This window comes from Canis aureus, chromosome 9 (assembly GCF_053574225.1).
Source record: "Canis aureus isolate CA01 chromosome 9, VMU_Caureus_v.1.0, whole genome shotgun sequence".
Classification (NCBI taxonomy): domain Eukaryota; kingdom Metazoa; phylum Chordata; class Mammalia; order Carnivora; family Canidae; genus Canis; species Canis aureus.
In genome coordinates this window covers 19,412,438-19,700,795 of record NC_135619.1, presented here as the reverse complement: position 1 = coordinate 19,700,795, position 288,358 = coordinate 19,412,438, and the positions used below count along the sequence as shown (strand labels likewise).

At 36.4% G+C, this 288,358-nt stretch overlaps 1 protein-coding gene and 1 pseudogene across 8 annotated transcripts; one reads left to right on the top strand and one right to left on the bottom strand.

Annotated features, from left to right (window-relative positions):
- Positions 1 to 103,588: 103,588 nt before the first annotated feature.
- On the bottom strand, positions 103,589 to 287,273 carry TTC6 (tetratricopeptide repeat domain 6). Of its 8 annotated transcripts, none has more exons than XM_077909088.1 (32): positions 287,137 to 287,273; positions 275,856 to 276,740; positions 223,007 to 223,093; positions 217,636 to 217,845; positions 211,760 to 211,893; positions 206,839 to 207,033; positions 193,082 to 193,223; positions 186,740 to 186,844; positions 177,098 to 177,187; positions 174,675 to 174,749; positions 169,870 to 170,240; positions 163,155 to 163,617; positions 162,709 to 162,838; positions 161,677 to 161,849; positions 159,493 to 159,629; positions 156,436 to 156,605; positions 152,937 to 153,057; positions 151,413 to 151,563; positions 148,391 to 148,473; positions 144,932 to 145,008; positions 144,341 to 144,501; positions 141,070 to 141,204; positions 139,751 to 139,900; positions 138,131 to 138,271; positions 136,786 to 136,899; positions 133,018 to 133,137; positions 127,678 to 127,751; positions 117,193 to 117,403; positions 114,214 to 114,366; positions 113,205 to 113,375; positions 104,648 to 104,873; positions 103,589 to 104,163 (listed from the first exon to the last, which is right to left on the bottom strand). In XM_077909088.1, the coding sequence occupies exons 2-32, from the start codon at positions 276,723 to 276,725 to the stop codon at positions 104,027 to 104,029; spliced, it is 5,577 nt and encodes a 1,858-aa protein (XP_077765214.1). In that variant the 5' UTR covers positions 276,726 to 276,740; positions 287,137 to 287,273; the 3' UTR covers positions 103,589 to 104,026. The 8 variants fall into 8 exon arrangements, with proteins under 8 accessions (XP_077765214.1, XP_077765215.1, XP_077765216.1 ...); XM_077909089.1 differs by lacking the exon at positions 287,137 to 287,273 and adding an exon at positions 286,468 to 287,021; XM_077909090.1 differs by lacking the exon at positions 136,786 to 136,899.
- LOC144320062 (prefoldin subunit 1 pseudogene) lies at positions 183,182 to 183,919 on the top strand (annotated as a pseudogene).
- Positions 287,274 to 288,358: the final 1,085 nt, after the last annotated feature.

Genomic DNA, 288,358 nt, shown 5'->3' with positions numbered 1-288,358 from the left:
ATAAGAAGAAATGGAAATGGCCCAGTCTTAAAAAAACAAACATTTTTTTAACTTGAGGTATTTAAGACAATATTAGGTACTTCCCAGGTTACAAATGAGATCAAGAACACACTGCCTTACCATGCCAGCCCTCGGAAAAAATATTACGGTAATAATTTCAAGCCTTCCCTTTCCATAGAAGGACCTCCTGAGCAGGATATAATAAAAAGTGTGCTGAACTAAGATCTGTGTTCTGGTGCCAGTTCTAATACAAGGAGTCAACATCAGAAGTTACTTTATCTCTTTGCCTAATTTTCTTTGTCTGTGAAATAAGGAAATTGAACAAGATGATTCTCTGAGGTTCCACCTAGTTCTCACACTTTTATTACATGACACTATATATGTGATGATTAATTAACCAGTGATTAATAAATAATTCCTAAGGTGTTACTTCTTCTTGGGGCAATTTTAGCAGACCTGACACTTTCAGCAAAATATGTGACTCTATATTTTCTCCAGCTCTTCTGGAGAAAGAATTTGGGAGAGGAAAAAAAGACAGAATGCCAAACTCAACAGACAGTTTCTTCTTCACAAGGTTGACATGTCTGCCCATGATTATTGCCCACAGCAATAACATGACTATCAGGTAATATAAGTCATATATATCATGTAGAACCAGCCATATAACATTAGCCATATAAGAACAAGAATTCAAACAAAATTTTCATTTCATATCACCTGTTGGTCCACCTCATAACTCAAAGTTGTTTCTGGGTCCAATAAATTACACTATTGGTTGAATAAAGACATTTTTGTGATTTTTTTTCCAAAAACAATTTGAGAGCTTCCTGCCATAGTTATGAAGGTTGTAGGAGCTCACTCACTACTGATGAGGTCCAATGACTAGGAGGTCAGGAAATTGAAAAAAAAAAAAAATCTGAATAGAAATGTCAGAGCAACTTTGCTTTCTCCAGAAAAGGCCAATGGAAGCAGGTGCTTGGCCTCTGAAGAACAAGCTTCCAAAGAAATGGTAACCCAAGGGCTGAGTAATACCTCCCGGAAAATGAAAGACTCGGTGACCCACAGGGGAGAACTCAGATCCAACATCTCAGCCTGAAAGTAAAGGGCAAGATGTTATATATTTTCATTCAGTGACAGGTACAGCTACTGCCCAGAAAAGGCATCTTGTTGAATCAGATCTTTCTTTATCATCCCTTATGTTACAGGGGTGAGATCATGAGCATAAAACAAAGGAAATTGTAAGAGAATATTTTCAATCAAGAAGCACGCAGTGAAGCATGTAATTAAGTGGAAAACTGTCAGTGATTGCTTATTGTATCTGCAAAGGACAGGACATTGGTTTAATGGCTTTATATAAATGGAAAAAGACAACTTGGTAATTGACTTAGTACAATAGTAGACAATGTAGAAAAGATATCTCTGGAGAAATGGAGTTATTGAGTATAATCTTAGTGCTAAACATCTAGGAGTATTGAACACTGAAAAGTGTATAAGGCTGATCAGATATTACTCTTTAATTAATATATGTATTTTTAAACAATATTGATTTTCCAGAGTTTACAAAATTGGCTGACCTGATCGCAAACAACTAAGTTGATCTCTTCCATTTACACCAAGAAGCCTTTTTTTTTTTCATTCTAGAAAAGTTTGAATAAAATTTCTCTGGACAACCTTGCAAAACCTGATGCAATGTATTAAAGGAGAACAGGAAATCAGGAAAGACCTTAAACCTCAGGCAAGTATTTGTACTCATTCTCTTTTCATAAATATTATAAATGCCTCTTTGCCCTTTAATTAAATTCCACTGTAACTTCAAAAGACAGTGTAAAATTTTTAAGAAGTTAAGAAATTTGGTTGCATCTAAGTCTACCTATAAATAGGTCAATGACTATGGATTGGAAATATTTCATAATATAGAAGAATTTGTTGTGGTATGAGGAATTGAAAGATTTGGCTGCTCTGTAATGTCTCAAATTACAGAGAAGGAAAAAAAATGAGGTGACATCAAAACTCAGAGCCTGAAAGGAATGATATCATGATGACATCATGTTAAAACTTCCCATTTTAACCTAAGAAACAATAATCAAGTAGTAAAGGAGAATTTGGGAGAAAGAGTAGTGGCAGATGAGGGTGAGCAGCCATTAGAGCTATGCAGACCCTGGTGCTTTCTCCCTCCCCTTCCTTCAAGACTTCAACCCCTTGTTCTTTTACTCCAATGCCAAAAATTAACTGCTAGTAGTTGCATTGAGAATAGACTTATATAGAATACAGACTGCTAGGGAAGGGAACATAATAGGGCCTACAGCTTCCCAATATAAATCCATTTTGTAGCAAATGAAAGAAGAGAAATAACCAACCAAAAAACAGAAAAGGATCATGTAATATGGAAATATCTGTTAAGTTAACTCTTCACTCCTTAATTTCAATGCCTTGGTTTCTTCTGTATTATTATTTTTATTTTTTTATTTGAGTATAATTGACACACAATGTTGCATTAGTTTCAGGTGTACCACAGAGTGATTCAACTTCTCTATACATTATGTTTGCTCACCATAAGTGTAGCTACCATCTGTCACCACACAAGTTGCCACTGTTACTAGAGAACTCTGGGAATTGAATGGGAACCTCAGAGTAAGCCCACCTATGGTGCAAATGTGCTGAGGTATTTACACACAACTCCTGTGAAACAATGGTTAAGGGCTGCCACTAGGACATAATCCCCCACCACTTTCTGTCTCCTTTGCCTTTGTCACCAGGGAAAGCCTTCCAGCACTGGAAGCACCTGTCAGCTGGAAGGTTGTGTGCTGTGGTTGAATGGGGCACTGGCAAGTTCTGCGGACTCCTTGTTCTGCATCTTGGTCAATGGCAACACGCCACCAGTAACCTTAACTAGTAGCAGTTCTCCCTCTTCTTCCCCCCCCCTCCCACTTCTCAGAAACTAAGTTTTATTGATTTTACTTCCCTCTTCGTGTTAACTCTGTTTTCCCTCCTCAAGCCTTACTTCACTGTGTCAATGCCTCCCTTAAAATATTGTCATGAATGGATTTCTATCTGGTCTTTTGTTCTCCAGGCCCTTCCTCTGACCTGCCAGTAGAGTCATCCATGGTTTATATTACTCCTGGAGGGATAATAAGAATAATAAAAGCCAACACATACTAAATGTTCTCTCTTTCTATGTCAGGCAGTGGACAAGTATGTTATATGCATTATATCACTTGATCCTTGAAACAAACTGGTAAGGTAATGTGTTTCATTCCTATTCTACAGATAAAGTCACTGAGGCTTAAAGAAGTTAATAAAGTTAGAGCTAATAAGATCAAACAAGGAGTCTGTCTCCGGAGCTTTGGTACTTGACAACCATGCAGTGTCACCATTGCACCCAGTCGTCTGTTTAAGATGCAAATCCAGTTATCTCATGCCCCAATTAAAAGCTTAACTCCGTCAATGGTTTGCTAACGCTTTAATGACTGAAGTCTTAACTTTTAAGCAGGGCATGATATCATGTCATATGCTGGCCTCATGTTCCCTTTCTGGCTTATCTTTATTCACCTGGCCTCACATAATATTAGTTCATAAATTTAAGCCACAAAGAACAGGAAGCAGAGTGTTTGACTAAAACATGGGGTGTTTTGAGGAGAGTCATATAAGATAAGCCTGTGTTCATATCTCAGAGGCCTTCTATAAATCACTAGATTAAAGAAGCTATATATCTCTCCAAAAGGCATCCACCTGCTCCAGCCATCAACATTCCTGACAAAGTAGTACAGGCTTTCAACCTCACATGGTCAAGAAGGACTGGAGGCAGCTGGGAGGCTGGCTGACCAACAAACCCATCGACTGAAGCCCTACAGTCACCAGTGGGTATCATCTGATTTCCTGAGATTTCTTTCACCTGCCTACCCAAACCCTGCCCTTCCCTCCGCAGCCATTCTGTTTCTTATACTAGTAGGTCTTTTCCTGCTACCTACATTGCCCTCTGTCTGCCCTGAACTCAAAAGAGACTCAACCATCAGTCCAGCAGCACTGCCTTGTATTCTTATGAGGTTCTTTTATTTTCCCCTGAAGGCAGAACCTGAGACCAGAAGGGGAGAGAAAGCATCTTATATACAACTGAAGGCCCTTCAGCACCCCCAATGGAAGTGATTTGCAACAGATAATTGAATGGCTAAGTTAGATGGCCTATCAGGATTCGTCCCAAGTCTATGTTATCTTAAACCCTAATGTTCTCACAGTTTGGATGTATGCTAACGTGTAGTAAATTACACATATCACTGTTGAAAGAATATTAAATTCTGAAGGTCACCTCAGGTCTAATTAATAATAAGCAATAGGCTATATTTCACATATGAAAGTGACCCACTATCAGTAAGACAAACATTATGAAAGTTAAATATTCACAGGGTTAGACGTTATCAGACGAGTGGTGTTATGGGTGGTTAATATTGCACAGGACAATTCTATCATTCTTTTAACAGAATACTAATCGCCCACCACACCCCTGCCAGCTTCCTTGCTCTACCCTCCCCTTTATGATTTTGCAGGTTGACACATTGGATATAGACACTGAGGCCTATCTCCCTGACAAGGAGTAAAAAAAATGCCAATAGGTAAATAAGAAAATTAGATTTTACAGAATTATTTATTTCCCAGTGTTGAAAGTATATGAAGATTGTTGTAGTTTTGTTGTCTATTCACACTGTTAATACTTTCATGTGAGGTGATTAAAATTTTTTCCTCTTAGCAGAGAGATGTATATGAAATTATATTTTCGGTATGGAGTCACTGTTTTATCATTGACATGGGCAGGAGAATTAGGTTCAAAATGTTATGCAGCACAGAGGTGGGAGAAATGGAATTTGACCCTCATTAAAATGGTGATGGCAACCAATGGCTGAGATGGAAGGCAGCTTCCCACACAGGAGAGAACTTCAGTGATGAGTGGGAGGAGGAAGCTCTTGGTGGCCAATTCACAGTAGTACACTGCAGCATAATTAAATCAGCTCCAAATTTCCTTGGTCAAAATCAAGTTTAGGGAAAATTCTGTTTCAGTGAAGATAACTCTCTTCCCCTGGGATGTTGCTGCTAACATAAAATCCATTATCAAAAGACATACTTAGCAAACCAGAATAGGTGATTCTTTTTTAAAGTATGGTTCTTAAAAATGGGGTTTTACTTGTCTATTCTGCCTTATTTATGATAGTAACACTCTATTATTTCTTATCAATATGATGGATCATCATGCAACCTTAACATGGGGACCATGAGAATGTGCCTCATCGACTTCCAACTACAGGAAATATAATTGACCAAAGATCCACCTGCCATTTTAAAATCCATTATTGAATTTGCACCAAAGGCCACATCCTTTGAGGCCTGCTCCCAGCTAATGACCAACGAGACAGAGTACCCATTCTTGGTCAGACTGGCATGGTGATGTGATGATTATTCCAGTATTCTCTGACTCCCTTCCTATTTTTTCTCACACAGAAATTTCTAACAAAATGCTTGCAGTTTTAATGACATCTTGTCATCTGCTCCTGGGAAAATGCAAACTAAGACACATTGAAAACATGTTTTGAAAAGATAATCTAACCTCATACTCTAAATTTTTAATTAAATGCTCATTAAATATTACATTTGTAAAACACAAGATGCAAACTCTATGTCCAAAGTTAGGCAGATATTGTGGGAAAATTAAAAAAAAAAAAAAAAGACACATTCACATGAAGACACATAGATAATAGAATGGAGAGAAAGATTCCAGTGTTAAAAGTAACTTTCCTTGGGTAGAAATTTTATAGATGATCTTACTTTTATTTTATGTATTTTTATGAATATTGTAAGTTATATAAAATGACAATTTTATTTTTAAATTTAAAACACAAGCATCATAGGGCACTTGGGTAGATCAGTCAGTTAAGCATCTCTTGATTTTGGCTCAAGTCATGATCTCAGGGTCATGAGATTGAGCCCTTTGTTGGGCTTCAAGCTGGACATAGATCTTGCTTAAAATTCTCTCTCCCTCTGGCCCTCCCCAGTCTCCTCTCCACCTGCCCCACTCACATTCTTTCTTTCTCAAAAAAAAAAAACAAAAACAAAAACAAAAAACATAAGCATCACAATTTTTTGAAAATATAGATTTTATAGAAAAGTAAACAAAATACAATCTGGCTGCTATAGGCTGAATGCTTATCTCCCCTCAAAAATTTGTATGTTGAAACTTAGTTCTTAATGTGTTCATATTTGTAGGTAAGGCCTTTGGGGTGATTAGGTTATGAGGACAGAGAATCATGAATGAGATGAGTAACCTTATAAAAGAGACCCCAGAGGGCTCCCTTGTGCCCTCTGTCATGTGAGGATAAGGAAGAAGATGACCATCTATGAAATAGGAAGTAGGCCTTCACTAAACAATGAATCTACCCATGCTTTGATCTTGGACTTTCCAGTCTCCAGAACTGTGAGAACTAATTTTCTGTTGTTTAACCACCCAGTCTGTGGTATTTTTGTCATAGCAATTCAAACAGACTAAGACATTGGCTAAGCATTAAAAAATGGTTAAATTGAGACACATGATGCTTTCCTAAAATAATTTAAGGTTTTTCATTGGTTGGTTTATTTTAAATTGGAACTTCAAAGAGAAAAGTAGGCTCTTTGATTCCTCAGTACTTTGATGAATTTGAATGTATGCATTGGAATCACTGTCTTCTTGATACAAACTACCTACTGCAAGTTAATGAACAAATGTGCCACTCTTGGGAGAATCTCTAGAAAAGCAAAAAAAAAAAAAACATGGTAACCTTTCTCTTAATTTAACTTATGGCAAAATGAGTTCTCTACCAAGACTTTACTGCATTATGAATTGTACAGATGACTTGTTTTTGAAAGCAAGGGGTGCAGAGGAGGTGGAAAGAGACTATGTGTGTATGTAATAGGAAAAGGTACTTTTGGGGGTGGATGTGGAAAATATAATTTCATTTGCAAGCCAACTCTGACAAATGTAGTGGCTACTTTTGTTGAAAAGGATTCTGAGGCAGGACATGATTTAGATGGAAAGAGTGGTAATGATCAATGAATGATGTCTGCCTAAGTGTGAAAGGAAACGTATTTGTCATCTTTGGGCTGATATGATAGACAGTGTACCATTAATCTAGTAGCTTTTCTGCCAATAAATTATGTGACTTCCATGTGAAAACTGCATTTAAGTTCTGTCATTCTATTATTGATTATTATTATATTCTTAAGTTTTATTGAAAGTATGTTGATTTTGAGGTTAGTTTGTAATAGTGGAGGAGTTGATGATATAGAGTAGGAGATTATTGGTTGTAGCCCAGAAATAACCTCAGAATCATGAACATTTAGATACTAATAAGCTATATTTCAAAAATTGATCATCTTTATGTGGAGGAAATAATTCATATACTATTAAATTTTAGTGAAAAATTTTTTCTGCATTGGCAAACCATACTAAAATATTGGTTATAACATAAATTGTCATGCTGCAGTGGTACCATTTGAATTTTTTAATATATGTCATGTTTTGTTTTGCTTGCTTTTAAATCAAACATATTGATGTACTATGACTTAAAAAGAAATACTACAACTACCCAGGGATGCAGAATGAGTGTATTTTATACTTTGTTATTATTATTATCCAGAATGGAATCTAGAAGTGTTAGCATACAAGTCAGTGTCAAAACAGGAACTCCAGCATTTCACGGTGTGGAATACAGATTAGCTCATCATGATCAGACAGGGGATTTCACAATGCAGCTTCCTGGTCCCCACGTCTACTCTACTTTCTCAATCAAAATCATTAGGAGCTAGCTTTTAAAAATTTATATATTTTTTTAAAGTTTTTATTTATTTATTCATGAGAGACACAGGGAAGAGAGGCAGAGACATAAGAGAGGGAGAAGCAGGCTTCCAGTGGGGAGCTAGATGTGGAACTTGATCCCAGGACCCAGAGTTTATGACTTGAGCCAAAGACAGACACTCAACAACCAAGCCACCCAGGCACCCCTAGAAATTTACATTTTTAACAAGCATACCAAGTGAATCTCATACACACAAACTTGAGAACCATCGATTATTCCCAGGCACACTTCCTGCTTTGCATAACCACTATTATGCTCATCAAAAACACCAACAGCACTGAGATTGTTCTCTTTCTCTAGATAAACTCCTGAGAAACTCCTGACCCTGAATATTAATAATCCTCCCTGAGATGTTATTTATAGGCTCTAAAAATCTTGGAAAAATGTTGCTGGTAGGTTTACTTAAAATTAGGGGTTTCTCTATTCTTGTGTTCTTACTAGGATGACCTATATCCTTTTGGAAATTGAGATATCTTTCACCATAAATGTGAAAATAGTTTCAGAAGCAGTTCCATTTTGGTGGATTTGAATTAGGACAGGTGCTTTTTATAAATCTCATTTGAAAAGTAATGGTAGCATTAGGAGTAGGAGTATTAATAGACAACAATTGCCTGTATTGAATGCTTTCCCTCTATCAAGCCCTGTGTGCTTTATATTCAAATATCCTTGGACTTGTATCATACATATCTGAGTTGGTATTTAGACCTTGAAGCTTAAATCATTTCTTTCATATACTTTTCACAGTGCTTTACTCCAGGCTAAACACTGTTCCTTTATATCTTGCCCCTCACACTTATTCCCGAGTAGCAAAATACAGATTTGAAGGAAGCCTTTCTCCTTATGGAGTCTTAATTGAAATGTTGTCATTTTAAATGACACCATATCAGGAAATCCAAAGGAAGATCCCTAAAAAGAATGTGTCATTTGAGATGATTTATTGCTTTGATTATTCTAGGCTGAGGTAGGAAAACACATGTAACAAGAAATGCTCACCTAGTGCTGTTTCCATAGTAGCAAATGCACCAGGTTTCCAGGCTCTTTCTTCCACTCGGAACCTTGTGAATTTCCTACTAGTTACTATAGTGGGTGAATTTTTGTTCCTTTGCCACAAGAAAAAAATTTACTTAAAGTCTTGAACATATACTAGCTCTGGTAAAAAGACAGATGATACCATGAAATATACAACAAAAGCAGTCTCTAGGGTCTTTTGAAAGGTAAAGAATGCGAGAAATCATTATGGTATCATTTTGCCCCTGAGGTTGTGAGTCTGCCAACATTTCATTTCCTGGCTTCTGCTTTTTTTTTTTTTTTTTTTTTTGTATTTGGACAACACTAGTGTGCTACATCAAAAAACAAAAACAAAAACAAAAAACCTTATCCAGAAAACTTCCTTTTTTAAAATGTATTTATTGTACTTATTAGGGGATCATGAAAAAGTTTTGTTTTATCTCTTATGATAAAATGCTTCTCTTGAAATACTTTTTTTTTTGCCTTTAAAATTGTGTAGATGGGGTGGCACAGTATTAATATATTCTTTTTAATCAGGAAAACAGCCCATTTACTCCATTTTTGTCTCTAACATCTCTGGCAGATTCTTAAATCCCTTGAGAAAAAGTGCTTGCTAAACCTTACATGGAATTTTCAGTCTAGAAGATAGGACTAGGGATGGGGTCAGAGTCTAGAATGAGAGCTGAAACAGTGCTAAGGGCACAGACCTGGAAATCAGGAATTCTGTTCTGACTCTACCATTAACAAGATGTGGAATTCTAGGTAAAACCATGGGTCAATCTAACAAAAGTCTTTTCCAGCTCTTGGGGGTGGGATGTTGCTATAGAAATACACACTGCCAGCTGGCAATATTTCAAAATGCTGTCTCCATCCTCAGCCAAGCCCTCACCAGTGTTCAATATTGTACTACCATAGGGAGGGGAAATACTTAAGAGTTCAGATTAAAACATAAAAAGGGACACCTAGATTATAGAAGTGAATAAGACATCAAAGAAGAGCTTGGTTAGAGAACATGGCATTTACTACTACTACCCTGATGCATGAAGCTCACAGTCTTGTCATCGGTCCTGAGATTCATTGCTTTCTTGGTGAGAGATCCAACTGAGGGGCTCCATGGACATGTGTCAGGTGGCTGGGTATTCTCTGGAACTGTATGAAAAATTAAGGCTTTGTCTTGAGAAGAGGAAAGCCTGCTTCTTTAACCTTTCCATAGAGGTCATGACCCAAATTATATTTATACACTATGTAAAGAAAGGAAAATGACATCTTATCTACACTAGCCTGGAAGATGATCTGTTCACCTTTGAAACTATAGTTCTCTGCATGATATCCCCTCCATCTGATATACACTCAAAGGGGTTTTATGAAAGAATTGAATGGATTAATGAATGAAAGAACAAATGCACAAACCCCATTTGGGAATAAGTTGCTAGGCACTGAGAAGCATCCTGTCTGCCTCAAGCAGCACAGCTAATCAGAAGCCTCAGTTCCTCAAATGAACCGTGATCTCTGCTTCCCTACAGCAATTTGTGAACAACATCCCTCTGCTTTTCTTTCTACTAGATACAGTGCTTAGTATTATTGCCCATGGCCAATTAACTTCAATGGAAAAATGAAATCCATCATAATATTCATTTTTCTAATGGAAAAGTTAGAAGCAATCTTCTCTGAAATAGGGATGCATGATAAAGGATTTACTGGAATAGAGTTGAAAAGGAGAGCACTATTTTTGGACTGCCATATTGAGGTTACAGGAGCCACTACAGAGCCAGAGACAACTTGTCCATCAGGCCACCAGCCAAGCCTTTGGGTTTCAAGTCTTTTTCTTTGACATCCCATTAAACTGCAACTACTTTGGCCTTTGCTTATAACCCAAGAATACAGGTGTGTTTGGTTTATTTACTGCACTTACTGTTTTCATTCTGGTTTCATTCTAATGAGGAGCTATGTTTTTCATGCTCCCATTGCTGATATTCTGTTGCCCTAACCATGTACCAGGCCAACCCCACTAATAGAGCTCTCAGAGCTGCTCTGGATATATGTCTGCTTCTCTACATGCTTCAGAGTCTAGATGCTTAACATGCCCAGGAAAGCCAAACTCCTGCTTTCATCTTTCTACCTACGATCCAAGACCACTGTTGGAATCCCATCCAGGAGCCACAGAACATTCCTGCTGATTCTGTGAAAATGCCAGGGGACTAGTGCTGCAGGCTGTGTAGAATCTACAAAGCACTCCAACCTCTTTTCTGCAACTTCTCTGTATATATTGATTTTTAAAAATTTAAAGGTCTGTCTTCCAGAGCAGTTAGTTGTGCCTAAAAGATGGGCCTTGGGCAGGATTCAACTGACCTGAAATAGACCTGAAGAATATAGTTCCATTGTAGTAAAAAATCATAGGTTCTAGCTTTGGGACTCAAACCAGATTTTCATGGATCTGATTAAGAGGCACTTTTGCTAAATCTGTGACATTCAACAATACTCACTTTACATAGGCTAATGTCTCTGGGTGGGGTATCTGTCTACTGACCTCAGCTCAGTTTAGTTCACCTTACCCTGCCTAAATCATTCTACAACTATCTACTAAGTACTTAGTCTATGCCAATATTCTATTAAGCATTAGGAATAAAAGTCTCTATCCCAAGGACTTACAGTTTAACAAGACAATGAAGTAATTATGGTTAAAAAAAAAAAAAAGTCTATTACAATGAAGAGTGTTCTATTAGTTAAAATTTTTTTTTTTTTTTTAGTTAAAATTGTTCTTAAGAAGATTGGCCATTGTCATTAGGCAAGAGAAATAAATGAAGCAAAAAATAGAAAGGCAAAATTATCATTATTTGAAAATGATATGGTTATATAATCATAAACCCAAGAGAGACAACTAAAAAACTATTAGACACAAAGAGATAACTCAGTAAAATCTCTGGTTACAAAATTAATTTCCCCAAATCAATTGCTTTCCTATGTAGAAATAATAACTACCAAGAAAATATAATGAACAGATGAAATAGTTAAAATAAATGTAAAAAAATGTATTGGATCTATGAGAAAAAACTTTAAAAATTTATACCAAGCAATACAATGCAATAAATAAAGAAATGCATTCTTAGAGAGGCAAAATAAATCAATTCTTCTTAAAATAATCCATACCATGAAGGCATTACTATTTTTAAAATACCATGTTTCTAAGTAGCTTACCACACTATGAAACTTATATAAATTGGTAGTGGTACAGGAGTATCCTGACAGATCAATGAAATAAATCTGAGATTCCAGAAATACATCAAATATATTTTTAAATTTAGTATAAAAAACAGAAAAGTATTTTATATCACTGGAGAAAAGATAGACTTATCCAAAAAATGGCCTGACATCTGGTCAAAACCACAAAAGGATGAATATCTCATTCCTCACACCAAAGTAAATTCAGATGAAATCAAAGATTCAATTAGAAGAAACTGTAAAACTACTAGATAATAAAAACAAGGAAAACAAATTCTCACAGATGTCCACAGAAGAAGTATAGTATGTGTACATGTAGTGGTGGGGAGTCTGAGAAGTTGAGGGAGAAAGAAAGGGTAAAACATGGTAGAGATATGTCATGCCCTACTAAGAAGCAACAGCTTGGAGGTTAATAGAATAAAATAAATAGGCCATTTAAAAATGGACTTACAGTTTCAGCTATGACATGTGAAGAGCTTCTAATTATTTACTCCATTCTTACAAGAAAAAGCTAAACAAAATGAAAACCAATAACTTTTTAGAATCCATGAAAGAACTGAGTTTGCAGGGCAAATGACTGCTCCCAAATCTGAAGAAACAAATTCAGAGTCATAGCCAAAATTTCCCCTATCTGGAGCAGAAGCCATTAGAACTATAAACTTGTAGGAACACTTAAACAGTAATTTTAAAGAATTTGAAAATTCTCTTGTGTCTCTCTGGCAGAGGAAAAAAAGGAATCTTTGTGAAATGCATCCAGAGTCTTCTGTATAACAAAGGCCTACTTTGCAAAAGAAAAGACTTTTCCAGAGCTTATTTCAGAGCCCTGGGATTCCAGCCCCAAACAGCCTTCTGTCCCACCTATTGGAGATAGGAAAGAAGGAAGAACTATTTAAAAAAAAATACTTGTGTTGGGATCCCTGGGTGGCTCAGCCAATTTAGCCCCTGCCCAAGGTGTGATCCTGGAGCCCCGGGATCAAGTTCCACACCGGGCTCCCTGCATTGAGTCTGCTTCTCACTCTGCCTATGTCTCTGCCTCTCTCTCTCTCTGTCTTTCATGAATAAATAAATAAAATCTTTAAAAAAAAATACTTGTAAAGATTTCAGGCTATAAGAACAGGCCCACTAATTATCACCACACCAATGAGACTCCAGTGTAGTAATAGTGGATTACAGCTGAAAGAACTACAAGACACAGATTCCTTCTGAGGAGAAATACTTAGGGAAACTCAAAGTCAAGAGGAGACAAGAAACAAGGGTACCAAAAGAATTTAAAATCTGGCATCTTTAGCAACAACAAATACAGCCCAGCTCCATATTGACATAAATCCTCACAGTAGGAGCCTATTTCCCTCAGTTCCTCTTATCCATGAAACATGAATAGCTTCCAAAAAAAAAAAAAAAAAAATTCCAAGTCACACCAAAAGGGAAGTAAAAAATAGTCTGAGGAGACAAAGCAAACATCAGAACCAGACTTTGATAGGACACTGATCTCCTAAAGAAAAGGGAATAGTTCTTAATTCATTCTCTGAACCCAGCATTACTTTAATACCAAAAAGAAGACAAAGATATTATAAGAAACAAAAACTACAGACCAATATGGATACAACAATCCTCAACAAAATATTACCAAATTGAATCTGACAATGTATAAAAAGAACTTTACACCGAGATCAATTAGTATTTATTCCAAATAGGCAAGGCCTGTTCAACACTCAAAAATCAATCAGTATAATCTACCAAATCAACACACTACAGAAAGAAAATCACACAATCTTTCCAACTGACACAGAAAAAAACATTTGACAAATTCAACACCCATTAACTATTTTTTAAAAGATTTTATTTATTTATTTATTTATTTATTTATTTATTTATTTATTGAGGGGGAGCCAAGAGGAAGGGACAGGTAGACACAGCTCTGAGCATGGAACCCAAGGAGGGGCTGAATCCCATGACCTTGAGATCATGACCTGAGCCAAAATCAACATTCAGATGCTTAACTGACTGAGCCACCCAGGCACACACACCCCCATTAACAATTTTTTCCCATTAACAATTTTTAATAAAACATTCAGCAAACTAGAAATAAAAGGGAACTTTCTCAACTTGATAACATCTACAAAAACATAAGTTAACATAATATTTAGTGGTGAATTCAATACTGATCATTTACCCCTTCCTCCCCCACCAAGATTGGGAACAAGGCAAGGAATTTTCTTTTACCACTCCAATTCAGTGTTATACTATAGGTACAGTGGAATAAAATAAGAAAAGAAAATCAAAGGTATACTGATTAAAAAGAAAGAAATAAAACTGTCTCTATTCACAGATAATGAGAATTTTTTAGAGAAAACCTAGAAGAGTGAACAAAAATACTTCTGGCACTAATAAACAAGTATAGTAAAGCAACAGAATAAGAAGTTAATGTACAAAAGTCAACTGTTTTCTTACATGTGTGCCAGCAATAAATAATTGGAATTTGAAATTAATAAGACAATACCATTTACAGTAGCATATGAACCTATATGTAAAATACAAAACTATAAGACTTCTTGCAGAAAACAGAGAAACTCTGTGCTATGTTAGGTTTGGTGATGAGTTTTAAACACAACATCAACAGCATGATCCATAAAAGAAAAAGTTGATAAGCTGGGCTTCATTAAAATTAAAAGTTTGTTTCTCTGGGAAAGACATTCCTGAGAGAATGAAAAGACAGTCCACAAACAAGGAGAAAATATTTGCAAAACACATATTTGATTAAGAGCTGTATCCAAAATATACAAAGAACTCTTAAAAAAAAAAAAACAGAAACAAAAACAAACAAACAAAAAAAACCTTTAAACACCTCAATGAAAAAATATGGACAAAAGATCTGAACAGGCATCTCCTCATAAAAGATATACAGATGACAAATAGCACATAAGTGACTCTCAACTTCATTTGTCAGTAGGGAATTTCAAATTAAAATAACAATATTGGGGCACCTGGGTGGCTCAGTCAGTTAAGCATCTGCCTTCAGCTCAGGTCATGATCTCAGGGTCCTGGGATGGAACCCCAGATCAGACTCTCTGCTCAGCAGTGAGGTCTATTTCTCCATCTCCCTCTGCTGCTCTTCCTGCTTGTGCTTGATTATTCTTTCTCTCTCTCTCTCTCTCTCTCTCTCTTTCTGTGAAATAAATAAAATCTTTTTTAAAAAACCAACAATGGCACTATGATACCATAAACACCTATTAGAATGGCTAAACCTAAAAACTCACAATACCAAAAACTAATGAGAATGTTAAGCAACAAGATCTTTCATTCATTGTTGAATGAATCTATCCATTAGGATAGATAAACTGGGATATATGCATAAAATGAAATATTATCCCACAAAAAGAAAAGGGCTATCAAGTCACAAGAAGACGTGGATCAATTTTAAATGCATACTAATAAATTTTTTAAAAGCCAGTCAGAAAATCAAGCTATACTGTGTGATTCCACACTTGATCTTAGCCAAAAGGCCGAGAAGCGATATATACTGTGTGATTCCAATTATATAACAGCCTAAAAAGGCAAAATTTTAGGAACAGTAAACAGATCGGTGGTTGCCAAGGACTTGTAAGCAGGGGGGATTGTATAGGTAAAGCGCTGGTGATTATTTTTTAGGGTGGCAGAGCTATTCTGTATTGATACTGTAATAGTAAATACAAGATTTAAACATTTGACAAAGCCCCATAGAACTGTTCAGCACAGAGAGCTCAGTGTATAAATTTTTTAAAAAAATCAATTTAGGAGATCATAGGATTCCAACAGAGAATACAGGATAGGCAAAATTATCTAAATATGTTACAAACATTTGAAACAGCCTCACTAAGTGGATAGGGAAATAAGGTGCTGACCTAAGTTACTCTGGAAATGAATGGAGTTTGTAAGACTAAAGGCAATAGAAATTATACATAAGCTCTAGTTGATGAAACTTTTGTCCCATTGGAGTGTGGGTTAACAATTCTGAAAGCTCTGTGTATGGAAACTGGAATTAAACAAATTAGGTAAATGGATGGCAGATGGTGGAAAGGGGATGGAGTAATAAGCAAGGGAGGAGGTCTTGAATGATCCATGTGGTAATGGATTAGAGTTGGAAACATCAGAATGAACTCATTAGATGAACTGAATCATATGTAGTCTGTTACGTATACAAGTATTTTTAGTTAAGTGTATATACATTAGTTAGAATACATACATTTAAGTCCTTGTTCTTTCAGCTGAGAGAGCCCAGTACAGAAGAGGATACTCAGCACTCAGATCTTGGTTTTAAATACTTTTAATAAAAGGAACCAGAGCTCCTGGGAGAAAGGGCTGATTCTAGGACTGAGGCAAGAAATACATGAGATGAGCCTGGAGCCTCTTGTAGTATCAGAAAGTTAAGGAGGTGCTTTAAAAACTAATAGAGGTAACTCAAGGGATCCAGGAGCCACTGAAAGGGCCCTTAATGGAACTCTGAGCAACCAAGCTGGAACAATTTGAGCAATAAAATTAATAAGGTAATATTGAGTTATAACTCAGAATGTAAAATAAATACCTGTGAGCATTCATGAATCCATATTGATATAAATAAGTGAATAAATAAATAAGTTGGGGAAAATAGACAACATTCCCCAGCAGAAAAAATTGAAGATACCTATGCAGATATCCCACAGATAACATCCCACCCACTAAGTGTGAATTGTGTACATTGATTTTCTTTCTACAAGGAGAAAAAGGAGAAATCTGGATTCACAAGGAAATGTCTAAAACTCATTCTAAAAAAGCAACACCTGGTTATGATTTTTCCCAACATACTTTTTCTGGATATAAAGATTACTCTTCATGTCTTTTAAAAGTACAAAATATCTGTGCACTTCTAAAAATGTTTTTCAAATGAAAGAAACAAAATGTGTAAAATATAGCAACCTATCTCACTGCCCCCACATTCTCTTAATACCCAACCACACCCACAGAACAGTTGTAAACCCTAAAAGAAATGATCAACACCATGTGTCTTTAGATTTTCACTGAGTAGTAAGCTAGGACAAAATTAATTTGGTCAAGCAAGAAGTTACAATAAGTATAAATTCCTCCTTTGCCTAAGAGCAAAGAACATTTTCATTTTAATATTTATCCAACCATTACTTAAGAAAAAAAATTAAATTAGATATATTGAATTCCATGAGTTTCTCCGTATAGAAAATACATAATTTATTCAGCATTTTATAAAATGAAAATATTAATGGATTAAAATATTTAGAATTTTATCTTTATCTTGGGAAACAGAAATACAAAAAAAGTTAGCCAATGGGTATCACTGCTGTGCTTTTCCTCTGTTGGATCAGTTATATACTCTTAAAATGAAATTTTCCATGAATTTTTATGATTTCCTATAGACGGAATCACTGTTTAGTGTTGAAACCATTACCCAGGTAGAATTTTAGTGCATTCTGTCTTTTTCTAGGGAAAGATTCAAACTGAACCAGAGCAAGATCCAAACATAATAAAAGGAAAGATACCAAGAGTTAATAAGGGAGCTCAAGCAGTAATTTTATCTTTGATATTCTGTGTGTTCTGTTTTCGGAGTTCTAGCTCCCTCCCATTTAACAAGTCCAGTGCCCTCAGACTAAAAATAAAACCCATCCTTACAGAAGGATAGTATGGCAATAATTTAAATAATAATAGTTCTTTTAGCTAATAGTTCTTGAACTGTTGGTATATGCCAGGTAATACTGTAAGCTTTCTTAAGCTGGTAACAGCCCTATGAGGTAAGTATTGTTATCATCCCCATTTTACATCTTGGGGATGGAAAGGCAGAAAGATTAAGTGACTGGCCAAAGGTCACACAGCCAGTGAATGACAGAGTCAGGATTTCAGCTTAGCCAGCCTAGTTCCAGAGCCCATAGTGCTGACCTGCCACTGCATACCTGTCTAAGCATTATGATCAAACGAACCTGAATGTGTCTTCTCATTCTGCCACTTTCTATTTGACAACATAAAACTTCTCTCCTCTGGCTCTTCAGGGAGTCTAACGCTGCCTACCTCTCAGGCTATGATGGGAATTCAGTGAGAACAAGAAGTCTCCTGCCACAGATCCAGGTTAACAGGAGTCATTGGATTGTAGTTAGGCACCAGAGATATGAAGGTGTTTAGGCAGGACCTCAGCCCTTGAGTCCTTTAAGAAGAGAAGTATCTCCTCACTGGGGACATATGGTTGTCTCTATCTTTTTCCACAACTGCATGTATATTAAATCCATAACTCCCAGTGACCATTGCTTTATTCTGTGACTTCTTCTTGAGGTGGGAAGCATCTCTGGATCATTGACTTCTAGGCTTGTTCTTCTGCCTCCTACCAACTACACAGTCAGTAACACCTTCGAATCTGGTGGAAATGTATCATTCTTATGCAGTGCTTTAGAAGACTAAAAGGTATTGACATAACCTGAATATAAAGACAGCAGGGCTTATCAGCTCCAGCTTCCAAGTTTAATGGTGTAACACAGTGTTAAAAATAAAAAAATAAAAAATAAAAAAAAGACAATAGGCCCAAAATGGAGTCATTATGCTGAGCATCACATCACCAAAACCAAGACTTAACAGCTTAGGATCTTCCAGAAATGGAATCTTAAACCAGTCAATCTGGAATTTCCTGATCAACACTAGTTAAAGAATCTGCCTGATAGACTTCTGCCATCCCCTAAATGAAAGTATCTTTGTAATAACCAATCTTTTCATTTTATTTTATTTTGCCTAAGATAACTTCCTTGTTCTCACTCTGTTTTGCCTATAAAAGACTTTCATTTTCTAGAGCTCCTGAGAGCTCCTTTCTCTCTGCTAACTTTGATGCTGCCTGATTTGAATCAATTTTTTACTCAAATAAAGTTTTAAAAATTTTAATATGGCTCAGTTTATCCTTTAACCACAACAGAGATCATGATGCCACACAATGGAGAATCCATCTCCAACAAGGATTTTCATGTTTAAAACCATTATGTTTAAAAACATCCCTCCCACCATTAGAAAAACTAACACCAACAGTTTTCAGTTAGAAAAACTGAACACCAACCATGACTGTGAGAGAGCTGCTCCCTTAAAAGTATGCAAATAAAGAATAGTCAGGATACAGAAGAGGTCAACTTCATGAAAACAAGAACATTGTGCAGAACGTATTGAGGCAAATCAAATTTCCTATATAAGTTGTTATTACAAAAGTCAGTAATTTATCTTTGATAGCCTATAGATTCTATTTTCAGAAAGCTAGTCCCCTCCCATTTATTAAGCCAGTGTCTACATGATAAAATATAAAACACACTCTTAGAGAAGAACAATATAGCAATAATAGTAATGATTATTTAACTGATATTTATTGAACACTTGGTATGTGGTAGGCAATAGTGTAAACTCATTCAAGCTGATAGCAGGCCTATGAGGTAAGTATTTTTATCATTCTCATTTTACATCTTAGGAATGGAGACACAGAACTTTTGGATGAGGCTGTAGTGATTTGATATGATTTTATAAGGAAATTCAAGGAAACTTTAAAAGTGAACCACTCAAGGAACATTGGGGGGGCTGGGTAGCACAGAGAGAAATCTATATTAAAGGATGAATATGAGGGTTATTTAGTAAAACCACAATAGTTTTGCACAGTTGGAAAGTCTTTTGGGGAAAACAGTGCTATAAAAAGAAGACCCCGAACCATTTGTGGTCTTGGGAGGAAAGGAATCTAGACTATGGCACCACTTCTCATTTTAACAAATTAAAATTAGAAGATACACATGCAAACAAAGTGATTAGGAATCAGAATAGAGCCTTAAATGACACTTTGGCAAAAGACCTGGGCATGATTTAAGAAAGTTTATGCTGAGCACAAAGTATAGGATCAAAGGGGGGCTAATCTAGAGTCAAACAGGATTAAGCAGGGCCAGCATATTCAGAACTCCTTAGGTTGTACAAGAAACTTGTTTCTTTTCTGGATGGGTCCAAATCAGTATGAATAAATGTGAAATAATAGAAAAAATTTATATTGGTCTCTGGCCCTGGTTCCTGACACAGAGCTCCTAAAACCTTTGTAATTTCTTGAGTCATAGAAGCATGGTGTGGACACCAAGCTTCTAAATCCCTTGGAATTTCCTTGGTGATAGGAACATCTTTTGTTCTAATAGTGACTCTTCCCAGGATCCTGGACGGGGGTTGGTCACCACAAAAAAAAAACAAATTATAAGTTGAAACTTTCAGCCACATCCTCCCATTCTCCAGAGAGGGAAGATGCGCTAGAAATGGAGTTTATAATTGATTATACCTACTTAATGATGTTTCTGTAAAAATGCTAGTTGGTACTGGGTTTTTGGGGAGATACGTTTAGGTGAGCTCTCCTAGCAAATGGTCAAATCCAAACACAGGGTTGTGAAAATCTTTGATCTGTAGCCTAGTTGTATGTAAGTTACGGGTTGTGGGAATCTCTGATTTGTAACCAAGATGGATGTAAGTTATGGATAACCTATTCTTTGTAAACAGTGTCTAAAGTGGGAACAGTCTTATAGGCCTGAGCCCTGAATCTGTGGGGTGTGTACTAACTACTCTTAGTATCGGAATTGAATTAAATTGCAACATACCCAGTTGGTGTCAAAGAATTGGTTAGTGTGGGGAAAAAATCCACATCTGACATGTGGTGTCAGAAGTATTGTATGAGTAGAAGAGAAACACAGGGAGTTTTTCTAGATGATACACTAAATGTTAATATTCAATGCATTAACTTTACTTCACCTAGCTCTCCCAACTCCAAGAAGGCTGGACTAGAAACCCTAGAAAGAACAAGTTAGTCAATATAAGCAACTCCCAGGATGACTGCTTTGTTCTAGTTTCAGATTCAAACAAAATAAATATTCAACATTAAGTATTGGTTAAATAAATAATGGTGTATCTAAGTAATAGAATGCTATAGAGCCATTAAAATCAGGTTAGGAAAATACATTTAATCACACAGCAAAATAGGCAAGATATAGTGTTAAGTGAAAAATAATTGTTTAAATATACTGCATGGCACTGAGTATACAATAATGAATAAATCTGACTGAAACCCTGACTGCACAGTCTATAATTATAACAAAATATGAATATTATAGTAGATATTTGGGTACTGTCTGTCTAGTATCTTTTTAGATACCAGTCCTTCACACTTATTATAATTTTTTTCAGTTCTTGATGTTTGCTGGTGGGCCTGATCTTTCTCTACCCATCTTCAGGCTTTGAGGTGGGCATGCAACATAGCTGCAGTCCAGTATCCAACATAGCTAGAGTCAATCAGAATAATCAGTCCTCTGGCTAGAATGATTATTACATGTTAAGCACATGACCTAAACCAGGACAATCAAAATCTTCACTGAGACCTTAGTCAGAGCTAGTGTCAAGGGGATTTTTCTCCCTTTGCTATAATTCTTAAGCTTTTTTTTTTTTTTTTTCTGCCAGTGCTGGAGGGCAGGTGTTTCAGACTACCCATGCTCATAGCTACTTGAAAAAAAACCAACCTGAGAACTGGAAAGAGGAAACTTTTTTTTTTTTTTTTTTTTTTTCACTTAAAGTAGAACAGCAGACGGGGCATGGAACTCAGTGTAGTACATCAACTCTGCCATGGGACAAACTCAGGACGTTTGGTCCATTCTAGCACCTCATGGTTTTGTGGTTTAGGGAGGATCTGAAGACAATGCACTTGGCATTTTATCAAGGAGGATAAAGACATCAAGGCAGCTGAAGGACTGTGATCTGAGTCATTTTGCAAGTGACCTTGGAGTGTGGAAGACATGCTTGTTTGAGAAGCCATTGGATCACTCTTGGCCATGCCCCAAATCACATGGTGTGGAAAGAAAAAGGCTCAGGCTCTTATATCCTCAAGAGGGAGCACAAGTCAGTATGCAGTTTAAGATAAGTACTGTTGCTTGAATTTTAGAATGATGATGTTTAGAAAATTTTTTTTTGATGTCTAGAAATTTTAAACTGTGTTGCAAAGGTGTATACTAAAATGCCAATAATAGCTATTTTGGATAATAGAATTATGAATGACTTATTTTCCTCTTTGACCTTTTCTTAATTCCTCCAAATATTTCATAAATAAATTACAATAAGTATTGTAATTTGATCAGCAAACACACAATGTTATTTAAAAAAAAAAATCCTTTGGCCTTCATGCAGTGCGATTCAAATGCACCTAAGAACCGGTAGATCTTCTCAAGAAAAAAAATCCCACTACTTCGAGTTCAGAATAGAATGAAAACTTAAAAACTTGCATACCCAAGAGTTGGAGGACAATTCTTCCCAGAAAAATACCCTTTTCTTCATTTACCACCAAAATAATAAACAACATCAGCAAACAACATTTTAGGAAGTCATCTGAAGGTCAAGAAATTGTAATTGTATTGAATTCATGGGTTTTTTAATTTTAAGTATGTAAAATATTATTTATAAAGTTCATTTAATGTGGTGTCTATTGTTTGACTGTAAATATGTAGATACAGATAGCCAGATATGTGGATAAGACATAAACATATACATAAAGCAGATGCAGGCTTGGATTTAGGTATTATTTATCAGGGCTTTCAGAACTATACTTGAGATGCATTCCTATATTCTCCAGCATATATTCTAGTTTCTCAACTCAAGCTTATCCCATCCCAAAGATTTTCAGATTCTTTTTTTTTTTTTTTAAGATTTATTTATTTATTTATTCAGAGAGAGCGAGAGAGAGGCAGAGACACAGGCAGAGGGAGAAGCAGGCTCCATGCAGGAAGCCGGACATGGAACTCGATCCCAGGTCCCCAGGATCACACCCCGGGCTGCAGGCGGCGCTAAACCGCTGCGTCACCGGGGCTGCCCTGATTTTCAGATTCTTTTTTTTTTTTTTTTTTTTGATTTTCAGATTCTTAATCTTAACTTTAGGGGAGGAATTATTACAGTCCAGACCTTAGACAATTTTCCATTTCAATTCCTTTTATGTTTGTTATGCCTTCATAATAGAATAGTGATATGCAGAGTCTAGAACAATTTAAAAGAAAGGATACAAATTTTATTTAAAACTCCAAAGATTTATAGCCAAATAAATAGCTGAAGGAAAACTATTAAATACACTGTATATTATATTTAGCAACTTAGATAATAAATGTAAGATAACTAGTTAACTTTCCTACTTTGAAAAATCTGCAATTTTAAAATATATCAGGGCAGCCCAGGTGGCTAAGTGGTTTAGCAGCCTTCAGCCCACGGCATGATCCTGAAGACCTGGGATTGAGTCCCCCTCAGGCTCCCCGCATGAAGCCTGCTTCTCCCTCTGCCTGTGTCTCTGCCTCTCTCTCTCTCTCTCTCTCTCTCTGTGTCTCTCATGAATAAATAAATAAAATCTTTAAATATATATATATCAGCAAATGAGATTTAATAGAACTTCATTTGCAAATGAATTTTGTGAACCACACATTAAATCTAAATTCACCAGTTATAGTTTAATATAAAATGTGTGACTACTGCTCTCTGTCTATATTATTTATATAAGATATATCCATAGATTAATTCCATAGCTTGTAAGGAAGAGTAGTCCCAATTGATGTCAGTAGCCAAAGCTTTTGAACAATTCTAAAAGATACTCTATGTTTTTGAATTGTATTACACAGGAATATTCATTATTTTTTTAAATAGCATGTACGCAAAATGTGCTAGTCATCTCAAGTTCAATTGTACGCCATCTACAAATAAATAAATGGGTTTTAGATACATGCCCTCTACACAATGATCTTACTACAATCACAAGACAAAGAGAAACCTGGACAACTATGCTTCACAACTCTGGGTGACCATTAACACAGCAACGTGCACAGGAGTCACATGAAAATCTTTATAGAGATGGTTCACAATTATTTCCTAAAGGATAGAACAGAATGAGAAACATCCTCTAGTTCAATGTCTGGAGATACTATTTTCCCCTCTTCCCATCACTGACTGCTTATTTTGTGTCTCATTATCTAATTGACCATTTTCTCTGGTCTTTAATAAGATTCTACTCTGTTTCTGGCAAATCATTCACACTAATAATTTCCGGCTCAAGTTCTCTCTATAGCCTCATATGAATGATGACTTGTTGCTTTGCTAAGAGCTCATTTGCTGGACTGTAATCTTGGTTCAAGAAGAATTAACATTTTGTGAAACAGATGGTGGATAATAATTCATCACACCTTGAAAGTTTCGGTGCTATTGCTGCTGCTGGAATGAAAGCCAGGTTCATTAGACAGGTGTTCCATTGCCACTTGCTATTGTTTGAGGTGATATAAAACTTTTCTCTCTTGCATGCTTTGAATTTTTTGCAAAATTTTCAATACCCAAAAGGCTCTCTGAGTGGGAAACAACATGTTCTCGAAGGGTGAGTCTTTCTGTGTGAATATCTATGAAAAAAATTAAAAAGTGCCATCCCTGGACACATTAATCATTTCTTTGGTTAGAAAGAGAATTACATAATTTTTTATAACTTTTTTATACATTCTCTTTGCCAAATCAAATCCAAGACTTAAAACTACATTTCTAAAGCAGCCATTCTGACACGGCAACTAAAAATAAGACTGAAAATCTTATTTCTAAAAAGATCAACCAAATAGACTTTCCCACTCAGAAAGGTGTTTGCAAATTCGAATCCTCAAAAGCATTACACTGCCTTGCTTTATAGAGACTCAGAATATATGAAAGTTGACCTCAAAGCTACCTTTTGAAGATCTAGTCTCTTAGCCTTCCCTGATACTATGCACAGCTGCCAGCATGATGGACAAAGCCTGCACAAAGGGTTCCAATGAAGGGATGTGGGTGAAGAGGCAAATCTAGGGGAGTGCTTCCTCCAGAATGACGCATAAAAAGGGATAGGTTATAAGGTTTCAGCATTATCACAGAAAGAAGTAAAAGAATATATATGATTTGATGTGTTCCCATTATGATTTTGGAATTTAAAAATGAAGATTAAGAGGTGGATCTCACAGATGTAAAAAAGTAACCTCCCAAAATGCAAGCCATGCATTCAAGGACATATGCAAGGACAGAATTCCTGGAGGATTGAAAGGAGCATCTGTGGTGAAAAGACAGATTTTATCCTACAACTTTAAGGCATCTTATATATTATCCCACAGAGCTTCCCAAAGGGATATTTCCCAGTTTTCCACCATAAACTGATCCACAACCCAGCCTTTGGTATTTGCTTCCATCCCATGCCTACCTCATATCCCCATTCCTTCATCAGCACTTCTTTGGATCATCTTCAAAGAAATTACTTGCTCAAATCCTCATCTCAGTATCTGCTTCTGAGGAAACCCAACCCAAGATGTATGTGTGCTCATGCATCCCTCTGAGCTATAAGAAACCCTATTTCTCCATTTTCAACTATGGTAAGCAGTATAGAATAAGAAGCAGTACAAAACTCAATCTGAAAATAGAAATCTAGTCCTCTTGAAAAATTCTCTTAGAATAGATAGAGATCAATCCCATATGTACTATATATTAGTTTGCTAGGGCTGCCATAACTAATAACCACAAACTTATTGGCTTCAAACAACAGAAACGTATTTCCTCATAGTTCTGAAACCTAGGTGTCCAAAATTAAGGTGTCAGCAGAGCCATGCTTCCTCTGAAGGCTCTAGGGTAGGATTCTTTCTTGTCCCCTCCCAGCTTTGGATGTGACTCCTGGCAATCCTTGGCATTCCTTGGTTCATAGCTGCATCCCTCTAGTCTCTGCCTCTGCTATCATGTGGTGCTTCTCCTTGTGTGTCTCCCTGTGTCTTCACATGGCATTTTGGTTTGGTTTTGTTTGTTTTTTTTTTTTTTCACATGGCTTTTTGATAAGGATTCCAGTCACTGGATTTAGCCCCTACACCATCCAGTATGACCTCATCTTAATGTGATCACATCTTCAATGACCCCATTTCCAAATAAGGTCACATTCACAGGCACTAGGGGGATGGATTTAAGCACATCTTTTTGGAGACACAACTCAACCCACAACATGCTACATCTACCAGCTTGACAGAAAAATCAAGCCAAGTGACCCCCCTTCCCCACTCATTCATAACATGCTAAATATATGACGGTGATGGGGAGGATGGTAATTTTTAAAAATCTACTCCAATCAGGAATACAGCTTCCCACTTCTATCTGCTTCTGTTCTTTTTCTCTAGGCTAGTTATAGTCCATAGTATTTCTGCTCTGAGAATTCAGCAACTGCCTTGAATCTCTATTCCTCTCTCTCCTGAGAATAATAAGAGTAATTTTGACAAGACAGTGCCTTCCCTAGATGAGGTGAGAGTCAAAGGCAGTAGTTCATTAACCCCTCAGAGTCCCTGACCTTAGCTGAATCCCATTTCAGTCACTCTGAAAAACAGCCAGGAAGAAAGCCACTATGTGACATTTCACTATCAGCGTCTTGCATTGAGTGTGTCCCTTGTTAAAGACAATCCTCCTCTCATCTTTACAAGCACCACCTGGTTTCCAAATGTTTCCAAATACTCACAGGTTCTTGAGTAATTCACAGACCAGTCATGGCATTTGAGCCATATAAATGTATCTTCAGCTTCTCTGATGCAATTTCTCTTTTGATTACTAATGAGAAGGCATTGCAAAGGAAAGGGAAGGCTATTTAACAACCAGAGCAAAATGTCCATCACTAATTATCTTAAAGCTCCAAGATCCAGCATCCTGATTAGCACAGGCCTGGAAAAAGCACAGAGTAAAACCGGACATTTATTCTTCAATTAGAGAGCAGAATAATTACTGCCTTCCAGATATCCTAGGGAGCAACACTTCAACTTCATCACTCCTTGAGCAGAAAAGTAATTTAAAACACAAAGAAGTGCCCATTTAGGGTCTGTGAACATAACATCAAAATGCTCTAGTGTTGAAGGCACTCATGACTTTTCTCAGCTTTTATCTCTTAATCAAATTAGTCTCCTGCTGAGGTAAAAACCAAAAGAGCAGTTCACAAAATTATATATGCAGTGCTATCTCAACTATTCAAAAATGTACACAACATTTTAGAAGAAAACACAACAAATTACTGACTGCGGTAATATTTGAGTATGTTGATTATGAGCGTTTTATTATGTTTTCATTATTGTGTTTTCCAAGTTTTTTACAATGAGCATATATTAAGAATATTTAAGCATTAATGGTTTAATATGTGTTGAATGCCTATAATGTACATGACACTATGCCAAGAAAATTGTGCATATTATCTCATTTACTTCTGACCAAATCAAGAAGAAATAAAAGAATGGTGGGAAGTATTATCTCCATAGGTAACTTGCCTAAGATCACTTAGTTGTCTATGGTACAGTTGGGATTCAAAGTCAAGTCTACATAACTTCATTCTGTACCCCATGCATTATTTTCATAATCAGAAAAAAGGGGGCTATTCTAAAATTAGTATCTGAGACAATAAAAATAGTGGAATCAACTTATATGAAACAAACTTCCTAAAGTGCAAATAAAAAGTAATACAGCTAGGGATGACAAAAATCTGAAAAAAATATGTATCTCAGGCTTATCCGATGCCAATTATCAGTCATTAAATAGCCTTTCAGCATGAAAATGCATATTACCACGTGCACACTTGATGCACAGCCTGAAAGTCAGTGACATGAGTGAGTAGACCTCCACCACTTACAGTACTCTATGACCTCGGTTTGCTTGTTCTTTCTGAGATTCTATGTTCCCATTTGTCCATCCATCTATCTAATAATTCAACAAAGATTTCTTGTGTGCCTCATATGCCAAGCACTGTGGTGGGCCCCAGGAGAGGGCCATCAGTAAGAGAGGCATGATTTGTGTTCTTTACAGTGATCTCTGTCCTCCAACCACCACGCCTCACCAGTGGCTGAAGATAATAATATTTGCTTCAATTAAGTTTCTTGTTCAGACAGCGTAGGAAACCAGGTAAAGCACCTGACCTGGCACTTGACATACAGGAGACGCTCAATAAATTTTACTGCTGGTATAATCTCAGTATTTCCAGCTATAAAATGGAATTTATCTTATCCCACATGACTAGGTGAGAGAATATTGATCTCTATAATCCTTTGGTGATTCTATCTGCCCTAGTCCAGAAAATGCTTCGATTTTTAAAAGATGCTTTGGAGAACGGAGGATCAGAGGACAAGTTGAGAATTCAGATATTTTATGCTTGGCTTATAGTAGATTAAACACTTACTTTTCAGGGTTTTTTTATATTGACTGTCAAAATTGCAAAGCCATTTTTAAAACCCCCATGTAAAAACTGATAATTCACTAGAAAAACTCCAAGAATATATATGTAGGCAAATTCTTATGATCTTAGCTTTCATAATGGAAGAAAGTTAAGGCAAACATTTGATAAGAACAAGACTAAGCAATTTTTTACTTTTTAAAGGCTTTCAGATGGATATCTTGAGATCTAGGGCAAAGTAAGCTTCTCCACCAACCAGAAATATGTTCGTGTACATGTGTCAAATGATATATACTAAAAAAAAAATGATATATACTTCCCATAAGGCACATTCAATATCTCGTGAGCACAACATTTGAGAATATGTCAAGAGATTTACATGATTTTCTCTAATATTCTAAACATGCCTTCTAGTAAAGTTAGATCTCTTCCATCAGCAATTGAAGCTGGGAGACATCAAGCAGTTTGCCAAGTTCTTCTAGTAAATATCATTGCCTGAATGTGAGCCCCGATTGTATGACTTCACAACTTAAACTTTTTTGATAACACCACACCCATGCTCCAGCACCAGGAAATTCATTACTTCCCAAAGAAGCTCATTTCTTCTTTTAAAAATGCTTTGAGGGGGTGTGTGGGTGGCAGCGTCAAACACCTGACTCTTGGTTTCTGCTCAGGTTCTGATCTCAGGGTCATGGGATCAAGCTCCACATTGAACTCTGCACTCAGTACAGAGTCTGTTTAAGATTCTTTCTCTCCACCTTCCTCTAAAATAAATAAATAAATCTTTAAAAATATGAATATGTAAAAATAGAAGGGCTTTCAATTCACTGAATTCCTTCCTACATTGAACAGAAATCTATCCCCTTCTAGAAGTCACCACTGTCTCTTGTTTCACCCTTCAGTGAAATTAGTTAATCTAAGGGATGTCTGGGTGGCTCAGTTGGTTAAGTGTCTGCCTTCAGCTCAGGTCATGATTCCGGGGTCCTGGGATCAAGCCCTGCATTGGACTTTCTGCTCAGCAAGGAGTCTGCTTCTCCCTCTCCTTCTGCTCCTCCCCAGGGCTTATGCTCGCTCTCAAATAAATAAATAAAATCTTTGAAAAAAATTAATCTAATTCCTCTTCTGCACAAAAGCTCTTCAAGTGTTCAGAAACACCTTTTATTTCACCTCTTCTCCTTCTCTATCAAATTTTCCTTTTGGCAAAACTAAACAGTCCCATTTTCCCACTGTTGTTTAGATTGCATTGTTTTGAGTCCCTACCCTCTTCCTACTCAATTCCAATAATCATAGTCTTGTTTATGTTACTTTTAAAAGAGGATGCATAGAATGAAAAACAATACCACAGGTGTGGTCTGAAGAGTCAGAGTTGAAGTTTATTATTGCCATCTTTGTCCCAGATATTATACTTCTATTTATGTTGCTCAATAGCAGATTAGCTCTTTTATTCCAGCTACTTCATGCTGCTGACTCACATAGTATTTACTGTAATTAAAATAAAGCTTCTAGGTCTTTTTCACATGTGCAACTACGAACCCACATTTTCAACATCCTATTACTGTTCTTTGCTTACATGAGTTTTTTTCCATGTTGAGCTACATCTCTTAGATGGGGAAGGCTGAAATGATGACCAACTATTTTTTGATTGAGTGGATTCCTTCTCCTTCACAGATAGATTTCATTATCAACTTGATCTCCTAAATTGTTGAGTAAAACTACCAACCACACAGGGAAGAAAGTAGGGTTTGAAATTCTTCTCCTCACCCAATAGACTTCTTTCTAGAATGACATGAATTCACACATTAGCAGCTTATAGACAGGGTCAGTTTATCTAGTTGGGGATTCACCTAATGGTACTAGTCTCCAGCCCATGTGCTCCTCCTGGATTCCTCCCCCACAAACTTAGGAAAGATCAGGACATATTATTCTTCACTGACATCCAGATATCCCTTGTCTACTGCATGCCCTGCACTCCCAGAATGATAACCTGGTACTTTGGGCCATCTTTTGTTAGAGGATATTTAAAGCCATTGATTTCTTTCTTGTTTTCTTTCTTTACCCTCAAGGAATCACACTCACCAAATGCTTATTTTGGTGCTGCTAAAGTTCTAGACTACTGCTTTCTAGATAAGGCTGGTTTCATGGGCATATTACCTGTATGCAGAGCCCCCGACTCAGAGAAGCCTCCCACCAGACTTAATGCCCACCAGTCACCATCTTGAAATTTTTAATAATTTTATTTATATATTAAATTTTCAATTAATCTAAATGTAGAATGACATTAAATAGTAAGTAAAATAAAATAAAATAAAATAAAATAAAATAAAATAAAATACCACAAATCAAGATAGAGACCACAGGGAAAAGAAAAAGCTTTGTATCTTAACATGTTTAGTAGTATTTTTTTCCTGCTTTTTAAAGAAGGGGCCCCACATTTCTGTTTCCCACTGGGCCCACAAATAAGATAGTTGGCCCTGTTTCCAGAGTGGATATTTGAAATGTCCTGCCCAGTTAGCCAATTACCTAACCAATCAGAAATTGGTGCTGATATGTAGAACTGCAGCATATGAGGTAAATAGTGACCTTGCTGCTTTCTGTTGAGTTGACATGGTTTCCTGCAGGAGCATGTAACATTATGGAACCCTCTGACATCTACTGAACAAACCCAGGCCTGTGCCATCAATTCTGCTCCTCCCCCCCACCACTTAGCAATCTTCAAAACACCACACTGCATCACACCATTCTTGTTCTGGACTTGAATGTAAAATAAAAATACGTTGTTTCCAAACAAAATTTAAAGTGAAAATTCTACTAAAACCTTACCAAAGTCCTGGAAATCATGCGCTTATTTGCCATTTCCCAGAGACCATACCAACGTCAGACCTGCTGCATTTTCATTTCTTAACTTCATACTTTGAAGGGTTTTGGAGTGAAGAATCTTGGGGCACCAGATGCTTTTCTAAAGACAAGGGGCGGGGTGAGTAATGGTTATAAAATTATTCACCTATCAGTCCCCTGGCAAAGGCCATGGAGTTTTGCCTTCCAAAAGCACTGATCACTATTGGTATTCTCACATATATAGACTCAGGGACATTCAATTAAAAAAGCAATCACAACAAGGAAATTCTCTGATTCATCTCTCTGAAGTGACAAAACTAATTCTTTTCCACTGCTCACCCCCAGCTGAGGTTAAATATAATCTCAATCTCTAAATGCCATTCCTCACTTACCATCAATGCTAAATCATTCCCTAGCCCTGATTTCCAGTGTGGCCCTGCCCAGGTCCTAGACTATAATCACACAGAAAAGTCACATTACCATGACTCTTTATGTGTATCTCATCAGGGACATTGCCTCAAGGGAGTATCCCTCTTCCTGAAATTCCCCTCCCTCTTCTTCTTTAAGCTTTTGCTTCAAGTGCCCTTTCCCTGTGAAATGTTCTCCTCCACTACAATGCTCCTGCATTACTGTTTTCAAACTTTTCATTCTAAAGCCATAGGTCTCAAAGTCTTTCTAAGACTCAATTTACCTGTTTCACATTTAGAGAGCATCCATAGTTCAAATGGAGTGAAATTTGATTAGAAAATTTCTAGTCATGTACATTGACGGAAGATTGAAATCTACTAAATGTGACAGAAGGAACATGGGCTCTGAGCTCAAATTTTGTGTTTCCTACTTTGTAGCCTATGATCTTTGAAAATCCCTTCACTTTTGTGAACGTGTATGTGGAAAGATAATACCCACCTGATAGAGGTGTGATAAGCAGGAAATTCTCCTTTTGTTTATGACAATTAGTGTAATACCTGGCAAATAGCAGGCACTTACTAAATACAAGCTACCGATATTAGAAAGGACTCCACCACTCCTTGCTGATAACTCATCATTTCAATTCAAGTCAGTACTAAAAATAGGTAGTGTTTTCTACTACTGATCAATTTAATAGAAGATATCTATCTACCTACGTATAGATAGATAGATATTTAGTTTTTGATGCCTGGGAATGTTGCCAAAGACAGTAATATTTGTTAGTAAAACAGAGAACATGTTGCTGAGAACTAAAATGAAAACAACTCTCAAGAGATCAGAAGCAGATGTGTGGGCATGTTAAGCAAAGTCCAATATGTGCTAAGGTATCTAGAGTGACCTCACAGGTTCTTGGTCCCTACAGCAAGATAGACATAAAATAATTTACATTTCTTCTGAGGATTCCTTGAGGACTATCTTGACTGCCCCACTCCTATTGGCCAGACATTTTAAATCCCCACTGACCTGAAGCAGGTTAAAAATTATAGGACACAGATGAGATTTATGTGACAGCCCCATACATCATTTTTCTCACCTCAGTGACCTTAGTCCCCAGAATGGCTTTTTTTTGGGGGGGAAGTGCATCAACACTAAAGAATTTAACAGGTTGGCTTCATTTTGCTTATTTCTCCAAAATCCTGCTCTACAAACTTTTTGGCCTTTCAGCTACAGAAATTATATCTCAGGGATACATAAAAGTGTCAATGTTACCAGACGGTCTGATGATGCATGGCATACTTCTTGCTAGAGCAAAGGCGATGGAGAAGGTATTGCCTTGAATCAAACACTGACATGGGGCCAAAAATCGTGGCTGGTAATACATTCTCTGATGGAATAGGTTACAAATGTGCAGAGAGTTGTGATGATGCATGCATGAGATGCACACCACACTGCAAGAGCCAAGTTGAGCTTTAAGATGAGAATTTGTAAGAACCTCTCAGAATTGTTCTCATGTCAGCTGGGATCAGGAACTAAAATACATTGCATATCTGTTTGAGGCACATGGGGGCAAGAATAAGGAAACATGCTCCTCCCTCATTTGGCTAATTCCTCTATCCTTCAGAGCTCAACACAGCAATTATCCTTCCTAAGAAGCTTTCTGTGACCCCTGCTGCATCCTTAACACGACCACCCAGCGAAGCTACCATCAGCATCATTTTTGCCTCTGTCACCCATAGCTGCCACCACCATTGCCACCACTGCAGCTCAGTCTGCTTAGGTAACCCTATGCATGACTCCCATGAAGCAATGTCACACTATATTTAGTTGTCACTTGCTACTCTCTCATTAGACTTATTTTTTGGTGTCAGGAACTGCTTTTGTTCATCATGTCTCTCCAGTGCCTAATAAAGAGCGTACCTATGGTCGGTAATCAAGAAGTGTTTGCTGAATGGATGAACAAACCTAAAAAGAGAATTATTGTTCAGGAATGCTTGCAATATGGAGGGTCTTCTTTTTAATAAATGATAGCCAGATTCTCACAGTGCAGAAAATAACCTAGTAACTTCATTAATTCATTCCAGCCGCCAAGGAACACTAAAGAAGCAATTTACTAAATGACACTCTAGTGACCAGAAAGAGGTAATGTGGCTAATTCCAAAAGTAATTTTCTACATGGAGTTTACCCACAGGAAAAATATGGCTAAATACTTCCACAGACCACAGGTTGGGGAGCAGTAAATTAAATCAGCAGGCTATGTCTTTCCAGACTCCTTGAAAAATCAGTAGTATATAGTGGATATCATCTGTTAGAGGCCAGTTTCGAAAATCTGTCTTAAAAAAATTCCACTCTTCCATTACCTTTATTTATGACTTAGATGGATTTCCATATATGGACATTCATGCTGGATTTCAACATGAATTGTCAAATTGTTCACCCATGACCCTTGAACAATAAGGAGGAAAATCTGATGTTACTTTGTTCATCTCTACAGGTTGTTTTTTTTTATCCTTGTAAGATTTGCACGTATTTTAAAGATGATGGAAGGAAAAGGAAAAAAGGAAAAGAGGTGGAGGGAGAGATAGGAGGGGGGAAATGGGAAAGTTTTAAAATATATATATTTATAAACCCGATATCACATCAGTCATTACTGCCAAAAACCAGAATAACGTTTGGGTCTATATCTTTTAAGTGACATGAAACTCACCTGCTCTATCTGGTTCTAATTCTGCGACTATGTGACATTAAAGATGTGACTTGGAACTTCTCCTTTTCCATAAATTTGACTAGTATTGCTTACCCAAAGATCCCTTAGTGTTCTGTGATTTTATACATTTATACAAATAAGTACCCAAGTATTCCATTTTCTTATCTCTCTGTTTGTCTCTCAGTTAGAAAACCAAAGGTTCATGTAAAGGAGAAAAGCATTACAAACACACACCTACCTGGGGATCTGAGAGGTTTGTTTGCTTTTTGTTAACACACACTGTGAAGGGGAAGTTTTTATTCTGCTGCCAAGCTCAGAGAGAGTTATAGGCACAATAAGTATGTTTGAATTTTAAGTGCTTTATCAATCAAATTCCCCCAAGGTTGATCTCATTCTAATAACTCACACCTTACAACAAAAAGAAAATAAGAAAGACAAACAGACAGACAAAGTTACATGGTGCTCCTGGCTATATTGTCACATATTCCTTGAGTTGGTGTGTTCCCAGAAAAGAGATTTCCTGGATGTGTTCCCAGGAAATATATAAAATATGTGCAATAATAAATAACAAAATATATGCAAGTCTCACCTATCCATTTATTTACCATCCAGCATTCTACCAAGGAGGGAGACTCTAACCAATTTTCACTGCAGCCTTTTCCTCAACTCAAAGAACAAATATATAGTTAGATAAGGAGGAAAATAAAGGATGATTTTGTTATTCTATGTACAATGTGTCACCACCATTTTGTAAATTTTTTCCTTTGTTTTTGCTTTTATAATTAATGCTATTAGTAAAATTATTTCTTTTAAAGTTTCAACCTATTTCAACTGACCGATCCCCTTGCTCTCTCTGAAGAACCAAGACCAGTAGTGCATCTTGGAAGTTTGGAGCACAAGGGATGACTCAAGAAGCTGTGCTGAAGGCCTGTAGATCCCGGACAATGAAGCAAGTCAGCCCTTGCTTTGGGACTGATGGTACTTTTTTTGACGTGAGTGTTCCTTTATAGATTTGTTCCTTCAAAGCTGATTTTCTGCAATATACTAAATAACTAAAAAATCCTAAGTGTAAAACTTTTTATGCATTCAGTTCACCTATTTAAAATTTTATCAATAGCAGAGTAAATTATGGAATTACGAAAGTATCAGAGATGGGAGATTTAATAAATTCTTCTATTAGTACATGTATCATTCTCCATAATAATTTTTTGCAATGGAAAAATATGAATACATTTCTGATAATAATGGGGCTTTAAATTTTTTATTATCCCATAAGAGGGGGTGTTTTTCATCCTATTTCCCAAAATAAGTGAAGGATCTCAGAGGATCCAGCATGAAAATAGCATAACGATAAACCAGTGGTGTGCTGGTCTACCCCTCTCTGAATAAAAAACCCTGATTGGTAGTATTTGCTGCAAATACTTCTACCATGGCTAATTTAAAGCTAGCAATATTTTAACAGTTTGACATACTCTGTTATTTGAAAAGCATCTCTGCAAGTCGGTGAGAGCCAGTAGTACAAGCCAGCTCCAGCACACCAGTGTCCTGTAATTAACCTAAAACTTCCTTTCAGAAAGCCAGCCATTTGTTCAAATAACTGGAATAAGTCAATCAGACCTTCAGTTGTCTGAAATTGTTTCAGAAATTGTAGGACAATTTCTTACTTTTAGATTGTCAAATACTGGCTTCCTGAAAATGTCACCAAAACAACCTGTTGAAAGAGCAAAGTTGAGCTTACTGCTTACTGCAGTGGAGAAGATCACTTCTTTGAAAGATTTCAATAGCATTTCAGAGGAAGGACAGTAAAGATTGGACATTTAATGAGGCTTTTGGGGGAGAGGGGTAATTAAAGCAGGTTTTTTTAATACAGGTAGACTGAAGGGAGCTTGTTTAGAACAGGTCAAGTTTTTCATGTAAAAGTTTAGGTTGGTGAACTTAGCAAGACAAGGGTTTCAAAGTGAATCTTGAAGAATAAATAGTCATTTGATGTTATCTATCATCCTAAAAGGGATATATATTTGCCATGAGGGTAAATTGAGTTATCTAGTGTTTAGACCAATGGGTTTGGGGAATGTTCCTGAAACAACTAAGAAAGTTATTTGCAATTTTATCTTCCTGGGTAAGAGTTTCCTGGAATCTTAAAAACCATGCTATTGAGTTTGATCAAGTAGGAAAATGATTTTAATGAATGCAGCCAAACAATAAAGTTCTTTGGTCATAGCAGGTTTTGAATCTCAGAACCACAGGTCCATGAACCTGAAGGTTTCTCTGCAAGCAACTGGTGATTTTCCTGTCAAGATTAGGAAGGGGCCATTGGTTGTCCCCACCTCACAACCCCCACACACAAGTCATGGGGATACAAACAGCTGATGAATACTCTGAAAACACCTACAGAAGCCTGACAAACATTCTAGAGCTCCAAAATATAAAAGAACAGCAGAATATAGGAAGGTTAGGTATTTGCCAGGCTGGTGTAACTAGAGGACTTACAGGTAGTCCTTCCGCAGAAGTATTGCAAAATGTCTACCATTGCCCTTTCTCCTCTAGTAATACATACTATCTCCTATAAAATACAGATTTCTCAGCACAAAGTTCTGCCTAATATTTTAGTGTGAATGAATCATTATTTCATCCATTGGTTCAATCTATCCATTATTCAGTGAAAACATAAAGTGCCTATAAACTTCCAGACTGTAGCAAGCATGCAGTCACCAAGATGAACACAATTTCTAAAAAATATCTCACCTAAGAGGGAAAAACAGGGGGTACAGAATATTATTCTCATTGATTATAGAATCTCCACTACTCATGAACTTCCAATTTTAAAACTTCCTATATGTACAAAAATAGCAAAAGCATGTCAACCTCACCTGCTCTTAGACAGTCTTACACATTTATTTCAGAGTAGAATATTTCATTATTCATTAGCCTGCAGTTGCTTCCTTTTGATTTTGTTTTTGATCAACAGGATTATCTATCAATACAAGTTTTTATGTAGATCTCGTTAAAATTTTATCATATAACTTTAAATTCTTTTTACTTTTATAGGATTGTAATCAGATACTATAACATCTAAGATGTCTACTAAATCTTTACTTTTTTGAATTTTTAAATACTTTCTTTGTAGCCAAAAACATGATAAATTTTTATAATTGTTCCATAGATGAAAAAGTATTTTCTCTGAAATAGAAATTATGAATTGTTTTATTAAATTCTGTGTCCTTATTTCTGTAATAGATGTGCTGAAGTCTTTCACCCAAACAGCCTTTGGATTTTTATCTTCTTGAATTTCCAGTAGTTTTACTTGCTACATAAAGTTTTTTGATAGCTGTATCTTCCACATAAACTGTGTCTTTTATCATAGAATTTTCCTATTTTTTAGGTTTATGCATTTAAAATTAAATTCTACCTCTTTTGTTGTTAATATTCCAGTTCCGCTCCTTTTTCTTTGCATCTGCCTGATTTTCTTCGTTTATCCTTTTATGTCCAACACTCATTTTGCTTTAAGGATATTGCTTAAAAAAAGGGGGGGGGGATATTTCTTGTAAGAATCATGTGGCCCATGTTTTGGGTTTTAATTCAATCTGATAGTCTCTCTTTTAATGATAGAATACAGTGCATTTATATTTAGTCAAATGGCTGATATTTTCATCTTATCTCTTCCAATTTTCCTTATGCTTATTACTAATTTTTCATTGATGTTGCTTCCTTTTCTCATTTTTTTCTGATAAAATCTCGTTACTACTCATTCCACTTTTTCCTTAATAATTTGCGATAACTTCCATTTGCCTGCTCTCAAAATCAGATGCATTTGTCTCTACTTCTATTTGAAATATGATACCAAATGTTTTCCCCACAAACGTGTTCTCCAGGCGAAGATACTTTTACACCACTTTCTGTGCCCTCCCTTTGCCCCATGAGACATTTGAAATGCTCTTACTCTGCCTTCTCCAACCCAATTCTTCCTTTTATTCAGATAGTTCACTACATTTTAGTACCTTTTGTTCCAGACTATTATTTGAATTTTCCGTGTAGTAGGTTCCTCCCATTACAGGAGACCTGATTTAAGCTCATATGTTTCCAGACAACCTATCATTTTCTATTTAATGGATAATTTAAATTGATTCTTACTGTTTTCTCTCTTCCTCTTCCCTTGTTTTACTTTCAGATATGGTTCATTTCTTGCTTGATTGGAGTCTTTTACCAAGTGATTTTCTGAGAAGGAACACATGGCAGATAACATAGGCTTTATAAATAAAACAAAACCTTGTTCATTAAAGGTGGGCACGTCATATCTGATTAAATGAGATTTGTTCTCAGATATGACACTACATGTACGGACTCAGTTGCATAATCAATTTGCCCAATATTATTCTGGTAAAAGGAGTACAGATTTTTACTGAACCTATGCAGATAACTTTATTGTTATTGAAGTGTATTTAGTATTGAATATGAATTAGAAGTATATCCAAATTTTGAGGTTCAGTGAAAACCAGATGCCCTTAAAATATTTATTTCAGTTTTAAAAAAAAAGTTTACTAAATTGAGAGCTAGTGATAGTTTTTTTTGTTTTTTTGGTTTTTTTTTTTTTTGGTTATTTTTAAAGACTTTATTCATTTATTAATGAGAGACACAGAGAGAGAGAAAGAGAGAGAGGCAGAGACACAGGCAGAGGGAGAAGCAGGCTTCATGCAGGGAGCCCAATGCAGGACTCAATTCCAGGACTCCATGATCACGCCACTGGCCGAAGGCAGGGGCTAAACCACTGAGCCACCCAGGAATCCCCAAGAGCTAGTGATAGTTTATGAACAAACAGAAAGAAATTCTTCATATATCCATTAAAAAATAAAACATTAAAAATAATGTTAATGACATTTCAAATAAATAATCACAATTTAACTTTCCATTTCAGTTTATTTAGTCCCATGTAATTCATTCTTGTTCTACTGGATCTTGGACCAGAGTCTGCTTTCCTCATGTATATCTGCTTCAGGACTGGAAAGAGTTCTAGTCGTTCTGTCCATTGGTAAACTTCGAAAGTTGTCTAAGCATTGAAAGTTCAGAAATATATATCCAGCTGTCTATTCTTTAAAGTCTCCACAGAGTACCTGGTACAGACCACACCATGAGGCTCTGAAACTGTTCTTCTTTGTTGAAATACATTTTATGAACCAGTAGCTTATAGAAGAGCCTTCAAGCAAATATCTAAGGGAAGCTGAAATTTGCTCAATAATGAAGTTGAATGACAATGGTCAACTGAATACAGTGACCAATAGTATCAGGATGATGGAAAATAATATTCTTTTAATGGGGTATAGCACAAAACTATTTCACAAGGGTTTGATCAATGCTCTTCCTGAGAATAAAAATAATAACTATTCTCAGGGGTCTTCTCATAAAATGTACAATTTCTGAGAATTTTAAATTAATAACATTTTACCTCTAAATACATAATAAGGGAAGATTGTGCAAGTCTTCTGATTTGACAATTACTCCTATGTAGCTCTTACAATAACATCAAACTAATTGTGAAATATGGAACATACCAAACACTTCTAATTATTTCTACCGTTCTTTATAAGGTAAAATAATAAATCTTTTTAATTTTCTAGGGCCTTCTGGTTTTCTCAAAGGTAATTTTAGGTGCAAAAGACATACTGATTTTATTTTTCTGATTTGGGGTCTGAACTTGAGAAGGTAAAATCAAAAGAATTATTAAGGAGATTTTTATCACTTCATTAAGATAGCATCATGGATGCTGAGACTAGTACTTGGCTATTTATAAAATCAAGTACCAATGAAGTGTTTTAAAATACCATTAAACAAGGTAACCTGATTGTAAGAAATTTTAACTCTTTCACAAGTGAGAAAATTTTGTTCTTTATTTTTTCTTTTTTTTTTTTTTAAAAAGTTTTTATTTATTTATTCATGAGAGACACAGAATGAAAGAGAGGCCGAGACACAGGCAGAGGGAGAAGCAGGCTCCACACAGGGAGCCCGACGTGGGACTCGATCCCAGGTGTCCAGGATCCCGCCCTGGGCTGAAGGCAGGCGCCAAATCGCTGAGCCACCCAGGCTGCCCTATTTTTTGCTTTTTAAAAAATAGGGACATTTTAAAAGTACAGAGCACAGAAAATTATTCTAATAAGATATGAAATTGCTACTATCTGAATAGAATTCAGAGGGGACAGAATGGTATTTTACTACCCCTTACTAAGAGTTCTTAGACTAATTTATCACTTTAATGGAAAGAGAGCTAAATTCTAGTTTTTCATTAATATGATATTTGGCAATAACAACTTCACAAGCTCCTTTTAGTTTCTTAAATTATCATGAATAAATTCTTCAAAATAGGAAAAACTTTGCCAAAATTTTAATACATTTCACAGTTTCTTTTCAGACTTAGTTATTATAATTCAAGACAAACAAAATTCTCTTTCCTTAAATTCTTTACAATTTGCTATACACACTCAGATTTTGTCCTCCATTATTTTCTCTTATATTTTGGAACAAATTGACATATAATTTAAGATAAATCACTCTCTTTTTTTCTTGAAAAACAAAAGTACATACACAGTTGTATTTCTCTTTCACTATGGCTTCTATTATAGTCTCAAGCATCCATATTAATTATAATTCTAACTAAAATAACTTCTGTTTCACAGAGCAAATTAGAAGATAGAAAATTGAGAACTATATCACACTTAAAGATTTTATCAGTCTACAAAATTCATAAATACTAATAACAAAACTTTCTCCAGCAATACATACCCTTCATACCTTCATAAAGTGGCAAAAATAAAACATTCATTAATATGAAGATCACAAAGATCTAGTCACTTTTTGGTGTATCAAAGACAGATACAGAAGTATATAAACTTGAAATTATGTTTAGCAATCAATGTTTCAGTATCAATAATACTTATAAATTATCTGTATATCCATTGATTATCTTCTGATTAATGCCCTTTTTTAAATTCCAAGGTTTTAAGTTGCCTACAGATCTTGAAAGTGATGTTTAAACCAATATACTACAAAAATAATTACTGCTATAAAAATTTCTTCAGAGTTATGAAGACAAATTTACATTTTTATAATCTTAAGCATTATGTACCTGTAGTTAATTTGGTTAATAACCCAAAGTAGGAAGTTTTGCTATATATATATATATGTATACTATATATATATATATAGTATACATATGTGTGTGTGTGTATATATATATACCATATTACACTGAACATTGATAAAGAAAATTATTAAACCAGCCATTAAAGCTGTCTAACTTGTCAAGAATCACCTTCATTATGTGGATTTGAATTCTTAATATGTCCTGATCTAGCAGTTTTTGTTAGAAGGATTTTTTTTCCTCAAAGCCTAGTATATATAATATTAAAGATTAGTTTCAAGGCCTGAAGTCCTTTATTTCATATTGGCCATGGTTCTCAAATTGTTGAGAATTCCAAAGTATTCGTTTTATGCAGGTTATATTTATTGCCATTTACCATAATAGCAATTAATCGGCAATTTAAAAAATTCATTTAAAAATAATAAACAGGTTGACATGAATAGCATTTTAAGTTTTTTTTAATTTTTATTTATTTATGATAGTCAGAGAGAGAGAAAGAGAGAGAGAGAGGCAGAGACACGGCAGAGGGAGAAGCAGGCTCCATGCACCCAGAGCCCGAGATGGGATTCGATCCCGGGTCTCCAGGATCGTGCCCTGGGCCAAAGGCAGTCGCCAAACCGCTGCGCCACCCAGGGATCCCGCATTTTAAGTTTTTAAATGACTATATTTTTTATATTTTTTTCTAAAACCAAAAATTAGAAGAGCAGAATTGTTTTAGTTTTGAAAATATCTGGCTTAAAAATTTTTTTTAAAGGTTAAAAACAACGGACTTTAAAATGCCTGGCTTAAAAGAAGAGAGCTGAATTCTCATACCTGTTTCTACATTCAATCTATTGAGAAATTTTTTGGTTGAAGCATATGAAGAAAATCTGGCCTATACAGCTTAAAAAAAAAGGACCTATCAGACTCCCTGACGGGTCTTCCGCAGACCACTCTTTGACAACCACAGCCTTTAAACAGTACGTCTTAGGTATCATTATTTTTCCATCATAATCTAGTACACACTTCATATATAAAAATGAAATAAATATTTCACAGAACAATACTTCTCTAAGGAAAAGCAAGATTCATTTATTTCCTTTTCTGTGAATTCTGGGAATATTCAATTAGTATTTGCACTTTATATATGTCTAAAAACCAATCAGAGCAGAGTTCCTTTAATTTAATAGACCTTCGAATCTAACTTATTAATACCCTCCAGAAATAAGAAGATATTTCACATTCACCCACAAGAGGTAGAGGTTTTTGTGAATCACAAACACGTGAACACATAGCTTTGAGCCCAGCTGTATGATGACTTCAGCTGCAGATCAAAAGTCAACCCAGAAACACAAAAACTCACCAGTTTAGATCTGAAAAGCTGTTGTCCTTCCCAATGGTCACAAAATACTTTTCAATTGATTTGAGCTCACAAGTAGGCAAACAGAAAAAGATTAACAAATCAAATTTGTCATATCCCACCCTTCAGATACTAGATCTCCATCATCCATTTGACAGTGGTCAGACCATAAAATCAAATTCCCAGCCATTGCTGCCACCAATGGGGAATGATTTTATTGACCATGTAGGAACCAGAAAAAGCAAAACCACAAAATCAATACAGAGAGAGAAAGAAAAAAACAGAGAAACAGCGAATCAGCAAAGTTAAACTTCCATTGCTGCTTGGCATTTACTCCCGGGGGGGTCAAGAAAAGACGTGCATGAGTGAGAATAAGCAGCTCATGAGGTGATTTCTCCCGCAAAGCAGGTCTTCAGGTGAGTGCACTTGGGGATTTCAGTGGATAATTTCCAAAACTGTTACAAGGATCATTTTCAAAAAGATAAAACTATGATTCTCATGCAATTTAACATGAACACTTGCCAGTGATTTTTTTAATTCATTAAATAAGGAAAAAACCACTAAAATATGGGGTTTTTTTTAACATTCAAGAAAGTAAGTAGCTATAGGTAATTTAATAAAGAAATGTTAAAATAAAATTGCTGGGTAGATTTAAAAAGCTGTTTCATGTCTTACAGTACCCTACACTATATCCTTTGGGGTTATCTGTTCCACCAAGCAGAAATTATTTTCTCTCTCCCAGACAAAAATCAGCACATTAACCTCAGCCCCTACAGACTTGTATAATAGCTCAGTTTAAAGAAAGTCAAGCCCAACACTGCATGGAAAAAGCACCCAACAATTTCTTCTACCCATTTTCAACTTCTGGACCATTTTTTTCTGACAGTTTTTACCATGTCTCAATACATCCTTTTTCATTCACCCTACTGAAATCTGGTGAGCCCTTTCAGTGTGCAGATTTAGCTCTCTTTTTAAAATCTGGGACATTTTGTGCTACTATTTAATTATTGACTCTCTTCATTCAGTTCCTCTTTCTCTTTCTGGAACTCTTGCAATGAATATAACGGGTCTTACCGAGCCAACCTTCTTTGTCCTAATGACTTCCATCTCTTGATATTTTCCCCAAAATTTCTGTCTCAAAAATTATCTTCTTCAGATCTGCCATTGAATCAATTCATTGGAAAATCATTTCTCTTCGAGAAAGTCTTGTTTCTGCTATGCTTGAATCTCCTTAATGATTTTCGCCTTATGTTCTGATTTTTTTTCTTGCTTAAGTTACCTTCTGTCTCTACCTACAACTCGGTTTTGCCAAGCAAGTGTTCTATTTGTTTTTTTTTTTAATTTATTTTTTATTGGTGTTCAATTTACTAACATACAGAATAACCCCCAGTGCCCGTCACCCATTCACTCTATTTGTACTGACTACTCACTTTTCTTCTTCAAGATCCCTTAGATCAGTTGTTATTTTGTTATTGTTGTTGTTGATCCATTAGAGCTCATGTCTGAGGCTCTGCCCACCTGTTGCCTAGAAAGACTCAGCCCACTCATTCAGCTGATTCTTGGCCTGTTGTGGGCTGGAATAGCTGGTATATCTATACAAAGCTGATTTTGATCCCCCTTCTCCCACTCTGGGGAGGGTGTTAGGGGCATAGACCTCTTCAAGCCAAGCTCTTCCCAAGAGCCTCTGCTTCGCCCTATGGGTCTCTAGGGTCGCTTCCCAAGTTCTTACTGAGCCCACAAAGAAAAAAGGCCACACCCACTCTCCTCCTCTGGATTCCCACAGCCCAAGGCTTCCCTTGGATCCAGCTACCCATCAGCTCCAACTATGAGACTCACGAGAGGCAAATAGATTGAAGTTGGGAGTGGAGGCAAAGGAAGTAGGATTTCAGAATTCTTCACCATGTATACTTCAAATCCTTCTCCACTGATGTTGCCTGAAGCCCCCTAAAACTGCTGCTTGTGTTAGCCCATCATGTTGTGTATAGCAGTGGGACAGTGGGGAGGAGGAGGTGAAGCTGGGGATTGTTCTTAAAATCAGCAGGAAGCATGTAAAAATTAAACCACGTTTAAGTAGGAAAGCTAAACTGTGTTTTCATTAATCTTGAGAGAAACAAAGTGGTCATGTCTAGACTCCCTACATTGACAAATCTCAGGCTGACATTAGAATTGGATCACACTCTCTACCAGTTGTGTATCATTCAACAAACTTGTTTGTCTGGGTTCTTTAGTTATTTTTGTTGAATTTCTATAATTAAGAGGGTATTTAAAGAAAGGGTCAAGTGCAAAGCCATACTGAGACAGGACAGAGCTTTTGGTGAAATGTAGGAAAGTTAAAACTCAGGCTTGCACATAATGAAGAGGTCATTCTGGATGTCTTCTATTGAAATTATTTTGAATTGCTTGTCTTTTTTCCATGTGCATCTGCTACAAGAAAATGGACCTGGGGATACATCATAATGGGCATGTCCCCATCGTGAGAAGGCCTGGGTCCAGATGCCTTAGACCAGCATTTCTCCAAGCCTTGGAACAAACCCTTCTCCTTTCTGATTTTAGTATCACATCTTGAGTGTGTTTCCTCTTTTCACCCACTGTGTGTTGAAATCCAGTCACCTGATATTAGTATGTAGGCTTAGGGGACAGACACCAATAAGTTCTCTTGGCTATTTTGTCTTCATCTTTATGGGTTTTGTGTTTATTACAGTTTATGTCAACCATTTAGGTTTGACTGGTCTGGATTAAAAGCATTTATGACATATTGTGGTACACTTCAGCTCCCAAGGAAACTAGATTTAAGTTTGGAGTTAAATTCCTAGCTATTTATAGGCTATCTGTATCTGAATTTCTCTCTTACATATCACCTTTGTGCTCTGATACAAAGTTAAGAGACTGATCACTAATGATGCTCTACTTAAGATAATGAGCCTAGCTTTGTAAAGGTGGAGAATGACATATTCTTTAGGATTATATAAGGCAGCTCTAATGGCCCTAAAAAGATTTTATATCTCCATAAAGAAGAAACAAACATGAAGCATTGTCAATATTACTAGAACCCAGAAATGGGTTCAGAGACTTTCCTGCCTTGTTCCCATGTGATGTCCACAATTATTCACAGATGCAATAAGAAGACAAATCTGAATGAATATTTGAACAGTACCTTGATTCTACTTTTTTTTTAGTTTATAAACAGAAAACATTGCTTGCTTTCACTTCGATTGATTTGCAGCTTTAATGTCTTTTTGTTGTTTAAAAAGATACAAAAACAAAGACAGAATATAAGTCACTCATGGTCTCAATAACTAAAGTTAACCTCCATTAACATTTAAGGAATTCACTTTTAGTCTTACATATACATATAACTAAGGAGTACACTTATATCTGTATATTCGGTTTATTTAATTGGGCAATGTAGAGCTAGTTTTTCATGAATAGAATCGTTTTTTTTTTCTAAACCATACATGAATTTATAGTATTTTCTAATTTAAAAATCTAATAGCTATATAAATATTAGTTTAATATTCTTTTACTTCCCAATCTTTGCCAGTGAAATCCAAGAATAGGCACCTAAAATATCACTGTTTTTGTCCTGTCTTCTATTTTTTGTTCTTGTATTTCATTTGAATTCCAATTTACTTTTTTTACAATTTTATTTATTTATTCATGAGAGACACAGAGAGAGAGAAAGAGAGGCAGAGACACAGGCAGAGGGAGAAGCAGCCTCCATGCAGGGAGCCCAACATGGGACTTGATCCGGGTCTCCAGGATCAGGCCCTGGGCGGAAGGTGGCGCTAAACCGCTGAGCCACAGGGGCTGCCCTGAATAGCAATTTAAAACCATTTCTTGGGCCCCACTCTACACATATGTCTGGGCTCAGTGCTCTCTCCTCATGATCCTCTAGGACAATCTGACTTCTATCCTTCCAAGTAACCTGTTTATTTTTCTTGCTTGAAAACTTTAAATTATTTTTATACTGGAAATTCACATTTTCACCAGCACATATGTAGGACTCCTCAACTTTATTTATTCTGCCTGGAACATTGTCCTACGTCTACAGTGTCAGGTAATTTTTTCAGATCCAGAAACTTGTATTTATATATCTTTGGTTATACACTTAATTACAGTTTTTACTCTTCTCATTTGGTCTCATTTTTAAGGATACTAATTATTCATAGCTTCATATTCTATCTCCCAAATCTATCATTTCTTTCTTATAATTTTCTTTTTTTTCCACATTACATAAAAGATTCTGAATTAACTAACCTCAATACAGATTTTAATTCTGCAAAGGAGTTTTAATTTCTCTGGCTTCTTTTCTTAACTATGGCAGTTCTCTTTGATCTTTATCAAGTCCCCCTTCAAATACTCTTCCTTAGATTTTTTTTTTTGTCTTTTAATAACTCAAAGCATGTGCATTCTAAATTTTCTATGCTGATCTTTCACACTTTTGTTATATATAACAATACAAATTCATTACCCTTACAGTTCTGTAGATAAGATATCCCACATAGTCTCATGGGGCTGAGACCAAGGTGTCATCAGGGCTGTGTTTCTCCTGGAGGCTCTAGGGGAGAACCTGTTTCCTTGACTTTTCCAGCTTCTAGATGCTGTCTGCATTCCTGGTTCATGGCTTTTCAACTTCAAAGCCAACATTGCAGTATCTTCAAACCACTCTTTCACTTACATTGAATCTCCCACTTCCTTCCTGCTGTCTCACTTTTTAAAATTTGAGTATAGGTAACACACAATGTTACACTAGTTTCAGGTTACAACATAGTGATCCCACAAGTCTATGCATTAGGCTCACCACAAGTGTAGCTACCATCTGTCTCCATACATTGCTAAGACCATATCATTGGCTGTTTTTTTTATGCTGTGCCTTTTATTCCCCTGATTTTTCATTCATAGCTGGAAGCCTGTATTTCCCACTCTTCTTCACCCATTTTGCTCAACCTTCCATGCAATCCCCCTAGCAACCATCAATTTGTTCTTTGTATTTATAGATCTGATTCTGCAGTTGCCTGTTTATTCATTAGATTCCACATATAAGTGAAATTATATGGTATTTGTCTTTTGCAGTCTGTCTCAATTTCACTTAGCATAATACCCTCTAGATCCATCCATGTTATCTCACACAGCACAATCTCATCCTTTAAATGACTGCCAAATATTCCATTGTATACATATACCACATCTTCCTTATACATTTGCCTATTGATGGATACTTAGGCTGCTTCCATATCTCTGCTATTGTAAATAATGTTGCAACATAGGGGTGCATTTATCTTTTCAAGATAATTTTCATTTTTGGAGGTAAGTACTCAATAGTGAAATTATTGGATCATATGGTATTTCCATTTTTGGTTTTTTGAGGAACCTCCATGCTGTTTTCCACAGTGGCTGCATCGGTTTGCATTTCCACCAATAGTGTAGGATTCCTTTTTCTCCACATCTTCACCAACATTTGTTATTTCCTATTTTTTTTTTTTTTTTTTAGTCATTCTAACAGATGTAAGATGATGTCTTATTGTGGATTTGATTTGCATTTTCCTGATGATTAGTGATGTTGAGAATCTTCTCATGTACCCGTTGGCCATCTATATGTCTTATCTGGAAAAATGTCCATTCGGGTCCTCTGCCCATTTCTTTTCACTGGACTCTTTGGGCGTGTTTATGGGGTTGGGCAGTAGAAGTTCTTTATTTTTTTAATATTAACCTCTTATGGATATATCATTTGCAGGTACCTTCTCCAATTAAGTAGGTTTGCTTTTTTTGTTTTGTTGATTTCACACATTTTTTAATAGTACCTTGTAGCAGTGGGTCTTACTTACATTATATAGAACTTTTTTAAAGTTGTTTGGTGTTTTTTCCCTTTACTTATACATCTTGAAAGAGGAGAAATTTAACCAGGTCTGGTGATTGCCAAGCAGCAGGGGCAGTTTTCCTTTTGTCCCAACTCAGTGTTTCCAATTCTGACAGTGTCTCCCTCTCAGATCTTCCCCTAAAATGTGGATGAACACAGCCTCTCCAGAGGTTTATCTGAGAGCTTCTACAGAACATCAAATCCTCTACCATAAACTGGTTGATTCCTTTATAATATGATCTTATATAGGTCTTTTATGTGCACCCAGAGACAGTGTGTGTGTGTGTGTGTAAAACCTATATTGAACAAATATGCTTCGTGATATACTAAGAAGTCAACAATCCCACATTATCCCCTTTCTTTGGTGTTTTATTCTCCTCTGTTTCATATAAACTTTTACATTGAGATGTAATATACTAAAGCTTACAAATTTTAACAGCAGCTTGATGAATTTTTACATAATGAATATGCCCACATACCCACCAAGTAGATGAAAAATCAAAGCCTTGTCAGCACCCTAGACCTCTTCCTTGTGCCCTCTTCCAACCATTAATCCCTTCCAAAGACAATTACCACTCTGACTTATATTATCACAATTTAATTTCATCTATTTTTGAAATTTACATAAATGGAATTACACAGTATGTGTTCTTTTATATCTAACCTCCTTTTCTCAAGATTATGTTTTTGAGAATTATGCATGTTGTAAGTAGTCAGAATATGTTCATTCTCATGGCTCTACTCCAGTATTCCATTATATGAATATACCACAATTTATTTACCCCACCTCCTATTGATACACATTTGAGTTGTTTCCAGTTTGGAGTTATAACTATGTTTTGGGGGGTACATATGCTTAGCTATAAGTTTTATGTATACATAGTTTTGGCAGATTCTGCGAGAGTTTTTGTAACTGAAGGATGAAAGTTTCAGTTGCTCCAAATCCTTTCTAACTCTTAGCATTGTCAACTTATTGCTTTATTTTATCTATTCTTACAGACCTAAAGTGATATTTCACTGTTTCACTTGCTTATTGATCATTTGAACATCCTCTTTTATGAAGTGTTTATTCAAGGACTTTCTATTTTGAGTCATCTTTTTCTCATCGATGTGTAGATACTTTTTATATATTATGGATATAGTCAATAACCAGATATATGCATTGTAAAATATCTTCTCCTGCTCTGTCACTGACTTTTTACTCTTTTATTGGAGATTTGTAAAATATTTTATATTGAAATAATTTCAGAAGCTTCAAAAGAATTGATGAAGAAAGAGTTCCTGTGTACACTTTGTTCAGCATCCTCTAATGTTAACAGTAATATTTAAATAGTTTGATTATAGAAACCAGAGTCTTAGCATTGTTATAATACTATTTAGTTATCATAAATCTTCAGTAGAAGTTTATCAATAGTCCCACTAATGTTCTTTTCTACTCTAGGATTCATTTCAGAAACCAGCATTTAGCTGTCGTATGACCTAGATTCCCCCAATCTGTGACAATTGCTCAGTCTGCCTTTGTTTTTCACAATTTGAAATTTGAGGGAGTACCACCCATTGTTTTTTTTTTTTAACGTCCCTCAATTTGAGTTTGTCTGATGTCTTCTAAAGGATGTGCGCTTTTGGCAAGAATACCAAAGAAATGATGTTCTGCTTTCTCAGTGCATCACATCAGGAGATCTATAATATTTGTTCATGTCATTGATGATGGTAACTAATCATTTGGCTAAGGGAGTGCTTGCCAGATTACTCCACTATAAAGTCACCATTTTCCACTGTAATTAATAACTATCTTCTGGAGACTTTCAAACTATGCAAAAATCCTGCTCTTCCTTATACTTTCACCCATTGGTTTTAGCATCAATCAATGATTCATATCTGCAACCCTCATTATTTATTTCTATCTCTGTCCAACTTTGTGTGTATACATGTATATTACAAATCATCAGTTCATATAAATACCTCTGATACCTCTGGTGTCCACAATCTCAATAGCTTTCTCAAATAGGCATGTGGCACAGTTCTCTTCATGACTAGTCCTCTTGAAGCTCCCTCTTTAGGCAAAGCGCCCTCCCCAGACTAGGGGAGGAACTTATGCTATTCTGACACACCGGTTTAGATAGAACTTCAGTGATCCCTTTGCAAAATCCTGCCTGAAGAGTCCAGGAAACATGGAATGCCTTATAAATCTGTTTCTGAAGAGTTTCCATTTCACACTCAGTGTTGCTGTCTGGCGTATTGGTACTCAATCAAAATCAAGGCACTGAAAAGCCTAGACAAATGGTTTATATACATCCTATAGATTTTTCTCAAAGTAGCGACTGGAGATGAAGAAATAGCTTTCGCCATATTAGAAAGCAACTCTGATCCAGGACAGGAAGGGTCTCTTGACCATGACAGTTGTTTGAGAAAGAACAACAAGGGCAGTTGTTTTTCCCCTACTACTTCCTTGTTGATAACACACAGATCAAGGTTCTTGAGCTTCCACACAATGGAGGCAATTCTCCCCGATGTTGCCAAATCAGGAAAACATTTTTATGTTTCCATGACACTCTGCCTCAACAATGGGATGTACTTTCATAAATATCTCAATGAGAAGGTTAGGAGATAAATCAAATGTAACTAGTTGATTGCATTACACATTAGAAATCTCTGTATGTATTTCTCCAAACACATACAACTTTTTAAAAGGTTGTTTTAGGCTATTTTTAAGAACTATTTTCAAAATGGATGAGTATAAAAAGAGATAGAAATAATATCAAAAACAGGCATAATTAGCTAAACTTCATTCTCTCCTGGGTAAATTCACCAAACAAAATGTATAACTGTTGGGGTACCTGGGTGGCTCAGTTTATTGAGTGTTCAACTCTTGTTTTAGGTTCAGGTCATGATCTTGTGGTCATGGAATCCAACCCTGAGTCAGACTCCACGCTCAGCATGGAGTCTGCCAGAGATTCTTTCACTCCCTCTTCCTCTGCCCCTTTCCCCACTCACCTCTCTCTCTCTCTTTGAATACAATTTTTAAAATGTATAAACATACCAATTTTTATAAGGGGTTTCTTATAACTTTTTAAACTAAAATAATAGCCAGTTCACTCAAAACTGTACCACAAGTTTGAAGACAAGTCCTAGTGAAGTAGTCAGTTGAGCATTTGGGGGCTATCAGAATTCATAGATTCTCTGCTTACTGAGTCAGTTTACTGACTTTTTGGCTATGATCACATAAGCCTTCTTCCACACAGTGAGGTAGGATGGCAAACATGGTTATCAGTAACAATTACAAAGGCCAACAGTAATAAAAAAAATTGTTGTTGATGAAGTTGGTCTTCATCTTTTCCTGAAGGACTGAGTTGGTAAAGGATGAACTCAAACTTCTGTCTCCTTCGTTTTTCCCTTGCTAGACTTTCCATACTAAGCAGTCCCTGTCTCTCACTTTCATCACGAATATGGTGGAGAGAGGAAAAACATTTTCTAAATTGAACATTTACAAAGTATTGTATTTTTAACTGTATTCTTATGCACAAGAGCATGATGTGCTAAATAGAGATGCTAAGGCATTGATGAGCTCTTTACTTTCTCATGTCATCAATTATCATGGCCAATAAATCAATTGTACTGACTGGCTCCCTACAGCACTATGTAGGGATGCATTTCTTCATACATTGATACACTGCCAGCTATCATTACTCTTTAATTATCATTGTATGGCCACTTCCCAGAGCCCAGTGAATTGGCAATGCTTCAAAAGTGAACTAGAATCAAATTTTCTGATATCTTTTTTTTTTATTATTAATTCATTTACTTAACTAACATAATTTCCATTTAATAGTCTCTATTCTAAGCACCTTTCTGGCTTTGTGGTAATTATATCATAGTCCTTGTTTTCATAATAAAACAGAAATAATTATTATTTTAGCTAGTATTTACAAAATACTGCACAAGAAGCACGATAAAATGGCATAGTGATACAGCAGCAGAAATACATGTTTCCACCTGAGATTAAGAACAGCTTCATAGAGGATTTAGTATCTCAGCTTATCTGTAAGAGTAAGTAGGTTTTGAAAAGATGGTATTGAGAGATGAAAGGACACTTCTAGCAAATGGAATATCATGGGAAAATATCCAAAGAATGGCAAATAGCATAATTTGACTGAGGGGTAGGGTACTTAAAGACAGAAGATGTAATTTGGGAAATGTAGGCTTAAACTAAGTCAGGGAAAGCTTTGAATGCCAGCTAAAAGGTTTCGATTTTCTCTTGCAACCTCCTCAGCAAATAAAATCAACTTTTAAACTTCTATTTACCTTTAAAATTCTGACTGAAGGTTTCCCAATTATTATAGCTGAAATTAGTTCTTATTTGCAAGAAAAAAATTGGTTTCAAAATCTACAGAGTGTGGGGCACCTGGGTGGCTGCAGTGGTTGAGCCTCTGCCTTTGGCTCAGGTCATGATCTCGAGGTCTTTGTATCAGCTCCCTTCAGGGACCACGCTTCTCCCTCTGCCTATGTCTCTACCTCTTTCTCTCTCTGTGTCTCTCATGAATAAATAAATAAAATCTTTAAAAAAAAAAAAAAAACTACAGAGTTCATGTCCTGGGTGACAATACCAACTGGGTGATTTTTTAAATAAATTGTAACCTTGTAGTTTACTAAGTACATTACGTGTTAGACAGCGACACCTAATGGTAATATGTTATTTTACAGCCTATTCTAAGAACCTAGAAGAACACCAACAAAAGGCAAAGCATGAAGTCAGGAGAATCCTCCCAGCAGGAACGCTCCCCCTACCCACCCACCCCCACTACAGTCAAGGATATGATGAATTTAGCTAAGGACAGTGAGAAGAGACACAGGGTAATTGGAAAGAGTTCAAAATTTCCTGAATTACTCAGTTCCTACGCAGCCCCAGTATCAGTCAGCATTTGAGACCCTCCATGACCATGCTCCCTGAATCGGCCAGATGATGACCCGCTTAAAACATTTTGACTAAGGATAGCAGGAGAGTGACAAATACTATTTGGTGTTTCCAGGCCCCTGGGTATTAATGCATACATGCCAACAAGACAAATCCCAAATGTCCAGTGTTTGTTTAACACCACACACACCAGAAATTCCTAAGAACTGCCTTACATTCTATTCCTTCTGTCTTTCTGAAAAAAAGAACTAATGTGGCAAAGTATCATAAAAAGTCTTCTGTCCCCTGATGTCACTGTTTTACCACCTTCCAGTTCAAAGGCCACTTCAGCAGATGGCCGTAGCTTTGTGCTGGAGGACTTTCTCTTCTGATTACACCCTGCAAGAAGAGTGGGGAGTGATCTTGGCTAGGATCAACTCTCCCAGGTACATGTTCCTGACAATTCCCACCTATTAAAGAGGCAGAGGCTGTCACACTCATACATGACAACGGTAATGGTCAAAGCATACATTCCCTTGCTCACCCTTTAATATTGGCAAACTGAGGCAGAAAATGTCCAGTTGTTTAAAAGAATGGGAACTTGGTTGTCTCTTATTTTCTGCCTGTGTTTAATATGAAAACCTGTCATCACTCTGACTACGAATCCAGGCTGCAATCCAATGTATCCTGGACTAGAGGAGAAAAAGTAAACGTTAATGCAAAACACCTTGGTTATTTTGGGTTTTCAGTTTGTCAACATCACAGCCCTCCACTTACATTTTCAAGCACTACAAAAAAAGAAATACAAAATAATCCTATTTTCTTATAGGATTCTAATTGGGTATACTTCATTTCAGCTTTTAGCTCAAGTTTTATAATTTTAGCTCACAGAATTTTGAGTTACTTTTTCTAATTAAGATACAAGTTTCTGGATATAATTAATTTCCCTAAATGACATTAATTTAATGCCACATATTGAATATCTGTCTGTGCCATCACAGACTTACGTCCAAGGAAAAAGCTGACAAAAAAATAAGCATAGTTTGCTTCCAACATCAAGTATTTGTTTTTCCTCTGCATTTCCATGCTAAGAAAATACTCTTTTTTCTTTTTTTATTTTTAAACGCTTTATTTTTTTAAAGATTTTATTTTTTTATTTGAGAGAGTGTGTGAGTGGGAAGGAAGAGAGAGAATCTGAAGCAGACTCCCATCTGTGTACAGAGTCCAAGGTGGGGCTCAATCCCACAACCCCGAGATCATGACCTGAGCCAAAACCAAGAGTCAGACACTCAACTGACTGAGCCACTCAGACACCCCCTAAGAAAATATTCTTATGCACATCACATTTACTCAAATTTCTTAGTTGGCTAATGAGAGATTTATATTATATAATGACTAAAATATACTTTCAAAATTTTCAATTCCTATTGTTGTCTGTATTGTAATCTCCCAAGAACATATAAAAGCTGGGGAAACATCAGAGAAAGAGGAGGTTTCAATATACCGAGTCTCTCTAAGACATGTGGCCTGAGAACGGGCTGGCAATGCAAATGGAAATCATGTGTCTCGTGCCTGAAGGGCTCCAATGAGAGTAATCAAGGTGAATGGGCCCCAACTGCCTTTCCAGACCCCAGAGTGGGAACTAGTGTAGGTAGAAAGATCTGATGTCTCCCAGGGTGGCCCTGCCTGCTAATGATCCCACCAGGACAGGCCCCTTGGTGAGTTGTAAAGAGACAGGCAAGCAGGGTAAATTCTCCCAGGAAAGGAACCTACCAGCTGCTCCACCACAGGGTTCTTTCCTGCTGGTTAGGAGTCAGCCTCCTCCACAAGACGTATCCTAGAGAGACCAATTCTCCATTTCTTTCTCCTGTTTCCCTCACCTCCAATAATGTTCCCAGTGAGAATCACAGAAAGATAGTGATGTCTTTTGTTCACAAGTCTGTTAATTTCCTTTAGCATGAACCCCAAGTCCAATCTGTATTCTACTCTAAAACCACAGCTTGATAACATCCCTCATAAAATTAGCTAATAAACAGCAACATGAAGCCCATACCACATGACTATCCTGCATCTACCAGAACTTTGCAAAAAACCTTCCTTGGCAACTTGTAGTGCATGTATTTCTTACAGAAAACATGAGTATATTTTTGAACTTGTTCTGAACTTTTCTGTCTTTCAATGAATGAATTTAGCCCATTCACATCTTACATGAAAGGAGGTACTCTGCCCCTTTTATCTGGTTTTAGGTTTGCTATTTATTATGCTTTGTTGTTATGATCCATCTGTCCATAGTGGTTTCCCAGACATACAGTCGAGGACAGCACTATCCAAAAAAATAGAACATTCTGTGATGATGGAACTATTCTATATCTGTGCTACCCAGTTCAGTAACCTCTGGCCACAAATGGCTATTTGAGCACCTGAAATGTAATTCGTATAACTGAGAAACTGGAATTTTTATTTTATTTATCTTAATTAATTTAAATTTAAATGGTCATGGGTGGCCAGTGGCTACCCCTTGGGATGGTGCAGCCTAGAAGCTTTGTTAGGCTGGGGTGCTGGGAAAGGTGGGTCCCAATTTGAGAGGCAGAGGCCTGGAGCATGGGCTGGTGTGACTGAGTCTAGCCTGCTTTGCTGGCAGCTCTGAAGCAGAGGGTCTCTAGGTAGCAAAGAGAAGAAAACTGCCATCTTGAGTAGGCTCAGGGTCGGTTTCCCGGGTGTCTTCTCTGCAAACTCATGGCATCAAAAGCACTGAAATGTCTCACGTCCCACTGAAGGTTTCCACAGCTCCAGAAAGCCTTCTTGGGCTTCAGTGAATCTCTAATAGTTGTCCTACTGCAGATCCCGGGGAGCCAGCCCCTGTGCTGGCACATACTTGGCTTCCTGTTCTGGCTCCTGGTCCTCCTCAAGACCCAAGGCTCTCAAACTTCAGGAGACAGGAGGATCAGGCTGTTCAACAGGAAAAGCACATATCAAGTAGACAGGCCCACTCCTTCTCAAGAAGATCCAGAAGCCTCTGTTGGCTGGGCCCTAAAGAAGACCAAAAAATCTGTTATTTCACCCTGATCTTTGAAGAGAGATGAGTCCTTCTCCATTGTGTCAGTTGTTCAGCTTTTCCTCAGCACCACGAGGGATTGGCAGCCTCCAGGCTCTTCCAAGCTTCCTCTTTTAGTTATTATAATATTCCAGAAAAGATTAAGAATTGGAGTTCTCAATCATGTCTTATTCCAAGACTCACCTCCAACAAATTCTCTGAAAGTGTTACCATCTTTGTCCTAAATACCTTCCAACCGACAACTAGAAAGTACAAAAGGCTCAGCCATTCTAGCCTGGGTCCCAGAAGCCAGTTCACCCACAGTTGGATGGAACTTTTCTGAAACTTAGCTTTTCTTACAACCCACTTAAGGTAATCTTTCCCACTTAAACTACGAACCACAGGAGACCAAACTCTGCCCTCTGCAGCACCTGCCCACCACCCCTCCTCCTTCATTGTAGCTTTTTGGAATATTCCTCGATTATTATTAACATTTTAGAACTACAAGGAGACTGAAGATCTTCTAGTCTATGCCCTGAATCTTACAGGTGAGGAGAAAGAATCACAGCAAGGGCAAACAGAAGGCATGCACGCTGCCCTTCTTCCAGGGCAGAAATCATTAATCAGCTAAAGATATTTTTTCTACTGCACCTGGACGTGGCCTTAAAATCTTGCTCAACAGAAGGCTCCAGGCAGCCTCTTCATATTTAATCACAAACTTGATTGGCATCACACACTCAGCCCATTTGTGGATGCAGTGTTAAATGATGTCAAAGTAATTTGTGGGGAAACTGAAACCGAGACCTGAACCCATGTGCCCAGTCTCTCAAGCCACTGACCTTCCTATCACATCACAACATTGGGCTTAGGTTAAAAAAATCATGCTTTACATTTTCCCAGCAAATATTTTCATTTGGATGTAAGTTGTCCAAAAAAAAATCTAATTGTGTTTTTTTCTTTTAGTTTTTTTTTTTTTTTTTCCCCATGTAATACATTTACAAGGTTTACAAATCAAAGCAATATAAAGCTATACCCTGAGACGTCATGGTCTCGCTCTGCCTCCAACTCCTCCAATCCTCCACTTTTATTAGTTCCTTGTTTATCCTTCCAGGGTTTCTTTGTGCAAATACAAGCAAATTGAATATATGTTCTCATTTTCTGCCCTGCTTATACACAAAACGTAGCATATTATATACAATTCTATCACCTTGCTTTTTTAACTTAATATTCTGGGAATGGATCTTCCTCGATTTTTAGCAGGTACATAATCATGTTACCTTTGACATTTAGGTCGTTCAAGCAAGATCCAATCTGAAGTACATGTCTTCTTAAGCCTTGCTTTTGTTTCCTCTAGGATTTGATGTCTCTATCCGGGCAGTTAACATCTAAGTTGTCCTTTCTGCCTAAGTGCAAAGATCATTCACAATCCTCCTCTGAATGTATAGAATTTCTCTATTATTCATCTTGAAATATGACCAACATTTTTTTAAATAAACTATATTAAACCACTCCTCTTTTTTAAATCATAAAGGCACATATAAAGCATCATAACGGCATTGATAAAAGCTCAGTATTTGGGGGTTGCCAAGTATAAACCTGGAGGCTTCAAAATTAATTTTGAGGACTGAGCCCTGCTTACCAGCCAATATGTTCCTGCAACTGCTATCAGTTCCACTATCAGAAAGCCAAAGACTGCTCTGGCTCTTAGGATCTTGGTAGAGACCCTTTAGATCTGTGACTGCCTGAGAATTGACCCACCTAGACTGGGCTCTGATTAAATGGACCCCAAAGTGCTGACCCCACATCCTCCTGTCAGTTGCCCTAAGTGAGCAGGCCTGATCTATCAGAGGAAAGTGTAGAGTCTGGTCTGTGCAGCATCCTTGCACTTTCTAATCTTTATTACCTTCTATGTAGGTACAAAACACCAGTGTGTTTTTCAGTTCCTTCCAACTGCCTGATAATAAAGAACAATCCTCCTCTCTAAGGAAGCCAACATCCATCCCTATGGAAAAACAAATACTGAGGAAATTATACAAAGTGAAAAAACAGATTGGAGAATACATATCCTCATTTCCTTCACAATACTTCCTTGGATGGTAAATTTCATTAAAAAATTTAGAAAACCAATTTAGACACAGTGTGGATGGAGACAATGAATAACAAGACCTCAAAGCTTGGATTATTGATGCCAGAAAGGTGGAGTCACCACATGGAGATTATGTTTGCCTTTTTCCTATCACCAGTCCATGGATAGAGAAAATTGGGAAGCCCTGTGAGGGAACCACACTGGCAATGTTGCTGTATTTGTGTCCTACCGGGCCCCAGGATGGGGCATGGCCAGTAAGTCCACCTAAATGGTAGACAAGAATATTAGCCTTAACAGCACTAATTAGTCATTTATTTTTTCCTCATACAGCTGACCACCTAATGATCCAAATCTTGGGAGGGAGCAGAGCACTAATAGTTCCTTGCTGGATGATCCATCTTGACTTTAGAAGTTGCTATTGTTTTTACATTACTCTCAAGTATTATCATTAGGTTGTGAGCAAAACCAATTTTCTTAATCATCCCCAATCTCCCCAACCTTCTCCACTAGAATAATATCATCAACAAGCTGTACAAATCGGGCATCTGAGATTTAGTTGAATTAGTAACACCTCAAAGATCATTTGTAGCTGCAGCAATCAGCCTCCAATTTCATCTAATTAGAGAGCAAGATGATTTCCCTAAATCCTCACTAATATTTTGAGTTGACAAACAATGAAGCAATCCTGATAAGCAGAATAAATGAGTTTCATAAAGCCACTGCTTTTTTGCTCCCTCGATAACTTGACCACTATATCCCACATGCAAATTTAAGTGTCAAAAACAATATATGAGCATCTGTCACAATAGTCATTAGCCAAGAAACCTCCAAAGAAACTCCCCTGAATTGTCAGAAACATTTAAACTCTGAGGCCACCATCCACCAGAAACATTGCCACTGCTTTTATGCTTAAATTCTCAAACACGCAGGGAAGAGAGATGAATCATTCTTGGTCCCTTATCATGAGAATACTTAAGTATTTACCAAAGCTAATTTCTGCCAATAAATTATGGCTCATTCCCCAAAGATGTTGTTTCTCTAAGATGCTATGAAGCATTTAAAAAGAGCGGTCAATAAAATTTTATGGGGAAATGGTGACCTGACTAAGCCTGCTCTCACTTGGTAAATGACAACTTTTTTCATCTGAGACAACATTTGTAGATATGTCTACTTTGAGCACACATAAGGATATTAAAATAAACATAAAATTGTGGACATACTGTTGGTGAATGTGCTCCATAGGAACAAAGTGCGAAATACACAGAAGGGCAGGTAGAGAATGGAGACAAGAATTGAAAGCCGGGAGGGAAGGAAATGGAAAGAAGACCAGAAATGAAGAGAAAGGTTAAGGGGGAAAGAAACAGCTGAGGTCGTTTTGGCACGTGACCACTAATTGTTCCTCTAGGGGGCCGTGGGGAGGTCAGGGCTTGGGGTGATTGAGTATACCATGGATGTATTTGGCTTTGTCCCAAAGCTCTTCATGCAGTGACCCTGGCAGGGTCTTTCTACAACTCAGCCTACCTGGGAACATTCTGGAAAATCAAGGGAGAATCTGTATTAAAGAAGCAGTAAGAAAAGGGGTGTCCAGTGGGATATTGGGAAATGCTGGGTTTCCTCTTTCTCAACAGGAGGTCGGGCAGGGTCGCTGAACATCTCAGCACTCCTGCCATTTGCTGCCAAAGTAATAGGATGGGCCAGATTTGCAAGCTGCTTTCTGGAAACTTCAAAATGTCTAGTAATTTATTCAGAAGTGAATAACTCAGAGGTGTGCAAACTTACATTTCCTAGAAAGCTAGAAAAACAACGAAACCCCTTGATTTTCTGAGGGCCAGTAGTGGAGCTAATTAAGGCTGATGTTAACAAAGCAAGAGGGCCTATTGTTTCCTCTGTCGTAAGCGCAAATAGCACCCCAGCAGGAGTCTGGAGATCTGTTTGTTTTTCAACCAACAAAGGTGATGGCTCTTAAATGGTGGAGCCAGATCTGAGCTTCATTATATGGGACTCTCTTGGGTTCCACACTTGTCCCCTGACCTCTAAACCACACATGAGTCAGTCCTTTGTACTCTGATTAATTACCGAACTACATTTTTCAAACTTCCTGGATATTTGAGGAGTGCCAAGAAGCTAAAGAGCAAGTCAGGGGGTCATGCCTTCCTCCTGCTGGTGGGCTGCCTGCTGGTGTGAGACCATCCCTAACTTGGGGGAACTGAGGACCCATTTAAGAGCTAACCTTGATGAGGCTCCTTAACTATGTGTTCTGAACCCTACATGTGAATCAACTCATTTAGTACAACTACTCCAAGTACTTATCCCATCTTACAGACGAGGAAACTGACTCCTAGAGAGAACAAATGGCTGAGGCCTCATCACAGCTGAGTGAGGGGGGAGTGCCTGCGTGAGGACTGAAGCTCAACCTGAGCTCCCCTCTGTGACATCAAGCCACCTTCTGCCTGACTTCTCTCCCTCTCTTAAGCCTGCTGATATTTTGAAGGTCATAGCCCCAAATGCTTGGTTAAAAAATGTTTTGCTTTATTATTGTCATCTTCTACTAAATTTGTACTTTTCTCCAAATGTTATTATGTCTTTCCAGTATTTTTATTCTGTTTTTTACTTAAAATATATATATATGTGTGTGTATATATATATATGCCACATGAATTTGAATATTCATATTTGAATATTCATATGCATGTGGCATACTATAGGGATCTCCCTCTTTCCTACCTCAGCCTATGCAGACAAACTTAACCACAGAGACAACCAGGATTAAAGGTTTGGGGAGGTGGTGAGCATGCTTCTGTGTATTTATCATATTGTAGCTGTGTACTATATGTATTTATTTAAGTACACACATGCATGCTCACACACATACCTTTTTAACATAAAAGGATTATGCCCAAGATACAGTTCTGCAATTTGCTATTTTCAGTAAATAATAGGTCTTTAGGCTTTTTTAATTCCTATGTGTATAGATATGTCATTCTTCTAAGAGATGCGAATAGTCAAATGTCATCTTATTCGTGGGCATCCCCAACTATCCTATATAAAATAGCACCCCACTCACCTCTGTCATTCTCGTCCCTTACTTTGCTTTATTTTCTTCTCAGCTTTTATTAAGCTGAGACGGATATTGATTTGTTTATTTTCTACCTCCCTCCACTCTGAGAACAGGACTTTGTGGTTTTACATTTATATCCCCAACCCATAGAGCAGCGCTGGCATGTAGGAGGCATTCAAGACATATTTTTTGAATGAATGCTGTGAGATTACCCTCTAAAAAACTTTATCAGATTACATAATCACAATCGTGTATGCATGTCCACTGACCTGCTTACTTACTAACATTGCATATTATATGACTTTTTAATTTTGGTTACTCCAAGAGTTTATTTTAATCCACATTCCCAAGAACCTCTTGAGTAAATTCGCTGTTCAAATTCTTTTACTTTTAGCATTTGGATTTGATGTCCTTTTATTTATAGGTAGGAGCTCTTTATACACACGGACATTGATCTTTTGTATCTTGTGTGCTGAAAGCATTTTGTCCTATTCTGTTCCTTCTGTGTCCCTGGCTAGGCACAAAAGCTTTGACTGGCTCCCTAGAGAGTCCCACTACTAGGTGGAGACCAAAATTCTATGACTTATTACCACCACAAATCGGGTTGTTCAGATAACCTGGGCCTTCCAGAATTATCCAGTGAGTATCTACTATTCACTGAGCCCTACCCTGAATAAGGAAGATTCCCTGGATTGTGCCTCCTCCAAGGAAGAGAGCATAGTGTTGAATTAGCTGCTGTCCACCATTCATCAAGTCAAGATAAAACATTTAAGGAATATGGTTGGAGGACACGCTGCTCATCCAGGCCTTTATCTATTCTATCCAGCCTAATTATGTGAGAGCTGAATTCTTGGCCTCTGCTCTCTTGGAGTCACACTAGCTGACCTCCACTTATCCAGCTTGCTGATTAACAGATGTTCCCCATTCCGTCTGAAAATGCACCAAGGAAAGCCTACTACCAGCTGAATGCTCGCTGTTAGCAAATCTGGGCATTTCCATCTCCCAGTTATTTGCTTGTGGGGGCTCAGTTGTGTTTTCTCTCAAATCTATTTATACTAGTTACTTTTGTTATTATAATTTACAATTTGATTCAATATTATATAAAGTGGTCAAAATGTGGGTGAAAAGATCAGTTGTTTCTGTAAAAATTTAGTTGATTGCTTTGGATAGGCTCAGTAAATTAGTTGCTAAAAAATGCTATCATGCTAGATTTATATTAGACTACTGTGAAAAATTGGGAAATTTCCAAAAATGTAGAAATTCAGAATCATTCCTCATTCTGATTGCGCTGTAAAGAAAAACCCCTGGCTCTATATCAAAATGTAGAGCTAAGTGACTGCACCTTTAGTTATAATGAAATGAATATCATATGCATCTTTTTTTCTGATTCCCTGCTTTAATACACCTCTCTAGTAGTGTATGACCTACTCAAAGTGCACTCTGCAGATGGCATCAGCAGCCAGCAGCAGAAGCTTATCAGCAATGCAGGGCAGCAGCCACCTCCCATCCTGTCCCCCACCCCCACCCCCAGACCTACTGATTCAGCATCTGCACTTTAATCTGTTCCTCAGGTGATTGAGGTGCATAACCTCAGGTGCATAACCCTGCACTCTGAAGAGCACCAATCCACAGTGCTTTTCCTTGGATTTTATAAGGGACATTAAAATAAATCCGTGGAGTTAAAGAATTTTCTACACACTACTCAGCCTATGTCAAAAATTTATTTTAAATTTGATGTGAAGAAAAACTTGTAGAGCTGATTGTTTCTTCCTCACAGACAGTAATAATTATAAAATCAATCTTATCTTCCTTTTTGCTTTGACCACAGGGAAGCTCAGAAACAGAGCTTTTACTCTTCTAGATCATCTGTTCTCGACTTCCTATTTTAATTTAGAGTTCTCTTAGTGTGACAGTTTTTATTATGTTTTATTATTTCCTTCCATATATTTCTTGAAATTTATTTACTTTATGCTTTCCCTAGTATCATTTATGGAAAAAGTGGGAAGATTGATAGCTACTTCTCAGTCCAGCACTGAAGAATTGAATTTTTTTAAGATTTTATTTATTTTATTTATTATATATTTATATATATATTTATATTATTATATATTTATATTATTATATATTTATATTATATATTTTATATTATATATTTATTATATATATTTATTTATTTATTTATTTTATTTATTTATTTATTCATGGGAGACACAGAGACAGAGCTAGAACATAAGCAGAGGGAGAAGCAGGCTCCCTCTAGGGAGCCTGATGCGGAACTGGATCCCAGGGTCATGCCCTGAGCTGAAGACAGATGCTCAACCACTGAGCCACCCAGGTCTCCCTGAAGAATTGAATTTAATCTGGTCCCTACCTACCTTCCTGACCTCAATTCCTGCTCCCCTCATCATATTCTAGTCCAGCTATTGGTCCCTTTCCATTAGCCAAACATTCTCTTCCTTTTTTCTTGAACTCTGATCTTTCAAATTTCAGCCCAGAATTTACACATCCCTTTTTAATGGTTTTCCCTGGTCATCCTGGAGCAGAGATCCCTTCCTCTCCAAACTCCAAAGAGTTCTCTGTTGGTATCCCCCAAGAGAAATTCATATTTAACCAAATATTGGGTCCATTTGCACACATGGCTTGCAAAAGTAATTTGAGGACAAGGAACACGTATCTTTTGGGTACTTTGAAGTCCCTCCTACATGATAAATGCTATTTTAATTAATAAAAAAATAAATGCATAATAGAATAAATTAAGTACGTAAGATGAGAATTTCATTTTCATCTTTCATTTTTTTTAAACAGTACCGGAATTCTCTCAATTATTTTTTTTAAGTTTTTATTATTATTTTTTTATTTATGATAGTCACACAGAGAGAGAGAGAGAGGGGCAGAGACACAGGCAGAGGGAGAAGCAGGCTCCATGCACCGGGAGCCTGACGTGGGATTTGATCCCGGGTCTCCAGGATCACGCCCTGGGCCAAAGGCAGGCACCAAACCGCTGCGCCACCCAGGGATCTTTTTTTAAAGATTTGACAGAAGGAGCCATTCTGGCCAGTAAAATAGAGAATTATTTTTACATTTTCTGCTTTACTTATTATTCAAAGGAACTCATAACCTCAGATTTGGTTGGGCATCTCAAAAGTTTACTCAGTATTTGTAAGACAACCCAGTGTGAATGATGTGAATTTTAAGTCAGGCCAAGTGGGTGTCAAGATGGGCTGTAGGGTGGGTCAGATGTCCATGGATAGAATTTGGACTAGAATTTAGAATTTCTATATTTCCCAAACTGCACTACTCAGTTGGGGCTTCTGGAACCATTTTTAAAGAGTTGAGGGCCTTTAGCCACAACTTTTAGGGCCAAAATTTCCCCACAGATTGTCTCACAAGGATCTGCAGGGGAATAAGGTAACATTGTTTTTGATGGCTGATAGGCAGAGTAACACAACAGCAGACAGACAGCCTGGCACACAGCCAGTCAAGAAATTGGGACATCTGTGTACGACCCAAAACATCCCACTGGCCTTGAGCTGAAGGGATGAGCCTCTGGCAAGGACCATTAAAAGGCTCAGGCTCCCTAAGCAGAGAATGAAGTGGCCCAGGAGAGTGGCCCATGCCATGTTCACCAGTCTGGGACACAGCAGGAATTAACAAAGTCAACTTACTTAGGGGACACAGGGAATAATAAAGTTTATCAATTCTCTCTCCTCTTGAGATCAGTATACTACTGTCTGACAGAAATATACTGCAGGCTACAAAAGTAATTTTAAAATGGCCAGTAGTCACATTAAAAGGTTAAAAAGAAACAGGGGAAACTCATTTTAATAATATGCTTAAAATAATAATAATAAGCTATATTTAACCCAATATACCTAAAATATTAGCATATCAGTATCTAATATGTGATGTACTATTAATAAGATGTTACATCCATTTTATATACTAAGTCTTTGAAATCCACATCTCAATTTGGACTGGACACATTTCAAGCACTCAATAGGCTAGTGGTTACAATATTGGACAGTGCAGCCTTTAGGTACCAAACATACAACAGTGGTAAATGAGTACCTATGAACAATGGGAAAGGTCCTGGATTTGTAGACCAAGGCATCTGGCTTGTACTCTTTAGTTTATTCGTTAGCCTTTGGTACTGGAAAGGCCACATAACCTCGCTGAACCTCTCCTCAACAGGAAAATGTTGATGAGTAATCTCTACCTTTCAAATTTGTTGGGATGAACGCATGTGGAGTACCAAGTGTGATAAAGGCTCCTGGAGGACACTTGATACCAACTATACTGATAACATACCTAGAAGGACTCTAATGCTAGCTACAGTGAGAATGAGAAACCCCTCTGAAGGGAGGTAGAGCCTCACATTTTTCCTGGTTTAAAATCACAATAATAGAAGAGGAATGCTTCATCTTCATTTTTTCTCTTTGAAGCATGTTATTCCAATAGATCATATTCCTTTGGTGAAAATACAGATTGGTGGAATCCATATGTTGTTACATTACCATCTTCAAACCAAAGAGTCAAAATATTTTGAATGTGCCACAAAACAATATTTGGAGTTGGAAGATGTATATGTATATACCTTTCACCACAAAATGTTTCACTTCATACCGTTACTCATACAAAATGATTTCATTATCAAGAAATTTAAAAGACAATGTCTATTGTCAAATTAGGGCTAAACAAAATACCTGAAAGTATTCAGACTTCTTGGGACGCAGATCACTACTGAACTTAACATCTCATGTGTGTAATTATCCTTTTGTCTTTGGTCCTTCATGGGTGTATTTGGGGCCTTAGGAATCCAGCACACATTTCTACTTGTTAAAAAGTAGTATTAGAAAATGTCTCAGAAGAAGGGGAAATGAGTTTAGGCATTCAGGAAGTAGGAAGTTATTCTAGAAGTAGAGAGTTGCTTTATGTAGATTTTAATGAAAAAAAAACAAACAAACAAACCAATAGATTGTCAAGAGACAAATTGTGAAGAGACAATTTCCTGGCCTTCAGCAAGAGGAGAACAGAATCAATTTGGTAGGTGGAAGTGGGGCTTGGGTGATATAGGAATTCACTGTCCTCCAAAAAACTCTAAGGTCAAAATAATTACTAGAGAGCCTGAGGGAGAGTGTATGTTATGAAATAAAGACACAAGGTACAGAAGGCCAATTTCTCAAATCACTGCCAGGAGGGAAAGGGAATAGTTTTCAAAGGACAAGCAGAGCAAGAAGGTAAGAATATGAAATTAGAAGGGAGATACCAGAAGGTCTCCCTGGAAGGCAAGAATAATTAGGAAACAACAATAGTTTCTCTCTTCGGAACAGAGACATAACTCCTGGGATGCACCCATAGGAAGCTGGGTCAAAGTCACTGCAGTCCTTGGGGAGGTCAGATGTGAACTGTGGCTGACTGTTTCCACATACGTGAGAAAGAGAGGCTGATGGACCCTGAATAGGGAACAGAACGACTGTGTGGTAAAGCAAAAAGGAATCTCACTTATGAAGCCATTTGGGACAGGACTCTCACAGGCTGACTTCGCTCACTGGCAATTGTTAGACATCTGTTATATTCCCCTCTCCAACTCTTCATCCTTCCCCTTTGCTTTTTTCTTTCCTGGTTGCCATTGACAACAATTCAAGCAACAGTTCTTGCCTCTTAAAAATGAGGAAATTCTACAGACCCAACATATTGAATGGTTAGGTCAGAAGGTACAGCTGGTGGGGGAAAAAAGATGCCTTGGGAAAAATTCCTTCCAGTTAGCAAAATTCAAAATGGTATTTCTATAAGATTGATTATTTGCCACCCGTTTTTTTTTTTTTTTTTTCTTTAGGAAGTTTTGAATGACACAAATTTTCCAAAAGATTTTTAATAGTTGTTAGCCAGGTTTGGAACAAGTTTCCCCATGTGGCTTCTTGAGGTCAAAAGCAGTAAAGTGTGGCTCTTAGAAAGGAACTCCTCTCTCATGTTGTTTGGCACAGGCCACCATTTCATGCCTCTGCCATCCCACACAATGAAGCCAAGATAAATTCCCCACACAGTCTCACTCTGTGGTGTCTATAATCTACACTTACTACAATGTCATGTGTTTCAAAATTGCTATAGGTCTTTTTAGCAAGTTATTATCTATCAAGACATCTGGAATCAGTAGAGGAAAACATCACTTAAATCCACGCTTTTAAGCCTTTTTTTTTAACCTTGACCCACAGTACAAAATGACTTACATCTTGACCTTGCACACACATTTATAAAATATATAAAAATATTCACAAACTGAATCAAGAGAATCGTGAAACAATTCTTTCTTATCCTGGTACACTCTGAAATTTCAATCCCAGCTCTATTTCATTAAAAAAATAAATAAACCAAACTTGTTGCTGCCCACTATATTGATCACTGCCCATTAATGGGTCATACACTTGTTTGGAAAACACTGGCCCAAAGGTTTTGTGATTTTACTTCCCAAGTTGCAAGGCCATCCACAATCTGGTCCCATCTCCCTGTTTTATATGAGTTCCCACTTCTCCTAACACAGCTTTAAAAATAATATGATAGCTTCCTTTTATTGGGCACCTATACTATAACGGTTTCTGTACTAGAGACTATATATATAGTATCTCTAATACTAATAACCCTGTGTTGAGAGCATGATTTCCTCTCAAATGAAAAATGAAGAAACTGAGGCTCAGGGAATTTCATCAAGCAAGTGACAGCTAGAACTTGAACTAAAGTGGATGTGATCCCGGAAGCCCTTCTTTTTCCACTAGAACACATAGGCCTGTAAATGGGTGTGTCTCCCTATGTCCCCCCTCTCATTTTGCCTGGAACCACCCATGTTCATGCTATTCCTTTACCTGGAAAGCCCTTCTAGCTTCTGCTTCTGGCATTTCACACCCTACTCCTATTTCTGGACCTAATGCAACCCCTGCTTTTTCTAAGAAGCCACCCAAATGACATTGGCCCTTCTAATTCTGGTAGATAATAGATCTCAGAGGATAGAGCTCAAGTGCTAGAAACAGATAGCCAGTTTTAAAATATTTTTTTAATTTTTATTTATTTATGATAATCACAGAGAGAGAGAGAGAGAGAGAGAGGCAGAGACACAGGCAGAGGGAGAAGCAGGCTCCATGCACCGGGAGCCGGATGTGGGATTCGATCCCGGGTCTCCAGGATTGCGCCCTGGGCCAAAGGCAGGCGCCAAACCGCTGCGCCACCCAGGGATCCCGATCGCCAGTTTTAAATGCTAGTTCAGTCACTTAGAGTTAGGTAGAGGTATTAACCATCGGTGTCTCCATTTTCTCTTCTGCAAATGGAGATGATTATTGCTCCTACCCTGTAGGGCTTTTGTCAAGATGAATGAGTTAACAGACATAGAGTGATTAGTATGGAAGAAGCTGGTAGATAGTAGGTTCTTAATAAATATTATTATTAGTCAGTTGCACCACAATGAGACTTCTTATTCCTTAATCATTTATTCAATATGTAGGTCTCTTACTTCTCTGACTAGAATGTGAACACTTATTGGGCAGAACTGTACCACATTTATATTTATAGCTGTATCCCAGACTTACATAGTACAAGGCATGCCATATGCATTTAACAATTCAAAGTTAGGCATTTCAAAACTGGTCAATGACAGATGAAGAACTTATTTTTAGCAAAGGAATAGCCAGTGAGGACCCACTAACCTTCATATTTCTAAAGGTAAATATTCGTGACCTTTGGCAATAGTTTTGTTTGGGGAAGCTCACCAAGATGGTTTGTAAGGTCCATTTGTAGAAGTGCTCTTGGGGAGATCTGCGGTGCAGATCCTGCTGTGCTCTGTTTAGTGACTAAGCATATATATATTTCATAGATTATGTGCTGTTACTGGGATATGCAAAAATTTACATCTCTTTATTTTTCCCAAGCTGACATTATTTTAGCTCTTGAACCTTCATTTCCACTTTCTCGACTCTGGCTCTTCAAACTTAAAGCTGTCATTCTAAATGTGATTCTCTCCCCCTCCCCCCCACTTCACTTTCTCTCCTTTTTTACCAGGGTAGTCTAAGTTCCTAGGCCCAAGTGGGGCAAGGATGGAGTGAGAAATAGGACCATAAATTTTGGAGGTTTTTGCCAACTCAGCCTTTAATGAGCCTGTGAACACAGCTCTAAGAGGTCAGTGTGTTATAGGGGCCTTTGCAGAAAATGGGACATTTTGAATTCACTCAATATAGCCACTTTCTTTCTTTCTTTTTTTTTTTTTTTTGATTATTGAATGTTTTCTTTTATTTTTTAATAAATTTATTTTTTATTGGTGTTCAATTTGCCAACACATTGAATAACACCCTATAGCCACTTTCTTTACCCATGATTTTCTTTTTAACCTCACCCAATTTGGTTCGTTCTGCAAAGCCCTGCCTCCCACAATAAGCACTTTGCTGTTAAGAAGTGACAGTTACAGCAAAGGCACAGACCTCGAGCCTGGCTGACTTTTGCCACTAGTCATAACGGAAACACTTTTTTTCTCTTGTACAAAGAAGCACAAAACAGTGAACACCAAAAAAAGTCACAAAGAGAAATCTCACAGGAAAAAACATTAGGAACATCTAAAGAAAATCACATATCTTGTATTTATTATTTTTTTTCAAGAAGTAACAGTGTGAGATCCCTTAGATATCTGCCTGTAGGGAAAACATTTCTCTTCCACTAACAATGCCCTTATTGATTTTGATGGCACCCAAACACTGGCCTCCCTTCTAGAATTTCCTCTGTTAAATGCTGATACTCAGAACATGGTTCTGCACTCTTTGCTCCCAGATTTGTTGGTCTGGTTCAAGGATGATTGGTGGGTAAAAAGGAAATATAGACAGAAATGACAGCTCCCTGGGAAGCAGCATATTTTTTTCTAGAAAGTGACTTGAATAGGTTTCAGCTAGGGGATAAATCATCCTCAAACTCTATCTGCTCTATTGATGGCTCAGGGCAAGTTCTAAAAGAGCCTGGACACTCACTGGTTACTCAGAATTCTTAGAGTGATAACCTTGTCTGACTGATTGGCTGACTTCACTCTAGAATCTCTCAGTGTGTTATATTGCATGTGCTTATGTTGGCGCAAATAGAAATATGTAAATCAGTGCACGATCAGCCAGGCCTGAGGATTTGACAGCATCCTTTGAAATATTGGTAGCAGACTAAGATTGCAATCACATTCTTGGCCTCAACCCAAAGCAATAGGTGCTGGTGTGATCAGGGTAGTACTAAATGTGAATCTGGAGAAATTCCATTTAGGGAAACACGACCACTTTGGTTTTTGTTCTGAAACAAACAAAAGATGTGCCTGGCTTTTTGGGACATCTCTGAAGACCAGATCTGCTACCACCAGCCAGAAGCTCAAACAGCCACTTTGGCCTGTTGCAAACTGAGCTTAGCTATCCAATGGGGCTTACGACAAAGACCGATGTTAAGTATTACATATTGGTGTTACTTATGAAAAATAAATAGTTACGTATGTTAAGAAATCTTAAATAATGTATTTCACTAAATAAACAATTATTCAGTAATAACAATACAGAATCAAAGAAAACCAAACAGAATAAAACCTTTCTGACATAGCAGCTTTATTTTGATTTCTCTTTCTCACAATCTCCATGTAATTATTTAAAAAGTAAATTGCATTTCCAATAATAAATTAACATCATCTTTCCTCTACCCTGCTGAAAGTTATAAAATCAGACTGACCTGCTAGTCAGTTTTCAGGTTTCTAAATAATCCACCTGTTCTTTCTAGAATACTATGAGTACTTCCTCCCGAAGAAAATCTTTTTTCAACAAAATCATACTTTTGAGATTCTTCTTGTCGAAGCAGAGCTCTCCTTTTGAACTTCCCTTTCCAGGAATTCTACCCAGGGATGAACGAGCACCGGTGGCTGCTTTAAGCATAGAGAAAACTATCCTTAACTGCTATACACTGTAGGCTTATTTTCACAGAATAAGCATCATTTGATATGGAGTCAGAATACATTATGGGGAAAGAACTTCTGAGAGACTACACTGAATCTATTCACTAAAGCTTTGGAGCAGGGGGCTGGCTGAGGGGTGGGGTCGGGGGGAGAAAGGACCTAATTCAGGGAGTCGACAAGATATGGGTAGTCAGAATCTATAGTCCTATGCTCATGGAAGTGAGGGAGAAGGAGAACTGAGTGCAGTGGGATGTGGTCTGTCCTAGAACCGTGACCTAAGCAGGTTGGCTCCCTGAGAGAGGTCACCACACTGTGATAGAGGAGAAGGAGGAAAAGAGAGTGATGAACCATTCCAAAGACTCAGAGATTACACTTAAATACACTCCCCCAGATGGTGCCATAGCCCAGAGATTCAGGTCAGCTTCAACCCACGTGAACAACAGCGTGTTGGTGTGAATGACAAGATCATATCATGTCACTCCCTGGTGTTCAGCCCTCTTCAGTGTCTCCCTCTGTTCTCATAATAAATAACCAAGAAGTTCCAAGTCCTGTTAAACCTACAGATTTAGCCTTGACATAGCTCACAGGCTCCCTCTCAGGTCAAGGGACCTCCCACACTATCTTTGTGCTGCATCCACGGTCACCTTTCTGGTGCTCCCACCAAGTTCTTGCTCCTCTCAGGACCTCCTACACTTAAAATGCCTATCCCCCCAGCCCCTCACCAGCTCCAACATCATTTGTGTCATTTTTTTCCTGGAAGCCAACTGGATCTTCCATCACCCTGCACTTTCTGTTTAGGCACTCGATACAATTGCTATTAAATCATAATTTGTCTAATGGCTGTCTTCTGCCTTAGACTGGAAGATGAGCGAATGCAGGGAAACTAGATCTGCCCTGAATTCTCAGCACCTAAGACAATGCCTGAGTCAAAGGGGGCACTCAGCAAACCTTTGCTGGGTGAATATCTGAGAATGAAACAAGTTGTGCAGGAAAACATGGGGGACACTTCAGTTAGTGACATGTTGCATTTCTAGCATTCTGTAGAACTCCCAAGTTAATGTTCCTTCAATATCCCTTGTAATTAGTTGGAGACATTTTATAAATTATTAACAAAATAGATCTCTTAACTTGTAGAATAAGTTTAGTCTATCTTCAAAACCCAAATGTAGTATTTCTATTAATAATCGTGGGAGGCAAAGAATATATAGAATATAGGATTAAAATTCTGTCCCACAATCCACGTGCTCTGCCTTTCCATCATTTAATTTAGTGGACTAAGTCCATTTTAATTTGGTGGATTTTTAAAATTTAGAATTCCATGTGTGGTACTTTCTGCGTTGTTATTGTAGGCAGCCCTCCTGGCTGCAATAGTGCAGAAAAAAGCCTCTGGGCCAGAATTCATCATGACCAAGTGACAGGAATGGAACAGGTTATCAGAGTGATCAGAAATAATTACCAAGTAGATCTGATTGATCCTGATTTTTTCCCCCCAAAGTGCAGTGGAGTTTCATCAAGAGCAGCAATTCTCAAACTTTCATGTGCATTTGAAAGGGAATCTAGCGAAACTGCAGATTCCGATTCAGTCAATTAGGGAGTGAGGCCCAAGATTCTGCATTTCTAACAAGCTCCCACGTAATGTCTGCAGGGTTAGTTCGAGGATCACAGCGCAAGCAGCAAGCGAGGACTTAGAGGTTGGCACAGGTCAGATGGCACAGTTACACCCTGAAGCAAAGGATTTTCCTCACTGAGCGGAAGTGTCCCAAAGTGCCTCGTGTAACCTATTTCAGCGGCTGGTCAGGCCTCAATCAGAAGAGTGGACAGCAAGGACCACGTGTGACCAGCAGAGGGAAGCAGAGGGCAGGGGAAGTTGCACAGAAGTCCCCGCAGGCCAAACCCCGGAGGGTGATTCCAGCAAAGCTCAAGCCGAGCTTAGGTGAGCCGAGGCAGGCCACTGAGGAGTCAGCAGCACAGGAGGGGGCGCTTTGGAGCAGCAGAAGGACCGTCCATCGCTGACTCCCGAGACCCAGGATTTAATTCAAGCGGAAGCTGACACTACTGAGCAGTGCCTTTGGGCCACTCACCATCCTCTCCGTTCCTTCATCAGTAAAACAGAAGGAAGGGTCAAGTGTAGTCTCTCGTGGGCCTTTCCAACCTTCATTCTGTGATGAGTGCTTCTTATTCAGACTTTGAGGAAAACTGGAAGGGCCCTAACTTATATATAGGCAAAGGTTGGGGGGTAGTCAGAGAGAGGACAAAGCCCCTGAAGAAAGGGCCAGTCACCGGGAGGCAAGACCCAAAGGCACATGCATGGGTTTGTCTAAAAGCCAGGGCTCTGGGCGTCTGGGTGGCTCAGTGGTTGAGTGTCTGCCTTTGGCTCAGGTCCTGATCCTGGGGGCCTGGGATCAAGACCCACATCAGGCTCCCCATGGGTGTCCCCCATGAATAAATAAATAAATAACATCTTTATAAAAAATATAATAATAAAAAATAAAAGCCAGGGCTCCGTTGAGGCTGTGGGATTTTTATTGTCGGGTGTTGTTGTTCTTATCAAAGATTATGTATAAATTGGTTTTAAAAAGAGCCAAATAGGGGGACGCCTCGGTGGCTCAATTGGCTAAGCATCCAACTCTTGGTTTCCACTCAGGTTATGATCAGGTCGTGAGATAGAGCCCACATCAGCGCCGTGTTCAGTGTGGAGTCTGCTTGAGATTCTCTCCCTCTCCTTCTGTTCTTCCCCCTGTTCACACTCGCTCAATCACTCACGCTTGGGTGCTCTCTGTCTCTCTCATGTAAAATAAATTTAAAAAAAAAATCTTTTAAAAAAAAAAAAAAAAGCCAAATAGGACAAAAAGGTTTATAACCAAATTCGTCTCTTGCCCCCCTTATCCTGCTCATCCTTTTCCACAGAAGCAATGTCTTTTAATTATTCTACTGTTCCTTTTTCATATTCACCTCCATACTCACATCTATATTTCCAAATAATACATACAGTATAATCCTGTTACTTCACTCAGTAGCCTTTGACTTTTTACTATGGTGGATTAGGATATTAATTCAATCATATCGTCTCTTCCCCTTCATTATTCTCCAAATATAGCATATCTTATTTTTTAGATCATATCTATGTTCACCATTTCCATTATTATGACTATATAAATATTATTCAAATAAAATACTGTGATTATACTTAATTTTTTGTATAACTTTTTTCCTGGTATTAATAATTATCTCATTTTTTTTTTTATTTGCTTCATTTCCTTTGACCAGCTGACTAAATTTCCCACACTCTCCAACACCTCTGTAAAATGTCTCTTTCAAAGACAGTTTCCCACATTGGGGAATTGTCAGATTATTCTCAGTTTCACATTTTTTGTGTTGGATCCTGTTTTTTGAATCCCTTCCCTCCTCTTGGGGTGTTTTTTTGTTTTTCTATTTTGGTGCAGCATATCCTCTGGTAACATCCACCAACCCTCATGCCAACACCTCTCTGGTCATTGTGGTTGTCTAAGGCACATTCTCTAGTAGCCTTCTCAGGAAGAACTCACAGGGCCAATGCCTCTTAAATTACAGTCATGACAGCAGGTCTTAGCTCTTCCATTTGAAGGTAAGCTTAGCTGGATATAAGCTCCTTAGCTTACATTTTCTTTCCTTGAGCATCTTAATTATCTTATTCCATTGTTTTCTGGAATAATACATTGCTCTTGAACAGTCTGATGAAAACCAACTTCCTTTCCCTAACACTTGAATTATCTTTTAGCCTAGATACTTCAAGGATTTTCTTTTTTTTTCCTTTTGCTCCTTCATGTTCAGAGGCTTATTAGACTATGTATGAATGTTGGTCTCTTGGGGTCAGTTTTCCCAAATAGTTTCCCTTTAATCTGAGGCTTGAAATCATCCTTTACTTCAAGAAAGTTTTCTTAAATTATAGATTTTAGTTTCTGTTGTATTCTATTTATTTGGTTTTCTTCTTTGAGGATTCCTAGCATATGTATATTGGGTCTTCTTTACTTATCCTTTTATCTGTCACTTTCTCTCAAATCCACTCTCTTCATTTCTGATTGATCTTTTAAATTTTTTCTCCTTTTCCCTTTGTTTCTCTAGAACAGTATCTATTGTGTTTGTTTTCTCCTAACTTTGTCATTTCTGAAATTTTCCTCTTATTTTGACTTTTCTTATGGGTTATGTCATTTCTCACTTAAAGTTCCTTTTCTCCAATTATCTCACTCTTGAGTTTTTCTTATTCTTACTTTGTTGTTCTCTGATAACTTCTATCAATTTTCTTTTAGTTTGCTTTGAAATGTTGGTTTACAATTGTCATCTGCTCTGTGGGTATATTTTTCTAGAATGTTTCATTAAGTGAGGACATTATTCTACTTCTTAGTCTTCCTTTGTATTAATTCACTCACAACCTTTTTCTGGTGCTCGCTTTTCAGGCAGATAAATTTTACTGTACTTTTAGGAAGCAAGGATGACCTTGGTAACCTTTGTGGTTTCATAGCCATAACAGAGTTCTTTCTCCTGTTGTTTTAGAAGAGATAAATGCACGGCTTTCTGAGATATTCCACCCCTGTTCCCCTCTCCCGTTTTCATCAAACTTTCTCATTCCTTTGCCATTATTATGTCTAGTCTTGATTTGGATTCTACTCTCATTAGTTTCTCCTCAATGCAAAACTTTGCCTCAAATGGAGCTTTGGGTTTTTAGTTTCTAGAATTGGCAGAACCCAGACTACTCTAGATGCTCTCTTATTAACTGCAGCCTTCAGCTCAAGTCACAGATGGAGCTCAGACTCTAGTATGGAAAGTCTAAACACTGGTCTTTTCACCACATCTCCCTGTAAGTCAGATAGGCATGGTTTCACTCCGTATCCTGTTCCACTCCCAGGGTTTCTCGAATATGTGTTACTTTTAGAGGTGAAGTCTGAAAGAGAAAGTAACAAAAGCATAATTTATGAATCTCCATGTAAAACCTGACAGGGCAACTATTAGCCTTGAGTTTTTAAGTTCTCACCAGTATTATCTCAAAAATTTGCAAATCATTGGATCCACAGGCTGTGGGTTTCTATACTAGTTGTCCTGAGTACCTGAATTTGAAGTGAGTTTGTGATCTTGGGTTTATGTAATCCACTTTTTCACTATTTGTAAATACTATAAAGAATAACAACCACAGAGTTATTGAAATGGTAAGATGAAGTGATGTGGAAGTTGAAGCAGGTGAAAATTGCCTGTGATTTAACCTGATATGTAAAAACTTATTTATAAACTATAAAATGATACAGCATTGCTATTTCAAAATGGATTTATGAAATGTGTGAAGACCTATAATTCTGTTTAACCGAATTGTTTTCACCTTACATGCTATGTATTTCTGTCTTTTCCTACCATAATGTAAGCTTCACAAGAACAAAGATTTTTATCAAATTTTGTTCACTACCTAGTACAGTGCCTGGCACATTGTAGGCACTCAGTAAATATTTGATGAATGAACTAATCATTTGTGCTAACTTTACCTTAAAGCATACTAGGCAAAAGATAAAACAAATGGGCAAAAATTACATTATTCTTAAGCTACTGTTGAATTGGACTGGATAATATGTTCTGCCAACCCGTTTCCTTCACCATTTTAGTTTGCTTTGCATTCTTGCCTAAAAATAACATTGGCCCCCCTGCTGTAGGGTAGGAATTCTGCAACACCCAGAGTGCCAGAAACAGCTACTGCTGAAAATGTGGCAGCATTGGCTTCATGCCTCCATCCTCTGGTCCAAGATATAAAAATTTGAAACAATGTGGAGAATAGCTGGGCAGAGAACAAGGAACAGCATTGTCCTTCTCTTGCTGATGTTTGGAGAAGCCTGGCAGTCTGTTTTTAAGTAAATAGACTTGCTTTAATGGAGCAATCTGTCAAAATAAGCTGGGCTGCTTAGAGGGGACGAGAAGGTGCGGCACCGCTTCCCTCTCCCCTGGGAGCTATTTATTTGCAGAGGATGACAAATGAGAGCAAGGCAGAAGCCTGCGGTAATGACACTCAAAGCAAGAAAAATAATAGCGTGTGGCTTAGGATGGGCTCATCTTAACTCACTGTATAGATGGGTTTTGTATGTTTAAATAGCTAGCCCTTCCATTTGCATCTCAAATACTCCAGAGAAAGAGCAGACAAATGCAGAACCATCACCAGGTGGCTTCTAGTTAGTAGGTTTTGCCAGAGCAGGGAAGGTACAATGAGCAGATTAATGAGGAGACGCTTAGTCTCTGCAGGTTTTCTCCCTCCTTACTAATGGAGGGGGGACAAAACCACCAATTTGCTTCATCACCACACAGTACTTGACAAATGAGTAACATATTTACATCATGAAATATATGTGGCAGGGGGTGGGGTGCGGAGGGGCGTGGAGGAGGGGAGTTACCAAATGCTCACATGAAAACTCATATTTTGGACTTTACCCACAATATTCACTGCTTGTGAAACAACACATTGAAAGGGCCAGGTGTAGGTTAACCCTTTTAGTTTGTGCCAGAACCTTGAATTCTTTGGAAAGAAGAAAAGGATTTAATGTAAACTACAAATGCTTTAATCAAGTGGCTTTCTTCACATACCATGAAAGGATTTTGAAACATTCAAATTAAAAAATTCTCTTATTTTCTGAAAATATAACCTCTTAAACACCAAGGACTCTGCCAGACCAAGTCCCATCAAGTAGCAAGGCACAATAAGAAGCTTAAAAGGGGTGCGGATTAAGTTACATTTGTATGAATAAGCTCTTTTTTGTTGTTCAGGTCTCAATCCTTAAATGATCCTATCTCGTGCATGGAAGGTGTCTCCTTATTAAATTATACATTTATATTCTCAGTGTGGGTCCCACTGGGACCCAAAATGTCCCCAGGGCTCACCAACCTTTGGAGACAAATATCTAACATGAATAGTTATAATTCAGAGTTTGCTGGCCCATTGTCCCCACCTGCAGGACTCCCCCTCACCCCAACCAGGTGCTGCTGAGATGTCACATGTGTGATGAGAAGTCTGCACCTGCTCCCCCCACGTGAGCACAGCTAGCTACTGCCCTGCTGCAGGCACCTTCTGTGGGGATGTCACTCTTGCCCTGGAGGTGTCCCCAGGCTCCCAAATCTGCAAAGCACACCAGCTGCCTAAAGATGAACATTAGCTTCAGGCCTCATAGGTCAGTGCCATGCTGTTTCTACAATAAAAAAGTGAGAGGTCCTCCTATTCCAGTGCCGTGTCCCACACTTTGTTTCTTGGGCCTTGAAACAGCCTGATGGAGGCCCCACATCTCATAAAAGTCTTTCGTGAAGACATCTTCATCTACTTCTGCCTTCTGCTTCTCTGCCCATTTCAGATTGAGACCAAGGTCCCAGGAATGGACAAATACCCCTCTTCCATCACCCAAAGGGGCACAGATGCCCTCCTTCCAAGAAATATTGAAGTACCTGTGCAGATTAATTCCCTGAGGCCTTCCCTCCCATCTTACAAACTTGCCAAGATATATTGTGAACCTTATCGTCCTGCCTTACCTTGTCTCTCACCCAGGCACCAGGTCCTATAAATTTTTCCTTTATAAATCTCCACCCTGACCCTTCAGTTCCTTCTCCTTTGCCACCATTTTCATTCAAATTCTTATACCTTTTGTCCTGGCTTACCTCAAAGTTTACTAACTGGAGTCAGTACTCTGCTAATGCATCCTAAAAGCTGCTCCTAAAACAATAATCCTCAGATGCTGCCTTAAACACATAAACTTTCTGCTGTAGTTTCTGACTTTCAATTGGCCATACAAGTCAGGTATGTTACAGTGGAGAGGATGCTAGCTTTGGAATCAAACACCCTGGGTTCAAGTCCTCTCTCTGTGCTTGAATAATTTCTATAACTTTAAATTTCATCATCTGTAAAATGTGATATTAATATGTGCCTCATAGGCCTGTTGTAAAGAAAAGTTAATGAACATGAAGTGGGTTTTTTTAATGTGAACTACAGATATGAAGAATGATGTTATAAGAATTCCCTTAGAACCAAAGTCCTCCATAAGCTAGCTACCACCCACTTTTCTAACCTTTTGTCCAATTACTCCCATTTCCAGCCCTCCCATCTGGACTCATCTATTTTTTGTCCTTCAGATGTGTCTTTCATTTCCAGGTAATGCCAGTTTTTATCACAGATAAACCAAAATGTCATTGCCTGAATACGAGAGAAGTTTTATTGCTTGTTCACTTAAAATCCAAAACAGGTATTCCCACTTGGCATATGGTTCTCTTCCAACCAATCTTCTGATTCAGAAATTCAGGATCCTTCTCTCTATGGCCCTGCCATCCTTAATATATGGCTTCCAGGGTCACTCCAAAAGGGAAGAAAACATGGAGAATCACATGTGGGAGGTTATTATGGGTCAGGCCTGGAAGTGGCTCAGATCAGAGCTGAATCACAAGATAGCATCAAGTGTGATGCAATGGGGTGTCCAATAAGAAGAGGACACAGATTTGGTAGACAGCCAGCCACTCCATGCCACTGCCTCAGATACAGATGCCCAGAATGTATTCCCCAGGTATATCCTCCAAAGACCAGTTTAGATCTCACTTCATTCATGAGATCCTTTTAGAGCAATCTAGCAGATAATCTTATTCTCCAAACTCAAACTCCTGACAAGTATTGATTATATTATCCTTTCACTCATTAGCTTCCTTTTTGTTAAATCAGAAAGACATTTATCATATCACTCTCTTCTCAAACTCTTTGGGATATTTAAATCTGATAGCACTTCCCTTGATAAAACAACCTCCCCACACTGATGTCCATGATTTCAGAACTTCTGCCCCCAGTGAACTCTATTGTCAGCTCAAGTCTTTTATTCCACTGAATAACTATGAGAGTCTCCCAAAGCAACACTTTTCTGGTGAAAGTGGCTGAGAGGCTGCAATTGGGCCTCAAACCTCAACATCAAAGCCAGGAAGCATCAGTTGGAAGAGAAGCCAACCCCTGCCCAGAGATCTTCCAAAGTGTCTAAAGCCTCTTCAGTTGTTGAGTTATATGGTGCTAACAACTTAGACATAAAACACAATAGTGTAAAATGTATACTTGTTGGTAGCCAATGATCCATAGTAAGAAGTGGATAGTATTGACTATAGAAATAGTAATAATTAAATATTTAAAGAAGTAAGGTTGGGAAGAATAGAGGATGTAAAAGATGTTTCTGTTCACTTTTTTACAGTGTTCATTAGTCAGACAGTAAATTTTATATATCATGTTTTCTCCCTATAGATGGCAACCTGTGTACTATTCATTCTTGTCTGTCCTTCATCGCTTTGGGGAACAAATGGGACTCTATGAGATGAAAATAAGAGTGTGATCTGGAGATGGAAGAAAATTAAGAAATTGAATTCATCAGGAATTGCATACAGAACTTTGAAATATGACACAAAAAATTACCAGAATTCTGAAAACCCACCTGTAATTGTAAAATAGCCTCCAGTTCTCTCTCCTCTCCTTCACCTGAGAATTCAGATGCCCAGACCTCACAGGTCAGTCAGGAAATCCCTACTCTGAAATCTCTAGAGAAGCCCCAGAGGGTAAAGCCCACTGCTGTCCCCCCACTCCGAGGAGCAGCGAGGTGGGGCCTCCGGCTTCTCTGGGCAGAGGAGCTGGCTCAGCCCATCCTTGTGAACAGACACGAGCCTCACTCCTCGTTCCGCTGTTGCCAGCACGGAACGGTGTAAACGAAAGGCTCCTTCACATTTATTCATGCAGCTCAGCTCCTGTCCTGTTGACGTTCCCGAGCAGATGTGCAAGTGCCCAAAGACAATTAAATTATGATTCATACTCCAGCACGCCTGCTACGGCAGGCTGCCTGGCCGGGGGCGAAAACCTACTTGGGCAGTAGCTGATCTGTCCCTTTGGTTGAGGACCAAGTCAGACCAGGCATGGCTTTGAAGTTATTTCTGTCTCGGTGGATTAGAGGTATCAAAAGAAGCAGCTCCACAAACCTTTTAACAAATATTTACAATTCCGCACTAAACAACCTCCACCGTACCTTAACCTTTACAGTCTTGTGAAATGCTTGCCAGCCTCCCTGCCAAACCCACGCGCTTGCCAGAGGAGGGAGGGAGGGCAGCAGCTCCGAGGAAAGGAAGTCCTCCCGCAAGGCATCCACTCTCCTCGCCGGGGAGGGGCACCCGGAGGCCTCCCTTCCCGGTGCTCCCCACCACCCACCTCTGGAGGGGCCCTCCTCCACCCCTGAGGGCCTTTGCACCTGCTCAGCCAGTGTGTTCCAGGGACGCCTTCTACCTTCGCCTCCTCCCTGAAGGCCGGGACTGCCCTGAAGCCCAAGGCTGGCCCCCAAAAGATAGGGAAACTACAAAGGAGATGGTTAGGAGGCTCGAGGCTGGGGGCTTTAGGCAGAAGGCTGCAGCACTTTCCTGACTTTTTAATAGGCCTCCCTCAGGGTCAGGTTTTACATGAAACTGCTTATCACGGAATTCTTTAGTTGCTTCCTAAATGCTGTAGGGATTAGTTAAATGGATGACCGGTGTATTTTAATTTTTTAAGATTCCTCACTGTGAGCACAAAGGCATCACAACAAAAATAGATGGAGACCAAAAAGATACATAAAAGAAGCCGGCCAGCGGATTACCACGTTGATGGTAGGGAAAAGAGCAGTGGTCCAGCTCCTGGCTTATCTCTATCCCCATTTCTTGAGGGGTTATTTCATTACACCTTACCTGTGGAGTTAGGCCCAAGTTGTTAAGGGGCACTCATAGCTTTGGCGAGGTGCCCCAAGTGCTTTTAATCAGTAAAGGAGGCCTCCATCAGAGGAGTTACTGAAGGCAGAGCTTTAGAGAAGCAGATGGCAGCTGCTGACATAAAAGCCACCAAGTTTTTTGGTGGAGCCCTGTGAGATGGTACCCAGAGACCCCCAGAACCTAGTGTGAGACCCTGAAGGGACCTAGTGGAGGCCTCACAGCAGTGATAAAGGCAAGAGCACAAAGTATGTGCTGTACCGTTAACAGGACCACCTGCTGATGTAGCCCAGGTAATGCAAATTAGAAGCAGAGGACTCAGAAGTTATTAGCTGAGGTTGTATCCAGGCATTTCATTCGTTCATTCATTTGTTCATTTGTTCATTCATTCATTCATTAATTCATTCAACAAATGTTTACATCTCAAGGTATTGGGTTAAGTGCCTTGTGAAACAAAAATAAACTACACATAGGTCTTGCATCTAAAAGCTTACACTAATCACTACTAAGTGCACAAATAGCTATAGTACTGATTAGAATGGGTCATCAATGTAGTCACAGATAAAGTGTGCATTGTCTCAGGTGGTGAAGAAAGATGATCTCCGTATCAGGGGCATTAGGAAAGATTTTCCTAGGAGCTAATGGTTGAGGTATAATTAGCACAGGTAAAGGTGACGCAGAATGTATTCTCAAGGAAAAGCAGTGTGAGTGATGGTATTGAGAAGGGAAAGCTTGAACTGGCTTAAAAAATAAAAGGAAGTGGTTCCATTTGACTGGGCAGGAGTGAATTGGAAAGGAAATAGTTGGACAAGTCGTCAGGAAAGTGGGATAGTTAAGAAATGAAGGACAGAGTATGTCCACTCGGAATCTGATTTTCAGGACAAAGTCTTGGGAAGTCACTAAAGATTCCTTAGCAAAAGAGTGACTTGATAAGATGGGTACTTCAAGAAGAGGTAGTTTTAGTAGCCAAGGAAACTCTTGTACATAGGTTCATGATCAAACTTTGTGGTAGCTGCTATTACAGTAATACTCGGTAGCATTAACAAGCAAGGAGAACATCAGTTTTTAATCCCAAATTGTGTCTTCCTACTGCCCAGAACACTCTCTCAGGCTACCAAATTTTCTGTGTGCTCAGGGAGTAAAAATGCATGTAAAACAAGTCTATGCCCATTATAATAAGGAAGATCTTCCCCCTAGAAGGAGGGCCAGGGCAGAACACAGTGAATAGTTAATTATGATACTTAAGATGATTCTTCCCCATGATTACCAGCAAGGGCCACAAGCTCTGGGAAGCCTTTCTGGATGCCCTGCAATCTCTCCTCACCTCAAATGGATTGAGGTCACTTCCTCCATAACCTGCAACTTCCAGGAACATATTCTGAATTTACTCAGATAACTTATAAAGTTATTAATGCACCATCTCATTCCTGAAACTATCTTTTTCTACAGGGGTATTTCCCTTGTTAATTACATAAAAATAATGGTAAGAGCACATAGACATTGTGAGACTTATTTTTAGGCATTAAATATATGAAAACTCAATATATCTTATTTCACACACTTTAAGAATATGAAACAGGAGATACTTGCAGTTGGTTAAGCATCCGACTCTTGGGTTTTGGCTCAGGTCATGATCTCAGGGTCATGAGATACACCCCATCGTGGGCCTCTGTGCTCAGTGTGGAGTCTTCTTGAGACTCTCTCTTTCCTTCTCCCTCTGACCCTTCCCCTTCCTCATGTTCTCTCTCAAAAAAAAAAAAAAAAAATCTAGCTGATACCTATTAGCTGTACTCAAATGTGATCATCTTTATTTATAGAAAATGTTCCATAATTCCTACAGCAATACATAAATATTTGCTTTCAATTTCAGAATCACTTTACAGTTTAAAAATAAAAATAGGAACTTAAAAATTAAATGAAGTTTTTCTTTTAAACATTTAGAAAATACATCATTATTTTAGCAAAATTAGAAAAAATATATGAGCAAAATAAAAAAAATCTTTAATTCTTTGATCCCACCATTCAAAGACAATGACTATTAATACTGTATATATTCTTCCACATACATCCGTAAACAGGAGCGTATGTGCACATTACTTTGCAGTTATTACTGAACAATATACTGTGACTATCTTTCTAGGGAAAAATGTCTAGCTGTGACATATAGTACTTATTAATAGAGAAATAATATTTTTTGTATAAAAATATCATAATTCCTATATGTTTTTGTATGTTTGGATTGTTTCCAGTTTTTCCACTTTAAAGGCAGAGTTTTATGAGCACACTTTCTAAATATTTGCTTACATTTGTAATCATTTCCTTAGAACAAATTTGTACAAGTCTAATTTCTTGGTCAAAGGATAGGCATATTTTCAAAGGTTTTGATGACTACTGGCAAATCTTCCAGAAATCTTAAGCCAATTTAATTTTCTTCCTGCAGTGAATGAATGTGGCTATTTTCTTGAAAACTGGATATTATAATTAATATTTTCTTGTTTATTTGAATATTTTACAATGCATAGTATTCATGTGATTTCTTTCTTTGGGAGTTATTTGCCCATTTTAAAATTCATCTAATTGGAATTCTTTATTCTTATGTTTAACAACTCTTCATACCTATGTTGCAAATATATTAATATGTTTTAGTTTACCATTTTTGTACTGTTTTTGATATAGAGTGGCTTAAATTCTGTACATGGTTTAATCTATCCACCTTTCCCCTTTATGACTTCTGAATTTGTCAGGTTTAGAAAATCGGGTACACTCAAGATTATATAAAGAGTCATCAAAACTTTTTATACTGTTCTTATGAATTTTTGACATTTAAATTTCTTTAATCCATTTGGAGCTTATTTTGGCATGTGGTGGCACTATTTGACAAAACTTCCATTCGTTTTCACTGTGTCCCCCTGTTTATTACATGAAAAAGTGTTCATAGATGAGTGAACCAGTTTAAGGATTTTCAATTTTTTTTAAATCAAGATTTCATTCCTTAGCAAAATTATGCACTTTAATTACTTAGCTTTATAATACCTTATAATATCTAGTATGGTATGGTGAGGTCCTCAAGATTGGTTTATCTTGTTTTGTTCAAATAGAAATTGAGCTAGTCGCACCCATTTATCATTTAACATTTTTCAACATGTTCTGAAATTTTTCAACTGTTTAAAGAGGTACAGAGAATAATAAAATGAACACCCATGTGCCCATCATGCACCCAAAGGTTCTTTTTAATTTATTTATACCCTACGTATGTAAATATATACACTTATTTCTAAATTTTAATTAAAATCCTGCTTTGAATATTATGTTTCCATTTTTTGTTGATGTCCAATATTATGTTTGTGAAGTGTATGTAATTGATATGTATATCTAGCTCGATCTTTCATTTTCACTGCTTCATAGTATTCCATTGTATGAGTGGAATGTATATTTAAATTACCTATCCGTTGCCTTCTAAATGAGGTTTTATGTGCTTTCTTTTGCTGTGAACATTCTTGTCCCTGTCTCTGTATATACATATAGGAATTTCTCTAGGAGGTATACATACTAATGAGTAGAATTACTGAGTCGTGGGATGCATACCTCTTCAACTTTATACTGGTTGTTGTCCTGGTACTCTCCAGAGTGGCTGTACATTTACTTTGCTACAATTAGCATGTAAGAGTTTCCATTGCTCCAGGGCCTTGCCAGAGTTTAGTGTTTTCAAGCTTTTAAATTTTCATCAATCTGATCAATTCGTTCTTCCACATGAATGTTAGAATTATGTTGTCGAGTTCTAAAATACCTAGCTCAATAAGATTTTTAATAGAATTTGTAATTCAAATAATTATTTGGAAAAAGTAGCACCTCTATATATAATGAAAACTCTCCCCATCTCAGAAGATGATTTTTCTTTCCGGTAATTTCTTTCGCCTCTTTCTAAAGTTTTGCACTTTTTCATAGTCGTAAACGTTGTCTATGTTAATTCATATGCATTGCATATTTTATTGCTATTGTGAATGAACTCTTTTTTTTCAAAAGTTGTTTTTTTAAAGTCAAAATTTATTTTATTCTTTTATTGACTTTGAATTTAAGTAGATTAGTGCCCCAAAAAGATGGAAAATATGTTAAGAACAAATAGCTGAGCACATCCATAGCATTATCTAAAATGTCAACTAAAAGGTCAGCACTGAAATTAAATTTCAATACTATTATAAACACTGCTGGTCCCCTTCATCTGATCTCCCCAACTCTCCAGAAGACCTATTTTTTTTTTAAAGTCACTTTCAATGCTTCCTCCTCCTAGCGGGCTAGTAACCTCCACATAGTCTAGAATTCATCACATGAAGGAGTGGGCAGAGAGTAGGAAATTCCTATGGGACCCTCCTCCCAAGGGCACTTTGCACCACCTTGCAACATCTTATTAAGTCTCACTAGCAGTTGTAAGGACATTGTTTAACCCTTAGCTATATGTTTAAAACTCAAGGACACAGAGGAAGGTAGGAGTACAAATGGGGGCCTCCTATCTCATTACTCCTCCCAATCTCTGTGAAAATCCACTTCTTCATCAACAAGATTTATTGAACTTCTGCTCTGGACCAAGGGCTGGGTCTATTACTATTAGGGTGAGGGAGACAGTATAAAAAGAGCATAAGGCATAGTTCCTGTCCTCAAGGAGCAAACAGTTCATCTGGAAAGAGAACTCACGTGCACAGATAATCAGAGAACAGTTCAGTATCTCTGAAGAGTCATTTTTCACTACTACTCTCAACTGTATTCAATGATAGAGATGGATGGATGGATAGATAGATGATAGATAGATGATAGATAGATAGATAGATAGATAGATAGATAGATAGATAGATGATAGAGGGATAATACAAAATATCTGGGGTGTTTCTTTCTTGTGTTACTCTGTGAATTGGAACAATGGAAAACACAACTGGTTGGAGGACCCACTTAAATGATGCTGTGTCTTAGGAGTACAGCCAGGTACAAAGGATGCCATTATTTCCCTGTGGGCTCTGAGTGTGTTCCACCTGCTATCAACACTCACTGCCCCTACAGCTATGGGTTGTTTTGGACTACAGCACTTTCCTCCCAAAGATGTTATGTTGAGTCCCTAGCTCTGATTAAGCAATTTCCGGTATGAAACTGTAAACTAACCTGCTTCTCAGAACTCTGTAAGAAAAAAGTCCGTAACCCTGTGTACTTGGGATTAATTTTACCTCTGTTTAAAAAAAAAAAAAAAAAAAGTTCCTCTCCCTCTGGCCCATTGCCTTAGAATGACACTTGGAGTAACATCTAGTGAGAGAGAGATTAGTCTGTTCAATTGTCTTGCGTTATGGTGTACATCATTAAAGACCTAAATACAAAAGATATACACACAGTCTTGAAGATTAAAAGTAAATTGCAAGCTATTTTGGTCCTTCAGAGGGAATTAATAGTATCACATTCCTTAATCTTTTGTAGAGGACTTACAAAGTAGTTTCATAAATATGATCTCCTTTAATTCCCACAACAACCCAGTTGGGTAGGTTGAGCAGGTAATATTATTCCCATTAAATCCATGGATCTTAAGGCTTGAAGAGACTTGAAGACCTATCCAGCAGATAAGAAAACATGTTTAGAGCAGCCAAGTTGACACAACTGATAGAGATGGGACTAGAAATTCTCATTCTGACCACCAGACCTATTGTTTTCCTGTTACATCATGATCCTTCATCTATTTCAAGTAGGGAAAGCTGAGAGTGATCATTTAGTCTGCAGATGATCACAAAGGAAGGGAGAAGAATGAGGTGTTCAAGGGTTTCAAATAGTAGAATGTCTCTGTTTTATGACCACATCAACAGAGATACCCACATTCAAGGTTATGGAAGTATGAGGTATAGAACCCCATAAACGTATGGTAGCATATATGCCAGTGTTATAGCTGATGAAGCAGCAAAAAACAAAAGAAAAACAAACAAACAAACAAACAAACAAAAAAACCACACAACACGTTCAGCCTCTCCAACTCCAAGAGAATATCAGTTTCTAGTTAACGCATCCCGCCTGGCTTTTTCAGGGGATGTCAATGTCTGGAATTTCAGAATTTCTAAGAAGGAAGATCATTTCTAAAACTGACTGTGATGTACAGGGCTCAGACTTTAGTCCAAAATCTTGAAATCCCATTAGAACAAATTCCACCTAGAAGGAAACCAAATTGTATAGCTCCCCCCCCACCCCCCACCCCCAATCCAAGGCATGGACTAGTTCCAAAGCAAGGACAACTTTACAGCCCCTGCCTCCTTGGTCAAACTCTTGGTTTGGCCCATAGATGTACTGACAAGACTAGACAAGGTGACAACTAAGCTGGGAAGGGAGAGAGGAACCATTTATTTTATAAGGAGATCCCTGTGTCTACCTTCATATTAAACAGCTACCATGGGAGACGCAAGGTGAGACAGGTTGCCCGAGGATTGTATCGCAACCTCCTTGCCCCTTGTGAGGCAGGATAATGTGTGGCCGCCTAGCTAAGCTCTTTACTTGGCAAGCCATCAGGCATTTGGAACAGACAACTGGGTCACCATGCCCCTGTGACATCAACACTGTTCAGACACTGGAGCAAGTAAGACAGGAATTTGATCCAAAGATTGGTTTTGGACAACCATACTCAGACTGGAAGGCTGAGCCCCTGAAAAAGATCCGTCTCGCCAGCTGGCCAAAATAAATACGTGCAAAAAGAAAAGAAAAGGGGAGAAAAGCAGATTATGAAAAGTTTTTCCAGACATGCAATTCTAAACCTTAAGTCCAGATATGCACTTTAGAAAAAAAAAATGCCCTAGTCTTTTAAACTATTACATCTCTGGGAACGACCTTATTTTACTTTAAATTTCCTTTGATTCAGAAAACTGACATAGAGCGAGATCAAGGAAGTTATATGCATTTATGTAGAAACTTTTTATTCTATGAATTAAAGCACATTAATGCAAGACTAAAATGCACATCAGTTGATTATTACTAGTATAAAACATGCATGAATACCTTCTATATCCTGGTAGTTAGCACTTTTTGTTGCAAATTACTGAAATCCATGTTCACATTTTAAAATGTTTCTCTTTTGAGAGGTCAACTCCCCCCCACCCCGCCAATGTTGTTTACTTATTTCAACAAACACATATCACATACCTATGCTTTGCTATGTAATTCATGACTGAATCCAAGGTTTCTTGGTTTTTATGTCGAGACAAGGAGGAAGAGAAAGAAAATGAAGTTCCCCGTGGGGAAATAGCTTTGAGACTTGACTGTTCACAATGCTAATCGTCATGTAACTTAGAAAAAGTACAAATTGAATTTGGAAAGGTTTTAATACTCACATTCAAAAGAGATGGGTATAGTTTTGTTTCTGCTCATAATGAATATTGTAATCTTACTGTATTTTGGAATGGTAGTATGCATTGGTTGTTTCCAATCCCATAGTCTCAAATAAAGACAACATCAGTGAAACAAAATTGTCATAGTAATATATTAATCATTATGTGCTAGAAGTTTAACAGCAACAATACTAACTAGTGAGAAGATCATTTAAAAGTAAAGTATTCAATGACAAAGAAATAGTCATTGAAATACTATAATACCATGGAAAATGGAAAATATATTCTTAGAATTAACGCTGTATTCCCCTATTCCAATACTCCCAGGCCTAAGAGAGCAGAATGTTTACAGCCAGTATTAGCATCCATATCCTAAATAGCTTTTTAATGACACTGTTCTTCTTTGGTTAAATTATGTCACATAAAACCTCCCAGAGAAATGAAAAAGAAAGAAAACCACAGCAATGAAAGACATATAAAGTTCCCAAATTCCTTCCATAGCTTTGCTGATACCTTGCCCATTACCCAGCATGCTTTCAACACAGCAACCCTGACCTTTCTAATGAGCATCTTTTGAGAATCACAACTGACATAAAAAGAAAAGAGATCTTATTAACCAAGAAAGTTCATGTTCCACATAAGCCTCACACATTAAATATTGCATAATCTATTCACTAGGGAGCAGGAAAGATCAATATTCTAAGTTAGACGGTCTTAGATAAGCTTAAATTAATGTTTTTATATTTGAATAATAATGACACACTTTGAACCCCAAATTATGAGTAAAAATTTTAATACAAAGCACATAAACACTTTCCCTTATTTTTAACAATTTATTTAAAGCTGTTGATTTTGCCTTTGGTGCCTGACCCATTTATACACAAGTTATACTATAAATGATAAGTCAAAACAAAGATGCCTTTACTTAGGTACCACATCCCATAACTAATTTTCCATATCAAAGGGTATTTATTCTTTTTTGTGACAAATTGAGATTACTTGGTGAGGTGCTCAGAAATACCAATCTTTATGTAACCTGCCCAGGTTACTGTTTAATACCAAATTTCTCTATGCAAATAGCTAAAAATATCTTGGTTTGAAAATTGTCAAATAAAAAAAATGTGTATTATAGGGGATGAATAAAATAAAAACTTTCAAAAATAAGTCCATTTAATATTGTATTGATGCTGGATCTATATGCTTCATATGCTTAATTATGTCTTCATATCTGGTTACCCGCATCAATCATGTCTGGCTCTGCGGTAAAGCTCAGATTCATTACATTTCTTTAACAGTGGCTAGCACAATATGATGCCCATATGACAAGAACTTTGATGATGGTTTCAAAGTCTCAACAGAACTCCTAGTTACCACAAGAGTCTCTTACAAAAAAAAAAAACAAACACCTCATTTTTTAACAAACTTATAATCACCAATAACAACAGAGTCTAGCATTGACTTGTCACTATTCCTAGGCACTCTACAGCCAGAAACTTGTAAATAATGCAGTATTGCTCTAACTCGAAGGTACAGACAAAGCACCTACAGATTCTGATTCTGATTCTGATTCTGATTCTGATTCTGATTCTGATTCTAGGGTGGGGCTCATGATTCTGAGTTTTTAACCACTCCCAGGTGAGGCCAGTGCTGCTGGTCCAGGAACCACACTGTGTGCAGCCAAAACAGAGAATTATTTCTAGGAAACCAGTAAAAAGCCTCAGTACCCTACTGGAGCATGCTGTGGATTTTCCTATGAAGATGCTCATCCTAAACTCTACCTACCTTCTAAGCTAAATCAAAGAACAACTTTCAGTGCTGTGACGACAGATCCTTCAAGAAGAAAATAAAAAGCACTAACAGTCTAGCCCTCCTTTAAGGGGCTCTCCCACTGAAATATTCATTCATTAATCAAACATCTGTGTAGCATCAAAAAAGAGACCCTGTCAGGCAAGGCAAAATTTTAAAAGGGCACAAACTTTGTAGTTAAGGAGTTTGCAGTATAGTAGGAAAGCTGAAACATCTTAACATCTTCCCCAAACACAGTCAACTATTCCCTCAAATAGACAGGAATCAGTGTCCTCCAACAGAGAAGGTTGAGGGTGGTGGGGGAGGAGCTGGGGAGAGAGAGAGCTCACAGTTGTGTGAATCAAGACTACCTGAAGGGGGTGGGGGTTATCCCCTGAAGGATGAGCAGCGCTGAATATACAGAGAGTTGGAGAGTGAGGAATGGTTCCACACAAAGACACAGAGAGAGATTTGGGTGCTTTTGTTAATGTTTTTATTTCTACAAACAAACTTCTCAAAGCTCTAGAGTTGACGAAGTGGAATTTCTGAACCAGCAGCATTAGCAATATCCAGGAACTCCATAGAAATTCAAGTTTTTGGTCCTCACCCCCAACCTCCTGAATCAAAAACTCTGGATCAGGGCCAGAGTTGTTTGTTTCTGATGAAACAAGCTGGACCTTCTCTGCTTCAGTATAGATAGGAGACTCTCAGGGAACTTATTGAAATGCAGAGTCCTTGGCTCCATTCCAGAGAATCAGGTTTAGTACAATTGAGGTAAATCCTCAAATATGCATCTTTAATAAGCACGCTAGTTTATTTGGAGAAACATGGAGTTATTGTCTCAGAACAGGTCATAAAGAAAAGAAAAAAGTGTAAAGAAAGTCAACAAAAACAGGGAGAAAGGGAAGAAAAGGAAAATAAAATAGCTCTGTGTTTATCAGTAGGGAACCAGCTAGTAAGGAAAGGGTTTGATTCTGAATGCTCAGGAAAAAAAAAAAATTAGATCCAGAAAGCTGATACCTAAGTAACACACATTTCATAAAGTTTGATGGACAGTTCTGCGAGGATTTTTCAATAGCCATAAACAATTCCTCTTTTATAACTGAGGTCTCTGAGTAGGACTCCTTTTGACATTACAAGTGTAGAGAAATCACTTGAGTTCTTCCCTGCTTGAATGCCCAAGATAAGCCATTGCTGTTTTAAAAGACTGTCATTTATTGCCTGTGGGTCACAGGAGAGCTGAATGGCAGAAATTATTCTTACAGCCTCATCCTATTTAGAAAGCTGGGTCAGCATTAGCCATTTCTTCTTAGAGGGCCCTTTCTTTTTCTTATAAACGTTCAGGGATAAATCTGAGAGACCTTGCATCTAGAAAATAAAGTTCTAGGGCAGTAGAAGCTACCACCTTATAGCATAGTGAGGTTAATTATTAGGTTTTGAGGTTGAATCGTCCTAATCTTCTTCATTTTAAAACGAAATTGTACTGCCACTTTGGGTCCAGGTTATTCCACACAGAAGATAAGACATGGGATTCCTGAAGTCCTCGAGGAATCGGATACTTTCTAGGGTGTCAAGAGACGGTGTTTCCAGGGCCACAGATCTCCCTGAAACCTGCAAACCACTGACAGGCGACTTCTCTGTATTAGTTGGGGCCTCAGTGTCTGTCCTCCTGGAGGCGGCATAGACTCAGATGAAGAGCACAGGCCCTGGAGTCAGATTGTTCGACCCTTCAATTGATGTGTGACTTTAAGCAAATTACCTAATCTTTTTCCACTTCAGTTTTCTCATCTATAAAATGCGCGTGTTAATCATGATAACTTCATGGAGTGGTTGTAATCATTAAAGAGATAATACATATATACAGCATTTAGAAAAGTTCTTGACAGTTTGTAAGCACTTAAACGTTATTATTCCACATATGTTATACAGCATACAACGGATCTAAGGAGACATGAAGATAGCACTTAAAATATTGAAATACAGGTCCCATTGAAAGTTCTTTGAGGAGTGAATTACTTCACTTTAGTTAAAAATATTTTCAATCAGAATCCAAAAAATAAAAAATACAAAAAAAAATTTTAAAAACTCAAAGAGAGGAGTTTCTGCCTTTTTTATTTCATTTTCTCATTATTTTCATTCCAAAGTATTCCTGAAACATCATTTCTCAAATTTCTCAGGTTGCCTGGGTTTGTACTATAGCTCCTTCCTTAAATGTGGGACCTTGATGGACCACCTAATATCTCTGGACCCAATTTCTCCATCTGTAAAATGGGCTTATGGGCACCTGCTGTGTTGCTGTGGTGGCCATGGTTGCTGCTGTCTCATGGTTCCCGGGAACTTAGAGGGAATGCTGACCTCTACAGATCTGTGGCACATCCCCAAGCAGCTATTCAACAGGAGAAATATCTCCAAAGTCTTGTGCTTTACTGTTAAGATTCATATGAATTTTTAAAGTGCCATTTCCATGACACAGCTGTATCTTTTTATGTGAAAATGCTTAAATTGCTTTCCAGATAAATTACTTAAATTTATCTCTCCTCTCTCTCTCTGACACTCCCCCAGGTAAAATTGATATTCATTGGCTACCCACTTAGTTCTCTAGTGATAAAACAGGGTCAGGGTCAGAAGCCTAGAGGAAAATTCTATTCAAAACTAACATTTTCACAACAAAGCTGCAATGAGAAGTCTATTGTATTAAGCTATTTTCTGGATTGCCAAGGATTTTCAGTTCTCAAACATCCTTCCCCCACCCCCATGACTACTCACCATCAAAGATCCAATATAGTAAACGTACAGGACAGGAATTGAAAGCAGGAGATGCAATACGAGAGAAGCCAGCGTTCCTCAGAGATGAGAATGTGCCTCAGAGCTATTACACCACTCATACATTATTCAGGGTAAATTGCATCCAGAAAAATTGTGTTGAGATGTCCCCCACATTTCAAAGGCACAGGGTTATACTATAGAATTTGCAAATTTTCTGAATAGGGCTCCAAGACTTCAATAAAATCACTGTTCTGTTATTTCTAAGGAAAGGAGACCTCATCTTTAGTTTTTGTGTAATATATCACCTTCACTTAGACACTAAAATTCTTATCTTGGTCTTCAAATTCAAAGGAGAAATTTGTTCCTAGTTTATAAAGCAAACATACCTAAATGGCAGTCTCCCAGTCCAATAAATTCAGAATATTGTGATTTGTAACAAGCTTTTAAAAAAAAACTTACTGTGTAACAGTCATAATGCCATAAATTATGAAGTTGAATTCACAATTACTTTTTCTCTCTTTAAATAGAAGTCAAGCTAAGTTGATTCATAGACTTACAAAGGCCTTCTGTGGGAAGATTATAGAAAAAAAAAGTTTAATGCAATATAATCATACTTTTGAGTGTCAAATTAGGGGCACCTGGGTGGCTCAGTCAGTTAAGCATCTGCCTTCATTTCAGGTCATGATCTCAGGGTCCTGGGATTGAGCCCTTCATCGAGTTCCCTGCTCAGCTGGAAGCCTGCTTCTCCTTCTCCCTCCTTCTGTCCCTCCCCTCTGCTGGTGCTCTTGATCTTGCTCTGGGTCTCTCTCTCAAACAAAATCTGTTTAAAAATTAAAGTGTCAAAGTATATATAAATAAATGTCAAATTAATGTCAATAAATGGAATTGTCTAGCCTAGTAACCAATCAGAGTACGATTAAGGAGAACTTTTCTATCTGGAATGTAAATGATCCTTTTTCCAGTTAGTGGTCTATTCCTTGTAAGTGATGGTTATAAAATTACAAAAATATTGTTATAAACCACTAGTCAGTTTAGATTCCTTTTTTTATTAAAATTTGTGTCTTGAAGTTGACAGAAATATGTTGAAGCAAAGTTTTCAGTGATTAATTTTTTTTTTCTTTTCACCTGAGGCTTTGTAGATCTACTTGCAAAGCAGCAAAAGCTCTCAAGTAAAGCAAAATCACCCAACAAGTACATACAAACTAATACCTTCTCCTTTTGCAGAAAAATCAGAATTGTAGTTCTGGGAAGATAAAAGACTTTAAATGGCTCATGGGTTTAAAAAGCAAATTTTATATTTTTCTTGGAAATTTAAGTGACTATGATCACTGCACTACATATTGTAGAAAAATATTTTTTTAAAACTGAGTTTTTTCGAAGAGAAAAAACATGGTGCAAACGAACTGAGGACCTGCCTGAACCAGGTAGACCTCTAAAGGGTGCCTGTCTGCAAGTTCTAGCCCAGAGTCCCCTGTGGGCACCCAGGGATGAGGAGCAATGTGCATCTTTCATACTTTCATAGTCTTAAATGTTGCCTCAAATAAGCTATTTAACCTAGGGGGGAGGGGCCATAACTTTGTATTTTTCCTACTATAAAATTAAGGCATGCTCAATAATTAAAAAATAAATCCAAGAATGCAGGAGCGTCAAAACTAAAAAATCAAGGTTCTCTTAAACCTCCCACATACCCTACACCAGTAATCCACTCTCCACAGGTGCTCACTGTTAAAGGCTGGTATAAAAAAATCATTTAAGACTTTTATGAAAATGCAATAGGTATATTTTGTATATGTACAATTTTACAGTACAATGGGATTATACTATAAATATTCTACACATCTGCATGGGAAGCCAAATTATCACTAAAAGGTTTCTTTGCTAGAATAGAATCTGAAAGAAAAGAAGTTAAATTACCTCAGTATTTAGTGGAGTAAAGCTATAACAGTGGTATGCTTCATTTACTTTATGGGAATTTACCAACTGAATAAGAAGGTCAAAAGATCAGAAGTTTCCTGTCTCTAGAGCACCAGTTCAGCAGTCAGATCCAGGAACACACAAGCAAATGTTTGTGGTCGGAACACTTCCTCCCCTATTCTAGGTGCAATGCACACCCATGCCCCCTTGGTTAGCACAAACCTTCTTACAGAAGAATCATAATTAAAACTTTTTTACAATCTCTTATTCACTATACTTTATTGGGTTATAACTTGATTATGTCATAGTATCACCCAATTATAAAAATTACAATGATCGGCCTGAGATGTTGACACGTGATTATCTCAGACATTTCACCCTCATCACCTTGACAAAGTTTTCACCCGTTCTTTTTGCAGAAGACTGATCTCATTCATTACATCTTGAGTTTTTCTAACTTCATTTTCTAAAGTTATTCATCTTATCTTGTGGTTTTGAGGGTGCCGGGTATGTCTGTGTGAGTTAGGCCTTGTAAAAGCTGTAGATGCTGAAGACCCCTCTACCCACAGGAAGTGTTAAATAAGAATAGCATTGATATCAGTGCTTTGACCTTTGAAGAGTCTGGGCTTGCCTAGAATCTCACAGTATGCTCACTTTATCATAGAAATGAATAGTAAAATGTAGCCCTAGTGTGTTGGGTCAGAATGTTTTGCAGGACACAGTGTTTGGGCCTGCATTTTATTTAACTAAGCTCATCAAATATTTATGAAGCACCTGCTGCGTGCCAGGAACTGCAATAAGCATTGGTGAGATAGCAGTAAACATGGTAGACCTAATCCTTGGCTATGTAGAGTTTCTGACTCGTGGGGTAGAGAGCCATTAAATAAGGATGTACAGATGCGAAGCATGTCCCAAAGAGTAGATAGCAGTGCTGTGAAAGGGTAGAACAAAAAGGTCTAAGCCAGGCCCCAGGGTAGGGCAATTATTCTCTTCCTGAGAATAAATTAGCCAGGCAAAGAGGGTGAGGAGATGAAGAGATGTTTTGGAGATCAGTAATTCTAAGACATTGATTAACATTTTTATGCCACTGGAGAACCTCTTGGAGTAAGACCTTGTTATTATAAAATGTTCAGAATATAGACTGAGACTCTCAAAGCATTAGACTCTTGCTTCTGGTTCTGCTCTGCCTGACCATGCACCAATCAACTTGTGGTTCTGGTTCTTCCTCTTTCCTTCCCCTATGTCAACAGGCATTATTTGTTTTTCCCTCCTCTCACTCTGATTACTCTTCCAGATGCACTCATCAACCACCAACCAATACTATGGAATATAGTGCTTTCCCAATTGTAATGCCAGTAATACTGGCATGCCTGGGTGGCTCAGCAGTTGGGCATCTGCCTTCAGCTCAGGGTGTGGTCCCAGAGTCCTGGGATGGAGTCCCACATCAGGCTTCCTACATGGAGCCTGCTTTTCTCTCTGCCTGTCTCTCTCTCTCTCTCTCTCTCTGTGTGTCTTTCATGAATAAATAAATAAAATCTTTTAAAAAAGAGAGAGAGAGAGAGATCATTTAGGTAGAACAAGGACAAACTTTTCATTAGTTACACATTTATTTCTACAAATTCCTTCCTTTTAAGTAAATTTTACTAGCAAATCTATTTAAAGAAATATATAGAGTAAGTAAAAATGAAACAAAGTCAGGATAACATCATTATACTAGAGGTACTCTAAATTGATTATTTAACCTTTGTGTACCTCATATTTTTCTTCTACTAATGGGAATAACAAGACCTGCCTCAGTGATGCAGGTGAAATAAAAATGCTCATAAGCCATACCTGAGTTTCCAATACATAGTAGGTTTTTAACAAATGATGACTGCCTTTTTCTTTCCTATCTTACTGCCTACATATTGAACTTTCTACTGTCATTCCTACCTGACTTTTAATATTAAAGATAAAATGTAAGATATTGCCCATTGACTATATTTCAAATTAAAATATAACCTTACTGCTATCATGCATTTACCTAAGGCTAAGTTAGATACACACATACGTGGACACATAGACATAGATATAAATATATCCGTATATGTGCCAATACAAAAGAAATGTCAAAGACTGGAAATCCTTTTTCTTCACTAATGATGATTAGGCAGAAAGCTTTGATGTCTGTATGATAAAGATTAATAGACTATGAGTTAATCTTGTTTAACTTGTCTCTAGTGAAAAAAAGCAGAAGGAGCAGTGGCTTCTTTTTTTTTTTTTTTTTTTGAACGGGGTGACAGGGAGGCTGACAGAGGAGGGAGAGAGAATCTCAAGCATGCTACAGGCCCAGCATGGAGCCAATGCAGGGCTTGATCTCAAGACTCTGATGGGGATCCCTGGGTGGCGCAGCGGTTTGGCGCCTGCCTTTGGCCCAGGGCGCGATCCTGGAGACCTGGGATCGAATCCCACGTCGGGCTCCCGGTGCATGGAGCCTGCTTTTCCCTCTTCCTGTGTCTCTGCCTCTCTCTCTCTCTCTCACTGTGTGCTTATCATAAATAAAATAAAATTAAAAAAAAAAAAGTTTTTAAAAAAAAAAAAAAAAAAAAAAAAAAGACTCTGAGATCATCCTAACTGGGAAACGAACTAGGGGTGGTAGAAGGGGAGGAGGGGGAGGGGGTGGGGGTGAATGGGTGACAGGCGCTGAGGGGGGGCACTTGACGGGATGAGCACTGGGTGTTATTCTGTATGTTGGCAAATTGAACACCAATAAAAAATAAATTTATTATTAAAAAAAAAAAGACTCTGAGATCATGACCTGAGCGGAAATCAAGAGTCTGTCGCTTAACCAGCTGAGCCCCCCAGGCACCCCAAGGACCAGTGGCTTTTAAAGTAAAATAGAGGGATGCTTAGGTAGCTCAGTGATTAAGCATGTGTCTTTGACACAGGGCTTGATCCTGGAGTTCCAGGATCAAGTCCCATGATTGAGTCCTACATCGGGCTTCCTGCTTGGAGCCTGCTTCTCCCTCTGCCTATGTCTCTGCCTCTCTCTCTCTCTGTGTCTCTCATGAATAAAAAAATAAAACCTTAAAAAAAAATAAAGGAAAATAGAGATTGACTCTCAGCTTCACCATGTGACCTTGATCATATAATCCAATCTTTTTGAGCCTCAGTTTCCTCATCTAATGATACCTACTACACCTTGTAAGACTGCTGAGAAGACAGAGATGAGGTATACACCTTGCTTAAAGTAAATGCTAAAAATCTTTATTATTATGGTTATTATTTTCAAATTTGACACACTTTGACCCATGGCCAAACTAAATAAATACCTCATTGCAGAAAAAAATGCTATTATTCTGACTCCACAAGAAAAGAAAAGCTTTAAATTTGTTTTTTTTTAATCTTTAAAACTTCAAATATCAGAGTTCAGCTCTACATAAAGAAGCCATTGCAAAAAGCCATTCTTGCAATTTTAAGCATAAAAAGATTCCATACAAAGAAAGAGGTGCTCACATCATTGTTAGAAGGTCTAATGAAGCAGGTTCTATACTGAACTCTCAGAAGAGCAATATAAAATTGGCCAAACTTGGGGAGTCTGCTCTGCCATAAAGAGAAAGGTAGAAAATCAAGAAATGGGCGCAAAAGCTATTGGCTCCAGGAAAATGTACAATTCACCCAGGATCAGAAAGCCAGGGCCATGAAGGTTGACTGCAGAATAATATTGCTAGATAAGTCACAGGATGCCCATTAAATTTGAATTTCGGATCAACAACAAAAAATTTTTAGTGTGTGTTCCATACAATAATCAAGACATACTTAGACTAAAAAACCTGTTGTTGATCTGAAATTCAAATTTAACTGGTGTCATGCATTTAAGTAGGAACCCTGATTTACCCCCTCATTTATCTGAAATTAAAATTCAACCAGGTGTCCTACCCATTTATTTGCTAAATCTAGAGTTCTGCTCTAGAGCCACTCATAACCTACTGTTCTAACATCAGCAGAAGGGTATCTTGTGTGATGATGCCTCAATTCAGTCTCATCAGATTGTTTCAGATTGGCAGAAACTAAATCACATCAGGAACTCTGGCTGCAAGGACATATGGGAGACATAACTTTTAGCTTTTCAGTCTCTGTATTATAGCAGGCATGAGAGAAGTGCAAAAGAACATATGACAAGGAAACAATTCACCACAATAGCTGCACAGTAATATTGATTTATTGCATTTGTAATTTGTTTTATTTTAACAGACGTATCTTGAACATTTCTTCTTTTTTAGTCAGTTTAAGTAAGCACTAAACAAAATAAAATAAAATAAAATAAAATAAAATAAAATAAAATAAAATAAAATGAAGTCTCTGTCCTCAAAGAGCTTAGATTCTAGTGAAGGAAAAAAGAAAACAATTAACAAAATAACACTAAATCACAGAAACGCATAAAATTGAAAGTAAAAGATACTTATAATCCTACCACTCTTCTTCTGTCTTAATGTAATAACAAAAAAAAAGGTTAAAAAAATCTCCTTATTCTGGGGCGTCTGGGTGGCTCAGTGGTTGAGCGTCTGCCTTTGGCTCAGATCGTGATCCTGAGGTCCTGGGATGGAGTCCCGCATAGGATTCTCTGCAGGGAGTCTGCTTCTCCATCTCCCTCTGCCTATGTCTCTGCCACTTTCTCTGTGTCTCTCATGAATAAATAAATATTTTTTAAAAATAAAAAATAAATAAAATCTTTTTATTCTTTTCTCACTCCAATTTTACTTCCCACGGATTATCATCAATAAAAGTTGTGTGTGTATGTTTTGTATGTATGTGCTTGCACATGTATTATAAGTAAGTTAAACGTGATCACTAAGTCCCATGATGGTGGGAATCTGCTGAAGAGGGCAACATTACCCAAACTAATGAGAAAAAGACAGAATCCAGACATCTCCATCCTCTTCCCTTAGGATCCTCTATGCCTGATTTAGCTCCCATTGCTTTCTGGAAGTCTTCTTCTCCCTTGGTCTTCATCCTCTCTCCATCCCACCTCTATCCTGCTGTGTCTCCTTTACCTGCCTTGGGTCTTCTCAGAAAAGACAGACTCTTGCCAGAGTGGAGCATATGCCCTGATCAATTTTCATATGTCCAGTTTTTGTCTGGTGATGATAAAATGTCCCCAGTCCATTCATGTGGGTCTGGAGGGAAAAGAAGGGAATAGAGGGGATAGAAAACTCTCTATCACTCTCCCCACCTCATCCCCACCTTACACTCCACTCAGAGTTAAGTCCCAACTCCTCCTTCTGGTTTCTTTGTCTAGCACTAAGGATTTCCTGTCTGATGACACAAGCATGTTTTCCTCCTACCATTTCCTCACGAAGACCGCTCCAGCCACTCTCCAAACATGCTTTATTTTCCCATTTCTCTGTCGGTCCTGACATGTACTTCTAGTATGCTTGCCATGTCCTGAATGGAGGGCCTTACCACCCAACACCTCTGCCCATGGGCACTTACCCATGCTCCGGATCCAGCTTTGGTGCCTCTGCCTCAGTGATGTTGTCTCAGATCCATTCCTGCAGAAGCTGACCCGGAAACCAGGATTTATGGGCCAGAAGTTTATTTGGGAGGAGGTTCCAGCAAGCTCGTGTTGGAGGGGGAGAGAATGAGGCAAGGAAGAGGAAAGCCAACAAAGGCTGTGTATTGAGGAGGTTGTATGGTGGGCAACTGAATTGGAGGAGGGAAGCCGATTGGAGTAGCTGAAGCTGATTGGAGAAGTTAGGGAGCAGTACCCACCTAAAGTCAAGAAAGCTGAAGTGCTTATTCTCCACTTTCCATCTGTCACTGCTGAGTGGCTTCTAGTGACATGAATTCCCCTGTGGTTCTGACTTGGCCTATGTGTGGACTGAGAGAAATTCCTCAGGTAGAGACAGAGGTGTGTACGGTAGGGTACCACCAGTGTGCACAGAAACTGGGCGACAAGAGGATCTGGACAAGGGGACATGGAGCATTTGGACAAGTTAGACAGGATTTGCTCCATTATATTATCTCGGTCTTTCATGTGTATCTGTTCTGCCTAGGGTTGTAAGTATTTGTGTATAATCAGAAAAAAAAATAAATTATTATTGTCTTAACCTGGATTCCCTCAGGAAGCAGAGCCAGAGGCAAAAGCTTCTATGCTATGACTTTATCAAGAAGTGCAAACTCGGGAAAGGAGTAGTGGTGACAAGAGGGAGCAAGGCAGGGAAGACAGAAGTGCGAACGCAAGGCATGTTTTGAAGCTGGCTGCCAGTCCTCCTAGGGGCTATATAAACTGTGTGTCTCAGGACACCCCACCAAGAGAAGGAAGGGAGAAGAATCTACCTACTAGCTCCTTTCTCCCATCATCAGAGGCTTATTTGACAGGGACTTGGGCCTCTGCACATCCACAGTACAGTTGTGCCAGCACTGTCAGAGTCCCACAGCAATCCAACACCTCAACACTAACAGAGATGCCCTAGGGCAGTGACCAAGGGAAGCATGAGGCAAGGGGCTGTCTGTGGTGCATGCAGTTAGGGTCTGGAACTCACCCATGGCCTGGGCTGGAACAAAAAAGTCTGGAGACAAGTGGAGGTAAGAGATCCAAAGTGGCTTATTAAATGTGTCTGATTCACCAACCAAAGCAAACACACCAGGGATGACCCAATCCTGTGAACCCCACATACCATGCCTAGAAGATTGCCCTGAAATAGTGTGAAGCATCCTCATGATGACTTACATCTGAAAATCAGCATTCTATTGTGAAAATCTGGTACATCAAACCAAAAAGAAAAAAAAAGAAATTGAGTAGATGGAGATATTCTTTCTAGAATGCCTGATCTCTGGGAAAACAAGTATCTGAGGAGCTAGAGATGTACTAGAAGAATGAAATGAAGAAGGAAAATAGGTGAGTGAGGCAAATGTGAATGAAATCTTGTTTTTATCAGTAAGATGAAGAAAATGGGTTCTCTGGTTCACTCAAGGATCCTTCATAGACATTCTATACCGATTTTTTAAATTGTTGTTTTATTTTTACTCATTAACTTCTATGAAGAACTAATTATAAATGTATACAAAGTTTGTATATATGTTTGTGAAACTTGCATTAAAGCAGCAAAAAGAACTGTATCAAGGAAACAGGAAGGTCAAATTTTTGTAGGTGCTGTGCTGGAAGGGAGATAACATGTAAAAGAGAAACATGTTTATCTGGTGGAATAATATAAGTACCAGAGAGAATACAGGCCTGTGTAGACATTCTTTAAAGGAAGAAAGAGGATGGGGAACCTGGGTGGTTCAGTGGTTGAGCATCTGCCTTTGGCTCAGGTTGTGATCTTGGGGTCCTAGGATTGAGTCTCACATCGCTTCTCCCTCTGCCTGTGTCTCTGCCTCTCTCTCTGTGTCTCTCATAAATAAATAAATAAAATCTTTTTAAAATAAATAAATAAATGAAGGAAGAGAGAGGAAATGTACTTGATTTCTTTATAGCCATCAGTTCTGTATTTATTTTATTTAATCTGGAATCTGTTGAATACATTATGAGTAAGTACTGATGAAAAGGTCAATGACACTTTTTCTATAATGATGAAGATTATATTATTTCAGAAGGAATTATTTTACTTTAAAGAAAATATTTTAAATGTTATTATTCCTTAAGAAACATTTCCATTTAAATTCTGCACCCTCTAAAGAAATTCAGTTATTAGTTTTTTCAAATATACAGAAAAGGAACTAGAAGTTTTATCATTAATATATAATGCAAGTATATTATTAAAATGCCTAAAAGGGTTTTATAGATAACAAAACATAAAAAATGCAATAATGAAGATTGAATAACCTTTTAAACAACAAATAAGCTTCCATTTCTGGAAGAAGAGCTGTATAGACTGCTACAGAAACCATGGTCTGTGTGTAATCATATCACTGAGGAATATTCTTGAAGATCAAGTGCTTGAATGTAGTCAGACACAGCTTCCTCAGTCAAACCTATTTTACCACGAACTTCTGCTCTAAGATTATATATTAGAGCATCATCAGGTTTCAAAGACAAGGCTGTAAAAGAAAAACATTTCAAGATATGTCTTATGCTAACACTGGAAAATAGTGTCATGTTTAAAAAAATAAAAATGTTATGAGAACTTTAGTATTACTTATTTGAAAGCATTTTTCCTCAAATGTAAGTATTTAGTAAAATTAAAAATATTAAATACTAAAAAATAAATAAAAATTTAAAATATTAAAATATTAAAATAAATCTTTCTAAGAAAACTAACTTGAAGAAACAGTATAGTGTCTTTCCTTGAAAGGCTAACATTGTTCATGTCCAGTTTCTCTAATAATCTAATAATCTCAGCTTACCCATGCTCTAAGTTATTCCATAAAGGAATCTATAGTGATGGCATTAATGATATAGGAAAACACTAATTCTATGTAAGTTTATCAGGACAAACAGACCAATGATTTTTCTTCTTTTATTGTCTAAAAACAAACATATCAACCACTGTGATTTTACCAAAAAATTATAAAATGAAAATACCTTTGCTTAGGTCTTCCTCAGCTAGTTCATATTGCTTTAAACAACAATAGAAGTGTGCTCTGTTAAAATATACTGCAGCCCAGAAGGGACAGCTTTCAACCACATATGCAAAATCTTCTTTTGCTTCTTTGTATTTCTTTAATATTGTATTTGCAATAGCTCGATTCATGGTAGCACATTCATTTTCTGGATCAAACTTTAAAGCCTTTGAGAAGTAGTCACTGGCCTATAAAATGTGAAATTTTAATTGGCAGCTATATAGCAATTGGAAGCACTTTCTGTTCTTAATTTAAAATAAGGACATTGGCATACCAAGGGAACAGTGGAAGCATTTCATCCCAGATAGAGTAGATAAAGAGGTGCACTGTCTGTAGACAATGTAAAAAAACAATAGCAAAACCAGCCATAAGTCAGTTTGCTTTTTGTTATCACCATGTGTTGGCAAATCTTAATAATGTCAGTGAAAAAATATTACTCCTTGCTGAAGTGAAATGCTCCACTACTTACCCCTCAAATCCCACATCCTTATACAGCACCAAAAAAGGTAAAATATAAATTAGAAAAGGTCATAACAAGATAAAATATATTATAAAATTAACATTTTCACATAAAGGTAAAATATAAATTAGAAAAGGTCATAACAAGATAAAATATATTATAAAATTAACATTTTCACATAAAAGCAGAGTATCTAAGAACTGAAAAGGTAAATGAATTTTCCAAATAAGATTCTAAACCATACCAAAAAGGCTTAATAACTTAGTGATGCTGCAAAAGTTATGAAGAAGGAAGAGAGAGAGAAAAAAATCAACTTGTCAAGAAGATCAAAGACTAAATTATTCTCTACTGAGTAGAGAGATGAAAAGGAACCTTCAAGGTGTGGTCTGTAGACTGGTTTGGGGGTCTTAGTCTAAGAAATCATTTGCTACACCTCTGTAAAGAGATTAAGTATAGGAACCAAGAGTAAACCATTAGTAACTATTATAGCACTTTGACGTGGCTATGACATCCCAGCACATGAGTAACCTGTTCTAGTAACCTGTTTATATTGTGCTTCAGTAACATATTGATGAATAATGAGTTATAAATTTTTTCAAATGGTCTTTCACCACAAATAGCTTTAGATGCTGATTAGACATCCTATTACTCAAAATAGGAATCTTTTTTCTAATTCTGTGGTGGTTAAAAATTTGGCTTCTACTTTAAAACTTACTTTACTCAACGGAAAAGTCATTTTTAACAATACAGGTTGTTCTCTGATTTTTTACCACTCAGTTTTTCTCAACACACCACAATCTTGCTTCTATCTATCTCCCCCTATTTTGTGAGTTCTGCTCTTGCTAAAGCTGCAGGTGTCCTCAAGCCCAATGGACATTTTCTAGTTCTTTTCTTTCATGACAATTATGTCACACGAACACTCTTGATCTCTTCTTCCTTTGTAAAATTCTCTGTCCTTCAGACAGACCATCTCTGGTTTTCTCTTACCTCTCTGATCATTTTCTCTGTCTCTTTCACGGAACTATTTTTTCCTATGTTTCCGAGGGATTTGACTTTATTCACTACCATTATGAGTGAAATAGAACACAGGTAGCATGTGGCCAGGAATCCAAACCAAACCATGGTTTGGTTGAATTTCTAGGTTCAAATCTTGGCTCTACCCCCTTGTTATCTCTACACCTTTGGGTGAGTAACTAAAGCTCTTTTTGTCCCCTGTTTTCCCTTCTGAAAATGGAAGTAACAAATAGAACTCTACTTTTGGTGTTGCTTTTAGGTTAAGGGAGGTTACTATGTAAAGTATATACAAAATATCCATATATATCTGAAATATCAATTATTTTCAACTCAATTACTATTGATGATATATCATTTCTTCCCAGTGTCTACAAATGGAGCAACAACGTAAGCCTTAAAGCAATTCTTTGTGAATTTTGCTATCTATGACTTTTGAGAGGAAATTAGATCAAGATTGTGTAACTCATCTCATCTTTGGATGGAACTAGTCTATGTGGCAGATAAGTGCAGTATAAGGATCTGTTAAGATGGTGGCAGAATGAACATTCTTGTGTGAAGAGTTTAAAGAGAATTCACTCCTGAACAGAAGGCTGGACTCACAATCATCAGAAATGAGGCAAGGAAATGACTACAGGCAAGACTTTCCTCAAAAAGTAATTTAGGCTTCATTTTAATTAACCAGTAAATGATCAATAAAGGCCACACTGCTCTACATCACAAAAGCATGACTTCAATCAGGTAGGAGCAAATGCCTACCTCAGCTAAGATAAAAGAATTCGATAACACACAATAATGTGCCTAACTGTGAACAATATAACTTCCTAGTATAGCTTCCAAAATATATTACTTAGAAAATAAAAGCCTATTTATTTAATGAGGTAACTTGAAGTACAGGAGTAATGACTTTGAAGCAATTAAAGGCCAAAGACACTTACTACAACAGTGGCCTTGATTTTTTAATAATTAGTCTAATGCTCTAATATCTGTAATTAATTAAAATCCAGTTACTTTTTTAAAGTTGCCCATAGTTCATGATGCATGCACATAACTCATCTGAAAGTGATCTAAAATTATTGTCACTAACTAATGATAAAAGAAACCAGACATGTATAGATTTGAACCCTCTAGAGATTATTCGATCTGTTAAGGGACCCTTCTTCCTGGGCCTAACTCTTCCTCCACTACAGCTAGAAACAAAGGTTAAGAAGGTAGGAAGCAGGGAACAGGACCATTTTCTCCACAAAGAGGCCTAGTCTGTACTAAAATATAGCATAACCACATAACTATTTGCAAATTCTGCTTCAAACTGGTAGGGATGTGCACTGTGAAGCCCAAGCACTCAGTATATCAAGACAGAAGACAGAACACATTTTACATGAAATATTTACCTAGCTAATGTGTCCCCAGTTCCAGGGAAATAGAACCACACTAAAAAAAATAATAATAATAAAATAATCAAAGATCAAATACACTTTAAATCTAACCAGTTTTATACATGATGCCCATGGAGTTATTATAGGCAAGTTTAAAAGGTGAGAGTCCCCCTCTCATGTGGATCTTAAACATTTATGGGAACAGAAAATTGACCTGGGCATTTTATTTGTCTTTATCTCATTAACTAACTCTATAACTCAGAGAAACATTGCTAGGACCGAACCAGAGATGGTTTAAGATTGATGAAATTTAAGGCAATTGACCCTGGCTTGTCCACTTGGGAAAACATTAGTCTACCAACCGTCCACTAAGGTCTGAGCTACAACAATCTCATTCATGCTTTACAGAATTGTACCTTTGATAATTCTCTATCCCAGAATTTAGCTTCACTGCTAAGGTCAACTAAGCTCATCACAGGGCTTGCTGTCCAGGGGAATGATCTAAGTTGGGAAAGAGTAAGAGCAAAACCAAGGCAACGACAGTAGAACAGAATGGAGGGCACATACCTGAGAAAAACGATCAAGAAGCAAAACTGACAGAAGTGAGGAAAAGAAAGATATGGTTCATGCTTTCTCTACTCAGGTGACTTGATGGAAGATGACATCTTGAACTGAGAGAGGGTCTATATGAAGAAGAGCTGGAGAGGAGGTAGGAGACAGATGAATTCAGTCTAGGCTCTAATGCACTTGGAAAATATCCAGTTTTAGCAACTGGTGATATATATGAATTAGGAGCTCAGTAAAAAGGTGTAGGCTGACATGTAGTATAAGCCATGGGTATAAATGGGCTTTCTGAGGAAGGAAATGTAGGGAAAGTATGGCTCCAGGCCCTACAGAGCTTACAGCCTAATTGGAGTGAGGAGATAAGAGATCAGCACACAGAAACCATTATGGAAGGACCCAAAGCAGTATTAAATTTGTATAGACAGAATTACATACAAAGCAGTGTAAAGTCGACAACTTGCTTTAAATTCATAACCACGAACCTAAAATGAGAGCTTACTGTTGTCTAGTAATCCTACTACACTTCCTTAGTATGTTGACCCTACTACTCTCTATAATAGTTATTTCACATTTTCTCTTTTCTCCTCAGAACTCCTAGCCACCCTGCCACCATTTTTAAGTGTCTACCCCACTCTTAACTGATAACTATACTCATATTCCATAGAGAAAATATAGTCAGTAAGTAGAAATGCTCACTTATCAAAATCTACCTGTCTTGCATTCAACTGTACCCCAACACTCTGCCTTCCCCCATGATGTAATGAATAGTGTCGTGCTCCCTTCAAAGGCCACCACTGCAACTTGCAAAATTTAACTTCAATTCTCAAAGATTTTGATCCTAATTATCCCTGCAACTCTCTCTTGCACCAACAATTTCTCCCTTTCTACCACACTTTTCATTAACATAGGAATGTGAATCAGTATCCTTCATATTTACAAAATAAAGAGAACTCCTTACTCCGTGTTAGCTATCAGAACCAGTTGAACTGCTCTAATTCTTCACCTCACATTTCCTCCACAATCCTTACTATTCAAGACTGTCTCACTACTGCTGTGATAATGCTCTTGCCAAAACGATCAGTGACTTCTTCCAACCTCTCTTCTTCCTTGACCTCTCTCAGCAGCATTTGACGCACGACATTCTTCCCTTCTTAAAGCCCAATTATTCTCATAATGTTATCATATTCTCCTGCTTTCCTTCTCATCATCGTGGCTGGATGTTCTCTTCTCGGTCTACTTTCGGCATCTCCTCACTGCTTCACTCTTAAATATTGGTGTTATCCCAGAACCTGCTCCATAAAGCCCTCCCTTCTCTACCTACACTACCCATCCAGGCAATCTCAGTTTCATAGAGTCCCACACATATGGTCATACTGATAGAATAATGCTTATGTGAAACTGTATTACATGTGTTTATCACTATTAATATTTTATGGTTTATTTTGTATTTCTTCCTCCAGTAAAAAGTAAGTTACAACAGAAAAAAAGCCTTCCATATCTTGTTTAGCTCTGTACCCTCGGGGTATTATTAATGCCTCATACACAGCAGGTACATCATAAATATATGGAGATTGAAAGAATGAGGAGTTAAATGGAATAAGGAAATATCCGCTGAACTTTTCCAGCAAAATGAATACAAGAACCATAGCCTCTTGGTACATATAGATGCCCCAATGATCATTTTCTTAAGAGATATGGTGGCAATATTAAGTGGCACAGGAGGACACAGAGATTGCAGGTCTTGGAAAATGTAAGCAATAAAACTTTTTTAAATGAGTACGTCATCTTAGAAAGCAAGGGTTGTGAAAAGTTCTGAAAAACACAGAGCCTGTGGTAGAAGTCTTCCCAAACCAACTGGGCTAGAGGACATTTTATAAAGTCCTTTGCCATAACATCGATGGGAGCACAACTTGGAAAGTTACCATGGCTCATCACCCTGCTTCCCATAAGCATCTCTGCTGTTAGTCAAGGAACAAAATTTATCTCATCCAAATGTGAGTAACAGAAAAGCAATTTGCCTGCCTTCATTGTAAAAACAAGGATGAAAAAATTATAGCTTAATTTTTGAAAAGATAATAAAAACTCACCAGATAAAAAAGTATTGCTACAACACGGATAAAAATTATAACATAAAATTTCAAAATGAACTAGAAAAATGCTAAGGGAGCAATTGCATTTAAGAAAAAATAAATCAGAAATGAAGGATCTCAGAAAAGAGGTGGCCAGGGGCACCTGGGTGGCACAGTCAGTTAAGCATCTGCCTTCAGCTCAGGTCATGATCTCAGGGTCCTGGGATCCAGCTCCACATCAGGCTCCATGCTCAGTGGGGAATCTACTTCTGTCTGCCCCTCATGTTCTCTCTCTCTCTCTCTCTCTCTCTCTTTACTCTCTCTCAAATAAATAAGAAAAAAAAGAAGTGGTCAGGAAGGTATGACATGGGAATGAGATGAAACTAGAAAAAAAAATTTTTTTTTTAAAGAAACTTGATCTATAAAGTCCACGGGGGATAACAGAGATTTCAGAGAACACAGGAAAGATTTATAAGAGAAATGCGAAAAATGCAAAAAAAAAAAAAAAAAAAAAGAAACAAAAACTAAGAGATAGAAAAAATGAGAAAAAATAATTGGTATATAGAAGTCAAAGGGCATCTTATATATAATAACTAGCATTCATTCCCAATGAAGGGAATAATGAAACAAAAAAACTTTTACACTGAATTCACAACTTTTATGAAACTTACATATTGAAAATTCCCACCATGTACTTGAAAACTTTGACTTCAAATGGTCAACTCTGAGACATACCTTGGAAAAACTTTTTGCTTAAAATAAAAAATCTTTAGTTATCTTGACCAAATGAAGTCACTGATAGAAGAATGAAAAACAAGTGTGCATCAAAAAAATCATTTTTGACACCAACATACAACACCAGAAAATAGCGAGGCAACGCTTAAGACATGCAAGGAAAGAAAAAGTATGTCAGAATTTTAAACCCAGAAATGCTGTCTTAAGTTGTAAACGCCACAGGCAAACAGCTATGAACATAAAATTCAAGGAATATTGTTCTCCTGAGCCCTTTCTCAGGACTCTGCTAGAGGACCAATTTCAGGCAAGTAAGAAATGAGTGGTTGGGAGGAAAACTGGCAAAAAGCTGATGATGAAAACTGAATATACTTAACTGGAGAACTGAGACTAAAATGTGAAATAAGGGTAACAAAATAGCATGCAAATATTAAGCCCTTTGGCAGTGGAGGGATGATGAAACTCCCAACAAAATGGGAGAACAGGGAGACAAAGTGGAAAGCTGGCACAAGCTGACACTGTAAACTTACACATATTTAAGAATAAAAATAAAAACTTTTTTTCCAAAAGAGAATACTATTAACTAAAATCAACAAACAGATGAGAGGGAGGAGAAAGGGAAGAAGAGACTACTAAATGATAATTTTATTGTTGTTTATAGTAGAAAAACTAAAGAAATAAGGAACTAAGAGCATAAAGGTATTTTTAAAAGGTAACCACTAACACAAAACTGGAAACCTTCCTAAGTATCAGAAAACCTTTGGAAAAAATTAAATATAGTAGACCACAGAATAAAACATATTAAATACATGTGTGTAGAAAATATGACATTATAACAGAACTAAGATCAACCATGCCAACTTTATTATTATTTTAAAATGCTAAGTATTTTCAATTTGCCATCTAAAGCAAAATCTAACCCCTTGCTGATAAAACAGACACAAACCTAAAATAAAGGATTCTGAACATTGAAAATAAAGGGAAGGTCAAAGGAATGCCAGGCAAAGGCAAACCAAATGAAATCAGGGGTTACAATCTTCGTATCAGATAAAAGTGAATTTATTCCAAAGAACATTTAAAAGAAACCAAAGGACACTTGTAATGCATTCACAAAGCATATGTAGTGTGTATGAATATCTGTACATAAAATAATAATGTAGCAGAAATTTTTATAAAGCAGAAATTACAAGAGATGTAAAGAAAACTATTGATGTCACACTAATTTTAAGATACTTAAACCTTTCTCACTCCAAAATAAACCAAAAGAAAAACAAGTGTCAATATGGGCTAAATTAAAAACATAACTTATAAGGTAAATCTTATATGGATATTTTTAACTATCCTTATAGGAGAAATTCTTTTTTGAAAAGGCTCTGGGAGTATTTTTTTAAGTTGGCATATACAAGACCACACTAAAACTCAATAAACTTCAAAATTAGAAAATATAAAAGCCCTTCCACGTGGACATTTTAAGTGCTCTGTTAATTTATTCTTCAGTCAAAGGGGAAATAACATTTCAAGCGTAACATTTTAGGAAAACAAAAATAAAAAACATTACAGACCGAAAGACATAGGATACTGCTAGAAGCAATACTTAGGGAAATAGTTTAACCTTGACAACTCATCACACTATAAATTAAAGGGTGACAATAAATGAATTAAACTTCTGACTCAAAGATAGACAAGGAACACAATAAATTGAAGGTAGAGAACAAAAGAGTGAATATAAATAAAATGTTAAAGTTAAGTTTGAATTATGTAAATGCATTACAGTTCAAATAAAATAAATTCAAAAGATAAAAAATATCATCTAATAACCCAACACCTTCATTTCAGACATTCTGAAAAAATTAAGATGTTATAAAACCAGAACTAACATCTTTATCTCCTTACTCCTTACTCTCAGTCCCAGGTAACATGACTGAAATTTAGGAAAGGTAGCGAGCGATTAAGGTGAGTGAGATAATCACATCAATGAAAAAGAGTCTTGAAGAAGTCTGAGATCTGTCTAAGTGGGAGCAAAGAAAGGATTCTAGGCCAGAAGCTGGCAGCAATGGGCAGCAAGGCAATGGCCCACATTTGGGGAAAGTTGAGAACAATGTTTACTGGACAAGGGTCCAATAAACCAGTGTCCAGTAAACAAGTGTTGAAAGGTTGATGATAATGAGGAGAATAAATCCACAGAGATGAGAACACTTAATAAGGAGCTAATGATTAGCCTGTGATATAAGGACTGCATTCTGAAATTATACATAACAAAGAAAGCATTTAGCACCAAAAAGAAAATGTTAAGGAAAACTCATTTACCTGGGAAAACTGTCTGTGGTGAAAATAGATATTTCCTGCATTAAAGTAAGCCAACGAATATGTGGGGTTTAGAGAAATTGCTGCTTGATAGTCTTTCATTGCATTCTGTTGTTGACCCATAAACTCGTGAATCACACCACGATTTGTTAAGAATTCTGCTGTAGTATTGATCTGTAATATAATCGTATGAGTATTTAGCATCTGGGAACAGTATTATTATCTAATTTCATGTATGTAAAAATGAATGTTATGAAATCTACTTGTGGGAAATGAGTAATTTTATAGTGCAAGTGAAACCCCATTAAACCAAATATTTTGAGAAAGGACTCAGTATGAAGTTGATTCACTGTCAACTCTTTCTTGATTCTTTGCAATAAAACAAATAATCTTAGTGCTTTACTCAGTTCCTTTCCAAAAGACAGACATGGTTGGCCAGAAGCTTATCGGTTTCACTTCATTACACTGGAGAATAAATTAAATAGTTAACATATTTATTTGTCCTAGGTAGTAGCAATTATCCTCCAGTTCTTTCCTTTTTCTTATCTTAAAGATTACAAAATCTGCTGGTTTCTACAGAAACAGAATCCAAAAACTAGAAGAAAAGATTTTCTGTCACTGCATACAAAACCTGAGATTTTTATTTGCCATTTCACTATAGAAGAAAATCTGGGGATTTATATTGTTCCTTAGTTCCTTTGAACCCAGAATATTATTTTATTTTCTGCATTCATTTTTTATTACAAAATAATATTCATGTCCTATGAAACTATAAATTGCATCTACTGAGAGGAATCAACATTTATCATGAGTTTGTATTTCGGATTTTAAATGTACTTAGGTCATAAAATTGGCAAGCCACAAAAACTCTTTACTCTAGGAACCTCCTAGAAAAGAAAAACAGTATTTTCCCCTACAAGTTACTTTAAAAAGTAACAGAGAAATTACACGAACCTATTCATTAATGGTGATAATTGATGCTAATGATAATATAATCTAAGTGGATTTTTACCTTTATGGCAGCATTAATGTCTTGAATTGCAGCAAAATTATCACCCATCTGAAGACAGACCACAGCTCTTCCTTCATAGGCTAAGTAGCACTTTGGATCAACTTCTATGGCAATGGTAAAGTGATTCCAAGCTTTCTGGAATTTTCCTTGGGCCTAAAATAATTTTTCATTTACATGAAGTAGAAATTGTCCATAACATGATAAATGTTTATGGTTTTAAATTAATCAAATAAAGCCTTTAGTAAGGGTACATTTATATTGTGCTAAATCTAAGCTATTTTAAACAAGGAAGTTGACTGTACTGTGAGTGCATTCAATTGACTAAATTACCTCTAAGTATTTATGCTAACATTTCAATTAGTTAAAATAAATCTAATTGTCACAGTCATCTCTTATGCCAATCTTGAACAACATAAAATCATGGCCACCATATGAAACACCAGTGCTCCTGACAATCATCAGCACAAAATTTACACTGAATTCCACACACACAGGCAGATTGTTATTTATTGCTTGGCATTGGATCTCCAGTTATATATAATATATATATAATGAATATAATAAGATAAATGTGTTGAATAAATAAGAGAACAAACTAATGGTATAAAACTTATTTTGATAAATTGTACCAGCATCTGGAATTTTAGAGTCACTATACCTAAATATACTATACCATGGAACCATGGAAAATGCATTAAAATCTACCAATTTTCTGTTTATATAAGCCTTAGCACCAACTGGAAAACAAGAAAAAAGGTCAGGAGAAGGGCACTGTTAATTGAAAGACATCCAACTATTTCCTAGAGAAGACCAACCAGCAACTAAATACCTCAACCCTGTAAGGCAGTGAGTTGATAAATTCACTGAGGTCCAGAGTCTGTTCTTTATTCTAATAGGCTAAAAATCCAATTTGCCAGAATCTCAGAGGCTGAGAAACTGACTCATACTAACCAAACTGAGCCCAGTGACCTTTGTATAAAACTAAATAAGGTAACTCCGTGCTGTTCTGTATCCAGCAAAGCTCTCCCTCTGGGCAAATTATGTGAAAATCAACATTGTCATAGCAAATTTGTTTACAAAACAAAGAATAAGAATATTAAGCTGCAAATGGCCTCACAATAGGATATCTGTCATCTGTTCCTGACATCTGTTTTGGCTAACCCTATTATGGATGGTGCAAGGCACATAGTAGGGAAATTCATAAGTATTTGTTGAACAAATGGTTACTTTTCCCTCTGGGGAGAACTTGGATGAATCTCTCTCTTCTCAGCCCTTTCTTTCCTGATTCAATCCTTCTGCATACTGATGTGTTTCTCAATCTTCTTTCAGGTTGATACATACCAAGTGATATCTTCATAAAACAAAAATCTGATGTCATTGCTTTGATTATTTATAACATTTTTAACTGGCCTGCAAGGCCTTTACCTTCAGTCGTTTTCCAGTTCTCTAGCCTGTCCTACAGCGCTCTCTTCTTGTCCATAACACTTCATCCACTTGGCCTCTCTTTCTCTTTCACAAGACTTTCTAGTGGGCTGTTCACTGTGTCTTAGCCTCAACTCTTAATACTGACTGCTTACTAGACTTTCACACTCAATTTAAATGTTCATTTCTCAAAAAGAACAATGTCCATTTCTCATTTCCCCTAAAACAAATCTAGGTTTCCTTGTTATAAGTTGTCCTAAAACTTATCCTTTGTTGCATTTATCATGAATATAATTAAATAAATACTCATATGATTGCTTGATACTCATCTCTCTACTAGGTAGTAAACTCTATAAGAAGAACCCAGTATATTTAGTTCACTGCTGTATCCCTAGGCCTAGAGCCCTATATTTTGGGCTCAGTAAAATGCCTACTGAAGGCAATGAATGATGACATTAACACACTTTATTGGATTGCGGTCAGCTCTCAAAACTTTGGGAGTCATCCTGTCTCTTCAAGTTGACTTTGCAAATTTCTACTATGATCCAATAATGGCTAATTTTATGTTTAAGTCTCAGAGGGCATTCTTATTTCCCTTATTAATGAATTCTTGGGCCTACCTCATTATAACCAGCAACCCTAACATTCACCTCCAATATTATTATTATTAGATCAGCCAAACTCATTTTCAAATTTTAAAAACTCAACTTTAATTGTAGATTATGAACAAGAAATTCTGCAAATTATGATAATTTGAACACATTTTTTGCCCATAGTCCAAAATTTTAAATATTAAAAAAGAAGAAAAATTAAAATTGCCCAATTCCTCTTCATGGAAAATATAGCATACTTAAAATATAGCATACTTAGCATTTTATTCCAAGAAGGGCATTACATATTTTATTAGTGCAAATAGGTTGGTGAGTATATGGGCCAGGTCAGAGTATTCCAGAAATCACTCAGAGACCCGCTCGGTAACAGAGTAACACTTTCCCATCTTGCTGAAAGGACAAACGCTTGGTCTTTTGCTTTCCCCGTAAGTTCTTATTCACTGCCATTTGTAAGATGACCTAAATCCCTGTATAGTAGTTGTTTGACCCACTACATGGCTAAAGTCCACTTCAAAGTTTTCCTCCAGTGTTTATTCTCTCTAGTTTTCCATTAATTCAACAGGACAATATCTACAGGCCCCAAGTATAAGGTAGTGAAACAAATTAGCCACATTCTTATCCGTGAAATTCATCAGGCAAATTTTAAAGGCTGTCTGTAAGTGTGTGAGTAAGGCAAGGCCAGGTACAAGCATTAAAGAAACCCAGGTTCAAAGAGTCCTCATCTCACTAGCACACCAGGTCCCTGGGTGTGGTTGCCAGGCAGGTTCCCTGTAACTAATAAACTCTTGCTTCCCACTGCTGCTCTGATAATGACAGTAAGGGAAAGGTAAAATGTATTTAACCAAAGAAATAATATGTATACCAATCACCAGTAAAGAACCAAATATACTCTTTCCCTTGTCCAAAAGGTGCTTTTGTAGACTAAAATGTTGTTATATGATGTTACCTGCAAATTATAGCCTAGGCTAATTCTGGCTTTTATATATGTTGGATCAATGTGCAATGCTTTCAGAAAGTCCTTCTGTGCTTGTTTGGCGGCTTTATCATGACCATATTCCATGTAAGAATTTCCCCGTCCAACATAAGCATCCAGAAAACATGGATTAATTTTAATAGCCCAGGTAAAGAAATCAACAGCTTCTTCAAATTCTTTATTTCTGAAAATAAATGAAAATATTGATTCTTCCTGGTGAATTTTCTAACTGCTTTTCTATATATAATTTATCCATGAAGATTTGCACTGACTCTTATTTTCAAAAAACCTTTCATTTTTATTATCCATCATAGGAAATAAATTCATATAAAAGAAAGTCTGACAGGGTTTTTGAAGACTTTTATGAAAAGAAAGAAGGAGGTAAGAACCATTTTTATAAGAGAATTTGTTGGGATGATATTTTAGAGTTCTCTTTTTCAGAACTAAACATCTGAATGGCACTCCTGAATTTTTTTTAACAGCTATCAGTGGCCAATACGGAAAAACATATACTATTATTGATGAAATGCACCATTTAAAACAGATTAAATTAAATGTACTTATGTATTTAATATTTCCTTATACAATGAAAGGAAGCAAAATTTTATCACACAGGAGGCCTTACTTCAAATCTTTTATAAAGGCAAATGCTTTTTGTGGACACCAGTAAAGAACAAGAAAAAAGTAAAATTCATTTCATTTATTAGCTTGTGAATATATGTGACTAAATGATAACTCTATCTCTCATCCTTAATTATTCTCTTTTGGTGGGATGAGCGCTAGAGAATGGGTCAGATATTAGTTCATGGGCTGAGAGAGTCACTTTCTGCTTTATATGCATATCTAATAGTTATAGTCAGTCTCATCTGATGTAGAGAATAGGGATTTTTTAAAAAGCTGAAACAAGGGAGTTACTAACATCAAGTAACTGCTTACTTACTAGGTGTTGTGCTAAATGCTTTACCTATGCTATTTCACTCAATCCCTCCAACAATTCGTAAGCTAGTTATAATTTTCTACGTTTTATAGGTTAAAAGAAAATGGCTCAGAAAAGTATGCACATAATAAATAACACAGTAAAAGGCATAGTGAGAGTCAGCAGTATACATATCTAGGATTCAGATGGGTAAACCATAACCCCAAACTTCATGCTTTTCCACACAGTCATCTCTACCTCACTTTCTTCACCTTTAACATACCTGCAGTTGGCACACAAGATCTGATATTCCAATGGTGTGTAGTCAGAAGTAAGGCCTGAAGATCAGACCTAAACCTGAATGTGCAAATTAATACTAATTTTTCAAAATTGTTATGAGAAACAAATGAGCACCTGTGAAAACCACTTAGCAAGGAAATCTTCAATATAGGTTATCATCTTTGGGCACCTCGGTGACTTAGTGGTTGAGCATCTGCCTTTGGCTCAGGTCATGATCCCACGGTCCTAGGATCGAGTCACACATCAGGCTCACTGCAGGGAGCCTGCTTCTCCTTCTGCCTATGTCTCTGCCTCTCTCTCTGTCTCTCTCATGAATGAATGGATAAAATCTTTAAAAAAAAAGTTATCATCTTCCTCTCATCCTCTTCACGACTTCTTGAAAAGATTTCAAAATTTAACAAGATACATTACTACTGTGCTAACTTTTCCTTTATAAAATACATGGAACAAAGGGAAACTGTTCTAGAGACTGTCGTCTCCTAGATATTATTCAGGAATATCTCTTGAAGTAGTGTTTCCCAAACTTTGGCCTCTTTTGTGACAGTTGCCCTATGTTCTACCCATGCCACCATTTACTGAATATTTTTCTTTACATCAAATCACTGTTTTACTTAATTTATTTTAAAAAACAACTTAATTTCAATCCCATAAACAGAAAATTAATATTTCATACCAGGAATAGAAAGCAACCATAAAAATAAATAACTATTGGAGCTGGACCCTACAGTAGTTCTTCAGAAAACTGAAACTGTGGGCTGGACCATCTATTACAAAATCTCAGAAAGATGTGAGAGATTAGCTTTCAGCTGAGACTTTCTCCTTGATGTATTCAGAAGGTTTGAGACAGAAATCAGCTTGAAATTGAAAAGCAATTCAGTTTCTCACAATGTGATTCAGTATTTTTTCTTAAAGATTTTATTTATTTATTCATGAGAGACACAGAGAGAGGCAGAGACACAGGCAGAGGGAGAAGCAGACTCCATGCAGGGAGCCCGACGTGGGGCTCCATCCCAGGTCTCCAGGATCAGGCCCTGGGCTGAAGGCGGCGCTAAACAGCTGAGCAACCCGGGGCTGCCCAATTCAGTATTTTTAATGCCTAAGCCGTGAAGAATGACTGAGGTATCTACAATATTTACTCCATGTTTTGGCAAACACCGCCCACAAGTGGGGCATCAAGTATTCTGTCATAAGATGGCACAATTTTAATCTACTTTTTGTGATCATTTAAATGATTATTCTTTGGAGGCGCCTGGGTGGCTCAGTGGGTTAAAGCCTCTGACTCTTGATTTGGGCTCAGGTCAAGATCTCAGGCTGTGGGTTCTCGCACTGGTTGGAGCTACATGAATCAGCAGTGAAAGTCTGGCTTCTGATAGCTCAGACGGGTGAAGAGTGAACATTCACATATATGAGTCAGTTGCATCAACTAAGTTCTTTGTGAATTGTTACTGAGAAAACACAGGTTTACTTCCCTCGGTTTACAGTGAAACAGTGCTTCTCTCCTAATAACTGGCACTACTGGGGAGGTGAAAGGTCACCAAATACAGGGTACCAGTGCCTGAGATTGTGTTCTGTTTACAGAGATCATTCTAAACATAGATAACACATTCTTTTGTTTTCTTTGGTGCCTCTCAATCCCCTTCACCAATTTTGCCCATTCTTCACCCCTGTCCTTGCTGGCAACCACTAATTTATTCTCTGTATTTATGAGCCTGGTTCTCTTTTTGTTTGCTCATCTGTTTTGCTTCTTAATTTCCACATTTAAGTCGTACAGTATTTATCTTTCTCAGTCTGATCTATTCCACATGGCATGATACCCTCTAGATCCATTTACATTATTGCAAATGGCAAGATCTCATTCTTTTCTATGGCTGAGTAATTCCATTGCATGCATGTGTATGTAAGTGCATGTGCATATGTCCGTGTGTATACCACACCTTCTTAATCCACTGGTGTTGCTTCCATATCTTGACTATTATAAATAATGGTGCAATAAACACAGGGCTGCATAGATCTTTTCAAATTAGTTTTTTTGTTTTCTTTGGGTAAAGTAATGTAATTACTGCGTCATATGGTATTTCTATTTTTTAAGGAAATTCCTTAATGTTTTCCACACTGGTTGTACCAATTTACATTTTCAAGAATGCACCACAAAGGTTCCCTTTTCTCCACATCCTCACCAACACTTGTTACTTCTTGTCTTTTTGGTACTAGCCATTCTGAGAAGTGTGAGGTGATATCTCCTTGTGGTTTTGATTTGCATTTCCCTGATGATCAGTGATGTTGAGCATCTTTTCATGTACCTATTGCCATCTGTATGTTTTCTTTGGAAAAATGTCTATACAGGTTCTCTGCCCATTTCAATCCAATTATTTGGGGGGAGGTTGGTGTTGAGTTATATAAAGAATTTATATATTTTAGATATTAGCCCCTTATCAGAGACATCATTTGCAAGTATCTTCTCCCATTCAATAGGCTGTCTTTTCTTTTTGTTGATGGTTTCCTTTGCTATGCAAAGCTTTTTATTTTGGTGTAGTCCCAATAGTTTGTCTTCGCTTTTGTTTCTCTTGTCTGAGGAGACATATCCAAAAAAATGTTGCTAAGGCTGGTGTTCAGGAGATTACTGCCTAGGTTTTCTTTGGGACTTTCACAGTTTCAGGTCTCACATATGGTTTATAAAATATAATCTAGCCTTTTGTATAAACTAACCAATTCTAAAAGAAAAAAAATGAGGCAATAAAGTGAAGCTATTTTTCTATACCTATCTAGTTATCAGCACCAAAGTTTTGTTTTTTTTTTCTTAAGTTTTAGTTAGTTAACATACCGTACAATACTGGTTTCTGGGGTAGAATTCAGTGTTTCATGACTTACATACAACAACCAGTGCTCATCACAACCCATCACAAAGGGTATCCTCTATAGTACCCATCATCCGTCTAGCCCATCCCCTACACACTTCCCTCCATCAACCCTTCTCTTCAATTAAGAGTCTCTTATAGTTTGCTTCTCTCTCTCCTTTTCTCCCCCCTTCCCATATGTTCATCTGTTTTCTTTTTGAAATTCCACATATGCCTATTTCTTAACTGGATTATTTGGTTTTGGGGTGTTGAGTTCAATAAATTCTCTATAGATTTTGGATACAAACCCCTTATCAGCTATGTCGTTTGCAAATATGTCCTCCTATTCCATAGGCTAACTTTTAGTTTTGTTGATTTTCTTTGCTGTGCAGAAGATTTATCATGATGAAATCCCAATAGTTCATTTTTGCTTTTGTTTTCCTTTCCTTTGGAGATGCCTCTAGCAAGAAGTTTCTATGGCCAAGATCAAAGAGATTTCTGCCTGTGTTCTCCTCTAGGATTTGGATGGATTCTTGTTTCATATTTAGGTCTCTCATTCATTTTGAATTCATGCTGCTTTGTAGTGTAAGAAAGTGGTCCAGGTTTCATTCTTCTGCATGTGGCTGTCCAGGTTTCCCAATACCATTTGTTGAAGAAACTCTTTTTTCCATTCAATATTCTTTCCTGTTTTGTCTAAGATTAGTTGACCATATAGTTGTGGGACCATTTCTGGTATCTCAATTCTGTTCCATTGATCTGGGTCTGTGTTTGTACCAATGCCATACCATCTTGATGATTATGGCTTTGTAATACAGTTTGAAGTCTGGATTTGTTTTTTGTTTTGTTTTTTGTTTTTGGAATTTCTTTGGCTATTTGGGTTCTTTTATGGTTCCATACAAATTTTAGGATTGTTTATTCTAGCTCTGTGAAAAATTCTGGGGGTATTTTGATGGGGATTGTACTGAATGTGTAGATTGCTTGGGTAGTATAGACATTTTAACAATATTTGTTCTTCCAATCCATGAGCATGGAATACTTTTCCATTTCTGCGTGTCCTTTTCACTTTCTTACATAGGTGTTCTATACTTTTCAGAGTACAGATCTTTTACCTGTTTCATTAGGTTTATTCCTAGGTATCTTACTGGTTTTGGTGCAATTGCACATGGGATCAATTCCTTGATTTCTTTTTCTGCTGCTTCATTATTGATGTATAGAAATGCAACAAATTTCTGCATGTTGACTTTATATCCTGCAAGGTTGTTGAATTCATGTATTAGTTCTAGCAATTTTTTTATGGAGTCTTTCAGGTTTTCTACATAAAGTATCATGTCATCTGGAAATAGTGAAAGTTTGATTTCTTCCTTGCTGATTTGAATGCCTTTTATTTATTTTTGTCATCTGAGTGCTGAAGCTAAGATTTCCAGTACAACATTAAATAGTAATGGTGAAAGTGAACAACCTTGTCTTGTTCCTGATCATAGGGGAAAGGCTCTGTTTTTCCCCTTTGAGGATGATATTAGCTGTGGGCCTTTCATATATGACCTTTATAATGTTGAGGCATATTCCTTCTGTCCCTACTTTGTTGAGGGTTTTTATCAAGAAAGGACGCTATATTTTATCAAATGCTTTTTCTGCATCTATTGACAGGATCATATGGTCTTATCCTTTCTTTTATTAATGTAGTGTATCACATTGACTGATTTGCAAATATTGAACACCCCTGCAGCCCAGGAATAAATCCCACTTGGTTGTGGTAACAATTCTTTTAATATACTGTTGAATTCCATTAGCTAGTAATTTTATGGAGAATTTCAGCATCCATGTCCATCAGGGATATTGGCCTGTAATTCTCCTTTTTAGTGGGATTTTTGTCTGGTTTTGGAATTAAGGTAATGCTGGCTTCATAGAATGATTTTGGAAGTTTTACTTACATTTCTATTTTTTGGAACATTTTGAGAAGTATAGGTGTCATTAACTCTTCTTTAAATGTCTGGTAGAACTCCCCTGGGAAGCCATCCAGCCCTGGACTCTTGTTCTTTGGGAGATTCTTGATGACTGATTCAATTTCTTTGCTGGTTATGAGTTTGTTCCAATTTTCTATTTCTTCCTGATCCACTTTTAGTACTTTGTAAGTTTCTAGGAATTTGTCCATTTTTCCAGGTTGCCCTATTTTTTATATATAATTTTTCATAGTATTCTCTTATCATTGTTTGTATTTTTGTGATGTTTCTTTCCCTTTTCATTCTTGATTTTATCTATTTGGGTCCTTTCTCTTTTTGTTTTGGTAAGTCTGGCTAGAAGTTTATCAATTTTATTTCATTAATCTGTTCCATTATTTTGTTGTTGTTTCTATATCATTTATTTCTACTCTAATCTTTATTATTTCCTTTCTTCTGCTTACTTTAGGCTTTATTTGCTGTTCTTTTTTAGCTCCTTTAGGGGCAAGGCTAGGTTGTGTACTTGAGACTTTTCTTGCTTCTTGAATTAGGGCTATACTGCACAGTATACTTCCCACTTAGGACTATCTCTGCCGCATTCCAAAGGTTTTAGACTGTTGTGCTTTCATTTTCATTTGCTTCCATGTATTTTTTTTATTTCTTTCTTAATTTCTTATTTAACACATTCATTCTTTAATAAGATGTTCTTTAACCTCCATGTATTTGATGTCTTTCCAAATTTTTTCTTGTGGTTGACTTCAAGTTTCATAGCGCTGTGTTCTGAAAATATGCAAGGTATGATCTCGATCTTTTTGTATTTGTTGAGAGCTGATTTGTGATCCAGTATATAATTTATTCTGGAGAATGTTCCATGTGTATTCTGCTGCTTTAGGATGAAATATTCTGAATATATCTGTTAGGTCTGTCTGGTCCAGTGGGTCATTCAAAGCCATTGTTTCCTTATTGACTTTCTGTTTAGATGATCTGTCCATTGCTGTAAGTGGGATGTTAAAGTTCCCTAGTAATGTATTATTATCCATGAGTTTCTTTATGTTTATTATTAATTGATTTATATATTTGGGTGCTCCCAAGTTGGGGGCATAAATATTTATATCTACAGAAAGTAGAACTCACAGCCAGAGATTTAATCAATACAGATATAAGTAATATGTCTGAACTAGAATTTAAAACAATTAGGGCAGCCCAGGTGGCTCAGCGGTTTAGCGCCACCTTCAGCCCAGGGCGTGATCCTGGAGACCCTGGATCGAGTCCCACGTCGGGCTCTCTGCATGGAGCCTGCTTCTCCCTCTGCCTGTGTCTCTGCCTCTCTCTGTGTGTCTCTCATGAATACATAAATAATAAAAAATAAAAAATAAAACAAGTAGCTGACTTGCTTCAGTGGAAATGCTTAGGGTCTCCCTACTCCTCTGCCATCTTAACTCCTCTACCAGCACTAAAGTTCAATGAGCACTGAGTCTATTCACACTAAGTAAATACTTATTAAACCTTAAAGCTAGAAAGGGACCCTGAAAGATATCTAGCAAGCTCTTCAAAGCTGACAATGACTAAAAAGCAAGTCCAGAGAAGGTGACGTTGTAAAAATCAGAGACTTCCCAGCCCCCTGTACAAAGAAAGGAAGAACTACAGAAGTAGCAATCTCCTTTTTTTGAAGGTGTGAATATCACACAATATCCTAGATTGAAGCTCTTGTTAAATAATCACATGGCAGTTAAACAACAGAAGAATGTGGTAGAGTACCTATGTTATATCAGGATACATATTCATCAAGACATAAATTATTAAGCATCAATTACAAATATAAAAGCATATTAAATGAGTTTTTCTAAAATAAAAGGTGTTTTTATAAATCTAAAATACTGTGATCACTGAGGAAGGTGAGTGATTTTTATCCCAGTGTCCATAACTATGGACCATGTGCTGAGTGTGCAGGCAAGGCCACAGACACAAAGGCCCACTGCATCTTCCAAATTAATCACATACTGACCAGATGTGCCCTATTGAGTTGTACAAATAAATCATAAATACCTCCCAAAACTAAAGAATGTGGCTTGTAGAGTCAAAGATTCAAAACTATCTTATGCAAATATAAAGATAGTAAAATAGATGTTCTGGAGTAAAAAGTGGATAGGACAGGTAACTCTGAGTAAATCAGGCTCTCCCTCTGTGGAATTTTTTTTCTTTTTAATCTGAAGGTGGCTTTCTCAAAGAGATCTAAAAATTAACTCTACCATAACACTCTTGGTGACCAAACTGGACAACAAGTAGGATATTCAGTCTAAGGAATGTTGTTTCCTAGCAACCACAAGAGTGAGAGCCAGAGATATACAAAGGCATACTTCAAACGTCTGCAACCCCATGAGTTCAAAGATCAAAGTCCTAAAATTTAAAGATTTATTCCTTTTTTTTTTTAATTTTCCAAATGGGAAAATTTTCACTTGCCCCGCTATAAGACATCAATAATGAATCTCAGTACCTAGAAATCATGCTGTTGTGGTGTAAGTATGTTATAGCTTATCTTGAAAAGCGAAGATACTTTTCCTGAAATAAATATAACCAATCACTAAACATTCCTTATTGCTAAATTCAGTAAAACTCAAAACACATGGAATTGGAGTGTGAGTTATCAGGGCTTTATTGTCTATTTAAATTCTACTTTTATTAAAGGACAATAGAGATTCCAGTCGGCTGATGAAAGTTGAGTTATTTGGAATTGCAAAGCAGTATCAGCTTAAGGAGGCTCCACCATATATACCCAGTGATTACATTTCATAAAAGAGATCTGGAAGTGACACAGAAAGAATTTTACCTTCTCTAATAGTTGCTAAGCATAGGAATGAGGTTGAGAGAATTTTGCACTTTTTTTTTTTTTTTTTTTTTTTTAAGAGAATACAATGACCTCAGACTTTTTGGTCTGCACTCAACCAACAAAATAAACACATTAGTCATCATTATTCCATCTCTTTTTAAGATTAACAATTGCCTAAAGAGATGAATTGTATAAAGGTTCCTGGATTAACATAGACAACTGTGTGACTATGTCTATATAAAATTAGTTATCTGAGACCCATTTAGGCTTTTTAACTCAATGACAGTTCACAAATACCAGTTATTATTTTTTTTTAAGATTTTATTTATTTATTCATGAAAGACACAGAGAGAGAGAGGCAGAGACACAGGCAGAGAGAGAAGCAGACTGCATGCAGGGAGCCCAATGTAGGACTCAATCCCAGGACCCCAGGATCACTCCCTGGGCCAAATGGAGGTGCTAAATGCTAAGCCACCTGGGTGTTGCTGTACCAATTATTATATAACTATGTTCATAAAATAAAAGGGCTGACTCTCATAGGAAAATATGGCTGCACTATCTATGTCCTAAAAGGGAAAAAAAGAATATTGGCTTCCTAAATAATTCAAACTGTGTTCTATTCTCTAAATTGGGTATTTATATAGCCTAATCTACATAATTTATGAATATCTCAGTTTCCTCTCCAGTTAATTGCTATTGTTTCATGAAAAATAATGTTGTAAACTACTACTTAATCATAGTTTATCCTACACTAAAATCATGAGCTGAATCTCTATGCTTTTAAAAGCAAAATGACCAGAAATTAATTTTTACATGCCAAATGTATATGTAGAAACATAAACACTATAGTTAACAAAATCTACCACTCTAATATTATCTGAGTAAATTTTAAATTGATCACCATCTGTTTTTGAGCCTATGTAACTGTTCTTACCTCCCCTTCTATAACTGACTTTTTTTTAAGCTGAATGTGGAGCCCAACACAGCGCTAGAACTCACAACCCTGAGATCAAGACCTGAGTTGAGATCAAGAAGCAGATGCTTAACTGATTGAGCCACAGGTGCCCCAATACTTATTTTTATAATAACACCAGAAACAGGAAAAAAATTTTTGAGTAATATGTTTTTTATATATTTCATTGTATTTTATGGATATTTACTGGTATTCCTGTAATTAGTTTTAGATTTAGAGCTACATTTTTTAAATGCAAAATTTTCTTGAAAATATATTATTTTTTGAAATCATTCTCCCTTCCAGGAAACCAGTTTTTTAAAGCTAGTTCCATTTTGTGAACAAAGTTAGTTGACTTAATTTTATTCTTAGCTATTTCAGGGTATGCATGATTTTATTCTATATATTACCAAGGTTCTTTCCAGTAAATGGGCTTGTATTAGATGGGTATCCCAATGCCATGATGCATGTATTTTCTTGAAGATTTGGTTAAATCATTGATTAGAAGGTAGAGGAGTGTTAATGACATATTCAGATGTGCTCCCCATTTCTTTACAGGGAGTCTTTGTATCTATCCCCATTTTTGTACTCTCTTAGTTCCACAACATTTTCCTCTGTCTCTTCTATCCTCCTGTTATTATAAATAAGATGGTTCTACCTGCTTTCACATCAACACGAATTGCACTCCATACCTGTGATGGCACATGGCAGTGGCTTGACAGAGGTTCACATTAGTCTTGCTTATCAGTGCAGCTTGTTTAAAATCCTGAAACAGTTTTATAAGTTGTTGTTAATTTTGCAACATTATCTTTAGTGCTTTCTTAAACTTCTTTCTAACTTTGATTCTACCATGAATATACTTAGCACAACCATTAAAATGTATATCTTACTAAAACTTTATTTTTCCTTTTAGTATCATAGCCAGTGAGAATGGATGGAGCAGAGGACACCCATAGCTGAAAACTCACTCAGAATCTTATGCTACTGGTCTCCACTTTCCTTGTGGTTTTGCCCTGCTGTGTTTAATGAGATATTTCATTGCTTTCTTTTTATTGTTTTTTTTCTCCAGTGCATCCCACCAGAGACTTCCCCATCTAGATAGAAATGGAAATTCACTTGGAGAGAAGCTTTGGTGTTACATGTCTATAGGACAGACAAGCACCCAGGCCCAGGGAAAGGGTATAACTGGACCTTCTGTGTGAATTAGCTTGAAGTTGCTCCTACCTTTGGAATCCACACTTCTGGGAAGTAGTTTATCATTTTGTCCAGGGATCCTAAAAGCTCCTGAGAGGGAGTAATATAAACTCCAATTTCAAGATTTTGAGTTAGAAAAGTCAGCCAGGATAGACAGCCCAGGGAAAGAGGTTGTGAAGAGAATTACAAGTGCTAAGTCTGCAAAAGATCCTGACTTTGCGGCCCTAATGCTATCCTCTATTAGGCACCTCTTTTAGGCACTGGAGAGGAGCTAATCTTAATAGATGGTCTCCCTTTCCTTCTCCCTTCCTCTTTCCTTCTCTTTTCCCTCTTTCTTCCACAAACCTATCCAGGCTGTGCCACAGGGAGGAAGCTGCCTATCTTGTGGGGGAGGAATTAGTTTTCTGCAAATGCTCGGGTGGAAGAGGGCCAGCAGGGTCAAATGAGCACTCTGGGATCATACTGGGGAAGGAAGGCATTTGTCATATAGACCAATCTGTGAATGTGGACTCCTCACTTAGATTCCTGAAGTATATTTTGATACTAAATGGAAATATTTGGGAGAAAATAAGAAAGTGAGTGTCTACTTAAATATAATCAGATATGCTGCCAGCTAATTCCCCTAAAAGGATTGTTTTACTAAAATAGAAGTAAATTTACAAGTGTGAGATTTGTTTCAAATATTCTTATTAATTTGAGGAGTTGTGGGGAGTGACCACAAACTTAAAAGATTGAGAACACCAAGTTTCATTCTGTAATCAGATACAATTAACAAATGTCAACTTGACTTTATATATATATATAACTATTATTATGCCATATGGTAATGAGGTATTAATTATCAACAATAGACATAAATGATGACTTTTAGCATTACTTAGAATAAAGCTAACAGCATTTTTATGTTTTTTCTTGTCTGATTAATCTTCTCTAATATGGAAATCATAAATAACAAACCACACAGAGTCACTCTTATACAAAGCAAAATCCCAACTCCCATTCCCTTCATTGATGAGTTAATAAAGACCTTCACCCACACTGTCCTTTTCTGTGTCAGAGGGTGGGCCCTTGACCTCATTCCTTCCTGTCTCCTCTGAAAACTTGCTCCATCATAATCCTGCTGTTTTCTATATCTTTCCTTGGCTCACTGCCCTGCCCTAACATGCCTTCCCTCAGTCCTCCCTCCCCGAAAACTACACATGGCCTTGTCATTCTAGTTCTTGTCACTACTGATCTCCTTGAAAACATTGTCAACACTCACAGCTGCCATGTCCCCACATCCCCTTAACTCATTATTCCTGTTTTGGAATAATAAAAAGGCCAATTTTATGGCCTTATTAAAGTAACCATATATACAATGCATAGAGTCTAATAAAACTAGAAAACTTACAGAGCTTATAATGACCCCCTCCCTCCATCACCTCTTTATTCAACTCCACTCCCCAAAGGCAACTGTTTTTTACAATTTGCTGGGTTTGGTTCCACTATTTGCCTTTAAATTTCTAAACAATATGAATATCATATCATGTTTAATTCCAACATAGGATATTATTTAGCTATCTTAAACCATCACTCCATGCACCTCTCCTTCGATCACTATCCCATTTTTTTAAAGATTTTATTTATTTATTTATTTATTTATTTATTTATTTATTTATTTATTTATGAGAGACACACAGAAAGACGCAGAGACATGGGCAGAGGGAGAAGCAGGCTCCCTGATGCAGGACTTGATCCCCGGACCCCAGGACCATAACCTGAGCCAAAGGTAGATGCTCAACCGCTGAGCCACCCAGATGCCCAGCCACCATCCCATTTACCGATGGCAATGCATTTGTCTGTTTTAGTCTCTATTTCACTTTTCTCAAGGGTAGGATCCTTAGCTACCGATATATTTTTTAAGTTTGAGGTATTAAAATTTTGAGTGGTAGTTTTGGGTGCCCTGAACATCTCTTCTCCACTCTCTTTAACTTTGTGGAACTATAACTTTCTTATTCCTTTACTGTTTTCCTGGTAGGTTTTCAAGGGGACAAAGAGATAAATATTCTCAATCCAACCAGCTTAATCATTAACTTTCTAAACAATGCCAGTCTAAATGCCGCATTCTACTTCCTGTTCAGTGTGTTCCTATGAGGGTCATACAACTTTCAATTAATAGGTTTTCAACATCTGTCCTACTTAACCACACTATTTATCAATCACTCCCACTAAAATTTTTTCTGTGGGCAGACTTTAAGACTCTGCTTTCTCTTGTTTTGTTTTGTTTTTATCTAGTCCTCGTATTAAGTCTTATATTCTTTCACTGGTTCTTCCTCAACCTGCATCTTTTTTTAACTTAATTTTCAAATTAATTTACTTTATATAGAGAAAAAAATCCTTTTTTAAAAATTTTAACTAGTGTTTGCTGGGCATGCTTTTTTTCTAGCCTTTTACTTTTAACCTATCTATATCATTATATTTAAAGTATATTTAAAGTATTCCTATAGCCAGAATATAGCTAGGACTTTTTAAAATAATGTATTTATTTGAGAGAGAGAGAGAAAGAGAGAGATGGGGAAGGACAGAGGGAAAGGGAGAGAGAATCTTAAGGAGACTTCATGCTGAGTGTGGAGCCTGATGTGGGGCTTGATTTCACAACCCTGAGAACATGACCCGAGCTGAAACTAAGTTGGACATTTAACTGACTGTGCCACTCAGGCACACCTATAGTTAGGGCTTTTTAAAAACTCCAGTCTGACATTCTCATTATTTTAATTGATATAGTTTGACCATTTCTATTTACTGTAACTATTGATATGATTAGATTTAGGTCTACCATTTCATTATTCGTTTTCTGCTGGTTTCTTCTGTTTTCTATTTCTTTGTTTTCCCTGTCCAGACTTACTTTGGGTTATTTTAATTTTTAAACAAAATATTCCATTTTAATTAATATGGTCTTTTTGACTAAGAAGGCCACATTTGGGCAGAAATTTAAAATGAAAGGAGGTATGAACCACACACAGATCAGTGGGAAGAGTGTTCTATGCTTAGGGACTAGCTTGTACGAGGATTCTAAGGCAGGAAGGGAGCCTGGCATTTCCAAGGAATAGCAAAAGGCCAGAGTAGAGTGATCTAAGTGAAGAAAAGAAGAGCAGTTCACAATGAGGTCAGATCAGTGGACAAAAGTCAGATCATATAGGGTCTTGGCTGGCCAGTCAAGAATTCAGATTTTATTCTAAATGTTATGTGAAGCTAATAGAAGGTTTTGAGCAAAGGAATAACTTGATCTTTTTCATGTTTTTAAGGGGTCTCTCTAGCTGCTGTGTAAAGAACAGAATGTAGAAGAACAAAAAAGTAAAGAGGACAGTTAAGAAGCTACTACAATAGTCCAGGGGAAAGATGGTTGAGGCTTGAATTAGGAGGACAGCAGTAGCAAAAATGAGAAGTGATAAATTCAAAATATGCTTTGATGGTAGAGCTGACTGGACTTGCTCATGAGTTAGAAGTGGGATAAAGAAAGAGAAGGGTCAATAAGGATTCCCACTAGACCATGAGCTCCTCAAGGACTGGGACTCTGTCTTAATGAAATCCATGACTTAAACATTAATGCCAGTTACTTGTCTGGGTCAGAAAGAACATAGGATTTGGGATCAAGAAAAATCTGAGTTCAAATCTCACCCCAGTCTTTCCTAGCTGAAAGATTTTATTAAGTACTAAATAAATATTTACTTGTTAGATAACACAGGCCCTGTATTTAATTCTCAAACAGCTAAAATATTTTGCTCCCAATCCCCATTTTCCTATATTGCTCCACCCCAACACTGTTGCCCAGAGTTCCATAGCTTACTTTCCTGCTCCAAAGAAGTTCCTTAGCTTCTCTTACCTAAGGGAATTCTGAATGGTCTATTTCAAAACCAAAACCTAAAGAAGTTCAGCTCTTGAAATTACATTTCATCGTAGTATAAATTGCCTAGAATAAGGTTTCTCAGGCACTTTCTTAATAATAACTATTTCTGTGGGGGCAGAATTTCAAAAGATGACTCCAGGGCATAGAAAAATAATACAAGGCATCTCTAAAGGTGAAAAAAATTAGGGAACACTCCACTACATAATATTCTGTTGTCACTCCTCAGAAACACAAAAACAGAACTACTATTATATAATAGCAAACTTCAAATTGCTATTTAATTTTTGCCCAATATCTTTTCATCTTAATTCCAAATTAATTTAAAATAGACAATACAAATAAGATAAAAATGAAGATGGTGAATTTTGTTCAATTATAATTAATAACAACTAATTACTAAAATACATTTTAAACCACCTGTTTCTCTTTTGACACACTGCAGATGCTCTTTTATTGCAATTCTGAGTGCCTGTTTCCACTAACCTAAAAGTCTATTCCCAGTAGCCTATTTTAGGCAGCTATTTTCTGCCCTATGTAAAACAAACAGTTTTATTTTGATATAGTTTCAATGGGGAACAAGAAAAGTTGCAAGTGAAGAAGAATTAGCACTGAGCAGCAAAATAAATAATACATAAATCATTCTATTTGCCAAATAATTGAGTTTTGTGTGTAGCCAAGATACTCCCTAGGAGAAAGTGAGTATATTACTATTTCATCAAATCAGAAACACTTTTTTACATATTAGCTATTTACCTGCAATCAAAACAAAGTAAAAATACACATTTTTTGGCAAATATTATATTATTCACTCAAAGTACTTCAATACAATTCTTGCTAAAGTTGTTATTGCTCATTAATACTGCCATTTGATACCAAGAAAAATTTGTTCACTAGTTTTCAGAACATGCAAAATCAAGTGGGTTCATTTTTACAAGTAAACAGGAAAGTTTACCTCCAATGCAAAACTATACTGCTCTAGCTCTACATAGATGAGTCCACGATTAATGAAAGTATTTAACATCACAGTTTCTCCAGCATCAAGAAGAAGCACGATTCCATAATCTGTTAACGCCTAAAAAAAAAAAAAAAAAAAAAAAAATCACTTACAACCTAGATTTAACTCTTTAGAGCCTTACCACATTGGTTATGAACAAATGTGTTTATGCCTAAACTATGACCTATAATCAATTCTTTCATGAATCTTACATTTATGGCCAAAAAGAATCATCCAGATTTAAAGGATGCCTTTAATTAAATAAGACACTGTTATGTTTCAATAAGTGGTCCACACTGTGCTTGCCTTTCACATGTTATCTGTGAATCATCCTAAGCATTTTTATTGTATATGGTTTGGATGGCAGGGAAATGCAACACCCTTCCCCCACTCAGTAGTTTCACGAAATGAGTGTTGACAGTAAAGAAGAGCACTTTACTTTTTAAAATTTACTTTTAGTGTTTTATTGTTTTCCCCACTGAAACCTAAGGTTTATGGAGGGAGGCAAAGCTTATATCTATTTTGTTCACCAAATTGTAAAGCCAATAGCTAGCTCAGTGCCTGGACATAATAAGCTTTAGATAAATTTTTGTTGAATGAATAAATCATGAATCAGTGAAAATGGATTTAATACACTAACTAACAAGCACTCATTTGAAAATTACTTGAAAATATTTTGATAAGCACACTCATGTTTTGTAAGACATTAGCCTAAACTAAGAATTATCAACTCATAGGACCTTTCTCCATTACTTTATTTTTTTTTTAATTCACTGTCTAAATAAGTGGTTACTGGTCATCTACTCTACACCAGGTAATAGGAATATCCTAGTTTTGGGTTGGAGCTGATCCTCTTAACTTATTTTCCTACTGAACATTTTGTCCAAAAAGGCCATATGGATTTCTCTGGTGTCTAAATAGGGTGTCTTTCGATCGAATGGGGGCCTCCAAATACAGGGCAATGATGGGGTAGAAGCTGGTGGCTCAGGCAGTGATAGAATCCACCTGAGGCAGAACAAAGGAGATAGAAAGTGACCTCTACAGTTTCATCAGAAAAGTGCTAAGTCTTACATGCCTGTAGTACGTTCTAAATGAAAATGCAAATAAGAAGTATTTTACTATGTGCTCATTGGTCCTTCTGTAGTGTTTCATTACTAGGCCCTCAAATGTCTAAAAGAACTGTACAATTTCATATCCTATATGTGCATTATGACATAATTATAAGCAAACTTCTGCTGGGCTGTACAAATAATTCATAATACTTATAAAACAAAACAAAACTAGAATGTTAGCAATTTTCCTGCTACAGAATCACCAGAATGTAAAACCTCTATAATGCCTTAGAGGTCAACTAAGCAGTTAACTATATTAACACAAATATATATTTGTTTATATATTAACTATATAAACAAAAGGTGGGAAATGAGATGTCATGAAGGTCAATAAGCAGGATTTAGATCATGCCTCTGCTATTGTATTATTACTAGCTCTTCAATCTTGGGAAAATTACTTAACGCTAAGCCTCAGTTTCCTCATCTACAAAATTGGATATTAACAACTTACCATAGTGTTGTAAAAGTCCACTTAAAAATATTTTGATTGTATTTGGTAAAGCACTTAGCTCAGTGCTTGTCATCCAATAAGCCCTAAGTAAGTGGTAACTGTTGTATTAAAATGAGGTGATAGGAAGCAGAATTCACCTTTTCTTAATTTTTTATGAAAGCATATCTTGGAAGAACACCTAAGTGTATTTTCTGCGGAAAGGTACTTGGGTATTCTCACTCTAGTGATGTCAGGAATGCTGAGAAACAGGTGGAGGGAAACAAAAAGGGAGGAGGTGACACTGTTAAATGACATCCGGTCCACATGCTGGAGGTCAGATGGTTTTACAAAGCCACCTAAAGACTATTAACCAGAAGCAAACAAACCTGTGAACACCAATATAGGCATCTACTCTGTGTGACTTGGGTGTATTTCTAACTTCTCCCTGCTTCCATTTCCTCCTCTGTGAAACACCTCAGTTGGATAAAATGTGTTGGGTACCTGGCAGCTCTAAAATAACCAAGAGATAGTTAGATCTCTAGGTAGTTTTCCATTTTCCCTAGTTATAGAACACTGATTCTGTTACATATCAGAGATAAACAAAAATGGGAGTTCTCTGCCTCACTCAGTTCATTGTTTGTGGCTTCAGAGTTACCCAGAAAAGGCAGGAATGGGGGTGGGAGGGAGACAGCAAAGACACCTGCTGTGCAGGTTACTTGATAAATGATCCTTTAATTAGCCCTTAGAATCTTAACAACTCCTTGGTTAAAAATTAGTTATTCATTTGTCAACATTTCTGTAGGAAACCTGATAGACTTGCTACCAGGAATTCTATAATCTCTTACATAGAAACAATGGTTCTTTTTTTTTTTTAAGATTTTATTTATTTATTCATCAGAGACACACATAGAGAGAAGCAGAGACACAGGCAGAGGGAGAAGCAGCCTCCATGCAGGGAGCCAGACGTGGGACTCGATCCCAGGACTCCAGGATCACGTCCTGAGCTGAAGGTGGCGCTAAACAGTTGAGCCACCTGGGCTGCCCAAAACAATGGTTCTCAACTTCTTCCCTGCCATAGCAAGTAAATTTCTAAATTTCCAAATGTTTTAAACAGATTTCACTGTCCAAATTTCAAGGAGATTGGAAGAGTGTATCCACACAGAACAGTCTTTTAGGAGAAAGCTTCATTGACTATGGATGTAGAAAGAATTAAGGAAGACAAGCAGGCAACAGAGAGAGAAGCAAGAGGATTGCACAGAACTTGAAAAGATCAAGACCAGCTGGCTAGTGAGGAATTTTGATTGGTAAAGGGCCAAAACTACAAGGGTAGGGAAGAGAAGGATAAGATTCAAATATATAAAAGAGGGTTTGCACAGGTAGAAGATGGATCAGGACAAATAGAGATAAAAGTTTTCCTGCAGTCATCAGCTGGGGCTCTTTAAAAAAAAAAAAAAAAAGATTTTACTTATTTATTCATGGGAGACACAGAGAGAGAGGCAGAGACTCAAGCAAAGGGAGAAGCAGGCTCCACGCAGGAAGCCCGATGTGGGACTCGATCCCGGGACCCCAGGATCACACCTGAGCCAAAGGCAGACACTTAACCCTTGAGCCACCCAGGAGTGCCACAGATGGGGCTTCTTTTTTTTTTTTTTTAAGACTTCATTTATTTATTCATGAGAGACACAGAATAAGAGAGAGAGGCAGAGACCCAGGCAGAGGGAGAAGCAGGCTCCATGCAGGGAGCCCGACGTGTCTGTAGCCTGAGCACTGTACAGAAAAATACCTTGACAAACTGTACTAGTTAATGTTGAGATTTTGAAGCAATAATATTGCTTGTGATCTCTGCTTAAAAATTATCCAGTGTATCAGTAGAAACACTTGCTCAAATGAAAATTATGTAATATATTTTAATTTATAAATGCCTTTAAATGCTTATAAAAGCATTGTAAAATTAATTTTTCATTTACCATTGCAAAGATTGTATAAAAATATTTGATGAGGACTAACAAACATTGAGTATTCTTTGAAATGGTTCTTTGTTTTCTCAAGTTTGTGTGAGTGTGTGTGTGTTTCCACAGGAATTATTTTTCAAAATTATAACAGAAATAAGAAAATGCTTTACACATGCTTTAAATATGTTTACAATCACTGTTAATATGTAGTTTACTAAAATGGTCATCTTACCAGTCGAAGTTCATTTATCTTAGTGTAACATAATGCTCTGTTATAAAATGCTACATAACTGTTTTTGTCCATATTGATAGCTGTAGTTAAATCTGTAATCGCTAACTTATAAGTCTACAAAGAAAAAAAGTAAATAGATAAGAATGGTTAATCATAATGGACTGAAATTTAATTGTAAAATAAAGTCTTGATTCTATCTGAATTTTTGGAACACTCATTTACCCATTCTGTGCATCATCTGTGAAATTAACACAATTAAGCTAATCTTTCACAGAATTAATTAAGATCTCTTGGTAGAATTATTATAATAATGTTTCTCCTACCTGCAAATAAAATTCAATATATAACTTAATTTAGATGATTATCTTATTGCCAATTTTGCAATAAAGCTAAAAAAAAGATTATATTTCTTAGTAAAAGAGAAATAGGCCACATTCATCCAGCAAACATTCATGAAAGCTTGCTTACTTTTTTCACTCATACTGTTGTGTAACATAATGGTCATGTTTTCTACCCATGTTCTCTTTCATTTCCTCTTTGATGCATTTCTGTTACCTTAGATTATTCATTTCTATAGATAGCAATTTTCATACAATTAACGTAATACAAGGTCTTACCTTTGCTTTAAGGCATTATTTGCAAAATATTTCACATGAAATAGTTACAAAGAAAGGTCAGAAAAGTATAGAGAAACAAAGTATTCCATGAAGTATCAATACTGCTCACACCATTCCAGTAATTTTCATTTAGGAATCAATTATAAACTCAAGCAATGATTTTGTTCTTAGTGTGTGTAACTGTATTATTTAAGATAGTAAAAGAGTAAAACATTTAAAACAACCCAAATGCCCAATAATAAAAATATACTATGGTAGATATTATTCAGTCATTGAAAGTGGTATCTTCAAAGATTGTGAGAAGCAAGACACAACAAAATCTCAACTTTGGAAAATACTTCATATTTTCAGGGAAAAAAAGACTAAATGTAAATAAACCAAAATACTCTCAGGAATTGTTATTTTATGGTGGGGATAATAGATAATTTTAATCTTCTCCTTTATTCTCCTATGTATTTTCCAAATTCTTTGCAATGAATATACACTACTTTTTTAATAAGATAAATAACAAGTGCTGTTTAAAAAATAAATATCACTATTTTGTGAAAAATTATGAATTGAAATCCCTTTGATGTGCTGTGAAAGTATAAAGTGTTCTACCCAATTCTGTCCTTTATACCATAGTGATTCTCCTCTTACAGAGAAAAAAAAGGAAGCAAGTCATAACTTGGCATCTGAGCATCTGTCCACTATAAAATCTCAGTTAACAAGGTAGGAAACCACCCTACCTTGTTGTAGTATTTCAGAACTCCTCTGTAGATATAAGCACGCACACTCTGAGGATAAATTTTGATGGCTTCATTACAATTCAAGATTGCTTTGGAGTATCTGCCTTTCAAACCATAGAAGGCTACTCGGCTTAAGTATGCCTTTTCAGAGAAAGAGCGGAGGAAAGCAGGAATTGATATATATTTTTAAGATTTTATTTATTTAATCATGAGAGACACAGAGTGAGAGAAGCAGAGACACAGGCAGAGGGAGAAGCAGGCCCCATGCAGGGAGCCCCATGTGACTCCACCTGGGTCTCCAGGATCACACCCCAGGCTGAAGGCACGCTAAACCACTGAGCCACCCCGGCTGCTCCTGATATTTTAATAAAAGCACCAATTCTTCCAAAATATATAGTAGTTTGAACAAATCTATACCATCTAAAGATGGTATAAAATACAGTCTTTTTTCCCTACTCTTTTATTAGAAAATATTTCAAACAGGTGCCTGGGTGGCTCATTCTGTTGAGCATCTGACACTAGGTTTCAGCTCAGGTCATGATCTCAGGGTCATGGCACCAAGCCCCAAGGAGTTTCTGTGATCAGTAGGGAGTCTGCTTGAGATTCTCTCTCTCTCTCTCCCTCTCTCTCTCTCTCTCTGCCCCTCCTCCCACTCATGACATACTCTCTCTCAAATAAATAAATCTTTTAAAAAATATTTTGAACATATAGAATAATTGAAAAAATAGTACAATGAACTCCCATATGACCTATTTGGATTCAATAATAATTATTTTGCAATATTTGTTGTATCTATTTTTTTCTCCACGATTGCCTCGTCCTGGTTTGCTGTGGATTCTCTCCTCAGTCCATCATGTTGCTGCCAACTCCAGAGGCCACCAAAAAGGGGCAGAGCAAATGCAGGTGGCCCGGTGTCCCCTGGGACCTGCCTGGAGCCCTGCAGGGCCTGAGGGGCATGGGGAGGGCTGTGGCTGGAAGGGGTGTGGGCTGGGAGCATGTGCTCCATCCCCACCCCACTGTACATTGTCGTCGTTTCATTGTACAGAAAAATATTTCTATATTTGCAATGTTTGTTTATTTGAAAATAAGTTGTAGACATCATAAAACTTCACCCCCAGGTTTTCCATTATGCAAACATTCTCCTGCATAAGCACACTACCCTTATACATCTGAGAAAATTAATAGTATTTCTCTAAAATCATCTAATATTTAGTATACTCAAATTTCATAGGCTTTTAAAATCAGGATCCAATCAAGCTTCACCTATTGAATTTCGTGTTATCTCTACAGTCTCTTAAAAGGCAGGAATAAATGTGATAGCAAAATGCAAAGTAATTAAAATTAATAATAGTACATAAAATTATAATTGTTAGTAGGTACAACAAAATAGTAGCAATATTTATAAACATTACAATTCATGAAGCACTTTTACATAATCACTGTTGAAAACAAAATTTTTAGTTCAAGAGGAAATACAGATATATGAATTATCAAAACACAGCTGAAAAGTAGGTATAAGTAACTGATTCTTGCTAACTAATAATAACGACATATAAAGATTTAATAGTTTTAACAAATTTGACACACCCTCCAAATCACTGAAATTGTTCATTTAAATACCTGGTAATGTTTTGGATTGAGGGTAATTGCATGATTAAAGTCCAAGATTGAGCTGTCCTTTTGGAGTTTTACTTTACAAAGCCCACGTTGATAAAAGCCTTCTGCAAAACCAGGATTTGCTTTCACAGCTTTCGTAAAACAATCAAAGGCCTAGAAGAGTATTTTGTTAAGTAAATTGTTTAATGAGTAGAATATGCTAAGATGTTAATAAATTATAGTGTATAACAATTGATGAAAAGTTTTCACTTATTTTTGGTCATTCTAAATACATTTTTCCCAGTGAACTTTGTGGAGAAAAATAAAAGTAATATAAACAAGTCAGGTTTATTACTATAATTTATACGTCCCTTTACTCCCAGATTAATATCAAATAATCTATGTTGCTAGATAGCAGTACTTTTGGAAGTATAATTTCAATATTTTTCATATTATGTTTATTCAAAGAAATCACAACCTATACAATTATTTTCCATGAGGGCCCAAGAACCATAGCAAATACATAGTTATGAAATTTCCAAACAATAGAACTCTAAAATTTTTCCCAACATTGTAAAGCAAAGGTTGGTTTGTTCTGGCTGTCCAAAAGGGCTAAAAACACAGAAAAGATTTCTAATTAATCTTATATTTATTGGAATTTCCTAATGGAACAACTAATCTAGTGCAACTCTTTTTCAAGTTTATAGGGATGAAAGACCCTATGAATACAAAGACTGGAATGGTATGTGTGTATGTATGTGTGTGTGTGTGCGTGCATGCACATGTGCCTGTGCATGTCCATGTCTATATGTCTGTCTGTAGAGAGATGAAATTATGGAATATCCAGTATTAGCCATTGTAAAATAACTATTTTATTTATTTATCACATCACTAAGAATTTTAAAATAGAGTCTGCTTGAGATTCTCTCTCCCTATCCATCTGCCCCTCTTCCATTCACTCTCTAAATAAATAAATAAATAAATAAATAAATAAATAAATAAAATCTTTAAAAAAATAAAAATAAAGCACTTATAATTTAATGAGTAAATTCATGTTAATGTGATGAAAATATTCTGCTATAATAATTTCCTACAGTTAGATTTACTTTTTTGGTAGGAAACACATTAGTCTTTGGAATACTGTTGACAAGTATCAAATATAATGTGTTAAATAAATAAAACAATATAGTAGGCATTGCAGAGTGCACACTATTATAAGCACACTTTTATAAGAAATTGGTCTAATCACTCACTCTATAGGTAGCCTTCAGAAATAGAACTGAATGCAAGCAATCACAATTTCTAAAATCACAAATAACTATGCTTCTAAATATACAAAATACCATTTGTATATTGCCTTCCTCCATGTAACAAAGACCCAAGTTATACAGACAGTCTGCTGAAGCTGCTATGGCATTTGGTCCTTTATCAGAATGAGAAAAAATATCCAACGCCTTTTTAAACATTCTCACAGCTTCCTAGAATGGTTACAAAAAAAAAAAAAAAAAAAGATGGAAGAGAATATTTCTTTCTAGTATTTATTTAACAATGACAGCTTTAAACATTATAAGGAATCCTGAGCACACAGTCCTACTCTCATTTTACCCTAGGTACACCAGCCTGGTAAAGACACAGGCCTTGTCATTGCACCACCAGGTGAGGACTGAGGTGCAGAATATGATGGCAGGGAATCCCACACCAAGGTGCCTCTACAATTTGCTACTTCAGCAGGCTTATACATGTGCATTTTTAAAACTATAATTTCTAAATTCTAAAGATTATTTTCTTGTAGTCTAAAATCAAATTTATTGACTAGTTTATGGTCAATTTTTTAGTAATTTTCCTGGAAGAAATAGTGGACAGCTATTAAATAGTAAGGGATAATATCTGATGTCATTTTAATTAACCTTTATTTTGTCTTACTGTGTTCCTAATGGGATTCCACTGGCACCAGGAAATAAACTAACATCAAAAATCACCCATTTAAACTATTTAGTCAAAAAAAAAATAAAATAAAATAAACTATTTAGTCAACATAATTGAAATTCAGTAATGAAAAAAATTCAATTTTCCAGATAGAAATGACTTTTTATAGTAAGCTAATAGATGTATATATCTATATGGAGATACAAATATTTGTGACTCTTTAGCTCACTTTCTTAATTATATTAAATTACTAAAAACACATGAGATTTCGCTTGGATGTGCTAAGTGTCCTCTGTGCCCCCACTTAGCATTTACTTCATATATTTACAGCCCATCTTTACATCTTCATTCTCAGCACATGACCTTGCTGTAGAAAAAATGCATCACATTCTTTCCCCATTTCCCTCATTATTTTTCAATGTGTCTGTATCTTCCCCCATCTCCATCTTTTTTCTCTCTTGTCTTTGAATGGTTTCCTTCTCCTCCCTTTGAGAACTAATTCCTCAAACTGTGTCCCTGACTCCCACTCTGCGCAAACACAAGTTATTTCCTTCCTCTTCTAAATTACTGCCCTTTCATTATCTCTTTGAATCCATAAAGTCTTCTGTCCCATTTAAATTAAAGTGAACACATCTTCACTACCTCTTGGAGCTGATGTCCTACTTGTCTCTTCTTCACTACTCTGAAAAGACTCCTGGGGAAGCTCTGGAGGGGCTTACAGGTAAGGCATACTTACATTCTAAATAGAGTAGTGCAGCTGTTGTGTTGGAAGAGTGCAACACTGCTGCTATCATTCTAGCAAAATAAAAATATGCTTTGGACTAGGATAATAACCATAGAAATAGAGAAAGGAAGTAGAATTGAGAAATATTTAGAATGAATCAAGAGAACATCACTATTGATTGGATAGAAAAGGGCAATCAAAGATAACTCCAGGTTTCTACAGAGCAATAAGTAGGGGGAGAGGAGGTTAAATTAAATATGAATATTCCAAAAGAAATTCAATATAATAAAGGTGTCAATTCTCCCTAAAATAACCTAGGGATTAAATACAATTCAATCAAAATTTTGACAGATTTTTTTAACAGATCTTGATAAGCTAAATTTAAAATGCATATAGTAGAGTAAAGGCCCAAGAATAACCAGGAATTTCCTAGAGAAGAATATGGTATAGGAACTAGCTCTACCAGGTATCAAGAATAACAATAAAATTATAATAATTAACTATAATAATAATTAAGACATTGTAGGGGCACCTGGGTAGCTCAGTTGGTTGAGCATCCTACTCTTGATTTTGGCTCAGGTCACAATTTCAGGGTCCTGAGCTTGCATCGAGCCTGTGGCTCATTGGGGAGTCGGCTTGAGATTCTCTCTCTCTCCTTCTCCCTCTGCCCCCCACCCCCACTCTCTCTCTCCTTCTAAAAATAAATAAAAGTTTAAAAAAAGGCATTGTTCTATTGGGTCAGGGATAGAGAAACTGACCAAAAGAACAGAATAGAGAGCCCAAAACCAGATTTGCACATACATGAATACTTATAACCAATAGATGTACCACTTCTGATCTTTGGGTTGAGAGAACATTTCAATAAATGATACTAGAACACTTGAATATCCATATAGGGAAAATTGATATTTTATCACTTATCTCATACTAAAGAAATCAACTTAAGTTAGTCTTCAATGGAAAAAGCAAAAGTTTTAAGCTTTTAAAAGAAAATATGGAAGGATATCTGTATGACCTTGGGATAGGGAAAAACTTCTTAAACAAGAATTTTTTAAAGCCATGATGATAAAACAAAAAAAATGTATTTATACTACTATATTAAAATTAAGAACCTCTCTAAAACCAGCCACAAAATGCAAGATGCATGGCACACACAACTATCAACCAATTTAATTTTTTAATGCCTAAAATCAATATGAACAAGACAAACAAAAAATATGTTTAAGATGTTGATAGGACAGGAAATATGAGTGGTTAACAAACATATAAGAAGACATTCAATCTGTACTCAAACAGAGGAATGTGAATTAAAACCACATGAAACACCAGTTTTTATCTACCAAATTGACAATAATAAAGCCTGATAACCAATTACAGTAGAGGATACAGATCAACAGGCACACACATACATGACAGGTAGGATAATAAATTGGTACAAACCCATGTAATAATGTGTCACTCTCTTTTTTTAATGAAAAATAATTTTATTGAAAAGCCAATAAAATATTTGTATGTTTTTTAAAAAGAATTTATTTAAATTCAATTTGTCAGCATATAGTATAACACCTAGTGCTCATCCCATCAAGTGCCCTCCTCAGTGTCCATCACTCAATCACCCCATTCCTCCAACCACTTCCCCTTCTGCCACCCTTTGTTTTTTCCCAGAGTTAGGAATAATGTGTCACTTTATTGAAAGTTAAATATTTACATTCAAAAGTTAAATATTTCTAGGCTAGGAATATAGCCTAGAAAACTACTCCACATGTTAACAGAAAACATGAAAAAGAGTATTTATAGCAGCCCTACTCTCAAGAGGAAAAGGAATAATCCAAATGTTAACACAAGAATCAATAAATGAATATTATAATTTAGTTTTATTAAAAAAGTATGTAAGCCTTAGTATTCAAAGCACAATATAAAAATTCTATTAATAAGTTTAATAAGTGTTACACAAGACTTTTCACCTTGTTTCTCTTGGCCTTCATTTGGGCTTTTGCTAATAGAGTATACATGGTGAGCTCAGGCCTATTCAAAGTAATCCTATCCAAGACCTGAATGGCTTTGTCATGGTTTTCACAAAATGAATAAATGAGTGCTTGCTGTATAGGACTCAACTCAATGAGACCTAAAAGGAAAAGAAAGTTTATCAATACCTTTGCCAAATATCTAGGATTTAGAATATAATTATTTTAAGGAAGTCAAGCAATTCAATAATTTACCTTTGTAATATGGAGTAATAAATCAACACTATACTAAAATCTATTCACCACCAACAAACAATAAGACATTCCAATTACAGACAACAAAAGCTAGAAAATAAAAGTATAACCCTGACATCTCCTATAATAATCTCTCACAAAACTCACTTCATTATGAAGCATTTAATAGTTGACTATGTATATGTGAAACTGATGATATACAGTTTCAAAATCTATCCTTGATCAAATAAACATTTCATGTTATCCATATATAGCTATTGCAAACAATGTAAACATTTTTAGGCAATAATTATTTTTAAATTAAGACAATAATAATTTTGCATTATTTATATTTACCTTTGTTCATTTCTGCTACTTGATAAATAGTAAACTTTGCAAGATTATAACATTTCATCATAAGAAGATATTGTCCTCTGGAAGAAATAATACCTTTTTGATTCTAAGCAGTTAAAAATAATTTTTCTAAAGTAAATTTCTTATAACAAGTTATTTAAATTTTTATAATTATAATACTTATTCTTACTTACACATGAAAGATAAAACAATGCAAAAATTATAATAAACATTTTATGTAGTCTAAATAGACTAATCAGCATGCAGATATAATGAAAAACAATTTAGGAAAAGTGAAGCTGAAAGAAAAATACTCAAATCTTTTTCCTATTATCTGTATTTTAAATCTTATACTCTAAACCCACAGCTAACATCATACTCAGTGGTGAAAAACTAAAACTTTTCTAGTAAGATCAGAAATAAGACACGAATGCCCATTCTTGCCACTTTCATTTAACATAAAAGTCCTTGCCACAGTAATCAGGCAAGAAAAAGAAATAAAGGCACCCAAATTAGAAAAGAAGAAGTAAAACTCTCACTATTAACAGATGACATGATACTATATAGAGAGAACTCTAAAGACTCCGAAAATAAACTATAAGAACTAATAAATGAATTCAGTAAAGTTGCAGGATACAAAATGAATATACAAAAATCTTTTATGTTTCTATACACTAAATAATGGATGATCAGAAAGAGAAAATTTTTTAAATCCCATTTGCAATTGCTTCACAAAGAATCAAATTCCTAGGAATGAATTAAACCAAGGAGGTAAAAGATTTGTACTCTGAAAACAATGGAACACAAATAAATGGAAAGATATTCAGTATTTATAGATGGAAAGTTAATATTATTAAAAAGTCCATACTACCCAAAGGAATATAGAAATTCAATGCAATCCATACCAAAATACCAATAGCTTTTTTCATAAAACTAGAACAAATAACCCTAAAATTTGTATGAAACTACAAATAGCCTAAGTAATCTTGAGAAAGAACAAAGCTGGAAATGTCATGCTCCCTGATTTCAAATTTACTAAAAAGCTATAGTAATCAAAGCAGTGTGGTACTGGCACAAAAATAGACAACATACTCATTGGTCAATGGAAAAGAATAGAGAACCCAGATATACACACATATTTGTATGGTCAGTCAATCTATGAAAAAGGAGGCAAGATTATACAATAGAGAAAAGATAGTCTTTTTAATAAGTGGTGCTGGGAACACTAGACAGCTATATGCAAAAGAATGAAATTGGAACACCTTCTTACACCACAAAAATAAAATGAATCAAAGACTTTACCTAATGTGAAACCTGAAACTAAACAAAAACATAGGCCAAAAACTGTTATTCGCCCTAGCAATATTTTTTTTTTTTTGGATTTGTCTCCTCAGACAAAGGAAACAATAGCAAAAGCAAACAAATGGAACTATATTGAACTAAAAAGCCTTTGCATGGCAAAGGAAACCATTAACAAAATGAAAAGTCAACCTACTGATTGGGAGAAGATATTTGCAAATGCTATATCTGATAAGGGGTTTATATTCAAAATATATAAAGAATTCATACAACTCAACATGGAAAAGATTAATCTGATTAAAAATGGGCAAAGGATCTGAATAGACATTTTTCCAAAGAAGACATGTGGATGGCCAATGGGCACATGAAAGGATGCTCAACATCACTAATCATTGGGGAAATACAAATCAAACCCACAATGAGATATTATCTTACACCTGTCAGATGGCTATTATTAAAAAGACAAGAAATAACAAGTATTGATGAGGATGTGGAGAAAAGGGAACCCTTGTGCACTTTTGATAGGAATCAAAATTAGTACAGCCTCTATGGAAAACAGTATGGAAGTTCCTCAGAAAATTAAAAATAGAAATACCATATGGCCCAGCAATATTGAGTATTTATCCAAAGAAAATGAAAACACTAATTCAAAAGAATATATGCACCATTATGTCATTGCAGCATTATTTACCATACCTAAGATATGGTAGCAATCTAAGTGTTCGTCAATAGATGAATAAGTAAAGATATTGTGTGTGTGTGTGTGTGTGTGTGTGTGTGTGTATACATACATACACACAATGGAATATTACTCATTCATTTAAAAAAATGAGATCTTGCCATTTGGGACAACATGAATGGACCTAGAAGGTATTATGCTAAGTGAAATAAGTTAGACTGAAAAAAGACAAATACCATATGATTTCACTTATATAAGGGATCCAAAAATCAAATGAACAAACAACAAAAGCAGAAACAAACCCATAAATACAGAGAACTGGTGCTTGCCAGAAGGGGGAATAGGAGGATGGGCCAAAAGAAGTACAGGCTTCTAGTTATGAAATGAATAAATCATAGAGATGAAAGGTACAGCATAGGAAATACAGTTAATAGTATTGTAATAGTATTATTTGTTTGGTAGCTACACTTGCGGTAAGCACAGAACAAGGTATAGAGTTATTGAATCACTATGTTGCACACCTGAAACTAATATAACATTGTGTACCAACTACACTTCAATTTTTTAAAAGATTTATTTATTTATTTATTTATTTATTTTATTTTTTTTTTATTTATTCATTCATTCATTATAGACAGACAGAGAGGCAGAGACACAGGCAGAGGAAGAAGCAGGCTCCATGCCGGGAGCCTGACGCTGGACTCGATCCCAGGACTCCAGGATCGCACCCTGGGCCAAAAGCAGGCGCTAAACCGCTGAGCCACCCAGGGATCCCCTACACTTCAATTTTTAAGAAGATAGGGTATATATGTGCAATGGATATTATTCAGCCATAAAAATTTCACCTGTCCCCCCACACCCATCTCCCCTCTGGTAACCATCTGTTTGTTCTCTATAGTTAAGAGTCTGTGTTTTGGTTTGTATCTTTTCTCTCCTTTTTAAATTTCACATGTGAATGAAATCGTATGGTATTTGTCTTTCTCTGACTGGCTAGTTTATTTTGCTTAACATTATACTCTCTAGATCCATCAATATTGTTGCAAATGGCACAATTTCATTCTTTTTATGCCTGAGTAATATTCCACCGTATATATACCTATCTTTACCCCTTCATCTATCTTGGGCTGCTTCTAGGTTGGCTATTGTAAATAATGCTGCAATAAACAAAGAGACGTATATACATCTCTGATTTTGTGTTCTTGTATTCTTTGGATAAATACTCAGTAGTGGGATTACTGGATCATACCACATTTTAAACAGCTGTGTTTTGATACAAAGATACAGCAAAGATAAGGATTTGGTTATTTTATAACATAAGTTATAAATACAGTAGCTATATCTGACTTGCTAGTTGGAAGATGGTCATTCCTGGGAGATTAAGTGTAAAAAGAGGAGGCTAGACGGATCAAGAGGCAAGTAATGATCCCAACAGTTAGCTCATGTGCTAAGCTATCCCAAGAAGAACTCCATTTCTATGTTCATACCTTATTATATACAATTGGATTCCATCTGGCTGAAGGTGGATAGCACGAGATAACTCTCTTACCGCCTTTTTCAATTTATGCAACTATTGAGCAATAAACAGAAACTTTGCTTAAGATAAATATTGATTGCTTCCCTTCTATTTCCCTCCCACCCTTCAGCACAGAAATTTTGCAAAAACATCTCCCAATACACATTTTTTTAAAAAATCATCAAAGCAAATAGGATACAGAAAAGTTATTAAGAAGTTTGTGATGCAAAGTCTTTGGTTTTTCTAAAACCATCTATCTTTAATTTTGAAGAATGATTACACATACCCACACACACATATATATAATTTTACATAAAATGTGATTATATCATACTTTCCAGTTTGTTTTCCCTTCCCACTTAGCTTTTTGGCCTCTCTCCTTCAACTAGAACACCTTTCCTACTAAACTAGAAAGGAAGGTAAAATAAAAACTAAGGTAAATTCCACTTCAAAATAACGGAGTCAATGGGCACCTGGAGACTCAGTCAGTTAAGTGACCAACTCTTGATTTCAGGTCAGGTTATGATCTCAGGATCACAAAATCGAGCCCCACATCAGGCTCCGTACTCAGCACAAAGAGTCTGCTTGAGATCCTCTCTCCCTCTTCCTCTGTTTCTCCCCACCTGCTTGCACACACACACACTCTTTCCCTCTAAATAAATAAATAAAATCTTTTAAAAAGATAAGAGAGGAAAAATAAGCTTGCACTTAATAAGTAAATGAATGAACAAAACAAAATACAAGGATAATGGAAATTATATGTTTAAAATTAATATATAATGAAAAGTAAACATTGATTCTTTCCTTAATACAGGTTTCAGGAGCATGATCTGGATTTGTACAAACATGGGAACAAAAACCTGCTGTCACTGGGAATATCATAAAAGGAGGACTATAGAGACCCAAGCAAAATGATCCTAGGACATCAGCAACTCTCTTACAACAATGACATAGTGATACAAAGAGGAGAATGCACAGAACTAATTTGTGAGCAGAAGTAGGCAGTATCTGTTGAAATGCTACAAGCTGTTTGGAGGAAATAGTGGGTGGATTCAAAAGAAGGAACTCAAAAGTAGGGGGGTTGAGATGTGTTTAAATAAATTTGAGAATTTCCATGGAAATTCACTGCTTCTCAAGCTGACCCTGCTCAGTTTGGTATAATTGATAAGCCATCTTAGTCTTCTTATATCTGCATTGTTCCACTTGTTCCAATATCTATGCATTGAGGAAAGTCTATTTGGGAAAGATGGAGGCTCACTGTTTGAACTTTATAAGCTGTCCTGAGGTGGGACTTCTCCAGGCAATCTTAGATTAGATTCACTCTGGAGGCTGAACTCACATAGGTATATGCATTCTTCTATATATAAACACAGGGTTTGATTTGCCATTGTTTTCTTTACATGGGATCATACCATACACACTTGACATCTTTTCTGATTCTTGCTTTTCTTATTCAACAGTATCTCATGGAAACCCCACTAAGTCAACTGGTATAGTTATAATCACTCTTTTATTGACTACATAATATTCTATGGTGTGACTACAACATAATTTATTCAACCATTACTGCATAGAGACTTTTTCCTCTGCAGAATAATGAGACTTTGAGCATATGTCCTTATACCCTGATATCATGCTGGTGCTTTGGTTTGTTAAGTGTGCCCAGAGGAAGTTCCAACTTCGCCCAAAGCCCTTAGCTCCATCAACATGGAGTTAAGCAAAAGGACCACTCATCATAAGTATGTCCTCAACAATAGTTCAGAGCAAACTTTCTCTGGGGACAATACTAAGTCTGCCCTGGGTCTTCCACTTCCATAATCAGGGAGGGAAAGACTTTGAGTGGGACTCTAGTCACAGTGGGTCCTCAGATGTGGGTAATGGAGAACAGACCCTCTAGCCAACCCTCCATGGACAAACAGTCTGAGTAAGAAATAAACTTTTGTCATTTTATTATAGTGATTTTTAAGTGTTTTGGAGTTTGTGTGTGTGTGTGTGTGTGTGTCTACGTGTTTAACCACAGTACAAACTAGACTATCTAACTGCAACCATTGTGATCAGAGGACTTGTAGAGGACAAAGTCCTCTACAAGAAAGGTAATAAGGAACCAACTACTGTGGCTATTGTAGGCCTTTAGCTTTTTCAGGATTTAGCTTTTATTCTGAGTGCAAGGGAAGCTATTAAAGCGTTGTGGGCAAAGTGGAATAATCTGACTTATGTTTTTAACAGGATCATTATGGCTGCTGTATTGAAAATCCATCAAAAAGTAGTAAAGAACAGAAGCAAGAAGACCAAGAGGTCCCTGCAGTAACCCTGGTGAGGAATGAGTGTCGTGGACAGGATGATTAGAGGTGGAGTGGTAGATGGGGATATCTATCTTGAAAGGTAGAAACAACAATTAGTAGCATTTATCTCTGGAAAAGTTAGATTTGGTTGGAATCAGGGAGGACTTTTGCTATTTATTACATTGTTTGATGTCATAACACCAAAGATGAATTACATTTTTTAAATTTAAATGACTTGTAAATTTTTTAAAAATTTAAAGGTAAGTATGAATAAGATCTCATTATATGCACAGGTCCCATTCTACAAACCCACCCACTCACTAATACACATACACACACACACACACACACACACTCTCTCTCAAAACTAATAGACTCAAAATGTTCATAGTAGTTGTCTCTAGAGAATAAAATTATGGTTTTAAACTTATTTGCATACATATATTACATGAAATAAATATATATTAATTTTGTAATAAGGAAAAAAGTTATTATTTTTAAGTGAAAGACAAAAATTCATGTCTCATACTTTATACATAGGTAATTATAGTTTACTACATCTCCTTAATATTTATTGCTTGAAAATGCACTATTCTCTATAACTAACTGAAAACAAATATATTAATATACTAAAATTATATTGAACAGGTAGATATCCAGAGAATTAAATCTTTTTTAAAAAAAAATCAAAATTTTCAAAACCTAAAATACCTTCTGATAGGTTTCTGCTCGACAAATATAGCTTTGAATATATAAAGGATCAAGTCTAATAGCCTCAGAAAAATGCCAAGTGGCTTCAAAGTAGTTATCCAAGTATAGTAGATGTATGAGGCCAATATTTATGTAAGCCAGAATAACAGTTCTAAAAAAAAATGAGAAAGCAAAATCTTGTTAGACATTTTAATTATTCTGAATGTTTTTCAATTTTGAATGAACCTAGTAAAATACATACATCAATATATATCAGGGTTTTTTAATGTTTTACTAAAGCAAAGTAAATCAATTAACTATTATTCTCTATTAAAAATTATAAACACCTTTATAAAATCCTTAGTAGAGAATCAACATTTATAGAGTTTATGCTAAGAAAAGAATTCCTGAAGTCCCCAGGCAATACTTCACTCTTCCTCAACTTAATCTTGATTATCTTGAATTGCAAGCTCAGTTCCTCTCAATTTAAATTTTCACCTCAGGCTATGTTGTAGTTGCCCTGAGTAACAGAAAAACAGTAATTTTCTTAAAGTCTGGGATTAAAAACCCTCTCCATGTAGGTATTAACCCAGCTTCTTTTCTATATCAAATAAATGCATTTTTGTCTTAGAGTCAAAAAATTTTCAATATAGAAATGTTTTAGAAATTACTTTGTGTGATGCCTCTATTTCAAAGTGAGAACTACGTATCCTATAGCCCAGCTTCCTTAGAAGCCTGGACCCTTTGCCTAAAAAACATCAAATTTCGTACTGCCCATTTTTTGGCTTTTTTGCAATTGAAACCCCCTACCCTTCCTGGCTCAAAAATATCCAAAAGAAAACTGCTGTGGCCATTATGGAGCCATTTTCCATGACTTCTCTGAGTCTACCTTAAAGTTTACCTTCAATAAGCTAGGTAAACAGTCTACTGGTTGGCATGGGATTGGCATGGTTTGTTACTTTTTTTTATACCTTTCATTTTAATGAATGTTTCATTGAAAAGAAAGGAAATTAATTCATTCTGTGTTTCACAGCTGATGTTTCTGACCAGTGTGTGCAACTTTCAGTCTTTGTTTCTTCCTGAACCTACATTCTAATGGAATTTTTTTCTTTTGCTTTACTATGCAAAATGAAGTCAGATGTTCTAAATAGAGTTTCCTCCTATTGAGTCATATATTGTGCATAGCAATATCAAGCAGAATATTTTCTCCATTATTTTAAAAAGTTGGTGACAGTTTTTCATGAAGTTAACCTCAAAAAGCTCTAACTTGGGTTTCCCCATGCTGCTGTCACTAACTTTATGTTACTATCTGTGGATTGGACTCCTCTCAGATGCATTCAATTTCTAAAATTTGCAAAAGTATCTGAGGCAAATCGATGTTGGGAACAGGTCTTATTTTAGAAGTAAGTATTCTAATTCTAAGATTGCTTTACAATTGTCTCATTTTACAAGGTTATTAATGATGAGAGGAAAAGGTTTTGTCTTTCATTTTGTTTTTTTTCTTTATACAAAAGTGAAATCAATAAGAATAAAAGAAAAACATACCTTTCTAGAGAAATAACAGTTTCAAAGTCACAGATTGCCAGCAACCAAAGTTTTAGATCCGTATAGAGTATGCCCCGATGTAGAAAACAACTAAGATTCTCATAGCCATCATTTATGAGAGCTTAAAAATAAAAATATATATCTTATTCAGGTTCTGAACAAACATATCTGAGTTATATTTTTGTTTTTACCTTCATATTGCTTATTCTTACATTTTGACATTTTATAAAACATGTCTGTGATAAGTGTATTTATTTGGTGATTTAGAAATAGCATTCATATAAAAAATGTATGTGTTTATAAGTAACAGTGTGGCTATCAAGGTTCATAAACTCATTAAAACTGAAAGAAATCCTGGTGGTAATCTTGGATAGCCCACTCACTTCAGATTGAAGTGATGAAGAAGATGAACAGATTATGGTGCAAAGGCACTAGGTACATTGAACATGGTCATGATGCAAGTCAATGTCAAAGATGGAATCTAAACTCTGATTCACTTCAGTGGATTGCAGTCAGAAGGGCACCCTTGCCCTTGATGCCATTAATTATCAGGAGGGCATTGCTATTGATGCATTAATTATCAGGAGGGCATACCAAACAACTGGTACAACTCCAGACTGGGGCAGATGGCAGAGATCAGGATAATACTCAGCAACCAGGAAGGACAGCTCAAAGAGGCTACTCCATGGTACGCAGAACTTGCAATTCAAGCAAGCAACCTGACTATGCATGTCCCAAATAATAAGAGTGTGGGGCAAAAAGAATCTTTTCGCAGGTGTGTATCTCTCATCAGTTATTGGTCTAGAAGTCATCACATGTCTCTTCACTTACTAATCTTCCCTTCACTTTTAAAAGCATGCTAGTGAATTAGATGGGTTTTTCACTACATTTCTTCCATGCCTTCTAAGCCCCTCAGGCCCATTCTGGCCTAAGAAAGGAAAGTTTTCCCAAAAATGTGCATAGCACTTTCAGTCTCAGAACAAATATTCATGGTACTAAATTTTGGGAAGTATATCTAGTGCAAGCAATGATCATACAGTATATCTAGTGCAAGCAATACAGATTAAATAATCACATGAAGGCAGTCTGACTACTCGATTCACAGTATGACTGGCTAGCCAAGAGCAAGTCAGCTTCAGCTTTAGTGGTTGCTTTAGGAAAATTAAAAAAACTCTTCCCAAGGAAAAAAATATTAGAATTATTTCACTTCCCTGTGCCTCCATTTCTTCATCAGGGATGAAAATAATACCTATCTCATAGCATTATTCTACATATTAATTGAGACATTCCATGTGCAGTATTTAGAATAGTGTTTGGCAAGTAGTAAAATGCCCAATAAATGTTAGATATTATTATTACTTGGAAAAATATCTTAAGGATCCTTTTTTTTTTTTTTTGGTATTTGTATTTTGTTTATTCTTTCTTTTTTATCTTATTTTATTTTATTTATTTTATTTTATTTTAATATTTTATTTATTTATTCAAAAGAGACACAGAGAGAGGCAGAAACACAGGCAGAGGGAGAAGCAGGCTCCATGCAGGGAGCTTGACGTGGGACTCCATCCTGGATCTCCAGGATCACGCCCTGGGCCGAAGGCGGCGCTAGACCGCTGAGCCACCTGGGCTGCCCTATATCAGTGTTTTTTAAATAATAAATTTATTTTTTATTGGTGTTCAATTTGCCAACATACAGAATAACACCCAGTGCTCATCCCGTCAAGTGCCCCCCTCAGTGCCCGTCACCCATTCACATCCCCTCCCTGCCCTCCTCCCCTTCCACCACCCCTAGTTCATTTCCCAGAGTTAGGAGTCTTTATGTTCTGTCTCCCTTTCTGATATTTCCCACCCATTTCTTCTCCCTTCCCTTCTATTCCTTTTCACTATTATTTATATTCCCTAAATGAATGAGAACATATAATGTTTGTCTTAAGGATCCTTCTTGACTATGGAAGATAAAACTCTTTAGGCTAGCCTATAGAAAAGGATAAAGCCAAAATCAAGCTGGTCTGCTCTGAATAAATAAATAACAGGGATTTTGTATTATTGTGACAGCCTAGAAAAGAGAGAGTGAGGAGTGCACAACTTGGAGTAGAGGGAAGTATGGGAAAGGCTTTTTTTTTTTTTAAGATTTTATTTCTTTATTCATATAGACACAAAGAGAGAGAGAGAGAGAGGCAGAGACACAGACAGAGGGAGAAGCAGGCTCCATGCAGAGAGCCCAACGTGGGACTCAATCCAGGGTCTCCAGGATCACGCCCTGGGCTGCAGGCAGCGCTAAACCACTGTGCCACTGGGGTTGCCCAAGGCTTTAGAGATGACAAGGAGAAAGGAGTTTGGCCAGATGGCAGATGGACAGGGCTGACAGAAGAAATAAGGCTGTGCTTGACCTTCAAACTAGAATTGTCTCTGCTAAATTTATGCTTTGAACCCCAAGATGTTCATGAACAGTAACCACAAGAATTGTATGAATAAGCAAAAATGGAGAATCAGTCAGAGAGCAGAAATTATATGCAAAGATTACAAGAGAATTAAACAAAAATTTAACTTAGTCCTCCCTTCCAAAATCCTTGGAAATAGAAGGAAGAGCACCAGACTCCTCTCAGCACATAAAATAAACTTTGAGTTACTTTATTTGAATATTCATGGAAGGTGGGGAGCCTGCTTTTCATTCTTCTCCCTGCTCATTCTCTCTCTCTTGCTATCTCTGACCCTCTCTCTCAAATAAAACAATAAAATCTTAAAAAAAAAAAAAAAAAAAAAAAAACAGAATCTAGTTGTCTCTTAATCTCTAGATACTGCCTCATCTAGAGTTATGGGGTTCTAGCACTTTACACCCAGGGAAACACAGCCATGTTTGGAGGATTGGTCTCTGGCTAGAATTATCCATCACAATGGGCTAATTTTTTCAGCTGAGGACTGTTTACTGAGCACTTACTCTATGCCCAGAATTGTGCTGGGCATATTTATATGCCAAGAATACACTGATATAAGGTAAAGTGGAAAAGGCTACTTTTAACTATTGGCATCCTATCAGGAATCTCAAAGCGCATTTTAGTTTAAGGGTTAAAAGACTTTGAATTTGACTAGTCAATGGGCCAGACCTATGAAGTAGAATACAGCCCACTAGGAAAAATCATTGCCATTTTTGACAAGCTGGCTAGAAAGTAGACCTGGATTTCCAGAAATAACCTCAGACTCAACATATAGAAAGATATTTCTTTGTTATGATATTCTCTCATTGCCAAAGTTACACACACATATAAGAAACACATTCACATCCACTCAAAGGGCATACTAGGAACACTTCTGGCTAAACCATTGTAGCTTATAAATATATAGGAAAATATGTTACATAAATATATATTAATAAAAGTTATATATAATTACATAAAAATATACATAGTATACTAATAGTCTCATATTAGTATTACATTCTATGAAAGTGAACTGCTGAACTTCAGATCAAATTCCTATATATGTACAGTTAAGGGTGACATACCTGAAACACTATAATCCTGCAGTGCTCTAAAAGGGCTACTCTTTCTAAATAAGCAACCTCTATAATACAATGCTAACCAGTTATTAGGATCTAAATGAATTGCAACAGAAAAATCTTGAGTTGCTTGCTTATAAAATTGCCGTTTAAAATATGCTCTTCCTCTGTATGTCCTAGAAAAAGAAAAAATTCATTTTAATATGTATTGCAAAATACACATTTTCTCTTTTTTGGTAAACCTTTGCAACAAATTTTGTATTTGAATAACAATTTGTTATTATTTCCTCTTGCTTCCCAAAAAAGTTTAATGATGATGTTAATAACAAAAAAAAATAACTTTTTATAAATAAATCAATTATACTTTATTGTATTATTACATGTTTATTAATAACATGCTATATGCTAATTATGTGCTTAGTAACTTTATAATATTACTTGCACTTATCAGAGAGGTGTGTCAATATGAGATTTATTTATTTTTATTATTTATTGAGTACCCAAAAGGTCACACTTAATTTATATAACACTGTTCTCTAGAAAAACCAAAAAATCCATTTTGAAGGAAATGGGCCTCAGTGAGTGGAGCTGTTAGATTTTTCTCTGGCACTGAAGATACATCCCAAGAAATCCTTTACATTAATGAAATGTATTTCATCAATTGTGTGATTGGATTTTATTTCTATTAACTTCTGACTCCAATTTTGAAATTCTCCTTGACCTATACCAATTCCTGAAAATTCCATTTTCAAACAATTAATAATGTAAAGAAAATCAACTTTTAGAAATAAAATAGACAATTAAGGAAAAACAGGAGTAATAAGCTAGCAGGTTATAAATCCAGTTTAGGTGGGGAAGAAGAGGAGATAAAAGACATGTTCAAGAAAGTTATACTATGAAACCAATGATAATTTGGAGAAAAGAGTACAGCTAGTACGTTGGCAGAGTGGTAACAAAGGTCTTTCAAAAGCACCAAGCATCCAAAGAGGCACCCAGTGGCACAGTCTGTGAAGTGTCTGACTTAGCTCAGATTGTGATCACAGATCAAGCCTCTAGAGGCACCGTGCTCAGCTCAGCAGGGAGTCTGCTTGTCCCCCTCCACTTCTCCCTCTCCCTACTCATGCTCTCTCTCTCAAATAAATAAATAAATTTTTTTTTAAAAAAAGCACTAGACATCCTGAAACCTACAATATTTTATCCTACAGCAAAATGCTTTTTGCCCCATCATTTAAAAATGTATTATTTTCTAATGAATACAAGAATTTTATATTTATTTTTAATTATTTCGTTTGCTAAGAATAATCCTAAATATTTTCAGTATATACATGATTCTGAACTTAAAATTTGCAGAATAAACCTTTAGTAATATTTTTGTAAGATGCCATTAAATCATGTCAATTCTTCAAACACACTGATTTTTTAGTGTTTCCTTATTTTGATTCCCCTGCCTCTTACTTCAAATCTTCATCAGCTCATATCTGTGCTACTATTTTACTCCATTCCTAGCTCTAGAGTAATAAGATTTGATCATCAGATATTAAAGATCTCTTTTCTCAAAAACATTCAACAAACCCCTATTGGCAATGGAATAAGGCCAAATTCTTTAAGATGACATATAAGGTCTTCCATAAGATAGCACCATCTTACAATATCTTCAATTAATCTCGTTCTCCAACTACTTTGATGTTTGGTGCAAGAGTTCTAGCACCAAACAGTTAACCAAGCTGTGAGTACAAAGGAAAAAGTTCTTGAAGGAAATTAAAAGTGCTACTCCAGTGAATACATGAATGTTAAGAAAGTGAAATGCCTTATTGTTGTCATGGAGAAAGTCTGAGTGGTCTGGGCAGAAAACCAAACCAGCCACAACATTCCCTTAAGCTAAAACTAATCCAGAGCAAGGCCTTCACGGTCTTCAATTCTTTGAAGGCTGAGAGAGGCAGGAGACTGCAGAAGTAAATTTGAAGCTAGCAGAGGTCAGTTCATGTCATTTAAGGAAAGAAGCCATCTCTATAACATAAAAGTGCAAGGTGAAGCAGCAAGTGCTAGACATAAAAAGAATATCACCACATGATTCAACGTACAAAAAGTTTTTTTTAAAAACAGGCATAAGTAAACTAAGAGTATTTAGAAACATACTTATGTGATGAAACTATAAAGACCTATAAGGAAGTGATTAAAATCGAAGCCAGGACAGTGGTTAGGGTTACCCTCTTGGGGGAGGCAAAGGCACAAAGTGGTCTCTAAGGTGCTGGAAACGTTTCTTGACCTGGTAATAATTACATGGGTATTTATATTGTGGTACGTCATTAAGTTGTACATTTGTATGCTTTTCTAGATGCAGGTTTCATTTTACTATAAAAAATTTCAATATTGGGCAGCCCGGGTAGCTCAGTGGTTTAGCGCTGCCTTCGGCCCAGAACGTGATCATGGAGACACAGGATCAAGTCCCACGTGGAGCTCCCTGCATGGAGCCTGCTTCTCCTTCTGCCTGTGTCTCTGCCTCTCTCTCTCTGTGTCTCTCATGAATAAATAAATAAAATCTTTAAAAACATTTTTCAATATTGAACAAATTGTGAATGAAAAAATGAGCAGGTATGCCTATATACACATTTTAAATCTCTTCAAAACAAAACTTAGTTTAAAAGAAAAGCAACAAAATGAGAACTGTGTTAATGCACATCAAGTTTGGGAAAACAGTTTATTATCAAGGTTATAATAAGATATTACAGAAATCTATGTAGATAATTTTCTGCACCCAATGAATAAAAAGGATATGAAAAGAAATTTAAAGAAAAAATATAGGCCAATAATTTAAAATTGATACTGCAACTAAGCATTTAGGAAATACAAACAAAACAACTCTAAATTGTCATTTTATGCCTATTAAATTAAATTACCCACTACTGTTAGGATATAGGTAAAGATTTTCATTCACTGGTAGCACTGAAAATTGACTTCACTATTTCTAAGGAGCTATCTGATGTATTTCAAGCAATTTCTTTCCTGAGAATGTGTTATTAAAAAATAATAATTTCAAAAAACCACATCTAAAATAATTTTTACCTGGCTTGAGAATTTTGGGGATCTATATTTAATATAGCTGTAAAATCTTGTATGGCTAAAATCCAGTTTTCATTTTCATAGTAAAACATTCCACGTTTCAACAATGCATCTGTTCTTTTGGGATCATAAAAAATACACTACATGGGGTGTTAAAGGGAGGCACAAAAATAAATCACATAATGAAAAAAGAAAAGAAACATAAGTATATAATAATCTCATAGCAAATTAAATGGACTACAACTACATTTTTAACTTCAGATTACATAAAAGCAAACTACTTTAAGATGCCTAAACTTTCAAATTTGCATTTAAAGACAGTATCTTTAGGGACACCTGGGTGGCATAGTTAGTTAAGCGCCTGACTCTTGGCTTTGGCTCAGGTCATGATCTCAGGGTCTTGAGATCTGCCCCTAAGTGAGGCACACTCTCTCTCTCAAATAAATAAATAAATCTTTAAAGATTATGTATTCAGTGAGAGCATTTATCACCAAATTCTAAAAAGGGGAGGTTTTCTGAGGGAGGAAAAAAAAAAAAAAACCAGCACATATAAGAAGCCAAGGCTTTTAGCCAGTGAAATTTTTACTGATAAAACTTTGGGACACCTGGGTGGCTCAGTCAGATAAGCATTTGACTCTTAATTTTGGCCTAGGTCATGATATCATGGTCATGAGACCAAGCTGAGTTGGACTCTGCACTCAGTACAGAGTCTGCTTAACATTCTCTGTTTCGTCCGTTGCCCCTCCTCCTGCTCTCTTGCACTTTCTTTAAATAAATAAATAAATAAATAAATAAATAAATAAATAAATAAATAAATAAAATCTTTAAAAAAACAAGATATGATAGATCACAGCATTTATCTTAATTAAAGATGATACATATCAAACCACATCAAGGCTGACTCAATCAAATCAAGTATGTATTAATTTAGTCTCTAAAATGGTGAAAAGAAATGAATTAGTATTAGTTTATTCATTTCACATTGACATACAAGGCAAGGGCAAACAGACTAAATCATTGTATACTCCGTTGTAAACTCCTTGCCTCTTGATTGGGGGTGGAGGGGGAAGCAATGCACAAAGACTACTGAGTATTTTTAAAACATGAGAAAAAAAAAACCTACAGATTTTGATGCTTGTTTGACCTCAAGTAGCTGCATTAATCAATGCATGAAGGAAATTAACAGGAATAGGTAACCTAATAATTTCAGTATTTTCAAAAGAGATTTTTGGTCACTTCTACTTCAGAAATAAATTAACAATATTATCTTGAAGCAAAAAAAATGTCAAGTATGTGGCTAACCATCATGGATAAAGAAGGAGGGCAGCTGGGAACATGGAAAGCTAAATTATTTGAATAACTTTTAAATTCTCAATTATACTGCAAACTAGAATTTAGTGTGAGGTCAGGAGATGATGATTACAATTCTGCTGCAATCAGGAGATATTTTGCCTGACTCTAGCCTCAAAGTACTTCAGCTAAAAGTTCCTTCTTTAAGGTAATTCCCTGATATTCCCCAATATAAATATATAATTAAATAAATATCTATTTACCCCCATCATCTTTATTTCCTTCCTAGCAATCATCAAAAATTATAATAATGTATGTATGTATTTCTTTAATATCTGTCCTTTAAACTATAGGTTCCATGTAAGCAAGAAATATTGTCTGTTTTATTCACCAACATTTGTCCACTACATTGTACGGTGCCTTAGTCAATAAATATTTGTGGTGAATGAATGAATGAACCAATGAGCACAGTTTCTTTAAGAGCGGATAGATCTGATGCAGAAGAGAATCCGCCATGTCTTAAGAGTAAAAAGTGGCAAATAATTTTCTCTTTTGTTTGAAGGGAAGAAGCTATTTTCAAAAATTTCTTTAACCACTCTTTCATGCTTCAAGAGAGAGAGCTGGAAAATTCATGCTGCACCCCTCCCGAGTTGTCTCAATGCTCCCACGCCTAACTCTGACATAAATCCACTCATTAACTATAAGTTTAAAAAATCATTGACATAGTGTTACTATCAATTCCACTACTGAGTGCCCTAGGTCCTAACATAAAATAAATTTGTTTTGATTACATAACATATATGAAAGAATTTCAATGATTTGCTGGAATATCAGGCAGGATGAGAGTATCATGATCTAAAACAGATAACTGTCAGCATTATATGTCATACAGCTTACTTTAGAAAAGTCATCAATGGCCAGTACTTTGTTTGCTATTTCATACATCTCACCCCTTCTGAAATATATATCGGCCTCCATGGGCTTGCACTTAATTGCCTGGGTATAGTTCAGAATTGCTAAAGTAATGTCTTTTCTTCTTCTGAAAATTTCCGCCTTTGACAAATATGCCTCTAAAAAAAGTTAGAAAGGTAAAACTCAGGGTTACAGACCTTCTATTAACTATGAAAATTTTAATCCCTCTCCCTCTAAAAATGAAGTCTTAGAACAATGTTTCTCTATTATATTTTCTTAACCATTTAATTTAAAGGGTTTTTTTTTCTATTTCAACAATGCAGAACTTGTTCTTAAAGGCTGATAAATATTCACTTATGGTTAAAAGCATTTTCAATTTCAATTTTAAGTAACAAAAATTATCTTTTACCTTTTTGTATAGCTGAAGTGTTTCATACTCTTTTAATGTTTATAATAGAACAAAAATTTATGGAATTGGGCAGAAATAAGCATAGATCAAAAAATTTTATGAAGCTCAAGTTATATTCTAGGGGTATGTTGTGCATGACAGGGTTATAAAAATGAATGTGACATTTTCTCATTCTCAAAAAGTTCTGTTTTCTGGTTCCATTGAAGCTAGTTCGAGGATGGTACATAAAGACAAATGTATAGATTTCATGCAACTAGGAAGTCTTGGAACACTGCAATGTTTCAGAGATTTGTGGTCAAGGAAAGATTTATAAATCACTTCTATAATTAAATTTTTAAGTTCATATCCTTCTTATGGGATGAGCAGTAAGAAACACATTTATTGTAACTTACACAAGGGCATTAACATTTCAAGCCACGATGAGTATTTTGAAAACAGTATAGAATCATACAAGTTCAATATATACAATGTCAAGAGTAAATTTAACTTTTAAAAGCTACAACCATTTTTGAAGGCTTATATCTATTAATGTATATATCTTTAAAACACCACCAAATGACCAAAGCTTAGGTAAAGATATAAATAATATAATTGTCTGCACAACCTACCTGCATTATTTTTATTATATTTATTTATATAATTCAAATCATCCAAAGCTTCATTAATTTTGTCTTGGAAAAGGTAAATGAAATGCCGATGCCAATAGGCATTGAGAAACAATGGCTCCAATAGTATAGCCTAGAAAATATATGCATAAGTTCAATTAAAGTTGGTTGATTAAAGGAAGATATCCTGTCAAATAAATCTTGCAAACACTATTGATCCCAGTGGCTTTCTATGTGCATAATATAAAATGACTCTCCCAATGTGACAAAATGTAATGTTTTTAATATCAATTACTTGAAAATGTCAATAATTATAATTTCACAATCCCACATGTATACTACACATATTCATGGTTCAAAATTCTAATAGAAATTATTACACAAATTATTACATAGAGAGGATTATAAGTGTAAATTGTTAATATTGTTATTCTGATTAAATAACTTACTTCCTGTAGATCTTTCATGGCACTCTGTAACTTTCCCAGTTTCCTATAAAGAGCTCCACGCCTGCAATATGCAAAAGCAGGATATGTTTTCTTATCATTTATTTCTTTAGTCAAGATCTCCACTTCAGATTCATAATATTTAATAACTTCTGGAGAAAGACCAGACTTCAAAGAATCACACAATTCTATTTTTGGTGGTTCTTTCATTCTTTCAGACAAGCCTTCATGGATAGATATTTTAACAGCTTTCTTTTTTGTGGTTGTCTTCTGATGTTTATCCTTAGAGAACATATCAAGAGCCCATGTTCGAGGGTCACAATTTTCTGGAATTCCTCCCTTACTTCGGACAAATTCATCAAAATTTAAACACAAAGGTAGACTGGGACAATGAAGTTTACGTTCATATAATGGAACTTTGAGTAAATATTTCTTCTGTCCAGGAAGGATTCCATGAGATGTTGATCTAGTTATTAAGAGAGTGATTTTTAAATTATAGAAATATCATTATTTTTATAATCAATAAATCAACTCAGCCACAGATGAAATTACTATTTCTCTATTATTAAAATAAAATTACATGCTATTTTTATGCAAACCAAGTCCTCCTGTCCATTCATCAAAATTGTAACACCATATGAAGAATCTATACAGAAACTCTATAGAGTTTATAGAAAGCAGAAGATTGTTATCTAAAGATGTAGCCTTCCTAGAGTACTGAAATAAGGTGCCAATGCTCCTTTCAGGTTTAATTTACACCCTTGCCTCCAATCAGAGAAATTACAATGGGGAATTGTGGAGATAAACTGATGTGAGAAAGGAAGTACCATCCAAGACGTTGGAGAGCACATGAACTTGAGGAAATGGGAAGGAGAGATTTGACACATAGTATACTACCAAATTCACATCCCAGACTTCACCCTTCTTTAGTAGACTATGAAATTAGAGAATACGTATGCTTTCAAATGCTACATTTCTAGTTCTCTCCTCCTCAAATTCTTCCATTTTCTACAATTTTTAATAAGTAACATTTACTATATGGTGGGTATTTTACTAGCCACATGAGAGAGAATAAGCACATTCTATTGGAAAAAAATCAAAACTGCAACATTTCAATAAATAATTACTGAGTTTGTACTGTGAGAAAGACCTATTTCTAAACATTAAGAGAATTTTAAAAGTCAATATTCTTCTCTTTCCTCACTTTGTGACACTCTACACTCCTCTCTACACTCTAGTGCAAGCTGTCATATCTCTTCCACCTAGAGTACAATAACTTCATAATTCCAGACTTCTACTCTTGCCTTTTGTCTAATCTGTTCTCCACATGGAAGTCAGCATGTTTGTTTTTTAACAAATATAAATCAGATCATGTTACTCCCTCCAAGAGCTTCCTTAATACCTAGAATGCAAATCAAGATTTTCTTCATGGTCTACAAGACTACATGAGACCCCAGCATATGTCTCTGATAACACTATTCTCTCCCTTCTCAATTTTCTAGCCATATCATCTGAGAGCAAGCCTCAAGGCTATTCCACTTTTCAGCCATTCTGAGTGGCTGGCTCCTTCTCAATTCATATCTCCAATCAAATGTTACTTGAGAAAGGCATTCTATGCCAGATATGTTTTATTTCCACCTCCACATTCATCTCTACCCTTCTCTTCTTTGCCTTCCCCAAGGGACTAATCTATATTGACTACATCCATAAGATCCCTTGTTCTCTGTCTTCTAATTGGATATATCCAATTAGAAATCCCAAAGAGGAAAGGAGGAGAGTAAAGTCAAGGTGTTTATTCCTATGGCTCTCTCTGAAGAGTCACCTCAAACTGGCTATGATCCTTGACCAAAGATCAAGTGACCAAAGATTACTACTTTCCTTAAGGAAACCCTTTCTACACAATTCCTCTTGCAAGTTCTAGTAATCACTCCTACCTTTTGTCCTCTCAGACTTAAGGGTAGAAAAATGTCTATGTTATTTTTAGCCCCAGGATACTACATTATCATTTGTAGTTTCCCTGTCCTGACATGTTTATAAATTGTCCCTTTATTACACTTTCCTAGAACTATCCTAAATTGAACATACTAAGTGCTGTTTACTGCTGGTACCCTGACTGATAAAATAATTGGTACCAGAAGTTTCTTGGGAAATATACACACAGAAAGATCCTAGAATAAACTTCTTGCCAGAATAAAAGAGGATGCAAATAGTCAACAGTATGTGGTGTAATCGAAGCTCCTTGAATTATCTACGGCATTAGCAGGGGATGGTGTTCAGGTGGAAGGCAAGGCATTAGATCAAGTAGATACCACTTAGTCACTAGTACAACAGTAATGATTATAAAAATTGTGGAATCACTTTACTTTAGGCCAAAAGAGAAGAACAGTACCTATTAAATACCTAAATTCCCTAAACCTTGTATATCAAGATAATGAAGCTACTAGGAAAGGAGCAGAAAATTGAAATATAGGATGTGAGCATTTGAGCAAGAATGAATGTGACTGACGATTTTGAATTTCCAAATTCCACTCATCTTCTCTTGACAGAAGAGACTGGCTGAGGATCTGTCAAATTTCCCAGTCTGAGAGACTCAACCATCTCCTGTATAAATATCTTTCCATTACTACACTGAGACATTTCTTCATGCTATATCAAATCTGTTTTAATCACTCCCCAAAATCACTCAGCTGGGACCTCCCAAATCCTCTCATGGAGATACAACTAACACCCATCAGCCTCCTACACATCTCCCCCATATAGATGGCCTTGGGTTGGTGGCTGCTAGTCCTAGCCAGTGCAGCCTTGATATAGAATTTCCCAGCATACTCTGAGTGATCCTCAAACTTATTGTCAGTCATGTGGAAGACTTATTAAATACTAATTTCTGGTGTAGATTTCTAGCTACATTTGGTAGACAGAATTTTTTAAGATTCATTTATTTATTTTAGAGAGAAAGAGATAGAGGAGGGGAAAGGGCAGAGGAAGAGAATATATTTATTTTAGAGAGAAAGAGATAGAGGAGGGGAAAGGGCAGAGGAAGAGAATATCCAAGCATATTCCTGCTGAGTGCAGAGCCCAATGTGGGGCTTGATCTCACAACCCATGAGATCAGGACATGAGTGTGACACCTAACCAACTAAGCCACCCAGGTGCCCCAGATAGAATTTGAAGTCATAGGTATCTGTGGCAATAACTAAGTGACTGAAGGTCCCCAGAAAGTGAGATAGATGAGCAGCCTGCTAAGGTATTCTTTGACTTACATAGATGAAAAACTTTTAGGTCTTCTAAGCATAAGCCTAACCAGTTATAGTGGGTTTTTAAAACTCTTATGCAGCTCTTAGACGTCAGTCGGTTCATCTCTAAAAACTCTCACCTGACAGAAAGGCCCTACCATATCCCCCTGAGGAAGAATCTTGTAGTGGGGCCTTGCAATGTGACCTTGGTGTTTATAAGGAATTTTTCCCCAAAAGTTTCCAAAGGTCTAGGAAAAAAGAAAGACCTGAACCTTCTGGGAATCATTAAATACTTACCCTAAACTTATGCTGATCCACAGATTACTGTGGATGCCACTGAAGTCCACAACCAAATTAGGTAATTATGAAGGTCAAGTGATATAAAGAATCTTGGCCTGAAACCATCTAACAGAATCTAGTGAGACATGGACCCATCCTATGATAATTTCCCCAGTCCTAGAATATGCAGTAGGAATGAGTCAACTTAACTTCAAAAATTGTATACTGAAGAAGATATTAGTAGTAAGGGTCAAGTGTAAATCTCTGGAATTGCCCATTCCATCCTAAACCACTATCCACCATGATAGTATATTAAAAACAATACCAGACCATCAGGGAAATTACAAATTAACAAGGAAACTCTCTGCTTGTGGGCAAAATAAACTCTACCTCACTTGGGGGTGTAAGCAGCAGCAAGACAGGCCAAGAAAATCAGAACCAAGACTACAGATTCACTTTCAGGAGCTAGTCAAGTTTGGAAGTTTTGATAGTGGAAGCCAGGACCATCATCAGTTATTCTAGAAAGAGAAGGCAATGTATTCACAGGATTGGAAAGCCAATAGCAAAAGGGCTGGCCTGGATCTCAGATCAAGTATGTTACTCAATACTGGAAGACAGAACACTGGCAGAGATCCAAGAGGCTAACAATTCACGGAAGACCAGGTAAGAGAGAAGGCAATGAGTACAAGGGAGTCAAGGTGGGCTAGGAGCCATCAACAAACACAGCTTTCTGCTGCATTGTAGGCTGCTGAAGAAGATCTCTGCTAATCTCTCACTGGCTGGTCTACCAATATTGGGTTCAGAGACCAAAGCAGAGGAAACGTCCAGAGAAATGGTGAAGCAACAAAGTTACTGCAGACATATGGCATCCTGTCATGACCTGGATGAGAGGGCAGGCAACATGGGTAACCTATAGTAAAGGGACTGACTGAAAACACATGGTTCTAGGTTTTTAATCAGCTCAAATAGATCTTGCAGGAGTTACTTTCCACAGTCAAGCTTTGATTTCATACACAGTCTGCTTCTAACCTTTTAAGGAATCCAGCAAGAATAAGTATAATCAAACAAGCTTAAATTAAGGTCAGAAATAAAATGGTAAGAAAGATAATTCTGTGTTAACCACATTAAGATTAGTGAAAAAAGATCTCAAACTATAGGAATAGAATTATTTTTCAAAGTTGCTCCATAAACCTATTTTAAAATAACAGTTATTTCATAGTTACACTTTTGTGCTAAATTTATTTAGATTAAGATTTTTTAATAAGTTAGGAAAGCTGTACTAATATATTATCTTAGACAAATACCTCAATGGTTGGTTTAACTGCCTGCACCAAAAGGTGCATCCTATTACTGCAATATATACAAATTTCAAATTCAGTTGTTAAAAGGCAAATAAATCTCTTTAAGTGGTGAAACTTTATAATCAAAGTGATAAAGAATCAGTAAGTAGTAAAATATACCAAAATAGTGTTTCCTCTGCTTATATCCTTTATAGAGACAGAAGTCACTTAGGTCTCTATAAAGGAAGTATCAGAAAGGGAGACAGAACGTAAAGACTGCTAACTCTGGGAAGCGAACTAGGGGTGGTAGAAGGGGAGGAGGGCGGGGGGTGGGAGTGAATGGGTGACGGGCACTGGGGATTATTCTGTATGTTAGTAAATTGAACACCAATAAAAAATAAATTTAAAAAAAAAAAAAAAGAAGTCACTTAGGTCAAGGCCAAAATGGTACAATGTTTTATCCTCCCTAGGATAGTAAAGATTCATATGTTTCAAAATCAGCAAATGTATCAAAAATATGTATGCAAATTTCTGGTTCTTTTCAAAAACATTTGTCAACTTAGAAAAACCTATCTGAAGTCTTCTAAAGATGAGCTAACAAAAACAATTCCACATATTTGTTGCAGGGAAAATTCAAGCATAAGTAGCATTCAGGACTTGAATGGCATACTCCCCTAGAGTAGGTCTCTGCTCCACTCTGTCACCCATGCTTACAGAGGTTGTTCCCAAGTTTTTTCAGGAACAATAAATCACCACACCAAAACATCATTAATTTAACCCTTTTTCAGCACTAGCAAGTCTTCATAATAATGAAGTTAAACAAAACATTTATGACTCTCTTATCAACAGGAAAGTCTTCACTTTTCAAAAGGACATAAATTTAATGAATTCTTGTCATCTGGGGATATCTAAAGAGAAATAAAGTCCAGAGCGTATTGCAAAATATTTTGTACAACCCCTCAGTTTTAAGAAAGTTAGACCTTGAACACTTAAATATGAACATACCTGGAACTTCAGTTGTTGTCATCTTAGGTCCTTGCACATTTTTTTCAAAGATTTATTTATTTACTTTAGAGAGAGAGAGAGAGAGAGAGAGATCATACAAACAGGGGGAGGGGCAAAGGGTGAGAGAGAATCTTAAGCAGACTCCCCGCTGAGCAGTGATCAATCTCACAACACTGAGACCATAACCTGAGCAGAAATCAAGAGTTGGATGCTCAACCAACTGAGCCACCCAGGCACCCCATCTCCTTGCACATTTTCAAACATGCTAGATACTATTACTTCCAGGTAAGGAAAAAATTAATTATTTCTATGTGTTGATCCCTGAATAAGGACTCACACAACATACAAAAACAGTTTGTCTATCTAGATTACTCAATTCATTAGTTCAAATTTAAAAACAGTTAAATCTCAGCAATCTATTTCAACTTCTGCACGGGCAATATTTATTTAGAGCAGGGGTTGTTTTTTGATCTTAAATAACTTCAGAAAAATAACTAAGTAGATTTTATTTCTTTCATTGAAAGATTTCATTTAGCTATCAAATTGACTTAGTTGATGGGATGAGCACTGGGTGTATACTATCTGTTGGCAAATCGAACTTCAATAAACAATAACAACAAAAAATTGACTTAGTTTTAATGTTCTTAAGTCAGCCCCAACTTTAAAATATAGTTTAAACCAGCCATATATTTATATTATTGAATGTAAAAGTAAGGGATTCTCCTATATTTAAAAGTAAAGGATTCTCCTTTAGCTAAGAAGTTATCATATTTTCAATGCTGAATAAAATAATAAGTATCTATATAGATAAAATATCTATATAGATATAGATATCTATAACTTCAATTAGTGAAATTATAAGATTAAGACCAAAACCACAATACATTTTTTAAACTATAACAATTATTGATTAAACAAGACCTTTTAAGAACTTTCGGAGGCTTGGATAATTCATCATACAAAGCTGTAAGTTTATTGAACTTCAATCTTTTCTTCCATCTCATCTTCTTTTTCTTGGGATAAACAATATAAGTAATGCCAGCTTTTTTAGATGCTTCAATGAGAGAGAGTGACAGATCTCTCACAATGCCTCTGTCCTGAATGTCATCTAAGATGCTATCTATATTTTCTTTCTCAGAGGGTTCCTCAGTTTCATTTTTCTGAGTCATCCAATGCTCTAAGTGCTTTGTTTTCTGAAATATCATGTCTTTTATAGTGCTTTGCTTGTCATCCTTAATCTCTATTGGAGTTGTGACCTCTTCTTTCTTCAATTCAACTGCAGATTTTACTCTCTTATTAGCAAGGAAACAAAGATAGAAAAACTTAAAATCAACTTAGTTGCTACATGTTTTAAGCTAATTCAGTTACAATTATTACTTTTATTATCAAAAAATATTAAGTCATATTCTTAATGTCTTTCAAAATCAGTTTATAAAGTTAATAGTAGGTTGGTTAAAGCACAAGTGCAATAATTTGGTGTATGACATTTTGTTAGCTACATAAAAATAATACTATAAAGTAGATATGCATTAACTGTGATTTTATATAGTCTTAATTTTAAAAGAATGCTCTTTACATATTCAAATAAAGTACATACTCTACTTTTACTTTTCATGAAAAAGAATTGATAGAGTGGGTAAAAAATATTAAAATGCCTTATCCTATCAAATCAATTTGTAAGTCTATTTTCAAAAGCAGTTTAACAACACTGAATTTCCATATGGTAGTATTCAAATATCCTCTACAATAATTTTGCATTCAATATTACAAGCTTAAGAACAGAATTCCAGCCTAATATTTTCTTTTATCTAATCATCAGAGAACCAACTTAACTTTTAATAATATCAATATTATAATATACTAATAATTGTAAAAAATTTGCAATAATTATGCATTAGTACTTGAAACTCTAACAACACTCATTACTAAAAAAAGAGATATTATTTCCAATCCTTTGATACAGCATTTCCAGCTTTTTTTTTTTTTTTAAAGAGAAAGATCATGTCAAATTTATTATCCTTAAGTTCACGTTGACAGAAAATATACATGGGAATGTTTCCACCTTTTGTTAAAAGAGCAAGCAGAAAGCATGGTTAGGAAGGATCAAGGGAAGTCTATCTTAACCCATGGACTAAGGCCTGGTTCTGCTGGTTAATAAGCAGGTGAATGACCAGCAAAAGGTTAATAAATATACGCCTGGCTGATAGGGAAGGGATTATGGTCCTTTTCTTCTTATCATTAAATGTTTCCAGGAATACACAGGCATGAAGACCTTCCCAAAGAGTAAAGGATGTCATCTCTGCTGGCTGAACCCAGCAGAGCTCCTGCTGGAAGAGCCTGTAGGCAGGCAGACCACTGTCAATAAATTAACTGCACTTAAGTTTGCTAATAAGTAATAATTTGTTATACAAATGTTTTTCTTTATAGCGAAGTTAGGCCCAAATTCCAAACATAACAATGTCACACAAACTAGTTATGTTCTTTAAGATACACGAAAGTACAATAGAGATATTGACCTTCCATAACTTACCATACTTCCTCCATCTCAAGAAACTATATGTAACTCACTAAATAATTAAAATATATAATAAGGTAACACATAGACTATAGAATATTATGGTATGCATAATATAGGTTTATATCAATAAATATAGATACATATACATAGTATGTGAGACATATAGATATAGATATATCATATGGTACTGGCATAAAAACAAACACATGGACTAATGGAACAGAACCAAGAATCCAGAAATGTCCCATGTATATATGGTCAACTAATATCTGACACCTTAGAAGCCTAGACAGGAGCAGGGTCTGGATACGATAACTGGTGGTCCAGTCATCACAGTGAGCTTATGACCTCAGTAAGCTCAGACTCCAAAGTCCACATCAGTCTCTGTGATGCTAGAGCAGAGATTATAGACCATGATTTTTGTTTTAGTTTTTTTATTTTTCATTAATTTTTATTTTTTATTATTTTTTATTTCTCTTATTTTACTTTGATTTTTGTCCTTTGGGCATTTTTCTTTTCTTCTCTTTTTCCTTCATTTTTCTTTTGTCATTTTCCTTTTTATTTTATTATTATTTTCTTCTTTCTGTAAAAAGCCATGGTTTATATAGCCACAGATCCAGCCGGCCAGCAAAATTCCACCAAGCACACACAGTCTATACAGGGGACACCATACACAAGACCATTCCTTCAAGTTTAGGAGAAGTAGCTCTTCCATCTAGTCCATAGAAACAAAGGCAGAAAGCCAAGCGAAATGAGGAGACAGAGGAATATGCTCCCAAAGAAAGAACAAGAAAAAACTTAAAAAAAATAACTAAATGAAACAGAGATAAGTAATATGTCTGACAAAAAATTTAAAGTAATGATTGTAAAGTACTCACTGGGCTGGACAAAAGAGTGGAAGAACTCAGTGAAATATCTGAAGAAAAAGATAGAAAATATAAAAAAAGAACCAATCAGAGTTGAAGAATATTATAATAGAAATAAAAAACACAGTAGAGGGAATCAACAGTAGATTAGAGGGGACAGAAGAATGATCTGTGTTCCAGATCATTGGTAATGGAAAGCACTCAAAGCTGAACACCAAAAAGAGAAAATAATTTGTTTAATGAGGATAGAAATGGCCAGAATTAGACATAAGAAAAGTATGAATTAAAAGATGTAAAATACAGCAACATATGCATAAAATGTGGAGGAGGGAGTAAATGTGGAGGAGGGAGTAAGGGAAAAGAAAGGGAAAAAGAAAAAGAAAGGTTTTTTTTTTTTCTTTAGAATGTTCTTGAACTTAAATGATCATCAAATTTGTATAAACTGTTATTTACCTTGGGTATTATATATGAGCCTAATGGTAGCTACAAACCCAAAACTTATGACAGATGCACAAAAATTAAAGAAGTAGAATGGCTATTATAAAAAAGACAAGAGATATCAAGTGTTGGCAAAGCTATAGGGAAAAGCGAATCCTTGTGCACTATTGATGGAAATGTAAATTGGCACAACCACTGTGGAAAAGAGTATGGAAATTTCTCAAAGAATTAAAAATAGAACTACTCTATGATCAATCTCACTTCTGGGTATATATCCAAAGGAAATGAAATCAGGATCTTGAAGAGATATCTTCACTCCGTTATTCCTTACAGCTTTAATCACAATAGCTAAAATATAGAAACAACCTAAGTGATCATCAATGGATGAATGGATAAAGAAAATGGATAAAAGGGATCCCTGGGTGGCGCAGCGGTTTGGCGCCTGCCTTTGGCCCAGGGCGCGATCCTGGAGACCCGGGATCGAATCCCACATCGGGCTCCCGGTGCATGGAGCCTGCTTCTCCCTCTGCCTGTGTCTCTGCCTCTCTCTCTCTCTCTCTGTAACTATCATAAATAAATAAATAAATAAAAAAGAAAAAAAAAAGAAAATGGATAAAAGAAAAAAATATATATATACACACACACACACACAATGGAATATTATTCAACCACTTAAAAAAAGGAAATTCCGCCACTTGCAATAACACGGATGGACCTTGAGGGCATTATGCGAAGTAAAATAAATAAATTAAGTCGGACAGTGAAAGACAAATATTGTATGATCTCACTTACATGTGGAATCTTAAAAACAAGAACATGTAGATATAGAAAATAGGTTGGTGGTTACCAGAGGCAAGGAATAGGTGATGGATGAAATGCGTAATAATGGCCAAAACGTACAAAATTCCACTATAAAATAAGTAAGTCCTGGTGATATAATACACCATAGTGACTATACTTAAAATACTGTACTGTGTATTTGAAAGTTGATAAGAAGGAGATGTTAAAGGTTCTCATTACAAGAAAAAATGTGTAACTGTGTGTGGTGATGGATGTTAACTAGACTTGTCGTGGTGTCCATTTGTGATACATACAAATATTTAATCATTATGTTGTACACTTGTAACTAATATAATGCTATATATCAATTATAGGCCAATAAGAAATCTTAAGGGTAGTGTGATTGTACAGGGATATATAAAACAGAGGAATCAAAAAGTCGTTAAGAAAAGAAAATGTCAGAAATGAGATAGGAAGCAGGCTAACATGAAGCCTGTTAAAAGCAAGTTACAAGCAAGTAACATAGAGAATCAAGAAAGATTTGTAAGATTTTGAAGAGAAAACAAAAACTGGATGCTAGATGTCAATGCCACCAAGGGTAAGAATCTTCCTCTCCAAAAAGCCTGTGGATTATTGGTGCAGAAGAAAGTACAATGCATTTAATGAGAGGGAGTGTGGATCTAATTTCTAACTCTGGCATTTATCACTTTCTGACCTTTGCCTTTTCACACAAATAAACAAGGATAATATGTGCCTCAAATCCTTGTCTCAGAATGTTGTGAAGTTCAAGATCAGACTGGAACAGTATCCATGCAAATGCTCCGAAACTGTGAGCTCAATACAAATGTAGGTCAATATTATAATGACTTATAATACACCAGGCAAGGTCAAACTATGAACATGTGATACTCCCAAGAGCTGTTGAAAATCTTAAACTGGCACCACCAACCACAATTTTTACAGGGGCCACCAAACACACTCTTGAATCCAAACTTATAATTAATTCCGAATGAATCAACAGACCACACTATTTCAGAAAAACAAACAAAAAAGCATCAATAGTGATTATTAATAGAAATACAAACATTTCTTTTGAATAATAAAAACTAAAAAAATTATCATACCTTTAATTGTGGAGATGGTGTGTTGAAACATTTTCGGATATTTTCAAATGATGCAGATTTTCTTAGGAAAAAAAACTGGAACAATCAAATGGTAAATATGCATTGACTTTAGGTACTATTTGGTAAAGTTAAATTTCATATGACAATTGACTAATGATAGCTGCTCAGGTGAATTAATGAAACGCAGAAATGCTCATTAAAATATATGTTCTTATTGATTTTTGAAGTCGCTGACTTCACAGAGAAAAGCAGAACTGAAAATCCATCAATTAACTTAGAAAAGTGTATAATAATGGAAACGATCTTATTTTTTAAAATTCAACTTGATACAACAAACACCTACCAAAGCATTCTGGTTGGTACAAGTGGCATAGGTGTGTATAAATGTGCCATAAATACCCTGAGCCATTACACCCCTTAGCAAGGAGGCTGCACTAGGGAGACCTGAAGTAACTACTGTCTCCTGAACAGTCACTTCTAATTATGAGCAGCCCCAACCTTTTACTCCACCAGCCCATACACATACCATCACTTACTATGAGAACTATTACATTGAAAGAGTTGGGAAATACTACTATACTAAATAGTGTAGAAAGTACAGAAAAAAATGGACATGTTCCATATTCTCAACCAATATAATAGTGAGAACAGAAAGAAAAGAAAAACTGTAACCCAAAACAGCTGTGGCACTGACTAGAGATGGCATGAATGAATCCTGTGTAAAGAGAACATAGCATAGGGAGGGAGAGGTCAGTCCTCAAGGGGATGGGATCTGGATAGACTGGCTGGAAGGTGGAGCACAGCACTGGCCTGTGAAAGGCAGCAGATTTCCATAGACTGAGATAGACCTGAGAATATCCCAGGCCTATTCTGGGAATATATTCCCCCATATTAGGGAATAGCCTAAACGAGCACCTAGAAGTGTCAAAATGTAGGGGATCTTAGTCCCCACGGACTTTGGTGCAGATGAAGAACGGGGTACATGGAGGTTAGACAAAAGGAGAAGTATAATGGGAAATAAGATAGAAGGTATAGTTGAGGCCAGATTATGAAGCTCAATGAAGCACTTTGACTTTCTTTGGTAGGTGGAGTTCCTCAGTTTGAGACATAAGTGACATAATTATGCCCTAGTTTTATAGCAGGAGGCAGGAGGAGGATGGATTGGAGGCAGCAGCTACTAGAAATGGGAATATGTGATAGGTAGGTGTAAGTACTACAATAGTCCAGAAAGTATAAACGGCATTCCAAACTAGAAAGTGACATTCATTAGTTCAGTTATTTTTTATATGATGGCTACTGCTCTAGGTGCTATGGATAAAACAGTGTTGAAGAATGATATAACCCCAGGCTGGTGAAGAATAAAAAGATCAAACATGCATGAGGAGAAACATTTAGTAAGCGCTATAAGGAAAATAGCAAAAAGGCAATCTATATTAAATAGATACATTATCTCCTCAAAATAAAAGAAAGTATTACCTAACTGTATGGGGCAGTTAAAGGAGGAGGCATAAACATATCTTTAACCTAGGTAACTGACTAGAATAGCATTTGATTTGTCACAAGGCACTAAGACTTTCTATTATGTACCATTCAGCATCCCAAGATACCATCAAGGGAAGCAGAGGCCTGAAGGCAGTAATGAGAGATAAATAAAACTTTCTTGTTTGTGCCCCAAGAAGTTTGAGACATTTATTACATCAGTTATATATACTTCGTATTTTTCTTCTTCTCTCAACTTCTTCAATCACTATCTCTTTTCCCCCAATTACATTCATTATGTAATTAGCTTACTTGGATACACTACATTGATAACAAAGTAATGAGAATGAGTCTAATCACCATTTAGAGAATTCAGTTTTACTGTTTCATGGCCATAATCAATCCCCCCATTTGGTCCAAACATTCACAAACATGTTTTAATCTTGTAAGACCTAGGCAAGAAGTGATAAATGAATGCAAGACCAGAAATTTTCAAAATTTTAGGAAAATTCACAACAGATATTCTGCTACTAATTAGCAAATAACATCTTCTGTGTGTCAGAAAGACAACATATTTGAAAAAGGAGGTGATCACTGGATGGCTCAGTGGCTTAGTGCCTGCCTTCAGCCCAGGGCGTGGTCCTGGAGTCCCGGGATCAAGTCCCACATCAGGCTCCCTGCATGGAGCCTGCCTCTCTGTCTGCCTATGTTTCTGGCCTCTCTCTCTGTGTCTCTCATGAATAAATAAATAAAACCTAAAAAAAAAAAGAAAAGAAAAAGAGGAAATGTGTCCTCAGAAAAGATACCAATAGTGAACATTCTGAGGCATTTCCCAGACTGAGGAAGCACCAAGAAATAATTTCCAGAACTACTAGAAATAATTTATCTGTGCTGTAGGAAAATAAAGCAACCAACTCACACTTTAGAATAAAAATTGTACATACCCTAGAACTGCTGTGCTGATTTAAAATAATGACACTTTCCTTGCTTTCAGCTGAAAATCTCTCAGTTAAAATCTTGCTTGCTTGAACACTCTGCAATAAAAAGTTAACAGTTTTAAAATGTAGAGTGGAGTACTTTAAAAAGCCTAGGATCACTGTTACTTCATGGTAATATACATTATTACCAAAAGAGAAATGTATGAAAAATGTAGAAGTATAGAAAACATTTACCAGAGACACATCAAAAGTCCAGCTATAGCCTTAGCATTTGGCCCAAACCCACAATTGGGCTTCCCTGTTGACCATTAGCCAAATAGATAGTTCTACCTTATTTCTGGTATCACTAATCTTAGGAGCAATCAATGATACTGTGATCTTATAGGTTAGCATTGAATCTATTTAGTATATCAATATCAGAATTATGAATAAGACATACTATTTGGATTTATCATAAATATAGGACTATTCGCTGTCAAATATAATAAACATTCTAAATTCTATTTGAAATGAAAATCTCTTTAAATGTTTTATAATTCAAACTCTTTCCATCAATTAAGTTATATATGTCTGTGTGTGTGTGTGTGTGTGTGTGTGTGTGTGTGTGTTATTGTAAGGGGAAACTGCTGCAATCATTACAATTATCATTAAGAGTGTTATTCTTCTATCTTAGAATCAGTGATTTGGATATATAGAAACAACTAGCAGATCCAAGTTTGACATGCTGGTGTATTCATGATGAATTAAATCATTCTGCTACTTTGCTTAAAGGTTTAGGTCTCAAACAACCAACATTTCAAATTCAAAAAATATTTATTCAGTAGGAAATTAGCTCTTTAAAATACCATGAAATTACTACTGAGAATGGAATAGATATGGAGAAGCTATGGGTAATTTAGGAATCCCTAGCATTGATTATATTCATCTTCTATTGTATTTTTATAATGTAGCTATAGTACTGTGTAAGGTAAGAGAAATACTAAACATAGCAAAGGAATACTTGGGTTGCCATTACTCTTCAAAGATAAATTATGTGATATACAAGAGACTTTGGAACTATTTTGTCATAAGTTTACACAAAATATTCAAATATGATGGAATAGCACCTAGTGTATATTTAAGGAAATACTTTTAATAAAAGGACAAAAGCCTTAATACTGTATTTTACAGATATCAAAATAGCAAAACTGACTAATAATCAATGGTTACTTTTTTCTTTTCTTTTCTCTTTTTTTTTAAGAGAGGGAGAGAGAGAACTCCAGTTATTCCAAAGCATAAATAAAGAGAAATCTGCAGCTAGACACATCATAGTGAAAATAGGGAAGAAAAGAGAAAAACGTAAAAGTAGCAGTTTTGGAGGAAGCAAGGAATCTATTGTCCTCAAAAAATTCACATTTAAGGCTCACTTTCCAACAGCAATAGTGGATGCCAGAGAATATTAGAACATCATTAGTGTAATAAAAGAAAACATCTGCAATATACATCATACCCAGGTATAATCTCTCTCAAGAATGAGCTAATATAAAGACATTTGAAATAGAAAAACCAAGATTTTCACCAATTGCAGTTGTCCCACTTCCCTTAAAGCAAATTCTAAAGGGTATATTTCAGGCAAAGGGTAAAATTATTCTAGGCCTCACGTTCTAAGATACTAGGGGAAAAAAAAGAAAAAAGGGAGGGATAAATATACGGGTAAAATAAAAGAAATATTGTACAAAATGATAATGTTTTTAGAGTTTTAAAAGATAAAGATCTACAAATATATCAAAGTAAGAACATATTAAGTCAAGAAGGGATAAATGGAATTGAAAGGTTTTAAAGTCATTGTATTTTCCTGGAAGAGTATAAAGGTTCTGATTAACATAAGATTTTAATAAGTTAAAGTTGTATATTCAGGGAAAGTATCATAAGAACAAGAAATAATATATTTATTTCAAAAATAGGGATAATGAAACACAATTTATCAAAACAGTTGAAAAATAAAAATAAGACCAGAATATAATACATCTAGACCACTGATTTAAAAAAAAAAAAAAAGGAACAACAAAAAAGATAAATTTAAGAAAAGGAATAAAAGAAGAAAATGAGGGATGCCTGGGTGGTTCCATGCTTTAGTGCCTGCCTTTGGCCCAGCGCATGATCCTGGAGTCCCAGGATCAAGTCCCACATCTGGCTCCCTGCATGGAGCCTGCTTCTCCCTCTGCCTAAGTCTCTGCCTCTCTGTCTCTGTGTCTCTCATGAATAAATAAATAAAATCTAAAAAAAAAAAAAGATGAAGAAAAGGAAACAAAGGCAGGGTTAATAAAAAACATAAATTATATGTCAGGATAAAACAAAAAATATCAGTAATCACAATACTGATATTTAGGTATCAGTATTGTAAAAGGTAATCATGTTAAAATTACCTTTAAGACATAGGGCACACAGACTTTTGTATCTACATACCATTTCCCATTCAAAAGAACTTTGCACAAAGGATTCTTTGAGCAAAGGCCTGATTCCAGTTGGGATGCATGAAAAGTTCGTGGACCATCTTTTTATGCTAGAAAGTCCTTTTGAACCCTTTTTCTTCCAGTCATTGGGTATGAACCACCACCAGCACTGACTTTCTTTTCAAACACCTCTCTAATGGATTATACCATATCACCAGTTGGAACCAGTCCTGGTTACAAACCAATAATAGTCTTGCTACAATTCTTCCTTCTGTTCTGAAACTTCTGCCCGCTCTCAATACTCTATACTCACATTTTCTAAATACAAAGGCAGAAAAATACATGCCCCTACTTTATAAAAAGAGTTTGGAAAATACTGCACTCATTACAGTATATTGCAGTGATATTACATATGACTCATATTACTGCCCAGCTGGGTCAGTTCAGTCAGAAGCAGATGCTACCAGTAGAGGCTACAGTGAGAGAGAGCAGTAGGAAATCTTCAGACTGTGACACAGTCAGACACCTGTAAAAGGGGAAGAGAGAGGAAGGAATGAGTAGGAAGACCTTCAGATCACAGAACAGTTCTGAGATTCAGCCAGGGTGATGGAAAATTCCTGAGCCAAAGCTGCCTTTTAAAACAATCCTACATCAAGCAGGTATGGGTCAGCGCTAGCAGACCCTTGTGTTCAGTCACTGGCTAGGAGCAGCCCAAGAAAAAATGGCCTTGGAGTGAATGCCATGACAGATCTACAGGACAGCAGCTGGAGGCTGGCAGTTAAGTATGCTTATGTCAACAGATGTGAGTATCACATTTTCATGGATGCCATGCCTACTTATGCAAATTAATATTCACCAGTCTTACACTAAGGCAATCTTTTATATACTCTATGAACCTTCTTATTTTAGCTCATTACATATTTTTTCTCAATAAAAGTATTATCTTCTTAAACAAATAAAAAGGAAATGCAAATATACACAAAAATCTTCCAAGATTTAAATTACTTATGTACTTTGATCAGAAATTCCAAATAGAAAAATACACTTATGTATACAAAGATATATGTGCAAGTGTGTGGTTCCTGGGAAGGTTGTCTTTGTTTTGGTTTTTGTTGTTGTTGTTTTGTTGTTGGGTTTGTTTGTTTGTTTGTTTGTTTTGTTTCTTATGATGCAGCCTCAGCTGAGATCCTGTCCAAAACCGCATGAGAGATCTTGAACCAGAACCTCTCTGTTAGGCCAGAAACTGTGGACTCCAGATCCTCAGAAACTGTGTGAGATAATAATAGTTTATTTTTTTTTTATAATAATAGTTTATTGTTTTAAACTGCTAACTTTGGGATATTTCGATTTGCAGCAATAGATAATTAATATACCCTTCTAAACTGGGTTAGTGGCTTTTAGTGCCAGGAAGAGGTAAGGAAAAGTGTAATAAAAAAAATGTGGAAAAGGGGACTTTTTTTAAACAGGGGCAAAATTAGTATCTCTCTCGGTTCATAGGAGGGTCAAATAAGATAATAAACGTGAAGTACCTGGCATAGTGTCCAGCTCATAGTAAATACTCAATAAATGAGAATCAGCAGAAGTTATATTTTAAGCAAAAACTCAAAATGCAGAATAACATAGATTACATGATTCCATACATGTCAAAACGTTAATTTGCATACACTGGCATTACATAAATGAAAAAATGTCTGAAAGGATACACACAATACATTTAATAATAGTTAACTTCAGAGACGAGAACTGGGAAAGGACAGCATTCAAGGTGGGAGTGTTCTTTATGCCATACACAGCTGTATCATTCGAATTTTTTCTACACTAAAGTGTAGTATTCATATACTACTTGTGAAAGTTCTTAAGTAATTGGTCTTGTTACTCAGAATACCAAAAACAATAGTATTACTAAAGAAAATAATAGTGGTTTAACAAAAGACAAAATAGACTTTTTAAAACAGACACCACAAAATAATAATAACCAAATTAACCATATGCTACTTAATGTGGTTCATCTGAAAAAAAAAAAAAAAAAAACGAAAAACAACAAAGAATTAAAATGAAAATATTCCTGAACACAAACAGAAAAGAACACAGGGCTAGCCATAGTACAGTAGAATTCCAGCATTAAAAAAAGCCAAAGTAGGTCATTTAAAATTGATTAGAGACGGAATTGATAATAAAGGTAAAACATTGCTAAATTCATAATAAAGATAAAACAGCTTCTAATCACATAAAGTAAAAACTCCTGTTAACACGTGAAGAAATAGATAAAACACAACTGCCCTGAAAAATCCCCAACAGTGTTTTTTTTAAATTATTTTAATTAATTTATTTATTTTCTTAGTAATCTCTACATCCAACGTGGAGCTTGAACCCATGACCCCAAGATCAAGAGTTGCATGTTCTTCCAGCTGAGACAGCCAGGCATCCTACACATGCAGTGTTTTTTAGATCAAATCAAAGAAATATGCTACATAAGAATGGAATAATATGACAATATAACAGCCATATCTATTATTAATTGTGCACTAACTATTCATTAGGCAATATGCTATATAGTCTCATTAAATTCTCAGAACACCCATTTTACACATAAAAAAACAGACTTCCAGAAACTAAGATACCAGTCAAGATTATCTAGAAAGTAAGTGGGATTCGAGTCCAAGATGGATTGGAAAGCCTATGCTCTGCTTAGTGCTACCACAACATAAAAACGGTCATGACTTAAAATACTTTTAAATTCATAGACAAATATTGGGACATATTGGTTTCAGAAGGAAACCATAAAACAAATACCAATGAATTCCAAAAAACTGGTATTCTAAAGAATATATTTTCTTATATAAATAAGGATAAAGAATAAAATTAAAATAATGCCAAGTCAAAACAGTTTTAAAAAAACACTTTCCCACATAAATCATGTATCAAAAAGATAATGAAAACGAGTATAGAAATTATTTAGAAAATAAATGAACAAACTATAAATAAAAATTTATGAAATAAGATCAAATTCTTACATGGAAGAAAATTCATGAAGGACTTATATTACTTTAAAAAATAAAAATGAATTAATTAAATTGTAAACCAACACAAGAAATTAGAAAAATGCCCAATGGGAATGTCAACCTTCTATAGAGAGCAGGAAGCCAACAACCAAAAATTTTTCAGAAAGAGAAGTAACAACAATTCAGAGGGGCAAAAATCGAATTAATCCAGAAGTTTTTTTTGGTCAAAGATGATAGGTTGAACTTATTTGGTTTTTTTTGTTTGTTTTTTTTGTTTTGTTTTGTTTTGTTTTGTTTTTTGGCTGACAGGCCATGATTCCTAATAACTAGGGGATCCTACATTATAAACTTTGCTAAAAAAATTAAATATGGGTTTATACTGGGGTGAGTATAGTAATTTGACAATTAGAGAAAAGCATTTGGGTTTGGGGGGTTGGTTTTTTTTTTAAGATTTTATTTATTAATTCACTAGAGACACAGAGAGAGGCAGAGACATAGACAGAGGGAGGAGAAGCAGGCTCCATACAGGATGCTCAATGTGGGACTCAATCCTGGGACTCCAGGATCACATCCTGAGCAGGTGCTCAACAGCTGAGCCACTCAGGCGTCCCCAGAGACTAAAGCATTTGTAATTGAAAACAAGAGAAGAGACCGAGTGAACCAAGATGGCGGCTCCCGTGGATCTGGAGTTGAAGAAGGCCTTCACAGAACTTCAAGCCAAAGTTATTGACACTCAACAGAAGGTGAAGCTTGCAGACATACAGATTGAACAGCTAAACACAACGAAAAAGCACGCACATCTTATAGATACAGAGATTATGACTTTGGTAGATGAGACTAACATGTATGAAAGTGTAGGAAGAATGTTTATTCTTCAGTCCAAGGAGGTAATTCACAGTCAGCTGTTAGAGAAACAGAAAATAGCAGAAGAAAAAATTAAAGAACTAGAACAGAAAAATCCTACCTGGAGCGGAGTGTAAAGGAAGCTGAGGACAACATCCGGGAGATGCTGATGGCACGAAGGGCACAGTAGGAAATCTCCAGCCAAAGCTTCCTGCCCCCTCCCATTCCTGGCAAGGGCAGGTGGGGGCCCATGTGGAGAAACTTCTCTACTGCCCGGGTGGACTTTTTATTTGGATGATCTCATAACCCTGTGTTTTCTACTTCACCATGATACCCTTTCAGACCCCAGTTCTGTATTTTTTATCCTGGCTCTGTCTGCCACCCCTGTCCAGAACACTTTTCTTCCTGGGGGTGAGTCACAAACTCCCAGGAGAGAGAGATGGGAGCCATACAGATAGGGGAGCTCTGCCCAAGCCTATGAACTAGTTATGCTCCTTAGACCAATAAAAGGCATGTGTTCCCCCCACCAAAAAAAAAAAAAAAAAAAAAGAAAAAAGAAAAAGAAAAAGAAAAAGAAAACAAAAGAGGACAAAAAAATTAAGTTCATTTCTAAAAATTCTTTTTTAGGAAGAAAAAATTCTCAAAAATATGATTAGAAATGGGAAAGAAAATGATACATTAGAAATGGAGATTAAGACTGAAGAGAGACTTACAAATGCTGCATATAATTTATACATTTCAATCAAATAGGTGGCTTTCTGTAAGAATATATGTTACCAATTGACTCAAGAGAAAGTACTTAACATTGAACAACCCAAGAAGAAGGAACCCTCATGCACTGTTGGTAGAAATGCAAACTGGTGCAGCCACTATGGAGAAAATAAGTTGGAGGTTTCTCAAAAACTTAAAAATAGAAGGGTGCCTCACTGGTCAGTCAGTATAGCATAGGACTCTTGATCTAAGGGTGATGAGTTTAAACCCCACAGTGGGCATAGAGATTTTTTTTAAATTAAAAACAGAATTACCATATGACCAAGTATGAATCATTTGGTATTTACTCAAAGAATGTGAAACACTAATTGGTATTTACTACTGGGTACTTACTCAAAGAATCTGAAACATTAAATCAAAAAGATCTACATTCTCCTCTATATTTGTTGCAGCATTATCCACAATAACCAATTTACAGAAACAGCCCAAGTGTCCATCAATAGACGAATGTATAAAGATGTGGTATATATGTGTGTATATATATATGTATATATGTATATGTATTTATGTATATATACATATATATACACAATGCAATATTACTCAGCCATAAAAAAGAATGAAATCTTGCCATTTGCAACAATGTGGGTGGAGCTAAAGAGTATTATGCTAAGTGAAATAAGACAGAGAAAAACAAATACCATATGATTTCACTCATGTGGAATTTAAGAAACAAAATGAACAAAGGAAAAATAAGAGAAAGAGAGAAAAACTAGGAAAGAGATTCAACTATAGAGAACAAATTGATGGTTATGCAGAGGGGGGAATGGGAGAATGGGTGAAATAGGTGGCAGAGATTAAAGAATACGCTTATGATGAGCACTGAGTAATGTATAGAATTGTTAAATTACTTTATTGTACACTTGAAACCAGTATAACACTGTATATTAGCTATACTGAAATTAAAATAAAAATAAATTAAAACAAATAAAAAACATTGAACAACCCAAACATTAGAAAAGAAAAAATTCCTTTTTTTCAATGAGTTAAGCATAAATTTATTCCAATATTCTTCTGTACATATGTTTGCAAACATTTACATCTTAATGAAGGACGATGTTACTTGAAAGGTTATTAAACTCAGCTTAGTTTCAATGAGCTAAGCAAAGGACTATTTTTTAAGTTTTTGTTTAAATTCCAGTTAGTTAACATACAGTGTAACATTATAGAAAATAAAAAATTCTAATTATCAATTACCTTCCCAAATGGTTCAAATGTCTCCATGAGTTCTTCCAAATTTTCTAGATTATTTTTATGCTATATCAATTTCAGAATATTTTTAAAAATGAAATGTTACCCAATTAACTTAGAATAAACCTAATAAGAGAGTCCAATGAAGGATAAAAAAAGACATTTCATACATATTTCACCATGAATACATATTAAAAATAAAATATTGCCTAACAGAATTCAACATAATATTTAAGCATAATACACCATGACCAAGTAATCTAAAAAATGCAAAGATGTTTCAATATTAATATTTAAAATAGGTCATATATGAATGTGATTCCATCCCTGCCTTGGTTGCAGGGAAGCTAAGATGTAAATTGATTATTCCATTTCAAGCAACAGCATATATGGACAGACATTTTTAATTTAATTTTACCTCTAACTCTATTACACTATTACCCTTCTTAAGTTCTCTCTATGATTTCTTCAAATTTTGTTTTATTGTTTTCAGATATGAGTTTTAGTAAGGTGCCTAAAGTCCCATACAAATAAAATAATCCTAAGTACTATTAGAAATTTATGCACAGTAATGTCCATCACAGAATTTTTTAAAGAAGAAAAAACTAGGGCAGCCCCGGTGGCTCAGCAGTTTAGCTCAGCCTTCAGCCCGGGCATGATCCTGGAGACCCAGGGTCGAGTCCCACATCGGGCTCCCTGCATGGAGCCTGCTCCTCCCTCAGCCTGTGTCTCTGCCTTTCTCTCTCTCTCTCTCTCTCTCTCTGTGTGTGTCTCTCATGAATAAATAAATAAAATCTTAAAATATATATATATATATATTTAAAAAAAAGAAGAAAAAACTAAAAAGGAAGAAGAAAAGGGGAGGAAAGAGATAGGAAAGAAGGAGGAGAAGGAAAAATTTTTAAGGATGAAAGAAAATGGACCAAAAGGTAGGCAGTTATTGTCTTGCAGAAGAATAACAGGTGAACTGGTTTTCTTCTCTTGATTTTTCTAATTTTTAAAATAATCAATATAACATAAAATGAGAGCAAACACTCTGTAAGGGAAGAAGAAACAAGAGTCATAATGTATTGGGTGATGTCAAGCTTTTTTTAACATTAACTAAAAGTGCAGTTTAAAAAAGCAAGCAAAAATGACATGAAGATCTTCTAAACAACCTGAGTAGTTCTATATCTTGGAACTTTGGTCAAATAAAATATTTTTTCAAAAAGAAAACAGAATAATCTTTACTGGTGAGGTAATATGGATAAGTACCATCCAGTCATTCTTAATTATGGCAATTGCTGTCTGACAATTTATAGAACAATTGTCCTGTAAACTTTCATGCCATAATCACTATACAATTTAATTATTAAACAACAACAGAAAAAAAATAAACAACAACAGAGAAAAGTCATTCTGTGTGTTACCTCATATTTTGAATATAGAGTTTCCTTCATAATAGATACCGGAACAGAGAATTTGGGTGAAGTTGGATTCCAAAACAACTTTGTACATTCTGGATAAGCAGACACCTTTGAAAATAAAATAAAAGGCTATTAGAAACTAACAAATGATCTCTAATGTAAAAATCCAAACTCCCATCAGAAGTGTTTTAACTGGCCAGATAGTGACTTGATTGGTTCCACAGCCTCTGAAAGTCTGAGAAAGACAACTTTTCATATCCATCAGATTATCAGAAATGTGAAGTTGGCAATTCCAACTGATGCCAAGGATGAGGGGAAACTAGTACAACCACACTGGAGGCAAGCTGGCCATTTCTAATAAAATAGAAAATGTATATGCCATATAACCCAGTAATTTCACTTGCAGAAAAATACTCTAAAAAAAATCTAATATATCTAATATATCTCTAATATGCATGAAGAGATATGCACAAGGATGTTCATACAGCATATGAAATAGCAAAACACAAAGCCCGATCTAAATGTCCATTACTTGAAAAAATGGATGAATAAAATACAGCATATAACTAACGCTATCAGGCTATTCAAGCCCCAAAATTATAAACCATAGATGAATCTTAGAAGCACAGTACTGACAGTATAATAAGCAAATTTTGGAAAGATGCATACAAAATAGCGTTCTTTATATAAATGTCACTAGAACACAAAGAACTGTAGTATTTATTATTTAGTGTCACAAATATATCTAATAAAGTATAAAATAATGGACTAAAAAATCACAATTGTAACAGTAACTGCCCTTGGTTAAGGAGGAAGAGAAATGGAATTGGAAAAAAGTATAAAAGGACTCATTATTTTTAAATTTTCTTTTATTTTAAAAAGTCTGAAATAAGCGTGACAAAAAGTTAGCATCAATTCTTGATAAAGTGTCCCCAAGTGTATGTTAGTTTGGTTTCTATAATTGTTTATTCAAATTTTTTCAAAATAAAACTTAAGCATAGGTGAATTTTTAGGAAGCTGAAACTATTCTGTATGATACTGGAATTGTGGCTATATAACATTATGCATTTGTCAAAACCTACTGAACTTTAGAGCACAAAGAGTGAAACTTTTGTGTGTGCAAATTTTAAAAACTCATTTAGGAAATCAAGAGGAATCCCAGGATGGAATGCAGAATATAACATAACAATCTAATTCTATTAGAAACATATGAAACAACCTCACTGAAAGGAGTAGGGGGAAAAGTTGCTGACCTTAGTAGCTTTGGAAATGAATGTAGTTTACAAAAGTAAAGGCAAAAGAAATTGTACATAACACTGTACTTTAGTTGGTGAAGTTACATCCTACAGAAATATGATATTTCTATACGGGAACTGAAGAGTTAAGTAAATGGATGGAAGATGGTAGAAGCCAGGGTTATCCCTGTTGGATTAGGAGTTTAGAAAAAAGCAAGGGAGGATGATCACGTGGTAATGGATTAGAGTTGGAGACATCAGTATGAACTCATGTTTAGCTTAATTTAGGCACAGATGGTTACATGTAGAAATATTTACAGGAGTTAGTATATCATACATATTTCCTTGCTGTGTCAGCTAAGAAGGCCTGGAAGCAACATGCCCCAGTACCAACAAGCACACCTAATGCCTAGATCTTGGTTTCTAATCACATTCTCCAATAAAGTGAACTGTGATTTCTTGTGTAAATGGTTTATCCTATGGACTGGGGCAGGAAATATAAAAGGTGAGCCTGTTTTTTAAAAACAGTGTTTAAAAAAATCTCACTAACAAATTACCACTGGGTGGTTTAAACTAACAGAAATGTATTCTCTCACTGTTCTGGAGACTAGAAGTCCCAAATCAAGTTGTAGGAAGGCCCATGCTCCTTTGAGGGCAGAATCCTTCCTTGCCTCTTCCTAGCTTCTGGTGGTTGCCATCATCCCTTGACATTCCTTAGCTTGCAGCTGCACCATTCCAATCTCTGCCTCCACTGTCACATGGTCTTCTTCCCTGTGTGGTCAAATGGCATTTTCCTCTTATCAGGACCCCGTCCTATTGAATTTAGGGCCCACTCTAAATCCAGGATTCATCCCAAGATTCTGAATTATATCTGCAAAGACGTTATTTCCAAATAAGGTCACATTCACAGGTACCGTGGATTAGAACTTGAACATATCTCTTTGGGGCCACTATTTAATCTAATATTATCATATTAATAATAGGGAAAACAGGAAAACAGGATGTGTAGTATATGGCAAACCTCCATACTACCTTTGTAATTTTTCTTTACTCTAAAACAATTCTACAAAATAAAGTTCATTATCAATAAATAATAATAATAAAGCAAACAATAAAAGAGAAAATTATTTTTAAAAATAGAGACACTGGGGTGCCTGGGTGGCTTAGTCCTTTGAGCATCCAACTCTTCGTTTCAGTTCAGGTCAATCTCAGGGTTGTGGGATTGAGCCCACATCAGGCTGTGCATTCAATGGAGAGTCTGCTGGAGATTCTCTCCCTCTCCCTCTTCCCCTCCATAAAAGGAGGCATAAAAACTAATCAGGCATTCATGACAAAATCTTCAAGAAAATGTGGTAAGATTTTAAAAATAACAGCTGTTTGAATGCATGGTATAATTATTGATAATTATATTTCTATTGACTTTTAATAATACTTAATTGGGCTATTCATGTTCCCCAAAAAGATTTTTCATGAGAAAAATGACCTTATATAATTTTAAAGTATCAACTTGCAAGCATTACTGTAGCATTAACTATGAAACCTTAAGAGTGACATCTCCTGGAGTGTGGGTGTTACACAGACTTTTTAGAATAATACACAAAGACCCAAACACAATAAATAAAGATCCACGATTACAAGATGACACGGAGTCTTGACCACTTTTATTTCTCATCAGATATACTTCAACTATTCCATAAACTTGATCACATTTCCTATCTACCAAAAGAGTATTTAGAGAAAAATGGATTTTGCAGTTGCCAGGTTAATTTGTTCACCATATAAATGCAAAATTAAGTTTCCATCTCACTGTCCTCTGTTTGCTGGGCACACTGTGTCACTCTATGCTGTTACAGACATAGAGCCAGGAAGTCCTTGCTAAAAGACGAACAAAATCTTCTAAAATCAGCTGACAACTCTTCTTCCAAAGATCACCTAGAAATTAAGAAGATTTCAGGCATTCAAATGATAGGACACATACAATACAGTAATTCCTTCCATGTAGTAGATAGACATCCAGCAGTGTAAGCCTCCAGAATAAAATCATTCCCCTAGAATTAAGCAAGACACACTCCTCTAGGTGGGAAGAGAGGAAAATGTATCACTAAGCAAACAGCAACTTTGTGATCAAGGAAAAGTCCAGGTGCACTGTCAAGAGGGCATTTATCAAATTAAACTAGTGACGAAACACTCATCCTGGTAAATTGATTTCCCCAGCAATGCTCAGAACTTTCTAAGAGAAGAACTAGGAAAATGGTTAGAAATGACAAGGTTGGTAGCTGCTAGTTCTTAAGAGGATAGAGACTGCACAGCAAATGGAATTACCATTAAGCAACCAGCTTGACTTGGTATAATAGCACCTGCACAGCCCCTACCATTGCTATGTATATTATAACCCAACACAATAACTCCTGTTCATGCTGATAAGCCAAGGTCAGAACATTCTGTTCACTAAGGGAGAGAGACATGCAAATTAGTTCCTTGTGGTAAATTAAGCTTCATATAAGCGAAACATAAGGATGAACGAGACTTTTCAAAACGTGGTTTGAGACTCTAAAGAGCTCAAGACCTTTCCAAGAGTCTTTTCAAGACCTTTTCAATACCTTTCCATGCTTGAAAACTATTCCCTCAATTATATTTAGAGCCTACTTTCCTTTCCTCTGTGTTGAAGTTTGCACTGATGGTGCCAAAAAAAAATAAAATAAATCAAGTAAAACTGATGTCACCTTAGCATGAATCAAGGCAGCTGCACCTTAAAAATGCCCCCAGAAAGCAGGTAAAATTAATTTTATTACATCTCCACTTTTAAGTACACATCTTTTTTTTTTAAAGCATACATATGCAACCAAACGAGAAAACACATAAAGTGTTTCTTTGGTCATAGTGAAGGAGGATAGTGGTTTCAAGGAAAAACACATGTGCTGTTGTTAGAGTTGTGGCCTGAATTAGCCACCATTTTCATTTGAGAGGAAAGACATCAAACTGTTCATTCAGACTTTAATATACAGAAAGCATTTTCTTGAGAATGAATGAAGAAATCCTGTCATTTCCAATAAAACCATTGAGAGCATGTGTGCCCATGAAAAAAATTAAGCTTTTAGTAAAAATTAGAATTTTGGAAAATTCCCAAGGTGTAGGAGTGCTGACCACACTGACTCCATCTTTGGCTCTCTATCTTATTCAGGCCTGCACAGTAACCTCCCCCAGTCCCACATATTCCAGGCCATACGGAGGTTAATGTATACCCTGACAGGAACGTGGGAAGGCTTATTCTGATCTTCCCTGGAGTGCTGCATATAAAGCTCCACTTTTTAGTAACTAGTAGAGATGACTGGTACACAGATGACATCACTTTAGATAACTACCCTTTGACCTCACCTCCACGCCCCTCACTCTATAAAAGCTAAGGATTAAGGTCCATCCAGATTGAGGTCCAGATTGGACAAGAATAGCTGCGTAGTGTCTGAGTCATTTGTGCACCCAATCCTCTGTCGGTAATCACCCTGAATAAAACTGTGTGAATAGTATGGAGTGGTTTGGTTTGTTTTTCAGTCTCACAGTGACTTCTCAGCCTGGAAGATACTCTACTATCCCTCCTCTACTTTCTAACACAATGGTAAAACATTTTTCTGATAATATTAAAAATGATATATTAATATTACATATATACATAGTGAAATGTATCTACATTTGAAGATCTACATAATGAAGAACAAATATCCAGTGTACAATGTTACAAAATCATAAATGAGTAAAAAATCCACTCAAATTGTAAAACAATAGATTTTAATGTATCAAGATATGAAAAAGTCATTGACACGGCTTCAGATTTCAATTGCAACAAATATTTTTAGCTGCGGGAATTTTCACTTAATACATTCTCTTTTAGCTACACAAATTATCATTCAATATTACCTTTATAACTAAGTTTAATTGCTCTTTTTTTTTTGCTCTAATGAAGACAATTTTTTATTGAACTTTTTTGTTTTGAGATAATTGTAGATTCACATGCAGTTTTAAGAAATAATAAAAAAGATCCCATCTATCCTTTACCCGGTTTCCCTCAAAGGTAACATCTTACAAAACTATAGTACAATATCACAAACAAATATTGACATTAATACAGTCAAAAACATTTTCATCACCACAAGGATCCTTCAGGTTGTCCTTTTACAGACACAGTCATCCAATGCCCCCATCCTGAAATCCTAGAAACAGCTAATCTGTTTTCCATTTCTATAATTTTGTCACTTCAGGAATGTTATATAAGGAAACCATACAGCACGTAATCTTTCAAAATTGGCTTTTTCAGCGTAATTCTCTGAAGACTCATCCTTGTAGTTGTATATATCAAGAGTTCCTTTCTTTTTATTGATGAGTGCTAGTTGCATGTTCAGTTAAAAAGAGGGAGGGGGGCACCTGGGTGGTTCAGTCAGTTAAGTGTCTTACTTTGGCTCAGGTCATGATCTCCGGGTCCTGGGTATATAAATAATTTATACAACTCAACACCAAAAAACAAACCAAAAAAATCCAACTAAAAAATGAGCAGAAGATCTGAATGGACATTTTTCCAAAGAAGACATACAGATATCCAAAAGCCTCATGAAAAGATGCTCAGCCTCACTAATCATTAAGGGAAATGCAAATCAAAACCACAAGATATAATCTTATCCTTGTCAGAATGGCTAGAATTAAAAAACAAAAGACAACAAATATTGACGAGAACATGGAGAAAAAGGAACCACTGTGCACTGTTGGTGGAAAATGTAAATTGGTATAGACACTGTGGAAAACAGTATGGAGGTTCCTCAAAAAATTAAAAATAGAAATACCATGTGATCCAATAATTTCACTACCAGGTATTTGCCCCATTCCAGCCTCCCTGGTCAGCAAGGAGTCTTCTCCTTCTCCTTCTGCCCCTCCACTCCACTTGTGCTCTCTCTGTCTCTCTCACAAATAAATAAATAAACTCTTCAAAAAAAAAAAAAAAGACAGATAAAACCCACATAAAAATTATTGAAATCTTCAATAATTCTTAAGATTATAAAAAGGGTCCTGAAACCAAAAAGTTTGAGGACTCTAGAGAAAAGTAATAGTCAAAGGAAGTTCTTACTTCCTCTCCTGTGAGTTGTAGATAAGGTTTGTGAACACGCTGTCTAGTTCCTTGTGTCCATTCAGGAAGTACGACTGGTGGTGGTGGAAGGACAGGCACATATTCTTGATTGTGATCCACAACAGGAATTCCTTGCAGTATTCTATAGTATGATAAAAACAATAAACTTTAAACTTGTTTATCAGTGCGTGAGACTCACTGATGAGTCTCACTTCATATCTCTGCTGATATAAACACACTAGCATTTGATAACTGTCCTAGGCAGAAATCGTGTAGAAGTGAGATAATCAGAAATGGGAAATAATTCAATATAATTTATCTTTGGTTCTGTATACATTTTAGTAGTAACCTTTACGATGGTCTTATTATATTGGAATAATAAATTCAACCTGTGAAAACCTGGTTTACAAGAGAACTTTCTGATCACTAAGCCGTTTGCCTCTCTAAGCCCACAGGAAATGGTCTCATTTCTTAGAGTGAGGTAAAGCATCAGCCCAGGCAGGACTGCCTCTCACATTAAAGCTTTCTCTTCTTGAATCATATATCATGTCAGGATGAACGAAATAACTATGGCATTAAGTCTTTCCTTCTAGGCTACAAACTCTCTCTATATTAGGATATACATGAGATACAAAACTTATAAACAAAAGCTTTAATTAAGCAAAAGAGATGAGCTAAATGAAAATTTGAAGGCAAAATATATTGACTGACAAACTGCTTAAAAATATATTGAATTTGTATTAAATCTTGTATCAATTTGTACCAATTTTTGCACTTACTATAAAAGAATATAAAATGAGTACAAAATGGGCCTGCACCAACTATAGCTACATCAATTTCACATGGAAGTATTTTTTAAGAGTTTATTTATTCATGAGAGATACGGAGAGAGAGGCAGAGACATAAGCAGAGGGAGAAACAGGCTCCATGCAGGGAGCCCGATGTGGGACTCGATCCAGGGGCCCCAGAATCATACCCTGAGCTGAAGGCAGACGCTCAACCACTGAGCCACCCAGGGATCCCTCACATGGAAGTATTTAGAACCAATGTTACCTCTTTTTGATATACCATTGTATGAACAATCACTTTATGAGCCATCAAATATGAAGATTAAGAGTACACAAACCTCCCAACTGACTTAAGTTACTTAATAATATGCTGAAACCCTCAGATCCTATCATACCAGCTCTTAAAAAAACAGGCTCATGGAGATATGGCTTGCCAAAGGAGAGTCACAGAGAAAAGTCACCTATCTCAACTAGTCAAAATAATTTAATTCAAAGAGAAGATAAAGTTCAACTGCCAATATGGTGAATATAGTAGACTGCCACTCAACACCCAATTACCCTCCTTCTAATGTGCTTTCCTGAACTACTGAGATAAAACTCTCAAGCAGCCAGCCACTTAGATATGATTTAGGATCCACTAATTTGAAATTTTTCTCCAGACTCTCCCTACTTCCCTCTTAATTTCTACAGAAAAGAGCTAATAATCCTTTCTTGAGTTCTTCCCTTTAGGAAACATCCTTTCAGACTAAAAAATCTCTCATATCCAACCTCTCCCTCATGCCTAGCAGGAATCCCCAGTTCTGTTCATTCTCCTTCTTTTTTTTTTTAAGATTTTGTTTATTTATTTATTCATGAGAGACAGAGAGATAGAGATAGAGAGGCAGAGATACAGGCAGAGGGCGAAGCAGGCTCCGTGCAGGGAGCCTGACGTGGGACTCGATCCGGGGTCTCCAGGATCATACCCTGGGCTGAAGGCAGGCGCTAAACCGCTGAGCCACCAGGGCTGCCCTATTCATTCTCCTTCTATGGTGTCTCTCCTGTCCATTGCAGTTTCTCTCATTTGAGTGCTAAGATATCATCTTTGCTGGTTCCTCACTTAGAATCTCTCTCCTCCAATCCATTCTATATACCCTGCCAGGGATGTCATCAGCCACCCCCTACCAAATACTTTAATGACTACACATTGTATAAACCCAAGCTCCTGGGCCTTGCCTTCAGGGTACTCCATAGTCTGGGCAATATCTACTTGCCAATCCTACTTCCCTTCCCTAACTCCTGGCCAACCTATATTCACTATGCTAAAGGTGCCTGAGGTGTCAAGATTACTAAGGGGCAGTAGGGAAGACAGGCAAACCAAATGACAATATAATGCAGCTATAAAAATGATGAAAAGAAGGCTTTCAGATTGCAATGCATTCATGACACCTTTATAAATCCCCCTCTACCTGGTATAAATTCATCTTTCCTTCCTAGTTTTCCTGCTGCATTTGACCTGATTTTTCATCATAGAATGTAGTATTTTTGATTCTGTGTAACTTTTTCACAGTAGACATAGACTGGTCTGAAGAGAAAAGTGATTCTTATTCATTTTCTACCTTCTGTGGATGCAAATGTAGTAGGTACTGAATAAGCATTGTTGTATTTTGGCACAGCAAAAAAGTCTCACAGCCAAAGCCAGTCAGTCCCACACTCTGTCCTGGGGAACTGAGAATCACAGGTCAGTATGATGTACTACAGTGGTTCTCAAAGTGTGCTCCCTAACCAGCATCATTAACATCACATAGGAACTTGCTAGAAAATGCAAATTCTTGACCCTCATTATACTTAGTGAATCAGAGTCTCAGAATGGATCCAGTCATCTGTGTTTTAACTAGCCCTGTAGATGATTCTGATGTACACTGAAGTTTGAAAACCACTAATGTAAAACCATTGTTGTATTACTGAAATCTTGCCTAAAACAACCTGATCATTAGAGTATTCTGGGAGTTTGTCATTCTATAGCTTCTCAGATTCCCTCCTCTAGAGATTCTAATTCAGGGGGTTTGGGATAGAACCAAGGAATTGATACACTTATCATAGACTCCAGGCAGTCCTTATCCAGGGGAAAGCTAAAATTCACTGATGTGGTGAGAATAGCTTGCTTTTGGAATGAGGCTAAAACCAGGATTTTAGCCCCACTTTGGCCATTTGCTGTGTTATGTGGGGTACATCACTTTTCCTTCTTACAACTCAGTTTCTTCATCTATCTATAGCAACAGTAATCAGGTCTTTCAGGATCAAATGTTTAGAAATAACATATATGAGTTTGCACACAGTGCATGATCAGTATGTGGTTGATATTACAATTAGTATTGCTATTTTCATTGAGGGTATTGAATGAAGGACACATGTCCACCTCTCTCAGAGTAAGTTAAACCTCTTTCCCTGTCTCCTCTGGGCCAGAGATATAAAATGTATTTCTTATTGTAGATTGCTATTAGAGAAGCTTGAGAAGCTTGCTCTAAGCTGTGAGTACTTTTTAGAAATCTCGGCATACATATTCTATGAGTTACATAAAAGTGAACATGAGCTACCTCCTGTGAAGCAAAGAGAAGGGTTCTCCCTCCAGGACCCTTCTGCTCTCCTTGCCGTTACTCTAACCAAAAAAAGTCCTCACCACCACACCTTTACTATCCCTTCCTAATGAATTTATCTTGCTCCCTGGGGAAAAAACCTAGAAGAGGATTCACAGGATGGGGCTCACAGCTGTTTTTATACAATTCAAAGAAAATGCATACAGGGATATTTTATGAGTGCTTATGTGCAAAAGTTTTGCCAAAAATGTACTTACATGCAATAGGATACTCTATTCCACACAATGGTTTTTTTAAGTGCTTATAGTAAGCCACTAAATTGATTTCACAACCCCCCTAAATCTACAATTTAGGAAATAGTAATTTACAAAAAAATGTTGTTTGAAAAGCAAACTCCTAGATCTAGAAAAGACTTAAAGAGTTCATCTTCTTGAAAATTATAAATAATTTTCTTTAGTATAATCTTAAAAATTTGTAGCAGAAGTAATAAACACTTAGAATACTTTTTAAAATTTCAGGGAATATAAGCTTAATAAAATAATAAATCTAAAGAAGAATAAGAGGATAACTATACAGATTTTCTCTTTTTTTACAAAATTATGATTACGGAAGTGGGGGATTTTATTTTTAATCACTGTAACTTCATTGTTACATGCAAACAGTGACATCTGGTGGAATGACATTGCTTTGCTTTAAAAAAATTTCAGCTTTCACATGCTGAGTTATGAAATCAGATAAATGTTCAAATAATTCCTGTTCTTATATTTCCATCTAAAAGAAAAAAACACGAATCTAATATCTCATCAAACACTGATTGTGTATAGTAAAATGACTTCTAACATCCCAATCTGTATTTTTTTAGATATGCTTAAAGCTTACTTAAGTATAAGGGTTATTTGTTAAAAATGGATTTAATTGCGGTTACTATTGATTCTACTTCTAACTCTGACAGCAACTGTGATTCAGGGTGAAATTTATCCTCAGTTTCCTCATCCATAAATATGAAAAGGTTAGGCTAGGAGAAGAGTTAAGATCTCTTATGGCTCTAAAACGTACTGCTGTGACACATCCCCAGCTAGACCTCAGACAAGGACAAGTCTTATGTGCTTTGTATATTTTAGGTCATTGCTGGATTATGTACCAAGGAACAAGGCCAAGTAAGGGGTGGGGGTGGGGTCAGGATTAGACCTAACCATTGGAAGACAATGCAGGAAATGGGGCATAGTGGGGGAAAGTCAGTTCCAGATACCCACATTGGAAGAAAACATAGAGCAGAAGATAGAATACAATATTCCAAACATAGTATGACAGACCAGGTGATGGTGCACTAGAAGTGGCATCAAAAAATTCTGACATAGGACAATGGCACATTCTAGTGGGGGGAAACCAGTAATGGGGAAAACAAAACCAGGTAGTATTCAGTGAAAGCTTTCAGTAATTAAGTAATTAATATCAGGGAAGTCTACCACAGTTAGCAAGGCCCCAGCTCTGGCCTTGTACTCAGAAATAGGATTTCAATTCTTAAGAGGGAACAAGCAACATAAGAACCTCCACCCTAATATAAAACAGAAGCCTTACTTCCAATGTTGCATCACAATGGATCAAATATAAAACATCAAGGTTAGGGGTGCCTGGGTGGCTCAATTATGTGTCTGCCTTTGACTAACGTCATGATCCTGGAGTGCTGGAATGCTCAGCAGGGAGCCTGCTTCTCCCTCTCCCGCTGCTTGCCACTCCCCCTGCTTGTGCTCTCTATCTGTCAAAAAAATAAATAAAATCTTTAAAAATATATTAAAAAATTAAAAAATATATATATTAAAAAATAAAACACCAAGGTTAAATAAAATATCCATATCTCAAACTATTCAACTAGAGCTTCTCAGATTCTTTCTAGCTAATATCAAGATTGGTTCCAACAAGATAAGAATAGTATTCAGAATGAAGCCTGAAAAGAAAAAAATGAGAGGATCTGCACAAGTTCACAAAATAGTGGGATAGAATGGTAACTATATTTAGAACCAAAGAGATGTAGGTCTGAATCTTAGCTTTTATCATCCCTATATACAAGAACTAATCACTTAATCTCTAAACTACATTTTCTTCATATGAGAAATGGAATGGTTTTATCTGTTTATGTAAAGTTGTTGTTAATACTAAATTATATTGGGACACTTGGGTGCTCAATTGGGTAAGCATCTGACCCTTGATTTTGGCTCAGGTCATGATCTCAGGGTCCTGGGATCAAGCCCCATGTTGGGCTCCATGCTCAGTGGGGAGTCTGCTTGAGGATTCTCTCTCTATATCCTCCAACCCTTCTCTCCACTCATGTCCTCCCCTTCTTCTTTCTTCTTCTTCTCTCTCTTAAATAAAGAAATCTTTTTTAAAAGTGCTAAATTATATAATAAATGCACCTCAATGCATTTTCTTTTTTCATATTCAAATATCACCACAATACTTAGAAGATTCAAATAAAATCTTTGAAATGTAAGCACACTATATATAGTTAATTTGTAAACTATATGTAGTAGAGATAGTAAGCCAAAATAATTATTCATGTGTATTTCAGTTTCAAAATAAAAATCCTCAAAGGAATATAAACTGCAAAAACAACATCTTTAATATCATTTTTATAAGATATATGTATATATAATATATGTACATGCACAGAAAAAAAGGCCTAGAAGTATCTTTGCCTTATAGACAACCAATGGAAAAGGCTGGCCTCAGGTATAATAGTTAAGAATCACAGAGAAAATATGTAGAAGCAAAATTATCAGAACCTGGTCTGTCCTACTCCCAACAACTTTCAGGATTCTGAATGACTAAATCAGTAATATTAAACTGTATCTTCTGGTGCTCCTACTTAAGATCTAAACATAGTATTCTAATGTCTCCAAGATGAGCAGTCAGAAAATGCCAGGTAAGTCTATCTGGTAATAACTTTAGGCACCAGAAATGACCTATCTTCATTCAAAGTGTGCAGTGTATACTGTAAAGTATACATAAAAATCAAATATGAGTTCTGTGAAGAGAGTCTGCAAAGTATAAGAAAGAAATATATCATTTAAAAGTTATATGAAGAACATACTTTAGAAAATAATTTATTAAACAACTCAAAAAGTATTTTATTTTTTTAAAGACTTATTTGTTTGAGAGAGAGTTTGTGTGAATGGGGGAGGGGCAGAGTGAGGGGGAGTGAAACAGATACCCCACTGAGCAAGGAGTTTGTCTCAGGGCTGGATCCATCACAAGGAGACCATGACCTCACCTGAAATCAAGCATGCATTGCTCAACCAACTGAGCTATCCAGGCGCCCCTCAAAAAGTGTGTTTGAGGGGATCCTTGGGTGGCTCAGCGGTTTAGCCCCTGCCCTAGGCCTAGGGCATGATCCTGGGGTCCTGGGATCGAGTTCCGCATCATGTTCCTGCATGGAGCCTGCTTCTCCCTCTGCCTGTGTCTCTGCCTCTCTCTGTGTGTCTCTCATGAATAAATAAATAAAAATTTTTTTTAAAAAAGTGTGTTAGAAAAAATGTGCTTGCTTGACAAAAATTTATCAAATAAATTTTTTCAATTCTTTCATGAAACATGCAACAAAAGTTCAGATAAGACAAAAGACTTAGATTTTTCTTAAGACAGTAACAGAATTAAGAAAAAAAGAAAATGCTATAGCAGTATTAAAATGGTTGTTAGAAGAATTTTTTAAATTTATAGTGCAGAAAATGAAACAATTGATATGGAACAAAGGTTTGGGAAATGAATGTAAGCAAAGTGATGATAAATGTAGAGGATAGATAATAAAGATCCAACATATGGCTAATTGATAAACCTGAAGAAAGTCACCAAATAAATAGAATGGAAATACTATTTAAAATAAGATAGAAAAAGTCCTAAACTGAAGAGCTGTATTTGCATATTAAAAGGGCTTTCTTTGTAGCAGGAAAAAAAAATTTTTTTAGGGAAAATTAATTAAAAAGCAATCCACACCCAAACATGTGCTAGTGAGATTATTTAAGGCAAAATTTAAAGTCCAAGAAGCATCTGGGAGGAGTGGAGAAGAAACAGATTACTTGCAAATAAACTAAAAGCAGGCTGGCTTCAGATTTCTATCTCATAACATTAGATATCAGATAATAATACAAATTAAAAAACACATGGATAAATATTGGCAAATATGACAGATTATAGGAAATAGCCAAGAACTAAAACAAGAAAAAGGGAGAGAATACAAAGCAAGATGACAAGAGTAATATCAAGTATATCTGACATGACAATAAATGAATAAGGGGTGATCCAACCTATCATAAGAAAAATTGATTGGCTAAAAAAAAACATTACAGTCTATGCAATCTACAAGTGACACAATTAAGAACAGTTAAAAATAAAAGGGCAAATATATACCATATAAAGCAAGCAAAAAATAGGACAAAGTAGGGTTTCACTTTTTATGGAATTAGTGTACAATTTATAATGAAAACAAAAAGACCACAGTCAACAGTTTCTTTAATTTCCTTCCACACACACACACACACACACACACACAAATTGTATATAATCATATTTCTGTTTATATATTTAGTTCTACCTCCTTTCAGCACATAGAGCACTATCTCATTCTTAATCATGATTGTAATATATCTCATCATTGGATGCACCGTAAAAAAAATCTTCCATTGATAAACACCCAAGCTGTTTCCAGTTTTTAATTATTATAAGGACAATGAACATCCTTCTGCATGAATCTTAGTAAATGATAGTCATCAACATATAAATAACATTTAAAACTTTGGTAAGTAGGGGAGAAAAGAGGTCCTGTATAAGTTTGGGCAGTCCAATGTTTTGAAGTCAAGAGATAAGGAGACACCAACAGTAGACTTAAGAAGGCAGAAAGGTAGAAGAAGGTAGACTGAGAGGCAGAAAGAGAACCAAAAAAGAGTATAATCCAAAAGGTCAAGAGATTAAAGTGTTTTAGGGAACTGTGCAACTGTGCAAAATGCTACTAAAAAATCAAGTTGAGAACTGTATATCTTATAGCAAATCTGATAAGGTCATTCTTCCTCAAAAAACTCTATCAATGACTTCCCAGTACACTGAGAATAAGAATCTCTCCAAGACCCCATATACATGCCCTCACACACACATACAGAGTATCTGTAAAATTCTACATGATCTTATTCATGCCTTTACTCACCCTCCATTACAACACTGCTCCTCCTGTTCTCCAATGCTAGACTTCTTTCTGATTCTTAGATGAGTTCTAACTGTTCACAACAGGGACTCTCAAACGTCAGTGTACATTCAAGATATCTGCATTTCTAAAAAGTTCCCAAGTGATGTTGATTCACTCTCCAGGTTGCAATGTATCATTTCCTCAAACCTTCCAAGATAATCAGGAAATCTTCCAAATTTCCACAGCACCCTGCACATCTGCATATTAATTGTTACATTCTGGATAAGTAATTTACCACCTATTTTTCTGCTAATCTCCACAATTCCCTGAGGGCAGAGATTATGTTTCTCTTGTTAGCAGATGCTTCCCTAGTGGGTAACTATGCCTGCCACACAGTAGGTACACAAAGATATTTGCTGATTGATTTAAGTGATTATTCAGGTCTGTCTTGCTTGACATGAAAAGATAATTATAATACAATTTAAGAAATCACGTTACAAAACATTAGGTACGTAGCATTATCCCCATTTTCTTCTATGACATTTATTTGTATAGATTAAAGTCTGGAATCATCTATTTAAGAATGTAAACAGTATTGTCTCTGGATGGCAAGATTTTGAATTTGGCAAGTTGTTTTGCATTTTTTGCAAATTTGCTAAAGTGTTGTATTTTTATTATTTTGTAACAAAATAAATGAAATTAAACATTAAATTCTGACATTTAATCTTTGGTTTTCCAATTGTTGCACTTGCTGCTGTTTTAGTGTATAGAACTAACAGTCTGTCCACATCTTTTCAAAATGTGACTAAGAACTTCTCTTGTAATTTGAAGCCAGGTGGAGGGTTAGGTCTGGGATCTATAGCCTAAGTACTACTTACCACCAGGAAGCTGGCTATAAGTTGAACCTGACGTGAAAAGGTCAGCCAATGTTTGTAAGACAGCATTTTTTGCCAACTCTTTCTTTATTGATGGTGGATCAACAAAATACACAAGCAATTTTACATAGACAAGTCAGTGAAATAGAACATAAGTCCATAAATAGACTCAGTAACACATTGGAATTTAAGGTATGAGAAGTTGGCATTTCAAATTAGTGAGGAAATAGGATTATTTATGGAATAAATGATAGGCAACTGCTTTGTCATTTGGGAAAAAATAACGCTCATTATTCTTACCAAATTAATAACAGATGGATTAAGGAAAGCTATAAAATTACTAGAAAAAATATGAGAAAATACATTTATGTTTAAGAATAGAAAAGCCCTTTCTAAAAATGATAACAAGAATAGAACACATGTGAAGTGATTGCTTGTTTTTATTACATAAAATTAAAACTTCTGGATAGCATAAAACGCCACAAACAAAATTAGAAAGCAAAAAACAAATTAAAAGAAAATATCTATTACCTATAACAAATAATTAAAATCTTTAAATAAAAAAACACTTATAAATTAATAAGGAAGAAATAACTCAATAGAATAGGAATTGATAATTCTCAAAAGGAGAAAAATAGCAAAAAGACATCTAAAAGTGTGCTCACTCTTACTAAAAATGAATAAAAATATAATAATAAAAAGATGTTTCCTCATCAGATTAGAAAAAATCAAGAAGATAGACAATTAATTGTTTGATAAGGGTGAAAGGAAATGAACAGTATCATAAATCACTGATAGCAGTAGAAGTCCATATAATTTTTCTGGAGAAAAGTTGCATCAAAAAGTTTAAATAAGTCCACACTTGGAATCTTCTTACACAGTAGCTTGGTTAAGTTAGTAAATAATATGAAAATATCTAAATGTTCACATATAACCTTGGGTGAAAAATCAGTCTATAGAATTCTATACATGGTTTAAACAAATTCACATACAAAGGATGTTAGAGGGCTATTCACCAAACTGTTAACTAATCTAAGTGTTTAAACACTTTTCATGTTTTACCTTATTTTAAAACTCCAAATCTAAAATTCCATGCTAAGAATTCTAACTAAACAACTATAAACTTCTCTTTAGAGCACAGCAACTTTAGGGATGCCTGGGTGGCTCAGTGGTTGAGTCTGCCTTTGGCTCAGGACATGATCCCGGAGTGTCAGGATCGAGTCCCATATTGGGCATCCTGCATGGAGCTTGCTTCTCCCTCTGTCTATGTCTCTTCCTCTCTCTGTCTCTGTGTCTTTTGTGAATAAATAAAGTATTTTTTAAAAAATAGCATACAGAAACCTTAAGGGAAAATTATAAGCAATATGAAATATTTTTTATAGTTCTCATCAAAATTGCTATTTAGCAAGATAAATGTAAGTTTGAACAATATATTGTTATTTTAAATAAACTTAACTATGTACCTATGCTACTCCATTAAAATATCCTTGACTCTTAATCCTAGGAAATAAGCTGAGGGTTATTGGAGGAGGAATGGGGGGACAGGTAACTGGGTGATGGACATTAAGGAAGGCACGTGATATAATGAGCACTGGGTGTTATATACAACTGATGAATCACTGACCTCTACCTCTGAAACCAATAACACATTATATGTCAATAAATTGAATCTAAATTAAAAAATTTTTAAATACCCTTAGTGTTCACCACAAATAACAATTACTATATGCAGAATTAGGAAAGCATTAAAATGATATAACCACAAAAATTGTTATGCTTTGTTGTTAACTATTCATCACACAGAAAAACCAAAAAATCACCAGATGAAAGGGGATTCATTTTGTGTTTACAGTTACCTTTCTTGAGAACACTTATTAGTGCAGAAAAAATTATACATTTCTCCGAACTTGTAGGCTCAGCAGACAGATATATTTTGAAAAGGTTAAGCTATGTTTAGCAAGGTAATCCTCAAGAGATGGATGCCAGAGAATTAAATATTCAGTACTTAAATTAACTTCTTATTTGGTACTTAGGAACAAATTGCCAAGAATTATCATCATCAAATAGAACATTTATTGACTCTCTTGGAAAAAGAATGATCTACTTGAAGAAAAAAAAATTTAGAATTGGAAAGGAACCAGTATTTTTAACACTTTGCATGACTAATAGAAGCTGTAACTCCTCAAAATATTGCTTAGCTTACAACGCCAATAGAAATTATTCAAAATAGTAGTTCCATGACTACTAGATTATATTTATGTCTTTTTTTCCAACTCGCAGCTTTAGACTTAAAAGATATTCCAACAGTCATATAGAACTGTTACTTTCTACCAGAGAAGCAGCAAGTTTTGAAATTTCCAAAATTCTTCACATGTAATTTGTTTCAAAAATTTCAAAACACTTACTGATAAATCAAAACTAAAAGACTTCGATGTAGAAGATTAAATTAAATCCTTGAAAAATATTTTTGCCTCAACAGAAAATAAACATGAGAATAACCTTCTTTTAGGAATTCAAATTGAATTTCATTGTGATTACTGAACACAGGGAAACCAGATGATTTTAAACCATGAAAGAATGCAATAAAATATTACAATTCTTACTAAAACTCAAGTTTGAAGAAATGAGCTCAGAATAGACCATGAAAATAGTGGGTAACTTACTAATAATTTTGTGATAGCTCATGTAATTAAAAGTGGTCTTTTAAAATATCCTCATATTTTAATGAAGTATTTAAAATATAATACTTAAAATGTTTCTATTTAAATTTAACTTAGTATTTAATGTTCTCAATATTCTCAGATGTGTAGTAGATGATGTTTCAGGATTATTCCTATCAGCTCTTCTGAAAAGCAAGAGACTTACAAATATGCATTGTCTTTTTTTTTAAGATTTTATTTATTTATTAATGAGAGACACAGAGAGAGAGAGAGAGAGAGAGAGCGGGTGGGGGGCAGAGACACAGGCAGAGGGAGAAGCAGACTCCATGCATGAAGCCTGATGTGGGACTCAATCCTGGGACTCCAGGATCACTCCCTGAGCCGAAGGCAGACTCTTAACTGCTGAGCCACCCAGGCGTCCCATGAATATGCATTCTCAATGGGCAGGTGATACTGTCCCCAATGGGGTGAAAGTTGTTGCCTGGGTAGGGAGACGATGAAAGCTTACTCTTTTTATGTATATGGCATACATACACATACACACAGACATGCATATAAATGTATATATGTATTTGTGTGTGTATGTGTGTAATAGATACAGTCCCATAAAGAGATGCAACATTTATCTAGGATATTAAAATTTAATGGAGAAGGGCAATTAGGAGGAAAAGTCTAAAAGCCCTCCTTAAAGGAGTGATAATGAAAAAAAAGTTTGAAAAACTTTTTCAAAACATAGCTTTGAAAAAAACTATGTTAGACACATCTGTATTCTTATCACTATCCAAAGATGAGAGCTTGGGCAAGCAACCTGATATTACAGAGCCTAACCTTCTTCAAGAATAAAATGGAAATTATGACTTCTTACAGTTGAAGACTTACAAAGAAAAAATGCAAAACATACCACATAGTGTTAGGAATGTAGTTTCTGCTAAATAAATGTGAGCTCCCTTCCCTTTTCTCCTCTCTTTTGAGGATGTTATAAATTACATGCTCACAAAAGAATATTCAGATGACAAAAGGAAAGTGAGACATGAAGAGAAATGGAAGAAACTCCACAGGCAATGAGTTTTATACATGATCACTGGACTTAAGAATGTCCAATGGTAGTGTGAAATCTAAGAGGATGACTTTGTTTTGTTTTTTAAGTTTTTTTTTTTAATTTATTTATTCAGAGAGAGAGAGAGACTGAGAGGCAGAGGGAGAAGCGGGCTCCATGCAGGGAGTCTGACGCGGCACTCGATCCTGGGTCTCCAGGATCAGACCCCGGGCTGCAAGCGGCACTAAACCGCTGCGCCGCCGGGGATGCCCTAAAAGAATGACTCCGAATCTCAAATCTGTGATTTTCTTGATTGTATAAGCCTAGCAAAGTGGTTTGATTTTTATGAGTCACAATTTTCACATCTGTACTCCAGAGTTGTTATGAAGAACAAATGAGCTAAGGTATGTGACACTTTTTGGTAACTAGACACCACTAAACTAAGGTTACCTTATAATAGGCCACTATCTATGTTATTAAAAGCTGGAAATGAAGACACTGTCCAAGACTGTACATACTGGGAAGTAATGGAAAAGGACAAAAACTCCTCTCTCATGTCTAAATACAGAATTGAATCTTCAAAATCTAAACCTCAATGGCAGAATTTCTTTGATAGTTTAAATCCAATTTAAAAGAAAATTACCAGTGGAACTCTTACCTGTTTCTTCGCTCTTCATCTGTAAAGTGACCATCTAAGAAAGAGGTTCCCAATATCGCAAGCAAAGTATTGTGACCTTTCTTGTCAGCTGTATGGTACACTCGAGAAGCCAAGTGCAAGTTAACAGGCAGCTTCTGGGCTGGGATAGTGGTACACAGATCATGAAGGGTAGGAGTGGGGTAGTCTTGCAAAATTCTGCAGCAGAAAAAAAGAAAGTGGACTTCTTTGATCATTTTGTGGTCTTTTGATATAAAATACATTGACATTGACAGTTTAGTTTAGGCTCTAAAATGGGTGTCTAAATGTATGGGATTTAAAAATATAATAATGGTTTAATGGTTTATAACAAATTTAATATCACCATTGACCAGATCCAACTTTCTGCTGACAATCTCAACCTATATGACTTACAGATACCCCAAAAACAATAGGTCTATAAACAAACTCAGTGTCATCTCACCCTAAATCTCTTCCCTCCTGATTTCTGTAACTCAGTTGGTGATACTATATCTAGCCATCATGCATTATGCCTTTGCTACTCCGAACAAATGCTAATGTCCCAGAAGAAGTAGAACAACACAGTACATGATCTATTAACCAGCATCAATAGAACCCAGGTCTCTAAGTTTATGCAGCACGTTCCTTCCCACTGTGCTAGAAACTGCCTCTCTCTTGCCTTTTCAAAGTAGAGAAGAAGGCATGAAGATCTTTTTTTTTTTTTAGATTTTATTTATTTATTAAATGACACAGACCAAGAGAGGCAGAGACACAGGCAGAGGGAGAAGAAGAGGGAGAAGCAGGCTCCACGCAGAGAGCCCGAGGCAGGACTCGATCCCAGGACTCGATCCCGGGACTCCAGGATCACGCCCTGAGCCGAAGGCAGGTGCTGAACTGCTAAGCCACCCAAGGATCCCCCATGAAGATCTTTTTAATTCCCATTGTCACTTGCCATCCAATCAACAAATACATACTGAGCACCTACCATGTACTACTACTAATACTCTGTGCTCGATGATTTACACACATTCTCTATAATTTCCACAATGAACTTACTATATGGGAGGTATTATTATTTTAGAGCAGGTTTATTTTGGATAGGTCATAAAATTAGTAACTACTAAGATCTAAATACAATGCTGCAGACAAAAGTGGTGTATACACCACTTTTTTTCCCCTATTACTGCCTGTTAATGACCCCTGAGGTGGAAGGAGCCCCTTTCCAGTACTACTCCATCCCCACCTTCCTACTAAAATTATATTCTAAACTTTAACCAAATGATGACCTTTTCATCAAATCAAATCAAATGAACTTTAGATCATGTTCTCTAGGACCTCCAAAACATAGTAGACAATGTTGATGATCCTTCCTGAAATTGCTCTTTGTGAGTTTTCTTAAACCTGCTATCCCAGCTCTCCATCTACCTCTCAAATTCATCATAATTTGATTTAATCACACCATTTTCTTTCTCCATCTTCCAAACTGGGTATGACTTCCTAGGCTGAACTCCTCTTTGTACATCAGAAAAGCAAGCTTAGATGTTTCAATTGTTTTTGCTCCTGTGCTAAGACCTCCCAGATTTCATCTCCAGGGTGACTATCTCACCTTACTCCCTGGCCTTTAAGATACAAAACACTGAGCCATCTTTGACTTCTCTTCTCTTCACTTGCACATCCTATGCAAAATTGAGCTTCTCTGCCGCCCAGGGCTGCTGCTTCTCCCTCCTCACTTTCAATATACTCCAGTCAAGGTCTTCATCACTTAGGCCTGTGTCAGCAGGGCTTTGCCAGTCAAATTGAGCACCACTCCCTCTGTTTCTTCCTCTCTTCAATTCCTCCTGCAAAATTCGATCGCACTGGTCTTTAGATACTCCTTTGCCCAATGTAACGGTTCTCTGGTGCGTGCCGCATTCATCTAATTTCCTCTCTCTAAGTTTCAAGGCTCTCCACATCTGGCTTTCCTTCTAACGCAGGGGTTCGAGTCATACCGCCTCTGTTCAAATCCTATTTAAAATTACCACTAGGTCATAAGCAAGCCAATTAATTTATTTATACCTTGGCAAATTGGAAATAGCAACACTAGCACATCCTGAATAAAATTACTTTAATAAAGAAAGGAGTTGAGAACAAACTCCTTTGCTTGCCAGAGGGGTGGGGGTTGTCAGAGGGGGGCGGGGTGGAGGAGTGGGCAAAGTGGGTGAAAGGGAATGAGATACATCTGCTTCCAATTATGGAATGAATAAGTCATGAGAATAAAAGACACAGGATAGGGAATATAGTCAGTAGTACTGTAATAGTACTGTGTGGTGACAGATGGGAGCTACACTTGTGGTGAGCCTAGTATAACATACAAAATTGTTGAATCATTAGGTCATATACCTGAAACTAATGTAGCATTGTATGTCAACTATACTTCAATACAAAAAAAAAAAGGAAAGATTGAATGCATTTAAAATAGTGTCTCTCACATGGCAGATATTAGCTATTATTATCTGTCTCCAGGACAATTCAGGAGGGCAGCAATACTTGTTAGTTCTTTCAATTATGGATCAAATGCTGTCTATCCTTTTGTCCACATTTAAACATCCTTCAAACAATACCTCCAAGACAAACTTCTCTGCAAAATTGACTGCTTTTTTTTCTTTTTTACAAATATCTCTTTTCATACATTGCCTTCTTCTTATGCCACCCCTTCTGACCCTTTATCTAATGGGTTAATGCCAATCTGCCTATAAACTGCTCCTTATATTCTGGATAGTAGCATAATATAAAGAATATAGACTTTAGAGTTGGATCAGAGTCTCAGTTCTAACATTTTCAAGCTCTATCACTGGCTTCTCTGAAGGTCTTCTGTAAGACGAAAATAAAAATCCCTAACTATTAAAACAAATCTCTAACTATTGCCTTTGTAAAATTGAGAATAATAGAGTCCCTAGCCTATGGAAGTCTCAAGAAATGCTTGTTTAATTTTTATTGCTATTATTACTAATGTGTACTAGACAGCACCTAACCCATTACTAGGCACAATATGGATATTATTGAATCACAAATAGAGAGCAGTTTATATCGTTTCCAAAACAAGAACAGGACATAAAATCTGTACATGTTTAAGTAGGGTAAGGGGTGAGGGAAGGTAAAACTAGAGTATTTGGAAATGCCTGAGACAAAGAAACCTAACTGGAGGAGTGAAAATAAGTGTCCAGAAAGCCAGGGATACTAGGAAAGGAGTGGAGAAGAAAGGGGAGTGGGGAGAAAAAGGTGAGCTCTGATGTCAAGCTCATCTATATCATCATTCTGTCTAGAACAGGTCTTGGCTAATGGTATGTACTTGAGATTACGTTACGATTTTTTTTCCTTGAAAAAGCATCACAACCAATCTGAATTCCTATACTTCCATCATACTGTAATAACAGATTTGAAAGCAAATCTCCCTAGGTTATTGAGCTAAATAACATTACATTTCCAAAAAAACAATTTAATCTGGAGTCTAGTCACTGGTGAGTAAAATTAGGTTAAAAAAAAAAAAAAACCATTTAAAGGGAAAGGAGCAGTGAATCAAAGATTTTCAGAAATATTTTTCCAAAATTCTCTTTCATTATACAAATTTCCTAACTATCAGGTTTTCATTCCTCTACATCTTATTCTTAATTCTCTCTAATGGAAATTTCTCATTTCAATTTCAATGAATTAACACAGTATTATATCTATCAAAAAGATCTACAAATATTTTTGGCATGCTCGAGAAAGGCTGTATGTTTTTATAGCACACTCCCCTTAAACAGGACTATTTGTCATTCTTTGAAACACTAAGACATAAAAAAGAAAAGACTCTTGACTCTGTGTGTGGCCACACTACTTTGCTTAATGCACTAAATGCAAGGTTTTTTAGGAAAAAAAAATCAAGAAGTTTCTGCTTCATTGGTAATCTGACAGTAACTATTTATTGAAGGTAAAATACTTGTTGTCTGCTGTCACTATTTGTTTTAATACATAATCTTGCTAACTAAATGAGCTTAAAGCAATGCAGATAAGCAATGGCATGTACAGGGTCACTTAAATGCCAATTCAACTCTTTCATAAACTTTGGAATTCTTTTCCCATGAGTCTATTCTCAGCTACTAAATTGTGAGTAATATCCATTTACAAAGTTTAGGCTGGCCATAAAAAGGTTGTCTTCCATGTCCAGCACACCTTTCAGTGCTCTAAGCAACAACAAAAGCTAATAATTAAAGCTTCTTTAAGTCCCAATAAAGAGTCAAATGAACAAGAATCTAGAATAAACCAACCCATAAAAACCAAGTGGTAAAATAAGGAGAAAACCAGTTTCAACAAGATGATTGGCAAAAGATAAACCCATAAATCTAAATCGCTTTTACACATATGATTCAAAATTGTAGTTGTACCGCTGAATAATCAGAATTTCTACTAAAAATTGAGGGGAGGAGGAAATAAAACATGAAATTGCAGTAGAGAAAAATAAGGTCATCTAAATTACCAAATTGACTGGCCTATGAACATTTTGTGTTGGGCTGAATTTTATTTTATTTTGCCATTACACAATTAACCAATATAATAAGCAGTTAAGACAAATTAGGCATTACTGTGACAAAAAATATCAGATCTAACACGTTAACATTTAATTTTCCTTAGTCTCACAAAGAGCTATTCTTATTCTAGTTATATCATTTGTTGTATCATTCAACTAAGCACATTGGCCAAAAACAGTAATAGAAGTGTGAAGTAGAGCACATATATCCTAACCACAGTATCTGACACTAGCTCTTCCTATGGGAAAGTTTACCTTAGGTCTCATATATGAATTTCCAAAATATTTCATTTTCCTTTAAAAAATGTACTTTTCAGTATTAATGCTACTAAATAACTTCTCTTTAGATAGTAAAATTAGTAAACGTAAGGAAGTTACTTTTTCTTAGGTAGTTTTTGATCCCACTGGGGTTTTGAACACCTTATTTGTCTCTGTTGTGTAATTCCTAATTTACTTTTTTGTGTTTGCTTCACTTCTTTTCCTCTGATTTGCAAAAATTCTGATGATTTCACCTTCAAGAAAATATAAAGATATGCTGTTAAGGAAAGCTGTAACATGAGAATTAGATCTTTCTCCCATATTTAATGGTCTATCTTATATTTGAACTCCTAATTTCTATGTATATTTTATAACAGAATATAAATCATAAGGTAAATTGATATTTTCCTCTAAATCCTTTCTTAATTATATATACATATATATATGTATATATATATACCTTCACAGCAATAAAAATACCATATTTATAATATTTTATTCATTGCCTTAAAACTATTAAAGAAATATAAAATTTTTCCCTCCATAGATCTACTCTTCTTGGTTTTTTTTTTCCTAAGATTTTATTTTTTTTAGGTAATTTCTACACCCAATATGGGGCTCAAACTTAAAACCCCAAGATCAAGAGTTGCATGTTTCACCAACTGAGCCAGCCAAGCTCTCCTTGGTTGGAATTTTTAATAGAATTTTCCCTTAGTCTCTTAAAATTTGGCATGACTACTAATTACAAGCATAAGCCAAAATGAACTTTAATGCTTTATATAACTATTTGAGCAACGTTTACCAATTTGTACTTCTTACAGTTGTACTCTTTTCTATTTCTACTGCTTGGGAAAAACCAAATGCATTTCCATCTCTTAAATAATTGCCTTTTAATCATTATAGATATTAGGAGTACTGTTTTCTGAGATTTCCTAGAAAATTTGCAGAATTCGTGATAATAGCTCATCTAAAGATATTTTTTTCTCTGTGGGATACTCTGGGTTTTTTTGTTTGGGCTTTTTTGTTTTGTTTTGTTTTGTTGAGACTAGATTTAAGGAAGAAAGCAGGGAGGTTTTCCTTGGGAAAAGCAGAGAAATATGATTGAGTAAGTAGAAAAAGGCCAGATAAAGGGTGGTTCTTGTAAATGAGGTAGAGATTTGGGCTCCCTGCAGTAGGAAGGAGAGAGCTACTGTAATTTCTTAGGTAAAGAAGTGATAATGAATAATGAAAGCTCAGAGCACAGACCATTCCATCTCACCACCCAGTTAATGTCTGAATTTCCCCTACAGTTTCTCCACCAAATGGTCATCCATCCTGGCTTGAACATGATGGGGAACAGAGGACTTGGATATATCCAAAGGCAGCCAATTTCTCTCTGAAATTCCCCCAGTTGTTTGCTTGTTATAGAGCCTAACAACTTTCATCTACCAGTCTCAATTCAAACCTCCGGATCATACAGGTATAGTTTAGCTTCTTCCATCAGACTGACAATCAAATATTTGAATACAGGTGACTTTCCTGGGCCAGCTTTTCCCCCAGATACACATCACCAGTCCCTTCAATTCTATATTATGTGACATGTTTCTGAAGTAGTGTGCTTTGTCATCTTGAATGCTCTCTGCCAAATCATTTCCAATTTGCCAGTGTTGCTCCTGGGATTGGATACCCTGATCTGGGCACAACATGTCAGGTGTGATGTGATCAGATCAACCAGAAGAAAGATGATCTTCTTTTATGGTATTCATCAATCAGCACAAACTATGACTGCACTTGTCTTCCTATCACAAAACTAAATCATAGCCTAAAACTCTGAAGCCTTTCACATTTGCTCTGAGTCATGTCATCCCATATCTACGCACTTAGCTTATAGACCAAAGGGCAGAACCAGACATTTATTCCGATTAAATTTCATCTGAGATCTGACCAACCAAATCTTATCAATCATATTTGGATGTTATCTACAAATCCAATTAGTAAATCTTCCATAGTCTTATCCAAATTATTAGGAAATATGCTGAATTGGACACAGCCCTATCACAGTCTACTACAGACTTTTGCATAAATGATTACAAATCCATCTAGGAGTTCACCTGATTGCAGTCTTGTCTACAAAACTATTATTGGGAGTTTGATAAATTCCATTGCATAAATGGATTGCTGAAATCCAAAGGCTAATAACAATAACTAACGTTTAATGAGCCTTCTTGTAGGCCAAGCTCTTTACCATGATAGCCTTTCACTGAACTCCAGGTCTGTTACTTTTCTCATGCTCAATCTAGTAAGTCTAAAAGAGAAATGAGATTGGTCTTCTGTGGTTTGTCCTTAGGAAACTCATTCTGGCTCCAAGTGATTACTGCTTCCTCTTAGAAGCTGTATAGAAGGGGGTTCTTCTAAGGTTCTTTCAATTCCATTAATGATTCATTTAATCATTTCAGAGTTTTGTCTAAGATCAATACATATATTACAGAAACCATAACCCTTATCCTTAAAAAAATAAATAAAACTCGGATTTGCAGTTGCCAGTCCTCAGGCTTCTAGCTTCTCTCCCACTGCAGCACCTCCTCAGAGCTGCTGCTGACAGGGATGCAAAAGGCTTCAACCTATCTGAGCTGACAGGCTCAGATATCTAAGTTAACTCTTACAGTCTTTTACCAAACTTGGGCTTCAAATTTCTTTTTCCCTTCTTTCTAAGCTAAAGATTATTCTTTTCATCAGATTTGAGAAAAGCAAAGTCCAAGTTTATCAGCTTCCTTTTCTCTTTATCATATTTCTGTTTATTTAAAACCTCAACCTTTTTTCAAAATCAAATTAAGGCAGTCCTGTCATATGTTGTCATCACACTATTCATTCATATTGATGGGGTTATCCTACCTATATTCTCTCTTTGCTCTTAAACTAATATGAAAAAAATACTTTTTTATTCTTAGCATGATTCACAGGCCTCAACCCATTCTGGATCTTATGCTTTTTGATGTAATTATTATAGCCACATGTCACTTTTATATTTATCTATGGATCTGTATTTATCCTTTCATCTTTGTATATTTTTAAAACTCTGAATGCAATAGATCACTCATAACTATTTTTGTGAGAATTTGAGGGGGTTTAGGGCATCCCGCATCTCTTAAACTTTCTTCCAGTTGGAATCTCAAGACACGTGGTATCCATATTTTTACAGACTTTTTACCCTTTTCCCTCCTAAAATTCTCAATAATCCTCTCACAGGCCCTTGTGTCAGTCATTTTTTCATGGTCACTATTACCTGATTTCTCTTTTTTATTTAATTTATCTAAGTCATGTTGGTCATGACTGAGAACAGAGTCCTAATAGCTTTTATTATACTAATGAGCATCTAAGAGTAGAAGTGGTCAATAGAGACTGACCAGATTCTCTGCTTGTTTGCTGAATGAGGCCTTCAGGCATATATCTGAGCAGTCCTGCACTATTCCTTTGTCATACCTCTGTGCTTGTTCAATTTGCTGTATCAAAAGAGGTCTTTTTATGCCCCCAGTCTGGCTTGGCTTGCTGGAGTATATTATTCCTCTTTCCTGTGCCAAAGATGCTAGAGACTAATTTTATGGCCTCAAATGTCCAGAGTAAAGTTCATGAATTATAACAGACCTTGACATGTTAACGCAAATAAATACAAGATACTTGGTGGGATGAGTTACAGGACTATTGCCCAGCACCATTTTCTATGGCATTTCTAATATGTCCCGCACAATGCCAAAACAATGAACCATAAAGTTTTTTTACGGTTTTCTCTTCTCCTACTCTTGAAACACTTCTGGTTCCAGTTTAGAGCTTTCTTAATCCATTCTCCAAGACTTTCTTGTCCAACCGTTCCCCTTAGTTTTATAAAAGACATTCTATCCCAGTCACTTTTGTAACTGAGAGTCTGTTCTTGTATTAAACCAGACACCTATTAATTGTTATGAAAGAGCACTGTTGCAAAGGGGTAAAGGGTAAAGGTTCCAGAATTAGACCACTTGACTTCAAGTCTTGCCTTTACAACATAACTAGATATTTGTACTTGGATAAGTTATTTATCTTCTTTTGAGAGTTTTTTCAAATACAGTCTTGTTAAGAAATGTGTATTTAAGAAAAAGTAGGATAATATATATAAAACACCTAGCAAAGTGGCCAGCATGTAGTAAATACTCAATCAGTGCTAATTACCTTAGGGTAGTGCTGCCTCTTTTTACCAAAAATAAGTAAATTTCTGTAATTTCTTAATATTTAATAGCAGCTGCAACAATCCAAAACAATTAACATGGAACTTTTCTAATGAGAAATTTTAATTCCTGCCAAGTTATAGTGGTTAAATAACTATCCAGAAATCAGGGTCATTTTATGACACACTTAGTAGATAACCATTAGCCTCTCACGCTCTCATTTTATTTTTAAAGTCCCAATGTTCAGATAAATTTATAGATGAAAACACCACCTATGCCCACTAGCCTAACACTTTTTTCATCAAGATGCCATAGTCTTTAAAGATACTTTAAAATGTTTTATGTTTTAAAGAGATGTTTTAAAGAGAGAGAAAAGGAAAGAAAAGAAAGAAAGAAAGAAAGAAAGAAAGAAGAAAGAAAGAAAGAAAGAAAGAAAGAAAGAAAGAAAGAAAGAAAGAAAGAAGAAAGAGAGAGAGAGAGAGAGAGAGAAAGAAAGAAAGAAAGAAAGAAAGAAAGAAAGAAAGAAAGAAAGAAAGAAAGAAAGAAAGAAAGAAAGAAAGAAAGAAAGAAAGATGCTAAGGACTCCACACCTAGAAGATGTCAGCCTGAAATATAAAATTCACCTGAAGTAGTTAGCAATGAGTGGGTTCACTTAGCCTTGGCAGGATTCACTTCATACCCTAAATGTGTGCTTTAGAAAGATAGCATGACTTCTGATGGAGTCTGTAGCCCATTGCAAGGTAAGTCCCTTCTCTTTCACAGCAGTCATGGATTTTCTCTGGTCGGCTATTATTTGTACATCTTCCTTATTACCCATTATTCCCAATAGATCAATATGCTAGCATCATACAAGATGAACTTAGGAAAGTAGGACTTGAGAAATGAAGAAAAACCAGGAGGCAACTGCATTAATCCAAACATAAGGTCACCAGTACCCAGACTAGGATGAAGGCAATTGGAAAAGAGACAGAAAAAATTACAAGCAATAATGTTAGAAGGAATTTAGGCCTTGGAGAGTCATTGTGGGTGAAAAGCAAGGGAAGGGGAAGTCACATATAAATCCAAGGTTTCAGAGTTGGGAGTTGGGCACAAGTTGAAGAATGGCCAATTGATATGGGTGAAACATAGCAGGAATATGGTCTTCAGTGGAGGAGGGGGCCCAAAAAAAGAGGGAAGTTTGTTTACCCAAGAAGTGATATTCATGTGAATCAGTTAGAGGCAGGATCCTGGTGATAATCAAGATAATATTTTGTGGTTCAGAAAAAAATGGCTTTCTTTTCATCCTAATAATAATGTACCCATTGTAAATAAACTCATTTAAGTTAAAAAGTAACTCAAATTAAAGAAAAGTACTAAGTAATAGTAGTAAGGCAATACACAAATATGGTAAAAATATCTCAATTATACATATATAAAATGAATCTGGGAAACATACCCACAATAGGAAAAGACTCAGGTTTAGGATAAACCTAAGCAGGGCAAAGTTATAAAATATACAAAGTTCACCCAGCCCTGGTCCCTGGGCTACAGTTTCTGACTCCCTCAAGATGTGTAATGGGAGGACTCTTGGTCAATTTCTGAAAGCTGAGATTCCTTCCCTCCTTAAAAATGTGTCTTCTCTCCCCAGAGTTGTAATTAGGTTTGAGACCAAAAGCCCTCAAAACACAGATGTCCCCTTTTCCCAAATGAGCACTTTGCACATAGAAGGCCATTTTTCAAAAGGGTATATCCACCTCCATGCATGGCACTTGCCTGGCCCATTTCTTCACATTTGCACATCCTCAACAATCATAATTGTTTCCAACACAAATAGTGTTTTACCTTTAAAGACGCCCATTTGGCTGCTTTGGAATCACCTGTGAGCAATTCATCTTTCAAGGGTTTACTTGATCCACCTGCTGGTTGAGTAGCCAGAGTTTCCTGAGGTTTAAATACTACGCTTTCTGCTTCTGAGACTCCCCATTCTAACATATCCTCTTGCTCGAGCTGGAAAATACTTGAGATAGCTTCAGGAAGTTTCTCAAGTACATTCTGTGGGAAAACATAAATATACAAGAGTGTTCTTATTGGTCCTTCCAAAGTTTTAAGTCACACAATGTTTCTTTCCAAGCACAAAATGATGATAAAAATTCATGAATGAAATTAAGCAAAGGTAATAAAAGTTTCCTCTGAAAGATTTAAAAAGAGAAATTCAAATGGACTTAAGAAAAATATAAAGCCTAGCAAATTATTTTCTCTGGCTTTTATCTCAGATATATAGCTACCCCACAGTTACTATGCACCAACTCTAAGGAAATCATAAGACACCAATCTTACCCTGACTTTACCCCATACTCACCCAGAATCAAGGTCCACTGAAACATCTGACCTCTGAGGTTCTTTGGTCCTGAGAAATAGGATTTCTGCTAGCCAGATGCTCTTCCAGAAGCCTGACTTCAAGTCCTCAAAGAACTGACCCAGAGCCCTCCGAAGACCACCCAGACATCCCAACTCTATATCAAGCCCTAATGAAAAATTCTCACAAAACATTACTCTTAAAACTATTTTCTGTTCCTTAAAAATGTCTGACTGATTTAATCTATTATATCACCAAGTCGTAGGTAAAGTATCTTTATAGCCATATTTGGATATTACCCAATTTTAAGCCAAAATTATTTGGGAGTATGGAGTACTGGCAGTTAAAACTTCACTGCCTCAAATTAACAGACGAATAAATGAGTCTGATTTACATAAAAATCTGAACTCTAGAGAATGACTTGAAAACGCAATTGTATCACTTTGTTCTTTGATACGTTAATTTGTTAGTAAGATAAAGTATAAAGATGTCATAGAGCACCAAATATTAAATGCCTCTATTATGCAAAAAGGAATGCTAAACCAAGAAATTTCTACTTGTAGAATGAAACTTTAATCTGGAGCTCATATTTTTATAAAACTATTTATTGGATGGTGCTGTTAAAAGAGTAAAAGCTTTGTAACTAGATGGGACATTATTCAAATCCTGGGTCTGTCAATTAATACGTATGTGATTTTGGCCAAGTTACTTAACCCTTCTTAGCCTTATTCTCCTCATTGGTAAAAAGGAGGATTAATTAAATATTTTCCATAAAATGGCAGAATAGACATACTATGCTATCTATGACAAGCTCATTCATTTCATTCTCCATAAATTTGGCACTGTGAAACACTCCCTTTCTTTTCCATTTCTCTTCTTCTGGCTTCAATACACACCCTAGGGTTCTGGTTTGGGAGACTAAACAGATGAAGGTACCATCCTCCAAAATATGGAAGAAGAGGAGTTTTGAGGATAAGGCAGTGGCAATCCTGTAGTTGCAACTAACCCTCTTCAGGATTTTGCCCAGCCTTATTTCTGTCACCAAGCCTTTACTGATGCTGCCACCACTCTGTGTCCTGCCTCTGTTTCAGCATGCATCATACTGTATCATCATTGTCTAAGTAATCATTATCATAATCATCGACATATACGAGCAGTATTTCATTTAAACTTAGTCTTCACCACAATTCCATGAAGCAGAAACTGTTTGTAACCCCATTTTGTGGATGAAGAAACTGAGGCTTAGAGAAGTTAAGTAACCTGCCCAAGGTCACACTCAAAGTAGCAGTGCTCTGTTTGAACCTAGACAACCTGAATCCAAACTGCATTCTCTTACCCTCTTTCTCCTATTCCCAAAAGATTAGCACTTCTCAAAGTGTGGTGCACAGATTCCTGATAATCTTTGAGACCCTTTCAGATGATCTGCAATGTCAAAACTATTTTCATAATAATACTAAGACTTATTTGGCCTTTTTCATTGTGTTGACATTTGTACTGATGATGGAAAAGCAGTAGTGGCTAAAACAGTGAACCAATACTTTTCATATGATTAACACATGAGATTACAAAAGCATGCAGGGGCTAATGAACCATTCAAAGAACAAAGTAGATCAATGGACTTTAATGTAAGGATATAAAATAAGTTAATTTATTTTGTTTCAGTCTTCTCATTGCAACTTGTCTTTAAGAAACTACCACTTGTACAATTTTGGTTTATTAGCAAAGAATAGTATCCATAAATATGTTAAAAGGTTATTAAAATATTATTCCCTTCTTAATCTGTATGGGACCAGGCTTACTTCATGTATTTCAACCAAAAGAACCTACACAACAGATTGAATGTAGAAACAGATATCAGACTCTAGCACTTTATTAAACCAGGTATTATAGAGATTTGCAAAAAAATGTTCTTACTAACTTGCTTTTTTTTGGATACTGTTTTTCTCAATATGTTCTATATTCATATGTAATTGGCTTATTATTATTTTAAATGAATGAATAAATATTTTATATTTTTCTCAGTTTTGCTTTCTATTATGGCAAATACTAGTTGATACAATGCACATAGACAAAAATTTCTTCAGGTTCTTAAAATATTTTTTAAGAGTTTAAAAGCATTCTGAGGGGATCCCTGTGTGGCTCAGTGGTTTAGTTCCTGCCTTTGGCCCAGGGCATGATCCTGGAGTCCTGGGATCGAGTCCATCATTGGGCTCCCTGCACGGAGCCTGCTTCTCCCTCTGCCTGTGCCTCTGCCTCTCTCTCTCTCATGAATAAATAAAATATTTTGAAAGAAAGAAAGAAAGAAAGAAAGAAAGAAAGAAAGAAAGAAAGAAGAAAGAAAGAAAGAAAGAAAGAAAGAAAGAAAGAAAGAAGAAAGAAAGAAAGAAAGAAAGAAAGAAAGAAAGAAAGAAAGAAAGAAAGAAAGAAAGAAAGAAAGGCATCCTGAGACCAGAAAATTTAAGTACTTTAAAGTTTGGAGATTCCTTAAAAAGGAAATTGTGTCTTATCTATCTTTATGTCTCAAGTACTTAGCATATTTATACCATCTGCAATTATTTGTGAGTGAGTGATGAATAAATAAGTGAAAGAAAATTATATCAATTTTTTCTCTGTTATAGTCTCTATTTAGAATATTCATTAAAGAGTATTATACTTTTTCTCTTTATATATTGGTCTACTCCATACAATGAGTTCCTCAAAGTCAAGAACTGCCTTTTCTATCTTTGTATTAACCATGTCTAAAACAATGCCTATCACATTGTAGGAAAAGGAATGAATGAATGAATCCTTTGATTTGTTTATAAGTATGTAAGGAAATCATTCTCCATGATGATTCAAAAACTATTATATTTGAAATGGTGAGTACTTAAAACAAAATAAATGCATCAAAGAACTAAGAGACCTCTGGCCTATGACATGGAGATGTTCAAAATGAGGCTGCCATGCTCTAAGGGTAGATGCCAGCATAACCAGATGACAGCATGTTAGCCAGTGCTCCCCAGATAAATCTTAACCCAGAAAGCTTCTAGAAGTCTAAGGGACAGGCAGGACAGACAGAGTTTGTTCTCTGGCAGAGTAGATAGACACCCAAAAAATGTGTCTGGAATAAAAGATATCACAGAGGAGCCTTTTTACTATGACCAGGTATCAAGTTAAAAGGTATTTTACCTGTTAGAAAGCCAGTGATCCGGGATGCCTGGGTGGCTCAGCTAGTTATGATAGTGTCTGACTCTTGGTTTCAGCTCAGGTCATGTTTGCTTAAGACTCCCACTCCCTCTCCCTCTCTCTCTGTCTGGCCCACCCCACCCTGATCTCTCTTTCTCTCTCCCTTTGTCTCTCTCTTTCTCTTCTCCCTCTATCTCTCTCTTTCTCTTCTTTCTCTCTAAAATAAATAAATATATCTTTAAAAAAAATAGCCAGTGGCCAGAAGAGGTCCAGTGATTGCTTATAAATGTCAAAACTGAGAGAATGACTCCCACAGAATCACAAAGAAATCTTGGGATGCCTGGGTGGCTCAGTGGTTGATTATCTGCCTTTGGCTCAGGGCGTGATCCCAGGGTTCTGAGATTGAGTCCCACATCACACTCCCCGCAGGGATCCTGCTGCTCTCTCTGCCTATGTCTCTGCCTCTCTGTGTCCCTCATGGATAAATAAATAAAATCTTTTTAAAAATAAGAAATCAATATTTTTGTTTAAATCTTCATTTTAAATAGTAAGGATAATATCTAAATTAGGTACCTGATATTTGGCCTTTTTCATAATTTCCTGAAAAATGGCATCTTTTCTTACACTTCACATGAATGTAGTGAATGGTATTAAGTCAAATTCATTTATTAATGAAGAATTTATTTTTTCTACACCTGAATAATCTTGTATTTTCAGTTTAGTATATCTATTAGAAGCTGACACATCAGAGGTTTTGATATCTACCTGTAAATAGTGTTCCCTACAGGGAGCTACCCTAAATGTCAGTTTTAGGTCCAAAGCCTATGCAGGAAGGCTTCAAAATTGATGTATCCACATACTAGTGCCACACATGCTAGGTCCTGAGGTAAGAGATAACAATACAAAGCAGAAAAAGGCATAATCTCAATCCAGAAGCATTTCAAACTCTAGTAATTCAACCAGTTGTGGAAACTCTAATATTGTAAGATCTATGTCTTCTGTGAAAAGATTACATATATTTTTCTAATCAAAACATATTATCATAAAAATGAAGTATAATCTGAATTTTTATGTATGTGGACTCATATTTTCATGAATTAAAGGGGCTTGCTATTTAACAATATTTTACACATCCTTTATAAAGAAAATGATCATAGTGCTATCATTTGTTTTATGTAAATGTGGATTTCTATACACAAGAAGACATGTTCCATCCATATGGAATATATTCCAGATTGCTCTGAATCTTGTACTTTGCCAATGATGGATAAAAGGAAGCTTTATTTCTGAAACAAACTTCTGTCACCAGCAGTCCATATTTCTCTACAGAAGTGTTCCCTTATCAATGCTTTAAACAATTTTTCTAGCTAAATAAAAAATAAGATGGTGCTTTCTTAATTAACTCTCCAACTACCTTCTAGATCTAAATGTCTAGACCAGAGGAATTATTAAAATCTTTCCATTTTGAAAAGAGTTTTAGGCCTTAGCTCAGAAGGTCTATTGTAGGCAGCAGCAGTAAGCCAAAATAGCCAAGATTCCCAATGTGATATTGGATTAGATATTCTTACAGTTAAACATACATGTAAAATAAATTAGTGGAGCTTTATTTAACTATCTAGATAACCATTCATGCAACAAGAGGCAGACTATTACTTCAATATAGGTAAGGAGGATTTTTATTAAAGACTTTACCATTTGAGGTTCCTCAAAATTTGTCTGTAATCCTTGCTCTTCTTGCACTTGAGACGTCTTGTACATTTTCCCCATTAAAGATATATCCTTGAAGAATAAAAAGAAAACATAAAATAATGTCAGTTTTTAAAATCATCAGGGTATATTATTCAGTGCTGCAAAACTCCAGTCATTTAGTAAGTGAGGAACATATAAAAGAGAAATAAAAGCTAGGTAATATTATGCAGTAAATGGAAATATAAAACAAAAGATACAACAAAAATCTTTTGTCTTATTCCAATTTCATGGCTTTTTAAATTATTGATACCTATACATATAATATCAGATTTAATAAGGCAATTAGGTAAAAGTACAGATTCTGTAAAACCTGCTACTAAATGGCTGCACAAGAAAGATAAAAATCAAAACTAAAATTTAATTAACCCAAAGCAAGAAGGAATCTGGAATATATTTAAATGTTTAATAAGTATAACTGTTAGTATCATATTTATCATTACTAATGCTAATTGCTATGATAAAAATCTCATTCAGGTGAAGTGGTAAGAAGATAGCACACCACTACATCTAACAACAGGTAGAAATAAAGAGACCCAGCTCCTGCCCAAACTGTAAAATCACAGACCAGGTATCAACAGACAAGTTATTTTTCATCTCTTCATCTCAGTTTTATCATCTTTAAAATGGAGATTCAGGATGCCTGGGTGGCTCACTGGTTGAGCATCTGCCTTTGACTCAGGGCATGAACCCAGGGTCCTGGGATTGAGTCCTGTATCAGGCTCCCCAGAGGGAGCCTGCTTCTCCCTCTGCCTATGTCTCTGCCTCTCTCTGTGTGTCTCTTGTAAGTATAAATAAAATCTTTTAAAAATTAATTAATTAAATAATATGGGGATTCAATTACATGACTTTTGACAGCCCCTTTGTCCTCTAGACTTTAATAACATCAATAGCAAGATATAAACATTCATTGTACTTTAAAACACTACTTTTTCTTTGCTTCACTAAAAAGATCCAACTGAGGCCATTGGTTTCTACTTCTGCCTTTCTATCATAATATAACTATAAAATTGGACAAAATATAAGAACAACTCTTTGAGGATTGGACAAGAAACAGTGCACAACTGTAATGACCAAGAGAATGGAAACCAAAATGGTTAAAAGGCAGATATACCCAGATTTCTGCTTTTCACAATTTACAGACCACAACACAAGATGGAAGAAGACAATATGGGGCCCAGGTATCTCACTAGGTTGAAGAAATAGAAATTAGAGTAAGAAGAAGACAAAAAGGGTAGAATTTGCAAGGCATAATAAGATGGAGAGAAGGGAAGAGCATAGAAAAAGAGCTCCAGAAATCTGCAACAGGCATTTGAGTTATAGGTTGAATACCAATCTGTTCATGGAATGGTGAAACCCATGAGACCAAAGATAAACTTCCAGGAGGAAAAAAAAAAACAATAACCAAGGAGCTGTAAACTGCAATTCCCAGAGTTCACACAAGGATGGGAATCATTAGCTCTCCCATCAGACATCCTGACTACATAGTATATTCATTATAAACCCCAGAAGTGTCAGACATTAGTAGTGGTTCTAAATTAGCTCTAAAGTAATGGCTTCTTAGGACTTTAACAACATTTTTAAATAATCCCCAAATATATCAAGCTGATCTTCAAGCAGCTTAACAGGCTATTAGAACAAAATCCAACACCTTTTAAAGGACGACAACAAAACCTCATATTCTACAATGTAAAATTCACAATGTTCAGTGCTTAATCAAATTTTACCAATCACATGGAAAAGCATAAATATGTGGCAGATAACCAGGAGAAAAACCATTAGAAAAAGGACCAGAAATGATAGATATGTTGTAATTAGCAGATAAGGATCTTGAAATTTCTAATATAAATATTCAAATATATAAACATATGAGGAGCAAATGTGAGACATAAAAACAGAATCAAATGGAATATCTAGATAAAACACAGTATCTGAAAGAAAAATTTCACTGAGTGGCATTAATATCAGAGAAGATATTACAGAAGAAAATATTCAGCAACTTGAAGACATAGCACTAGAAACAATGCAAAATGAATCAGAGAGAGTAACAAAAATTGAAAGAAAACTAATACTCAATCTGACATAATATTTAATTAGAGTCCCAGAAAGGGCAGTGTGAAGGGAGCAGAAAATATGTGTACAAAAAACGTCCAAAACTGTCCAAATTTGATGACAACTATAAACCCCTTGATGCAAAAATGTTCATGAATTCCAAGCAGAAACACACAAAGAACACTATGCCAAGCACATTATAATAAAAATTAAGAAAACTAGCAATAAAGAAAAAAATCTTATAAGCAACTTAAGAAACATTAAGTACAGAGAAACAAATATAATTACTAGCAACTAATTACCACAAGCCAGCACTGCAGACTTCCTATCAGAATTATGTAGGCCAGAAGACAATGAAGCAACATACTTAGAGTACCTGTACTGAAGAAAAATACTGCCCACATAAAATTCTATATCCAGCAAAAATATCTTTCAAAATTGAAGGTGAAATACTTTTTCAGCAAACAAAAGGTGAAAAAAATCCATTGCTATCAAATCTGCATTACAAGAAATGTTAAAGGAAATTCTTTAAGCAAAGGAAAATGTTATCAGATCAAAACTTAATGCACACAGTGGAAATAAATGGTAGAATGATTAAAAATGTGTAAATAAAAAAGACATTTTTCTCTTTTTAAAGATTTTTAAAAATATAATGGATGGTTTTAATAAAATTAATAATGTATTGTTTCATAACATACCTAGATATGAAATATGCATTAATGATAGCACAACAGTGGAAGATGGGAAAAGAAATATACTTTTGTAAGGTTCTTCTACCATATGTGAAATGGTATACTATTTATAGGGATAAGTTAAATATGCACATTGTAAACTCCATAGCACTCACTAAAAAAAATAAAATAAGGTGGTAATAAGCTATTAGTATATAAAAACAGCATAACAATACTAAAAAAATACAAATTAAAAGAAGGCAGGTATAGAGGGAGAAAAGACCACAAACAAATGTGACAAACAGAAACCAAATAGCAAGATAGTAAATATAAACCCAACCTTATTGATAATTACATGTAAATTGTTCTAAATACTTCAGTTAAAAGACAAAGACTGTCACTGTAGAAAAATACAAGATCCTACAATATGATTGCTATAGAAAACCTTTTTTAAGTATAAAAACACAAGGATGAAGGGAGTTATACAAACATTAATCATATGAAAACTGGAATGGCTATATTAATATCAGACAGAGAGACTTCATTTCAGAACAAGAAGTATTAGCAAGAGAAAGCATTTCATAATAACATGAGTCAAGTCCCTCAAAAGACATAAAAGTATGCACTAATGACAATGCTTCAAAGGACATTTTTTAAAACTAACAAAACTGAAAAAGAGAAATAGAAAATTTCATTTTAGTTGGGAATTTCAAACAAAGACTATCTGGCTCCTGACACAAAACTTTTCATAAATACACTAACTAGGAGTGCCTGAGTGGCACAGTCAGTTAATTGTCTGACTCTTGGTTTCAGCTCAGGTCATGATCTCAGAGTCCTGGGATTGAGCCCCATGATGGGGCCTTCAAGCATCATGGAGTCTGCTTTAGAATCTCTCTCCTTCTCCCTCTGTCCTTCCCACTCTTGCTCTTCCTCCCTCACAAATAAATAATGTTTAAAAATAAATAAAATAAAATAAGTATACTAACTAAACAGTGTGAATTCTGACATCCTGCAAAAAATACTTTAAAACCTTTTAAGTTTATATCAGTAAAGTATAAAAACATGACAATAATGAACACCAAATTCATGATATTAGTTCAGATCTAAGGAGGGAGAGTTTTATTGGAAAGAAGTACAAAGGGGACCTCTACTTTACTTGCAATTTTCTATTTATTTAAACAATCTGAAGTGAATAAGACAGAAATATTAAATTTTGAAAAATCTGAGTGATGAGTACTTGTTCTACAATTGAAAATGTTCATAATAATGAATTTTCTCAACACATTTCATGTAGGTAATGTAATAATATCAAAGATGGATTAAAAATATCTTTATAAAGAAACCTATAGTTTACCTTACTTGTGAACATAAATGCCAAAATTCCAACTAAAATATTTTCAAATGAAATTAATCAGCATACTTAGAAACAATAAATCTTGACCAAGGAAATCTTTCCTGGACTGCATGAATAATTCATTCCTAGTTTATAAAATTAACAGATTAACATAGCAACTCATATGATCAACTCAATAACTGCTGAGGATAATCATCAATAAAATTAAACACCTATATCTGATTAAAAAGTAACTAGAAACAGAAAAAAAAAGCCTTACTTAACCCCACAAGAGGTATTTGCAGATTCCTGCACCAAATGTAATTCCCAAAAAACATTTGACAGATGAGGCCTGATTCAACATGAAAAGAAATACTACATGTATAAATAGGATAAGGAGAAGATCAAAATGTTACTATTTATAGATTATGTGATCATATATTTGGTGGAAAAAAGAAAATTAACTGAAAGAGAAAAACTAGCAGGCCAAAGTATATCATATAAATTCAGCAAATAAAATTTCAGACCAGCAAAAACCAGTTAGGATTTCATTCTAAACTAAAAATGAGCTACTAATATAAGCAACAAAATAAATGAATCTCAAAAAAATTATGCTAAGCAGATAAAAACAGGTTAAAATGGCATCAGAATAGCCAAAAACAGTATCTCCAAACCACCCATAAAATAAATATAAAAACAAAAATATATGAAAACTTAAAGTACGTGTCTAGTTAAAGTACAATGCCTGGGCTTTTTCAAGAACTTTTTTTTCCTATGGATCATACTTCCTGGTTTATTTGTATGTCTCATAATTGATTGTTGAAAAGCTAATAACAACCCAGAGAGCACTTATTCAATGATCACTAATGAATGTCAGTAGGAACAGTGAGTATTTTTAATGTTTCAACTTGCCCTATTCCCATACTCTGCTATCTAGCTAAGCAGTCACCTCAAAAAATAAAGATAATCAAAAACTAAAAATAACAATAAAATAACTATTTTAGTAACTTTCAGCCATGTGAGTGTGTATTTTTGTTTAGAGTCAGTCTCAGCCTATCAATAGTGATAGTATCAACTGGAAACTACTATGGGCATCCGCTTGGACCCACACTTTTTGTGAAGAGCCCCAACAGACATTTCCCTGATCACAGCAGCGTTGTGGCTGGACCAACTCTATGGTTCTTATTATGACTACTAGATGTACCTCAGCAACAACTATCAGGGTAATCTGAAAAAGCAAAGCAAAGTTTATTACTTATGAGTTCTACAGGGTACATGGCATGCCCAAAAGCACACAGTGAGTTTGGTGGGGTGGGGATGGGGTGGGGGTGCAAGGGAGGGGAGTGAACACATGGACTTAGGGTTCTGAATTTATTGGAGTTGAGGGTGGGATGTCTCATGTTTTAGCAGGTTCACTCTTTATTGGTGAGTTTCAAATGTAAGTGTGGGAATTAAAGCACAGGAAGGAAAATGCAAGCAGTCAGTCAAATGGCTATCTAGGCAACCAGAATTTCCCCCCCAAAAAAAGAACGTTTAGAGAACAGCAGCCTGGCTCTTTATCTAGCTGTGTAGTTAGCAATGTGTTTATTCAAGATGGATGTCTTTGAAATGAAAGCCTCAGCAATCAAAAGCTTAATGTCAGGCACTTACATTACAATCAAAAAAGCTAATTGTCAGGTGCCTACACTACATTGATGTGCACACCATGGGCTGTACACATGCTCAGAAAAGACTAGAAGCCCTAAGTTTTCACCTCTGACTGACACTGAGGCTCTAGACAAGCTGGAAGTTAGGACTAATGCAGGGTTGTAAATTGTTTGCCTGAGTGCTGAGATATGTCCCAATACACAAAAGAACCCCTCAGCAAAACTCTGAGAGACACTGGCTCCAGGCATTCAAGAAAATCTATATTCAATCATTACCTGACCACTAAGCTAACCAAGCAGAGACTTTGGTAGCCACACACAACAAAGAATACAAACTTTACAAAATTAGTTCAAGGAAGTCACTAATTTTTTTAAGTGATAACAATAAAAACAACAGAAAACAGTGATAATAAAATCTGGAGGGAAAAAAGAGGATCTTATTTCCATAATTATCACATTATATAATTTAAAATGTTCAGTTTATAACAACAACCAAAAAATATGAAATATGCAAAGAAACAAAGCATGGCTCAACATGGGAAACAAGATGTCAATAGGAATCATCTTTTAGAAAGTCCAGAGATTGGACCTACTGCACAAATACTTTAAATCACTTTTTAAAGTATGTTTAAAAAAAACCAAAAGAAACCAGGTAAAACAAATAAGAAAAGTATAACAGTAATATCTCATCAAATAGATAATATCAATAAAGAACTAGAATTTGTGAAATGAATAAAAATTCTGGAATTGAAAAGTACATTAACTGAAATGAAAAATTCCATAAAGGTGCTCAGTAGAAAATTTGAACAGACTTAGAAGAAAAAAATAGTGAACTTGAAGATAGATCAGTTGTGGTTATCCAATTTGAAAAACAAAAAAGAAAAAAGAATGAAGAAAATTGAACAAAGCCTTAAAGACCTGTTGAACATTATCAAACAAAATGGAAGTCCTAGGGGAAGAGGAGAAGGCAGAAAGGATGCTGGAAAAAATAATGGCAGAAAACTTCCCAAAGTTGATGAATTACATTGATCTACATATCCAAGAAACTAGACACATCACAACCAAACTGTCAAACTATTAAGACAAAGAAAGAATCTTGAAAGCAGCAAGAGAAAAAAAACTCATCACATATAAGAGACCTTCAATATGATTAACAGCTGATTTCTCATCAGAAATTATCATGGCTAAAAGGCAGTAGGATGACATATTTGGAGTGCTAAAAGAAAAAACTGTCAACTAAGAATTCTAAATCCAGCAAAAGTATCCTCCAAAAATGATGGAGGAATAAAGACAATCTAAAATAAACAAAACTGAGAGGATTTGTCACTATGATAATTGCCCTACAAGAAACACATATCAATGTGGCTGTTTATTTTTAAATATTTAGAATACAAAGTGATTTTATTTAGTATGTATGTATGTATGTATCTAAGAGAGAGGGAATGAGCTTGAGCAGGGGAAGAGGCAAAGAGAGAAGGAGAAGCAGACTCCTCATCAAGCAGAGAGCCCAACATGGGGCCAGATCCCAGGACCCCAGGATCATGACCTGAGCCAGAGGTAGCCACTTAACCAACTGAGTCTTCCAGGCAAAATGAAGGGACTAAATAATAACTCAAATACACATGAAAAATAAAGGGCACTGGTAAAAATAACTGGATAGGCAAATATAAAAGACAATACTGAATTTTTTGTTCAAAATTCTTTTTTTTCTCTCCTATCTGATTTAAAGGACACATGCATAAAGCAATAATTATAAATACACTTTGATGGATACATAATATATAAACATGTAATGTGTATGACAATAGCATTGCAAAGAGAGGAACAACAGAGCTATACAGAAGCAAGCAAAATGTTTGTATGTTATTGAAATTAAGTTGGTATGAATCTGAATCAGAACCCGATTGTTATAAATTAAGATGGGAATTGTAATCCCAAATGTAACCACTAAGAAAATAAGTAAAAATATATATAGTAAAATAAAAAAGGATATCAAATGTTACAAAAAGAAACCTACAGCTATTCATGCTTTTCATTAATCAATATTTCAGAAAACCATACCATAGGTTCCATAGTGAATGCCTACTGGAACCAGGAAATGAGATTCAGAGCTAGGTAAGTCAATCTACTCAATAGATGGTGCTCTGGAAAAGTAAGTAGGGTAAAACTATCCACAAACTCATTCAGTTCATAAACATCTACATTTATTTAGTGCATGAGTAAAGAGAAGAGGACAACTTTTTTAAGATTTATTTATTTGAGAGGGAGAAAATGAATGCGGTGGGGTGGGGGGAGCGAAAGAGAGGGACAAGCAGAATACCTGCTGAGCAGGGACCCCAACTAGGGACTCAGTCCCAGGACCCTGAGATCATGACCTGAACTAAAGTCAGATGCTTAACAAACTGACCCACTCAGGTGTCCCAAGAGAAGAGGACAACTTAATGCCTATGAAAAACCACTGCAGAATAAGGAAAGTGGCAACACTCTGAAACCTCAAAGGAAGAAGTTTGTTTTTTAAAAGATTTTATTTATTTATTCATGAGAGACACACAGAGAGAGGCAGAGACATAGGCAGAGGGAGAAGCAGACCCCTCACAGGGAGCCAGATGTGGGACTCAATTCCGGGATCCTGGGATCATGCCCTGAGCCAAAGGCAGATGTTCAACTGCTGAGCTACCCAGGCATCCCTCAAAGGAAGAAGTTTTAATAAATTGTGTGATATGTTCAAAAGATGAAAGATATGAATTCTATCAAAACATAGAAATTCATGGGGATCCCTGGGTGGCTCAATGGTTTAGCGCCTGCCTTTGGCCCAGGTCATGATCCTGGAGTCCCGGGATCGAGTCCCACGTCGGGCTCCCTGCATGGGACCTGCTTCTCCCTCTGCCTGTGTCTCTGCCTCTCTCTCTGTGTCTCTCATGAATAAATAAATAACATCTTTAAAAAAAATACAGAAATTCATGCAGAGTAAAGAGAATGAGTTGAAAAACAGCAAGGTGAAAATGAAACAAACTAAATGAAATAGTAAGGCCTGAAGGAAAATAAACTATGATAATATTAAAATACTTAAATACATATTTAAAAGCAGAGTTTTTGTTTTTTTCTAAATGCTAGTTCTCATTACTTTTTTAAGTAATCTTTACACCCACCATGGGGCTCAAACTTGGCCTCAAGATCAAGAGTCCTGTGCTCTACCAACTGAGCCAGCCAGACACCCCAAAAGCAGAGTTTTTAATAAACTACTAGAGAAAAGTAAGTAAGAAGTTAGAGGAAAAATAATACTCTTCCAAAATATCAAGGTAAATGACCAAAGACAGTAGGTGAGAAGCAACAAGAAGATAGTGGTAAAATCAAAGAGAGAAAAAGGAGAGACAATATGAGGATAACTGATGTTCCAAAGATAAAAGTAAATTAAATACAAGCAAAAGTTTGTAGCTTATTAGAAAAATGACTTAATTGATTCACCAAAAAAAAACTGTAGGTAAATTAAAAGGTTTGCATTACTATGTTCTATTAAAAAAAATCAGTGAAAGTAAAAGCATACCTAAACATAATCTGTAAAATATTTCATTAGAAATATAGCTGATATCTAAGTTTGTATCCGAAAAAAAGGTATTTTGGCATATTCTGGAAACAAACAATAATCTGGTAGGCAGAAGTGGATGGTCAATTTGGGCAGAAAATGCAAGAAGCATTTCAGGCAGACAACAGTGGGAAGGTAGGGTGAATTAGGAAGACAGCAGAATCTGTTTTAAGCACTGGCCCCTAGTCCTAAGAAGTTTCTACAGGAAGAAGTTGAAGGAACATTTTTCACAGGTGACTCCATGAGGCCAATAAACACACAAGGAACTTCTTGATACACTACAGAGTGAACAGGGACATCCTCCCCTCTTGGCTCAGAACTCCGCATTATGCAATCTCCTTTGCAGTGGGGATCACATATATACCCCACTTAAAAAACATACCACCCATGTACTTACCTTCTGGAAAAATTATTTGAAGATGCAATTAAGAGCTCAAAAATGAAAAATTAAATTATAAAAAATAAATAAGTAAAGGTGGTATACAATGACCCAATTTAAACATAAGTAATAGTCTAAATAATTTTAAAGTGACTCACAAAACTAAGTGCGAATGTCAGGAATTATGTTTCAAAAGACAAGTAAACTGGGATGCCTGCATGGCGCAGTGGTTAAACATCTGCCTTGGGTTCAGGGCGTGATTCCCGAGTCCTGCATCAGGTTCCTTGCATGGAGCCTGCTTCTTCTCCCTCTGCCTGTCTCTGCCTGTGTGTGTGTGTGTGTGTGTGTGTGTGTGTGTGTGTCATGAATGAACAAATAAATCTTTAAAAAAAAAAAAAAAGATAAGTAAACTACTAAAACTGATCCAAGAAAAAGTAGAAAACTTGATCAGACCTAAAACAAATAGAAAGATTGCATCAGTAATCCAAAACATCCTTGCAAAGAAAAGTCCAGGACCAGATGGCTTCCCTGGTGAATTCTACCAAATATTTAAAGAAAAAATGAATATCAATCCTTCTCAAACTTTTCCAAAATATAAAAGAAGAGGGAATACTTCCTAACTAATTCTATGAGGCCGGCATAACTAATACCAAAGCCAGATAAAGACATTGCAAGAAAAGAAAACTATAGACCATTTTCCTTATGAATAGATCCAAAAATTCTAAATAAAGTACTAGTAAACTGAACTAGCAGCAAACTCTAATGATACAACCAAGTAAATTTTATAAGTCAAAAAGAAAAAGAGAAACATATCATCTCCATGGTAGTCTCAAATGAAAATCACATGGAAGACAGTATGATAAGTTGGTTGAGCATACATGCTCTATAGTTTGGATTCAAATCTTGACTCTGTTCCTTTATGGCAGACTTGAACAAGTTACTTAATGTCTCTGGCCTCAGTTTTGTAAAATGAGGATAACAATACCTTTTATATTTATGGTAAGGAATAAATGAGATTACACACTAATATAGAAAATATCTGTATATAATAATAGCTATTATTCACATGAAAAAAAAACAAAATAAGGATGCCAATTGTCACCATAATCCTTTGACATTATACTAGAAATTCTAGATATGAAACACAAATAAAACATATAACTATAAAAAATAATTTGACCAAATTACTGTTATTTAAAGAGGCTATCACTAGAAACCCCTAAAGAATGCCTAGAAATCCCAAAAGAATCTATTGCAAAAGTATTAGAAATAATGTTACTTAGCAGTATTAACAAAAAAAAAATTTAGGAAATGAGGAAAGGGGCATGCCTGGTTGGCTCAGTCAGTGAAGCATATGACTCTGGATCTCAGGGTCATGAGTTCAAGCCCCACATTGGGCATGGAGTTTACTTAAAAAAGAAAAAAAAATGAGAAAAGGAACAAAAACACAAAAACAAAAACAAAAAAAATAAATAATAAACTACCAAAACAGTGTCTTAAGAAATGTGAGGAAAACTCAAAAACTTTACTAAGATACAAAAATTGATTTGAATCAGAAATCCTGGATTTGGGACTAAGAAGAAAATCAAAGAAAATTTTTAAAAGAAAAAAAAAATGACAGCAGTCCCTTCTTATCCATAGGGAATATGATCCAAGATGCCTGAAACCATGGATAGTACCAAACTCTATATATATTGTTTTTTTTCCTATACAGACATACCTCTGATAAAGCTTAATTTCTAAATTAGGGACAATAAGATATTACCAACAATAACTAATACTAAAATGGAATGATTATAACAATATACTGCAATAAAAGTCATATGGATATGGTCCTTCTCTGTGTCAAAATATCTTACTATACTGTACTTGCCTTCTTTCGATATGAGATGATAAAACATCTATGTGATAAGGTGAAATGGGGTGAACAACGCAGGCATTGTGACGTAGCACTAGGCTACTACTGACCTTCTGACAATATGTCTAAGGAGGATCATCTGTTTCCGGACTGTGCTTGATCACAGATAACTAGAACCACAGAAAGCACCATGGATAAGGGGGAACTACTGTTGTCTTTTGCCTAACATGCATGATTAATTCTATCTTGTCTCCCTGGGTCAGAAGCTATAATGAGTAATATAGCTCCTCGTCTCTCACACGGCCTGGCACAGTGTTGAACAAATTTAAAGACTTGAAAATTTCTAAAGCCATGAGTGGTCTAGCTCGTCAATCTCGGATACATTTTTCATGTGTTTCACAAAGCAGTTTCCACCTCTGATATCTAGCTTAGAATCCAGAATGTCAGAGCTGGAAGAAACCTGAGATCAATGAAGTCTGAAGGAAGCCCCAATTTCAGCCACTGAAACCAGAGCTTTGAGCCCCAAAGTATGCTGTGTAGTACCGAAAACAAACTAAGTCCATGGTCTTTCCCCTAAATGGTTTCAAGCAGACAGACCAGCAACAGAAGCAGTAGTGTTCCTCTGACCTGTTAGGCAGACCCAGTATTTTTTCAGTCATCTTCAAAGGAAGAAGTGGGGAGAGTATCCCCCCATTCTTCCTCATGTAATCAAGGTTCTCCCCAAAAGACACTGGCTGCAAAGATGTGGACAAAAACAGTGTTTTTTTTTAAACATGTACCCTTTTATGATTTCATCAGCACTTACTCAAGGTGCCCTGCCTTTAAATAAATTATGAAGTTCAAATTTCAGAAAGAAGGAAAGACATTTTTATGGCCCTAAACAAATACTTGTCCACACAGGTTATTCTCCTGAGAAACTGCCCCGAATTGCATTGACTTTTTCTTGCTTCCCGCAGGCAAAACCCTGCCGGCATTGGCCTGTAGAATCCTGCTTACAGGCCCAAGAATGTGTCAGGGCTGCTTTGCAATCACTCTCAACCACATCGGACTTTTTTAAAAAACATTTTATATGATTGTTCTGGATGGCTGGACCCTGTATTCAGTAAACTGTCAATCCTAAAAAATATGATAAAAAAAAAACAGAACTTGAATGGCTGCCATATAAATTTAAATATCAAAATTGCTACAGACACTATCTACAACTAAATATGCTAATATCTTTTCCACAAAGTCCTAACAGAATACAGTCCATTACTTAGGCCTATTTTAAAAAATAAACAACCTACAAATATTTCCAAAATCACTGTTTCAGGTGGATTTTCACTTTTTATATCACTTTTCTGATAGGTTCCCTATATCATAAAACTGTATACAACTTTAGGAAAAAAAATTACTGAAGCATTCATGAAAAGCTTATTTAATCCAGGTCATCTAAGACAGATGCAATCAAAAAAAATATTTCCAGAATATAATGAAGCCTGCGGTCGAGCAATACACTACACTTTACTCCTCAACATTATACCAAGGAAGGCAACACAAATCTAGGCTTTTCCTTTCAGAAACTTATAGATAAATTTGAGTGAATAGTCCTGCTTCTAGGTTATGGTATCTACCATACCAGATATAATATTCCTTTGAATTAAGCACTATTTAGTGAGTTAGGATCAGCTATGTGACCACCATTGTGCTATAGTGTTTTAGGGCCAGGAATCTAAGAGAAATATAAGACAAAGTTATTTTCCTCAAGAAGTTTACAATCTAATTAGGGAAATTAAAATAACAGTCTAGAAATAAGGTTTTAATACAAAGCAATGTATTCAAGCAAGCTTAATTATTATGTGCAAGAAAGCTCCAAGTTCAACAGGGATTCAGTTTATAAAGAGAGAGGAGTACAAGCATATAAATATCAGAATATGCACCACTTTGAATTATACCACTGAAAAATAAATTTGGGGAAGAGATGGATTGATTCTTGGGCTAGGTGCAGAGAAAGAGGGAAGGAAGAACAGTGGTTCTCATTTTGTATCCTAATATAAGATAGATCGATAGATGATAGATAGATAGATAGATAGATAGATAGATGATAGATAGATAGATAGATAGATAGATAGATAGATAGATAGATAATGGAATGTTATTCAGCAAAAAAAAATGAAATTTTTTTGTTTGCAATGTGGATAGAGTAGAGCTAGAGAGTATAATACTAAGCAAAATAAGTCAGTCAGAAAAAGACAAATACCATATGATCTCACTCATATGTGGAATTTAAGAAACAAAACAAAGAGAAAAACCGAGAGAGAGAGAGAAAAGAAAGAAACAGACTCTTAATTATAGAAAACAAACTGATGATTACCAGAGGGGAGGTGGGTGGGAAGATGGGTGAAATAGGTGATGGGGATTCAAGAGGGCACTTACTGTGATGAGCACCAGATGATATATGGAAGTGTTGAATCAGTATATTGTACCCCTGAAACTAATATAGCACCATATGTTAACTAACTGGAATTAAAATAAAAACTTTTTTAGACACATCCCATGAACCATCGCTACAGTAGTTGTGAAAACTATTGAATCATAGAGAAATAAAGAGCTTGCTAGAAGCAGAAGAAGCCCACACCAAGAAATGGCTCTTTGTCCTATTATTAAACATAGCCAATGAAGGAAATTCTTTAAGTCCCCTAACACAAATCTATAAGTAATAACATCTAACCTATGTTTATATTTTAGGCAATATACACATATTGTCACTAGTTGAGATGAAGAAGCACTAATAAAAAGCTCTCACTTATTCCTTCTCCACACTAAATTCCAGCTCCTCCAAAATTTTCTTGTATGGATCTGGGAATAGAAATGATAAATTTTCAGAAGAACCTAGAAGAATATTCTTAAAGCCTCCTATCTCACACATGATTTAATAACATAAATAAATATTTCAATAATAAAATTCAAGCCTCCAAGAATAAGCATATTTTAATTTATATAATTCAGCCAATATTTATTTAAAGAATGACTTGTAAGTCCAAGGAATTATGCAAGGTGATGTGAGGGATAAAAAGGCACAAGATAAATAATCTTGCCTCCAGGTTATTTATGATCTGATAAGACAGATTCAGCATTCATTTTATCCATCCTACTAAAAATAGAAAGACAAGACTTGATTCTGATCACTTTGGTATTCACAGCCTGGACAAATCTATATATTGGTGTGTACATAAATAAAAATAATACATGACATAAAAGACAAAGAAAGTAAATTTGCACCATGGAGTTGGAGTGAGGAGAGGGCAGATTAAATAGATTTAAAATAGTAGACAGTATTTTCATAAAATAGGCCTTAAAAGTAGGAGTTATAATTACCCAGTAGATTCAGAGGGCATTTCATGTGGAGAAAGACTATTTGGCCAGATTTCCAAGTCCTTTCTCTTCCCCCGGGGTAGGCACACACATACCATTAACTGCAGATAGGCAAGGTGAGGACGAAAAGTATCTTCATATCTGTCCCTTCACTCCTTACACCCAGGCCAGCTTCCAAGGGGTGAACACTATGGTTGTGTATACTTTTTTCTCTAAAATAGCTGTACTGACAGTCAGATTCCAATTTCAAAGGGAAATCACTCTATTCATTTGGTTTATATGAAGTTGTGAGAACTCATACCACATTAACTATGTCCTTAATTTCCCTCCTCTCACTTTGCTAATTTCTGAGGCAACAAAGTTCATCTCTGACCTGGCCAGGTCATCAAGTGATTTGATCAACGTTCTCAGTTGGGAGCATCAGAGACAGACTCTTTTCCTGTAGGTGCCATTGAAAGTCTGGCAAGATTCATATAACCAGTGTGAGAAACCAAAGAAGTCACAGGATCAAGAAGCAGGAAGCATCATAAAAATATTATAGCAAGAATAGACTTGCCAGCCCTCCTCATGACACAGTGGCTCAGAAAGAATCCTTACAATCTCTATCTTAAGCAGAGATGATATGTTCAGGACATTTAAAAGTATAACGTGACACACAGTGGCTGGTGTGTCAAATCATACTAATGGCCTCAATTCTTCACCTCTCACTCTATCCACACATTTTGCTAGGTAATCTTTCAGTTTTCCCATCAAGAGCAAAATATATTTTCCTATCTCTTGACTCTAAATTCATCTATGTGACCTGCTTTGGCCAATAAAATGAGGCAGAAGTAAAGATAAGCCAATTCTGAATTTAGGGCTCAAGAGCTCTTGCATGTTGCTCTCTTGAGCTTCTGCTATCACTACAACAAAGGTATGCTTGGGGGCGCCTGGGTGGCTCAACCAGTTGAACATCTGACTTGGTTTCAGCTCAGTCCTGGGATGAAGTCCCCAAATAGGCTCTGCACTTAGTGAGGGATCTGCTTAAGATTCTCTCCCTCTGTCCCTCTCCCCACTCACAAGTTCACTCTCTCTCCCCCTTTCCATAAAATAAATAGATTTTTAAAAAAAAAAAAATATTCCTTGTCAAACCAATGGTTCCACAGTGAAAACACACATGGAAGAGCCTGGTCTATATGTTGGTTCCAGAGGGCAGACCCATGGAATAGAGCTTTCCTAGCTAAAGTCTCCAGTGAAGCCAATGACACATAAACAAACCAACTGACCCACAGACATTTGCAAGCCCAGCCTAAATCAGCTGATTTTAGTCAATCCACAAATGTGAGAGCTATAATAATATTGTCCTAAGCATTGGATTTTGGGTTTTGTTACACAGCATTAGCTGACTGATACATAAAATGCCATTAGATGGTGAGGGAAAAGTGTCAGGCTAGTAAGGTCAAATCATAAAAAAACCCCATGTTTTGGAGTTGGACTCTATCCTGTGGTTAGTAAAGAGCCAACCAAAATTTTAATGAGAAAATAACATATTACAAGTGTTTGGGGAACAAATTTTTGTGAGAGTAAGAACTAGGAGTTGTTCCTGAAAATAATGAAATGATTCAAGTGAAAGTTGATGAAGGTTACATTACATTTAAGGTACAGTCAGTACAAATAAGGATAATGTTTAAAAGAATATTCCTTATCAGGGCACCTGGGTGGCTCAGTCAGTTAAACATTTGACTTTTGATTTTGGCTCAGGTCATCATCTTGAGGTCCTGGGACTGAGCTAGCAGCACATTGGACTTCGCACTGGACATGGAAGCTGCTTGGGATTCTCTCTCTATCTCTATCTCTCTGCCCCTGCCCCTGCTCATGTGTTCGTTCTCTCTCTCTCTCTCTCTCTCTCTCTCTCAAAAAAAAATATATATTCCTTATTAATTCTCATTCTCCATTCCTTAGGGCTATTATTACAAATCAAAGGAAAAGATTAATAAAAGTAACCCTCAAGTTTTTGAAATATAAGTAGCCACATCTTTAGTCTAAATGGGATTTGGATATTTTTGGACATGTCTGGCAAAATCTAGTGGGATATACTTCCCAAAATCTCATTTGCATGATGTGAATATGGAGAATGAAAAAAAGAAAACAAACCCAAGGAATGAAAGAGCTAAGCATAATGCATAGAACCCCAAAAGAAAGTCCTGGTCTTCTGAGAGACGTGACAATTCTGTCAATCAGATTTGTCTTCTGATCCAGCCCAGTGGGACTTATGTCTGATGCATAGTAGGTATGTGATGGGGGGCAGGGAAGGTGCACCAGAAAATGAGGATGGGTGCTACTAAGTAAATAATGAAAGAATTACCTAACTTAACATCCTACTAAGGGTTGAAGAAGAGTCCTCCTCCTCCAACCTAGTCATCCTGGATTAATCAGGGCTGTGTATCGAGGAGACCCAGTGCCTGGGACCCATGATATTCTAAAGCCCTACAAAGATGTTTTCATTTTAATTCTTTTAAAATCAGGAGAAAATAATAAATGTAATAATGATGAACATGTAATCATGAATTCAGCTTTTAATATTTTTTATGGCATAAGAATCCCCAAAGACAAAAGTATGTAGGATCTACAAAAGTCATAACGCAGCTCTGGTGCCACCACAGTGTAATTTTGGAACACTGAAAGCTCTGAGCTGTGATGGAGATTACCAGGATGAGGATTGGGTAATTGTCCTTTCCTCACCTACCCTTGCAGAAGACATGAGTAGTAAGTCACAAGGCAAGAGGTAGACAAGGAATTTAGCAGATTAAGAGGCAAAGGAGTTTGGGGCATCTTTCCTTAATTCCTCTCCCCTCCTCTCCTAAGGGAGCCTCTGCCCCACAACAAGGCATCCTATGAGCAGTATGACAAGAGAGCCGCCACCTGAGAGAAGCAAGAAATCTGCCCAATGGCTTGAGCAGTCACTCCCCCTGCACTGCTCAAGAAAATGGCTGTGTGGTACTAGGTACTGGAGGATTAAGACTCTTTAAATCAGTGGTTTTCAACTTTTTTAAAGCACGGTCCTTTTGCCAAACAAATTCATGTTTGGAGCTTCAGCCTTTATAAAGTAGATCAATAGGAAATGGTGCAGTAAAGTAAGGGTTGATGGGAGGACCACTGCCCTGCCCACTCATGCCTTCTCCCCACTTCACACGACCCCAGGGTTTTCTGGAATACTGGAAATTACTGCTTGTACTAAGTTAATAATATCTAAGAACTAATTAACATTTGGAACTCACTTCATTTGTAAATTGCTTTGTAATCTTATGTTCATTTAGCTCCTAGAGATTCAACTATTATGTGGGGGAAAGGGGAAGAAAAAGAAATAATCTATTTAAACCAAGACTTTGGAATGTACATGAGATAACAAGCTTGACTCACTGCTACCTAGGTCAATCTCAGTTGCTGAGGCAGGCTGGGAGTATGAGTACTCCACCTAGGGAATATGATTCTAGTTTTAGGGTATTATACAGCCCCAAACATTAACCAGTCAGCTCATTTTGGGTTCAGCCTAGCTCCCCCAGGCTTGCCTGGAGACCATGTAGGTGCCTCACATGGTCTCTTTGCCTTTGAGATATTCAAGGATAATTTGACTTTTCTTCATTTTCAACTTCTGTCCTGATTTGGGAACCTGGTCCCCTCATAAGATAAAACTTCACATTAACTTTCATCATGGCAATTCTTTGATTTTCAGATGGTCAATTGTGGCACAAATGCCACTGTTTTCTCAAACCTTTATCTATGTTAATACCATAGGCATCATATCTGAAGTTATTAGCATAAATAATAAGGTAAAGAGGTTTTGATATATTTGATAATGAGTAAGAGAATTAAGAATTTAGATTAACACTTGAAATCAATTTGAAATCTTGGTAATTAATCATCATATAACTCATATTTCAAAGATAAATAAACTGTGCCATACAATTATAACTTTATGAGACTAATATCTAAATTTTAGAGTGAAAACACAGATATATTCTAAAAAAATTTCATGATTTTCCATAATCACTGCACTTTACCTACATTTCAAAAGTGAAGATGAAATAAGGACTTTTTCAGACATTTTTATTTTTATAAAAACAGAAAGCCAAGATAACCAAACCAAAAACACCTCCACCAGTGGCTCCATCACCTCACATACACTTTCAAATAACAATGCCCATGGTCTTTATGTTCTCTCTTTTATTCAAAAGAAGAAAATATGATCACATAAAATGACTGACATACTTTCACAACACAGCATAAATCAAGAGTTGGCAAACGATGACCTACCAACTAAATCTATCAAGCCACCTGTTTTAGTTTGCCCATGAACTAAAAATGTCTTTTACATTTTTCAGTGGTTTTTTTAAAGATCAAAAGAATAATAATGTTTCATAACAAGTGAGAATTATATGAAATTCAAATTTCAGCACTCATTAATAACATTTTGAATTTAATCAATAAATATTTGTGGAAATTTGTCTTCTCTCATTATATAAGTACCATATACTATCCTTGATTTTGCCTCTTGGCTCACAAAGCTTAAACTATTTATTATCTAGTCCTTCACAGAAAAAGTTTGGTAGCCCCAGATGTAAATGACAGATAAGTAATAAGAAATCACCACTCTGGGAAAAATGCATCACTAAGGAAGACCAAAGGAATGAATTTTTCACTCTGGAATTTCAGGCAAAGCAACTACTGTTAAGAGTTGGTGCACATCCAGCAAAGGATACAGTCAACAAAACTCAAAGACAACCTACAGAATGGGAGAAGATATTTGCAAATGACATATCAGATAAAGGGCTAGTTTCCAAGATCTATAAAGAACTTATTAAACTCAACACCAAAGAAACAAACAATCCAATCATGAAATGGGCAAAAGACATGAACAGAAATCTCACAGAGGAAGACATAGACATGGCCAACACGCACATGAGAAGATGCTCTGCATCACTTGCCATCAGGGAAATACAAATCAAAACCACAATGAGATACCACCTCACACCAGTGAGAATGGGGAACATTAACAAGGCAGGAAACAACAAATGTTGGAGAGGATGCGGAGAAAAGGGAACCCTCATACACTGTTGGTGGGAATGTGAACTGGTGCAGCCACTCTGGAAAACTGTGTGGAGGTTCCTCAAACAGTTAAAAATAGACCTGCCCTACGACCCAGCAATTGCACTGTTGGGGATTTACCCCAAAGATACAAATGCAATGAAACGCCGGGACACCTGCACCCCGATGTTTCTAGCAGCAATGGCCACGATAGCCAAACTGTGGAAGGAGCCTCGGTGTCCAACGAAAGATGAATGGATAAAGAAGATGTGGTTTATGTATACAATGGAATATTACTCAGCTATTAGAAATGACAAATACCCACCATTTGCTTCAACGTGGATGGAACTGGAGGGTATTATGCTGAGTGAAGTAAGCCAGTCGGAGGACAAACATTATATGTTCTTATTCATTTGGGGAATATAAATAATAGTGAAAGGGAATATAAGGGAAGGGGGAAGAAATGTGTGGGAAATATCAGAAAGGGAGACAGAACGTAAAGACTGCTAACTCTGGGAAACGAACTAGGGGTGGTAGAAGGGGAGGAGGGCGGGGGGTGGGAGTGAATGGGTGACGGGCACTGGGGGTTATTCTGTATGTTAGTAAATTGAACACCAATAAAAAATAAATTAAAAAAAAAAAGAGTTGGTGCACATCACAGAAAGAAATCAGACTATTTCCTTATGTAGAGTTACATGGGTTACACTGATTTTATCACCTCATTACATACCATATTGTCTGAAAAATAAGATAAAGTGGGATCTCTTCTCAAAATTAAGTTCATTGAAAAATTTAAGCCTAAGAATTCAACAACCATTATATTTTATTCTTCCACTTTAACTTAACAAAATTTTTATTAGTGAAAATAATATTTTACAAAATTAATATCTATGAAAAATCTACTTACTTACAGGTAATGTCTTATATAATTTTCAATTTATAAAGCATACCAATAAACTTTGTATTTTTCTTTGTAAATTGTTCAAATCATTCATATTGGAAGAGTTTCCCAAATACACCAGGCCCTTTCTTGCCTCAGCATCCTTATTTATGCTATTCCTCCATCAGGAATTCTCTTCTCAAATACCTTCCTGCAATAGTTTTCTCCAGGTAGCATGGGTAGATAAGTAAGATCTTTTGGAGTTTGGGGTGGGGGTAGGAGAAGGGTTCTTTTATTATTATTATTATTAGATAGCTTCCAAACTTTCTAAACCTTTTGAAAACTTCTTTTTTACTGAAATGCCTCTCCTTGATCAGTCACTCAGAATTCATTGTCCCTACAATGTATTCTATGTATTATTTACACTACTCTATCCAACTGGAATATTATTTTAGAATCATCCACCTAGTTCTTTAGATTTTAAGAAGCTGCTTATCACCTGGTGTTCCTCATCTCTGAAATGGCATTGTCAAGGTGCAAATGCCAAAAAGGAGAAGCAATCTTTGACTCCTCTTCCTTCCTTCACCACCCAAATCCAGTTCATTACCAAATCCTTAAATTGCTACCTAAATATTTCTGGAACCCCCACTGTAGCTTCTTAACTATTATAAACCACAATTAATCTAACTACCTCTCACTACAGCCATTCATTTCCCACAAAACAGTCAGGAAATCCTCTCAAATCAACTGTCATAGATATACACAATCCTGACATCCTTGACTAAGTAAATTCACTTACCCATAGTCCAAGCAATCATTGCATTATGGGTTATAAAATCATATTAGAGTTTGAAGCCTGTATTTCTCACAATAAGTGTATCATAAGTGTATGATATGTACATAGTAGCTGCTTAAAGATGTTTCATGATTGCATTAATGCCGTGCTACACCTCATTTTTGTATCCTCCAGGTTGCCAATTACTTTAAAGGAGTCCATTTTTAAAAAAATAAAAATAAAAATAAAATAACAAAAAAAAAGAAAAAGTCCATTTTGGAAATTCTACACTTATCTCTATAATTTGTGGAATATCTTTTAGAATTGCCTTCAGAGACAATTTACCATCCACAAAAGAAAGATTGCCTTTCTTCTTCACACCTGGATTTTTGATACAGAGTGGTTTTACTCCCAAGTGTTCATCCCAAAAGACATTGCTTTTGGTTGTTCCAAAAAATCCAACCTGCCCCTGAAGGCTAGATAGTTGACAAAAAATTAACAAAAGAATGGACAGTGAATGCTAACAATTACTGAGTGCTTACAGTGTGCCAAGCATTGGTGAATATTTACAAACATTTCAGTTAATTCTCACAACAAACCCATGTGATAATGGTTATTATTGTTCCAATTTTATATTTAAAAAAAACAACATAAAGTCTACCAAACATTCAATAAACAGTTAAAAGCTATTCTCTCCAAATTATTCCAAAAAAAGAAGAGGAAGGAAAGCTTTCAAATACACTCTAAAAAATATTACCCTGAAACCAAAACAAGTCAAAGACACTAAAAGAGAGAACATTATAAGCCAATATCTCTGATGAACATAGAAACAAAAATCCTCAACAAATATTAGCAAACTGAATTCAACAATACTTAAAAGGACCACTCATCACAATCAAGTGGGATTTATTCTGGGGATGCAAGGATGGTTCAACATTCAAAAATCAATCAACATGATATACCACATCAACAAAGTGAAGGATTAAAATCATATGATAATCTCAATAGATGCAGAAAAAGTATTTGACAAAATTCAGCATCCTTTCATGATTAAAAACCCAACAAAGTAGATTTTTTAAAAGATTTTACTTATTTATTCATGAGAGACACACAGAAAGAGAGGCAGAGACTCAGGCAGAGGGAGAAGCAAGCTCCATGCAGGGAGCCCAACATGGGACTCGATCCTGGGACTCCAGGATCACGCCCTGAGCCAAAGGAAGATGCTTAACCACTGAGCCACCCAGGTGTCCAAACAAAGTAGATTTAGAGAGAACATACTTCAACATAAGAGAGGTCATAAATGAAAGACCCATAACTAATATCACATGCAGTGGTTAAAATCTGAAAGCTTATCCTCTAACATCAAGAACAAAGATGTCCACCCTTGCCACTTTCATTGAATGTAGTACTGGAGGTCCTAGACACAGCAATCAGAGAAGAAAATATAAAAGACATCCATATTGGTAAGGAAGAAGTAAAACTGTCACTATTTACAGATGACATGATACTCTACATAGAAAACACGAAAAACTCCACCAAAAAAAACTATTAGAAGTAATAAATTCAGTAAAGTTGCAAGATACAAAATTAATACACAAAAATTGGTTGCATTAGGATACACTAATACTGAAGCAGCAGAAAGAGAAGTTAAGAAAACAATTCCATTTACAACTGCACCAAAAATAATAAAATACTCAGGAAGAAACTTAACCAAGGAAGTGAAAGACCTGTGCTCTGAAAACACTGATAAAAATATTGAAGACAACATAAACAAATGGAAAGACATTCCATGCTCATGAATAGGAAAGTCAACATTGTTAAAAATATCTATACTCCCCTAAGAGATCAGACGTTGGGAAGATCATGGAATAGGAGGTCCCTAAACTCACCTCATCCCACAGATACAACTAGATAACACTCAACATCAGCATAAATAACCCAGAAAATAAACTGTATACTGGCAAAACAAACTCTAAAGGTAGAGCTAAAGGTAGAGAAGAGGCCACATTGAAGAATTTAAAAAGGGCAGATGCAGTTTGGGAGTAAAACCATGGCTATCTGTGGGGTGGAAAGAACCAGTGGTGTGGAGAAGGATGAAAAACAAACTTTCACACTAGGGAGACTGTGAAGAATAAGAATCCCCATAACATTTTACTTCGATTCTGGAAAAGCCCAGAAGCCTTAGGAAGTGGAGGCCCCACCCTTAAAGAGACAGAATGTTACACAGCCCTTGCTGTGTAACATTTATGTGTAACATTTATATGTAACAGCATAAAACCAGCAGTTTAAAATGTCAGGCAGAAGACAAGAGGGAGAGTGATTTACTCATATCATAGTGTGGCCAAGAGAGGCAAGGATCACAGAGAGAGCCCTCCAGGAACACAGGAGCTGGCATGCACCATTTCCCTCCCCTGCCTCCCAGTACAAATACAGGGCCACTGCAGAAAGCAGTGCAATGCCAACACTTGCTACTTAACTTGCTTGCACCAAGCCCTGACTCTCCCTCCCCAACTTCAGGGGATCCATCCTTCCAAGTCATACTTACCTCAGTACTGACACTGTGGGCCCCTTCCCCCAAAATACCAATGCAAACCCCACCAACATCTAGTCTCCCCACCTTGTGACTTGCAGGACGTCAGTTCTGGCATTGGCAGTGGTGGCAAGTCTCAAGCAGACCAGCACATATTTATTAAAACACAACCTACTCCTGCTGGGGACCAAACTCTGCCCCCAACAGTAAAAAGAGCCGCTGCAGAAAACTAGACTGAAGGAAAAAGAGGCCAGGACTCAATAGCAGGACACACATAACACACATAAGAGACATTCCCTGAAGCATTAGGCCCTAGGCACTGCACTGCAAGGCAATACAGGACCTCTTCTTCATAAAACCATTACCATCAATAACAAAAAAAGTAGCCTTACTTTCCTAACACACAGAAATAGACACAGAGTTAGACAAAATAAGGAAACAGAAAAATATGTCCCAAGTGAAAGAACAGGACTGAACCACAGCAACAGACCTCAGCAAAACAATACAAGTCATATGCCTGATAGAGAATTTAAAGTAATGATCATAAAGATACTCAATGGACTTGAGAAAAGAGTGGAGGACATCAGTGAAACCCTTAACAAAAGAGATAAAAAAGAACCAAAGATGAAGAACACAATAAATGAAACTAAAAATACACTCAATGGAATAAATAGCAGGCCAGATGAAACAGGGGAACAAACTAATGACCTAGAAGATAAGCAATAGGAAGTAACCAACCTGAGCAAATGAGAAAAAATTATGTAAATTGAGAACAGTCTTAGGGAATTCAGCGACTCTATCAAGCATAATAACATTTGTATTTGAGGGATCCCAGAAGAAGAAAGGCAGAAAATTTATTTGAGGAAATAGTAGCTGAAAGCTTCCCTAATCCAGGGAAGAAAAACATATCCTGATCCAGAAGGCATAGAGATCCACCCCCCCAAAAATAAAATCAGCCAAAGGAGGTCCACACCAAGACATATAGTAATTAAAATGACAAAAAGTACTGATAAAGAACAAATTTTAAAAGGAACAAGAGAAAAGAAGATAATTACATACAAGAAAAATTCCATAAAGTTTTCTGTGAATTTTTCAGCAGAAACTTTGCAGGCTAGAAGAAAGTGCCATGATATATTCGAAGTGCTGAAAAGGAAAAATCTGCAGCCAAGAATATTCAAGGCTATCATTCAGAATAGGAGAGATCAAGAGTTTCTCAGACAAATAAAAGCTAAAGGAGTTCATGACCACTCCACCACCCCTACAAGAAATATTAAGCTCTTTGAGTGGAAAGGAGAGACCATATATGACAGTATAAGAATAAAAAACACACAAAAAATAATAAAATAATAATTTAAAAAAGAATAAAAAACACAAAATCAGAAAAAATAAGTATTTCTATAAAAATTAGTCAAGGGATTCATAAAATAAAAGGATGTAAATACAAGGTCATATGTCTAAAACATAGGGAGGAGAGGAATAAAGAAAGGGTTCAAACTAGGTGACCAACTAAACATAGACTGCTATATGCAGATGTCATATACAACCCAATGGTAACCACAAATCAAAAAATAGTAATAGATATGCAAAGTATAAAGAGAAAAGAATCCAAATATATCACTAAAGAAAATCAAACAAGAAAGAGCAAACAAGAAAGGATCAGAAATAAACTACAAAACAACCACAAAACTAGTAATAAAATGGCAATAAGTTTATTTACTTGGATAATTACTTTGAATGTAAATGGACTATAACCCCCAAAGCAATCTACAGATTTAATGCAATCCCTACCAAAATTCCAACAGCATTTTTCACAGAATTAGAACAAGTAAAGTAAAATTTGTATGCAACCACAAAAGACCCAGAATGGCCAAAGTAATCTTGAGAAAAAAGAACAAAGCTGGAGGTATCATATTTCCTGATCTTAAGATATACTACAAAGCTGGAGTAATTAAAACAGTATGGTACTGGCACAGAGAGAGACACATTAGAGCAGAATAGACTTATATGGTAGATTAATCATAGAGTAATCACACTTATATGGTGGATTAATTTATGACAAAGGAGGCAAGAATATACAATGTAGAAAAGACAGTCTCTTTAATAAATAGCATTGGGAAAACTAGACAGCTAGCCACATACAAAAGAATGTAACTGGACCACTTTCTAACATCATACACAAAAATAGACTCAAAATGGACTAAAAACCTAAATGTGAGAACTAACACCACAAAAATCCTAGAAGAGAGCACAGGCAATAATCTTTCTGACATTGGCCATAGCAATATTTTTCTAGATGTGTCTCCTAAGGCACGGGAAACCTAAAGCAAAAAATAAAAAAATAAAAAACAACAATAACAAAAACTATTGGGACTACATCAAAATAAAAAGATATTGCACAGAGAAGGAAACTATCAACAAACAAAAAGGTGACCTACTGAACTGAGGAAGATATTTACAAATGATATATCTGATAAGGGGCTAATATCCAAAATACATAAGGAATTTATACAGCTCAATATCAAACAACAACAACAAATAGGCAGAAGACCTGAATAGACCTATCTCCAAAGAAGACATACAGATGGTGAACAGACACATGAAAATATGCTCAACATCACTAATAATTAGGGAAATGCAAATCAAAACCACAATGAGTTATCACCTTACACCTGTCAGAATGGCTAGAATAAAAAAGAAATAACAAGTGTTAATGAGGATGTGGAGAAAAAGGAACCATTGTGCACTATTGGTAGGAATGTAAATCAGTACGACCACAATGGAAAACAATATGGAGGTTTTTTAAAAAATTAAAAATAGAATCACCATATGATTCAACAATTCCATTACTATTCACCCAAAGAAAATGAAAACATAAGTTTGAAAAGATACATGCACCCCTATGTTTGTTGCAACATTATTTACATTAGCCAAGATACAGAAGCAACCTAAGTGCCCATCAATAGATGAATGGATAAGAAAGATATGAAATATGTATATACATACATAATAGAATTTCACACAGTCATTAAAAAAGAAAGATCTTGCCGCTTGCAACAACATAGATGGACCTAGAGGGTGTTATGCTAAGTGAAATAAGTCAGACTAATAAAGACAAATGAGCTCACTTAAATGTAGAATCAAAAAAAAAAGCAGAAATAAATCCATATATACAGAGAACAAACATGATTGTCAGAGGGGTGGAAGTGGGAGGATGGGCAAAATAGGTGAAGAGGTGTAGGAGATACAGGCTTCCAGATATGGAGTGAATAAGTCACAAGGGTAAAAGGCATAGAATAGGGAATATAATCAATAGTATTCTAATAGTGTTTGTGGTGACAGATGGTAGCTACATTTATGGTGAGCATAGCATAACAATAGACTTGTTGAATCACTATGTTGTAAACTGGAAACTAAAGTAACATTGTGTGTCAACTCTACTTCAATTTAAAAAAATAGAAATGGAAGTTCAGAGAGGTGGTTCAGAATCTAAAGACAGGGAGCCTTCAGTTTTTGACTTAAAAGCAGAGTGAATTTACAGTAAAGTACCTTATAAATGCCCATAAACAAAATATCAAATGATGGTATCTATCAGATTAATGTTTGTCTTTGCATTTCCTGGGAATCCATGGTCTACTTCCTTATCTTTTGTTGGTCCCTCTTCTAAGTATTTGGGGCCCTTCATGATGCTGAGTCACGTTGAATAAGCCTGGGAAGAACTGCTAGAGAAAAATAATAAATTTTCTCCTGTTTTATTTCGTCTGAATAATAGTGCTCCCAGAAATATGGGTAAATCAGGTATTTGATTCACTGAAAAAAAATTTATTATTATTTCTATGAGTCATGATATCTTGAATTTATAGAATATGAATAACCAATCAGGATTGATCTTTCCTTCCAGAACTACCTTTGAGTCAATTTTTTAAAGAAGATTTTATTTATTTGTTCATGAGAGACACAGAAAGAGAGAGGCAGAGACATAGGCAGAGTGAGAAGCAGGCTCCCCACAAGGAGCCCAACATGGGACTTGATCCTGGATCCCAGGATCACACCCTGAGCCAAAGGCAGACGCTCAACCACAGAGCCACCCAGGCATTCCCACTTTGTGTCAATTTTTGAAGTAACCTGCCTTTCCCTTGAACTATTTGCTATATCTATAATGAAGACATGTGATATCCCTATCCCAGGTTTTTCTTTCTCTAGCAGTTCTGATACGATGTCTTATAAATATTTTATTACTTCATCAAAAGCTCTCTAAGAAATGTAGCCACATTTTACAAAAATGAAAACCCAGAAGCAAAACAAGTCATATTTCAGAATCTCAGAATGATTTAGGAGTTGGAGGCAACAATCTCCAAAAGTGAGGGTGCAACTGGGGTTGGAAATGCCTTTCCACATCCCCCTGCATGCAGCCAAATCACTCTTCCCACACCAGAAAGAATACAAAAAGGGTTGAAAGTCAAATGCATTGACAGAAATATTTACTTCAAACACAAAGTAAGAAGCAAAAATTGAGAAAATTCTCCCAGGAGAAAGAAGAGACAATGAGGAGGAAAATAAGAGAGAAATATAAAAAATTAAGAGAATTACTCCAGAGGATCGATATTCAAACAATAGAAGTTCCAGAAGGAGAAAATTGAGAAATCAGAGGGGAAGGTATTTTTCTGAAAAGTGGTTGAACATCTGCCTTTGGCTCAGGTCATGATCCCGGGGTCCTGGGATCGAGTGCCACATCAGGCTCCCCATAGGGAGCTTGCTTCTCCCTCTGCCTGTCTCTGCCTCTGTGTGTGTGTGTGTGTCTCTATGCGTGAATGAATAAAATCTTTTAAAAAGGAGGAGGAGGAGAGGAAGAAATTTTCCAGAAGTGACAGAAATGAGTCACTGAAGTTGAAAGGGCTACTGAGGGCTCACCACAAGTGAATGATTCAAGAACCATGTCATGTCATTGTGAAATTCCAGAAAACTTGGGGTAGAAAGCTTTTTTTTGGGGGGGGAGGTGACTGAAAAGCAACAGAACAGAGAACACCATTGGATTTCTCACATGCAACTACAGATGTTAGAAGATGAAACAATACTTCCAAAGTTTTGAATAAAATGATTTCCAACCACACATCCTGTGACCAACCAAACCATTATTTTAAGTAAAGTTAAAATAATAAAAATTTGAGATGAGACCTTAAAAAAATACCTCCCATGTATCTTTTCTTGATATTTTTTAAAATTTTTATTTATTCATGATAGTCACAGAGAGAGAGAGAGAGGCAGAGACATAGGCAGAGGGAGAAGCAGGCTCCATGCACCGGGAGCCCGACGTGGGATTCGATCCTGGGTCTCCAGGATCGCGCCCTGGGCCAAAGGCAGGCGCCAAACCGCTGCACCACCCAAGGATCCCTCCTTTCTTGATATTAAATCAAGAAATGAAAATATGGGATGCAATCAATAGACAATGAAGGCCAATGTGAGAGCCACAGCTAGTAGTGGCCCAAAGGGCAATTAATCCTGACTATATCTGGAAATCAAAGAACTCCAAAAGGAATGTCTTAGTAAAAGAACATGAAGGATGCCTGGCTGGCTCAGTTGATAGGGTATGTGACTCTTGGTCTCAGGATCATGAGTTCAAGTCCCACATTGTTTATGAGGCTTACTTAAACAAACACAACACACACACAGATTATTTGATGTGTGTAAACATATTAAGTGAACATTTATGCTCATATCAAAGAGCTTAGGGACTGGAACGCCTGAGTGGCTCAGTCAGTTAAGCACCAGACATTTGGTTTCAGCTCAGGTCTCAATCCTTGGATTGTGAGATAGAACCCGGCTCTGCACTAGGCGTAGAGTCTGCTTAAGATTCTATCTCCCTCTCCCTTTGCTCCTACAGTTGTGTGCTCTCTCTCTCTCTCTCTCTCTTAAAAAAAGAGAGAGAGAGAGAGAGAGAGAGAGAGCTTAGGGATTAATTAGTAATGTATACATAAAAAACTAACTGAAAAAAAAAGCCTTTTGCAATAATCAACTCTAGCAAGAAGTAGTTACTCAATAAGGAAATATTTGTGATGTCTTCCTAGGTATGATATTGCAAATACTAAAAATTAGAATTAACTATATTGAGAAGATATGAAACTGTATGTGCCATGGTGGGGATGAGAGGGTAAGTGGTAGTAAAAGCATTAAACTGTCATGTTCCATAAATGAAGTCAGTAAGTACTATCTAATATGAAAAAACTAGAAATAGAAGCATCTAAATATGATTTAGAAGTATAAAGATATACAGAAGGTGAAACAGTTAAAAAGTGAGATAGTAATTTTCTATGGGGAGTCAGAATGGGATGTATGGAAAGGTTTCAGAACAACTGCTATTATAAGGTTAGTCATGCTATATGACTTTCTAAACTATATTTATGGGGGCACATGGGTGGTTCAGTCAGTTAAGTGTCTGCCTTCAGCTCACATCATACTCTCTAGGTCCTGGGATTGAGCTCTGTATCAGGCTTCCTGTTCAGCAGGGAATCTGCTGCTCCCTTTCACTCTGCCCCTCCTTCTGCTTATGCTCTCTCTCTCTCTCTCTTCTCTCTAATGAATAAATAAAATCTTTTAAAAAACTATATTTATGTATCACTTTGATCAAAATTAAGTTAAAAATAAAACAAAACAAACCCATTTCTTCTTCTATCTTCAATCTCTCTCTCCCCTAGATCTTTCATCTTAGCACATAAACATCCTTTCAAAGAAAATCCTTATATAACTTCTTCCAGATATAGTCCAATTTCTTTTCTTTCCATTACACCAATATTACTACAAATTATTCTCTAATGAGGTCCGCACCATCACTCCTCAATCTGTTGCACTAGATTAAGCTGAACCATATGAAATGGTTGGTTTGGCCATTTTTTACCTATGAAAAGAGAATTTCATATGGTTCAACCTAGTGGTTTACTGTCATCTGCCACCACCAAATTCTGAGTCCATCACCTGAATATGTCTTGTTGTCTGTTTCATTTATGCCCTGCTCTCCTGCCTTAATTCACTCTTCATTTCTTTCTGAATTAAGGCTTCAACCCCCTAACTCTTGCTTCCCACCAGTCTGTTGGCATCTCTGCCAGAACCATCTTTCTAAAAGATTTATTGTATCATGTCACTCTCCTGCTTAAAATTCTTCAGTTTCATCCCAATGCCATCAAAATCAAACCTAAACTCTTTCCCATGGCCACAAGCCAACCACTGCCCGCCCCCTTAGCTTACCTTGTTCAAGTCTCTATAACCACCCTTCCTTGACCCCAACCTTGACCCCCACCTTAATGTAGAATTTACTCCAATGCTATACTTGAGTCACATTAAACAACTCACGTAGAAATGTTCCTTTGATTTTTATATTTTTAAATATATATGATTATATATCACTAACATTTGGCACTTTGAGGGCACTTGATAAATATTTATGAAAGAAAAATTCAGTGTTTTCTTAATGACCCAAAAATTAATCAGATGAAAAATAGATAAAGATTCAATTTTTTCTAAGGGCCAAGTGAGTATTGAAAAGGCTGATGATATCCAGAGAGGGGAGGTGGGTAGGGGAATGGGTGAAACAAGTGAACAGGATTAAGAGTATACTTATTGTGATGAGCCCTCAGTAACATATTGAATTGTTTAATCACCATATTGTACACCTGAAACTAACATAACACTGTGTGTGAACTATACTGGAATTAAAATAAAAATCTTATTTAAAAAAAGAAAAGGATGATAATGTTTTCTTAAATATTCAAATGTATAGTGACAAGGAACTAAGAACAACTAACAACCTGTATTAAGTTGGGGGAGAGATAGGAGGAATGAATGAAAGAAAGAAAAGATAGAGAAAAGGGAAGGTAGGAGAGGAATCTGGGGGATAAAGTGTTACCTCAATTTTATACTGCAACAACTACATGAAAAAAATTTGCAATATCACAATCTGTATGCAGAAAATTATTCTCCATTTTCCAAAAAGTGATAAAACCAGGGCCTATGATTAGCCTTAAAGAACGTATGTACTAAATATTAGTACTTCAATGTGTTTTCTGGTGAAAGAACTGCGTCATTAAGTTTTAGAAGCTGTCCAACCAGTTTCCAAACTAGTACCCCATCCAACAAAAGTTTAATTAGGTTTGGAGTTTTGTTTAAACTGACAGCTGTGGTTCAAAAAGCCCCCAAGGTCAGGGTATAGTTTGCATCTTAAATAATCAAATTGCCCAAAGGAATTCTGTGGTTCTGTGGTGGTTATTTTTTTATTCTGATTTGCAACGAATCTCTTAATAGCTCTCTGCTCCAAATATGGTTCATTCAAATACAAAATATTTTTACAGTATCTCTGAACCAATAACAAAAGAAAAGAAAAAAAAGCAGTTAAGTCTTCACCTGTTCACCTTGCAGACATCCTGCAAACTCACGGATCTAGCAGACTGGAAGCAAGATATAAGCAAAAAAGGCCTTAAGCAGGCAAAAAGAGATGTCAGCAAAGGACCACATGGAAGAAGTTCACACACTTTCCCATAGGAAAGATTTTGAGGCTCTCCCTCAGAGGCTTATTTACTCTCACTTTACAAACAATACTACCAGGCTTATTTATCTAGTTTCGAAGCCTAGGGCAGAATAGAAATAAGGTATTAGGAAGAGAGCTGTGGGAGAGGGGCTACTTACAACACACGGAAATACTGACGCAAAACAGAGACAGCTGTTGGCCTAATGGGAAGGAGGAAGCAAAAATTAAAAAAAAAAAAAAAAAAAAAAAACCTCAAAGCACAGCTGAATATAAGGTGTGGGGTGAACACTTCACTCACCCAATAAGACCTTGGATATCACTATAGCTTAGCCTAGTGAAAGGAACTGACATCCAAAATGGTGTCCTTTGTCCTCAAGAAAAGGATCAATTTAGCACCTGAGCTAGGTAATTGGAAAGCAAGGAGGAACAAGTCACACCTGCATTTACAAAAGGAAACACTATAAAATATAAAAGACTCTAGTGTTTCTTCTGAAAGAGTAAAAATTTAAAAAGGCATATTTGTCCCTACATGTATGAATACATAGTTATTAAGAAAATGATTCATTTGCTGAGGGACCCTCATGATGACAATTATAATGTATTTAAAAATCTAGGTGAAATACTATTGAGTATTTACCCAAAGAAAATGAAAGCATTAATTTAAAAAGATATATGTACCCTATGTTTATGGCAGCATTATTTACAATAAGCCAAGATATGGAAGCAACTTAAGTGCCCATCGACAGATAAATGGATAAGAAAGATGCGGGATGTGTGTGTACGTGCACGTGTGTGTAGAGCAGAATATTACAGAGCAATAAAAAAGGATGAGATCATACCATTTGATATTACATGGATGGACCTAGAGGGTATTATGTTAGTGAAATAAATTAGACTAAGAAAAAATACTATATGATTTCACTCATTAGTGGAATCAAAACAAAACAAAAAAGAAAACATGAATAATCAAGCAAAAAGCAGAACCTGACCTATAAATACAAACAACAAACTGATAGGTGCTACAAGGGAGGAAGGAAAGGAAATTGGGCAAAATGGGAGTGGCTTCCAGTTACAGGATGAGTAAGTCATGGAACAAAAGCCACAGCATAGAGAATATGGTCCATCATACTGTGATTACTTGTTTTTCGTTTTTTTTATAAATTTTTATTTATTTATGATAGTCACACAGAGAGAGAGAGAAAGGCAGAGACACAGGCAGAGGGAGAAGCAGGCTCCTTGCACCAGGAGCCCGACGTGGGATTCGATCCTGGGTCTCCAGGATCGCGCCCTGGGCCAAAGGCAGGCGCCAAACCACGGCGCCACCCAGGGATCCCATACTGTGATTACTTGTATAATGACACATGACACCTATATCTGTGGTGAACATAGAATAATGTATAAAATTGTCAAATCACTACATTGTACATCTAAAATTAATATTCTGTGTCAACTATACACAAATTTTTTTAAATCTAGGTGAAATATATATTGGGTTGTAGAACCTAAAATCCATGTGTGTTTCAAATAATTGCTATACAATATAGAACATCAAAGAACACAAGAATAGGGGTACCTGGGTGGCTCAGTCAGTTAAGCATCTGACTCTTGGTTTTGGCTCAAGTCATGATCTCAAGCCATGGGACGTAGCCCTGAAACAGGCTCCATGCTCAGCCTAGAGTCTGCTTGTCCCTCAACCTCTGCTCCTCCCCTGCTCATGCTCACACTCTCTCTCTCAAATAAGTAAATAAACAAAATCTTAAAAAGAAAACAAAAAGAGTAATAGTGTATCTGGAGTTTTGTCTCTGCGCCACCACTAACTGTATGTGGCGTTGGCAAATCAGTCACTTCTCTGAAACTATCTCCTCTTCTGCCAAATGAAGGGTCTGGAGAAAGAGCTTCCCACTCTTGTTTCCCTCCAACCCATACTCCCAATATTCTCCCTTTACTCAGCTTGGCCATTCTGGGCCCATGGCCTCAGGTAAAAAGTACCAACCCAGAACATAAAATGATGAAATAAGAATGTTTCTCTGGCTTTTCGATTTCAAAAGTCTAAGAAGACTAAGAAGTCTAAGTCTAATCTTTTGGAACAAAATAACACAGAATAATGACAACTGACCTGGTAGAAAATAAGGTAAGTTGAGTTTATTTGAGTAATATATCCTTACTTTGCAACTAGAAATGAATTACATTCTTGGGCCAGAGAAACCTGGTGAGAGATGATGAAAAACATAGATGCTGCTGGGACCCTCTGAGGTCTCATACCTAGCTCTCCAGGACTAAGGCCCTAGGAAACAAAAGGGGAGAGTGCAGAAATGGAGAGCAAAAAGAAAATTTGGGACCATTTTCCATGGAGAATCCAAGAAGAAGCAAGATCCCAGAAAAGACATGGCCATATGGGAGTTCTGAGGCAGATGGAGCATTACATAGCCTTACAGAGTTTTCCAGGCCCCAGCCAGTCTTGACAATAGCAAAATGACTGTATGCCCAAGAGTGGCAAACACAAATGAGGCAGCTGGGGGAACTGAAGGAGCCTTAGAGATGGGAACAATAGGCAACTCAGCAGGAACCTGTGTGGACTGACACTGGAGGGAGATCTATGGAGCAAGTAGCATCTGTTGCCTATCACCAGGAATGGAAGTCCTTTTAGCCCTCATCTTCGTATTAAAGACACCAGAAAACAAGAAGTCAAGCTCTGGATGGAACAATGTTACATCAAAAAGACACAGAGCAAGATCAGCTTCAGTAGGTCCTACACTGGCTGTCAAGCAGGACCTGCTGGCCAGGATGGACCCATGGCTGCTACCTGAATCCTATCTTACTCTGTGTCTTCTTTATACTCCCCTCCTGTAATACAGAATTAGGGGTCTTGTCCCCTCCCTATAGGAGAAAAATATAGTAGAGAGACTGGCCAGGTGCTATAGGACACACATACTAAATAAAACAGAAACATACGTTGAATCTTAAACAGGAAAATATATCTCCACAAAAGGCGACCAGCCCAGCACTACCTGTTGGAACTCTTTATCTCTCGGTAAGGAAGTGTTCCAGGTGTAAGGCCAACTCTTAGAGGTCAAGTGAGGAGGTCAAAAGACTGCATGCATGACATTTCCTTTCCCAACAAGACCTAAGTGGACCTCCAGATGGAAGTATGGATGCTTCAGCAGAGGTCAGCATGGCACATGACCTTAAGGAACTCTGTAAATATCCCAAGGATGGACAGGGGAATCCCCAAATTGCCTAAGGCCAAATTTCTGTGGTCCTGATGGAATGGGAACTCCAAATAAAGACTAAATAGAGTTTTAGAGAAATAAACATATTTCTTGCACATCTGTGTTTGGAGACTGAGATTCATGCCCATACACACAGAGACAGACTCCACAGCTATGAAATTAAAAGATTAAGCAAAGAATAAGAAGAATAATCTGTGAATAATGTCATGCCAATAAATGCAGGAAAACGTGGATAAAAAGAATTATCGTCTAAAAACACATGTCACAAAATCGACCTACGGGTAAGGAGGAGAGCGAAAGCCTTGAAAGAATTAATAATTAAAGAAACAGATAATTTTCTAAAATCTCTCTTTACCCAAGTAACCAGCTCAACAACTTAATAGATGAAAATTATCAAACTTTCAAGGAACAAATGCAAGTTTATACAAACTGTTTTTAGAGAACAGAAAAAGAAAGCATCCAATTTTAATGGTTAGTATAACCTTGATACCAAAAATGGACAAGCACAAAAAAATGGACAAACAAATTAGTAGAGAGAAAAAGTCTACACCAATCTTTTGTATAGACACAAATGCAAAAACCCTGATAGAAATCCTCTATGTATAAAAACATATTGTAACATAACCAAAAATGCTTCTCCCAGATTGCAGGGACAGTACAGATGAGTCAACATTATGACAATAGATTTAAGAAGCAGAAGTAGTTAATGAAATTCAAGACTCATTCATGATTTAAAAATTCTTAGCAAGCTTAGGAAGGAAGTCAATCTAATGAAATCTATCAAAAATCTGTAATAAACGTCATAGTCAGTGGTGATATTAAGAACCAAACCTTTGTTTTAAAGTCAGGAATAAAATAGGAATGCTCACCACCTCTGCTTTTATTCAACATAAATTTTATTTTTTTAAGATTTTATTTATCTATTCATGGGAGACACAGAGAGAGACAGAGACAAAGGCAGAGGGAGAAGCAGGCTCCTCGTGGGGAAGCCATTGAGGGACTCAATCCCAAGACCCCAGGATCACACCCCAAGCTGAAGGCAAATGTTCAAATACTGAGCCACTGAGGTGTCCCCAACACAAATTTTATTAAACAAGAAATGCTACAGGCAAACTTTTGGAACAGATAAGAATTCAGAGAGATTATGAGATAAACGGTCAACACATTAAAACCAATATGGTAATAAACTATTTGAAAATGTAAATAGAAAAATCTAATTCACAAAAGCAATAAAATCTATAACAAAGGTACATGTGTGTAGTTAAATATTATAACACTATGGTTAAAACTTACAAGTCTTTACTTGACTTAGCAGGATTTGACAGTTTTCACATCCTTCTAGAAATATTTCACTTGGTTTCCAAAGCACCATACACCTTCTCCTAGTTGTACTTCTACACCTAACTCTCCTTCACAGTTTCTTTTGTTCCTTCTATTCCTTCCCTCAGCCTCTAAACGGTGGTGTGCCCCCAGGCTCCTAATCCTTAGATTTATTCTCATTTCCAGCTACACTCTCCCTCTTAGTCATCACTTTCAGTTTAATGAATTCTAAACATCTTCTGGTCACTGCTGATGCCAATCTTTCTAGCCCTAACCTCACCACTGAACTCTAGGATTATTACTAAATGTCTATTCAATATCTCCTTTTGAAAGTATATTAGGCATCTCAAACTTAATATGTCCAAAATGAATCCCATACCTGGCTTACCTATAGTCTTCACCATCTCAGAAAAACAAAAAACAAAAAAAAAAAAAACCTATATTCTATGTTAGCTACACCCACCCAAAACCATGGAGTCATTCTTGATTTCTTTCTCTCTCTTCTCACACACACACACACACACACACACACACACACACACCATAAGCAACCTTCAAAACGTATGCTGAATCAGAATATTCCTTATCTCCTTATCACTATAGTTGACCATCAGCTCTCACCTGGATTATCATAATAGGTGCCTAACTGGTCTTCCTCCCTTGCCCTATAATCTATTGTCCACACAAAAGATAGATGATAATTTTAAAACAAGGTCAGATCATGTCATACCTCTGCTCAAAACCTTCCAGTGTCCTCCCAAATCACTCAAGTGTGACATCCAAAATTCTTATCATGGCTACAAGATGGCATATCAGTGATTCTCAACAGGGACAATACTGCTCCCTAGGAAACATTTAGAAATTGCCTGGGGGAGGAGGGCAGCATTTTTGGTGGTTACAATGGGAATGTGCTATTGGCATTTAGTAAGCACGAAAGGACCGAGGATATATGAAGTCATTCCACGGACTTAGAACTAAACACAATAAAGCAGCCATATGTGAAACACAGTAATAATGAATATTTAATTATAAAGGAAAAGTTTTAACTATATTATTGCCAATCTATATAATTTTTAAATATTTTAGCAAAATAATATTAAATTTGCCATGAAGATTATAAAGTTATTTTTTTATTTTTGCTTTCAGATTGTTTACAGAGGTCTATTTCTCCATATCTTCTTGGATTACTCTTTTTTCTGTAGTCTCATCACTTATCAAAGGAGATGGCTTCCAAGGTCTTTTTATATTCCAGAGACTCACATATGTGAGATTTCAAGTTGGAATATATGAGGTAGGGTGTGGTTGACACTTTTTCACTTTGTTCCATGTCTAAACAGGGATTTATTCTGACACTATGCTTATAAAGAAGCTTAGATCATTTTCTCCATTTCAAGTCCTTAATTGGTCTTAGAATGCATCCCTATTTCACTTCTCATTTCCCATTTTCTTTTATTATATACCCAAAAGTCTAATCTGCTATTATTTATCCTAACATGCATTGTAGTGCCATCTGCATTGTGTTTTCATTTTCTGGTCCTTCTTATTTATTATAGCTGCTTATATTCCTACCAAGAGCATATTCATTATCAGCAGACAAAACAGCTAACAACTTCATTATATCTTCCAGTGTAGTTGTTTAGAATTACGATTCAATTATAAATTACTCTCATTTTTCCTTTATGTTACAAATAGGGCATTATATTAATGTTTGACATTATGTGGGTTGGGAGACAATAATTATCTATGAATTTTATTTCAGGATATTAAAAGGGGCAAAATATGTGCAACATATATAGAATAAGAAGGGAGCAGAGTCTGATAGTATTGAGAACCACTGTCCTAGCTGACCTGGCTCTGGGGTACCTCTTTGACTTTATCTCCTCCCATACCTCAATTCAAAGCCCCTCCACCTTGCTGTTCCTCTAACTCTACAAGAACATTCCTTCCTTAGAAATTTGCAATGTTTCTTCCCCCTGCTTAGAATGATCTTTCCCCTTACATGAATTGTGTGGCTTGCTCCATTCTTTCAAGACCTCTACTCGAATGTCACATTATCCCACAGTCCTTTCCTGACCATCTGATTTAAATATGTCTTCACACCATCACGGTCTATATCTCCTATCCAGTATTATTATTTTTATGTCACTTATCACCACCTGAGAAATTACTGATTTAGTTATTCTCTGCCTCCTCTCTCTAGAATGTAAACTCCAAGAAAGCAGGAATTTCCATTTGGTCATTGCTATTTTTCAGGGTCTGGTACAGCACTCAATAAAACTGAGTGGAAAGACAAATGTCTTAATTGCCAAAGAGTGTACTGATATGGGCCTGGATCCAGCAGGCATGTTCCAGGTCCCTCATTCCCAATCGAGACACTGCTTCCGTGCTATTAAATACTTGGGATATTTAACATTTGTTGAATATTTCATTTGAAGAAAGGTTTACACAACTGAAAAGTACTGGAAAGCCACTGGCCCTTCAATTAGCAAAGATTGAAAAACACAATGATGCTGTAGGCTGTAGGAAAAAGAATGTAGGTGGTTCAACTTTACTGAAAGGCATCTTTAAATTCTTAGTGTTTGGGGCAGCCTGGGTGGCTCAGCAATTTAGCACCGCCTTTAGCCCAGGGCCTGATCCTGGAGACCCTGGATCGAGTCCCATGTCAGGCTCCATGCATGGAGCCTGCTTCTCCCTCTGCCTGTGTCTCTGCCTCTCCCTCTGTGTGTGTGTGTGTGTGTGTGTGTGTGTGTGTGTGTCATGAATAAATTAATAAAATTTTAAAAATAAATAAGTTCTTAGTGTTTGGTACAATGATAAGCACTGTAGGTGCTCAATAAAATGTTGCTGGAAAGGTAAAATCTCCATAGAAGGTACATTATACATAGAGACTGTGACAGAAACTGCTTTGATACCTCTTTTACCCTCTTCCATAGTAAATAAATCTTGGTACACAGCTGCTCAGAATCATGACTTCATTTCTCATCCTTTTTTTGTAGCTAGATGTAATCAAGTGGCTAAGTTCTGGCTATTGAAATATAAGCAGAAGTGGTAAGCAAAGTCTGGGACAAGCTTTTCTTATTTGCACTGTCCTACTGACTGAAATGCAGGTGTGATGGGTGGAGCAGCCATACTGAACCCTGAGATGACTTTGGTAATGAGGGTCACAGTCAGTGAAGCAATAAGATGGCAGGTAGGATCCCCGACTCTGCAGAACACCATAACAGTCCTATATTACCCTTTACACGACATTTTACAAGGGAGAAATAAACTGCCATCTTATCTAAGTCACTATTATTTTGCATTTTCTGATTATCTGCACCCATTAGTTGCCCAGAGTAAGTTCTATTAGGATTGCTATTTACTTCCCTTTCCTTGTTGCTTGGTATTTGGCTAAACTGATTTGGCATTGTACTGGTGACAGCCTATATAAATTATGCATTCCATTTAGCACTTGCAAAGATTCTATTGTAAATGGATATTTAATAAGCTTTTTCACTTAACCCTAAAGAGCAATAGAATAGAATCATGCATAAAAAGCCATAATTTAGTGAACTGTTTAATAATCACTTTCCAAAGTAATAATTGTCAAAGACTGTATTTCTAGGCAAGTCTCAATAGCATAATGAAATCAGAACAATGAAAAGTGTCTCAGCTGTCTCAATCTTTCATTTCTTCAGAACCTTATTTCAAATGATTAAGAGATGAAGAGCTTGAGACTGGAGATGTTCTTGAGGGGAAATCTAGCTGAAATGACGAGGTCTAGCTTTATTATAATCTTCTCTTGTGTGCCTAATAAATTTGCAGTAAGCCAAGTAAAGAATAGGAATTTTATTTACTGCATTATCTGTGAGATCTACAGAGAAGACAGACTACCAATTTTAAAGGTGCAGAAGGGGTGGAGGGTGCAGGAGATTTTTACTTATCATCAAGACTGGCCAAATTTAATGACCAGTATGCCAATTAACACCTAACCATGGGATCATAGCAATCCTGCATTTTTACTTAAATAATATCCAAAGCATCGTCTCTTCGTCCTAGCTTTTGGGAATTCATAATAAGGCCAATGACATGCTTAATTCTCTCAAGGTGAGGGTTCTCAACAAGACCCCAAGCCACCACAGATAATAAAATCTTAAATATGTAAAAAGTTCCCCCAAAATATGGGGACTCAACATATACCCACTGGGCTAAAAGAAAGTGTCTGAGGGTATTTTTTCACTCTGAAAACAGCTCAAAGATTTAAAAATAAAATAAATTTAAAAAGCTAATAAGATGAAGTAGAAGTGGGTCAGTCTGTTACTCTGCCTTTTTTTGACATGAGAAATGGTAGATAATGGAGATTTTATCTTTTGTTCATATTAACAACAACTTACTTTGGCAGAATCAATAGTACTTGTCTGACTGTAACAAACCCATTACTCAAGATGGATCTTAGGTGCCCAGTCTGAATCTCATCCCCGGAATCCCATCTCTACCATCACCACAGGGCTCTGTGAAGAGCAAATCCTTGCTTCTTGACCTAAATGTGCTGGGCTCAGAGGACACCAGGGTGAACCATCCCTGAACAGGAGAGTGTGATGGTCCTCCCACTAATGCAGCCATCACAGAAATCTGAGAAGGGAGAAATCATGGTGAGAAAAAGATTCTGGATACCTGGGGTCTAGACCTTAAGATAGTGAAATAAAAAATGAAGGGACCGATGGAGGGAGAAAGAGAGAAAGGAAGTGCCATCAACATGTTGTAATAAGAATAAAAACAATTCTGGTATGGCTGTCAGAAGAACTAAAGGGATCCAGTCTCAACTATGCTAATTAGCTATATGGCCTTGCAATAGACACTTGTTCTCATTGGGTCTCAGGTGTTTTTGTTGGGGTTGTTGTTTTGTTTTTGTTTTTAAAGATTATTTACTTATTTATTCATGAGAGACACAGAGAAGCAGAGACATAAGCAGAGGGAGAAGCAGGCTCCCTGTGGGGAACCCGATGTGGGACTCAATCCCAGGTCCCTGGGATCATGACCTGAGCTGAAGGCAGACACTCAACCACTGAGTCACCCAGGAGCTCTGGGTCTCAGTTTTTTTAACCTAAATACGTAGCTAATTAGGTTATCTCCCAGCTCCAGACACTATTTTACTGAAAAGTGAGGGCAAGGAAACACTATGGAAAAGTTTATCACCAAGACTCTAAAAATTTTTTTTCCATATAATAAAAACACAAAGTAAAATATGTCAAAGAAAATCTATTAAATGAGAATATATTATTTTTAGTTTCAATGCAATAAACTAAAAATTTAACCTTTTTCTACTGTGCTCAAAAACTTGACAGATTTTGTCAAACTATGGTGGGACCAAGTGGACTTTTAGTGCACTTTGCAGTAGACTAGGGAAAGTAGGTACTTATAAAATAATATTCCCCCAAAAGGAAATATATATTCAGTACAACTAGATAATCTGATGCCTTGATTTGGGATAAGAGATGTTCAGACATGATTGTGGTTTGCTAGTTCTCAAGATTTTGGTTTTACTGTCAAAACTATCTACATCCTTAAAACCCAAATGTTTATAAATTATGTATTATAACAAAGATTGTAAAGACTATAGCTGCCTAGCTTGAGGCTGTTTAGAGCTACAGAATAAAGGACTTAAATCACAAGCCAACACTATACTTTTCAGTAATAAAAAACAAATGGCTTCTATGTACAATGGGTCAACATGTAAACTAACAGGGATATTCAGTTGGTTCAATTTGCTTTCAAAACAGCCATATTATTTTAAGCCGTGATATCAGCATTAAATTTCAAAACTGTTTAAGATTATATAAACTCTTCCTTCTCATTTTACACAAAATAGATGAAAATCATGACTTGAAGACATCACAAAATTACCCTTAAAGTGTACTAAAACTCCGCAATGTTAAGGTGGCAATTAGAGCTGGATTTCAAATGTGCAATTTATCAGATCATGCCCACCTCACCTCCTACTGAAAAAGAGTCTAAGCCCTTGAACCAATCCTTAAAATTTTAAGACATGAAAAATGTCTATTAGGAAATCAAGATTTGAGGTATGTATTGAAATAATAATCCAGAGGGGAAATGCTTTTATCCTAAATATCCAAATAATTATACCTGAAATAACAAAAAAAGGCAATTATTTTGCCAACATTTAAAACCTCTTCACTTTTCCTCATATGTACTTAAACCCTGTATACGTGATAATGGATCACTTTCACGATTCAAATGCATTTGTCCTGTATGGTCTAAATTAAGGGATGTTATTACCCAAACAGGCAAAAGAAAAAGTTATTGCTGGGCAGCATCTATGCTAAGAATCAGAAAAAAAAATCTGAATTCTACAGCAAATTAACATTTCATTTTCAAGTAACTTGGTATTTCAAACTTGAAAGGAAATCCTGATGGAAAATAAACTGCACTTGTATCCAAAAAGAATAAGTCTATTTTGGAGGAACAATTTCTAACTTGGATCAAAATCATTACTACAACCAAAATGACTAAAGGAAGAGGAATTTTCCCTCAAAAATTAATATAATATTTTCCATCTTCTAAAAATGAATGTAAACCAAACACATAAACATTTGGTATTTATTGAAAGCACCCAAATGTTATCTGAGATTTTAAAACTTCACAGAAAAAAAAAAGGTGTAAATCAAGAAACTACATAATTATTACTTCATTTGTACTAGCTTAACTTGTTATGTCTACGAGGACAAAAAGTACTGCACAAGGGGAATGTGTAAGAGAAAAATGTAATAAATGTGTCTGTCATTTTGAATAGAAAAGATTTGTCCAAACTAGTCCCTCCCAATTGTATTATGTCATTCAAACAATATAAATTGCTTTTCTTGGCCCAGATCCTGGTAGGTTCCTTAATTTATACCTCCAATGAGCAAAAGTGTATTCCTAGGATAGGGAAAGATGAAATTTAAAAAGTAAAGAGCCAAGGAAATGTTTAAATATTATGAAATAATAAGCAGCTATTTAAAGGAACAACTTAGAAGCTATACATATTGATGTGTCAAAATAAGTTGCAGAATAATGTATACCACACGTTCTTATTTTTGTAAAGAAAAAAACTTTGTGTGCATGTATATATACACATTTTTACTAAAATATTAAGATAAGTGTAGAAGGATAAGCAATGATACGCATTGGTTACTCTGATGAGCTAAGGAGGGTTTAGAAGGGAATATATTGTTTCCTTGTGTTTCTTCTTATAACTTGTCAAAAGAAACATTTTTATAAAGAATCTGGTAACATCTTAAAGTTTTTATTTTGAGATAATTGTAGACTCATATTCACTTGTTGCAAATAATACAGAAATATCCTAAGTACTCTTGGATTACCATTGCCTTGCCCCAATGGTAATATGATGCAAAACTGTAATATCATGACAACAATGCTGACCTGATACAGTCAAGCTACACATAATTCTATCACCACAAGGATTTCTCATGTTGCCTTTCTAAAGCCACACATACTTTCCTCCTACCCTCCACCACCCCAAGTCTATCCTTAACCCCTGGCAACCACAAATCTGTTCTCCATTCCTACAGTTTTGTCCTTCTAAGAATGTTATATAAATTGAATTATATAGGATCTAATATTTAGAAATTTCTTTTTTCTTTTCTTTGTTTTTGGTGTTGGTTTTTGTTGGTTTTTTTGTTTGTTTGTTTGTTGCCTCAGCATAATTTTCTAGAGATTCATCCAAGTTGTTGAAGGTATCAGTATTTCTTTTCTTCTTGTTGCTGGTTAATATATCCATTTACTCCATGAAGGACATCTGGATTGTTCCTAGTTTTGAGTTATTAAATAACAAAATCTGCTACAAACATTCATCTTGGATTTTCCTTGAATATAAGTTTTCATTTCTGTAGGTAAATGCACTGCTTTAACCCTATCTCACAAATTTTGACGTTGTATTTCTATTTTAACTTAGTTCAATGTCTTTTTTTTTATCCCTAAGACTTCCATGTTGATCCGTATTTTATTCAAAACTGTATTGTTTGGTTTCTAAGTATTTGGAGATTTTCCTATTATGGTTCTGGTATTAATTTCTAGATTTGTTCCTTTATGGTCTGAGAAGGCATTCTGTATGAATTCAATTCTTTTAAATTTTTTGAAGTTCACTTATATGGTCCAGATACATTCTTAGTATATGTTCTATGGACAGTTGACAAGAATGTGTATTCTGTTATTGTTGAGTGTACTGTTCTACAAATACAGATTAGATCCTGATGGTGATGGTATTGTTGAGTTCTTCCATATTCTTGGGAAATTTCTATCTAATTTTTCTACCAATTATTAAAAGAAGGATGTAGTGGGGATCCCTGGGTGGCGCAGTGGTTTGGCACCTGCCTTTGGCCCAGGGCGCAATCCTGGAGACCCGGGATCGAATACCACATTGGGCTCCCGGTGCATGGAGCCTGCTTCTCCCTCTGCCTGTGTCTCTGCCTCTCTCTCTCTCTGTGTGTGTGACTATCATAAATAAATAAATTTAAAAAAAATAAAGGATGTAGTAGTATTCAACTACAGTTGTAGATTTTCCTATTTCTCCTTTCAGTTTTTACTTCATATATTTTTCAGTTGTATTATTTGGTGCATACACATTTAGTATTGCTTTGTTTTCTTGATGGATAGAGTCTTTTACCATATTGTAATCCCCTCTATGTCTCCAGTAATTTTCTTTGTTCTGAAGTCTTCTTAAAAAATAAAAAAGATTTTATTTATGAGAGAGAGGCAGACATAGGCAGAGGGAGAAGCAAGCTCCTCACAGGGAGCTTGATGCAGGACTCAATCCTAGGACCCCAGGATCACTACCAAAGCCAAAGGCAGATGCTCAACCACTAGCCACCCAGGTGCCCCTAAAGTCATCTATACCTGAATTTAATATAGTCACTTCCACTATCTCTTAATTAATTCAAGCATGACATATTTTTTCATCTTTTATTTTCAACCTGCCTATATCATTATATTGGAAGTAAGTTTCTTGTAGACAATACATAGTTGGGTTATGTATTTAATCACTTGCCAATCTCTGTCTTTCAACTCATGGTATATTTAAACAATTTATATTTAATGTAGTTATTGATATGTTAGAATTTGAAGTGGTCACCTTATTTTTTGTTTTCTTTTTTTTTGGTTTCTTGTTTCTCTGTTTTTTGCCTGCTTTCCTATGAGTTAACAGTTCTTATAATTCTATTTTGACTTATCTGTAGTGTTTTTTGAGTGAATCTGTACAGCTTTTTTAGTCACTGCTCTAGGCACTATATTACATGTACATAACCACAGTCTATTTGTATTGTCATTTTCCAATTAGAGTGAAGCATAGAAACATTACCTCCCTTTATGTCTGTTTACCCTCCCCTATTTATAATGGTCTTAAATTTCCTCTACATACATTTAGAACCACATCAGATAGTGTCATAACCATCTGATCATAACCATCAAACATAATTCATGATCCAGGATCATGCCAAAGGCAGACACTTAACCACTGAGCCACCCAGGCGTCCCAATCTTAGCCATTTTTTAAGGTAGGACTGATATGGACAAATTCTCTGAGAATGTCTTGATTTCACTTTCAATTCCTGAAGAATAATTTCACTACAGGGTGTCTGGGTGCCCCAGTCAGTTACGTGGTTAAGTGTCTGCCTTTGGCTCAGGTCTGCCTTTGGCCCCAGCCTCCTGGGATCCAGCCCTGTGGTTCCGTTGGGCTTCCCTGCTGAGCAGAGAAGTTCCCTGCTTCTCTCTCTACCTCTGCCATTCTCCCTACTTGTGCTCTCTGGCTCTCTCTTTCTCTGTGGCAAATAAACAAATAAAATATTTTTAAAAATAATTTCTCTGGGTGGCTCAGCAGTTTAGCACCTGCCTTCGGCACTGGGCATGATCCTGGAGTCCCGGGATCAAGTCCCGCATTGGGCTCCCTGCATGGAGCCTGCTTCTGCTTCTCCCTCTGTGTGTGTGTGTGTGTGTGTGTGTGTGTGTGTGTGTGTCTCATGAATAAATAAATAAAATCCTTTTTTAAAAAATAATAAATAAATAAATAAATATTTTAAAAATTTTACTAGATATGGGATTTTGGATATACATGCTTTTCTTTCAGCACTTGAAAAAATATTGTGCCTATTTCTTCTTTACTACTGGTTTCTCATGAGAAATCCATTGTCATTCAAGTTGTTTTCCTCCATAGGTAACACATTGTTTCCCTCTCACTGCTTTATCGTTTTCTTTAGTTTTCAGAAGTTTAACTATTACATTTTGGTGTGGATTCCTTGGGGTTTCTTTGGTTTGGGGTTAACTCAGCTTCCAGAACCTTGACAACATAAAATTAGATCTTTTGTGATAGTCCTATAGGTCCCTCAAGTTGTATACATTTTGTTTCTCAGTCTGTTGTTTCTCTGTTGTTCAGATTGAGTAAATTGTATTGTTCCATCTTCAAATTCATTGTTTCTTTCCTCTGTCTTCTCCAGTGTTTAGCCATCAACTGGGGTTTTATTTCATTTATTTATTATATTTTCAGTTCTAAAAATTTCCTTTGATGGAGCACCTGGGTCGCTTAGTCAGTTGAGCCTCTGACTCTCAGTTTCAGCTCAGGTCATGATCTAGGGGTTGTGGGATTACGCCCTGCATAGGGCTTGAGATTCTTTTCCTCTTCCTCTCCCTCCCTTTGCCCCTCATTCAGTTCATGCATATCCTCACTCTCTAATATAATAAAAAATAAATAAATAAATAAATAAATAAATAAATAAATAAATAAATAAAGTCTTTAACAATTCCCTTTGGTTCCTCTTTATAGCTTTGTTTTCTTTACTGAGATTTTCTATTTCTCTGCTCACTCTCTTTTTTCACTGTTTCAAGTATACTCCTAATTGCTCACTGAAGCATTCTTTCTGAGGGCCACTTTAAAATCTTTCTCAGATAATTCTAACATCTCTGTCATTTCAATGCTGGCATCTATTATCTTTTTTTCTTTCAGGTCAAGATATTCTGGTTCTTAGTGCAACAAATGATTTTTAACTGAAACCTAGACATTTGGGTACTATGTTATGAGAGTCTGGATCTCATTTAAACTTCCTATTTTAGGGACTTCTGGGTGGCTCAGTGGTTGAGCATCTGCATTCGGCTCAGGGCATGATTCCAGGGTCCTGGGATCGAGTCCTGCATCGAGTTCTCCACAGGGAGCCTGCTTATCCCTCTGCCTGTGTCTCTGCCTCTCTCTCTGTGTCTCTCATAAAAAAAAAAAAAATCTTAAAAAAAAAAAAACTTCCTATTTTAGCTGGCTTCCTATGTCATTACTCTAGTAGGGGTAGTTGGGGTTGGGCACTACCAGGTAGCAGTAGTACTCCAGGTTCCAACTTGGGTCTCTGTTGACACCACGGGTTGGGGCTTCCTTGTTATCACTGGGTAGGAATAGGAGTTCTGGCTCCCACTAGGCCTCCACTGACACCATCCTAATCGTAAGAGATAGGGGTATCTCATTACTGTTCCCCACAGGGCCTCCTATGACCCAGGAAAAGTGGAGAAGACAGCCTCTTTACTGCTGAGCAGTGTTGAAAGTCTTAACTTCCCACTGACACCATCTCAGTGGGGACAAGGTTGGGGTAACTGGTAACAATTTGATGAGACTGACAGTCTAGGACCTTCATTCAACTTTGGCTGGGGCGAGGTTGGGGCGGGGCATAGATTTTTTTTTTTCCTGTTGTTTCTGGCTTGAGTAGCACAATTATTGTCTTAAAGTTTTCTCTTTCTAGTCTGCCCCTTTCTTGACCCCTTGGCTAAAGAAAGCTGGCTTTTACTGGAGCTTCTTCTGCATCCATTGGCATTCCTAGTTTGCCAGCTTCTTTATCTCCAAGTCTAGAGGATATGAGGCAAAAAGAAAGCCCAAGGAGGCATCCCTATGTGATTCCTTGGAACCCAAAGTCCCTAGCCAGTCTATCTTCCTCTCTCTACCTTTTGGGGTATTCTCATATTTGTCTAATATATAGTGTATTGAGTTGTATGAAAGAAATAGGGGAAAGTACATTTATTTCATCTTCCCTGAAGTGAAAGTAGGTGTAAATTTTATGATATAACATTTGTGAGTCATATTTTTTGTTCACAGAAGATCTTGGAACATGAATCCTTTCTTACTTAGGTCATGTGAAGCCATTTTTCTTTTTGAGCTTTGTGGCAAAAAAGCAACTACAGGTGAAAGAAGTAAAGATGGGCTGGTTTCTTCATCCTCAAATTAACATAGGGAAGGTAGTCTCTGAACTTTAGTTTGATATAATTAGAACATATGTTGTGAGTGATAGATTCCTCAGTTAAGCAAACATAGGACCATATAACATTTCTATTCCTCCTGCCACAGGGTGTTCATACTGTTTAGGACAGTGATTCTCAGTATGCAGAAGGAGGATGCCCTACTCTTCAGGGTCTCATTTGACAACATATAGGTATTTCAATTTCATGACCTCAGCAGGGCATGAGGAAGGGAAGCAAGAGGATTGTGCTACTGGCATCTCCTGGGTAGAAGCCAGAGGATAATTCTAAATAACCCACAATTCACAGGACAGCCACTCTCAACCATGAATTATTTAACCCAAAATGTCAATAGTGTTAAGGATGAGAAAACTTGGTTTAGATGTTTGACCTACATTTGACAGCTAAATTTAATCTTCAGGTATTCTGTGCAACTTTTGGCCTATGTAATTATAAAACTCTGAATACTAGGTCTGGAATGGCCTTAGCCAAGGTCTAAACAGAAACAATACACCCTGCCAAGATTGTCTTTTCCTCCTGCTTTCCCTCTGAGAATTGCTGTATGACTCCAAGGTAAGAAACCTAAAGTGAAGAACCATAGTCCTTGCTTATCCTGGAAAGGATGTTGCTTATATAAATTACAAATGTTTCAAACAAACGTCCTTACTCTAATCTTAGGACTTTTTTAAAATCATAATTTAGACCACTTTTACACTTGCATTTTTTATTACAACTGATCACCTACCCAGCCAGCCACAGCCATTTTTTACCCTAATAAAACTTCTGAAAATAATGCAAAACTCTGGCTTCTGGAATTGTTGGCATGGAAAAAGGCAAAATTTTTAAAGGAAGAATGGGGGCAGCCTAGGTGGCTCAGCGGTTTAGCGCCTGCCTTCAGGCCAGGCTGTGATCCTGGAGACCCAGGATCAAGTCCCATGTCCAGCTCCCTGCATGGAGCCTGCTTCTCCCTCTGCCTGTGTCTCTGCCTCTCTCTGTCTCTGCTTCTCTCTCTCTGTCTCTCTCTGTCTCTCATGAATTAAAAAAAGAAAATGTTTAACAAAAAAAAAAAAAGGGAAGAATGAACTCACTAAAGCATTAAAAATCGTGAAAGCACTAAAAATCAATATAATGGAAAGCAGAGATGGACTAAGGCATTTGATACAAGCTAAGTCCTGTAACACAGGGCTAGTGCCCCTGGCTCCTGACTCTAATGCCCCAAGCCACTCTTCTACATTAAACAATTCAGGTAACTGGAGCACCAAAAAAGGATACACAGACAAATAAAATGCCAGAAAGGACAGAACTCACTGTGTCCTGTTCTGTGTATTCATTCTTCATTTGATACTATTTCTTACATTTTATTCTATTTGAACCCTTCAAAATGTACTCTCTCTTATGGCCCTTGCTCTGAAAACATAACTTTGCCCAACTTAGCAGGACCTCTGAGCCAGTTTCTAATATGGGCCTTTCTTCACGTCAAGTACCTTGGACTATGTCACAGCGTTACTCTTCCAGAGGCAGGCACTGAGACCTTTGTTCTATTAAGGCTCTCCAGCACATGTCCCGGATTCTTTCTCCTGTGAGGCCCACACAAAACCTAATTAGAAATCCCCATTTTGAAACAGTCCAAGCAACCACACTGATCTTGTTGGGTCTTAATTGAAAACATTTGTCCTATTTTGCTAACAAACATTAGGTCAAAGACGACATTGGGGACTCTTGTCCTTACATGTTTTTGTTCCCTAATGGGCTGTATAATCACATTCCTTAAATTACTGCCCAGACTGTATTTGGGGACTGAAACATTTTAAAAGACATAATGTGGCAGCAGTATTCTGTGTACTAACAAGAGGTTTGGTGCTACAGCCAAGAACATGGTAACACAATCTTCTTCCCTCTTCCAGTCATCCTCACTGTCATTCTCAAAAAAAAAAAAAAAAAAAAAAAAAACCTGTATCTCTTTTTTCTTTTTTCCTCCCTTCCCTCCACTCTCCCTACTTCCCACCTCCTTCCTCCCCATTCCCTTTTTCTGTCCTTCTATGGGACTCAGATTCCCTTGTGACTATTTTTGCTTTGAATGTCACTGCCACAGCACAGTCTATATAATGGACAAATACCTTAACCCATGACCCCATCCAGCTTTGTTCCCTGCTGGGGACATACCACAATCAACAAATGAACAGTTCTGGCATGTTTCCAGTCCAGTCTCTGGGATGTGGCCACGTGTGGTAGTATCCCAGTTCTGCCATCCCTTAGTTTGGGACACTGGCCAATCCTTTAACATCACTAAAGCTAGGAAACCTCCTATGTAAAATGGGGCTTTTGTGGGTATCCACCTGGTGAGGTTGCTGGGACAAAATGCACACAAACTGCGTCTCAATTTCCTTGGAACACAAGAATCACTTATAATCTCTAAAATTTGGAAGGCCTAGGAAGTAAATTGTTTAAAATATTTTAAGAGAAGGGCACCTGGGTGGCTCAGTTGGTTAAGTGCCTGCCTTAGGCTCAGGTCATGATCCTGGGGTCCTGGGATGGAGCCCTGCATCATGCTCCCTGCTCAACTGGTAGTCTGCTTCTGTTTCTCCCTGTCACCACCTTGTGCTCTCTCTCTCCTCTCTCTATCAAATAAATAAATAAAGTCTTTAAAAATATATGTTTTAAGAGAGTAATTTTCGCTAAAAATATCACAGAACTCCTACAAATTCAACTTCTTAGTAGTAACATATTGATCTGCTCAGTATAAAAATTCACTGCTAATGGTAAGCTATAACAGAAAGTGACTGAGTGGGGGCCCCTGGGTGGCTCATTGGTTGAGCGTCTGCCTTTGGTTCCGGTGGTGATTCAGGGGTCCTAGAATCCAGTCCCACGTCAGGTTCCCTGCAGGGAGCCTGCTTCTCCCTCTGCCTGAGTCTCTGTCTATCTCTCTGTGTGTGATAGATAGATAGACGATAGATAGATAAGTAAATAAGTAAAATCTTAAGAAAACGAGTGTTCCATATAAGACCTCTGTTCCGTTATTTCAAATCTAAATAATCACAAAGACTTTGAAAGGAAAGGCTACCAGCGATGTATTACTCAGGTCTACAACCGATGTACTTTGAACTGATTTTTGAAATAACTTCTCGGTTTGTTTCACTGAGTGTATAGTCACTGAGTGAAAGAGTTTACACTCCCTCGACGGAATATTCAAAAAATTCGAGTTCGAAAGCCAAAGCACTTGAATAACAAACACCCCGCTGTTGCGTCTGGCTCGTCTAGGGTGCAACACGCCGTGTGCACTTAGATGCGCCATCCACGTTCCCTACGGTCGCATTTGCCCAGGGGAACTACTACTGTCCTTGGGGTTCACCTACTTCCATGTTAAGGTCGTAGTTGTGGCCGAGGACACTCTGTATGAGCTCCTGGACGGTCTGGTCGGAGGCCAGCTGGGCCTCGGACTGCAGGGAGGCGATGACCTCCTCTATGGACGTCGGGATCCCCCGCGCGGGCTGCGGGGCGGGCGCGGCGGGCGGGGCGCTCCCCCGCGGGGTCGGGGACTCGGCCCGGGGCGCGGCGGGGGTCCTGCTGGCTGAGCGCGCGCGGCCGGACGGGGTGCGCCTCCCCGCCGCCCCCGGCCCGCGGCCCGCCTCCGCGCCGCCCTCGCTCTGCTTGGCGGCGCGGGGCTGTGCGGGCGCGGCCCCCTGCTGCTTCGAGCCGCGCTCGGGGGCCGGGGGCTGCACGGGCTCGGGGCTCGGGCGCCGCGCGCTCCGCGGGCTCCGCGCGCCCCGCGGGCCCAGGCGCGCCCGGGGCCTCTCCTTGGCCGCGGGCGGCGGCGTCAGGCCCAGCGGTCTGGACGTGCCGGCCCTGGAGGCGATGAGCGGCGGCGGCGTCCGGGGCCCGTGGCGCAGGGGCGCGGAGCTCCGCCAGCAGAAGTCCTGGGGCCGGCCGGGCCGGGTCTTCCCGGGGGCGGCCGCCTCGCTGGGGGCCGGGGGCCGCGCTGCGCCGCGGGGGGCCTGCGGCAGGGGGGCCGCCGCGGGGGCCGCGGCGCCGGGGGGCCCCGAGGGCTTGGGGGCCGGGGCCTGGGGGCCGCCCTCGGGGGCGTCCTCCACAGCCGGCTTGGAGGCCAGCTTCTGCTTGAATCGGAGAAGATCCTTTTTCGTTTCCTGGCGAATCTTCTCGAGCTCTTTAAAGATGTACGATTCTTCCTTGTATTTCAGTCCAAAATGCTTCGAAACTGCGGACATCTTGACTGATTTGCCCTGGGAAATAACAACAGTATATTAATTACATATTCATAACAAAACTCGTGTGGGTCGATAAATCCAAGTGCAGCTCAGAAAAGCCTCTCCCGGTAGAAGGCTCGCTCCTTGTGCAGGAGGGAGTATTAGTCTACATCATTTTAAATCCAACCATTGGCCTTTTCACAGGAACTATGGAAAACCTTTAAAGCAGTAACCTTTTTACGGTGGGAATTTCTGAAACTCCTATTGGATTTAACATTTCTTTAGACCATAAATGTAATGTCCCAGTTCCAGACAAGAGAGACAGACATAGGGAATCTAAAGAAAACCTGCTAAGAGAGAAGAGAGGCCATCAACTGTGCCATGCATCTAGCCCACAAACATATTTTACAATTGCTCCAAGTATTTCAAAGATACTAATTGGCACCAACAATTTTTTTAAAGATTTTATTTATTTATTCATGAGACACAGACAGAGAGGCAAAGACATAGGCAGAAGGAGAAGCAGGCTTCCAGGGAGGGGAGCTTGATGTGGAACTTGATCCCAGGACCCTAGGATCATGCTCTGAGCCAAAGGCAGATGCTCAACCACTGGGCTGCCTAGGTGCCCCACCAACAATTTTAAATTGAGAGATTTTCACATAAAATTCCAGATTCGCAGGTTCTCTGGGGAGGAGGGGAATGAAGGCCCTGGCAATGCAAGAGCCAAATCCCTACTCTTGAGGCAGCTCCTTCTCCAACCGGTCTTTGGTGTCTCTATCCCTTACCCAGCCCACTTACCTCAATATGTCTCCTGAGCTAGAGCAGGCTGTATGAAGAAAGAGAGGTAGGCTGCAGCCAGATCATGAGGCCTTGAATGCCAAATATTTGTACTTTTTCTCCTGACCACTGAAAATCATTCAAAAACTTTTAACAGAAAACAGCTTGATAGGATCTGGTGCGTGGAGGATATTGCATGGGACAAAGAATAAAGGAAGGGAGACAAATAAGAGTCTCCACAGCTTGAGCATAAGGCCTGGCCTTGGTAATGGAGCACAGTGAAAACAGAAACATGACAAGTAAAACTGATAGGATCTGGCCAATGACAAGGAATAAATGGGAGCAATTAAAGATCCTTCATAAAATAGGAACTTTGAATCATCTTAATGAAGTCTTGGTTATAGTCAAGTACATAAGAAAGCTTCTTTTATTCAGTGACTTATACACTTAAAAATGGTTAAGATGGTAAAATTTTATGTTATGTGCATTTATTACCATAATTTTTTTTTAAAGAAACCTGCTATTCAGCGGGGCCAGTTCATCCATGATCATAAGTGGATTTTCAGATGCTGAGAGATCTCAGGTCATTAACAAAGGCCAGGCTAACAGGAAATATAAATAGAGAAGAGCCTGATGACAGATTCTTTGGTACATTCATCTCTGGGAGGTGGAATAAGCAGAAGCAACAGAGAGGAAAATGGGGAAAACAGTTCCACAGAAGCCAAGAAGAGGAGAGTTTTAAGAAATAAGGGTAAAACAATGAAAATAAAAGCAGAAAATAATGAATTAGGAAAGCTAATTTGATTATTATTAGGAAACCCAAAGCCAAAGTTCTTTGAAAAAAATATAAAGCAGAAACACCTTTGGAGTATCATCATTATTTGCAAATATGATTACCTACCTATCAGATCTAAACACCAAAGAACTGTTTAGAGTTATAGTAAATTTCTGCAAAGATTTAATTTTTTTTAATTTTATACAAAAACTAATAACTTCCTTTATACCAAAATGATCCGTTCAAAAACACATTGATAAAATTCCATTTATAATTTTTTAAAAGAGTAAGTTCCAGTAATAAGCATAACAAAAAATGTACTGAAACTGCATGAATAAATTTTTTAAATTTTACTGAAAGACTTAAAAGATGTGACTAGACAGTAATGTCCCTTGGTGAAAAAAAATAAAATATTATAGCAGGTCTTCCCAAAATACTGTACTGGTTTAATGCCATCATAATCAAAATCTAGAAGTTATATTTTTGAACTCTGAAAAGTAATTATGGACTCATCTGAAGGAATAAACAAGATAGATTAGGTAAAATTTTGAAAAAGGGAAATGAGGGAGTGCTTGTCTAACAAGATAATTGGCAATAAGAATTATTCAATAAATTGTGCTGAGGCAATTGGCTGATTATTGGGGGGGGGGTGGATTATACCTCGTTTTATGCCATATACCAAAATAAGATGGATTTGAAACTTAAATGTGGAAAACATTTATTTTACTTTGCATTTTTTTTTATCATCTTACCCACATTCTTGGTTGGACTTATATTAACTCATAAAAAAGGCTATCTTCACATTTAGATCTCTGCATTTACCATGCAGTATGGGCAATATGAACAAAACATCCTACTTAGCCTCTATATTTAGAGCAAAAGCAATATGACTTTTAATCATATTAAAAATGCTTTTAATCTCTAATATCTGCTGATTCTCAAACAGAAGACCTTGCTACATGGCAGAGCTCTCACCTGGGAATCAATAGGTTTGGTTTCTCTACCCATCTCCACCAATCCTTAGACCTTGAATAGCTCAGTTCTATCCATAACCAGAATTCATATTAAAAAGTGAAAATAATATGTTGTTTGCTCAGTTCTGCACCATAGTATGTGCACATTAGAAATGATTTCTAAAACCCTTAAGGAAGTTTCCCTTTTTATAAAACATGCTGTATAATCCTCCTCATAGTGTATTGGCTATTATTGTTTGCACAGGTGGTAATATGGTCACACCGACACCATCTGCATTTCTTCCTACAAAAGACTGTAACTGGAAGAGACCACAGAACAGAAAGAAGCACATTAATACCTGATGAGAATCTGACTTGACTCTCCCAACTGCACTTCCCTTTTGTTTCTTAGTTCCTGCTTCATATTTCCTTCCCAACTTCTCTCAGGCCCTTGGTTCGCTATTGAAGTTTATCAAGTGTTCATTGTTTAACATTTCTCGGTATATTCCCTTGAGCTCTTCATAGGACAGTTGCTCTTCTCACATAAAAATAAACCAATAGGCTATAGAACTTCTAACTTTAACAGAGACTTCTATTGTATTTTCAAAATAGGTGGTATCTCAATGCAAAATGAGGCAGTCAGTCCATCGAAGCTTGGTGCCTTTTTTCCCCCACACCCACCCCTCAACACTACAAAATATGTAAAATGTCTTTTAAACATTAATCTCATGGGGGAAATACCATGTTCTCTTTTTCTTGGTAGCAATTCATTAAAAGAAAGAGATCAGTTCTGGTTTGGAGATTCTCAGGTAAAAATAATTAGCTTTCCCCCAAATTATTAAGGTGTCAAGCCTGCTGCTCACAATCCAGGTTAAGTGTATTTTAAACTTTAAAATGGGACAGAATGTGCTGGAAATCTTTGCGACCTGAGCAGTAATTTCACTCAGCTTCTTTTCCAGTTATTGGAATTCTTTTTCTTTGTCCTCTCCCAGGAGGTTCAGTGCCTAAACAGTCTCCTCTCCTACAAGGTATGATAAGACATGAGAAAGCTCTCCAGCCACAAATAACTAAAGGCCCAAAGACAGCTAATGAGAGGATTATACAGCATGATAGATTCTGGGGCAGGTTGCTGTTTCTTGCAGGTGTGGCTGTTCCTCCAATTGGAACAGAAGATCCATACGCTGCTCTAGACCTCAACTAAGGTAGAAATAAACAGAGCAGATCACCAGATAACTTGGTTCTAAGCTACATGGAACCACCTCATACAGGGAAAGGAATCCTTCATATGTGAGGCCTAGTTCATCAGATTATCATGTTGAGAATAGAGCCAAAGAGTGAACCAGGTTATATGGAGGCCTTGACCTCTTCTATATATGGTCATGGGTACCTCAGTGGGAAAGGTGACACATTAAGGACAAGATTTAGGTTCTCTTGCGTCCTTGGCCAAATATTATCTCAATTCACTTCCTCAATTTCGTATCAACATCAACTTCCAATGCACACTAAGGTTCCAAAAGAAATATCTAAGTCCAAGGAAAATCTATCACATCTTGTAAAGTTTTCATATTGCAAGGAAAATAAAAATATTCTGAAAATAATTACTTATTCTTGAAATATCAGTGGTGGAAGTGAGATCTAGTTTTGCACTGATTATAATTCATCAGAAAGCTTAATAGAAAATATATGATCATTTTATAACTTTGCTAAAAGAATAAGATAATGGTATTTTTTCTATTTTTCATGCTTTCTATAATATTTGTTTTGGAACCTTTAATCTTAATAATATCAATAATAGTAACTCACACTTATGCTGTTTAAAAATTATATAGAAAAATAGAGAAAAGCTGTCTTCAAGCTCACAAAAAGCTTTTTTCTATTCAGAAGCCCATAGAAATGTCAAGACTCTAAAAACTTATTCTATTGTTATAACCAGTACCTAGAATATCCCCATAGCCTTTGTGATATACATATATTCATACAAACATAAATACATAACAGGCAATGGAACAACAAACATCTCCCTGCCTTTTACTCCTCTGTCTTTCCTTCTTGAACTTCTTTCATCTAATTTGCTTAAATAGCCAAGATAGGAAAAAAGATAGTTTTATTATTATATCATCATGCTTTTGACATGTTAAGTGTTGTATGCTTTCAAATTCAAAAGCAATTTGTTGAAGTTCTACATCTACATTTATTGAAAATCCTCCACTAACTGTTGATAAACTCTGGGCAAAATATAAAAAACAAATACTTGAGGATTCTTAGAAGCAAGCATTGTGGAGGAGAGTAGACACTTGTGGAAACACTGGCCCGGAAACGAGTTTCCAGGTTTACCGTGGCCTTTCCCTAAATGCCATCCATACTGTAGAATGGCATAGAGCAGGGGGCAAAAACTTTGATAGAAAGCCTTTCATCATTCTGGCCAGACAAATCAGAGAAAAGAGCCCTGGCAACAACCACCACTGAGGCATGAGAAAAAAATATCCCAAAGAAGAGAGAGCCAGATAAGGTAATCCCCTAATTCTGTGTCTAAACCCCATATAAGTCCAGACTAACCTCTGAACTATGCATACATAGGACTAACTCAAAGCAACCCAACAATGGCTTCAAAAGCTAAAGTGAGATTTAGCTATACTTCCAATCATAGAGAGTGAGATAGAGCTTACATGTAACGGTAAATTGCTTGCTAAATAAAAAACATCAACATTCTTCAGAGGCATATAACAGAATCCAGAGTCTACACAATAAAACATTAACAATGCCCAGGATATATTAAGAAAAACTACTCAGCATAAAAAGATCCAGGAAAATGTGACCCATTCTCAAGGGCAAACATAATGCACAGATGCCAGCCTGGAGACAACACAGAAGTTGAAATTATTAAACAAGGACTTTAGGGCAACTATTATAACTATACTCAACAAAATAAAGGGAGATATGCTGATGATGAATAAAAAGATAGAAAATGTTAAGATAGAAACATAAGTGAAGGGGTGTCTGGGTGTCTCAGTCGGTTGAGCATCTGCCTTTGGCTTGGGTCATGATCCCAGGGTCCTGAACTAGAGCCCTGCATTGGGCTCCTTGCTTGGTGGGGAGCCTGCTTCTCCCTCTCCCTCTGCCTGCTGCTCCCCCTGCTTGTCCTCTCTCTCTGTGTCAAATAAATAAATAAAATCTTTTTTATAAAAAGAAATAAAAATATATAGAAATTTTATATCTGAAAAATACAATACTTTCAATAAAAATTGGACTAACAGGCCAGAGAAAATAGTCGGTGAATTGGAAGATAAATCAACAGAAATTATCCAATATTTTAAAAAGAAAGAAAAAAGCTCAGTGGGGGTGGGGCAGCATGCAGGGAACAGCCTCAAAGCCTTATGAAGTCGTATCACAAGTTTTAACACATGGGTAAGCAGTATCTGAAAAGGAGAGAGAAGATTGGGGTGAAAAAAAGCTTAAAGAAATAACTGAAAACATCTCAAATCTGAAGAAATACCTAAATTTATAGAATTATGAAACCCAGTACATTCCAAGCAGGATAAAAACCAAAGAAAACCATATGTAAGCTCCTGGAAATCAAAGACAGAGATAAAAAACTGAGAGCAGACAGAGAAAAACAATACATTATTTTTAGGGAAACAATTCAAATGACAAAAACTTCCTACTAAAAACCACTGAAACCAAAAGACAGTGAAACAAGGTGTGTAATACACTAAAAAAGCAAAGAACTGTCAATACAGTAGCAAGCATATTCTTTTAAAAATGAAGGCAATATGAAGACATATTCAGACACAAGACAAGTAGAAGAATTGCTCACCAGCAAACTAGAAAATTATAAGAAATAATAAAGAAATGTCTTCAGACAGAGAAAAATTATACAAGGGAAAGTATACAAGATGAAAATCTGAATCTTCAGGAATGAATGAATGAAGAAGATCAAAAACAGCAAATATCTGAGTAAGTTTAAAAGATCATTTTTTAGCCTTATTTGTATGAAAATCCCATTTTGTGGGGTGTCTATATATATATATATACAGATGTAACATATGTGACAAGAACCAAAAAGACTGGGGTAGGGTCATTAGGGGTTTTTTTCTTTAAGATTTTATTTATTTATTCATAGAGACAGAGAGAGAGAGAGAGAGAGAGAGAGGCAGAGATACAGGCAGAGGGAGAAGCAGGCTCGACGCTGGGAGCCGGACGTGGGACTCGATCCCAGGTCTCCGGGATCACGCCCTGGATCAAAGGTGGCGCTAAACCGCTGGGCTACCCGGGCTGCCCTGTCATCAGGTTTTTGCATTCCATGTGAACTAGTTCAATATTAACTCTAGACTGTGAGATGTTAAGAATGTATACCTAGAGAAACAGTTTTTTGAAGCAATACAAAAAAGTGTAAGGAAAAAAATCAGTAGACAGCATAATGGAATACAAAAAAATATTAAAGATTAGAAAATATTTTAGACTAAATAATAATGAAAATACAACATATTAAAATGTGTGGGATGCAGCCAATGTAGTGATTAAAAGGAACAGTATAGCTTAGCTTAAATCAAAAAGAAGAAACGCCTAAAATCAATAACCTAAGGTTCTACCTAAAGAATCTAGGAAAAGGGCAGCTCCGGTGGCACAGCGGTTTAGCGCCGCCTGCAGCCTGGGGTGTGATCCTGGAGACCCGGGATCAGGTCCCACATCCGGCTCCCTGCATGGAGCCTGCTTCTCCCTCTACCTCTCTCTCTCCCCCCACCCCACCCCCGTGTGTCTCTATGAATAAATAAATAAAATCTTTAAAAAAAAAAAAAAAGAATCTAGAAAAGAGGAGTAAAGTGTACCCAAAGTAAACAGAAGGATTTAAGTATAACGTCATAAATCAATCAAACACAGAACAGAAAAATTATCAAAGAAACTAAAAGCCAAGAGCTAGTTCTTTAATAACATCAACAAAATTCTTAAAACCTTTACACAGACTGCTTAAGAATAAATGAGAGAATAAAATCACCAATATCAGGAATAAAAAAGCACTTTTCACTACAGATCCTAAAGATATTAAAAGGTAACAAGAAAATATGACAACTAAAAAAAAAAGAAAATATGACAACTTCACAACAAATCCTAACAATGTAGATAAATTGGTCAAATCCCTGAAATTTTCAATTTACTAAAATTAACATAAGAAACAGAAAATTGGGGATCCCTGGGTGGTGCAGCAGTTTAGCGCCTGCCTTTGGCCCAGGGCGCGATCCTGGAGACCCGGGATCGAATCCCACATCAGGCTCCCGGTGCATGGAGCCTGCTTCTCCCTCTGCCTGTGTCTCTGCCTCTCTCTCTCTCTCTCTCTCTGTGACTATCATAAATAAATAAAAATTTAAAAAAAAATAAAGTCTTTAAAAAAAAAACAGAAAATTGTAATAGGCCTATATTAAATAACCTTATTCATTACCAAAAATCTTACCACAAAGACACTTATAATCCAGGCACAGATGATTCTCTCAAACACTCAAGAAAGAAATAACACCAAACTTACACAAATATTTTCAGAAAGTAGAGGAGGAAGGAATTTACTTTCCAAACCTCACAAAGGCATTCTTCTAAAAGGGAAATTATGTTACCAATATCCTTCATGAATATAGATCCAGAAATCTTTAATAAAATAGTAATATATCAAATTCAAAAATATATTTTAATGTATAATATATTCTGATGGTATGGAGTTTATCCCAGGGTTGAAAAATTGATTTAACATTTGAAAATCAATATAGTTCACAGTATGAATAGAAAATAGAAGAAAACTTAAGATCATTTTAAAAGATAGTGGAAAATCATTTGACAAAATCCAACACACATTCATGATAATAATAAAGAAGTTAATGTGAATATGCTTCATAGGACACATCTTCAATCTGATAAAGAGAATTTACAAAAGCCTTATAGCTAATATTATATTTTTACTTTCCCATTAAAATTGAACACTAGGCAAAAGTGCCTAAACTCTTTTTTTTTAACATTGTTCATTGTAACATTGTTTATAAAAGCAAGGAAGCAGACACCTTTATATCGGTTCACAAAATATTAAAAAGTGCCTCAACTCTTACTACATCCATTCAACATTGTACTGGAGGTCCTAGCCATTGCAATATGGCAAGGAAAAGAAATCAAAGGAATAGATTGAAAGGGAAAAAGGAAAACTGTTCCTATTTACAGGGACATGATTTTTAGGTAAAAAATTCTAAGGAATCTATAAAACAATTCCTAGTGCTAACAAGTGACTTACCAAGGTTGTACAATACAAGTTAACATACAAAATCAACTGTATTTTAATATGCTAGATCAAACAATTGGAAAATAATGCTCAAAAAGACATAAAATAATTGAGAACCCAACAAAAGATGTCCAAAATCTCTACACTGAAAATTTCAAAACATTGCCAAGAGAAATTAAAGACCTACATAAAATTCCAAACCATGTTTGTTAACTAGAAGATTCAACATTGTTAAAATGGCAGTTCTCCCCAAATACATTTATAGATTCCATGCAATCCCAATCAAAATTCCAGCAGGCTTTTTTTTTTTTACAGAAATCACAAACTGATTCTAAAATATATACACAAATTCAAATAATTATCCAAAATAGTTAAAGTGACTTTTTTAAAAACTAGAGGACTTACATGACCAAATTTCAAAATTTACTATAAAGCTACCAGACAGTCATCAAAGCAAAAGTCCAGGCAAATCATTTTGCTGAATAAAGGAAGCCAGATACAAAACAGTATACATCGTATGCTTCCATTTATATAAAATTCTAGAAAATGCAACCTATTCTGTGGTGTCACATAGCAGATCAGCAGTTGGTTGGGGGCATTAGGAGCAGGTGAGAATGAGGATGGATACCAAAGGGAGCAGAGGAATGAAAAGGTTCAGTTATCAGGAATTTATTTTTTAAGAGTTTATTTATTTATTTATGAGACAGAGGGGGAGGGGGCAGAGACACAGGCAGAGGGAGAAGCAGGCTCCATGCAGGGAGCCCGAGGAGGGACTCGATCCCGGGTCTCCAGGACACGCCCTGGACTGAAGGCGGCGCTAAACCATAGAGCCACCTGGGCTGCCCAGTTCTCAGGAATTTAAATAAAAACTTGGGGGGAAAAAGGGTTCAGTTATCTTGATTGCAGTAATTGTTTCAGAAGTGTATACATCTGTCAAAACTTATCAAACTGTACACCTGTACGTACATTATACTGTAATACATTATACTAACTACTAATGTGTACCTTCTGTGCAGTTTATGGAAATTATACCTTTATAAACCTGTAAACGGGAAATAAACAATTTGTTGAATTTTCATATTTGAAAGTCGAAGAGTAAAGAGAACTACTGAAGTCCTTTAAAATCCTGCAGTGGTAGTTCCTAACAGTTTCGCTGTGGGTCTGTGGTCTTTGATGCTGGATAATCCCTGCACTAAGCCTACAGCGTCCCACCGCCCACCAAAGAGGTTTTGGGGCCACACACAAGAAACGGTTTCCTGTTCCAAAATTAGGCACACTGACCCCAGCGGAGGAGATCACCTAACGGTGTGTAAGGTTTGCCCAAAACAACCAGCTCCTGTCAAGGGAGACCAGGAAAGGTCAGGCAGTTGGAAATTAAATTCCCTCCACGGTGCCCTCCCCCTCGCCACATTCCCTCTGATTCCGCCCAGTCTTTGGCCTTCCGAACGCCTCTTCTTTCCCCGCAGCGTGGAGGTCCCCATCCACCAGCTTTTCACTCTTGCCCAGGGCATCCCAGCCCCTACTCCGGCCCCAACCCCTGCTCAACCCCAGCCCGATCTTCTGCGCGGATTTTCTGAGGTGAGTGTGGATTGAAGAGGGAGAACGGGGACGCCTGCCCCGCCCCAATATCGAAGCCTCCCACGCGGGTCAGCAGCCCCGCAGTCCGCCTCTCACCGGTCTGCCGCGGGGACGCCCCAGCGCCCGTTCGGACGGCGAGGAGGTTGACACTGCCGCCGCCCAGCGGGGTATCCAAACGGCCTCCCCGGCGGCCGAGCGGCCGTGGGCTCGGACAGGCTCTCCGGGAAGGAAGAACGCGCTCCGTTGCTCGGCAACAAGCAGCGCGTCCCCCGCCTGGCGCCCCGCCTCCGGGTCCTGTGGATCCCTCCGCGCCGGGGATCCCGGCCCGCGCGGTCCCGCCTCGCGCCACCGGCTCCAAGGGCGCCCTTGGACTCGAAGCCAAAACCCAGGCGGAGCTGCCTCTGCTTTCTGGGCTGTGAACTTGCTGGTCCCAGAGAGCCCCCTGGACTGGAGTCTCTCCTACATCAGCCGTTTTTTTTGCCCAGTTAAACCAACTGCTTGCTTGGCGCTCATGTTATTTATGCATTTAAACGAATAAGGCTGGACAAGGAAATTTAAAGCCTTTTTTAAAAATTATTATTTGCTTTTGAACTGTCTGCACTACCTGCAAATTAAGCGTACATTTCAGGGGGGGTTTTCCAGGTTCTCCCCCTGGAGCCCAACTCATAAAGAGAATCTTGAAATCAAAGACATGAGATTCAGACTCCTGGAGAATTCCTATTAAAATCCTGGAATCAGGGACCCCTGGGTGGCGCAGCGGTTTGGCACCTGCCTTTGGCCCAGGGCACGATCTTGGAGACCCGGGATCGAATCCCACGTCGGGCTCCCGGTGCATGGAGCCTGCTTCTCCCTCTGCCTCTCTCTCTCTGTGTGACTATCATAAATAAATAAATAAATTTTAAAAAATTTTAAAAAAAAATCCTGGAATCAGCATATTCAGAGTTTCTGATGTCCAAGATAAGAAAGGTTGTAAGAAGCAATATTTGGCATTATCCATTAAAGTTGACTATACACAGACTCTATGACCCAGCAATTCCATTCCCAATAGAAATGCATGTTAACATGCACCAAGAAACCTGTACACCAATATTCATAGCAGTTTCACTCATAATAGCTAAAACCTGGTAAGGATCCAAATGTCCATCAAAAGTAGGGTGTATAAATTAATTGTGGTATATTCCTAAAATGCAATAAAGGATGTGAGCAACCTTCATCTATGGGAAACAACATAGATGAATCCTTATGAGCTAATATGCCAAACATGAGGAGTATATACTGTACAATTCCATTCATATAAGGTTTATTTCTTAGTTGTTTT

What these genes read in the sequence shown, in the direction of transcription:
- TTC6 (XM_077909088.1), bottom strand. Translation starts at nt 276,725, where the DNA reads ATGTCCGCAGTTTCGAAGCATTTTGGACTGAAATACAAGGAAGAATCG. An exon ending in ACTGTTATTTCTCTAGAAAG is followed by an intron (nt 151,564 to 152,936) that starts GTATGTTTTTCT and finishes ATTTTTTTTTAG; the next exon opens with AACTGTTATTCTGGCTTACA. An exon ending in GCCTAGGCTATAATTTGCAG is followed by an intron (nt 114,367 to 117,192) that starts GTAACATCATAT and finishes AAATTATTTTAG; the next exon opens with GCCCAAGGAAAATTCCAGAA.